At 34.9% G+C, this 243,804-nt stretch overlaps 14 protein-coding genes and 1 long non-coding RNA gene across 27 annotated transcripts in view; 7 read left to right on the top strand and 8 right to left on the bottom strand.

Annotated features, from left to right (window-relative positions):
- The first annotated feature begins 2,276 nt into the window (after nucleotides 1-2,276).
- On the top strand, nucleotides 2,277-11,063 carry LOC105206561. 3 transcript variants are annotated; one of them, XM_039452379.1, is made up of 4 exons: nucleotides 2,277-2,506; nucleotides 4,983-5,072; nucleotides 7,603-8,470; nucleotides 8,945-11,063. In XM_039452379.1, the coding sequence occupies exons 2-4, from the start codon at nucleotides 5,034-5,036 to the stop codon at nucleotides 10,156-10,158; spliced, it is 2,121 nt and encodes a 706-aa protein (XP_039308313.1). In that variant the 5' UTR covers nucleotides 2,277-2,506; nucleotides 4,983-5,033; the 3' UTR covers nucleotides 10,159-11,063. The 3 variants fall into 3 exon arrangements, with proteins under 3 accessions (XP_039308313.1, XP_039308315.1, XP_039308314.1); XM_039452381.1 differs by having other exon boundaries at nucleotides 2,505-2,641; XM_039452380.1 differs by lacking the exon at nucleotides 2,277-2,506 and adding an exon at nucleotides 4,862-4,917.
- On the bottom strand, nucleotides 8,361-9,021 carry LOC120358356. Its single transcript, XR_005575309.1, has 3 exons — nucleotides 8,885-9,021; nucleotides 8,586-8,618; nucleotides 8,361-8,499 (listed from the first exon to the last, which is right to left on the bottom strand). It is a non-coding gene; the product is annotated as an uncharacterized LOC120358356 (long non-coding RNA).
- Nucleotides 11,064-11,822: 759 nt separating the features above from the next.
- Nucleotides 11,823-18,978, top strand: LOC105198575. Of its 3 annotated transcripts, none has more exons than XM_026135956.2 (4): nucleotides 11,823-12,054; nucleotides 13,870-13,958; nucleotides 15,521-16,394; nucleotides 16,849-18,978. In XM_026135956.2, exons 2-4 carry the CDS (start codon nucleotides 13,920-13,922, stop codon nucleotides 18,057-18,059), a joined length of 2,124 nt encoding a protein of 707 aa, XP_025991741.2. In that variant the 5' UTR covers nucleotides 11,823-12,054; nucleotides 13,870-13,919; the 3' UTR covers nucleotides 18,060-18,978. The 3 variants fall into 3 exon arrangements, with proteins under 3 accessions (XP_025991741.2, XP_025991740.2, XP_039308312.1); XM_026135955.2 differs by having other exon boundaries at nucleotides 11,823-12,190; XM_039452378.1 differs by having other exon boundaries at nucleotides 11,823-13,958.
- Nucleotides 18,979-23,078: 4,100 nt separating this feature from the next.
- On the top strand, nucleotides 23,079-30,226 carry LOC105198578 (V-type proton ATPase catalytic subunit A). Of its 2 annotated transcripts, none has more exons than XM_026135979.2 (12): nucleotides 23,079-23,232; nucleotides 25,363-25,462; nucleotides 25,533-25,645; nucleotides 26,411-26,776; nucleotides 26,858-26,914; nucleotides 27,223-27,317; nucleotides 27,390-27,661; nucleotides 27,890-28,073; nucleotides 28,287-28,404; nucleotides 28,487-28,767; nucleotides 28,866-29,055; nucleotides 29,148-30,226. In XM_026135979.2, exons 2-12 carry the CDS (start codon nucleotides 25,381-25,383, stop codon nucleotides 29,238-29,240), a joined length of 1,851 nt encoding a protein of 616 aa, XP_025991764.1. In that variant the 5' UTR covers nucleotides 23,079-23,232; nucleotides 25,363-25,380; the 3' UTR covers nucleotides 29,241-30,226. The 2 variants fall into 2 exon arrangements, with proteins under 2 accessions (XP_025991764.1, XP_025991763.1); XM_026135978.2 differs by lacking the exon at nucleotides 23,079-23,232 and adding an exon at nucleotides 23,332-23,468 and having other exon boundaries at nucleotides 29,148-29,552.
- Nucleotides 30,227-30,276: 50 nt separating this feature from the next.
- On the bottom strand, nucleotides 30,277-33,222 carry LOC105198577 (upstream stimulatory factor 2). Of its 2 annotated transcripts, none has more exons than XM_011165329.3 (5): nucleotides 33,067-33,222; nucleotides 32,783-32,853; nucleotides 32,340-32,629; nucleotides 31,939-32,112; nucleotides 30,277-31,865 (listed from the first exon to the last, which is right to left on the bottom strand). In XM_011165329.3, exons 1-5 carry the CDS (start codon nucleotides 33,105-33,107, stop codon nucleotides 31,641-31,643), a joined length of 801 nt encoding a protein of 266 aa, XP_011163631.1. In that variant the 5' UTR covers nucleotides 33,108-33,222; the 3' UTR covers nucleotides 30,277-31,640. The 2 variants fall into 2 exon arrangements, with proteins under 2 accessions (XP_011163631.1, XP_025991765.1); XM_026135980.2 differs by having other exon boundaries at nucleotides 32,929-33,070.
- A 38-nt stretch (nucleotides 33,223-33,260) lies between these two features.
- LOC105198579 (probable N-acetyltransferase san) lies at nucleotides 33,261-35,998 on the top strand. The gene is made up of 4 exons (XM_026135981.2): nucleotides 33,261-33,681; nucleotides 33,857-34,013; nucleotides 35,484-35,650; nucleotides 35,735-35,998. The coding sequence occupies exons 1-4, from the start codon at nucleotides 33,674-33,676 to the stop codon at nucleotides 35,904-35,906; spliced, it is 504 nt and encodes a 167-aa protein (XP_025991766.1). The 5' UTR covers nucleotides 33,261-33,673; the 3' UTR covers nucleotides 35,907-35,998.
- Nucleotides 35,999-36,644: 646 nt separating this feature from the next.
- Nucleotides 36,645-45,291, bottom strand: LOC105198580 (hormone-sensitive lipase). 2 transcript variants are annotated; one of them, XM_011165334.3, is made up of 11 exons: nucleotides 45,006-45,291; nucleotides 41,209-41,657; nucleotides 40,928-41,132; nucleotides 40,641-40,854; nucleotides 39,772-39,953; nucleotides 39,297-39,579; nucleotides 38,990-39,212; nucleotides 38,491-38,669; nucleotides 38,054-38,397; nucleotides 37,822-37,947; nucleotides 37,649-37,723 (listed from the first exon to the last, which is right to left on the bottom strand). In XM_011165334.3, the coding sequence occupies exons 2-11, from the start codon at nucleotides 41,568-41,570 to the stop codon at nucleotides 37,655-37,657; spliced, it is 2,187 nt and encodes a 728-aa protein (XP_011163636.1). In that variant the 5' UTR covers nucleotides 41,571-41,657; nucleotides 45,006-45,291; the 3' UTR covers nucleotides 37,649-37,654. The 2 variants fall into 2 exon arrangements, with proteins under 2 accessions (XP_011163637.1, XP_011163636.1); XM_011165335.3 differs by lacking the exon at nucleotides 45,006-45,291 and having other exon boundaries at nucleotides 36,645-37,723; nucleotides 41,209-41,570.
- Nucleotides 45,292-48,759: 3,468 nt separating this feature from the next.
- LOC105198585 (amyloid-beta-like protein) lies at nucleotides 48,760-111,489 on the bottom strand. 3 transcript variants are annotated; one of them, XM_026135984.2, is made up of 15 exons: nucleotides 111,100-111,489; nucleotides 71,170-71,223; nucleotides 70,464-70,595; nucleotides 67,752-67,878; nucleotides 63,519-63,609; nucleotides 62,444-62,574; nucleotides 56,575-56,815; nucleotides 56,131-56,341; nucleotides 55,704-55,886; nucleotides 55,199-55,270; nucleotides 54,921-55,111; nucleotides 54,628-54,728; nucleotides 54,329-54,555; nucleotides 53,998-54,144; nucleotides 48,760-53,761 (listed from the first exon to the last, which is right to left on the bottom strand). In XM_026135984.2, the coding sequence occupies exons 1-15, from the start codon at nucleotides 111,157-111,159 to the stop codon at nucleotides 53,651-53,653; spliced, it is 2,079 nt and encodes a 692-aa protein (XP_025991769.2). In that variant the 5' UTR covers nucleotides 111,160-111,489; the 3' UTR covers nucleotides 48,760-53,650. The 3 variants fall into 3 exon arrangements, with proteins under 3 accessions (XP_025991769.2, XP_025991768.2, XP_025991767.2); XM_026135983.2 differs by having other exon boundaries at nucleotides 54,628-54,788; nucleotides 55,704-55,877; nucleotides 111,100-111,488; XM_026135982.2 differs by having other exon boundaries at nucleotides 54,628-54,788; nucleotides 111,100-111,487.
- An 8,295-nt stretch (nucleotides 111,490-119,784) lies between these two features.
- Nucleotides 119,785-144,748, bottom strand: LOC105198582 (persulfide dioxygenase ETHE1, mitochondrial). Its single transcript, XM_011165336.3, has 6 exons — nucleotides 144,136-144,748; nucleotides 137,904-138,048; nucleotides 132,470-132,655; nucleotides 127,479-127,567; nucleotides 123,793-124,003; nucleotides 119,785-120,586 (listed from the first exon to the last, which is right to left on the bottom strand). Exons 1-6 carry the CDS (start codon nucleotides 144,262-144,264, stop codon nucleotides 120,522-120,524), a joined length of 825 nt encoding a protein of 274 aa, XP_011163638.1. The 5' UTR covers nucleotides 144,265-144,748; the 3' UTR covers nucleotides 119,785-120,521.
- A 1,775-nt stretch (nucleotides 144,749-146,523) lies between these two features.
- LOC105198583 (40S ribosomal protein S19a) lies at nucleotides 146,524-147,584 on the top strand. The gene is made up of 3 exons (XM_011165337.3): nucleotides 146,524-146,614; nucleotides 146,843-146,913; nucleotides 147,155-147,584. Exons 2-3 carry the CDS (start codon nucleotides 146,843-146,845, stop codon nucleotides 147,543-147,545), a joined length of 462 nt encoding a protein of 153 aa, XP_011163639.1. The 5' UTR covers nucleotides 146,524-146,614; the 3' UTR covers nucleotides 147,546-147,584.
- A 2,301-nt stretch (nucleotides 147,585-149,885) lies between these two features.
- On the top strand, nucleotides 149,886-215,716 carry LOC105195505 (arfGAP with SH3 domain, ANK repeat and PH domain-containing protein). 4 transcript variants are annotated; one of them, XM_039452372.1, is made up of 17 exons: nucleotides 149,886-150,039; nucleotides 180,724-180,796; nucleotides 191,939-192,084; nucleotides 199,564-199,818; nucleotides 200,663-200,748; nucleotides 200,965-201,121; nucleotides 202,422-202,686; nucleotides 202,792-203,019; nucleotides 203,777-203,999; nucleotides 204,114-204,294; nucleotides 204,411-204,686; nucleotides 204,899-205,018; nucleotides 205,624-205,834; nucleotides 206,307-206,549; nucleotides 206,637-206,800; nucleotides 208,107-208,175; nucleotides 209,518-215,716. In XM_039452372.1, the coding sequence occupies exons 1-17, from the start codon at nucleotides 149,914-149,916 to the stop codon at nucleotides 209,731-209,733; spliced, it is 3,039 nt and encodes a 1,012-aa protein (XP_039308306.1). In that variant the 5' UTR covers nucleotides 149,886-149,913; the 3' UTR covers nucleotides 209,734-215,716. The 4 variants fall into 4 exon arrangements, with proteins under 4 accessions (XP_039308306.1, XP_025991771.1, XP_025991774.1 ...); XM_026135986.2 differs by having other exon boundaries at nucleotides 206,277-206,549; XM_026135989.2 differs by lacking the exon at nucleotides 206,307-206,549.
- A 906-nt stretch (nucleotides 215,717-216,622) lies between these two features.
- Nucleotides 216,623-225,727, bottom strand: LOC105195504 (protein Smaug homolog 1). Its single transcript, XM_011160933.3, has 9 exons — nucleotides 225,517-225,727; nucleotides 223,392-223,712; nucleotides 222,967-223,285; nucleotides 222,257-222,501; nucleotides 222,071-222,181; nucleotides 221,472-221,843; nucleotides 221,229-221,388; nucleotides 220,842-221,106; nucleotides 216,623-220,765 (listed from the first exon to the last, which is right to left on the bottom strand). Exons 2-9 carry the CDS (start codon nucleotides 223,603-223,605, stop codon nucleotides 220,598-220,600), a joined length of 1,854 nt encoding a protein of 617 aa, XP_011159235.1. The 5' UTR covers nucleotides 223,606-223,712; nucleotides 225,517-225,727; the 3' UTR covers nucleotides 216,623-220,597.
- Nucleotides 225,728-226,524: 797 nt separating this feature from the next.
- LOC105198851 (protein yippee-like 5) lies at nucleotides 226,525-228,995 on the bottom strand. Its single transcript, XM_011165699.3, has 2 exons — nucleotides 228,588-228,995; nucleotides 226,525-228,098 (listed from the first exon to the last, which is right to left on the bottom strand). The coding sequence occupies exons 1-2, from the start codon at nucleotides 228,746-228,748 to the stop codon at nucleotides 227,900-227,902; spliced, it is 360 nt and encodes a 119-aa protein (XP_011164001.1). The 5' UTR covers nucleotides 228,749-228,995; the 3' UTR covers nucleotides 226,525-227,899.
- A 2,609-nt stretch (nucleotides 228,996-231,604) lies between these two features.
- Nucleotides 231,605-237,721, bottom strand: LOC105195502 (HMG box transcription factor BBX). The gene is given in 9 exon segments (XM_011160930.3): nucleotides 231,605-232,155; nucleotides 232,451-232,782; nucleotides 232,893-233,000; nucleotides 233,086-233,208; nucleotides 233,795-233,976; nucleotides 234,086-234,328; nucleotides 234,330-234,542; nucleotides 234,684-234,884; nucleotides 237,350-237,721. Coding segments are annotated over 9 exon segments (1,518 nt in total). The 5' UTR covers nucleotides 237,377-237,721; the 3' UTR covers nucleotides 231,605-232,066.
- Nucleotides 237,722-242,572: 4,851 nt separating this feature from the next.
- LOC105195503 (saccharopine dehydrogenase-like oxidoreductase) overlaps nucleotides 242,573-243,804 on the top strand; it is a 9,327-nt gene continuing 8,095 nt past the window's right edge. Inside the window, exon 1 of the mRNA XM_026135958.2 lies at nucleotides 242,573-242,767. The gene's annotated coding sequence lies outside the window, so the exon portion shown is untranslated. The remainder of the gene's footprint in view (nucleotides 242,768-243,804) is intronic.

Below are 243,804 nucleotides of genomic sequence, written 5' to 3'. Positions count from 1 at the left end.
TATCGTGTTCTTTTTACAGCCGTCCGAGTGGACCCGAGTTTACTTCAGAGTTGTTCAGAGCAATATCAGTAGTCCACTTCCTGTTCTACGATCTATTTCCGGAATTCCTCTATCTTAACCCAAACATACCCAGGTCTATTCAGATCTGCTCAGAACTAGACCCAGGACATACAAAACGAACAATACTAAAGATAGCCAAAAATAACAATTGGAAATAGGATCGGGGTATAAAAAAACAGTTGATGCAAAAAAACGTTGCAAAAAGTAAGTTTATTTTTTGCATAAAATATGAATGATGTTATAAAACTGGCCAATCACAATCATTCTATTCCTCAGAGGAATACTAAACGATACTACACAACGTTATAATACTAGCCAATCTTATGATTGGTTAGTTTTGTAACATCGATGTTATAACATAAATGCTATGTAAACTGTAAACATAGTCGAGTAGCGATATCCAATGAAAGTTCTGCTTTCTCCACATTACGATGTAATATCCGAAAATAAGAGTTCTCATTGGACATCGCTCATCATTCGTCGCAGTCGTCACGCATTAGGTTCCGTGCGTATGCGCCAGAATCATATCTCATCTTCACTCACATGAGAAATCTGACCGCACCCAGTGTTGTTAGACGGGCCCGGTTTTTCGCGCATGCGCGTCAAATGAGGTTTCAGTAAAGTATATCTTAGTGACAGAAAGGAGATCTTTGGTAGCTCATACAAAATTTGGAATTCTCCAAACTAACGTTTTTTGATTGCTTCTTTTGTCTCTGAATTTTATAAATTTGTATTAAAATAAATAGGCTTGTTTGCATTGCTTGAAATTTTTAAAAATTCTTGTACTTAAAATGAATATATATTTAAGCAAATAAGAGAGATATATAGGAGAGGGAGACAATAAAGATATTGAGTGCAAAAGAAAAAGATATTGAGTGCAAGCAACGTGAACAAATCGATGTATATTTACCCAGCAAACGAGAAATGATTGGATTGGATAAATCCATATGAATCATGTTTCTGAATCTGCAAAAAAGTATTGAATTTTATAGAAACTGAACACATTGAATCCGTTTCCTATATCCCTAATTAAATATAATTCATTGCATTTTTTTTTACGTAAATCATTCAAATGGAATCTACGTGAGCAAAACAACATTTTTGTAATAGTTTCAAAAACAATTTTTGAAAAAAGAAAATCAATTTCTTAAGAATTTTTTCCGGAAATTTTCAAGCGGTCACACATCCAAGTTGCGATGAACGTTGCTTGACCTCCGTGATCGCTGCGAATTTTAATCTTTCATGATGACCTGTGAATACTTTATACTGATATGTGTATATAATTGTTAGATTAGGTCAATATACGTTATTGAAAAAATAAAATATGTATAATTAAAGCATATTATTTATATAAACAAATATAAAATTATAGTTTTTTTACTAATTTCGCAAATGTAAAATATCTGGAATAATTTTTCTGTTATTTGTTTAAATAAGAATGCAATTAAAAAATATATATCAATATAATACAATAATTAAATTAAATATGAAAAAATTTTTATTAAAAAACCAATTAAAAAATATTGTTTGCTCATTGGGATGTAGATCAAGGTTTCTTCATATATGGACCTATTTTGTCTATTGATATGAATATTTATGTTTCTCAACAATACATGATGCATACAGGACTACAGGACCGCATGCCTTTTTTTAAACGTCGTAAAGTCAATATTTGAAGGATGTCTGCAAACGTTTATGCAAAGTCGACTTGCAGTCAACTCCGAAAGCCTGACTTAGAAAAGTCAATTTACAGTTGACATATAGATGATTGTGCTGTTAGGGTAGTTAAATATAATTCATTGCATTGTACATTGAATATGATACCAAAAACAAATGGCTACTCCACAATTACAGATACAAACGAATAGACTCACGTTCATTGCATTGAATATTGAATATGATATCAAAAACAAATAACCAATCCACAATTACGGATTTAAATGAATAGGTCACACGTTTTACTTTTATGTATATTGAATCCGTAATTATTGATTCAAATGAATTACGGATAGAAAACGGATTCAAAAAATCCAAAAACTGGATTTAATTTCGTTCCATTTAATAATCCTAAATATTTTTCAATTATTTCTCGTTTACTGGGTACCTTAACCTATCCTAATCATATGACGAGCCCGCCACGCGCCCATTTCTCGATACAGCGGTTACAGCGCTGAATGTAGCCATGCATGCAGTGTTGTTAAACGGGCCCGGTTTTTTGCGCATGCGTGCAGTGTTGTTAGACGGGCCCGGTTTTTCGCGACCGCACCCATGGACAGGAAGAGATCCGTGGATCACCGTGGATCACTCACCTACCGGGATTACCACCTCAGAACGGGGGAAGAACTTTTTGAAACTTAAGAGTTCGGGTATTTCCCGTAATGTGCCATATCGGTCCTTAAAACCCAGAACGAGAACGGGAATTGCACAGATCAAACTAAGCTGAACTGTAAGTAACGTATTATTTAATGTGTTTGGTGCAGCTAGTATCAAAGCTATACATGTGCCAGATTATAATAATTATCAAATACAACTATACTTATTGACATCAACGAAAGAGTTGTATTTAAACTACTATTATTTCGTAAGTATTATTTAGTAAATAATTTCACTGAACTAAAAATTTAAAAAAAGATGCTATATGTTTTATAATTTAATAAGCCTTCCAATTTTAATTGTTTGTCAATCGTTTCATTACTTAAATTGATTTTTGCCCTTAGTGAATTAATATACAGAGGGCCGCGTTAACTCCGCATTACAATAAAATATCTCATTTTAGATTTATACGTTAAGAAGAAGTCAGATTAAAAACAATTATAATTTATCATGTCATATTAAAAGTTAACTCCGAAAAATTCCAATGTTTAAAATAATGCTACGTGATTCGATCAATTATTTACTGTTCACGATATTTTTTATGATTTTATCATTAGTACAAGTAAAATCCTGAAATCCGGATATGTAATATTCGAATCGTTCTAGATGACGAGCATACGAAATTGTGACGTTTAAAGCAGTAAACTAATTTATTATATATATTGGAAACATTGGAGCATATAATAGTTTCAATATAATTCTATTTAAATATTTCACATAAAAAATATTATAGAACATATAGCAGAACTCGCAACGATCTGCACATTTCAGACCGATTCCTGAAGCGATGGCGTCGCTTTCCTCCCGCTGCCGCACACCGCTCGAAGGTCGAGCTCGCAAACACGCGAGCGGCGCTCTGCCTCAGGAGCGTCCCTAAGTTAAAAATACGCTAGTAGCGTACCTTTCGAGGAAAAAATTTTTTTTAACTTAATTTTTATAATAACAATGATGTACGGTAATTAGAATTTAGACAATAGCTTTCCACATCATCCATGAGGTACTATTATTAATGCGTTTTTTTTTTTTATGTGGTTTTCCCAGTAGGCCTAGTCCACTAAAAAATCAGAGAAAATAAAATATATGGCTCAGAATTAAAATATTTTATACTGTAAATTTTACTGGGGAAACCACATAAAAAAAACGCATCAATAATAGTACCTCATGGGTGATGTGGAAAGCTATGTACGGTAATTAGAATTTAGACAATAGGTTTCCACATTACCCTTGAGGTACTTTAGTAGAAGGGCATATATTTAACATACTTCTGAGATGGGGACGCCCCTGAGGCTACAGCGCTCGGCCGGAGTTGCCGCTGATACGCCGATTTGCAGCACACCGCTCTTGGCGCGCAATCGGCAACTCGGTCGACGACCCTCGAGCGGTAGTGGGGGGGGCAGTGGACGTCGCAACAAGAATCGGCCCGAAATGTGCAGATCGTTGCGAGCTCTGATCTATCTTATCATGTCTATTTCTTTCAATTAGATAAAACGTGTACTATGCGATATACTAAATATCACAATACCTAGATAGCAATGCATTCAGGACACATAAAGAGAAATATTTACTACTACAAATTTTCATTTGGTTGCAATCACGTTGCTATAATGAAGATGTGAATCCCTTCGTATAGGGCAACCTAAAGGCAACAGGAAGGAAACTGTTCCCCAAGCAACTGAAGAGCAATAGCATACAGAACTTATTAATATAACATTTTCAAAGTAGAGAGATATTTAACTGTTAATGAAACAACACAACTTGAAAGCCTTCTACGGTCGCAGCTAGATCTTCGTGCTTGTTTTTATTTGTGTGATTTTATAACCTTCCTCGAATTCAATGAACTGCGCGCCAAATTGTTTTTTCAGTCATAACCATGACAGCTCTACATTGAACAAGATTAGATAATATTACGTATTATTAAATTTGAAATTAATATTAACCCTTTCTCCCCTGGAAAAACTGTAAAGAATTTGTTACGAAAAAGTGGTCGAGTTGGCTAAGACATCCGGAGATTCGGGAGGTCTCAGGTTTGCACTTTGGTTGAGGTGATATTTTTCGCAATAAATTCTTCACAGTTTTTTCAGGGAAGAAAAGGTTAATACTAATTTCAAGTTTAATAATATTATCTAATCTTGTTCAATGTAGAGCTGTGTTATGAGTGTTATCACTGAAAAAACAATTCGGCGTGCAGTTCATTGAATTCGAGGAAGATATATAAAATCACATAAATAACAACAAACATAAAATTTTCAGTAACTTGTTATAAAGTCGCATACACGGCATGCGTTTCTGGTAATATCTTAAGCAGAATCGGAAGCCGCTTTCCTCAAAAGAGATGACAATTTAGCAATGCATTTTTATGAAATTAATACCAACATGCGGGAAACTTGCTATCTAGGTAGCAACAGATATGATAAAAAATTTTATCAGCAACTGTGGAATATTTGATCATTAAATGATTTTACAATCTAATTCTATACTGCTCAAGTAAATAAATATTACTTTGAAGAGTAGAAATATATATCATTAATATAAATGTTCTTTATTTACAGAAAAAAAGAAGTCCAATTCTTTAATAAATTCTAAAAAATTTTGTAGACGTAATGGCTACAGCGGAAGAAGAAGTTACAGATTTACTTTGGGTAAATTTTCTTTTAATACTGAAATATCGATAAATACTTGTGTTGTAGTACTGATTTTCTAAACATTAATTGATATATGTATAGCTTATTGTTTGTCTATTATTCCAGAGATACAATCTAACTATCCTCTCTAGACAATCTCGGTTTTTTTTGGCAATTTCAATTTTAATTCACTTTCAAATGCATTTACAAATTTCATTTTTTCAAATTTTTCAATTTCTATTAAATAAAGGTTTTAACATTTGAGTTAAACAACTATTTGTTAATGTAACAGAGATGTTAAAAACATTTTTATGTTTCTGTTAAATAAAATTAAGACTAGATATTTTGCCACCCAAGAGAAAATAAAAACATGTGATTTTTAATCAAATAAATATTTCTTTTGCTGCATATAAAACGTTATAAAAGATATAATATATCAATTAGTGGTATTTAATTAATATTAAGTAGAAACACAACTTTAAACTTTTCTAGATTTTTTGAATGCTTTTATAGTACAGTAAAAAAACTTTGAGTATATAAAAAGAGACATAGATTTCCTACAAATTAGCAAAATATAATTGCTAATAGAGAATTAAATAATGGAAGAATTAACTTTTTGACATTTTTTTCCTTAAATAATGTTAACAGTAGAACTGAAACTAAGATATAATATAAATGAGACACTTGCCTCATGTAAAAAACTTTGAAGTGACAATATGAATTGAAAGTGATCTAAGCTGTAAATAATCTAACAAGAAAAATCATGAATGTGTCCACCATTTAAACGAGCTTTAATATGTTGTAGTACAGATAAGGGACACATATTTTTTTATACGTGCCCAATCTCAATTTTAAAGGGTGAAACACCCTTTGAAGAAAATCGGTAATTTTTTTCGAAGCGTATATCGTTGAAACTATAAGAGACAGAGAAAAATGTTCTAAATGAAAGTTGCATGCTCGAAGAGTACTTTATAACAGCGAAAAAAAAAAATTTTTTTTTAAATTTTTTTTACACTTTGAGATTGGGCACGTATAAAAAAATACGTGTCCTTTATTTTTATCTGTACTGCAACATATTAAAAGTTCGTTTAAATCTAAGGCGGACACTTCTATAACTTTCCTTGTAAGTGCAATATAAATTTCTTCTAAAATTTTGAATTTTATATGCAATACTAGTACTTTCTAACAAATTAGATTCCATCTTATAAATTCTAAAAGTAATTCTCATAATATCTTTTTAATCAAACTTAGAGCATCAAAACTATTAGCATCAAAAATATTTGTAACTTCCATTAAGTTTTATATCAAAGAAGTTTTAAACTGAAGTTAATACAAAGTTATTTAAGTTTACTATTAAGTTGAAAAAAATTATAAATTTGGCAATTTTTGGCAGTTCTAATCGCTCACTCCGGTTTGAATTTGTAGATGCTTCTCAGATCTCAAATCTGTCTTTATCTCTTATATTACGTTACCATACGCAAGACAAAGACAGATTTGAGATCTGAGATATGAGAAATTCGTTTATGAATTCGGATCTATATGCATCCAGAGATGGTAGTTCGCATTATCAAAATTTTTCTGCGTTCCAAGAAAAAGAAAATGCAACAACCTGTTACAACCTTTTATTGACCGACTGTCCACACATGATTATGTATTACTATTAAATTGATATATTAAATATCACTAATTAATATTATAATTCTTATTTCATTTTACATGCAATAAAAGTAATTTCTAGTTACTAACGAGCGTACATTTATTTTAATATTATAAAAAACCATTTCTTAACATTAAATAAAATAAAAAATGTTTTTAATGTAAAAAAATTGAGAATTTTTCTCAAGAATTTTTTTTGGAAATTTTTAAGCGGTCATCCATTCAAGTCGTAATCATAAAAAAATATAATGTTATATATGTTCATATAAATAACATATATGTTTTAATTATGTTTCATCTTTTCAATCACATATATTGACTCGATATACACGTGTTAATACGAAGTGTTCACAGATCATCACTAGGCATCAGTTCAAAGCAGTTTTACAGGTCAAGCAACGTTGTGACTTGGATGGGTGGCCGCTTGAAAATTTCAAAAAAAAAAAAGAAAAAAATTCTTGAGAAAGATTCTCGATTTCTTTACTTTAAATAACATATTTATTTTATTTAACATTAAAAAAACCGTTTTTGACAATTAGAAATTCTAAAAGATTTTTAGAATTTCTTATTAATTAGAAATTCTAAAGAAATTTTTAAATTTCTCTATCTGTAAAAAAAACGTTTCTATAATGGTTTCTTAAACGTTTATCGGAAAAGAAACGTTTCAGTTAACGTTTAACTGAATGGATATTTTAACGCATGAGAAACGTTTCTAAAAATCGGTAATAAAACGTTTCGGAAAAAAACGTTTATAAAACGTTTTTAAAACGTATATGTGCTACTTGGGCGTATTTTGTCTTTTGCCTCGGGAGCCAAAATATCTAATTTTGGTTTTGTTTAATGGAAAATGTTTGAGATTGTTGTTATTAATAATGGTACATTTATTTTTTAGGAAGAAATGAAGATTTTTGCCACCGAACAACAACAATACTTGTACGAAATTCTATCCGATTATACGATATATGAAAGTAATGAACATAAATATCTAAAACAGAATATTGGATATGCAATTTATGGGCCACCGAAGACCAAAGATACTAGTGCAGAAAAGAATGATTGTTGTAGCAAAGAGACAGAAAATCTAAATGATTCAACTGATATAGCGGATTATGATAACAAAGAGAAAGAAATTATAGATAAGATTTATGATCAGATATGCAAATCTACTATAGAAACAAATGATTCTCAATCAATTTACTTTGGTACAATTTATAATATGATAATCCGTCCTAAAACAGATATGAAGCTTAAGCAAGAAGAAGTGGAAAAGGAAGAAAAGGAAAAATCTAAAGCAGAGATAAAAGAAGAAGCAAAGAATGGTGAAAAACAACAGTTTATCGTAACGCCTATTCCCATTTTTAAAATTGGAAAAAGTGTTCAAAAAAAGAACGTCAAAACTACAAACAGCGCTAAACAAGAGAATGCACTAACTGCTGTGGAAATACTGTGCGAAACATTGAAATACATTGATCTCAGTGGCAGAGCATACAAAACTTGGGCAGACTATAAAGAAAATAATAACTTACCGCAATGTACTATGGTTCTTCCAAAAGATGGTTTTTATCAACCAGATCCAAGTTATCCAATTACAGAGGATTATTCGACAGTTTGGCTGGAGATTATGGATTCCCCTGCATGTACGTGGACAGCAAAGCTTTATAATGGAATGGATATCACTTCTAGTGTCGTCGGAATTTGCTCACTTGGTTTGAGTGTCGCATCAATGTTCACACCTCTTGCGCCAGTTGTTATTGCATCAGGTAAATTACCTCTTGATATCGTTCATTTGCTACAATAATAATAAAACTCAAATTTATATGTAATTTTTGAATTGTTTGTAAAAAAAAAGAATTATAATGATCATTGAATACATACACTGAATGATGAACTAGTGACACTTTCTCTCCTCTGCAATCAGTATATCAAATTATTTTAATAATATCACATTTATATTACACATTTAAATAAATCAAAACGTTTAAATAGAAAAAAAATTTTTTTTTTTTAGTTATGTTATAACAAATGAGCGATATAATTGATATAAAATTAACTTATTATGTTAATTTACTATTTTATGACACACGGACATTCGCATATACGCACATATATATATATATATATATATATATGCATTTATATATATATATATATATATATATATAATGTATACACACTCTTGACATAAAACCATGACACTGTTTCATGTTACACTTTATATTATCATTGCATATTAGCTGTTGCTGGTGCTGGTGTAAGTGGTGCTTGGACAATTGGCCGAAGTTCTCAACAATTAATAGACCGCAGTAATCACGAAGAATCTATTTATCTTTTTGACAATGAAGCATTTCCACATTATCTTGGCATAGCCGGCACCACATTTGGTTTAGGAGCAGTTGGAGGAACAGCGATTATTTCTAAAGCTGCTGCACGCGGTATGACAGTAAATACCTTTGCAAGGGGTGTATTCAATACTATACAAGGTGGCAACCTGTTCTTGAACGGCGTTGGTGTGGCATATCAGGGTTATAATATGATAAACAAATATATAACGGAGGAAACAATTAGTGTCGTAGATGCATTAAATTTAGCAACGCATCTCATGTTTTTCTGTAGCTCTGTAGTAAAGATTGAATTCGCCAACGATATTATTAAAAATACTCAAGGTAGAGTTATCAATGATTACAGGGAAAGTTTGAGCTCTAAACGTCTGCGCAAAAAGTTCAATCGCGTTAGAAGTAAAGCTGCCGTAAATAATACAAGTAAAATATTCGAGAATGCGGAGGTGATTCGCTACATAAAACATCGTCAAGAGTTATTGCCTAATCAGCCTGTAATTAACAGTGGTAACCAGGTATTAGACAATACTTCACGTAATATCGCATGGTCGTTTGAAGGTGGCACACTAATGGTCAATGATATCAAATTATTAGATCCTATCGAGTATGTTACTAGCCTTATAAGTCTGGGTATATTTATCGACGATCAAAACAATTCCACTGAAAGTCCTCAAAACGGTGCTAATGACGATAACGCTGAAAAGTTATTAAAAGTATTATGTGATTTATTATCGAAGTTCTATACAAGCGATGATTGTCCTAAAAGCAGGAAACTACCGATAGTGCCAGATTTCGAACGGCTAATAAGGGAAATGAGTTCCATGCGTATTGATGAAGATTGTTTAAAGATGCTGTTTAAAATCACTGAAAAATTAATGAAACATTCTAAAAATATGGAGGACTTTTTAATTCAAACATTTACTTTTGTTTGGCAATATTGTAAAGCGAACTTGAAGCAGTGGGGCATGAGCTTATCCTATTGCACACAAAGCGTTTCTGGTAGTAACATTTTGCAAAAGATTATCAGGGCAGTTTTTGAAGCAATTGATATGATACTTAATAATTTGTTCCATGCGTTTGTGATGTACATGGATTCCAATATGGACAGATAAATCGAGAATATAAATTCTAATATTAAAAACAAATTAAAAAAATATTGCGCACATTAGCTTTTATAGCAGTATGTCATAATAATAATTTTGATAGAAATATATTATTGGTAGAAAACGAATAAAATTTAAGCTTTAGAGTAGAATAATAAAATCTTGAGCACACAGCTCTGTACGACTGATTACGAGATATATCATTATCATATAATGAAAATCAAACACATAGAAAATAAATGTAATATAAATTATATTGGTTGAAATCAAATTTCTGTTGAGAAATTTACATGGGTGTTGGCACGTAAATTATATAATTTAAATTATTATTTGTTTATAGAAAATGTCTTGAATTTGATAGACATCAATTTTAAATTATATAATGTATAGTCAAATGTAAAGGTATCAATACTTTTTAAGACAAATATTTATAATTTCTAAACAAAAAGTATAAATGTAAAAGTAAGGCATAAATATTTATTAATTTTTCTAATTTGCTAAACATATAGCTATGTCTCATCAAAGAATGAGTCTACTAACATTATTTTTTGTGAAGAATTTGATATTCTCTTTTATCTTGAACACATTAAAATATTTCTATTTTCGATGCATTTAAAATCTTGCATTAATTGGATCTAACAATCTTGAAAAGTATTATGTATATATAATATATTTTTTTGAAACATCTTTTAGAGTAATATTTTAAATAAATGAATAATATATATTTTTGAAATATATATGAATTATGGAGAAGAGCAACTTTTACAATTTGAAATAATATCAAATCATTAAAAATATACTGCATATGAATGTGTGCCTTATATTTTAATATTTTAATACATTTATATATATGTTTTCAGATTATATGATTATTATCAAACATTGTTAAACAATAAATGTTCTCTATTTCCTTATTTGTGTTTTTCATTAAGAATTATCCTGCTGAAGAATGAAGAGCTGAATATCTAAAAAATATATTTAGTATAATGAATAAAAAAAATTTAATTCATTAATGCTCATGGCCAGACCAGCAAAAATAGCAAAAAATTAACAGTTGAAAGTAGGATTAAAGCATGAAAAAAGCATTAAAAAGCACGTTACAAAATGAAGGTTGTATCTAATTGTTATAACTAAAAATTGACTGCAGAGGAAAATCGATTATGCCAATCTACGGGAAAAATGACTAAAGAACTATATATAATTCTTAAATCATCTTATGTAAAAAAATAATAAATAATTAAAATCTATATTTTTGACCATAGCCAGACTAACAAAGATAGTCAAAATTGACAATTGGAAATAGGATCGTGGCATGACAAAACATTTGATGCAAAAAAACGTTACAAAAAGCAAGTTTATTTTTTGCATAAAATATGAATGATGTTATAAAACTGGCTAATCACAATCATTCTATTCCTCAGAGGCATACTAAACAATTCTACATAACGTTATAATGCTAGCCAATATGATTGGTTACTTTTGTAACATCGATGTTATAACATAAATGCCATGTAAACTGTAAACGTAGTCGAGGAGCGATATCCAATGAGAGTTCTGCTTTCTCCAACATAGCGATGTAATGTCCGAAAATAAGAGTTCTCATTGGACATCGCTCATCATTCATCGCAGTCGTCACGCATCGCGTTCCGTGTGTATGCGCCAGAATCATATCCCATCTTCACTCACATGAGAAATCTGACCGCACCACCACCACGGAGTACGGACAGGAATTTCCAGGAATAGATCAGAGGATCACTCACCAAGATGATCACCGGGATTACCACCTCAGAACGGGGGAAGAACTTTTTGAAACTTAAGAGTTTGGGTATTTCCCGTAATGTATCATATCGGTCCTTAAAACCGAGAACGAGAACGAGAACTAGACAGATCAAACTAAGTTGAACTGTAAGTAACGTATTATTTAATGTGTTTGGTGCAGCTAGTATCAAAGCTATACACGTGCCAGATTATAATAATTATCAAGTACAACTATACTTATTGACATCAACGAAAGAGTTGTATTTAAGACTACTATTATTTCGTAAGTATTATTTAGTAAGTAATTTCACTGAACTATAAATATAAAAAAAGGTGCTATGTTTTATAATTTAATAAGCCTTCCAATTTTAATTGTTTGTCAATCGTTTCACTACTTAAATTGATTTTTGCCCTTAATGAATTAATATACAGAGGGCCGCGTTAACTCCGCATTACAATTAAATATCTCATTTTAGATTTATACGTTAAGAAGAGTTCAGATTATAAACAATTATAATTTGTCATGGCATATTAAAAGTTAACTCCGAAAAATTTCAATGTTTAAAATAATGCTACGTGATTCGATTAATTATTTACTGTTCATGATATTTTTTATGATTTTATCACTAGTACAGGTAAAATCCTGAAATCTGGATATGTAATGTTCGAATCGTTCTAGATGACGAGCATACGAAATTGTGACGTTTAAAGCAGTAAACTATTTATATATATTGGAAACATTGGAGCATATAATAGTTTCAATATAATTCTATTTAAATATTCCACATAAAAAAATATTATAGAACATATAGTATTGGAATTTGGACTTCATACATCTATCTTATCATGTCTATAGATTTTTCTGTCTATGTCATATATTTTACCATGCCTATTTCTTTTAATTAAATAAAACGCGTACTATGTGATATACTAAATATTACAATACCTAGATAGCAATTCAGGACAAGAGAAATATTTACTACTACAAATTTTCGTTTGGTTGCAATCACGTTGCTATAATGAAGATGCAAATCCATTCATATAGGGCAACCTAAAAGTAACAGGAAGAAAACTGTTTCCCAAGCAACTGAAGAGCAATAGCGTACAGAACTTATTAATATAAAATTTTCAAAGTAGAGAGATATTTGACTGTTAATGAAACAACACAACTTGAAAGCCTTCTACTGTCGCAGCTAGATCTTTGTGCTTGTTTTTATTTGTGTGATTTTATAACCTTTCTCGAATTCAATGAACTGCTCGCCGAATTATTTTTTCAATCATAACACAGCTCTACATTGAACAAGATTAGGTAATATCACATATTATTAAAATTGAAATTAATATTAACCCTTTCCCCCCTGAAAAAATTGTAAAGAATTTATTGCGGAAAAGTGGTCGAGTTGGCTAAGACATCCGTACTGGAGATTCGGGAGATCTCAGGTTCACACTCTGGCTGAGATGATATTTTTCGCAATAAATTCTTTACAGTTTTTTTCAGGGGAGAAAGGGTTAATATTAATTTTAAATTTAATAATACGTGATATTACCTAATCTTGTTCAATGTAGAGCTGTGTTATGACTGAAAAAACAATTTGGTGCACAGTTCATTGAATTCGAAGAAGATATATAAAATCACACAAATAAAAACAAGCATATAATTTTCAGTAAGTTGTTATAAAATCGCATACACGACATGCGTTTCTGACAATATCTTAAACAGAATCGAAAGCCACTTTCCTCAAAAAAGATGACAACTTAGCAATGCATTTTTATCAAATTGATAGCAACATGCGAGAAACTTGCTATCTGGGTTATAGCTTTTTAACAGATATAATAAAAAATTTTATTAGCAACTGTGAAATATTTGATCGATAAATGATTTTACAAGTTTAATTCTATTGCTCAAGTAAATAAATATTTTGAAGAGTAAATATCATTAATATAAATTTTCTTTATTTACAGAAAAAAGAAGCCCAATTCTTTAATAAATTCTAAAAGATTTTGTAGACGTAATGGCTACAGCGGAAGAAGAAGTTACAGATTTACTTTGGGTAAATTTTTTTTTAATACTGAAATATTGACAAATACTTGTGTTGTACTGATTTTCTAAACATTAACTGATAAATACATAGCTTGTTTGTCTAGTATTCCAGAAATACAATCTAAAACCATCCTTTTTAGACAATTTGGGTTTTTTTGGCAACTTCAATCTTAATTCACTTTCAAATGTATTTTCAAATTTCATTTTTCAAAATTTTTCAATTTTTATTAAATAAACATTTTAATATTTTAGTTTGAACAACAATTTGATAATGTAATAGAGATATTAAAAACATTTTCGTCTCTGTTAAATAGAGCTAAGACTGGATATTTTAGTATCTGGTGCAAAAGAAAAAATATACTCTTAAGTAATAAATAAATATTTCATTTACTGCATGTAAAATGTAATAAAAAATATTAATTAATGGTATTTAATATTAAATTGTGTTTCTATCGAATTAATATTTATATATATTAATATTAATTCCATAGAAACACAATTTTGAACTTTTTTAGATTTTTTTAAAACCGCGAGCAGCAAAAAGACTTAGGCCAGACAAAAAATACTTAGATTTCCTACAAATAAAACATAAATTGAGAATTAAATTTAAATATGTAAAATGTATACTATGATTTTAGTAACTATGTTTAGTTTGCAATGTATGTACATGTGCATGTAATCAGTATGTTTATTATATATATGTTACTGTAAAAGCCCGAACTACGGTAAATCCTAAGATTTTCCAGTAAAACCTAAGATTTACCAACTCTTAATGGTAAAAGTCCGAACGGTTCTATGATCATCGTTGATTTCGAACTTTTACCACCATTCTTAGGATTTACCTCAAAGGCATGGTAAATGTTGAAAAAGACATGTCATAACGTGTTCAGCGCATAGTCTCGTACTCGTGGGCAGTCTGCAAGCGTTATGTTTGTAAGAAGATAATTTTATTTGTGTTATTTTTTACTATTCTAGAAGTATTTTAAAGATGTTTTAAAATGACTAGTTACTAAAAATTAATAAATAAAAATACCAAATAAAGATAATTTAAAATAGTTAAGGATTTGACTGATTAGTAATATAAATGATTAATAATTACTCTCATTTGATACATAAAAATATGCAAGGTTTTGACTGATAGTTAATTGAAATAAATGATTAAGAAGTACTCATTGTTTTATTCCCAAAACCAACATTTACCAGCCATCACTGGTAAAACCTAGCATGTACTAAATTCTAATAATAAAACTCGAAAAAATCGTCTCTTTTTTATAAATCCTTACATTTACCAACTCATGTCGGTAAATCCGAAGATTTACCAAGTGAATGGTGGTAAAAGTTTGAAATGAACGATGATCACAGAACTGTTCGGACTTTTACCATTAAGAGTGGTAAATCTTAGGATTTACCGTAGTTTGGGCTTTTACAGTAACATATATATATATATATATATATATATATATATATATACATATATATGCTTCGAGCGTCAAAATATCTAATTTTGATTCTGTTTAACAAAGACATAAAAAAGTTTGAGTTAGTTGTTAAAATAGTATATTTATATTTCAGGAAGAAATGAAGATTTTTGCCATAGATCAGCAACAATGCTTGTACGAACTTCTTCCCGATTATACAATATTTAAAAGTGATGAACGTAAATATCTAAAACAAAATGTTGGATATGCGATTTATGGGTCACCGACAAAGACTAAAGGCAATAGTACAAAAATAGAGAACAATTGTTATTTCATAACAGAAAATCCAAACGATGCAAATGATGCAACTGATATAGTGAAGTATAATGAAGAAGCTAAAAAAATAATAGATAAAATGTATGATCGGATATGCGAATTTACTATAGAAACAGATGATTTTCAATCAATTTACTTTGGAACAATTTATATTATGATATTCCGTCCTAAAAGAAATGTGAAACCTAAGAAAAAAGAAGAAAAAAAGGAAGTAAAGAAAGATACAAAAGCAGTAATAAAAAAAGAACCAAAAAAAGATGAAAATGAACTGTTTGACATAACGTTTATACCCATTTTTAAATTCAAAAAAAGTGTTCAAAAAAAGTGCAAAGCTACAAAGACATCCAAACAAGAAAATACACCAACTGCTGTTGAAATACTGTACGAAACATGGTACATTGATCTCAGTGGCAGAATATACAAAACTTGGGAAGATTATAAAACAAATAATAACTTACCACAGTGCACTATGGTTCTTCCGAAAGATGGTTTTTATCAACCAGATCCAAATTATCCATTTACAAAGGATTATTCGAAAGTTTGGGTGGAGATTATGGATTCCCCTGCATGTAGGTGGACATCAAAACTTTGTAATGGAATAGATATAGCTTCTAGTGTCGTCGGAATTGGCACAGTTGGTTTGAGTTTCGCTTCACTGTTCACACCTCTTGCGCCAATTGTTATTGTGTCAGGTAAATTACTTCTCAAACACACACACACATCACTCATTTACTACAATAATAACAGAACTCAAAAATTGTAATTAGTTATTTGCTACAATAATATCAGAACTAAAAAAATTAGAATTTTTTTAATTGTAAAGAAAAGAGAATTCTGATGATCATTGAATACACACACTGAATGGTGAACTAATAACACTTTTTTTTATTCCTCTGCAATCAATCAATCGAATTATTACACCAATATCACATTTATATTACAAAATGTTAACAATTTAAAACATTCAAAAAATTTTATTTATTAAATGATGTAATAAATAAATGATATATTTGATATAAAATTAATTTATTATTTTAAATATTGATTGTACAAGATATAATTTTCTATTTTACGACACATACACACACACACACACACGATTTAAAATCACGACATTATTTCATATTACACTTTATTTTATATTAGGTGTTGCTGCTGCTGGTGTAAGTGGTGCTTGGTCACTTGGCCGAAATTCTAAACAATTAGCAGATCGCAGTAGTCATGAAGAATCTATTCATCTTTTGAACAAAGAAGCATTCCCACATTATCTTGGCATAGCCGCCACCGCATTTAGTTTAGGAGCAGTTGGAGGAACAGCGATTATTTCTAAAGCTGCTGCACGCGGTATGACAGTAAATACCTTTGCAAGGGGTGTATTCAATACTATACAAGGTGGCAACCTGTTCTTGAACGGCGTTGGTGTGGCATATCAGGGTTATAATATGATAAACAAATATAGAACGGAGGAGACAATTAGTGTCGTAGATGCATTAAATTTAGCAACGCATCTCATGTTTTTCTGTAGCTCTGTAGTAAAGATTGAATTTGCCAGCGATATTATTGAAAGTACTCAAGGTAGAGTTATCAATGATTACAGGGAAAATTTAGGCTCCAAACGTCTGCGCAAAAAGTTCAATCGCGTTAAAAATAAAGCTGCCGAAAATAATGTATGTAAAATATCCGAAAATGCGGAGGTGATACGCTATATAAAAAATCGTCAAGAGCTATTGTCTAATCAGTCTGTAATTAACAGTGGTAACCGGATATTAGACAATACTTCACGTAATATCGCATGGTCGTGTGAGGGTGGCAGAATAATGGTCAATGGTATCTTATTATTAGATCCTATCGAGTATGTTAATCGTCTTATAAGACTGGGCATATTTATCGACGACCAAAACAATTCCACTGGAAGTCCGCGAAACGATGCTAATGACGATAACGCTGATCAGTTATTGAAAGTATTATGTGATTTATTATCAAAGTTCTTTGCAAGCGATGATTGTCCAAAAAGCACGAAACTACCGGTAGTATCAGATTTCGAATCGCTAATAAGGGAAATGAGTTCCATGCATATTAATAAAAATTACTTAAAGATGCTGTTTAAAATCACTGAAAAATTAATGAAACGTTCTAAAAATATGGACGACTTTTTATTTCAAGCATTTATTTTTGTTTGGCAATATTGTAAAGCAAACTTGGAGCAGTGGGGAATGAGCTATTGCACACAAAGCATTTCTGGTAGTAACATTTTGCAAAAGGTTATAATCAGGGTAATTTATGAAGCAATTGATATAATACTTAATAATTTGTTCCATGCCTTTGCGATGTACATAGATTCCAAAATGAACAGATAAATCGAGAATATAAATTCCAATATTAAAGCAAATTAGAAAAATATTGTGCACATTAGCTTATAGCAGTATGTCATAATTTTGATAAAAATATATACTATAATTATTGGTAGAAAACGAATAAAGTTTAAGCTTTAGAGTAGAATAATAAAATCTGGAGCACACAGCTTTGTACGACTGATTGTGAGATATATCGTTATCAAATAATGAAAATTAAACACATATGAAAATGAAAATAAACACAATGAAAATAAATATAGTATAAATTATATTAATTTAAATGAAATTTCTATCGAGAAGTTTACATGGGTGCTGGCACGTATATTATATAATTTTAATTATTATTTGTTTATAGAAAATATCTCAAATTTGATAGACATCAATTTCGAATTATATAATGTATAATCAAATATAAAAGTATTAATACTTTTTGAGACAAATATTTATAATTTCTAAATAAAAAATATTAATAATGTATAAATATTTATTAATTTTTCTAATTTGCTAAACATTAGCTATGTCTTATCAAATGATGAGTCTACTAACATTGTTTTTTGTAAAGAATTCGATATTGTCTTTTATTTCAAACTCACTAACATCCATATGTATTTCATTTTCGATAAATTTCAAATCTTGCATTAATTGAATCTAACAATCTTGAAAAGTATTATGTGTATATATATTTGTTTAAAACGTCTTTTAGAGTAATATTTTAAATAAATGAATAATGTATATTTTCAAAATATTGTAATATATCTGAATTATGAAGAAGAGCAACTTTTACAATTTGAAATAATATCAAATCATTAAAAATGTACTGCATATGAATGTGTGCCTTATATTTTAATCTTTATATATATTTGTTTGCATTATATGATTATTATTATAAATTGTTATACAATAAATATTCTCTACTTTCTTATTTGAATTTTTATTAATATTTTCCTGCTAAAGAATGAAGATGCAAATCTAAAAAATATAAGTATTTATAAATACTTATCGTTATAACAAACCAAAAAAATTAATGAAAAATGATTTGTTTTAATTTCAAATAGGTAAATAATAAATATCATGTAAGAATATAGCTATATCTTTGAATTTTTCTAAACTATTAATTTAAACTATTCCATTAAAAAAATTAAAATGAAAAAAGAAATAAGTACAACAATCCTAAAGTTGTTTACTAAAAAAGAATGTATACAGTTGTACATTTACACCTGTGCTGGCAAATAAATTATATTTTACCTCATATTCTATCTTCTATAAATTATTAATTTATAAAAAATTGTTTGAACTTGAGGTACTAGTATTCATAGTCAATTTTTGTATTTAAGATCATCCAAGTCGGTGTGGCCAGCTGGAATTCATAATCGATTCTTATATTTAATACCATTTTAAAATGACTTCAACCAATCAGACATAAAGGCGCCTTTACATGGGAGCGTCGAGCATCGAGCGTCAAGGACAATTTCATTGAGGCAATTTTCCGATATTTATTGCTAATACTGAAAATTTATAGTTAATGTTGCATATATAGAATATTGAAATATATATTGGTAATACTGAAGGAGACGGTCTTCCTCACCGATTTTGATGAAATTAGGCTCATTCGATGCGTTTTCACATGAAACTAACAAATCTGGCAGAAAAAAGTGTCGCTCGGCCACACGAACCGAGATATCAATCGTCAAAGTTAGCGATTGTACAGATTAGAATATCAGTCATCTCGGCGTAATGTCTGGGCTGGTAGATTTTACGAGAAAATCGAACAAAAAATTAAAAGTTTATTTTTAGCTTAGATCTGTTAACCAAGATTAATTTTTATTGTCATTTACTAACGTTTTGCAGCTCGTATGTATGAAATGAGACCAACCCGGACTTTAGAAAACTCTAACAAACAACACTGACTGTGTGTCATTCCAGTCAAAAACCTAACAAAAAAATTTAATAGGTAAACAGCTGTACATACATGTACAAATTTCGCTTAGCGTAAACAGTGATAAGCAGGGGGTCAATCATGTAATTTCACGTGGAACTTTTCACGTTTCACTTTTCACTTTTCACGTTTCACTTTTCACTTTTCATTTTTCATTTTTCATTTTTCACTCATAGAGAGTTCACGTGAATCTTTTCACGCACAGCGATTATCCGTTTGTTTTCTGTTCCTGAACTCTCTAAATAAGTGAACACTTAAAATGAAATAGATAGATGTTTCAAAGTTAGCGAAAACAAGAAGGAACGTTCCAGTGCAGTCTAGTGCAGAAACAAAAAACAAGCCTTATGTATGAATAATGCGCGGAAATTTAGTTTGCGTTCCGAAATTCACCATTAGAGGCTCGGTCATTGCAACTATCAAGCAATCGTGAAAAAGGTTTCTATCTGCTTTTACAGTATAACATTTACTGTAAAAATTTTGTTATATAAAAAAAAATTGTAAAAAAAATATTCATAAATAAATAGCAATATTTCTTATATTGCATAAACTTAATTTACAAATATAATATATATTACATTTATTTTTAATGATCCGTATATTGTAACAACTATTTTATTATGTAGTAATCTAATACTCAAAATTACATTGTAATTTAATTCAAACATTGTTTTTCAAAATTAATTTTAATTAGTTTTTTATGTGTGCAAATTTTAAAGTAAATTAATTTCATTAGTCATTAAATTTAACTTTGTTTAATTAAAAAATATTGAATAATTTAGAATATGGATCAAAACTGAATTCTCCGCTCACACATGTATTTTCCAAATTTATAAGTTATAAACACTTACATGATTGATTAATATTCTATTTCACAAGACGCACCTTTCTTATATCATTGAATATCAAAACGCGTTTAAAGTATATATTTTTATCTAAATTTGCATTTGATGAAACCTCATTCTATATAATTATCAAAATATCAATTTGTCAAATATAAATATCAAACCTAATTACATCACAAAAGCATTATTTTTATTTATGTATGTATTACTTTATCCTATCAACGCAATGCAATACCAAAAAGGTTAACCTCTTCAATAATATCTCTTCAAACTGTTACCACACTGTTACCACACTTTCATTCTTATTTCAAAATACATACAATTTATTAATTCCCTAAATTTTCACCTTTTCGCCATCACGGGTGATGGCGAAAAAGTTCACGTGAAAAAGTTCATATTTCCGCTCATGAGTGAGTTACATGATTCCGTGGAATCGTACATGATCGTGCAGTTCACGTGAAACTTTTCACTTTTCACGTTTCCGCCCTAGGGAAAATGTTACATGATAGACCCCCAGAGCAGTGATTGTAATTGATTAGTCTTTTCGCAGATGGCGAAATAATCGAAAAACAAAGACAGATCTATGCGTTGGACAAAGAGCGATAGCCTGGGGGTCTATTACGGTTTTTAAAACAAGGTGAAAATTACCAAAGTGAGCAAATTTACTAAAATATTTATAACTTCATTGGTCAACAACTAGTGAATTTGCTCACTTTTATAATCTTCATCTCGTTTCAGGAACCGTAATAGCCCCCCTTTTCTCCCTCGAAAAATAATCTGCAGTGCCGACGCCGACGTCGAGGAAGTTTTTCAGTTACTATAGCATCCTTTTAAGATTGTCTTGAAAAATAAGATTCGACTATATTATAGCTGTGTTTCAAAATTCATTACCAGTGCTAAAAATCTATAATTTACGTTACATGCACTATAGATTTTCAGTATTGACAGTACCAGAGAGGAACCTGAGAGCGGCCACGCCGGCCTTTTTCTTAGGTTTGTTCGAGTTGCTTGAAATCCCCAAAAATTTTTGCACTCGAGATGAGATAAATATATATTTGATTGTAAGAAAGAGAGAGACGACAAAAAAATTAATTCAAAAAGGGCAGCAACACGAACAGGCCTCTTATAACGCTAAAATTCCCGGCGCACTAACGACGCACATCCATTCTGGTCAGAATAAGAACTAAAATTACATCCATTTTGCGACTCTGTCGATAAATGGTTCATGTCTGTGCTAAAATCATGTAGTGGGGGTACCTCCACCATATGATTTTAGCACAGACTTGAACCATTTTTATCGACAGAGTCGCAAAATGGATGTAATTTTAGTTCATATTCCGATCAGAATGGATGTGCGTCGTTAGTGCGCCGGGAATTTTAGCGTTATAAGAAAAAGGCCGGCGCAAGGTCCGTGGATTGGCGTTGGAGGGGAAGGAAGGTCGTTGCATAGCCGCCATTTTCGAGACAGCGAGTCAGTGTTAGTGTATGTACGTAGATAGTAAGGTACTACAGCTATTAGTTGTGTGAGTGAGCGAGTGTGCAGTAAAAGTATGGCCGCCGCCATTTTCGTTCCACATCGTTGAAGTGGATGCAACGACCTTCCTTCCCCTCCAACGCCAATCCACGGACCTTGGGCCGGCGTGGCCGCTCTCAGGTTCCTCTCTGACAGTACTAACAGTATTGGGGGTCTATTCTCGAAAAATATCCGAAAATACTATAGTATACGTTACAAATATTAGAGAGTTCCTTAAGCCCGTATCAGACTACGCATTGAAGATTGAGATTGAAGATTAAAGATTGAAATTTGACCAATCAAAACAAAGAAATTTTAACTCCTTTTATTTTGATTGGCCAAAGCTCTATCTTTAATCTTCAATCTTCAATTTTCAATGCGTAGTCTGATACGGGCTTTAGTATTTACGTATGCGATATTTTTTGAGAATAGGCCCCCTGACAGTGCTAACTAGAGTCCTATATAAAGAGAGAAGCGACATTAATGTCTAAAGCTCTGATTGGTAATCTGATTGATACTTGATTGGCTAAGCGAGCAGCCATATTGTGACCACAGCTGTTTGCAAAATGATACGAATGGTGTTTGGAGCGGTCCCAAATTGGCGGTGGAGGACCAATTGGATACTGAAGGTTGTGGTGGAAGTTCGATGTCGCTTCTCTCTTTATATAGGACTCTAGTGCTGACAGTGAATTTTGGAACGCAGCCTATATGTGACTTTCATGCGAATACCGTCTTAAAAGCGCGCGTGCGCAGTCGGTAATTGAAGATTGGCACGCGACTCAGTCAGCTGACCTGTCTTGTGATAGCTGTTAGGCTGCACTCGTGAGACGGACACGGCTTTCGTCACTCGCTGCACGCACGCTGGAAAACGTTGCATCTTTCTCCGTGAGTATTTACAATTGTGATCAACTGACGCGACTGTCAACGTCCTCTCGTTCACACGGGCGGCATCCGAGTCATCGTTTCACCGTTAAAGAGCCATGCGCGAGCGAGGCGAGCGAACGTGCTGTAGTATATCGATCCGGTGGTACTTTGCGTGCGCCATCGTCTTCGTCGGGCGCGAATCCACGAAACTCCCAGCCGATTTCTGGCCGAGAAGGACGCGGCCCGCCGATCACGAGGTAGCCGTCGACGATGATATTTCGTGCGATCGATCGCAGTTGACCGCGACGAGAAAACAACCTCGCCTCTACCTAGCAGACGGCCCGCGGTCTTCGTGGGGGCTACGCCTATTTTTTTGAATAGCCTGCTCACGTGAATCGGCGCAGGCAGCGCGCGACAGCGTGCGCTTTCTTGCGCCTCCTTGACAATTTGTCTCTATAATTGCATGTAACGATTGACTGATTTACTCCGTTTCACCCTTTACATTTTCTCACGTCTCATTTACTTTAACTGCAGCGAACGATATATTTATCAGGTTCTCTAGTTCTTGTGAGGTGTGGGTGGGGGTAAGAAAAATTGCAGGAAGACGTAGGAAGCGCGATAAAGAAGCGAACTTATTATACTCGATACATTTGTATTACATTTATGTTTTTTATCGCCACGTTCTCTTATACTCGATACGTTTAAATTAATACAAATTTAAAATGGAGAAAAGTAAATGCAGTTGAAGAATTACTGACTGGCGCACATTCATGACTGAGCTATGGTAATTAAGATAGAGAAATATATGTCAGTTTACATGATAACAATACATTTTTTTGCATTTTGTAATATTTTATTCATAACCGGCGGGTTAGATAGTTAGATAGTTTGAAAAATTACTGAGTAAAAATTGTTCTTATGCCAGTTATAAAATATATTTTTTAAATATCTGTCTCTGTCTCTCTCTCTCTCTCTCTCTCTGAAATATTCTTGATAAAATAAAAACGTTTTTATGAAAAATTGATTGTATTATATACTACTTACAGATGGGATTTCTTAGAACAAAAATATGTTTAATATTTGAAATGTAATTTGATGACTTTCCACTTTCTACAGTAGACAGTATTGCAGATAGATTATGTACTCGATTATGTATTTTTTTCTTTACATATAGATAATTTTAAGATAATATCTCTGTTAAGCAAAACAATTTAGGGTATATGAACAATATTCATATTCATATTTTATTTATAACTTTTTATTTCTTAAAAACAAAGATTCTTCAAATAATTTAATCTGATAAAAAATGTGCTTTTTTGATTTGGATCAATATGCAAATAAAAATTAAAATTGAAAAATATAAAAAGTATATATAACTCACACATTATAACAGCTGATAGAGTTCTTTATAATAGCTTTCAAACCACTAATAGTTTTGGGGCAATTTTTACATTGCTACTATTTTTTAATTTGTGCACAATCTGTTATCGTTTCAAAAAATTCTCCTGTTAAGATAAATGATAACTTAGAGTTAAAGAACAATATTTTCATATTTGTTGTTCACATTAGTTTAGATAATTTAAAAAAGATAACTTCCTTTTATTTAAGATAGAGATAATACACATTAAAATCACAATAAAGATAAAATAAAGCCATTTATTCACCTAGATAATTATCTAGATACTTTTATATAAATAACAATGCTGACAGTAAAACTTTATTCAAAATTTTTGGAATACAAGAGAGTTCAGATAATTGAAGTTCGGATAACAGACTCATTAGCTCTCTCTTCTGCTAGTACTTATTAGTACTTATTAGATAATAGAAGGTAATGTTCAGAAAACTAACGTCGAGTTCTTATTATTTGAGCTATTTGGATAGTTTGGATAATAAAAGCTCAACTATGAGTTTGTACATTTGAAACTAAGCGTGAGCTTGTTTTTATAAATTTAGATAAATGGAGTTGTACTGTGTTGTTTAATTTGTGCTTTTTTTACAATTTCTCTTTAAGGTTTATGCTTTAAGATGTAAGAATGCGATAAAAAACATTTATAATCTCAATTCAACAATTTTCTAACTCTGTCTTCTGCGAAATGAAATGTTATTAAACACATAAAGTATTAGTTATTAAAATTTCTTTTTTTTTTTAAGGTAAATTAACTATTCAAGATGACGAACCACAGTTTGGCGAAGATTGCGCATGAAGAGCGGGAAGGCAAGTTCGGATACGTTTATGCAGTATCCGGACCTGGTTAGTTCTTTTCACGTGAATTTTATTCTGTTCTCTTATGTACTTTATACATAACATTCTCTCGTTATAGTTGTTACTGCTGAAAAAATGTCTGGATCTGCTATGTACGAATTGGTACGAGTCGGTTATTACGAGCTAGTAGGAGAAATTATCAGATTAGAAGGTGACATGGCTACAATACAGGTGAGAAGTCAACCATATGTTTACAGGTTTATTCTTTTCAGCTGAACTTCTTATACTTTCATCTTTTCACTTTTTCTCTTTTGGAAAAAAAAGAAAGGTGAATAGTTAAAGCGTTTACTATGAGAAAAAATAAAAAAAATCTGAACATTTTATAGAAATTTTTTTTTTATTCTTAAAAATCTTGAATCTTCATGGAATTTTATTGATACTTATGTATCTTGCGAAACTACTGAATTGTTTCATTTTTTTCTTAATAATATCATAAAATGTCGATAATCAATTAACAACAAATACAACATATATCCGTATATATATTTTCGCGACTTACAAGTTTTTATAAAAAAAAAATCAGTGATGATAGAATATATCGTTGCAAAACGTGTATGTTTAATCACATTTTGGACTCCATATTTTTAATGATCCGTTTATTGCAAACAATTTATTAAAATACCATTTATTAGTTTATATTATTTATTTTTAATTTTTTCTTAAATTTAATATTTAAAACTTGAATGATTTTTCTTTGTGATTGCATAATTAAAGAACATAAAAAAATAAAATAAAAAATTTCAAGGTTAAATTAAAAAATTTTCTGAAACTTTGAATAAAATTTTTAGAAAATCCAAAAATTTTAGGAAATTTTAAAGAAATTTTTTTACAAAATTTTGAATAACCATTGACGATGCAAGAAGTTCAGCTGAAAAAAACAGACTATACGTTTAACTTAGAATGTTAGAACAGTGACTAATCTTGTAATGTGTTTAGGTATATGAAGAGACGAGCGGTGTGACAGTTGGCGATCCCGTGCTTCGCACCGGAAAACCGCTATCCGTCGAATTGGGTCCTGGCATCCTCGGCAGTATCTTCGACGGTATTCAACGGCCGTTAAAAGACATCAACGAACTCACAAGTTCGATCTATATACCGAAAGGTATCAACGTGCCGGCGCTTTCGCGTACCGCTTCTTGGGAATTCAATCCGCATAACGTGAAAAACGGCAGCCATATTACGGGCGGTGACTTGTATGGTGTCGTACACGAGAACACCTTGGTAAAACATTGGATGATTCTGCCACCCAAGTGCAAAGGCACGGTCACGTACATCGCGCCCATTGGCAACTACACCGTCGATGTAAAATTTCTATTATTATGTAATTCTATTATTATGTAAATTTGTTCTGTATATAAATTTACATATGTAATATTCTTGTAGGATGTTGTATTAGAGACCGAATTCGATGGCGAGAGGCAGAAGTATACTATGCTTCAGGTACGAAATATATCTCTGTGACAAATGTATGGCTTAATTTATACCGGTTATTTGATACGCGTACCAAATACAATATTCGTAATAAATTAACTTAGATAAACGATGACGTATTTATTTTATACGATACATGTAAAATCGATACAGACGTATTGAATTAAAATAGCATCTTCAGCATACATGTAACGTTATAAACATTTGCTTAATGCGCGTATCAAAGTGTTCAGTGTAAACTAGGTTTATGAAATTTCGAACGTATTGAATTAACCTATTATGAATTATCATTTGCATTTATATCATTGCACATGCAGGTGTGGCCAGTCCGTCAACCTCGTCCGGTCACTGAAAAATTGCCAGCTAATCATCCTCTACTCACTGGTCAACGAGTCTTGGACTCTCTCTTCCCGTAAGAACATCTTTGAATAAGCATGTAATGTATCCAGAAATATGTAAAACATGTGTGCAATATATGTTACAGGTGTGTTCAGGGTGGAACCACGGCTATTCCCGGTGCTTTTGGTTGCGGCAAGACTGTCATCTCGCAGGCCTTGTCCAAATATTCCAACTCTGATGTAATCATTTATGTAGGTTGTGGAGAACGTGGTAACGAAATGTCTGAGGTATTGCGCGATTTTCCTGAATTGACCGTGGAAATTGAGGGTGTCACAGAATCCATCATGAAACGTACCGCTCTGGTCGCCAATACATCCAACATGCCGGTAGCCGCGCGTGAAGCGTCTATTTATACTGGTATGTACGATGTAAAGAAAAATTGTTTCACTAATGTACAATTAAAAAAATTTTCCAGCTTAAAAAATGTGGAGAAAAGTCGCGTGATTTTTCATTCATATATATCATAAACTTAAAATTTGATTGTTTTTATATTATGTGAGAAAAGGCTAGAAAACCTCTTTAATATAAATAAAACTTTATTCAAATTGTTACACTTTAATAAGTAATCTGTCATTCATAACACAGGTATTACGCTATCCGAATATTTCCGTGATATGGGATACAACGTATCAATGATGGCAGACTCGACGTCTCGTTGGGCCGAGGCTCTCCGAGAAATTTCGGGTCGTTTAGCTGAAATGCCTGCTGATTCTGGTTATCCTGCTTATCTTGGTGCTCGTTTAGCCAGCTTTTATGAACGCGCCGGAAGGTATGATCGTGTAACATCGTGTGTGTTCTCGTATTGTAAAGTAGTCAAATGGTTAATAATGTAATCAAGTATCTCTCTCAAAATTATATCATAGTGAACGTAAAATCATATTAATTATATGTACGATCTTGAAAGAAATATAAGTGTCTAGACAAATTGGTAATATCTAATATCTAATCATGTGATTAATATTGCATTTTAATTTTTATGCAGAGTAAAGTGTTTGGGAAATCCAGACCGTGAAGGATCTGTTAGTATTGTCGGTGCTGTATCACCACCAGGTGGTGACTTTTCAGATCCTGTGACTAGCGCGACACTCGGTATTGTGCAGGTATGCAAATAACATCTGCATATAAAGAAATAAAAACATTACAATAAATTGATTTTTTGTTAACAAATTATTTCATTCATAGGTATTCTGGGGTTTGGATAAGAAACTTGCACAACGTAAACATTTCCCGTCCATCAATTGGCTCATATCATACAGCAAGTATTTGCGAGCACTGGATGATTTCTATGACAAGAATTTCCCAGAGTTTGTTCCATTGAGAACGAAAGTAAAGGAGATCTTGCAAGAGGAGGAAGATCTTTCAGAAATCGTGCAGCTAGTAGGCAAGGCTTCGCTCGCAGAAACAGATAAAATAACACTTGAAGTAGCGAAATTATTGAAAGACGATTTCCTGCAACAAAACAGGTACGATATCACGAACATCACGATTTTATGAATGTTACTGTATGTTCCAACAATTAAATATTAATTTAAAAAATGTTTTAATTTGAATCTTTTTCTAGCTATTCGCCATACGATCGATTCTGTCCATTTTACAAGACCGTAGGAATGTTGCGAAATATGATCGCATTCTACGATATGGCAAGACACGCGGTGGAATCGACAGCTCAGTCAGATAACAAAATCACATGGAATGTCATTAGGGACAGTATGGGCAATATCCTCTATCAATTGAGCTCTATGAAGTTCAAGGTGGGTAACTTTAAGTAAAAGTTTGACCTTTTTGTAATTTTAATTTTAATGTATTTCTTTCTTTTTATTAAAAATTTGTCTAAAATTTTTAGGACCCTGTTAAGGATGGTGAGGCGAAAATCAGGGCAGACTTCGATCAATTGCACGAAGATATTCAACAGGCGTTTAGGAATTTAGAGGACTAAATTCCTACCCTGTCACTTGTTAAAAGCAATTTTAAGATATTGATCGTTCTTATGTAACTTGGCTCTAATATTTAAGGATGTCCCGGTCCAACTAGGGAATTGCAGAGTGACCTGCTAAAAATACGACCACAAGCACTATCGATTATGTCATATATTATTTGCGGAAGATACATCATCCTTGAAAACATTTGAGTGAATTGTAAATAGAGAAGCTACGTTTTGAAACCTATTACTGTGCAGCGAAATATTCGAAAGAATGTCATGTCATGTACGTGACGATTGTGACAATAAAGCGGGACATTCTTAAATGAGTTCGAAGCATACGTTTAAAAATATGCTCCGCTTCCTCGAGAGTTAACCCGCTTGACTCGAGAGCAGAGCTACTTGTAATTAATCAGATATTATCAAAGAAAGTAATTTTACTTTTACCTTCGCGCAGAAACATACCTTTGTTTTCTTTTCGCTTTGTTAAAGGTGCAAATAATCGGGAAATTACTATTCCTATATGTTTTCCGTATATGTGTAATATAAACGAAAGTATAAAACGGGCTCTCCGCCGTTTCATCGTGACGCGCGCAGATTAAGATTGTGGTATGAGAAGATACTCTTAATTACCAGTTATATGGCACGTGAATAACACGGCAGTTATCTTATGGCAAAGAGATTGTGAATCATGGAGTATTAAATATTGTAACATAATGTACTATTTAAGCGCGATAATCGCAACTGTTATGCATAATTAAACATAATATACTTTAACGTTACAAACATGATTTAAAAGTTTAGAAAAAGGACATATACATACACGCAATACGTTAGACAAACGATCTAGGTGTAGGGTCTTCAATATTATGAAGATAAAATACGAAAGGAAAAGGAACGTGTGTGTGTGTGTGTGTACACACGATGACTAGTGTTCCATTGACTTCGATATCATTTCCATTGTATGATATGTAAAAAAAAATACAATAAAATTATGCACAAGATGGACTTGCAGGATGTGGATATGACGCTGTCAAATAAGCTCTCATAGATGATTTTTAATAGATTTTGTTTTAATTATAATTATCATTTATGTAACAATAACCTCGCGGTATATACATTAACGGTATATTACATTCCGATATCTAACATTTGGTGGATTTAAAATTTTTGACGTTTTTTTTTTCCATAAAATGTCTTGTATCGACAAAAATGTTATTGTCACATGTATGCTGCTCTATATTTCATGTACACTATGTACACATACATGTGCAAATACATATATGTCCATATGTATATAGTCGATCACAATTTACAGTTTAAATCCTAATTTCACCCTATCAAGTACTTTATTCTATTAATTATGAAAACAGTATTAAAAATAAAAAATATTCAACGAACTTTGCACAGTTCTATATGCTTCCGTTTGTCATTTGTAGACTCTTCATGTGAATCAACAAAAATTTTTTTATCAGCATAAATTTTGGTTGCATTGCCGTTTAAATTAAAAAAAAATTGGGTCTGTATTCAGAACGCGCTTATAAAGATATTAGCGCGATTATTATCATTCTATCTATATCATCCTATTTTTATCGGTATACGTAAAATAGGGATAGAATAATGAAACAGCGCGGTAATATCAATAAAAGTATGTTCTAAATGTGGGCTTTAATGTTTGATACTCACAGCCACGATGTTTCAACATATACCAGGTTATTGACATTTACATATATGCCATACATAGGTCTTCTAACAGTCATAACTACACAACTACATTATTTTCTATTTCGTCTAATTTATTATTAAACAGTAAAAATATATTTTCAAAAATTGAAAAGAACTTTCAGTATATGTAGAATAATTACATATATGCATGTAATGCTACATAAAATTATTTTTGTGATTGATATGAATAGTTAATTCTTTGATAAGATTTTTTTTATAAGTTTATAACTTTTTACGTAACTTTCTTCTTGTTGCATTTTGTATTTTACTATCACAAAACAATTACATAATAAACTAAAATTATTCTAGATTTCCTTACAGAGTTTTCGATTGTATCATGAGAATTGAAATATGTAAATAAAAAATTGTCATCTATTTTTTTTATTATCAAAAAATAATTTCTCTGACGAAATTTTTGCATGTAAAATAAAATTATTTACTCGCTAAATAAAAATTAATATTTGAAATTAATAACTTTAGCCATGTGAATACAGAATATTAATATGATGATAATTTATGAATGTGTGCAGTTATGACTATATCATTAGAAGTACCTAAAATTTAATTTTTTAATTGGTAAGACCGATTATAATCGCCAAAGAACAGAATATTAGTATTTCCTTATATGATAAAGATAACTCATAGATTCTAATATTTACAAAAAGAGCCACTGACTCACAAAATAAAGGAAGCTTAAGGACTCAAGTGTACAACGTCGGTACTGCCGGCCGTTGACGTAGACGAAGTTTGCGATCTAAGTTGAAGATTCTCGCGTTTCAATTGGTTAACTAATTGTTTCAATGCCGTGATCTCTTGCCGTAGCTTCTCGTTATCTCGCAGGCATTGACCCAAGCTTTGATTAGCCGCGCGCAATTCTCCTATATATTCGCAGGCCCTCGCTAAGATACCTCCTTTACTCTGTTATAGAAAAACAACACTTAATCTAATATCATTTAAATCATCATATGATAAGAGTTTCATTCAATTATACCTGAGTTTCATAGTTTGTTTTTCCTTCTCCACTTCCGCTACCGCTGCTGACAGTGGTATTAGTTCCAGTATTGCAATCAGGAATTATCTTGCCCAACTTTGTAATCCAATTGTTTATTTTATCTCTACGCCGGCGCTCGACTTCGTTGTGTGTTGCTCTCCGCCTGTCATCTCTCTAAAAAAATTAAAAAAAGGAATAAATCTTCTTTCATTAAAACACAAATAAAGTAATAATATATTAATTACATACTGCAAGGAAGATGGCACAAATTAAAAAAAGACTTAAGTTTTGGCAAGTTGACACTATGTTCCATTTATATATTTATAGCAAAAGAAACAATAGAAAAATTATCACAAAATATCTTTTATAATACCAGTATTATTCTCAAAATTTTAACAAACCTTTTTCAAGCCAGTGGTACAATTTCTCGGGGTTTCTATCTGCAATGTAGCTGCTCTCGGCACCAAAGATCTCGACGCCTGAGCTGTAGTAAAGACATCATTGGCATTCCCAATAACGTAGAACTGGCCGTTCAGAGGTGAAGTTAGAACCTGTACAGTATTATTCCCCTGTTGCGATACAGGAAGCTCTATCTCATTGGCTGACTGTATAGCCGCCGTGCCATTTACTTGGACAACTCTATATGCTAAGGTTTCTGGATAACGCATCTCATCCTCTCCGACAGGTTCCCCTAAAAGGTACAGAACACACAAATATAAAAATTGATCTGCGATAACATAACACTCATCGTCACGTTAAATCTGAACATTGATGCTGATAGAGTTTGCAAACAGAAAGAACACATTGCTTTCAAAGATCTCATAAAAATATGGCTTACTCTCACCTTCGCAATCCACAATCTCCGCCTCCTCTATAACGATCCCTGTCGTGTCACCGCCATCGTCCTTCACGACGCTGCAAAATCAAAACAAGATACTATGAAGCACGATATCGTCTTATCTTAACTTGGTTGCATGCTATGCGTATTACTTCGGCGACAGTTGATCCTACGGCGTAAGTAAGTGCGCACTGTGCACTAAGTGATGATGACCTTGAGGAGACCTCGGACGAGACGGAAAGGATAGGTGTTTCGTATATCAGGCAATCGATATTTAATGTAAACGCTACCTGACATCCTGTTGTTCAAGCTGCTGCTCCAAAATGTCCATTCCTTGGCGCCGAAAAAAAAAACGTTTGAATTTGTCGAAATTCACGTGAGCTGGTCACGGGACACGGCAACGAGGTCATGTGGTGCGTAAGATGGCGTTGCGCATCATGCGCGCCATCCAACGGGGCGCCAACAAAATGACAAACGTCTCGACTGTCAATTGACACCATTGGTAACAACAGAGAGGAACCAGAGAGCGGCCACGGCGGCCTTTTTCCTATAACGCTTCGAAATTCCCGTACACTAGTGACGCACATCTATTCTGGTCAGAATGGGAACTACGTGTCACATCCATTTTGCAACCCGCCGTTAAAAACAGTGTGGATGCACCGACGAGAGAAATAGTCTCTCGTCGGTGCTCACTATCATTACCGACTTCTCTTTCGCGACTTCATCCGTGCGCGCGTCTCGTTATGTTTTCGGCCGTCGAAATTTCGCGCGGAAATATTGGTCGTGAGTAACCGACAACGTTATTTTGCTCACCGGTGCGTCCAGGATCGTCGCGAAGAAGCACTCTATTCCCGCCGAAATCGCAAGGATTGTGAGACTTCCTCGGCGCCCGTCAAAATGACCAGGTGAGCGGCGCGATCTTTTGGAGGTTAGGTCTGTTCGCGCGGTATAGTTTCGAGTGAATTCTCTACTGGGTCGACTTTTCCTGGACGGAGAACATGCGACGGAATTATCATAGGCCTCGCCTTCGGAATTCGTTAGAGCTGCACGATCGTCACTAATGCTGTATTCAATTTTCAGGTCGAAAATAGAACTCGGTGATGTGACACCGCACAACATAAAGCAGCTGAAATTGCTCAATCAAGTCGTGTTCCCGGTCTCGTACAACGAAAAGTTTTACAAGGATGTACTGGAAGCCGGTGAACTTGCCAAGCTAGCGTATTACAATGATATAGTGGTGGGTAGATTTCAAATGGTTTTTATTTAGCACCGCGATTCTCAGATTTTACTTTAGCCCTGATTTACAATGAGTGTAGCTATCAGCCTGTTGCTCTAATCTCTGAATTCTATGATGTAGATTTTTTGCTCTAAACTCGAACAATTGAGATATGTCTAGCTCACTTAAAACTTGATCTTTGAATACTAACTCTATTTTGAATGATGTACAATATTGAAATTAATATATAAATTTTGTGTTCAAGGTAATGGATTACGTAACAAAATTTTCATACATTTTATATTTTACAAAATGTATATACTTAAGATTATGGTTTCCCAAACTTGTATAAATTGCATCCCATTTTATAAATATCCATGACTCATTTAGTTATAGAGTGTATTTCACTTAATGCTCATAATATTCTTTTATCCTTGTTTATCAAACATTGAACAAGGATAAATGACGCTTACAATTGTTAAATAGAATATGCTCTAATAGATATGAAAAAGCATGGGAAAGAATGATAAATTAGTTGTTTAAAGTAACAATATTCCAGTATACACATATGCCATGCATGTTAAAAACTTTATTTGTCAAGCATTATTACTATATTTAAGATGTATTAATGAAAACTTTTTACTGTTTACTATTCTAAAAGAAATTTAAAAAACGAAATATTTATTTTCTTATTTCTTTGAAAAAAAAAAGAAATTCTTGCATGTTTGCTATATATTAAAATGTAGGATATATAGCTATTCATGAGTGAAATAAATTGAATTTGATAAAGAATAACTTTGATCTATAAACATAACGAATGAAAAGTTACATTACTTTTAACATGGAGTTGGATCCTCTGCTAATCAATGGTATAGCTGGGCATAGTTTAGCGTTCAAGACACTAGAATGAATAGATGTAATAGAATATGTGGAGCATGAATGTAAAATTGAATGTAAAATTGAATGTAAAATTTGGGTATATTATGACACATTCTAGAAGCTTGTATCAGACTATACCTTGAAGATTGAGGATTGCGTAATTGTAGATTAGAATACAATAATCAGAATGAAACTGGTTCAAATTAATTTTATCTGATAAGTTTTTTAATCTTAAATTTTAATCTTAAACTCCCAATTCTCTCAATCTTTAATGCGTAATCTGATATAGGTTGCACGATTACAGCTGAAGGCATCACTGAAAATTTTTTTGTCAGAAAAAAAACATCAGAGAACTTAAAGCATATATTTAAAGGTTTGTTACACCTATTGTAGATCTGATTTTATGAATACTATGATACGAGGAACATGACACTATCTGCATACTTCTGTAAAAGCTTATTCAGATAAAGATTAATTAAGAGAAAATTTATATTATTGAAGATATTATTTGAAGTACTTTTTGCAAATTATAAAAGTCTGAGAATCATTGATATAGTACCAAATTTTAATTTGAACAAAATTATAAGTTTTGATTTGTGTCACGATTCTCAGGTTGGAGCAGTTTGCTGCCGTGTAGATACTTCGGAAAATTCTAGGCGTTTATATATAATGACATTGGGTTGTCTCTATCCTTATAGAAGATTAGGAATTGGCACTGTTATGGTTCAGCACGTTTTAAATTATGTTAATAAAGATGGCAATTTTGATTCTATCTTCCTGTAAGTATGGCACTTGTTTTATTGCGACATGCTATCTCGAAAGAATACAGTTTTTAAATTAATATAATTATTTAACATTCGCAGACACGTTCAAATAAGTAACGAGGGTGCGATTGACTTTTATAAGAAATTCGGATTTGAGATTGTCGAAACTAAAGAACATTACTATAAGAGAATAGAACCAGCGGATGCGCATGTGCTGCAGAAAACACTGCGTCCACGAACGAATCAAACGAATCATCAAACGGTCAACTAACAAGTAGCATTGTTCATATTAATTTATGTTTTTCATAATTTAAAATCTACATCCGTTTCCATGTTCTGTCAATAAAGTCATTTTATATTATATATGATGTGAGTCAAATTTAATTATTCTTTTTATGCGATTATATATATATATATAAGAAAACTGGATTAAAAAGATTTTTTTCAGTCTTTCTACATAATATAAGAACTTGATCGAATTTTAAGAATAAATTTATAATTAATATGTAGATATTCCTGATAGTTTTTTTCATATAATTTTCTAAACTAACATTAATTCATGGGAAGAATAATTTTAAGTAATTTAATTGTGCAAACAAAATACAAGAATTTTGAAAAATTGTATTTATATGAAGAAAAAGAGTTTAAAGAACATTTGAAATTAAAAAAATTAAGTTTTCAATTTTCGTGTATCATTTAAGTGTAAAAATATAATTATATAAAAGTATAAAATGCTCATGAATTATATAATTCTCTTTATTATACAACATCATACTAATGAAAACGTGGCAATATTGTTTGTTAATAAAAGCACGTGCAATTCAAATTGTTTATTATTTAAAAAATGGCAACAGTCAAAAGCTATATTGAAAAATATTAAAAAATCACAAATCTTCCCCCTTTTTTTAAAATTAGAGATTAAAAATAAAATATGAAATTATAATGAAGAATTAAAAGAGACAAAAATAGTATACGAAAAAGGTTTTTCTTTGAAAGTAAGAAGCATGACTGCGATTTCTATATATCGTTTTTATTGTCCCCATCTCTACTCAGATGCATTAAAAATTTGTACATAATATTTAAACCATTTTCTTTTAGAAAATTGTGGCATTAATACGATTACATGCACATATTGAAAAATATATATTTGTAAAAAACAAGTATATTGCACATTGGTTATTTCACATATAAAAAATTGTCATGTAAGATGAATATCACAAATAATAAGTGTAAATTTTAATTTGCTATCTAACATAATATAGTTATATAACAAGAAAATAGAATAATTTAATATTTCTGTATAGGACGTTTTTTACTAATATGTGATCGGATATCAGATTTGAAACATCCTAATTCTAATCATTTTAGATAATGCCATTTGGCAATACATGACATCAATGTGACAACAGTAATATAACTTATGCAACTAATGCAGTAGAAAATCACTAATGTAAAGCTTTGTCTATCATATGCCTAATTTCTGAAATATTACAAAATATAGTTAAGCTGCAGAAAAAAATGACATGTATTTATGTCGTATTCAGACATAATTATATTCATATAAATATGTGTTGCTCAAATAGACTGAAGTACATCTCCTCGTTCTAGCTCGATATATACAGGGTGTTTCAAAATTCGCGAATTAAGATCTCATAACAAGAAAAGTCTCAAAAAATTAAATAAAATAATTATTTATAAATTTTTATTTCAAATTGTAATTTTTAAGGTATAAGGATTTAAAGCTGGCCAATCATAAATTACTTTTAGACAGTCGCATCTATGAGTTGTGTGAGCAGTATTAGTAACCGCATAATAAGCAATCGTCTGAATGTAATCTCTGTTTGACCAGCTTTAAGTCTTTAAATCTCAAAAACTGTTTGAAATAAAAATCTATAAATAACTATTTTATTTAATTTTTCAAGAACTTTCCTGCTTCAGTTTTTGTATTTGCAAATTTCTGGACATTTTATGTGTATATATATATAAACAATTATAATAGTTTTTTTAAATATTGGACAGTTATAGTTCCAGTAATTCTTTTATCCTCCTGGCACAAACCTCTGAACCTTCCATTGCTTCTTTCGAAGTCTACAAACAACAAAATAATAAAATAAAACATTGCAAGAGTATAATTGATTTATATACAATAAAAAAGTTTTTTTATTTATATACAATAAAAGTTTTACCTGTAAAAAATTGAGAAACCCGTGTGGCAAACCCTGCAAAATATCCAACGTGACTTTATTGCCAAGCGAGCGAAGCTTCCTCGCAAACATGACGCAATCATCGAGACAAGGGTCAAGGTGTAACGTCTAGAAGTAAATTATCGTGTATAAGAATATCTTAAAATTCTCTCTTAGCAGTCAAAGCATACTACGTTTTACATTATTAGATTGTAACAAAAAACCAAACAAGTACCAGTATAGTTATGGGCGGTATATTAGCTAGCATATTATCTGGTGCTAGATAAGGACTCAAGAAGGGATCCCTTGGTATTGTAAAAGCGAATTCTTCGGAAGAAATTGTATTCTCCATATTAAGTTCTCTGCTATCCTTACTACTTCTTCTACCGAAGGACCACCCGAACAAAGATTTCTTCAACCACGATTTGTTACTTTGTCCTGAACTGTTACCATTTATACTGACACTACCGTTCCTTGGAACAGACGACGATGTTGAAGCAAGGCCGGATTTTCTGTACATGTCCAAAAATTTACTGATATATTCTCGAGATTTCGCTGGTGTTTTCGGACACTCAATACCTGTTACATGAAAAAATTTTCAAATGTATTTGAGAGGCAGATATAATATTAACGATAATGACTGTGGATATACACTGATTGATTTATATTTACCATCGACTTCTGTCAAGCTGACAGAATTTAACGTCGAATCGGATGGAAGGGATACTAATTTCTGATCATCGTTCGCGCCGTCTCCGTTCGGACTCAGGGCTAATGCTATAAGGTCACTTTCGCTCACTTCTGCAAAAGACTCTGTATCTGACTTGAGGTCTTCTTCATTCTCATGTTCTCTATTGTGCATAAATTAATTATAAGCAATATATAATTTTTATTATATTAACTTGAATAATATTGAAATATATACACAAATATGAGAGTATTCAGACAACTGACTTTTGCTATACGTTTCTAAAGCTTGGTGTCCACGATGCCAGAAATCGATCCAACATTTTATAGAGAGAGAGAGAGAGAGAAAGAGAATTGATCAATCGCATTTGTACAATTCAGGTAATTGATTAATTTAGTTTATTCTCTATCAATTAGATCAATTTCTAATATCGTAGATACAAAATCATTTAAAAATAAGGTGTAATTTTCATTAAGATCTTACTTTGTGGGTTTCTTTGTATCAGATACTGCATAAGCCTTCAAGCAGCGTAACATAAATCCGAATGGTAGCAATGGATCCGTGAGACACAGCATACGAGAAGGCGACGGTACGAATTCGACACGTAGTGGTGTGTATGCCATAAAAATACCATCTGGTATTCTTATATTTAATTGCATACATTTTAAAGTAATTCCTAAATTCAAGTTTCCTCCTGCAGAATCGCCTGTCGAAACATTTAATCATAAAACTTTCGAGTTTACTCAATCAATAAAAAACACGTAAATAGATGGATTTATTTTTGTTTTACCAGCAAGTATCACTTTCTTTGCTGTACTTCCAAGTAAAGTATTAGCATGCTTTAATGCCCAAGCATAAGCATACAACACCTCTTCAAGCGCACGAGGATAAGGCGCCTCTGGGGCTAAACTGTAATCTATGCTCAAGATTGGCACACCAAGCGTCACAGTCCAATTTCGTAGATACATTTCGTGCGATCGCGAGGTCTGCGACACGAATCCGCCTCCGTGGGTATGAATAATCAGTTCGTCGCTCAAACCGCATAATTCTCCTCCTATACCTCCAGATCCAACCTTGATATAGTATGGTTAGTGAAAAATATTATTCACTAATGTATCAGCTAAATTTTCTATATTTATTCTCTATTTATTTCTAAATTTATTCTGTTCTATACCTTAGATATTGTAGGATATAGTTAATGGAAAAAAAAAAAAACGAATGATTGTACTTTGGATATTCTATAAGCATATTAATATTTTATGTACCATTCCTAGACGCCGTTTGGAGCTTAGCAGTCTAACATGGATCGGTTTCTTTCCAATGTGACTATTTGGTATTGGAATGGAAACAGTTCCACCATCCACAGTAGGTAGAACTAATTCCTCGGGCGGAATAGATATTACTTGATTGATTGGTAAAGTCGAGACGTTTAATATGTTCATTATTGCTGAAATACAGATTAAAACACTTTGATTACTTTCAAGTAAGATAATTTAAATATCTTTATTAATGCCTATAATATTTGCATATGGAATATTTTCATTTAAGAAGATTCTCTAATCTAAAAAAATGTATAAAGAGGAATTACATGAATTTTATTCACTATATATCTTTCAACACAAAGCTTTTGACATTGTTTTATTTAAAATAATAAATAAAACAAAATTCAAGCATAAAAATGATTTGTTATTGAAAAATGTTTTTTATAATATTGTGATAAATATTGTGAAAAAAATTGAAAAAATTAGTTATAAAAATAGTTATAATAATTTAAAGCAATGTTGGCACACATTTTCACTAGTATGAAGTCATATTTTTTAAAGAAAATTTAAATTCTTATACAAAAATAATACCATAAAATTTCATTTTTTAAAATAAAATATTTTTTAAACATTATTTTTACAAATATAACTGTTAAAATATCTTACATTTTGTTGGAAATTAAATTATTTAAAACTTTTCTTCCTGTAAGACTCAAATTTTAAAAAGTTATTTAAAGAAAATATAATAAAAAAATTTAGAAATGCTTATATATTAATCAAACTTATTCTTAAAATTTGATTAAGTTCTTATATTGTGTGAAAAGGCTGGAGGACTTCCTTAATATTTTTAGTTGCAATTCCTTATTTCTTACCAGATTCGCTGAGAAACCAAAACGCCTGACAAAAAGAAATGTCAGCATGCTGAGCTATATTAACAATACGACGAGCTCTTGCTTCGGGATCCAATAAATACTTGACGGAATTGGTGCATCGCCCTAGTAGCGTACCGTTGCTATAGTACATTTCACTGAAGGACGCCATAAAGAACGATAACGATTTTAAAACATGTCTCAAAGTATCGCAAAACTGAAAAAGAAACATTTTAGAGATAGATAGGAAACCACCTTGGAATTTGAATTTAGCTCGGGCGTAAGTGTACCTGAAATCCTAAGCACCTGCCATAAAAACAGTACTGATTGATATCTTCCGCGTTATTGAGAAGTTCCTGAATACTGTATTGCTCCAGTGGGAACAGCGACAGCTTCCCATCGCTCATTACTTCCGTGCTCCACGAATACATCGTTTTTAAGTGCTGCAAACATGTGTAAAGCGACGCCAACAGCTGGGAACAAGCTTCTATTTCCCTGAAAACCCAGATCAAACGTACAGTCCATCGTTACATATGGAGGCAAACGCGGAATCTCTACGATGTACAATTACTTCATGTAGTAGCTCCTCCGGAAGAATACAGAGTCCTTCTGATGGTACATCTGCCGACAGAGCAGACCGGAGTGCATGATGCACCTGTCAACCATGAAGAGGAAACTTCGGTATCCGTTCCCCGGCGTGTCCTCGTCGAAGTCGAAGTACGGCGCGAATCTGGCGATCTCCCTGTACAACGGCTGCATCTCGACCAGGTAATCCAGAATCGCCATGAGGGCGGCCCTGATCCGGACGCTGTTCTTGTCCTGGTGGTCGGTGAAGTACTCCACGTTGGCCTGACACATCTCGCGCAATGCGCCCCACTGCAGAGGTTCAAAATCCTCGAACGGTCTCTCAAAGTCATCGTTGAACGTCGACATTTGGAACGATTCTCCGCACGACGAGTGAAGCGATTTCTCTCTCTCTCTCTCTCTCTCTCTCTCTCTCTCTTTACTCTCGTCGATCAACTGTCAAAGCGTCAACGATCTGAAGGTTAGACGGTTAGAAGGAACCTTGACCTTGCCGCATCTTAGGCGACTACCGATCGCCTGACTACGCGAACCTCCGGCTGTGTCATCACGAGCCTACGATCCACGACCAACGAAGCGGTCGCGGCTATGCCGATAGAAGGACGCCCGACGTGTACATCTCACGTGAACGACGCGGCTCCACGGCGAGGTTAATCCGACCGCTCACGGCGCTCACGAGAGTCTCGCGACGCCGTTGCTCCGTGCTCCGTCTTCGTCCGCCCCAGTGCGCGATCGAACTCGCGAGGGTCGGCGATGATCGCGATTCACGTTGCGCTGCGGCGACACTACGATCGATCCTGTCCGCAGCGCGAGGAATCGAGCCGCTTGACAGCGTCACTCGAGACACTCGGCGGGAACGGGACTGCGCTCCAATTTCTCCCACCGGAGGAGCACAGAGCATCCCGCGACCCGCGATTACGTCATGTGTATATACGTGATGCCAGACAGTCCGGATGAAAGCGGGATGAGCAGTGTAAAGTTCTCTGACGTTAGATAACGCTGCGTGACTCGCGCGTACACGATTTCTTTGTTTGCGCGTTTGAAAAGCGTTGGAAGTGAGTTGAGGATTATATAACGCTTCTTTGAAATCCGCCTATTTTTCCGTATACTTCCACGTGTGAGATACACGCCCGCTTTTAATTGAATGATAACTCAAGAACGCATACGTAAATAATAAATGCATAACAAGCGGGATGTGTAATAATCATTGCAACGAACCGAGCACATGTATTGATACAATTATGTTATTATAATATTACATATATAAGTAAACGGTATAATAATCCTGAACGAACTGCGCCGCTTTTCTATAATTAAGTTAAAACTATTTTTATGCGTCAGAATTCAGAATTCTATATTGACAATTGTACGTAGCAATGTAATACAAGCAATTTCTAAGCACTCAAAATTAATAAAATAAAAAATATCTAAAAAATGTATTTTCTAAAATTTAGAGGAAAGTCGCCAATACTGCTATTCTATTTTGTTTTTGGATAATGTATATTTAAGCTAAATACAAACTGAAAAGTGTCTTCTATCAAATGGTACAGCAGTTTTTATAATACTATTTTGTATTTTGTAATAATTAATTTTTTTACAACATGGTCCAAAAAGAGCATCTGAGAAATTGGGTCCTAAAACTGGAACCATTAATAGCAATAAAATATTCACATGCGATTTGGTCGGGAAAGAGTTAACTATAAAATAAATTAAATTAAATAATAAAATATGTTTTTATGTATTACACAATAAAGTTTTTAAAATTAAAATGCTAGAATTGAGGTCTCCCATTTTATACGTTTTTTTTTTGCACTTTATTAGTAAACCTGTCACGTTTGACTCTATTTTTCCAACCTGAAGGTATTTAAAAAAATATAAAAAAATTTATAAAACATCTGTTAACATTGTAATTAAAGAATTTATAGTTATTGTCCGTTCTTAAGAGATATGATCCGCTTTACACTTCACAGCGATTTTACGTTTTAATTCGCAATATGAGAAAAATAAAGAGGCAAATAAAACAGTTAGGAAGCTACGAACATGTAAAATGATATTATTGTTTTTGTTCACTATTGTTTCAATTATGCAATTTGCAAAAAAAAATCATGCAAATTTTATTTTTAAGAATTCATTTTTAGCAGATTTTATACAGAAAAAAAACCATTATGTATGAACTATGGGTTTTTATTTCTTTAATTGTTTAAGCATATTATGTTTTCATCAGTATATCATTACGTTTTTATAAAAATTGAATTTTAGTATTACAGGTAGCAGCAATATTTACAAGTGTATACCCTCTACATAATTTTAAAAAGTTAATTGTTAAAATTTAGTCTAGCTAGCAAGGTTTTAAATGTGGGTTTTAAATAATATAATTTAATATACCGTAATGTGTATATGAATTCAGCATATAAAGTTATATCATTTAGTGAGAGAAATCGTGAGATGATCGTGAGCCATCGGATGGCCATTACGAGCGCTTTTGCGACTTTACAACTTTAAAGTGGACGTTGCATAACACTAATGCCAAAGAAATTATTAAAAAAAAATTTTTTTTAGGCCAAAGAAATGATTTAAAAATTCTTTTTTTCAAATAAAATATATTTTGTAAAATGTTTATAAAACTTTGTTCCGTGGCAGTTATTAATGTAGAAGATTTACGAAGGATATCATTAATTTGTAATTTTTATAATTTGTATAATTAAAAGTACTTTTTATAACATTACCCAATGAGCAGACAAATATTTTTAAAATGGTTTTTTAATAAAATTTTATTTAAACAGCATAAAAAAAATATTGTTTCCTCATTGGGTAGTTATTAGCGCTCCACTACTATCTCACATTCTTTTGTTATCTTATATCCGGTTTTCTGTCTTCATTAAATACGTAAATTACGTTCGTTTTATATGCCCTTTACCTGTATAGTGACTAATAAAATTCTGTGGCTAACAAACTGGTTATGAGAAGAGTTGTGTTGCGTTAATATTTATAGAGTTATTTTGAAAAAGCTAAATAATATTCCATCACTCCTTTCTTGTATTATATATTTTATTTTACATATTATAATATTTTAATATAATATCTAAAAAAATTACTGTTTAAATAAAAATTTACAGATTACTGTTTTATATTTAATTTTTTAAAAACTTTCTTACAATAGTTTGGATTTGCAAATTTTGGAGCACTCTGTAAAAATTCTATATTAGTAAATATTAATTATATTCAATACATATAATAAGTATAATAAAATATATAAAATGTGTATCCAAATACAAGATATATAAAATTATAAACGGAGCTTTATCTTGAAATTTGAAAATAAATATAAAAGAAAATAAATATAAAAGATCATCTCACACAGTTTTCGATTTAAAGTCTTCCAAAAATAATTTTTACGATCGAAATACACATTAGTTGTGGGAACTCAATTAGTTTAATAATAATATAAAATTCATTATTTAATATTTTAGCATTAAATTTTTTATCGATCTAATTAACATGAAATGGATTATTCATAAGTGCATTTTTAACGTTAAACAATCTTGAGAAATATGATTAAACAAAAATTCGCTTTGATCAATCAATATGAGCAATAGATTGGCTGAACAAACAACGGCGATGACACATCGATTTAATATGAAAGACTCCTTTAATAAAATATAGATAAGAGAATCTCGGAGACACGCGCAACGACTGTCTGGATTAAAAAGATTCAGTTCAGCAACAGCTGCTTCTTTTCCATTATAACCGAAATTTCGATATCATTACGTTATCTTTATCTCTCACCTGTGTGTCAAAAGGACTTTGCACGACTATGGGGCAGTTACACGTTAGATAGATTAAAATTGATTCCGGACGTTTGTTGACACTGCTGATGCCATCGACCTTAGGAGATTCACGTTATCGCCGATCGTCAACCAAGATTATCGCGTCGAGAGATTAAGAAGAAATATGACACGGAGGCATGTAGGAGTGACAATGCGCTCATACAGTGCTTACCCTGCTCGATCGCGGAACGCGAGATCACGCGATGCGTGCGATCGTAGTTTTGACACGAGACTGCTGACTCCGTGTTAGCAACGTACGATCGCGCTAAACGCGTCATCGTTTCTCGTTAACGTATACATATATCGCTTATTCGCTTCGTTATCGCGTTATAAAAAAATCTCCTTAAAATTTCATCAATCAGTCGCGGAAGTGTAGATAATAGACATGAGCGAACAAAGACTCAAGAAAATAAGTTACTTATAATGAACATGATGAATGTTGCGTTTCGAAATAAGGGAGGGGAAACAAAATGAGGTGAGTTTTCAAATCCATCGATTAATCAATCGATTGATTTAAAAAAATTCGTCTGAGTAGCGAAGTGATATCATCGCATTATCGCACACCTGTGGTTTTATCTGATTATCATTCATCTGCATCTTATTATTGTTTAAGCGCGTGATAAAACGCGACAAATAACTTCCGTGTCTTCGTAAAAAAAATACTAAAATAGTTGCGTAAATGAGAAAACATTTGTTAGAATAAATAATGTGCAATCTCAATAAATGTCTTTGTTGTCAGAGATATTGAATTCGAATATATGTTTTCCAATGACGCATTTCCAATCGTTTTTTTGCGCTTGCAATAGTATTATTCCATAAAAACTACTTTGCAATGACGTAAATGCAAATTGTAAGTGGTTGTAAATTTTGTAAGGCGCAATTGTACGTCCATTTTTATCAATGTAAATTAACTTTAATTTCGCTTTTCCTAGTTCTGATAAGGAGAGAATTTCTTGTTATATTTCTTTAAAAAAAAAACTCATTAAATGTTTTAATAAATTGATTATGTATTACCTGTATAAATAACTGATAATTACTATTCATTCAGTTAATTGATAAAATATCATCAATTACCGATATAGTAATCAATTTATTGAAATATTTATCAGTTCTTTTTTTGAAAGGTTTTATCACAAAATTCTTTACAAATTTTTCCACGTATGATAAATAGGACAACTTGGCAACTCATCAAATACCAAAGGCATTTTATAAACTGCTTAATAAAAATTAATACGCAGCATTGTAAAATGTCTTAAGATAAAATTTTTATAAATCAAGACATAATTTTCTTATATAATAATGTATAATCAAAATTTATCTTTATATGACAATATATTTAACTTCATTGTGGTTTGGTATTACAATATTTACGGAGATTATATAGTGAAAAGAAAATAGGAAATTACTTAGTTAATTATCAATATCGCGTAAATTTCATACATACGACTGAAATTCATATGCGTCCACAAATGTCAATCGTTACCAATTTGTGTTATTAATTTCAAAATACAATTACAAACTTTTTCTATTCATTATACATCATTTTTGCTTAAAACAAATGAGATAAATTTATGCTATATTCTTTCCTACAAATGAAAGGTTACAGAATAATTCCAATTGAGCTTAAAATTGATCTTTACAGCCAACACTTTTTACGGTAATAGTTAATACAATATAACATCACTGAGTATTGCAAAAAGTTTTCAGAAAGAATGGAGTCCATTTCGAATTTTGCAGCACAAGAAACAATCATGATTCTGTAATATCTTAAATTTATTAGAATATAATAAACAGTTTTGAAGAATAATTATATTTGCTTTGCGTTATTCTGCAATGTCATTACATTATAATATGAATTAAATATCTACTTTTTTATAAGGATATAATTTACGTTACTTGTTTCATTGAATATAGTCATTAATTATATTATCTTATATAAATAACGTTTCAATTTTTTTACATTGATTTAGTCATTCTTTTATATATCTTATGCAACATTTACATCACAGTTACAAATATTTAAAAGTTAAAACTGTTGAATTATATGTACCATAGATAAGATTTTTTACGTTGAATCGAATCGAATCAAATTTTATTTTTTTGTTCGTATCCGGATTGAACTAAATTTCGACAAAATTTCACGAATCAAATCCTTGGAATACACCTATGAATTAACAAAATAATTTTAGTTAAAAATCAATTAATTATATTTGATTTTAAAATAAAATTTTCTTAAATTTGTGTAGGATTTTTTGATTTTTTTCCGTTAGAGTTTATACACACACACATATAAACACGCGCGCGCGTGCGCGTACGCACACACGCACACAGAATCAAATGACTTGAGTAATCAGCCAAATTTATTGAGAAATTTAAGTTTTCCAAAACAAATGTTATTTTAATCAGCAAAATGAAGAAATATGGCAGATTGACTGTAGAAAGAAAAAAATCTGCTATTTATAACTATTTAAATATGATAAATATCTTTGTTTAAAGGATTATGAAATAACAGAATATGCTTGTGTTTTTAGTCATATCGGTAAGTTCTGCCTGCATGACACGAATTTAATCTAATAAATGAGAAAGAAAATGAGTTTATTAATTCATCAATTAATTAATCGATTGCTTTGTACGCAAATGTTATTATAAAAGCAAAGTGCGATTAATCAATTGATAAATAAACAATTGTCTATTTCTTACTTACATTTATTGGACAGATACACTATATCCAGAAAACATTGAGGTCTTGTAAACATTCAAAAGATATCTTCACAGATATCGGAAATGATATCTCAAAGTGTTACATAAGATATCTTTTTAGATCGCTAAAAGCTGTCTTTTCGCAACTTTGCCAAAAATGTAGGACATCTCAAGACATGACGAGATATCTTTTAGAAATCTAAAAGATATCTTTTTAATTATTTATAGGTACATACATGTGTAACTGCGATTGATAAATAATAGAGATAACAAAATTATATTATATACAGGGTGTCTATAAAAGTTTGTTCCTACCCCTTATGTTTCGGAAACAGTTCAAAATGATGAAAAACTGCGAAAATACGTGTTCGATTATTTCGAGGGGCTACTATACCTCACCAACCTCTTTAAAAGAGTTATAACCTTTTGAAATAATTGAACACGTATTTCGCAGATTTTTAAACCGTTCCCAAAATATAAGTGAAGATAGTCTTTGTAAACACCTCGTGTACAAATATCTTGATATATTCTTAAATATACACAGAAAAAATTTAATATTAAATCAACAATCTTTGTTTCATATATAAGCAAAAATATAAAATTTTTTTGGAAGAATTTATAATCTTAAACAGACATAATTAAGAAAATTTTTCTCTTCATCTAAGCAAATCGTGTCTGTTTAAGAGTTTAAATTTTTTCAAAGAAGATTGATATTCTTGCTTATATATGAAACAATAATTTCATATTAACTTTATTTCTGTACTCTGCCTTATATGCAATATATTCTATCAAACTTTTTGATAGAAACATACCTTCTTTTTTTTTAATTAAAATTGCAGAATAATGATTTAATAATCTATGAGAAAGATAGACTGGATAATATATTTAATAGATATACCAGAGTTATATAAACACTCATAAAAGAAGCTTGTCTTAATCAAGTCCGAGTTACGATTGTTCCAATGTGTCTTCATCGCGGGACCACGACGAAGCTGCAATGAAACACACGGGGATTCTTTATAATTTATTTATTGATAAGTAAAATTACATATATCCACAAACACAATACGTTCTTTTCACGGGGTGTAATAATGCGTTAAAATTTGTGAGCGGCGAGGAGAAATACCTGCGAAGGAGAAAGAGGGACGAGGAGAGTTTGCTTTTTTTTTTCCTTTGAGTCTTTCGACACTGCCCCCCCTTGTGTCTCTCGTGAACAACAGCAAACCACGGCACTTGCTCTCGAGCGCAATTGTCAATAATAAAAAAGGGAGAATCCCAAAAGATTCGCGATGCAGGAACGAATTAAGTTCAAAACTTGCAAGACACGCTTTGACTAGGTCTGAAACCGCGTCTAAAAAAAAAGATAAATAAATAAAATTAATTAATCTCATTCCTGAGCCCTTCGACTCCCGAAAGTCCTTTCAGAAATCGAAAGATTTGCTCGCTCGCTTACGTACTCTGCAATCAGTCTGCACATTATACGTGTACAAAATACATGATGTACATATCTGAAAACAAATAATTCTTACATACATATACGTATTAATTATTCCATGCATTTAAAAGAAATACAAAATTCGTTTTTTGTGCAAGATAATTTCTCGGCATGATAATGCGCGGCATGATAATTGAAATCCAACAACACGCTACAGATACTCTCACAGAACGATCGTTTGTAGCTGCTGTAGTTTTTGACTAGCATGATTTAGTCTCATCACATGTGATCAAACGTTTTCGTTACGGATTGCCATTGTTCACAGAAAGATAAAGCGAAATCTTTCGCGCGCAGTGATACATTCGTCAGAGTTTGGAATTTTCGATATGCTATGCGATAAAAACATAACGGGGGCAATTAAGCTGCCCTTGCGCTACGCACTATCTTAATCTGTGTCATGCTACCATTTGACGATACTATAACGAACGTAACTCACAAGTTTCGTTCCGCGGTTAATTTATCTTTCGATAACGAAGGCTATATCCGGATTCCCGATTCGTAATGAGCCCGAATTTTAATCGGACCGCTATCGCGTCGCGCAAAGGTCAACGAACATGATGCTTTTTTTTTTAGAATCGAGGAATTAATAGTGGACACGTAATCGTGCTGCTCGATAAACCGTCCGAAGACAAGAGGATGACGCGAGGAGACACCGAAAAAACTGTAAAAATAAAGTCCAGTTTTAGTCTCATTATTATATACTCTTTCTCCGTTCTCTGGACTCGCTAATCTCTGGACTGCGACTTGAAGGACGTATATTTCTTTTTTTTCTTCTCCTTCACGTCTCACATGGCTTTTAAGCTAAGTTTCAATTATCTCGATATAATATATATATATACTTATTACCTCTTTACAAAAATCAATTCTTAAACTTATACGTACGGAGGTGGCCCGATGCAAATTCACAGTATCTTGAAGCGCACACATCGACCTTCTTCTTTTCTCCCCCTCTCTCTTCTCTCTCTCCTTCTATCTTTTCCCGCTACAATCGAATCACCGAAACATGATATGCTCCGACTATTGGCTAATACTGATACCTCCTCGATGCCTTCTAGAAAAGTCACCGGGAGAGAATTGGACCGTTGTTGCTTGCGTTATTGGCGCAATCGCGCGTTTTCACTCCGAGTAAAAATCGGCTATTCGACTTGCATGCTTGTACACGCGAAATACAGTATTCCAAACCGCTGCTTGCTTTGCACTTAATTGCGAGATTAAATTTAACGAATGATATATATATGTATATATATATATACGCACGCCGATCACAAATCATCCTCAATACAGGCCAATCGTAATGATCGCAAACTATCTTTCTGCGAGAGCAGCTCTAGCTTTGTGTGAGCCTTAGAAAAATAATAAGTTCCTTTACAATCGCTCAAGATCTTCAGTATCTGTGAATCCGTATCAAGGTCAGATTTTTCTTTTATATGCGATGTTGTCTCCATGTTTGTTTAACGACTATATACGCTATAGGTACATAATGTTTAATTTAATATGTATACATGTATATGCATGTGTATATCTATATATATATATGTATATATATATATTTGTATATATATATCTCTATATATTATCCCCGTACATTGTACACACACACACACACGCACACACATATACACATATAATAGACATTTTATATCATTATTGTTAACGCATTGATGCTATCTGCTGTTATTCATATAATCATAGTACATTTACTGGTATAATTGCTATCGTCTTACAATATATCTAAAATAATATTTTTAACATTTAGCGATGTATTGTTTAATGTGTGTGTCTGTGTCTTGCATCCTGTTTTTTGTTGCTTGTCGCCGGTTGACACACTCTTTTTCCACCGGAGTTGCGTGAAGACAAAACGATCGATGTGTGTGGGAGAGAGAGATTTGCGCTAGATAGATAGGAAAGGCAGCTGCTTCACGTGCGCTTAGGAATACAATATCTAAAAGAAGGATCTTCTCTTTCTTTTCTTTTAATCGCTCTAATTCGCCGGCGATTATCGCTGTCGATGCAATCTTAGCAAAGTGAGCGCAATCCGAAGGGGACCACCTTAGCACGTAATTGGGAATGTAATGTACTCATGCATGGACCGTGTGAAGCGTTATTTCACACAAGAGACAGAACAGCGACTCTTTAGCGTTAAACTGTAATCTATAATAATAGTAACCATCGCGCACTGCCGAGAGCGAAAATTCCGTCTCTTTCAAACATATATTACCGGCTGTATTGATACGCCGGGCTGATCGACCGACCCGAGCGTGTCAAGGTGCATTAACGGTGCACTAACGATAGCGATGATTGTGCTCTTATCGCGCCGCTGCCATAGATAGATGTCGTAAAGACGACTTAAAAAAAAAAATGTTCCAATCTCTTAGACACCTAAAAAACGTTTTTCCTGACAAAGACGCCACAGAGATATGCTAATCTTTCAGGCATCGTAAAGACGTCACGCGATCTTTAGCGTCTTTTTTTTATGGGGTGAGGTGTCTTTAAAGTTTTTGTGGTGGTTGAAAACGTTACCACTGACCACCGATGGCCGTAGGACGGTAAATGATTCTATGAACCGCGGCAGCATATTCACAGACGGCGACATGCGCCACGTTGCATCGCATCGTATCGCAAGTGCCACCGAAACCTCTTTATATAAAGTTTGACGAAAGCGCAGAAAACGTGTATTCCAAGATAAGTAAGAAAAAAACTGTGCTTCCCCACGCGACCCTGGCGCTAAAGTGCTGGCTACTATCCTTTTTTTTTTAATCGTTTGACCATATACAAATATATAAGCATTAAACGTGTAATATATTATATCATCATCGTCGTCGTCGTATATAATTAGTAATATCCTAAGATAGTTATTGTATGAACGATCCTTTTTTTTCCTTTTTTTCCCCCGAGAACGCAAAACGCGGAAAAGAAAAAGAAACGCTTATCTTAACAGCCGCTGCTTCTTTCTTTTTCTTTTTTTTTTCGTTCTTTCTCGACACAGTCGGAGGTACTAATGCCACTCAAAAATGATCTCCGGTTAAACTGTTCCTCTTGTTCGACAGCGTCGACGTGACCTGTTCGATACGTCGCGGACGTCCTCGGTGAGTTCGAACGAAGCTACCGAACATTTTCCATGCTAGCGTTCTCAGCACCTCGACAAAATGGACTTTCGCGTGGAATGATAGAGACATCTTACTTCCTTGTCATCGTTATTAACTCCGAAATACGTCAATGATTCTTAATTTTCTTACGTTTTAAGGTTCTTTATCATCTAAGAATAGACGTTAAGTACTGAAAAAGATCACCGAGAGAAACCAGGCAGTGGGAATCGAACGGAGACGGAGGGAATAAAACAGCTGCATCACAAAGATAGAGGAAGTGAAAACATGCAACGATGAGATGGCGCGTGTATGCACGTGTGTATGTTCTGATATTTTAAGAGTGCCGCGTAGCTCGCTCGCGCGCTCGGTTACTTTAGCATAACGTTAACGATTACGCCATTAATCGTAGTATTTTATTTCTATATTATGCGGCCCCCAGTGACAAGCTACTACGATCGCTATCGCATTTTTTTTTTCTTCGAGTTTAGTACTTAAGCTGCATTATGTCTTATTGCCATTGATTATCTCCGAAAATATCAGAACCTAAAAATACAGCAAAGAGCGCAACGACAACGCATTCACTGGACGCTTACATCATCCGTGTAAACGCGTTCTAGCATCGTTCGAACGTTCGTCCCCGTGGAGTGAGAGCGACCAGCCACCGAACGCCGCACCGGTCGTCAATCGATCCGCGGCGCTTCCGGTTCGAGTGCATAACGTGTAGAGGCGGAGGAACATCAAGGTACGTCTAAAAACGGCGTTTTCTACTTTTACAACACGAGCGCTCCTTCCTGCGTTTTTATATCAACATGTATGAAAACGTAATAAAAACGATGTGTATATGAGATACTTCCGAAGATAGCGTGTAACACTCGTGTTCGTATGGCACATAGGTATACATATGCTGAATTCTACGTCATTTTATCTCCCGTAGAATCCGTTTCGTTTCCCATCCAGCGTGTCCCTGCTACAAACTGTATTTTACATATATATTGTCAATTCTTCGCGCGAAATCGGTTTACACCGCAATTACACGTGACCGTGGTGTCTACAAGCGGACGCTATGTGTACGGCGGTGGTCTCATCGCAAGTGCGATCTTGCCGATAGGAAACGCGTTTTCTGAATTTGCGCATTTCCGGGATGTACGTGGTCCGGATCTTCGGAAGAATCTCGGGGGTTAGAGATATACATACTATTTATATATATCTTACTCTAACAAAATACTATGAGATTCTTGAAGAAAATACGCGAGAACGAATACGCGGTTGCGACCAGCTTCAAAAATCAAAATATCTGTGATAACTCTCGAGGCGGCGGCCGAATTATTCCTTCACCTCAAAGTATTTGTATGTAGGATTCTCGTAACCGTTGATCTGCATATTCGCGACGTGTCGTTCCTCAGGCGTGGCCGCTTGATCGACCTCGATGAAGCCCTGCGAGAGTAAACGGGAAATGCCAGTTATCACATTACATTGTCAATTAACGTGTCAATCAATACATAATTATAACGTATTACTTTTCATCAATTATATGTATTTCCGTTTCAATCACGCATTAAAGTATCACACAAAATATCAATCACTGCACAATAACTACCGATTAATAATAATGCAAATACTGCAGATATTGCTGCAATGACACTGACGTGTCTTTCAACACAATAGCATACCTGGCTGTGAGGGCTTCTCGCACTGCGCCTCTTGAATACCGCAACACCAACAACTACAGCCGCCATGAGTGCTATGCCAGCAAACGCAAGTGTAAAGTAAACGGATCGACTTTCTCTGTGATACACTTCTCGTCTTACGGAATAACCCTGCAAAATTAATGGGATTTGTGAGTTTCAGTAAGGAAAAACTTATAAAAATATTCTTCTTGTTCTCATGTCGTAAGAAGCTATGATGCCAAAATAACAATTTATTTAATAAGTAATAAAAAAACAGCCAAATTTTATACACAATGACATAAATAGGCTTTACAGTTAGGGTAAATTTTCTTACTGGCTCGGAGTGAGAGACGTCGTGATTCATGCTGTGGGCTGCTCTAACCACCCCCTCATTATGCATGGCAGCAACCGCGGCGGGTTGCTCTGATTGCTGAGGAATATCCTTAGTATCGATTGCCGAGTCGCTTTCCTCGTGTTGTTCTTGCTCTGTGCGTAGCTCTCCGCGTTCTGCCTTACGTTGTTCCTTGCGCGCTCGCTCGAGCTGCTTCTGATGTTCCTTTTCTGTAAATTTTATTTTTGTAAGTAAGATATGCTCAATCGTACAAATTTTTTTGACGGATTTGCCATAAATACCTTGCTGTTTGCTAGCGACATCGGCCTGATATTTGTCTAGAATAGCTGCCTCCGCCTCACGCGTCATCGCCAACAGCAATCCCGGAGTTTCATCTTTACTCCTGAGGGCCAAAACGTAATCGTCCATAAGACGGCCGATCTTCGCGCTTAGGTCTGGATATCTGAACATAAGAAAAGAAAAAATGAGTCCCTAACGTTTTTGCGGTTTTACTTTGCATGCAACGTATCGCGTGGCCCGTTTTCGCGTGTTTGAAATATTTAAAGTAAAAATGTACGAATAAAATATACGTTACCGTTCTAACATCAAGAGGCTCTGATTGGTAATCCTATCAATTTCCGCCAGATGCTCCAGAGTGGCTGGCTTCTCCCGCTGAGCCTGTTCCAAGCTGCTGTCAAGGAGGTGCTTGTAATGGGCTATTGTATGGTGCCTGTCTTTGTGAAGGGCTCTGAGCAGTTTTTGCAGGCATTTTTGAATACGGTGCATCTAGAGAACATAAAAGAGATCGATCGTCAGGCAAAAAAATATATAAAAAAATGTTCTTTGTGCAAAAATATATTACACAAAACTAACATTTGGCGGCGCCTCGTTAAGGGCCGCAGTGTAGCACGACATAGCTTCCTCGTTCCTCTGTTTGACCGCTTCCTGCAACGGAAAAATTATTATTAGATAATTTATTCAAATACAAGAGATTATTATTTGTCGCTCCTGGATAAAAAAAAAATTATTAATAAAAAATATGAATAGATTTTTGTTTTTAAAATGCTCGTACAATAACTCATTTATCCTTTTATAAAGAAAAAAAAATATATCAAATCGTTACGTTTTTATTGGTAAAAGACAAATAATAATTATAGACAATAATATCGATTATTGTCATAAACAAGATTTATCCTTATCAAACATCGTTTTAAACGTTCGCGTAAATCACTTGTTTGGAAAATAAAATAAAACTCCAACTTAGAAAATCTTATTAAAATCGATTCACGTTCGTTTTTTTATTGAGATTTATAAGTTTCAAAGCTGAGCGACTTTCTCAAAAAAGACGATTCGTATCCTATCACACGTTTCCACGTACCTGCACTCTCTGCTGGTGCATTGCGCTTAACTGATGCTTCTCCGCCGCGCCACTCTCTTCGAGCGCTGCAACCGTCTCCTGGAATCGCGCTGTCATCCAGCGTTTGAAAGCATCTGCGGCAACGGGATCGTGAGCCCTGATGTCCTGATATCTCTCCTCGAGATCACTCCAATCCTTCATCACCTGAAAGCGTTGTAGCACAAAGATTTCGACACCAGTGTCCCGCGCCATAATACTTGTCTTCCAAAAGTCCCTTATCTTTCGTACCTTTTCTTCTCAAATACAAATTTCATGGCTCGACATAAAAGAATCATACCTTTGCTTTCTCGTAAATAGGCAAAGATATGCGGTACGCTAAATAGGTGAAGATATACGGTACGATACATACGCTAATGTTACTTTTTCCACTGCGATTAATCGAACTTACTTTCGTAACTTTCTCCTTGTGCACCTCCTCAAGTCGCATCTGAGCCTGCTTGTAACTCTGATGCTCGGACCGTGGATCGAAGTGCGTCAGATAAGGATCGGGAGTGCCCTGCGGTTGGGAAGGCTGCTGTGTGCTCGTGCTAATCGGCAGCGGCATCGCCGTTGCATCTTGCTTGCTTTTCTCCGTCGTCGAAACGGTCGTCGATGGTCGACTGTTAACAAGTTTATAATAAATATTTAACTTTTGTGTCTATATTACGTGAACCCTACTTTACCCTACTTTTATTAATTATTTAATTTTGCAACTATTTTAGATTTAATTAATTTTCAATAATTTTTAATTCAATAAAAGAAAATTAAGCGTAAATAATATTTACTTAAGATCATATGCAATCGTATGATCACAGATTTTGTAGGCAAAGATGGATATGCTATTTATAACTACCTGGTAGTTGTGTCATAATCATCAAGATCGTCATACTCCTCCTCGCTTTCGTCTTCATCCGGTTGATTGCTCAGCACATCTTCGAGATCACCGTCAGAGTTGTCTTCGTCCTCAGCGTCTTCGTCCTCAGCGTCGCCGTCCAGGTCATCCTCGTCATCGATATCGTCCTCGTCCTCATCGAGATCGTCGTCCACGCTCTTCGGTATCGGCAGATCGATCGGCTTCTTCACCTTCACATTCTCTGCAAAGTGTTACGCGCGTTATTTTTCGCTACACCTGCAGTATGATCGGTATGATTTATCGTTACATAAGTGTATAAAACGTGCAATGATGACAATTGGTTCTAAAAATAAGCTCTCCAGCGCCGCTTTTATCCAACGCGCAGAAACCTGCATAAAGAAAAGGAAAACAAAAGTCGTTTAATTAATACTGCTGCGTATACCGCACTCATCCTTGATTATGCGAAAGTGCCCTCTTTTTCTTTTGCGTCGTTTTAACGATAACGATTCGCCGTACATACACACACACACACGTCGCGTACGTACGTACGTGTACGTACGTGACGCGGTAGGTGCAATTATTGGAATTCCTGTCTGCGCGCACATTCCAGTATATCGACTGCCATTGTTTGAATAGTAAATGGACGGGATTGGGCTGGCCACAGATAGCTTCGCGGAATTCTGGTCCATAATCTAAATCAATGCGCGCCAGTGATACACTGCCAGTGTCACCAATCACTTGATTATTCATCAATACACTTGGAAAAGGCCGGCGATGCGTCAGCATAATACAGTTTGACAATTTTATAGATATAATTCACGACGGCAAAGACATGGCCTCGACTTCTCCTCCTCCGACGTAAAGATACATCGAGCTAAACAACGAAACGGTGTCTACGAACGGACATTTAGCCTGTAAAAGATAATTAGGAAGAATTAAGAAGATGGGAATTTATTTAGCAAAAGACATAGATTACAACATTTTAAAATGAGATCAGCGTGCAAATGATCAGGAGAGAGGATTGCCACTCACGAAATTCGCATCTGTTTTAACTACGTAAAATGTATTTCGCTCTTCTCCCGGTGTGTTCCGCATCTTTCCAGCATAGAAATTCTAATTTGGCCGAGTTACTTCGTAGAAAGCAGGGGAGGGGATCTTGCATCTTGGCTAACTACGTTCTCGAGAGATGTGTCTCATTCGCTGAGAATAGGTGCTCTGATGAGACAACTTCTCGACTTCTGCAAAAGCAGACAAAAGCCCCACCTGACCATATCCACTTCTTTTGTCGTCCTTTTATCTGGGTCACACGGCAGATACGCGATAACTGCACGCATTGGCAGTTTCCGCGGGGATGCCTTATGTCACAGTTGTTCGTCATAGAGAGTTATGGATTCCTCGCGAGGACGCGGTTTATCCGGGATCGATCAGGGGAAGTGTCGAGTGGAAAGGGATGTAAGATGAATGCACGGAAACTCAATGTTATCAATGTCAATAACGAAAGTTATGAGAGATCAGCATATTCTATAAACTTAAAGAACATTTCTGAAATATTCGCACCCGAGGCTCTTTCGAAGATGCAAATATTTATTTGTCAAGATCCACCCATTTTAATGAATAAGTTTGACATCTCATTTTGGCAAATTAAACATTGATTGTAAGTCGCGCTTTTACAAAACGCTTAACCGTGAGTTATCATTTAAAATGCAGAAAACGATATCTTTTCAAAAGCACAGATGATATTTGAGCAAACAAAAAGAGTTTTTAAATTACATCGTAAAAGAGAATTTAGGTACAATGTATGTTAGCAATATGTTAGTAGCGGTTGTTTATAAAAAGAAGAAAAATTAAATATTTTATGTACATAAAATGATCTGACATTTTCCATTTAGATAAAAATATAGTTCTCTAATTATAATCACTCGTTGTACACTCCTATATGTATGAAAAGAAAGGTGTCAAGAACTGTCATGAATCGCTGAAATAAAAGCTAATTTTAATACTAAAAAGATATTAAAGTCTGAAAATGAATGATCGTGAAATTCTTCGAAGTTCTTTGGCCTAAATATAATAATTTATGTTTATTTTAATTTATTATTGGTGGAGCGATTGTCCACCTTCCAAAAATAAGTAATGTTACACACGTAATTATAATATAAATAACTATAATATAAATAATAAAATTATATATAATTGTTTGCATATTTTTGAATACAAGAAATTATTTATGTCCGACTCCATCTAAGGTACAATGACGGAAATTCAATGTTGTCAGGGTTAATAACAAAAGTTACGAAATAAGTACATTATATGAACTTAAGACGTGTTTCTAAAATATTCGTACCTAAGGCTCTTTTAAAGATGTAAACATTTATATGTTAAAATTCTTTCACTTTAACAGACAAGCTCGTTGATATTTAATTTCGTAGAATGAAAATTCTACATTCTGTTTAAGTACATCAATGTTTTATATTCTTGTTTAAGCTACTTTTTTATGGCTGTATAAAGAAGGGTGTTACGAAAAATCTGTTTTTCATGTAATAAAAAAAATTAAATAAATATAATTTCTTATAATTTTTAAGGGAAGAAATCTGATGATGCTAGTTAAAATTACGTCACATGACGAAAACTCATAAAAATTCCATTTAAATCGGGAAAACGTGTGGCAGTTATTCGGCGAAACGGATCGATATGCTATATGTGTCTACAGTGCAGTGTGATGCATTACGTTTTGATATTAAAAATATACATCTTATAAAAATGCTATATTTATTAAAAATGTCGGACGCAATGGTCCGTATGCTTACACAAATGTGTTCGAGATGGTTCTTCCCCCACCGTCGCGATGTACGTTGCGCATGAAATTTTTCCTTTACGCTTGATATTTTTATTATTAAATTTAAGATTTTTACAAAATATTTTGTATTTTTAATGTCAAAACATGATGTATCACACTATGTACTATCGATATATGTAGCACAGCATTCAATCTCACGGATGACTGCGACGATACGCGTTTGACCGATTTAAATACAATTTGCTATGTGTTCCTGTCATGGGATGTAATTTAAACTAGCATCAGATTCCTCGCCTCTATATATGATTTTATTTTTCCCGAACACTGCAAAAATCGGCCTTTTTGCAACATTCTTTTTTGCTTGTATTAGTATTTCCTAGATGAGAGTCGATTTTCTTGGATTCACTGTTTTGAAAATGTAAGCCTAAATATCGGTTTCAAACCAATCAGTTGAATATATGTATACCGTCTGTTGTGAAATCTAAATATCGTTTCAAGTAGAATAATATTGAAACATGCTGGTATGTATATTAATATAAAAAATACAACTATCACAGTTCCTACCTATAAAGCAATTTTACATGAATCAAATTTTTCAAAATATTTTACACGTACATGAAAAATATTTTTTGTATATATTATATAAAAAAATATAATACTAATTAAATAAAAATATAATTTTCCAACTGTAATTACTCGTAGTTTACTCGTATGCGCGTTTGCGAGAAAAGGTATCAAAAAGTACCACGAATTGCTAAAACGGGAATTAATCTCAATACTAAAAAAATCGACTAAGATTTCTGAGAATGAGTGATTATGCTTCTTCAAAGTTCTTTTTGATAATAATTTATGTTGTGTTGCAATTTTATTATTGGTGGAGCGATTGCCCCACCTTCCAAAAATACATAATATATTACGATCAAAGATACATAATATATTACGACGCAGACATAATATATTACGATCAAATACACATCAACACATATCAATAATATTATAAATAATAAAATTATATACAGTTATATATATATATATATATATATATATATATATATATATATATATGATTAGTTATGACTAGACTAGATAATTTTCTATGTTACACATATTTATATAATTGTTTGCGTATTTTTGAATACGAGAAATTATTTATCCGACTCCATCTAGAGTACGATGACGGAAATTCAATGTTGTCAGTGTCAATAACGAATGTTATAAGATTAGCACATTCTATGAACTTAAAGCATGTTTCTAAAATATTCGCACTCAAGGCTCTTTCAAAGATTTAAAACATTTATTTGTCAAGACTCATCCACTTCAATGAATAAGCTTGTTGAAATATTTAATTTCGTAGAATGGAAATTCTACGTTCTATTCAAGTATATCAATTACCGAACTGGTCCGCGTGACTAGTGGTCATACCCCAAACGTGTATCCCGGTTTTATATTGGCTTAGGTCGCGCTGCCCATTTTTCATTCCCTGGACGACACGTCATCTCCGAAAGTTATATTATACCTATGCTGAAAAGAATGGAATATAGGATTCAAGCGGACGGTACACAGCGGGCAAAACGGACAATCCCTTGTGTGCTAATCGAGCCCATTATATACATGGTTTATAGGAAAGAAAAGTTGCGCAGCGACGCCGAAAGCTACGGCGTGTTACGTTGCGCAGTCGTCGGGAACGTCGGCGGCGAACATTATTGATTGCACGAGGGAGAGAGAAGACAAGAGAGAGCTTGCGATGAGAGGAAGAGAAAGAGAGATATATATATACACGTATATATAGAGAGAGAGAGAGAGAAAGAGAAAGAGGGAGAGCTTGTGAAGGGTGGCACGAGCCAGCCGGGGTGCTGGAAGGAAACGAGGAAGGAGTGAAGGAGACGAGGCGAAGTAGGTGGCACCCCTCGTTTAATACACCCTCTTTGCGCCTTCCTATAGCCGTTCTTTCTCTTTCTATTTCTCTCTCTCTTTCTTTCTCTTTGTTCTTTGCGACAGTCGATTGGAAACGAACAGCGTAAATGCCGCGTATTTCCACCGTGCAATAAATACGCCGCGAATTCGTCGTAAATATTCATGCCTCGCCGTCTTCTCTCTTCCGATATGTTTTTTGATAGACATGTGTTCCATTAATCGTACCGCCCTGCAAAATGAAAAATAGCAGAAAGGCAAAGAAATAATATAGTGCGACGTATAGTAGTATCGAAACGAAAATCGGATAATGTAGGGCGCTGAAAAGCTGAAAGCTAAAAACGGGAGGGGTAAAACGTTCGATAGGTATCATCAAACGAAATGACAAAAGCAGTGCGAAAAACCAAATGGATCGTACAGATCGATGAACATTTGGCATTCAATAAAATTATTTTAAATTTTCATCATCCATTTGCACACACACACACACACACACACACACACACACACACACACACACACACACACACACACAATAAATTCTAATTAGTAATTAGAGGTAGCAATATGACGATTTTATTTCAAATCATAAACGCCATTCTTGAATTTTTCTCTTCGAGAGTTTTTGAGCAAAACTTCATTTAAAAGATCCAATCCCCCAAAATCCGTGAAAGCGTTTGCTCACGGGCATTTTACGTAGCAAACTATCGGTCGAAGTGCAATTTAATTTTCTAACATCGAAAGCTCAAGGTATCCGATAGAGACAGGCGGGGATTCGCGCGTTAAATCTCGAAATAAGATCGTCACAAGTATTTCCACTTTACGGTAAAATGACCTCGCGCCAAGAAGACACCCGAGCTCGCGAGCTCGCGTCTGGAAAGGATGTCACGGTATGGAGATGCGGACGCAGCGAAACGTTCGCACCGATAGAATATGCATGAAGATGAACGTGAGTGCCGGTGCGGTACTCGCGAAATACGAAAATACGCGATGCGATGGCTCGCTCGCGCGTTTCGCTCTTCGTCAGTCGTCTCCGCCCTTCGTCCCTTCTCTCTCCGTCCGCGAGATCCGCGTGACTCGCCGCATCTTCGGCGCGCGCGCGCGCGCGTGAAATGAAAACACGAATGAATGGTGATAAGGCATGAGCGTACGTACGTTACGTACCTTTCAGGTGTTTCGGGCAGCATACAAACTCGACGCCGGAGAACAGAGATATGCCGCACGGCAGCAACATCGCGAAGCTACGCAGATTCATGTTTCGCTCCCGGCAAGTCTCCGCTGCCGTGGCATTCCATCTGGAAACGTGAATCCCCTTGATGCAGTCACGTGTATAGTCGGAGAAGCAGGAACGCTCGCGCGCTCCTGATCTACCGCGACGCGATAAACGGGCCTTGATCCGCGATCTCCGCCGACGTAAAATACGGAGTTGGTGTAAAATAAACGCGCCGGCAGCTAGGCTGTCACTCATTAGCGAAGTAATTTAATGTAGCCCCTAGTTATACGCGATGATGTGACAGAATAATGAGATGGAATGAGCAAATATGATAAAATTAATTTAGGGTAATATGTACGCGTTGCGTAAAAAACAAAGGCGAGGGAAAACCTATTTTTTAAAAATAAATCGTTAATGTAAGTAAGTAAACAAATAGTATAACACACTGTTAAATTCACTGTCAAATTCTACCCAACTTGAGTTTTTTTTTTTTATTATAGCTCGCCATTTGTAGGTCTCCTACTTAATATGTCGTCAATTTGAATTAAAACAATAAAGTTAACCAAGTTAACTTTAAGAATGTTAAATTTGACTCGAATTAAATTTATCTACTAGGTGCACACGTTAATGAGGTACTTACTTTGAAACTAAGCAATTTAACCACAGAAATGGGTTAATCAGATGAGGTTGTTCATTCAACTATACATTTTGGGTTAAAACAATAAATTTCAACGCGTATAGAAGTTAAAAATAAGAAAATGTTATTCAGTTCAAGAAATTAATTTAAATTTGATTCTTTAATATTTAACAGTGTAATAATACATAGAAATAATAAATTTGGCAGAGCGCGTTGGAATAATTGGATCAAACATTGAGAGTGTCTCTTCGCGGAGAGACGGAATGACCGTGTTTAAGCTATTCTTTCGAATCTCTCGATCACTTTGACGCGACGTTGTGAATCTAAACTCGCTCGAGAATTAATTCCGTTTGGCCCAGGTGATATTCGCGCACAAATACACTCGTTACCTGTGAGACTCCCAGCATTTTGTTTGATTATGAAGATGATCAAAGAGACAGCCCTCCGGCACGAGAAGTGCGTCGCTCTGGAAGGGTCCCTCTGAAAGTAGAAAACGGTACATATTGCAGTGGCTCGAATTTGAGGAAAGGCTCGATTAAACTGGTAAAGGTCGTGCATCACCGGTATTTATTCTTATTCGCTATTTCCGACCGACGCTGACGATGAATCTCTCTCTTTCTCTCCCTCTCTTTCTCTTTGCGAAAAGAGGATTCTACGAATTATATTGCGACGAATTACATTGGCAGTCGAAGCACGAATCTGTCGATGACTATTTATACACCCGTGCGCATATATCGAGATATATGAAACGCCTGAAATCAATAGCGAACCCACGTATAAGGGATTTCCTCCAACCGTGGTACTTTATGCATGCTCATCTAAAATAAATCTTATACATTCGGTACTTAAATTTTACATCACTGCATTTTTAAACTCTTCGTACATTAAGGATGTGTGCGTCACATCTCCAATCTGCTTCATCAAAAACATGAAAATTTCATAGATTGTACTATTATTATCTTTAAGTGGCTGTGTAAAATTTGAGCACCTAGTCCATCGTATTCGTTTAAAGTTAGTTAATTTTTTGTTCACTCCTGATTCTTTTAAAATATCGCTTTTTCACAGTACTTACTTGACGTGAAAGCAGGATTACGAATGAAATCAAATTTTTTACATATATTACTAAAACATTAAAAACATCCCTTAAATTCTTTCTGTTCTTTTTCATAACTTTTAGCTGCAATTTTAACGACAGACCCAGTCTTTGACCCAGTCCAGAAGAGATTTATCCCAAACTAAAATGTTAAGTAGCCTTCAAATAATAAACAATTTAGGATGAAAAATTTTTTCTCGAATTATACTCTAAAGTAGAGAAGCAAATAACGAGACTTTATTGTTCATTTAAATTCAAGAGTACTTTCCCAGAATTTTAATTCCGGGTTTAATTATCAAGTCGTTTAATGTTGAATATTAAAAAGTTTCAGCATAGTAATGGCCTCTCGGAAAAGTTTTCCTAAAGATTTATCGGAGAATCCGCTGGTAAAATATTTATGTTCGGGACACTCCTCATACACTCGCATATACAAATGATTATGTAAAAATATACACGCGATATCTGCATTTGCGGGTATCTCGTGTACAATGTAGAGAAGCACGGAATACAAACAGCAAGAGTAACAATTTTTCAGTACTACATTTATCTAAGCGTCTGTTACATTCGTGATAGAACGTGACGGAAGAGCGCGCGGCAAGAGAGAAAGACGAGACGGCGGAATGAACACGCGTCTAGCGCGGATGACGCATCGGTACGTTCACCAGCGCTGATCAATAGAACTAGTCACGCAGACTCCTCGAGGGTATTAACCACTCGCTTTATTTGTCCGTGTATGTACGTTCGCGTATCATCCTCCTGCGAAAGATTGCGGCGGAAGTTACGTAAGGAAAAGCAAACAATTGCAAGTGGTATATTTTCGCAAGAAGCGTTTCAAGTACCATCAAAACGAGATAATTATATAAAAATACAGTTAAAAAACCCGACGCTCTACGGTTCGTTTTTCCCTTTTTTTTTCTTTTTTATATATGTGTGTGTGAATCGCTCGACAAGGAAGTGGTTAATGGACCTTTGTAGGACGTGAGACACGCATCAGCTGAAGACGTTAAGAGAACGGCCGTGACCATCTACACGTGACCAGCGTGTTGGAATAATGGCGTTTATCTAACGCGATTAGAAAATGAGACATGGATCTCTATAACGCTCTAACGGCGCGTTCAAAACAGATAATACGGAATAGGGATTCGGAGTTCTCGTCCTGTTAACTGCTGAACGTGCACGAATAAATTTCTGCCGCCTCGTCTACTTACAGGATCTCACTCAAGGGAATATATCACCGACGACAGACAGTGTTTTGTGTCATTACTCCATTCACGTTTTGGTTCAATTATTCATTTTAACGGTACTGAAAAGAGGTACTAGATAAAGAGGTACTTCAAGTGGAAAAGAAGTGGACGTTGAAACATATTGTTCGCAAAGTGAATTATATGTATCGAATCGAGATCCAACGGCGACTCGCGAGATAAATTTGGGATGGGATTTTTTTCAAAAGAAATCTTAGAGAGAGAGAGAGAGAGAGAGAGAGAGAATTATCATCGTTACTTCTGCAGCACCTCGATCTAATTAAATATACCGCTCTAATTAAAATTATTTTAAAGCCCGTTTAAAATAAAACGAAGTATTACATTCTGTAATAGCGAGATGCTCCCTGCATAAATACATTCTTCCACCGTCTTAATGAATGTCTCATGTTTCTCCTACCGTTTCCTTCAAACTTCTCGCGTTATTCGATTTAGAATATTCCGCAATTAAGTATTCCTCGCGAACTGAAGAGCTCCACGCTAGAACGAGGTAAGTTTATAATTTATAAGGCCCACTTTAATTAACGTCGTATATAAAATAGACTTAATATAAATTACGAGTCTATTTCTTATCCCCCCCCATCCTTCCTTCCTCCCCCCCGCCTTCACCCCCAGGTCGCGCTGAATCGTTCAATCGCATGGAGGAGAGCTCGCGAGTCGCAATAAAGATACAGTTGCTACGAGAAGACTTGGCTTGTCAAGTCGAGTGCTCATACACACGCGAAGGGTGGAATAAAAGGACAAGTAAGTGCGATCCTGAATCCCGCTGCTGCGCGACGTCACGTTCGCGATAGTTCTTTCGTTCCTCAAGCGCGATAAAAAGGCTGATCAGGAAGGCAGCAGCAAGGGCAGACAATCCGACAGCAGATATCGCGTTGTCCGGTGCGCAGCATATTGACTCTACAAATTGAATTCTTCCGTCCGGAGCAGATCGAGCGGACCTGCTAAATTTATAACTAAATCCCCGCTGACGGAGATCGATCTCTCCTCCGTTTCTCACGGCCGCGCCGCCGCTGCCGCATTATCGATCGATCGGCCCACCCGGCTCTCTCTCTCTCTTTCTCTCTCTTGCGTGCGCGCGCGCGTAATGGTCCTCTCCTCGTAATTTTCAAGCAAGCCAAGAAACGAACCACGAGTCTCGCGAGAACCTTTACTGTCAAACAGACATTACACGCATGGTATTCAGCCATCAGCTCCGGCGAATTGGGATTGAGATCCGTGCTATACTGTCGTAAACAGAGATCCACGCTGCTGATGGTATTGGCACATATGCTGACAGTTACATTATTATATTGATTGTGATATCCCGTTTAGACGGCTCGCGGTTTTACATATCTCGCGGGCTATCCATGACAGATTAGCGGTTCATTCCGGAAGCCCGAAAAGAGATTGATCGCGATACAGATACGCGAAAATTGGCGTGACCTTCTTTCTCGCCTACACGAGGCGTAAATATAATTTAACTTACTGAAGTTATAGAGATTCAATCTTTAACTTCGCGAAAAGGACCATTTTCGCCACTGACCACGGAGACTCACGAAAGATCGTGGCACGCAATGCCACAGGTTTTCGATACCTGCGACAGATTACCGGTACACAGTGGAAAACATTTTGTACTTATGTTAAAAAGCGGTCCCTGTTAAAATTTTTGTGTTAAAATTTTAATATATCCAAGAGTTAATTTAACATAATGCGATTATGTTATTCGAACATTTTGTGTTACGTCGATATTTAAGATTTTTTTAACGTTAAAATAACACAATTTATGAGAGAATGAACAAGTAACATAAAAGTAATGTAGTTTTAAAACATAAATGAATAAAATGTACGGAACAACAAATTACAAATGTTAATTTTACTGTAGAGGTATGTTCCATATTTTGTTTTTTAACACAATATTCATATTACTTTTATTCATCTTGTGTTAAATTAACGAAAAAATTTGAATGGACCGTTTGGGACACGCGATATATTAAATTTAACATGAATTTTCCACTGTGTACACAGAAAAAAAATTAATATCAAATCAAGAATCTTTTATATATAAGCAAGAATATAAAATCTTCTTGGAAGAATTTATAATCTTAAACAGACATAATGTGCTTACACGAAGAAAATTTTTCTCTTTATGCAAGCAAATTAGTCTATCTGTTTAAGGCTATAAATTCTTCCAAGAAGTTTTTATATTCTTGCTTATATATAAAACGAAGATTGTTGATTTGATACTACCTTTTTTTCTATGTAGAAATATCAGGAAAATTATTACTCACCCAAACATCTGTAGGGCTTGACCCATCGGGAGAGCTTGCACTTGGTTCTTCCGGGCTTGCACCAGCCGCTCACTCGAACGTAGTGCGACGACTCGACGATGTTGGTGATGTCTCTCTTGGGGTAAGCCTAAAGGAAAAAGAAAAAAAATCAGACAGGCGCGGATTAAGGGAACCCGCTGTAACTGCTGTAAGTACCACATTAGCAGGTGGTTCGACCAGCCTGCAATCGCGCGTCCAGAGGTAATTATCGAGCACACACGCACCCTCGACGAACCTATTATTATCGCGAACGAGCGACTGCTTAATCTCCGTTTAAGAGGCCGCAAAAAACCACGTCCTTCCCTTGCGAGCTGTTTCGCGGCGTGGTGTTCGCGTAATGTGCAAATTAAATCTAATAAGACTGCGCGACGTTGGTATCAACAGTGAATCGATAATGTAATTCAGCCACGTAAAAATATATTTTCCATAATCTCGATCTTGAAATAAAAATCAACGTTAAGAATATTACTAAATTTACTTACATCCAGTGAAAGGTTTATGTTTAAATTGATGAAATCGTTTCTTTAACTTGATTTTTTTAAGCTCAAACAAAAATATCTTTCAGGCAAATAAAAATTTATTTGATTTTAAGAAATAACGCTGTTAACCTTTTTTTAAAGTAAATAAATTACTTGTTTAATAATTTGAACAAATAATTATTTAATTCAAAGGAAGAAATGCATGAAATTATTTAGTTGTTTTAATTTTAAAAATATATTTCTTTCCTTTAATAAAAAACATTTCAATTATCAAATTGACAAACCAACTATTTTATTAATCCTAATAAAAGGAGTAACCAAAACATTTCTTCAAAGAAACTTTTTTTTATCTGTGTACCAATACACAAATTTTTTTGATCTAAACAAATATTTTTTACTCGATGAAATTTTTCTCTGAGTGTACTGAATCTTTTTTTAGAATTTATAGGAATATGAAGAAAATAAAAGTAAAGCGAGTCGCGTTGCTCACAATTTTGCTAAACTCGATTTAAATTTGTGAGAGTTTCTGCATTGACTAATTTTGTATAGCGATCAATTTAAATGAGGATTGAAATAACTGGATCTTCGAAGATTCCTCTCTTTTAATCTCTCTACGAAGGATTAAATAACGGCCGCGAGCACCCGACGAGGAAAGATTGGGCGGCACGCGAGTATACCGTACTTAGCGAACTTCCACACGTATTAAGCGCGAAGAAATTTAAGCAAAGCACGACATAATTCGCGATGCGACGATTGTGGACCGGGGCAATCTCGCGCAATAAAGTCTTCGGCGAAGATTAACGTTATTTTCACGGTGGAACGGCGGGAAGGGTAACGAACCGCGTAATTCTGTGTTTTGTCGCGACTGAAGCGCGTCAACGAAGGGATGAAAATTCGATTTACGCGGCTCCGGAAGATTATAAACGACTTAATCCTGCCTGCAGGGCAGCGGCAGCACCGCCGGGCGCGATGTTAAATAACACGCCCAGCCTTAATTAATAATTCGTTCGCGGGTGGCCCGATTTTCTCTCTAAATAGCCTCGCCTAGTCGTGAGAACGGAGATAGGGGGAGTTTGATCGCGATCCCCCGTGACTTCGTTTAATAATTCAAATACCAAGTCGAATAATTTGCATTTCAACGTTTTCCCAAAACGAGAGCGAGACAGCGATTTTTATCGATCGGCATTCGCGACTTGCGCGACGCGCGCAAGGCGAAAACAGCTCGTCTCTTCGTGCTCGTGCATGAGCAAGCGCGAGCACGTACGCATATGCAAACTGCACACTCGTCTCTGTCTTACGTGCACTGCAGTGGATTGCGTGAACGTGCCGCGTAAGACGGAGAACGTTATTATCCAGTAATCCATAAGCCAGTCTCGCACCTTTCACCGTGCTCTACTTGTGTGAAAGATTCCAAATGTAAATGGCGTGCGATCTCGTTATTATACCCGTCATTAATCCTTCCGTACTGTCAATCCTTTTCAATAAGCTACAAACAAGCTACTCTCGCTCGACGCTTCGAGGAAAACGTGACGAGACGTGCGCTGTTTCTCACGCGCGTACGGAAGGATCGATTCTGCTGAAATGCAATTGTGAAAATTATCACGTTGGACAAGCAAAATATTTATAAGCTGGTTGCTAAAATGTCAAAATATTTTGCAGTAGTGTTATCGCGCTTTTGGATGGTCCAACGTAAAATTATTATTCGATCTACATCCAGCTGAATTTGGAGAATTTACTGCAGCGAAATTGCTCCTTTCGTGCGCAAGATGAACGATAACGTTCGAAAATAAGAGCTCAACAGTTTCAGAAGTCGTAAGAATTTTTGCGAGAGAAACCGCAATTAAACTGTATTTCAACCGGCACAATTTTCTAAGCCGGCAGGTGGCTTTGATTTTTAGCTTATGTAACCGAGAGCGGCGCGGGCGCAGCGCAGCGCCGGATCGTTAAATGTTTCTTTTAACAACTCCGGATGATCGTCTAGCAAAATATTTACGCGCGTTTCTCTCGTAGGATGGAGAAACGATGCGAGGCGGAGAGCTAGAAAGTTTGATGATAATAGAAAAATGTCAGAGATCTATTTTTAATGTCTATATATAACTCTTAATCGACTATATACAAGTCTAACGCCGATCTCCGGCGTTATACGTGTGAAAGAATTTAATGGTCGCGTGATCTTATAGACTTTTTTTCCTACCTTCTTACAATACTCCAGGATCTCCAGCTTGTCCGTCATGCAGCTCTTCTTGTCGGTCGAGGAGACCCATCGACCCTGCTCTCCCATGTGCTGCGCAAGGTATACCTCGCCAGGTTCGCACAAGGTAGCGACCTTCGTTGAGGAAAGATACGGTCATTAAAGGCACGCGTTAGCTTCCGAGCGGAAAACACATTTGGCACAGTCAACAGCTTCATCAAAGTGTGTTTCGCCTTTCGGGAAGCCGGCGGATCTTAATTAACGACGGGTCAGTCTTTGTTTTTTCGACAAACGGTGGCCAATAAACTTTTTCATTGCTCTATCTCTTTTTTTATCTTTATGACTATCAAGAGTTGTCCGTCAACGCTGACGACACGCACGCGTGTGTTTACTTCGAAATGTATACTTTTCTTTTTTTATATTTTTGCAATAAAAGAAAATTTATAACGTTATCCACAGAGATTTATTTTTTCATATTAACAAACGCGTTACGCGCACCGCGTCAGGTTATATTTAAATCTTTAATAAACAACTATATAATAGACATTGCTAATGCAATCTATATTTAATGATTTAATTAAATGGATAAGAAGCTGTGTTTCGTTCAAGCGAAGAGTAACGAGGATGAATTTTCATGAAAGTGTATAATTTTGCGGTGTTTCCGACGAAACGGGAATAAGGTTAGACCAAAGTCTCTCACGGTACTCACCTGAGGCTCTGATCTTCCGCCAGCTGGTGCCAATTCGAGCCTCTCCGACACCGCCTGCAACACAAAGTGAGAGAGAATATTTGAAAGCGGCTGCATGTAGACGGGAGGAGCGGAAACGGGGTGGTTAAAACGTTTTCCGCTTGGATAAACGTGTACCTACTCGCGTGAATTTAAATCTTTGACGGGCAGAATGCGCCAAGTAGTTTATTCACTTTACGGAGCTGCCTGATTTAAAAGAATAAAAAAAAAGAGAGAGAGAAAAAAATGCTTGGCTCGTTTACGAAAAGGAAATGTATTTAACGAATAAAAAAAAAGAAAGGAGACGCGACGAGACGATCGAGTGCATTATTCCGACGTGACTGGAGTGCACACAAAGTATGTATTTTTCTTTGATATAGTAAGCGTATATTTTCCCTTCCTATTAAACGTAAACTTTCTTGCCAGGTAATATAGCGAACTTATCGACCAATATACAGTAAATATTTATTTCAAGATAGGTCATGCACTTATAAGACGTGCTCCGTAAAATCTTGCATTATATTTCTCGAAAAAGAAGACGGGAGAACAGAAATTCATCCGAAATCGGATGAATAACAGGTCACGCAAGAATATTCTTCAGTCAACTGCGACGCGCTCTATCGTTTACAGAGATTCGCTTTACTTTTCATATTACTGTACTTTTATCTCGCATTTATCTAACGTGAATTAAACTACTTCGAATTTCGCGACTATTTCCGCAGGACTAATTCAACTTTGCAGACAAATCTATTATTTTAAAGAGAAAAACCTAACGAAAACGAATGCTGACTCGGTTGAAATATGTTAAAGATGATGACATAAACCCATCCGTTTCATCCGATCGATAGTAACCTGTAATCTCGTCCAATCGTTTAAACGTCAACGTTTTCGCAGCGAAATCCTCGTAATGGGGACGTTTCATTTCGCCCTGCCAAGCAAGCAAAAAGTATTTTTAATACAGAGCTCCCTCTATATAAAAATACGACACATCTCATCTACGTCTCCAAATCCCAACGTTAATTTTCAAGACATTTTAATAATCGGTTTTTTATTAGAGAGTCTTCCCATTTTCAATCCCATTTCTAGTTGAAATAAAACGTTATTTTTACGCAAAAACATTTTATATTATTATAAAAAGTAGATTTCACACATCGATAAAGAAATCGATTACTAAACTCGAAATAAACAAAGGCAAACAAGTCTAGGCTTCCCTGTACTGTGTACACATGTCACTTAATAAAAAGAAACATCGGCAATTGAAAGATTGCGGGGTTCGCGTTTACTCGTTTCAGCGGCGAAACGAGGCGCGTTAACGCCAGTTACGGCAACTACTTTGCGTATAAACAGGAAGTCGTCGGAGAAGTAGCAACATAATTACGTCGTTCCATAATACTCGAGTGACTAATTATATTGCTCGATAATGTCCGATAATTATGGACGATCCTCGATTAATACATTAGCGCATCAAGGAGGCATGGTACTTGCGGACAGTTAGCCGCTCGTTCACCGCCGCGGAGAGCATATTAATTTCGTTATACCGGGTGTCGCCGGATATATGGTTCGCAACAGGGAGTCTAGTCGCCCGAGCGGAGCGATTATTGTAAGATTGCGCGTAAAATTGTGCATCGGAAGGAGCCGCGGACTCGACTCCCTCCGAGCGGCGCATAAAAATTGCAGGGCTCGTTCAAGGCTCCGCGCGGCCGTACAACAGCGAATTGCTTCGTTGCAGTGCAGCAATATTTACTAGAGATAGACCCTATTTCGCTTTAGCGGCAAATTAAATTTGCTTTAGCAGCGGATTCTGCGAACGAATATATACCCGGCAAGATTTTTCAATATAAACCGCGTTTCGCTGTAATATCAAATAATTTGCTATGGTAGCGAAGTTCGATTACTTTCACATCGGATATGCAACAGCAGCCGCGGTAATAAAGTTCTCATTTTTCGTGGAAGTAATTTCTTCGCGATACTTCCTGACCGTTTTCAATTTCCCCGACTTTCCCCATCAGAGAGTCTCTTCTCCCGGGAGTCCCTTCCGGAGTCTCGCGGCTGAGCGACGCGACGACGAGACGTTTCGACCGCATATGATCATTCCGCCTAAAGTCACCTACGTGCCCGGCATCGCCGGTCTATATTCCGTCGAGAAAGGTCGCGTCTGTAGAAGTCGTATCGAGTATCTTCCGATGGATATCGAATTTCGCGAGGAAACGCGAGGGAATACGTCGTCGCGGCCGCCATCGACGTACCTTTACTTGTTTTGATCACGCGACGAGACGGCTCCTCGCATGCAGCTGCAGATGTGCACCTGGTAAATATCGGGCATGCACCGTGCGCGCTGCAACCATAAGCGCGAGGTCACGCTTCGAGGTACGTTGTACGCTTCTCCTCGGGATTCGAGATTGGCGTGTCGCCGTGGAAAATATCGGCTCAGCCCGAATAAAAATCGCGCGTTCGCTTCGCGTGCCGAACGGATTTACGACGGCGCGAGGAAGCGATAGCTGGCAACGTCAAATCCAAAGGTGACAAATCGCAAGGATTTAAGTATCAATTTTCCGAAAGTAGAGTACATGATGGATGCGGAATATGTATGTGAGTTATTATTCAGATACTCGGACGACAGCGACAAAGCGACAAAGAAATTAATTATATAATGTGTGTGTGTGTGTGTGTGTGTGTTGCGTATTAAGAGCAATTATAAAGATAATTAAATAAATAATTGAAACAACAAAATTAATAAATTAGAGGCTCTATATACAAAATTGAAATATCTAACAAAGAAGGTATTTCGATCAATAGGAGCCAGCACAGGATATTTGTGTGCGCTCGATAGCTTTTTATTGATCGTAAAGGACGTTTTTTAAACGCTGATAACGGAAATTACATAATGTCGCAAACGTTTCGACTCGCAATACGAGTCCTCTTCAGTACATAAACTGGTTGTACTAAATGCCGATAATTAGTGATTCCATCTATTAAAACTGTACAAGTACATAACAGCGAGTGAGATTATAGTGGACAACTTCCTTTGTCTGTTAGTTACCTGTAACAGCAAATTTAACAATCATGTCAAGCGAATCGGACGTATTGAGCTTAATTACAGAGTTTTTAGTAAATTATAAGTCAATGAAATAACATAATACAGAGTTTATTAAGAAAAAAACTAACATTTAAAATTGTAAAAAAATTAAATATAATAAATAGAATAAATAATTAATGCTAATTGTTACAAATAAATAAATAATGTTGTATCAAGATAAATAAAAAAATTGTTTTAATACATTAGAATTGTATTTCTATAGAGTATAGAATGGCAAATTGTAAGAGATTAATAAAAATAAATTTTATTAGAACATGTATATAAAATATTATATTTAAAGATATTAAAGTAATATTTTTCAACATTTCTATTTAACTTTCTCTTATTCCGGTTGACTGATTGCATTTACTTCCGAAGGCGTCTTATATCAATTTTTAGCATAGCAAATAAAAGAAGAAGGTTATCACACATATTTTCCCTTTATCTTGTCGTACCAATTCCAGTGACGTCCCGAGAGACTGCTCGGCCAGTTTGTACTTTAATTCCCCTATTCCCGAACCTGTTTTGCGATTTAAACGTATCCAAAGTATTACATAGCACTCTTACACGATCTTTCACTTCCTGTCTACACAATTTGCTCCAGTTGCATGAGTCACCTCCGTGATTTTGTGTGAGTGTGTATTCGAGAGCTCTTGGGAATGCTATGAGAAGAAATCAGCACGAAGACGTATATTTTCATACTTCGTATTTGGTGAAGATTAGTTCGTTTTATGTCACGTTTGATGTTAAATATAGCCGTCCGACTCTGTAAGTTCTATTTTTAACTCGTCAAAATCACGCGTTCAATGTCGAGTAAGACTGATTGCTAGGCAATCGTGTTAATGATGTATCGGACATAAATAAGGTCCCTATAAAATAATAAAAATTTAGAAATGTGTTAATATTAACACTTCAAATAAAATACATACATATAAGAGTTGTGTAAATAAGACTACATATTTATTTAACAACATACTTTTCTAATTTATTTTCTGTGTTTGTTATTAAAAATTAAATTATTTTTTAGAATATTGGAAAAAAATTTCATTTTTTTAATGTAAGTACTTTAACTATTTAAAATAATTTGTAAAAAATTTTATTGTAATATTTTAGTTATTTTGAAAATAAATAAATAAATTTGATTTACCAAACTAATCTCTGCATCGCAATAAAAACTTTACGTAAATCATCTTGAATATTTAAAGTGCTTAAATAAAAACATTCAGATTTTTTTTACTATATCATTATTAATTATATTTTTACTAGAGCACATGTTTACTTTTTATTGAACTAACTTTTTATCCAGACGTAAAATCGCCGCTAAATTTTTTCTATTTTCAAATGCAATATAAAATAATAATTTTTTCATGATTTCCTCAGTGTTCTGAAAAATGTCTCATACATCCTTAAGCGCTAAATATGAAGCAACGTTATATATTTTTAACATAGCTTCGAAAACACGTAGATGACTGCACGCTCAACAACTGTCGCGACACCAGACGTCGCATTATTGACTGTGGCATTAGATATGCGAGAGCGACGTACAGACTGTTACTATCATCACGATCATTATAATGGAGCGATACATTTCGAAAATTCACGCTAACGCAATTACTGGTCCGCGAACGGTGGCGGTAAAGGGCAGAAGGGTGGCGGCGCTCGTCGTTCGACCGATAATTTCGTTTACGTTCGCAAATTGCGAATCGCGACGCCGGCCGGCAGGCTGGCCATTCGCGATGGAGACCGGGGCGTCGCGACGCCGTCGGCGCTTTGCATTTCATCGATCCGCGTCGCTGTGTCAGGGACAGATCCACGACATGGCGTGCCATTATGTGCGGAAGCGATTCGGGTACCCTCGGCACAGGTTTCAACTCCGGCGTAGGTTTGCCCCGCGGCAGAGACGCGAATAGAAAATTTTCCGGGATTGAAGCTGACGACCGAGGAACAGAATTTCAAATCACGCTCAAAACCGAATAAATAAAGTATTTTATTTCATTTTTGTTCACTTCACTATATTACTGGAGCACATATAAAGATCACTAAAAACTGCTCTGTATTTTCTTATGTATCTTTTTATATCCTCTTTTTTATATAAAGAACCGACAATTTTCTATATAAATTTGCTTATATTGGTATCTGCTAGAAAAGCGATGATATTTTGAAGTAACTATTTGCGAAATTAAAAAAATATAATCCCAAATACCGATTTTATATAACCAGTTAAATATATATTACCTATGAAATACAAATATCGTTCTCAAGTAAAATAACATTCAAATGTTATGAAATATAACTGATACGTGTATTAATATAAAAAATACAACTATTAATTTCGATCTATAAAGCATTAATGTATTAATCAAATTTTTTAAAAATATTTCAAAGATATATAAAAAATATTTTATGTATATATTGTGTAAAAAGAAGTAACATTTTCCAATTAAATAAAAATACAATTCTTTAATCTAATTTTATAATCATTCGTTGTTTGCTCGTATACAAGTTTGGAAAAAAGACGCCAAGAACTATCATGAATCGCTAAAACGAGAGTTAAGCTTGATACTAAAGAGACAAGCTCTGAGAATAAATGCTCGTGCAATTTTTCAAAGTTCTTAGACCTGAATATAACAATTTATGTTTGTTTCAATTTATTGGTGGAGCAATTGTCCACCTTCCAAAAATTAAATTAATAACCAGTTAGAATAGTAGAAAACAAATTATATATTACTAACTTATATACACTTACATTATTATAAAAGTATTTATAGTCAGTAGACTAGATATGACTATTGTCATATTTAGAGACGTCCATTTTATATTCCATGTTATACATACATACTTATATATAATTGTTTGCGTATTTTTGAATACGAGAAATTATTTATGTTCAATTCCATCTAGGGTACGATGACGGAAATTCAATATTGTCAGTGTCAATAACGATAGTTATGAGATTAGCACATTCTATGACCTTAAAGCAGTTTTTAAAATATTTACACTTAAGGCACTTTCGAAAGTGTAAACATTTATTTGTCAAGATTCTCCCACTTTAATGAATAAGCTCGTTGATATTTAATTTTTTTAGAATGAAAATTCTGAACGTTCTGTTCAAGTACATCAATTTTTTAATATCCTTATTTTATACTTTTTTTTATTTTTTTATTTATAAATTTGCTTGTATTGGTATTTCCTAGATGAGCGTCAAATCTCTTGGATTGATTATTTTGGAAATGTTAGCTTGTATATTGATTTTATATAATCAGTTGAATGTACACTATCTATGATAATTTTCAAGTAAAATAACATTCAAATGTTATATAATATATGTTATTTGTATTAATACGAAAAACTCTCTCTCTTTCTCCATGCTCTCCAAAACATTTTTTTATTATTTTTATTAATCACATGTAAAATGTTTCATGTATAAATAATGTAAAAAATGTAACATTTTCCAATTAGATAAAGAATATAATTCTACAATTAACTGTTATTACTTATAATTTACTCATTGTATATGTTTGCAAAAAAATGTCAAGAAGGATCTTGATCAATATCAATCACTAAAATGAGAACTAATCTTGATACTAAAAGGACAAGTTAAAGTCTCCGGGAACGAGTGATCGTGCGTTTCTTCGATATTCTTTCGTCTGATAATAATTTATGTTTGTTCAATTTATTGATGGAGCAATTGTCCCAAACCTTCTAAAGAATTGTTTGTTTTTATATATTCAGACACAAGAGAGTTCCGTCTATTTCTTATACATAATATAATAATACAATTAAAATTATATACAATATAATTATTATATAATTTTGTATATTATTTTATGTATATATTGTATGCATGATGTGAATTAAAAAAATATAATTTTATAATAAGACATTTATATATTATTTTGCATACATGATGTGAATTAAAATATTATAATAAGACATTAATTTTATGTTATGTAACTATATATATGATTATTTCCATATTTTTGAATACAAGAAATATTTTATTTCCATGCACCGTGTAAAAGTTGACGTAATAGTATACATTTATATATAGTATTTAACACACACATACACTGACAATCAGTATAAATAAGTATTGTATACGTAGATATGTACTTTTATGTCAATTTTCACATTCAGATGAAAGTGGGTATAAATAATTTTTCGTATTTAAAAATATATCGACAATTACTCTTATAGTTGACAAAAACATAAACTGTTGGTAAATTCTTCGAATTTTTGAAATTTGCGGCCTACATGAGCATGTGATTCAATAATAAATTTAAACCAACATAAATTATTATCAGACAAAAGTGACTAAATCAATAAACTTTAGTTTTCTACTTTTCGAACTTCCTTTCTTGTAACTTTATGATAACTGTGCATGGACACTTTTCCGGTTGACTGCATTTATGCGCTTACAGTTTTATCACACGTTCAACCGTTGAATTACAGTATTTTTTTTACAATAGTATCTCGCGAGTTTGAATGCGCGATTCTAATCGTGAGCTATTAGCGGCGGCTTTGTGTTTCTCCGGTAAATCGACACGCTGCAATAGCACTTTCGGAGTTCGGCATGATCACCCCACAGATTGCGGTGGTCGGCTTATCGACTAGCTGAACGTGGTGTGTGTCCAGTGTACTCCGGACTTGTTGTCGGTGATACGCGCAACCTGCGGTTTACATTCGCTTTTACACGATAGGAGGTGGTCCAAAAAGCTCGTAACCTTGAACACCTGCGGCATAGCCTGTTCGATAAAGTGACCTTCATTATTTTACGTATAAAGTTGCCCTATCGTTTGGCGATATTAGTACCGTTATTCTAATCTAATAACTCCTCTCAGTACACTCATACAAAGACACATATACACAAAATTATTTTTAAATTACTCTGTAAACGAATTTTTTTTTCAAAATTTTCGAAAAAAATTAATTCTATTTCTGTATTCTAAATTTGCAGTAAAAACATTGATACTTTTCAGAAAAGTGTCTATTTATAGGTCTCGTATAACCGCATGATTAAAAATAATAGTTCAAAAAAAAAAAATAAATAAATAAATAAAAATCAATCCTAAATACAATTTTTGTTCATCTTTGCTTCGTTTTTGTCAATTACAAATATTAAAGTCTGCATTACAATTTTGTTTCAGTTTATTTACTGTCAGCATTTCAAAACTTTATTATCTGAAAATTAATGCAAAAATGAAATAATGTGTTTATATTTCTCTGCTTTCATCAATTTATATTTTTAAATATAATAAATCAAATCTAATGAAAATATAAAAATGAACACAGTTAAAAAGGAACGCTATTGAATATGAATGTGACAAAAAACTGTAAGCGCATAAATGAAGTCAAACGGAAAAATATTCATGTATTACTATTGTAAGCTGCAGAAAAAAATGTTGAAAAATAAAAAAGTCGAGTTCATTAATTCAGTCACTTTCGTATAATAACAATTTATGTTTGTTTAAATTTAGTAGCACAGAGTGACTCACACTCGTGTAAGTTCCACCTTTCAAAAATTGAAGTGGATGCAATATGCTTTTGTTCTCGTTAACTATATGCACTTATACTTGTTTTTATATTTTGAAATACGAAAAATTATTTATGTCACTTCATCTAAAATAAAAGTTGACACATAACAGTATATACCTATATATTCTCTAAACCTCGTAGAATGAAGAATCACTCGAAAATTGCACGAACTCAATTTTCACTCGAGAGAAGTGAATTTTCATTCTGCAGGAGGAAATTTCATATTAAAGTGACAAATTACTCGTAAGATTGCACAAGTTTTTCAATTTTTATTACAGTGCTTAATCCAGCCAAGTCTTTACATAAAGTCTACACTTATAAATATTTAGATATTTTTTTTTTAATCTCGATGTAATCGATAGTATTCTGGCGCGCTTCTAAGAAGTTTTAAAATTTCTTTTTTGGATTGATGCACTTCACTGTACGAAATTTAAAGAGTATAATACTTACTTTGTGTGTGTTTTAACAATCAACTCAATTAGTAATATGCTTGTATTTCTGTTATTTATTAGTTAATTTTTGGAAGATGCAACTTTGCTATTCTACCAATAAATTGAAACAAATATAAATTGTTATAAGGCGAAAAAACTTTGAAGAAATTCATTCCATTTCCTTTTAACTTTGATTTATTTTAGCACCCTTCCTTCGAAGTTCTTTCGCCGGATAACAATTATATAAATATAAATGTATGTGTATAGTGTTTCTTTATATTTATTTTTTTTTCCTTTTTGATAATATTTTCTTTTAACAATATTTAAAAAATAATTAAGTACCAGAGATAAATCGAAGCAAAAGTTTTTAAGAATAAGTGAGAGTATGTTTTTTGGAATATAAAGAACACATATAAGTATGACATAAAATGCTTCTTCTTAAATCAATTTAAGATTTTTTAAAATAACGTTAATAATATATTTGCACTGGGTGAAATCAAGATAGTATTTTCCAAGTAAATTTCTCGAAGATTTAATGGTCGTTTAACTTTTGTCTTAGCTGTTATTGCTACGTTTAATCCAGCTAAGTCTACAATATCCCCGTATAAATCTACACGATATTTTGGAATCTCTCTCGATGTAACTGATAGTATTCTGGTTCGCTCCTAAAAATTTCTGCTATTTCTCTTGTTACGTTTTTTTAAAGAAAGAGAGTTCTGATTTATTTTCTCTCAAATAACAAATAATAAAGACGCTATATTATTTTTATTTGACTGAGACAATAGTTTCTAAAATGCCTGTATCTTCCTTAAGAGTTACCGTACACTTTAAGGGATTTAAGCCGGCGGAACGTGCCTCTTTAGTGGAAATCACGGTTGTAAAAAGTAAAGTACATCGCTGTACTCATTACGTTTCTGTCTACAGCATGTGACATGGAAGATTCAATTAAAATAACATCTCGCTACTTAGCTATGTCAATATTCGTGCTCTCCTTTTCCTCTCCTCCCCCACCCCTCTCTCGAATACGCGACTTTCCGTTCGGAATGGTTTCCTCGTTAGCGGAAATTACTTGGAGATATCAGCGACGGAATCTCCTGGGACGTGTGCGGTCGGCATCGTGGCTTGCTCAACACCACCTCAGAGCTGCACATTTAGGGGGTTGGCGACGTTGCACATTGCACTGTAATACGGCTAACTATTCCCACGAGGAAGTACGCATTAAGTCGCATGTACACCCGGCGTATATGTCGAAGCAATAATAAAAAAAAATACGAAAAAGAAGAGGAGCAAAATGTACGCGACATTCGATGATTATACATAATACTTTGCGCAAAGCGGTGTTTGATCGAAGATTGAAATTAATTTTCTTTGAAATAAATATTTGATCTTCGTAATACGAATAATAATAAAAAAAAAAGATTTGGCAAATTAAAGGCTACTCCAATTATTCTACAACTTGTTCTGGTATAATAACAATTTTATACGCTTGTTATTTTTAAACAATAGAACGGTATAGAAAGATAGATCAGAGCAATTAAAAAGACATGTAACAAACATATTGTAATTTCATACAATAGTATTGAAATATAATAAAAAGAACCTTTCGACTTTACTTATTGTAAGTCATCTTCAGGCAAATAACAATAATTTGCATAATATAAACTTGAACGTAATAAATGTAAAAATACTGGACATCAATGTTATTGGACACATGTCAGTGTTCTTATATTCATAAAATCGCAATATTAGTGAAATGTTTTCGTTAGTGATGTTATCTCATATCGTGATCCATATATTAAGTTCAAAATGAAAAATGACAAGATTTGATTAGAAGAAACATTTTACTATTATATGAGAACACTGACATGCATCCAACGACCTCAATATTTTCCGTATTTTCACACATCTATATTACGTTCAAATTTATATTATGTGAATTATTGTTATTAAGCTGAAAATGACTAAATCGAAACGTTCCTTTTATTACAGTTCAATACTATGTTATGAAATTATAATATGTTTGTTACATGTCCTTTTAATTGCGTGTTTACTAATTTATCCTTCTATACTATTCTACTATTTTAGAACCTTCAATTCTGATGCACTTTAATAAGAAAATTTTAGAAATATAATTAATAATAAAACAGCATAGAGAGAGAAAGAGAGAGAGAGAAAGAGAGTTCTTTAGATATATCTCTTCTAGTACGAATCAGTATGAATTAAAAATGGATGACAAAAGATACGAGACGTATCTAAAGAGGAGTATTTTGAAGGACGTACGCTTTTAAATGCACGCGTTTACATATTTTAAAGGATCGGGGAAACAGGATATGATCGCGTACATATAAATTCTCCAGAAGAAGAAGGTGACACCGAACCCGTAACTCTTCGCGAGCGGTTCAGAAGAAAGGCACGGTACATAAACAACGGCGTTTGATTTCATCGCGCGTTGCTGACATGCAGCTCGCAGAAGCGTGCATGCACCGACGTTACGGAGATTCTGCTGAATAAACAGAATCTCCTTGTTATCTCCCGGTTATTAGCGAGACGGTGGCGGCAAGTCGTTCTACAAAGCGCCTTCCAATCTCCGGTATCGAATTTTTCCTCGGTGCAAAAAGTCGGAAAGCCACTTTTCAACGAGGAGGATGAGGGAGGAACGCGCGCGCCAAAGGAACGGAGAAAATATCGCACGCGTATACGATGTGCGTCGAGTCGTGCAATTACCAACATAAGAGGCACAAGATGAGTACGTGGTTTTCTCGTCTTTCTTTACGTACGGGATTATTTTGGAGTAGATCTTTATAATACTCTTTATAAAGCTTTCCGACTAATGAAAAGTATAGCATAAAATATTAATAATGTTCTCCTAAAATATTTCAGAAAATATACAACAAAAATTATTTCTTAATATTAAAAAAAAATAATAATAAAGCTCTATACAGCCTGTCATTTATAATAAAATTAGATACTTCATTTGTAATGAAATTAGAGGTACTATTTGTGATGTTAAGTAACCACGTAATTTTCAAAGCGAGGCTCTTATTGACTGTTATTGAATTATTTCGTAATATCGACGACCAATAAACGGTTTGTTCCGCGAATATTTATGTTCGCAAAAAGATTCTGCTATCGCAGAGCCACGATATCTCCGCCGCGCGCTATATTTGTTTTCCCCTTATGCATGTAAACGGGCGCTAAAAGGCCAATAAACGCCCGGTCGGCGCGACTCTAAATTTCCGGGCACGCGCGAAGCATTTGACATTCAACTTTCACGCCGCATGAACACCTAATTAGCTGCTGCACTATTCAGCGGCTTATTATTTCATTAAGCGCCGCCCGCGCTCGAGCGCATCAATTAGCCGCGAGTGCACGCGCTCTTGATCGTTTTACTTCTCGCGCGATCTACTTTATCAATGTATCCGATCGCGCAATTCGTTGCTACCGCTGGTTTGCGCTCTCATTATTGCTTCGCACAAATGATTATTTACTCCGGGTATGTGTGTCAAATAAATATTATGTATAAGTATAGGTACTGCGATGTCGACTTTCCTATTTTAAAATTATAACAAATAACAACGACAGGGTGTCCACTCAAAATTTGTCCAATTGATTTCCTAAAAATTCAAGGATTTTCCAGGAATTTTTATCAAAATTCAGAATAAGATTAAAACAATAATAATATATTCACAATGTACCTCAACATAATGTAAGAATACGATTTAAAGTGCAATTTTTTGGAAGGTGGAGCGGGAGTGATTTGCCCTCATAAACTGAAGCAAACATAAAGAGTTGACAGAAAAGCATGAAAACACTTCAAAGAAATGCATGATCACTCGCTCTTGGAGACCGTGCAACCTGTGCAATTTTCACGTAAACGAGAATACACAGCGATTTTACAGCTTTGATACTCAATAATTTTCTGAGTCAAAAGCTTAATTCTTATTGGTTCTACGTGAATAACAACTTTGATCTCGAAGAAAGCAAGATTTTTCTTGAGAAAGAAGCGCAGCTATAAACGTCGACATTACGTATTCGCCTCGAGGGCCTGCTAAAACAGAGTTCACCTTTCGTTTTTTTTTAATTGTAATTAAATTGTGTTCATAAAAGTTCCGTTCTTTCTCATAATGTTGTAATATTCCTTCTAAGTAATACTTACCAACTACTATTCTATCCGAGATTATTCAGCGCTGCGAATCGTTTATTTAAGGCGCGTTTTTCTTAAAAAAATAGAAAAATATTTTAAAAACGTCTCACACTTTGCTTTATTTTTCTTTTAAAGTCTATGCATTTAAAAATCTTCTTTTTAGATTATTCTATATAAGAGATCTCGCAAACGCGCACGAATTGATTTAAAACTGTATATAAATAACGTTCGCGAGCATACGTTCGCAATTCAGCGATATGAGAAATGATTGTTTTATAGCAATTCACGTATTTCGATAATCTCGTATTTTCAGAGTACGCTGTAACATCCAGGCGAATGAAAATTAGACGTCACTATGTTAACGAGGAGATGTAATTCCACAGCACAGCGGAAAATAAATACGATTCGTGGAAAGCAAACAGAATAGGATTTATCGATTTGGTCGATTTTACTGCGCGTGAATTTGGCATTGGGTTAAACAAACATGAGAAACAATGGCGCTTGATTGAACCGTGTGCAATTTCAAAATTAATCGTAGCTACATTGAACTGAGCACATTTTAATCAAGGCCATTATTCTACGGCCATTTTATACGTAAATTATTTTTTGACATTTCGGCGTTTACGGGATTGCGCGATTTAAGAGCAGTACCTGTTCGGATTCAAAGATCCGAAGGCATGAAAACCACGGGGTTCGAAAGTTTTACGGATTGTTCGCTTTCGTAGATTCGAAAAACTGAAAGTTGAGAAATTTAAGTTCGAAAAAGCTTAAGAAAACTCGAGATCGAAAAATTCCAAGATCTGAAACTTCAAGCATGCTGCCAGCAAGATATCTTGAAATCCCCTTTGACTCGTGAGTCTCGGTATTCCGAGTAATCTGATTGATCGCGCAGTTCCGGATCAACGTAATCCGAAATACGGTTAAATTTGCCCATTTAATTCGCGCAACCGATTTCTCATATACGATCAAATATTTTCCACTTGCACAATTTTTATAATTACACCAAACGGCCTGTGTAAATTATATTACGTTTTCCTCGTATAATTACACATGATCGTTTAAACAAAATTCCCGAATTTTCCTGCGGATTTCATTCAACGTGCCGTTAAAATTTAATGAGACTGTCGATAAATGTTTACGTAGAGAATTTTTTCGCTTTCTGCACAGTTCAAAAATATCTCGATTTAAATAACCCCGGTGTGTGACAGCGAGCGCATAACATCTCGAGGAGCAACGTAGTCAGAATAGCCTAACGATTAATTCAATTCTCGCCGTGAGAGCCGGCTGAAATTAATTTTCTAAAATTAAAATCCATCTCGCGCGCGCGCGCGAATGCTTAACGAGCTAGTGGCGATTTCCTACGGTGCACGCAGGTTTAATATTCACTTTCTCACTGTCCGTGACACGACAGACAAGAGGGCAGAGCCCCGGACACCAAGTGTGGGCGTGCGTTCACGATCGTTGAACGCTTCATGATCATTCATGATCGTCATCCCGGAGAGGTTCCCAAACCCTGCGACACACTTCGAGATTATTAATCGCCATAGAATAAAAGTTCGATTCGCAATAAAACGAAAGACGTGAAAATTTTCCCAAGATCCATCTAAATAAATAAATCCTATTTTAGCAGGCCCTCGGGGCAAAATCATGACGACGTTTATAGCTTCGTTCGCCAGAAAAATCTCGCCTTCTTTGAGATTTTTCTCCTAACAGCCAAAGTTCTTATCTACGTACAAAACAATAAGGTTTAAGCTTTTGACTCGGAAAATTATTGAGTTTTAAAACTATATAGTCGCTATACATTCCCGTTTACGCGAAAATAACAAAGACCACACGATCTCCAAGTGTGTGTAATCGTACATTTCTTCGGAATTTTTCCGATTGATAATAATTTATGGCTGCTTTAATTTATTGGTGAAGCAGGTAACTCCTGCCCCATTTTCTAAAAAACCGCGTTTACATTTATGCACATCATATTTCTAAAAATATGTTGAGTAATATTAGTACATATTTAGTACATATTTATTTGTCAGTATGAGTAATTTTGAATACTGGAAATTATTTATGTCCGACTCCATCTAGAGTATGATAATGGAAATTCAATGTTATTAGTGTCAATAAAAAGTTATGAGATTAGCATATTCTGTGAACTTAAAATGTGTTCCTAAAATACTCACACCCGAAACCATTTCGAAGATCTGAACATTGATTGGTCAAGATTTATTCACTTTAAAGAACAAGTTCATTGATATTTAATGTAGAATGGAATTTTTGTATTCTATTCATGTACATCGACTTTTATATTGTTTTTTTTCATATTGTTTTTTTATGGTTATATAAATTTGATTGTATTGCTATCTACTAGATGAGCGTCGATTCTCTTGGATTCACAATTTTGGAAATGTAAACTTAAATAACAATTTTATACAAGCACAGTTGAATATACACTGTCTATAACAAAATATAAACATCATCTCAAATAAAATAACATTTAAATATTATGAAATATATCGTTATGTATACTAACATAAAAAGTACAACTGTCAATTCTTATTTTTATAGAATTTTTATGCAAATCAAATTTTTAAAAATATGCTACACGTATTTATATAAAAAAATATTTTTATGTATGCATGGTGTAAAAAAATGTAACGTTTCCAATAAAATAAAAATATAAATCTCTAATTGTAATCATTTATTGTTTATTCATACACGTATGAGGAAAAAGAAGAACTGTGAATCGCTGAAACAAGAATTAATTTGAATAAAAAAAAAAAAACAGATTAAAGTCTCTGAGAATGAATGATCGATAAATTCCTCGAAGTTCTTTTGCCCGATAATAATTTATGTTTGTTTTAATTTATTAATGAAACGATTGCCCACCTCTCAAACATTAAACCGTATCAATTTATACCCGATTTCATCTAGAATAAGAGTTTGCACAAAAGTATAAACCTATATATACATAATACTTATTTAACATGTTAAAAAAAATACATCATTTTTGCAAAAATCGATGGATTATAATATCAAAAATCTGTACGATAATTTTATTTTAGCACTATTTATACTAGGAATAGTCTGAACATTCTTTTCGATTGTAACAGAGCTTGCCGATTTATACGATTCGTAATCTGCTTTTAGCTGCTTTTTATTAACAACGATTCAATGCTTCAAGAAACCCAGTGCTTTCGGTGTTCAGGAATCTCGAAATAAATCGTTAGTCCTAATCCCCTTATAACAATTTCCACAACAATGTTCTAAAATAAAGGATCTCTTTAGAATTGTTACGGCGATGTTCGAAACGGTTTGGGAACCGCTGGTCCGCATGAATGTATTCACAACTGTGCGCACGATATGCACGAGGCACACCCTCGCACACACTTCCGCTGAAAAACAGAGAGGCCTAGCACGTGGCACAGCCACGATGGTAGTGGTTATCGGCACTCGCTGGACGGAGCGGAGCAGCGCTTCGCTCGAGCGGCGGGCCGCGTTATTAAATCAGCCGACCCTCTCGTCGCACAACCCCCGCCGGCGAGGCGCGGCGCGGCGCGGCGCGGCGCGGCGCGGCGCAATCCTGCGAGCGCGCATCACCCACTCGGGCCTCGACGGACGGAACCTTTGCCTCGGCGCGCGCGGTACAACGCCCTATTTTTTTAATACCTCAATAATCGTCGACAAACCATGGCAACCTTGATCCCGCCGGCAATATCCGCGATACGTCGTTACCGGAGAAAATAAATGGAATCGCGTCGAGCGAGTCGTGCAAGATGTGATCGATTCGCTTCATTTTTTATTCATTACCACGAAACACGAAACATTCAAGCGGAATATTACGTTCCGCTCATTGTAATACCGAGTGCCGCAGAATTGGCGGAAAACACACCGCGTTCGTTCGCATGTGAAATCTGCGGACGATACTTGTGCTGGGCTGAAATGTCGGGGCCACTCCAATAATTTTCGAATTATATGCCACTGTGAATGAAGAGCTATTCGCGAATTCATAAGCTTCAGAGGGAAAAAATTAATAATGGAACGATTATTTGTTATTCTATTTGCAGGAAACTTCATGGAATTTTAAATTAAAACTTATTTATTAAAAAAAGCATGTTAAAAAGCTATCGATTGTTGAAAAACGTCAATTCTCGCAATACGCTCGCCAGCGAAAGAATAAAAAAAAAAAAAACGTATTTTCATTCGAAAGAGAAATAAATAGAAACGTTTCTTTATTATAGCCGGCCTCTGAAAATAAAAAAGAAATGAGAATCCGAGAGAGCCCACTTGAATTATTCATCATAAATTTATATGTACTTGTAAAAATTCATTTTTAATTCTCTTTTTTCTTCTCCTTTCCCGTCTCTCTCGCTCTCTCTTTCTCTCTAACCACAAGAGCATTGGTATTCATTGGGCAATCAATTGCGACAACTTTTATTCTACGCTTTCGAAAGAATTAATTATCTAATTCGCGGGTATTTCTAATTCACGGTAATTTGGTTAAGGTAAAACAAATATTTTTACGGAAAACTCCGAATGAGAGACGGAACGGAGAGTAGAAAAAGGAAAAAAAAATGTTTAGAAAATTGTAGGACAGAGGTGGAAGTTGTAATGGCTGCAGCTTGGAAGTGTCGAATCACGGTGAAAAGTTTCAAGCTGCTTTAATTCAATACCATCTAACCACCTACGTGGGACACGCTCGTGAATTAGCCGGCACTCCGTGCTGTACACGATTCTGCAGCAACTACGAGACAGACGATCAAGCGAACGAACGCAGCCAACGTTCTGCGATATTCCAGCGGGAGAGGTCTCCCCGTCGCGTCTCCCCGTTGCAAGTGCCGCAATGTGTAACCGCTTCATCGACTCGCTCGTAGCGCAGGATCGCGGTGTCGATCGATAACGTCTTATTTTTAGTCGCGGCGCGTCACGGCAAAATCGTCTCGTGCTTCCTTCGCGGTGACGCTCCTTCCGCCGATCCCGCTTTCACGAGGACGACGCGACGCGGGCGGCGGGAGAACAGGGCAGGGACGGGTCGCGGGCCGCCCTCGTTGCGCCTGGGGTTATTAAAAAACGTGTGCGGAATGCGACGGAAGCGACGACGGCGACGACGACGACGACGACGACGACGACGACGGCGAGAGATTCCGGCGCGTCCGCTGAATTGATATAACACGAATTTTCTTATCCCCCGTGCCGACCGAAGCCACGACCATTGTGACTCTGGTCACCGCCCGTCCGTAAAATCGATAATCCTCCTCCCCCGGAAAAGTACCGGGGGGGGGGAGAGGGAGTTCAATAAATCGAGTCGCAGAATGAGAACAGAGCTGTTGACTCGTCTCGGCTTCGTCTAAAAAAATATCTCGTCGATATTTCGAATCACTTATTCATACATACGTTCTCTCGTCGCGTCGTCGACGAAAAAAAAAAAAAAAAAAAAAAGAGGAGGGGGGAATATAATCGTTCGCGTAGAAATTACATTGCGAAATTATCCTGCGCGATGCTAATGTAATTTCGAAAATAATAAAGGTTCCGTGTATTTTAATCCACGGAATAAATACGTTCGTTATATTCATGTTCGCTCTTTCAAATCAGTGGCATCACACGCTGCTTGTATACTCTCTAAATCACGTAGAGTGAAAAATCACTCGGAAATTGCACAAGCTCAATTGTCACTCTTTCAAAGTGACGTCTCACTCTCTACGAGATTTAGAGAGTATCAGTTTATCGCGGATAAATCGCGACTTATCACAATTACATGCTCCGGTTAGTCGACATTGGTACACGGAAAGAACAATTTTACCCTGTATTTAAAAATTTAAATACAAATTAAAAAATAATTTCGTATAGATTACGGCGAACCCTGCGAATAATCAACGGAGAAAGCATCGTTGTCTGAGTCACGTTCGTGTTTCTTGCCCCTTCCAAATTCAACGGGAACGTTTAGACGTGTCGCCTCTATAACGGGCCGCGTTGTGTCCCGGGAAAAGAGTCGGATTACAGATTCTAGTTCACTTTGAAGTCGAGACGTGAATGCATTTTTCAGGAGGCCACTGATACGGTTACCGGTGAGAACCGAGAATTTGCGCGGGTCTCCGCGTAAATAATAACACACGGAGCGGCAGTAATCTAATAGCGATATACCCGTCACAAGACAGGACCGAATTCTCGTCTCTCTTCAGACGGGGGAGGGGGCACAAGCTGACGTCAAGGGGCGACCGTCTATTTTTTAATCGTTAGAGAAACCTCTCCGGCGGCAATCTCTTCCGTCGATTTCCGCGGCTCTTTGTTCCTCTCGCAGCGTTTTCCTTCACCGTTGTTTTTCCTCCGCGGTCCGCGACGACGGGGGTTTCCCATCTCGAATATATCTTCGATTTTTCCGCGGTGACCGGAAAAAATAAGGAAAAATAAGAAGGAAGAAGGAGGAAACGCCGTCGACCCACTTCGCCGAAGAGTACGCCGCGGCGAGGTGTTTGACCTCGCCGTGGCTGCACCGCGTGCACCTCGCGATTTCCGCGACCGGTATAATCGCCGCGGTTATTAACCCTGCGGTAATCTCACCGAATGGCTGCCCTTTTCTCAAACGGGAAACAGACTTCAAATACGGGGAGGAAAGAAAAAAAATTCCTCCTTGTTTTCCCTCCTCCTTCGTTGTTCATGAGATACAGATTTATGTGAAAAAAACATGGTGCAAGAAAGAAAGTTGGTAATACCGGTACTTATGTCAGTGCAAATCACGCTACTGCTAGAGGATTAAAAAGTTTACTCTACTGAGTTAACAAAGTGTTCCGTTCATGAAGAAAGACAACGATAATAAAGTATATTTCTCGGAAAATACGTCGGGATCGAATATTGTTCAATTACTCACAGCGCGATCAGCGCTATCATTTATCCCGCGTCTTAATGAAGAAAGAGAAGTAAAGATGGAATAGAATTGCACATATCTCAAATTTTATTTATAGGATCTCTTAACAATTAATTAATCTCTTTTCCTATGAGAAGAATTCTGAGAAAATTGTGTGATTTAAAAAAATTTAAATATAAATCGAAATGTATATTAATGGTATATAAAATATGCTCAAACGAGTAGAGTATAGCTTGCGAATTACGTATGTCGTCGAATCATCCTCCAATATAAACAAACATGAGTATAAACAATTATTAGTATAAAAAATTAATTATACCTGTCCTATATAAATAATTATTATTACTTAAACGATTATTCTTTACGCCTTATTTAATTTTCCTTTATCTGTTCTTTAGCATTTTTTATTTTTATTTTGTAGATTTTATTGTTTACTTAATTGGATTTCATGATATCGCATATTGTCTTCAAAAGTGACATTCAAAATATTAATTTTTAATTCGACTGAAAATTATTGATTAATTAAATAACATCAACAAACAAAATATTATTATTTTTAGCGATATTATTTGATTAGTCAATAATCTATTGTCAAGTTGCAAAATAGTTTTTTTCTTTTCTAAAAAAAATATTTTAAGTTGTGTCACTTTTGAAGGCAACATGCGATATTATAAAAGCCTAATAAAATGTCATAAAATCTAGAAAATATCAACAGAAATGTTTAAAAAAAAGGTAAAAGAAAATTAAATTGAGCATGTAATAGGATTAACGCTATTAAATCAAGAATTAATAGTTCCATTTAAAAATAGTTGAGAAAAAGATATGAGCATTTCTGTATTCTCTATTATAAGAGCAAATCCTGAAAAATCCAATTCCTCAGAGTACTTTGAGGTGTACTGCATTATCTAATGCAATCCATGCATCTCCAGGGAGATCAATGATACTATTATTACGCCGTACTACATGGCGCTGCTGACGAAGTTAAAGATGTAGGTGTGCCGATCATCGGTGACCCTCATGACGTGTTAACAGGCGTTGCCGCGTGCGCGTTTTCCTCATGACGTAATGGACAGTATAGATTGTATAGAAGTTGGCACTGACGATCCTACTCTACCTCGAAGAACCATACAACGACCATTGTTAGGAGAAGGAGATGCGAGTTAGACAAAGATCGTGACACAGATCTGACGATGTGTGTTACAATTGAGAGCAACCTACGCCTCCGGTGCACTTCTGCGCCAATACTTTTACGTTTCGCGAACAAATCATATTTTACTTCCTATGATTTGGAATCTTTTTATTCCAGTGTATTAACACTCGTCTACGTCGCTAATATAGTTGATATACAAAAGAAAGAACGAGAAACACACGATCAAAAGAGTATACTGAGAAAAACGTGTTTACGATTACAGTTACATGATAAAATAATTATGGCTAGGAGTTCTATTTTTATAGTTATACTATAATGTTAGTAATACTAATATTATGTGCAGTTCTATCAAATAAACAAAAAAATTTTATATAAATCATAATAATTGCAAGAATTAATAGAACAAAATATGGAGATGTATGAAAGATAAACATGAATGAAATATTTTTGTGTAGTAAATGCAATCGCAATTATATAAAAAATAATTGTTTTTTAACATTTGTTTATTATTTCTATAGTAATAATAATTTATAGTTATAATTTGCACGCGCGCGCGGTTGTTAAAATAACTATAAATATTTAGCTGGCATCAAAAATAATTATAAATTGTAATTAAAGTTGAATTAATTTAATGGCGCATTTATTGATTTATATAATAATAGCTTTCCTTTATTTTTTCACTCGGTATAAGTTTGATGCATATGAAATTTCTTATGGTTACTTCGAAACATATGTAATGTAAAGATTGCGCATATACATGCTGCTTACATTAACGAACTATGGAAATATAGTCGATTGTAATCTCTCTGTCGTGGCGTGCTCTGTTTTGCTCTAGTTATTCATCGATCATAGCAAATATAGTATGCACGTTTCGTGCGTTGAGAGGAACTACAACTGTTGGCTGCAGCACTGACTGCAAATAATTGAAAAATAGAACTGGACATTTATACTGGAAAAAGGTTACTATCGCGAGTCGATTCGCTCTGCGCTCAGAAATTACAAATTATTCAAACTCGTACATTTTTTATAACAGGATGCGCAATTTTTTTAAAACTGAGGACCATTTTCAAAAGTAGGCAAAGCCTTGCGGGTCGCATAAACACATACATATACTCGTACAGGCACGTATAGATGTATGTATGTGCTATTAAAAACATATATGTGTATATAAAAAATTTATCTTAATACTAACAAGGAAATATAATTAAATTATAATTAATGATAATAGTGCAATTACTCTAATGCAATTAGAAAATGCAATTAAAAATCTTGTAATTATATCAATTCACATTCAACCTGAATACTTTTTATTTATTAGTAATGCAATTAAGTAATGCAATAAGAAGGTTGAATGTAAATTTAGGTTGAACGTAAATTGATATAATTATAGGGGTAGCAAGAGTAAAATTATCTGGGTCTTTAAATATGTATTGAAAAATAATATAAATAAAAATATAAAAATGTAATAGATCCAAAAAAAATCTTCAAACGTGAAAAAGTGTCAAGATTTTAATTTTCAAAAATATTTACATTGTAAAAATATTTAATTTATAAAAAAGAAAAATCTAGTTTATTTAATAAATAAATAATATATTTATAAAATATTTTATTTATAAAAATTACATATTTTAAATGCGATTTATTTATCAAATAAACAATAAACTACATTTTCTTAATAAAATCTTTAAAAAATCATTAAAAATGCAAAATAAAACTATGAAACTGTGAACATTTATTTATCACATATTAATAAGAACAAAATTGTATGAATTATTTTCAAAATCATCAAAACTTTAACAAATCCCACTATATTACTTTATTTTTACAATTTGCATAAAATAGAAAATGTGATTTTATATTTTATCGACTATGAGTCGGAGGGTCGTAAAAAATTCATAAGCGTGGAAGGGAGGGGGAGATGCTGGTTGCACATCACTGTTTTATGACTATATACTTGAAAATATAATAGTATTACAATTGAAATATTCGACACTAATATTCGATGTATCGATGGAACTCTGGAACGTAAATGCTTCAAATCGCATCTATCTAATTGTAACAGCAAGACGTATTCGTCAATCTAAATATCCGATAATATGTTCCTCTCGAAGAGACACAATTTACCATGTCGGTAATGTGTCTCACAATAAATCACAATAGCGTGATATGTGATAATTATAGCGACATTGTCTTCGTGGCGTAATAACGCGACGCGAAAAAGGAAGGCAATCGCGTGTCACTCTGTCAGTTCCGCTCTTCTTTCGCGACTTTGAACCTGCGGCACGCCGACTGCATGCCGGAAGGAAGCTCGCAATTTTCTTTCTCCTTCGACGGTTTAAAGGGAAAGGCGAAAAGAGAAGAACGCCGACGAAATCCTGAGAAACGCTTCCAACTTACAAGTGTACGCGCGCGCAAAGGAAAAAGTTACACGAAACATCGTGCTGTGTAAGCCGCGGGTAATCTCCGGCGAATCCCATATAATCGGTTATTTAAAACCAAAGCTTTGTTGCTCGCGACGCAAACAATGGATATTTTTTACGACGTTAATAGCGGCGGGGATTAACGCGCGCGATTTACGTTCGGTGAATGGCTCTCATTAAAGTGTTCCTTCGACGAACAATGGTCACGACATCGTGAACAGCTGCTTATGCGTTTTATGTAAGGTACTGTGTTTAAGAGGATTTGTTTAATGCATTTACGGCGACTCTGACCGCAGAGGAGGACTTAAGGAGCTTCTGATGCACGCAACGTTACATGCGACAGACTTTCGGAGCAAGTTATACCGAAAAAGTAGAAAGGTGCTGAATGAAAAAGAAGCAAGAATGTACAAGGCGGAAGCCATAAAAGCGTTTCCTTACGAAAAGAAAGAAAAAAGAAACAGTAAATAGGGAGGTGGTGGTAACAAAGGAGGAAAAGAGATACAGTGCAGCGAAGAGAGATAGTGCAGGAACGGTAATGCCGAAGGTAGAAGGTATAGGCGTATATATAAAGAAGTTAGGACGAGAAGTGCAGAATGCATGGAGCAGAAAAAGGAGGTGAAAGTAATTACAACAGCGTGGTCTTTTAGTTTCATGAATAAATTACGTATTCTTCGTGCAGTTTAACGAAATTAGCATACAACACAGCGCTTTTCATTTTCGAGTAAAATCAGATTGAAAGAATAATGACGTGATAAGGTAAATTATTCAAATAGAATTATAACTGTAATTAAAGTCAAAGTACAATTGGACATTGAGAATCGAATATTCGTCAAAGTATATAAATGTCGCATACACGTTCTTTTTTTTTAAATATAAATTATTGCAATACCTTACAACAAATATAAAATCATGACCAGTTTACGTCCGTCGAGTTCGATTGAAGACGAATTCGTACGTCTGATCTGATTTGAATTGAAGTGGAAGAGAAAACATTGAAAAATTGCTCAAACACATTGTTAGTTTTTAAAAACGCGCCAGAAGATCAAATCTTGATCAAATCGGATGGAGTATAATTGGGTCAATCTGACACAATCGACAAGTTGAAGTCGATAGCTCTCAATGCGAGAGAAATTCACATTCTCAATTTATTGACTTTCTCAACACGGTCGAATAAGACATAAGCTAACATGGCTAAATTAATCCTTAAACACAGTATCCCTGGATATCCGACAGACTTGCAACTTCGAGAAGCCGTAACTTTAGTTCCAATCGATATGTTTTTCAATAAATTTTTTTTTTTTAATAAAAGTTCAGAGTCTCAGAAATGTAACTGAATAAACGGCATTGCCGAAAAATGATCTGTTGTGAAGTTATAAAAAAAAATCATTAAGCAAAATTAAAGATTTGTAACAAATTTTTTTAAATTAAATCACATCTTTGCAACAAAAATCTTTTAAAATCTTTATAATACGGTGTTTTAATGTCAAAGAGTGAGACTTTGGAGAAGAAATAATGCCATTGCACTTCCTTAAAAATTATATAATTATGTAACAAAAAAAAAAAAAATAACAAAAAATTTTTCTTCGACGCTGTTTGAATTCTAGTTGAGTTCCGAAGCTAATCAACGTTGCGATCAATATGATGGAGACTTGAAACTTTTTTCTCCTTCTAACCCGAACTTTCTATCTCATTTTCTCTTCATACAGCAAGCGATCAAAATTTCATACGGGGTCTCCCAGACTCCATGCTGCATTTATGAGTTAAGTTAAGAAATACTTGCCTAAAAAAGATGGAGTAAAATGAAATAAAAATATATAAAAAGAAGTTAACATAAAAATATATAAACGGAAATAGAGAAAGAATGATGTATCTCAAATTTATCTCGCCCGCCGAGCTTTTCTGAAAACCGTCGAGGCTCCGCGACAAATGAAAAGACCAAATTGGCTCTCACGTCTCAGGATTTGATCAATCCGTGTTCGCCTCTCGGGGTGAGAGAGTATCGATTCTGGCTTTTTTGAATAAATGATACGCCGTCGTTTCTACTTACAGAATTGGCTCACCGACCGGCGCGGCGGCCGTTTCTGCGATTTATTAGCGCAGCTTCGTTAATGGCCTTAAAGAATTAGCCGGCGACAGCTAACCGGACTGCGCAACGAGTCGCAACCTGTTCGCTGCGCGAATGGTACTTTAAGCCGACAGGAGAACGGTCTCTCTCTGGATGAGAGACGTTAAGGGGATTAAGCAAACTTCGTCGAGCAGATAACATTGCACGCCCGTCGACGCATTACGCGGCGCGCGTAGATGAACCTTGAAATCTACTTAAATGTACGCACGCCGGGATCGGGCGCAAGTATCTTCGTCCTTTTACAGATTTCGACGAAGTTGCGCGACGGATATCGCGGATCAGCCGCGATCAAATCGTGTTTATCATCGCCGAATAAAGTTACGACTCTGTACATCATCCTTTCACTATGCCCGGATGCATCACCTTTGCATCTCCTCCGCGATTTGCGAATCGCATCTTCCGCAAACTTCGAAAAAAACGCGATCCTCTTGCGCTCTCGGAAATCTCCCTTTCGATATCGTAACGATTCCTCACGATGCAATTTTATTTCTGTTCTTTTTTCCCATCGTACGTCAACTATTTTAACTCTGTTTATCTTCGAGATCATTCTGAGATTCAGTTTAATTTTAGTTATGGAATTTTTTGAAGAAAAATGTAACGTATCTATTAACGTTCAACAATGCGCTTGTCGAAGAATCCGTTGTGAAAATATTTTCCGACGATGCAGTGAGATTCGCATATCTTCCAATTTCTCGGCAAAGTATGACGTATAAAGAATGCACGTAAAATTTTCCATGTGCATACACGCGGAAACTTACCGCAATTTATTTCTTGTTAACGTACATCCTCCCGCGTAAACATCTGTAGAGATCTGTTTGACTGATCGCTATGAAGAAATGTCGGAATTGGCCAAGGAAAAAGCCTTCTCGTAAATATCCGTCAATTTCGCGTTTTCGGGCAAACGCTTTCGCGGCTCTTACTATAAAGCGATTCGGAGTTACGAAAGCGAGATCTTTCGTTTAATCACGCGTCGCTCGTCGCGTAAATCCCATAAATAATTCTTTTCGACCGCAAGACGTGTTTTTTTTCCCTCCCCCGTAATCTGGCCCAATTAATCACGGTTGCACGCGCAGGAGTGTCGGTCAAAGAAAACGTATTAAAAGCTATTTCAGCTGATTTCAAGAATTCGTTGCGGCATGCTTAACGCGGATTTACCGTCTCCCTTTGGTGATCTCCCTTTGGCCGTATAACGCCCAGAAATTACATCGCTATACACCTATATAGTTGTGCGAGGGCCCGTAAACGTTTGCGTCGCGGATTACGTCCGCGATTGCGAGCACTTCTGCGGGCTTTCTCGCGCTCCGGCTCGAATAATGTGGGGCAGTACGGACGAAGCTTTGAAATTTAAATCGTCGATGGCAGATGGTGGAACCGTATATCCCGCCCCGTAGCGCATAGACCGCAGGAACAGTCGCAATAAAAAGATCGGGCGCGCGACAAGCACATATTTATTAATCGAATGCTGATGCACGCCGGCGCGCCGAGCAATGCTCATACATTTTAACGAAACATTGTTTTTTGTAATATCTCCGTGAAGCTGTTGCAATATCTTATAATATTTCTGAAAGTTCCTTCTTAAAACTTAAGCTCGCGATCTTAAAGTTCTAACTCGGTAAATTGTGCATTAATTGAAAGAACGATTTTGCTAAAGTATCTAAAAATGTAGCTAAATACAGATCTGAAAATAACTTTGCTGGACCATCAGATTAATAATGAAGGACGCTTAAGCATCACGAGCAACGCTGTAAAAAGTTTTGACATTCCAACAACTAGCGCTTGAACGTTCAACATAATTATTTTAATGATTCAAGAGAAATTGTTTTCAGATCTGCATTCAGCTAAATTTCTAGCCAATTTTTCCACGTCTTTAATAAGTTAGAATATACATTCATGTTATCGATTAAATACTTTAAAGAAATTTTAATGACAGTACATGCAATTCCATTTCAATTCTTATTAATATTTTAAAGTTCTGCTTTGATAAATTGTAGAATCCTATCATGATACATTTAATTATAGTTCATTAGCTCGATACAAATTTAAAGAAATTTTAATAATAGTATAATTCAATATTGATTTTTGTCTTTGTTATCGAAATTTAATTATCTTTCAATTATCTTTCTACCTACACAATTTCCAGCTCGATTCATCACAGATTATTAAAAGAGAAAAAATATATACATATATTTATTCGTTGCTGTGTATTTTGTCCTATTCTTCCAAAATTACGTCCAAATTAGGCAGCGTTTACTTAATCACGCGTTCTAAATATTTTATGGCTGTACTTTGATCTTTTCTTCAATAAAATTACGCTTGAATTACACAACGTTCACCTAACCTTTATTTTGCTGAAGTGATCCGAGTGCCCATTTCATTTGTGAAACAATTTTTTTTTTATGTTCTAGTAGGCTTACCGCCCCGAAATTTCACAAGTGAACTACATTTTTTATCTGTTGTGGTTTCATTTTACGCCAAAACACTTTTTTGGTATGATTGTGGCTCAAGTAATCAGGTTTTATTTTTTTATATGCCTATTTCTACCGAAGTAGTACGCGGGTACACGGAAAGAATAACTTTTGCTAAAATAAAGATCTGAAAATAATTATGTTAAACCATTAAAAAAGTTATACTGGACGTTCAAGTTGGTTACACTATAATGTCAAAAATTTTGACATTATAAATGTCAAAATTTTTTGCAGCGGTATTATCGTACTTGACCTTACATAATTATTTTAATAGTCCAACATGAAATTGTTTGCTGATCTGTATCTAGCTAAATTTTTAGATACTACAATAAAATTGTCCTTTCCGTGTACCTATATGTATTTCGTATGGAAATTCAATGAAAAAAGTCAAAATTTACATTTTTTTTGCATTTTTATGTAAATGTTTTATTCATTTGCTTTTTCATCCATAGTGTTTTAATTATACAAAATATTATAAAAAATAATATAAAAAATATATATATTATTTATATAAAATAAAAATGCTTTTCGGCAGAAAATTAAACTAGATAAAAAAATGTAGTTTATTTGTATTCGTAATTTTGGAGCGTTAGAACCATTAGAACAAAAAAAAATTGCGTTCTTGATTAATTTATAACAATAATTTTTACTGTAAATTACGCACGAACAGCGGTGGCTTAAAAAGCTTAAACAATTGTTCTGAGATTGATTAATTCATAGAGCCGCGTGTACATTTTTATTCATAAAAAAAGAATCGTTTCACAAATAAAATGGGTACCTGGGAACCTCTTCGGTAAAGTAAGGGTTAATCATGCGTTTCAGATTTTTCTACTTTCAATCTCCAGATATCATGACAATGATTTAGGCTACGGATATTGGATCTCGAAATAGATTGCTGGGAACTAAGCAATTATGGTTTCCACTCTGCTTTCACTGGCCGACTGACCGCGCGGTTAGATCCTATTTTTCGCCCGGCTTTCGTCGTCGCATCGATTTGAGGTAGTTGCCACTAGATTCTCGCCGAATTAACGAGAGAATGTGCAACAGTACAAATCACGTAATGCGGTAGCGCGCGTGACGCATAGCAAATAATTAATAAATCGCAGGAGCAATCACTGCGCCGATGAATAAATTACGGTGCAATCAGCGCCGATTCCCGTTGTTCCGTGAGCATCAGTTCTTCATTACTTTCACGACCGCGGGGAGTCGTCGATTTTTCGCGTTGGACGTTCCGCGAGTTCGGCAATGAACAAACGTCTCCCCGGAATTAAAGCTTTCGCTCGCCGAAGGTAATTTCCAGGATTCGGGATGAAATTGTACGTTGGAATAAATTATGCGCCGCGCAGAAAGCACCGAGTCGAAATAAATTATACGTGTGTAGAATGAATCACGCGAGTGCGGCGCGAGTAGTATCTCATTCCTCCAGCTGAGAGTAGAAAAATTACATGGGAACAAGTTAAGCGGCTTGATGAAGTTTGACTCCTTAACCCCGGATTTCCATTATATATATAATATTTTACGTAGGAAGTACCTCGGAATCTTCTTATCTATACTGAATAATTTTCTTTAATGTTTCGTAACTTCGCTCCCTCTCCCATAGCATTAATTAAAAAATACATTTTTGAAAGAGAATATCGCGTTATACGTAAGTCTTCAAGGAACAGAAATGTATTCAAATCTCTGCATGCGAGCGAAAATCACGCGAAAATTACCCGTACCATAATTTCTCTTATAGAAAAGATTCGCTTTTTGCAGTACAAAAATATTGACCTTTTATGTTACGTTCGCGATGGAAATTAGAAATGAAAATGTACCAGACAGTTCCCTCCTGAAACTCGGAAATAACTCGAAGCGAGAAGACCCGACCTATATATAGTTATATATGATCGACGCCACGAGTGCTACATGCGTACGTACTTTATCTATCACGCGACGTAGCATTGTAGACGGATTAAACGCATATTTTTCGTGTATACAATATTCATCATCCCTACGTTTACATCTCACATCTCGTTTCCGCCTGTCGATAGAGAGCACGCGTTTAGTCATATTTGCGATTTACGTGAATTTTTTTTTCCCGCCGTTCGGTCCGCGCATTGTTTTTCGTTTTTTTTTTCCTATCTTCCGTACAGCGTGCAAGCGAAAAGCTGTCAAAAGCGGTTGCGAGGTCGCTTTGAAAAGCACATGCTTGCGAATATTTTCGGCGATTTCTATCCTCGCTGCGAGTTTTCCCTTAATTCCGCGCGCTAGTAATCATTTATATGTTAATTCCACTTGAAAGAAAAAAAAGACAGTGGTTGACATATTTGCTGGAATAATTTTTTCCTTGAAAAAGCTCTGTACACACGTGAAACTCGCGGCACTAAAAATCTAACGTTTGTGAGAACGTTTATGCGGTGTAAAATGAAATGCAAATGACCTTCTTGTCACTTACCGAGTTGATAAAATATAATTTATATATAAGAAAATCAGCTTCTCTATCTCTTTCTCTCGAAACTTGCCGTTTCTGGCATTTAGCAGTGGTCAAAGATTTTTTGACATCGCGTGTTCCAACAAGAGTCCAATCTATTTTTAATTTTTTAATCTTTTAAAAATATCAACAGTAATATTTTATTGCAGCTCGCGTGGTCCCCAGGCGACAGCACGACAACCTCAATCTCTCTCAAAATCGCTCGCTTCAAAATTAATCACGGCGAACGACGCGTGACGATCATTACTAGCGAGTCTTGCAGGAAACCGTAATGTCCATACATGCGTAATTTTATATAATGCAGCAGTATAACTACAAACGCGGATTCGCGTTTAATTACCCTCCTGGGTGAGATCGCTTTGTTGACTTGACTTTAATAAAAGCGGACGACTTTGCTTTCGTTTACTCACGCTGTAAAGTGTGGAGAAGCTGAAATACAAACTGCTGCACCCTATTATCCGGCTGTTTTCCTTTTCGAGAGACTGATTTTTCCGTGGAACGAACTGTTCGTACCTCAAATACGCGTGCCGTGAATCGAGAGGCAATTTTGTGATAAATTACTTACTTTAATTGCCCAGTGCATTAGATATACAACTGATGTTAAATTAATATCGACCAGCAATTTCCGATTGGTATTTGGAGCATAACTGACAAAAATCATTCTTCAAATAATCAAATAAAAAGAACGCGTCTCATAAGGTTGCCTGTCTCGTCGCAAAATAGCTCGGATGATAAGAATTTAAATATTCTACTCGCATACTTATATCGGCTACATATTTTTAAAATCTCTTATATTTTATACACTGAGTCAAGATTTTAATGGAATACCGCATTTTATATTGTAGCTCGTTGTGCTTTTTTCGAAATTATTTTGTATTGTTTGCTCAATGTATATATTTTTTTTTCAGTATTCCCTTTGCCATTTTTACATTTCACGTTCAAAGAATAGCTCTGTGTGGTATTTCGCACTCGTTCTCATGCAAATAATCACCCTGAGAGTAATCTGAGGTTTTACCGTCTCTCTAATTCAAGTCAAAGAGACGACGCTTCTGACGTTTCTCTTTTGGCACACAGCGCTGCTTTGTAGGGTAGAGTTACACATGTAATTAGACGCTAAACGTTGAGAGAATATATTTAGAATGAATGAATCCAAGTGCAATATTAAATTGAATCCCGGCATGGAATTATATAAATTAAACGCTGCGTCGCTTTTGGACGCCCTGTTGTGCTACGTCATTAATACCGAGCACAAATTGGACATCGCGTTAATTTGTGAGCGTAGAAAAAACGGAGGAACTCGATTTAGTTGGAAAAAAGGTAAATTATATCGCGTAAAACAAACTATAAACGTAACAAGAGTAAATTACACATTAACGATATAAACCAATCAAAAGAAAAAAAAAATTACGTGATGTAATAACGATAAAAACGATGTATCATAAGTTAATAATTCGCAAATCTCCGTCTCACACAATAATAAAAATTTTATAATCGGAAAAACATTTAATGTTATTCCAGATTGTAAATTCCAGCTCACCAGTTACGTGGCGCATTATACCACACGCGCTATCAATGGCGAATGAAAATACGTCACTTTCAGCAATTTTTTTCAGCAATAATTGGTGCTTGAATAATCAGTTAATAATAACAGATCGCGTGACGCATGGAATAAGAAAAATGAACATTAACCTTTGTAATCTCCATTCTTATGAAGCCGCCTTCGTGATATAAAATTAAACTCTTACTTTTTTTTCGTACGGTTACTCCGAAGTTACTGGAAGATGATGCTAAAATGCTAATAACGCGCGACACACGGTTCATCCGCTGTTATGCACTTCCTTGAAAAACCTCCTCCTCCATGATGTGACATAAGTCATTCGACACACATACACATGCATACTAGAACGAGCCGCGCCATAATTCCCGCCCGTGATCCACGCTAATAACTTGACGTTATACACAGAATTTCTCATCGCGCCGCGCGTATCAAGAGTAATATTTGTTCTCTTTCAAAAAAGCACGCTTATATATACACGAAAAATTTTAAAACTTCCCAAAAAAAGATTTATTCAAGAAAAAATATACTATAAAAAATTACGTTGCTCGTTCCGCTTTGCGGAAGTAATAAAGTTAATAACATAAGTCATTATATTTAACAGTCGTCAGTACCGCACGAATAATAAGCTTCGGCAATGACAGAACAAATGTACTCGATAAACCGCGCGGATGTTATAACCGAATAAGAGAGCTTAGACAATTGCTTGACTGTATTCATCATAACGTCAACGTTTTACATCTTGACCATGGAATTAACTCACAGGATTTTTGTATGCGCATACATTAAGAAAGAGAAGTTGTTAAATTGATAAAATTTTTCAACTTGATTAAATTTCTTTAGTTCAAGTATTTATACATTTAACTTAAGTACATGAATATTTAAACTGAAGAAATTTAATCAAGTGAACAACTTGATTAAACTGTTTTTTGTTGGTGTAAATATCATTGAAAAATACGCTTTTCCCTTATAGAGATGTAATACTAACAGTATTAAATTAACCAATAATTATTGGATCCCTCGTACAATAGAAGAATATTAGAAATTAGAAATAGGAATTAAAATTTTAGAATCAGTTTTTTCAACGAGCATTATAAATAAATAATAAGTTACGTTGTATCTTGTACGGCACATTTATGTTTCATATTTTATTCATATCCATTGTGCGTTACGTTTAATATTCATTGAAAAAACTGAGTCTGAAATTTTAATTCCTATGATTAATATCTAATATTCCTCTATTATGCGCAGGACTTTACTTATTTTGAGTATTAAAACTGTTGGTTAGTACTTAAGTAATAATTAATGACCAATTTAATACTGCCAGTAATTACATTTCTGTAAGACTTTAACAATCAGAAATTCTAAAGACGGAAAAGTTTGCAATTAGTAAGGCAAGAAATTTGACGTAATTTCTTATTTGCTCTCTTTCTAATACATAAATTATTGTATAATTTCATGTATGTTACGAAATTCGCATCCATAAATTGCAGAATGCCTCAACTAAATAATTTTTTCTTTCTAATTATATTTATCGATCGTTTCTTTACATGTTGAACTATTTTTATTATCATGTCTGCTGTAAAACGTTCTAATAATGTAAATTGTTTGTTTCTAAACACTAAAAAGAGTTCGGCTAAGTACAGAACCGAAACATGTTTGTTCAATTTAAATAAAAGCAAAATATTTTATATAAATAAATTATCTTCTTTTGCTCGCCATTTGCTTATTCACTTTTCTGTTGCTTTTCTATATAACGAACTTGTCTTGTATTTGCATTGAATGTTGATAATTTAATACAAGAAAGCTCTACGCGCGACGATTTCCCATAATTTTTAAAAGATAATCTGTGAAGATCTGCGCAACGAGGTGCGGAAATGAAGAGTATCAAAGAGCGGATGTTCCCAAAAGCGATTCGAAGCCACCGCATCGCTATCGAATGCTTTTAAATGCGTTCCTTTTTTTCCCAACAAAGGCCTGTTTACGACGATAGAGCATATGCATCAATATGTGTATAACAAGTTGCATGCACGCATGGCCGCGCGCATGAAACGGGCGTGACACCCCCCAGGCATAAACGAGATATTAATGCGATGACGATCACTTTTGCCTCGTGACGGATTTAAATGACGCTTTTAAATGGCCGGAGCAGATTTAAATGGCGACGCGTAGCGCTGGAATATCGGAAAAATTAACGATCACGCACAGCTGGAGCGTTGAAACCGAGAGAATGGATTTTATTCGTGATTAAATAAAGGAAGTCGATAGTATCGACTGCGTGTACGCGAGCGGATTATTTATCGCGTGCGAAAGATACGTCTCGAATGACAAAACCGCGATCCTAAATTTTCGTGAGTTAATATCGCTAATGTCGTCATCGGAACGCCCACGCGCGAGTTATATACATGGCAGGACCAAACCCCAAATTTCCGTGAGCGCGAATTAATTTCCAGTTTTCGAGCGCCTCCGTTAATTTACGGTGCAACGCCGTGCCTAAATTTTCACGGGCCTTAGTATTATTTGTATGCCGCTATCGGAAATCTCGCATTGAATTAAATTGGAACGGCAGCGGCCCGTCAATGCGCAGTTAAAAATTCACGCGCGCGCCAATATATAGCGCTATATTATTAATTTAATAACTATTATTATATTATCACCGTTATTGAAACGCCCACTATTGAATTCTGCATCGCGTGACAAACCCCGGACTTCCATGGGAGTGTGATAAAGTACCATCTCCCCGAAACGCCCCCGTTAATTTGTGGTGGCAACGAACCATTTGGGCGAATTCGAAAATGTCATTGCAGCGCGACTTTCGCAAAGCACAAAATTACACACGGCAAATTCGAGATTTTTCTGACAAGTTCAATTAAGTTAAAATCCAAAATACATTACTCAAAAAAGTCCCGAAACTTTTGTCCAAAATAATTTGAATATTAATACGTATGCCTCTAAAATATGAGCTTGAATTATCGTCCCGTTTCTGATATATGTAAACCGTTCAAATATTGCAGATTTTTCCGTATTTATTTTTTTTTTTTTACCGTTTAATGCGACACGAATTTTCATACAGCATCGAAACCACATATAAAAAGTTAATAAAAAATGAGTATCAAATAGTTGAATTCGTGTGGAATATGTAACAAGACCGCAAATATTTAAAATTTAAATGAATAAAATTCTTGATTTTATAAATTTTCTCGAAAATTGAGAAAATCTAGTAAGTATGGCAATGTCGCACTTTCAAGGAGTTATCTTTCGTTACGTAATACGTAAGTTTCCTTTTTTAAATTTAAATTAATTTATTTCATTGTGTTTGAGTTAATATCGTAAGTGTACAAAATGCTTGGCTTTTTTTATTTTTAGATTTTACAGCGATAAATATTTCGTTTAAATGTCGAGATATGTTTGAGTCTGTCGTTGACTCGCACAATTGAGGAGACCTGTAGCAGAAGACCTTGTATAATGAATGATAGACACGAGACTCTTACATATGAACAGTAGAATCACGAACATCGCGGTAGACCAGCAATAGAGTACAGATTATTTATGGACGATGGCATGAAAAATGTTCGCGTCACGTTTTCGGAAGTAATAAAGAGTCCTTAAAAAGGTTTACGTCTCTTCAACGAACTACATGTTCTTTACTACAATTTTTATCAGAAGTGCTCGCGTCTATCATTCATTCTACGTTTTACGTTTGTACTACAGGCCGCAAAACACATAGATTCAAAAATGTCTCGAAGCCTTCGTATCAAGTAATTTAGACGTTAATATATATGCATGGAAAATGCGAGCTCGAATTACCGTCCCGTTCCTGACACATAATCGTTCAAACATTTCGCAGATTTTTTCGTATTTACCATTGTAGTGTAACCATTTCCGTCGTGATGCGAATTTTTATACAACATCGAAACCACTTTCGAGAAGTTAGTGAAAAACGAGTCTCAAGTATTTGAATTCGTGAGAAAGTATGTGTAACAAGACCGTAAATATCGTATGATATTAAAGTTTGAGCGAATAAAAGTCTTGATTTTATAAATTTTCTCGAGTATCGAGGAAGTCTAGTAGGTGTGGCAGCGTTGCACTTTCAAGGAGCGGCAAGATTATCTTTCATTACGTGGTACGTAGATTTCCATTTTTCGTCTTGAATTAATTTATTTCATTATCCCTGGTAGAAATTGAATCTCATGTTTGTCTAGTCATGAAATGGAAAAATTGTTTCCTACATGGCTACTATCTATCTCCATAGTAATGTAACGCTCACTTCTAAGTAGCTATCTAATCTGAACTATTTATAATTCATAACTTAATATACTTTTATTGTATCCTGTTATTTATTCAGTATTTACAGTTTTTCAATCACTAAACAGATTTTTTTCTAAACGAGATAAACTCAATTTGATGCTTCCAGAAAAGATCGAGGTTTTGTGGACATTTAGTGTCTAAACGGTAGTCAGCTTATATATTTTTGAAAACACAGAGCCATTCCTACTATCATTTTCATGAACAGTGACCAGACAGCACAAAAACTGAAATAGTAACCAGCGACGAGTTAAAAGATCTAATCTAGATATAGCTAGCAACTAAATTCTGAATCAGATCAACAAGAATCGATACGAGGACGATTTAATATTGTAAGTGCGCAAAATGCTCTTTTTTTTTACGTAACGATTTCGTTTAAGTTTAGAAATATGTTTGAGTCTGTCGTTGACTCGGATAATTGAGGTTTAACTACCTTAATCACACGAGACGGTCACACAGACGATACCGGCATTAGACGTGCCACGACAAATGTTGCGCGTGCAGTTAAAAACGCTTCTCCCGCATTTAGAATCGCGGTTTCATTACGCTGGGCGCGCAATTAACGCCTCTCCTCGCGCGCGCGCGCGCGCGTGCCAGCCGCCAACATAATGGTCGACGACCGCTACGACCGTGGATGCAGATCATTTTCGAATTATAAGGGGATCGATTGGCGGGACAGCGATACAGTCGCGATACGCAAATTGTTTGTAATATTGCCAATTTATAGGATGTTTTATCGCGCGTTACACAGAAGTGGCCGCTTTCAAAACTGCATTAATGTTACATGAAGCACTGTTAATTATTACCGGGGGTAATGGGCGTTATTAATAGAGATGCGTTGTTACGGCCGCAACAGGGGGTGTCGCGGACCGAAAAGAAACGGAATAAATCTCGCAGCGATGTGCGACGCGGCGCGGCGGTGCAGCTTTATCGAGTCTCTCTCTCTCTCTCTCTCTCTCTCTCTCTCTCTCTCTCTCTCGATTTCGGGATGGAAAAAGGAAAATATCCTTGACATCGCAGCCGCCACCGGGAAAAAAATATCGAGGCTAATTCAGATTACGAATATCCTCTTTTCGCAGCTTTTAACTGCATTTACAAAAAGAAGTGCCAATTAACTCTCTACTGCCAGTTGCTTTTATGTAACGAGTCAGGTATACAACAGAGAGAAAACAATCCGCGCTTTTTTAATGATATTTACAGCATCTCTCTCTCTCTCTCTCTCGCACGCGATTTTCGCATAGCGCAGTGCTCTGCTACGAAAAACGTATAATTGAAACTTTTTATATACGCGATAAAAGCCCGTCCTCCAACCTCGAATAGGTCGTTCTGAAATAATGATAAAAAAGATACGTGCAACACGGAGAGAGAGTCAAATCGATCAGTATCGAGGACTACGAGTCTTCTTTACACAGCCTACGTCTCTCGCCACCCACGCTGGATGCTCGTACACATACGCACACACACACATACACACATATACACACACTCCTCGCGGGCGTGTTAAAATTTCCATGGACGATGAACGTCGCGAGCGTCGCGTTTCAAGAACCTATGGGACTTGTGATGCTGAACGATGGACACGCGGAAAATAAGCGGCTCGTACAAAATGCGAACGCATTTTGTCTTCTATTTTACATCGCGCTTTCTCCTGAGCTCGCTACACTGGGGGAAAAGTGTTTCATATTTACGATTGTAACTGCATGGTAAAATGACTATAGCTAGAAGCTCCATTTTTAGTTATTTCTGCAATAATGTTAAGTAATAATAAACCGAAAAAAATTCGCTGAAAAACTTATAAAATATTCACTCGAAAAAAATGTTTTGCTGATGTAGGTAGATTCCTAGGTGTCGCAATAAAAATTTATCGCTGCTAAAATACTGTTTGTCACATATAGAATTTATAGCAGCAACATTTTAGCAATACCATTTACAAAATTTAGATCTCATTACCAATTAAATCAAATTTTATAACAGGTATGATTGACTTTAACACGAACAGGTACCACAGAAAAATAGTCTTTCAAAATTTCACAAACGGTTCAGATATAAATTCTGTTTCTATTATTTAGATTGATTGAGTATCAAATATGTGCAGTATCACAATATTTGCTAATCACTTATCTATTCAAATTAAGTTTCTGCAGCCAAAAAATTGTGGCTGTATTTGCAAGATCAATTTTTTGAGCGTTTAGCCTGATGCGATCAATTAATAAACATTGGGTTCATTCAACAATTGTTTAGGTAGGTATAATTCATTCATGTCAACCATTCAAATTTTTTAATCGAGAATTAATTGGACCGATTCAATTTTTAATTGAACGTATCGGACTAAATATTTTAATCTTTCGATAAATTTTTTTTCTGCGTGTGATCACAGTTCTATCAATTATGAAAAAATGTTTTATAGTTAGTCAAAAATGAATAAAAATTATTGTTAAATTATGATAACCGCAACTATTTTTCAAGAATTGAACCAATTCAAATTTTAATTGAACGGATCAGACTAAATATTTTAGTTTTTCAGCAATTTTTTTCTCGATGTAATCGAATTTATAATCCTATCGACTATGAAAAAATTTATATAGTCAATAAAAAATGAGTAAGAATTATAATTAAATTAATTGCGGCCATTTTTTTCTTTCAGTATACAAATAATGATTTGATGATAAAATGCGTCCCGGCGATCACGTTGCCTAGCCCTTTTTTCTCGTGACTTAATATTACAGTCATGCTCTCTCGTTGAGAAACATTCGATTATTTCTGAAGTCATTAAACGTAGCGAGATTTTTTTAATTCTAGCACTCTTAAAAAAAAGACGGAGTCTTTTACGATACTGCTTCGCATAATAGAAAATAAAAAAAAAATATATATATATATCAAGCCAATTAACAATATGCCAAATACTTAAATAAGTACTGTGAATAATTTTCCTATGTCAAGCCCTGTCCTGCGGTGCATTTAGAAGATCGCGGAGTGAGAGGAGAGTTTAGGCCGGCCTGTTACGCAGTTTCGCGAAAAGGGGGCCCGGGATTAAAAAGCGGTCATTGATCGCGCCGTTTGACAGCCGCCATGGCAGCGGGCCGGAGTATCGCGGCGGAGTACATCGTCACGTTGATTTCGGAGCGAAGGAAAAAGCCGGAGTTCGCGGCACACTACATCGATCCGCGGTCAGAGGCGCCTTGCTGCGCCTGACATTTCCCTGGCTCAAGGGTGAAAGCGTCGCGTGAGCGAGCGAGCAAGCGAGCTCCCCTCGCTCGTTGTCACCGAATATACGTCGTTCGCACCTTACTCACCGCTCGCGCGCCGGTGGAAAAAAGAGCCACGAGAACAAGAAAGAGAATGTATGAGAGTGAGAGAGAGAGACGGTGCGGAGTTCTTACCTGCACCCGGCAGACCGACAGGACGCCGAGCAGTGCGGCCAGCGCCAGCATCCCCTTCATCCTCTTCTTCCTCTTCCCACCTACGATCCCACGATTCACGTCGAGAGAGTAAAGCCCGCTCCGAGGATACCTCACGAATCCTCCGCGGCCAGGATCCCTGCTCTCGCCGTCCCTTCCGTCTCTCGCTTCCCGCGGACGCGGTGAGCGCGACGTGCGTCGTAACTCGTGTGCCCGTGCGCGAAAACGGGACGGCCGACTCGTCGTCGTATAACTTGCGTATATGCGATTACTTCGATATGTACGGCGCGCGCGATAACACCCGTCGTGATACCACCGAGAGCGCAGCGTACTACTGCCGCCGCTGCCGCTGGGTGGGTCGCTCGCTCGCTGCTCTCCCTCTCGCCTCGCCGTGAGAGCAAGATGGCGGCGCGCGTCGGCGGCCGGTGCGCCGCGCCGCGCCGTCCGCCGAGGTCCGCGCAGCCAATCGCCGCGCGGCCGCCCGTTCGTCGGCGCGCGCGCATGCGCGCCAGCGTCAGTCGATAATGTGGCGGGAACGCCGCCGGTTCAAACGCGGCGCTGGCCGGCGTGCCGCGCCGCGCCGCGCCGATGAGCGACTTTCGCGATTCGATTAGACAATTAACGCGCGGACCGCCGCGAGGATTTCAATTAACTCGGTCGGTGCCTAACCGGGGACACGGCATGCCCGGCGTTGCGGCTGAATAAACGCGCTTCGTAACAAATACACTACCCAATTTCGATTCCCCTCTTTTCTTCTTTGGCGGATATGGCGAATCGATAGCTCGTTCGATTCGCGCGAGTCTAGGCGAGAAAATACGTCTCTTCGTATTCCGAGATGAGACTGCAATTTGTTTTTTTTTTATTTTTTTTTGTTATTTTTTTAATATAGATTATGACAAAAGGACCGCAAATGCATGGTAGATGCTATTTTAATTATTTCAAATCCTCTTGCGTGATAAAGATATTGGTAATATAATATAATGTAATTTTGTATATTTTGATCAATCGGACGATGCTTAATTGCATTAGTTTGCTTTCGTTGTTATCGTTTTTCAATAAAACTAATAAACGTCGGCGTCCTTAATTGAAGGATTCGATTCCGCGCGAGAATATATACGAGAGATAGGAAATTTTATATAAGTATTAATTATACAATTTTATTCTCAATCTCACATCTTTTTCCTTTATTCCAATAGAATTATTTTTCCAGATTATACTTTTATATATATGGTTTCGTATTTTTTTACTGTAATATTGTGAAAACATTGAAAATTGATATTGGAAATTGGCATTGAGTCCATTCGTGCGAGATTAAACGTAAATTTTAATATACAACTCCCCAGTTTATGCGTCAATATCTTTGATTTATTTGAATCCTGGCACACATTACCGTTGTCCCGTTTGCATTATTCGATGTTTAAGTAGCGCACTGTACATGTGTGTTTAACGAGTTTGCTTGTGGTCCTAAATTACAGAGGCGTAAAGAGACCGTAAACGCTATTGTCAGAATTACGGAAATCTCTGAATTTTCGTAGGTCTGGCGAAATATTTCCGAATAGAATTATTACCAACTTTGTTTTCTGCGTAATTGAAGCGGTTCCCGGAATAACGTTGTTGCCTGCGTCACGCCACTTTCCAAACTTTACAGGGATTAATAAAAGCATTTGTTTGACAGAATATCCAACGAAGTTGCTATTGCACCTCGTAACATTTTAATAACGCGGTATTCATATGCATCTCGGTATAAACAAATTGCACGCGCTATTTAATTTGCTTCTGAATTTTAACCCTTCGTGGTCACACGTGGTTTATTTGATCCCAAAAATATTTCAGGCTCTATATCTTTAAGGTCAATTTTTTTATCAAAAAAAAAAAAGATTAAAAACTAAAAGAATCATGATTTTTTTTAGTAAAACTCATTTTTTTTTAATGTTTACCTTTGCAATTTTTTTTAATATGCTACACTTAAAATTTTTATAAAATTGTAATTCTATTTTCTACGATGTTTGAAATATGTTTAGTAATTTTTTTTACTTCAAAAGACAAAAATTATGAATAGGCCAGTGGTCGGTTAAATGCACTAAAAGTGTTTCGATTCCGAACCATTAAAAGAAGACAGGATGGCGAGGTAAAACGAGGTATCCATTGCATAACACGATTCAAATGCAGGAGAATCACAATGAAACATACGCGTTAGATGTGACCTCTCGGTCGTTGAAAGTTTCTAGAAAAGTAGTTAACTGCATTATTGAGTTAGACCATAATTTATACTTTTTTTGCAATTTTTTCTGATTTTATTTCATTTATTCACTTGTGACTATAATATTAAATTATAGTATACTTTTAAAGTGCATCTTGTCTACAGGGATATCCCGTCTTATCTCACCCGTGGGGCAAGATGGGAAGAAACGACTTTTATATAAAATAAAATAATTCTTTGAAGATTTTATTTAATGGCAATTATATTGAAGAATTGATATCGACAGAATGTTTAAGAAGCAAAGATGATTCGTTGATTATAAAAACCTATATAGCTTTTATTCATCATCAAACCTTATCTACCTCGTTTTGCTTTACTTTCCGCTACGAAACTTTCAAGAGATGTGATCACGAGAGTTAATAAACGAAAAGACTCCTTCCCTAATCGCGGGGCTTTATTACAAGAAATGTATAATACTAATTGTCTCACGAAAAAATAACCGTAACTTTGTCTACCTTGATTAATGCTACGCAATTTATTTGCACCCCGACGAAGAGAACAAAACTCTCGCGATTTCTGTGTAATTCGAGAAACGAGTGAGCGTTGAGACGACCTATCCTGGTCGTAAAAATGCGAGATGCGACTTCTTTTGCCAATTAAAAGGACTCTCTCTCTCTCTCTCTCTTACGCCGAAAGATGCCAAAAAAGAGAAAGAGAGAGAAAACCGACGAGCATGGCCAATGGCAGTCGATGAAGAAGTGAGAGTCCGCTGCAGTAAATTGATCTTCCGTTTCGTACCTATGTAAGGAAATCGAGGCGATTCGGCAATGGAGACGATAACTCTGAGTGGGAGAAGAAGGAGGAAGAGAATGGACGAGGACGAAGGGGAGACCGGGAGCTTGTGAATGGGAAACAGGGTGGTTTCAGCGGAGCAAAAGTTGAAATGTCTGCATCCATGGCAAAATCAACAACCTGTAGATACGAACTCCCGGTTGCCGCTATGGCAATAAGGTAACAAAGAAATCATGTTACCGCTCTATGGAGCACCACTCGAGGGGAGTAAGAGCGACGAGGCACCCGTGCAAATATTCCTCCGCCGAGAGATCTCGGGATCACATGTGCGCGACTGCGAACATTCGTCGGATACGGCCTTTAGAAGAGGAAAATGTTTTGTTCGACTCGACGGAGTCCTCGTTTCTCCTCGATGCCAGTGGAAAGTCCTTGATTCCCGTCACATCTCCTTAAATTCACGGTTTTTTGTACATCGCTCTCGAGTCTGCTATCAAGTAGCTACCTCGACGAAACTTTTTCTCCACCCCGTACACGGGGCCGTGAGAGTACGAGATTTCTCTTCGTAAAAATGCTGCACGTTAACGGTTGAAACGAGTTGAAGCGATTACAGAAGCTTGAGCGAATTAAAGCTGCGGGAGGTCAGAATTGATTAAAATATTTGGCTATTCCTCGGGCTATTCTATGTTCGTGAAATACTACTTTGTAACTTAGTTGCCGAAATGTTTAATTCCGGGGGTGGGAAGATAGCAAAGAGAGCGGTGGTCGGATTACAAATTCTGACGGGAATTTTGAACTCATCCCGGTTATTAAATCCATCTATTATAGAGGAGCCTACGTATAGCGAATAATTCAGAAACAGCGACAACGTATCGTCAATTTGAATTTTATCCAGGATCCTCTCCGCTGCGATAAAATACAAATCGCGGAGCGGTGTGCTCTCGGAAATGGCAAATTACAATGGCGGCGCTCTCTATTTCCGCTAATTTATATTAAAATATAATTTAACATTTTGGCCACGCCGCGCCCCGGCCGGCTTTGAGCGTTAACCAAAAGTGCATTCCGTCAAAGGATAATTTTTTAAATGTAAGCCCGGGTTTTTTTCTCACAACTTGCTTTTTATAAGCTAAAAATGAGCCCGTACTGAAGTACACGTCCGCGACATAAAAACTATGAATGATAATCCAGAACTTGGATTTTAAGTTTAAATTTTTAATACAATTTTATGGCTTTTTTCCATATCCCCCTTTGTATTATGCATTTATATGGTTTTTTATATTCCCCGCGATTACGCGAACGGCCATTAATTAAATGACCGCATTTGTTTGCCAGAAGCGGCTAACAATTACTCAACCACGACCTATCTCCTAAATTTTTTGCAAAACGCGGTTAAATAAACATAACGTTGTTTACAGCGGTCGTAACCGAAAAAAAACGATGTTTGTAGTCGATTCCCCCGTGCGTAACTACATGCAATCGTTACAACACATCGTTGGTTACGGTAATTGGCTCCGCGCGTCGAAATAGTAATTTTACCATTCGATGTATCGCATTCGCGGAGTTGCGTCGCGATACGCGCCGCTGAAATAATACGCTAACGCGGGCGCGGGGAATCCCGTGAGTTTCAAAATCAATTACGAGCTCGCGAATTGTGGCACGCTTTTATTTTCCATTTTTTTTCCTCCCTGCCTACCTCTCTCTCTTCCCATATGTTATCTTTCGCTAATGGAAAGTATGATGGAAAGAAAAAGAAAAAGAGAGAACGCGCTCCAATATCGCTCCCTCGACGATAATTATCCAGTCGTGAAGACAGCCGTGAGTCTTGAAAAGCCGCGGTGTTTCGAAATTGCGGTTTCTGGAAGGCGCCGAACTTCGTGATGAAAGCGGGAAAGGTAGCGAAATGAGAGCAGAAAGGGTGCCACCGCCGCCGCCACCGCTCTGCCGCAGCCGCAGCGTAAAGTAACGCATTAAGTTCCAAACCGGGTGGTCCGTTCGCAGCAGCGCGGCCATTTTTCAGTGATAACACCGTGAGGGCCGTCCTTGCGATAAAATGCGGCGGACAATCCGCGGTATCTTCCAACGCGAACAAATGGGACAGATGCCGTCCGGATCCGCCCCAGATAACGGGGGCCCCCCCATCACGAAACGACGTAAAAAAAACATTGTTGCTTGTTTCTTTGATTGCTCACTATCTTGTTTATTCTAACTAATTAAAATCCTTATGTAACTAGATTAACCAGATATCATCAACCGGATTGAAGATAAAGAGAAAAGGTGTAAAACAAGTCAACAAGTGATGAAGAAGAAATATAGATAAGCTATACGAAAAGTGCAACTTTACTGAAGTAAAAATTTAGTTAGAAATTTGAAAAGAATTTTTGTTGGACCATCAAAATAATTGTGTAGAATGCTGCACAAAGTTTTAAAATTCTAACCATTATCTTGAACGTCTTACAATAATTATTTATTATTTTGACGTTTGAAAATTATTCTCATGCACAGGGTATCCTAAAATTATAAAAGATTTTTTTAGAAACGATTTCTACAGAATATTTCAAGTATAAATAATTCCTAATACAAAAATATCAAGGCTACAATACTTCTCAAATTATAAATTATTAAAGTTATCCAATTGTAGCGTCTAGAATTCGCGCGTTCAGGAATGGCACTTAGCACCGTAGTAAATATCAAATGAAGGATATCAACGTACTTCATTTGATAGTTTTGACAGTTCGATTTATGTATGGCATTTTGTAACATTTAGGTTGACATTAATCTTATGAATAATTTAAATTAAATAATTACTAATAAAGAAGACAATATTCAAAAGTGACTCATTATCATTATATGAAAAATTCAAGTTTATATGTAGAAAGTCAGCCAATGTACAAAGGCATCCTCACTACTCTGCTACGTGCTATGCTTGAGGGTGCGAATTCTAGGCACTATTTGGATAATTTTGAATAATTTATGGCGCAATTGAATAATTTTAATAATTTACAATTTAAAAAGCATTATAGCTCAACATTTTCGTATTTTCGACTTAAGATGTACCGAAGAATTTGCTCATAAAAAAACCTCTGCTAATTCTGAGACACCCTGTATAAGTTTATCTAGCTAAATTTCAAGATACTTCAGCAAATTCTTTCCTAAACGGAACTGGTCATAATCAACATCAAAATAACATTAAAATGAATTACGATTAATCGAAAAGTGTTTTTAATCAATTGCAACTATTTTGACAAATCATTATGATGATATGATGACCTTTTTTCTCTGCTGTATTATATATATCGTTTAATTTAGAATAAAATCTCCTTTAATCTTTTACGAGATGAGCTTTTGCGGCTGTATGTTCTTTTGTTTCTTCATCTCGTGCAAACTACTCAAAAGTAACATAATGAGTAACGTAATGGGTAAATTAATATCTTCTAGATACTACGTAACTTGATATTAATTAAGACACGGACCGTATATTTTAACCGTGAGCAGAAAATTACGAATGCAAGCAGGAACAAAATATATATTATAAGAAAGAACAAAAACAAAATTAGACATGAATGTCAGGTAAAGGTGAATTCAAATACTTCAAACACACACGAATATAGTTTCTCGCTTTTAACCCTGGCAATGAAAACGTGACAGATCTCTATGATATTTTTTTCACCCCTACATAATCAAAAAATAAATCGGAACACCCAAGTTATAGGGATTCCAATATTTGGCTCAAAAAATCGTGAAACGAGTTCAGTGATTCCAAACGAAAAAAGAAAAAAAAACCATCTAGCCAAAAAGAAAACAAATTTAGTTTGGTCTCACTTCATAATCATCGTCAGTAGTCTGTAATCCTGCAATGTGAAAAAAAAAGAGGATAAGACAAGTCAGTGAAGGAAAAAAAAACGTGATTATAATTTATAATATTGCAAATTAAATTAGCGTAGATGAATATATATCCAATTATATTTTTTATGGAAAGTTCAAGTGAGCAAGAAGAGCGTGCTTCTGGAAAATTGAATTCTTTTGAAATTTTCGCTAGGATCAGAGGATTCTACGTCACTCGATCGCGCAACTCGCCCCGCTCGCTCGCGCGAGCGGACCGACATCAAGCGAGCCAACAACGCTCTTGTCTTTGGTCTTTTTCGGCGGGCACATGAAAATGCATGAGTAGGTAGCCTTGGCCCGTGTGCCTTCGCCCGTGTGTCGGGCACCGTAGCCGTACTGGTTACCCTGGAAACGGTATCGATTTCAACCCTCAGCTATGCAGTAGGAAACCAGCACCAGCACCATGGGGGTCTCTTCACCCTGAGTTTCGACGAGGCGCACGGAGCCCGTTTCGACAACCCGATTACAAGGGCCCTTTCTCTCTCTCTCTTCTCCCCCGCTCGCAATGCCACCTCTTTCTCTCTTGTCCTGGTCTTTCGACGGTTTGTCCTAGGACAAACCTAGCAATGAACGCTTTTCTCCCTCCTCATCTCTCTCTCTCTCTCTCTCTCTTTCACACGCACACACTTCCTATCGTTAATCGCGATCGTCTTTGTTTCGCTAACAAAGTCGTATGCACCTCTCGGCCCGAAAGTTATTATTAGCGCACCGCAAACTGCGAATAGCCCCTCGATCCTCGTAGTAGATGATGGATTTGCGGATCTTCCTAATTACACGTGGATTGCATTATCGCGAGAGTGTCGGCTCTCTGCGAGTATAATTGGAATATTCAGTCGAGATTATCGATGGGTCTGCCGCGATTGTATGCGATAATAGGGTGCAGGGTGGCAATGATGATCATTCCAAGATTCAAAGTAAACACCGTTAAATGACACAAGTAAATGACACCAGTTAATGGCCTCTATATGTGATTTTGAAAAACTTTGACAGTTTGACAGATTGAATGGGAAATCTGGCAATTCGTTTCAGTTTCCATTTGATCTACTGGTCTAGAAGTTCTCAACGATAGATCTATCAATATATAAAAAGCTTCTAGTGTAAAAAAAATTCGTCAAACGACAATTATGTTGGAAAAGCGCATCGTGGCGCGATACACGCGTCAAGTGAGTACAAAGTAAGTGATAACTCAAAACGGATGTAATTCGGGAAATTGAGGTGTTACCGCGGGGAGAGGACGACTTGGTGGAGTTCAAAAGAGAAAGAGATCCCGAGCAAGCGCCGCGACGTCGCCACGCGGTTGAAGGAACGACAATCCTAAATGCATAGAATATTTTAACGCGGGATGTTCCGAGCTTTAGCGAAAAATATTTCGGTCGATTGTTTAACTCCGAAGAAGACCGCCGTTTACGTTTTCCGACGTTTTCGTCTCTCGCGGCGGGCAGACCCGGAAGAAAGTTGGTTTTTCGTTAAAACCAACGCTCACACCCGAAAATCGTACCACGAAGTTTCGTTATTCACTTAAGTCCCTGAAATTAAATTCGCGAAATATCCCGGTAATTAAGCCTAGTGGAAAAATTTTCCATTAAGGAAAAATCTACTCGGAGAGCCCTCGGAGACACTGTCCGTAAAATATTACGTCGTAAACTCCACGACACCATATATACTGCGGAGAGGAAGAAGGTATCCACGTGTAAATTTCTCGATAAATTCGAAGCGGGAAATTCGATGCGAGCATTTGTCCAAAAAATTCTCAACGACCGCGTCACACGTAGTACACAACATCGGACACGATAGGCTGACGATAATATAATTTTATTTCTATCGTAAACCAAATTACGTTCATTAAAAACGTATCGTACAACGTATCGTTATTTGGTGTCCGTACATTTTCCACATGTCGTATCCCTCAAAGAACATGAAATAAACGCATAAAACGCGCATTTTAACCCATTAAAGCGCGGGCATGAAATAAAGCGCTCATTTGATACGCGTTATCGGCTACATTACCGTTACGATAAATAAAACGCCAGTCCGAGAAAGCACGCAAACAAAGTGTCGCAATTAAATAACATTTTTAGCGGTGTAAAAAGAGACGGCGCACATGTATCCCGTTTAACATGTAAATTTTTTAGGTAGGTTCTAATGCGTTAAAATCGCGCGAGTATAAATATATAAATAAATAACGCGCGCTCAAGCTCGTACATGCAAAACGGAGTGGTGGAGAATAATTCAACAACAATATTAATGCCGTGTACGTAAACTATATATTAAATTACTGTACGCCGTAATATCACGTGTCTTACATCGCTCCCCCCTGAGTACATTCTGCTTCCTTGTGCTGTTAAAACTACCAAACTATGCGATCGTCCCTCATTTAATATTAATAATATCGATAATAAAGTTAAAATCGGAGAATAATCGTGCTACTCGTGACGTATGAACGTTAACTGTCGGGACCATGCATTATTAATAGAGCGTGCGGAATTGCAATACTAGCGTGCTAGTGCATCGGCTGCAACGCTGTCAATAATTTTCATTGTCCCTTTTCTTCTTCCACCTCGTATAGACCGCAAACTCTGTTGGCCGGTACAGCTTTATCTGAAACAACGTCGTACTACGTTCGAGCTCTTTGTTGCAAAAATGTGGCACATGTCAAATGCGAGCAATAATCTAATATTTCTCTATCGATTCTATTTCCAGGCCGACTAACGAGTTTACATTTATGTATACATGTATACGCACCCTCGTTCCTCTCGCACGTACGGCAATTGTTTTTCATTACGTAAAGTAATTAACTTTCATAATTCATTCTGTTATTTTAAAGCAATTTTCAAAATTCGACTCAAGCCATCCGCGAGATAAAGGGCTCATTTATTCAACACGCGACGGTATGCAAACCGGCAATTTTATCGATTTCCTTTCGCTCCTCCACCGGCAGGATGTAACGGCGTCTCTGCTCACATTTAATATTTAGACGCGCCGCGAGGAAGAATTACGCGAAGGCAACACAGTAGCTGCAAATATTTTTGCCCATAAAATCATATCAGTCAAGTTTCCCTTAATTTAGGATCGCGTCACGTGAGAGATGAAAATAAAAGAAAAGAGATGTTCGAGAATAAGAGAAATTCAATATCTTGAAACCGATTCCAGATATCGAGCATCGGGAATTCGAAAGCCCTCGCAAAATGGATTCGTGCGAAATCCCATTTTAATTCGCTCATTCTCCATAAGAGACTCTTTTTATCATTTCCTTCTCTACGTCAATCACATAACTGTCAGTGGAAGTTTTTCGCTTAACTTGCGCTCTGCGTCGCTCCACGTCCCGTTCGATCGATTCGCCGAAAAAAGTTGCGCGTCCCGCTACTTCCGCAAATTTCCGCGAAATTCGAGAGTTTTCACTTTTTACACGTAAGAAGAAATTACGTGATCAGACGCGTCGTTCGATCGACGTGATCTTTTCGCGGATTCAGCACTCGCTTCCCAGACTGTACCGATAGGTAAGACGACCGCGCCGTTACGCCCCAAAGACGGCTATTAGCTTATCAGCGGATCGAACTGATAGCGGCGGAGCGCGCGCAACCCCAAAAATAGAATGCGAATCCCGATGGGACCCGTCTGCAACCGTCTGGCTTCTTCGAAGGAGAACCATTTCGATAACGTCTCGTAGATAACATAACAGCACCGATCCATCAATACATTAATTATTTCTGATCCCTATCTAGGGCAAATTGTACCGCCTGAGTCTACAATATAATACCCAAGATCTAAAATTTATTATAAACAAATTGCGAAAAAAAATTAACGACCGCGGTTGCTCGACGATGACGGGACGCTTAACTTAACAAGCTGGTTTTGGTGTTAATACTTATTACTATGTGTTAAACACTATTTATTAAATTATATTAAAATTGATAATATATTAAAATTATATTAAACACAATTTTATGTTAATATTTTAATACTTTTAAATGGCCAAATTACTAACAGTCTCAAATGTTAAAAATCCGATCTTAAATGCTTTTCTTGAAAGATTAAAGTTTTATTTTTAATAAAATGTGGTACGAATAAGTAGACTCCTTAAAAATTCAAATAAAATTATTTGTTGTAGATATAACAGTATTTATGTCTAAATAAAATTTAGATGGAAGAAAAGGTTTTATCTTATCTTTATCTAGATTATTAGACTGTATATCATTTCCATCGTTATTATAAATTAAAAAAAATTACTTTTTTCAAACCTAACAAGAGAAGATTAGAAGTGGAAACGCCCTTTTAAAATGCAGTGTATTGCAAAAGATATTTAGCTTCAGACAGCCCTCATTAAAAAACAACAATAAATATAAAAATAAAAATTGTTAAGTTATTGAAATAAATTACTTGGTAAGATGATAGATTTTAGGAAATAAAGGAAAAAAGTGTTTTTCAAGATTTTAGGACCAATTGACTTTTTGTTGCACATAAATACAATTTGAATTAATGCGAATCCAGACCTCCCAAATACTAGTTTATGTTGTTCATTGTACTGTTAAGATGGTCACAAAAATGCATTAATTCGTATTGTATTTATATTCCTATGCATCGGAAAAAAGTTGATTGGATTTGATTAATAATGTAAAATTAAATTCTTCAATTTTCTAAAATCTACCAAGTGGCTTATAGCGGATCAAAATTTTAATATTTATGCTGTTTCTTAAAAAAAATTAGTATCTGAAGCTAGAGTTTAAGATCCTTAATATAATCATAAAAGATATTTGATTATATTTATACGAACAAATAATCACTAGTGATATACGAGTATTATGTAGAAACACTTAAACATTTAAATTTGTAATTATAGACTGATGAAAATCAAGTGAGGTCGAAACGCTTCGACAACAGTACGTTATCAATAGTAATAAAAAATAACCTACTTAGCTTGCTTTGCTTTTTATTATTTAATGTTATGAATCTTTTGCAGCAATTTAAAAATGCGCACTTTAAAAAGGCGTTTCTAATTCTGGCCCTCGCTTTGTAAATTAATATAAATAATAATAAATATTGTATGAAGTATTGTCTTCAGCTTCAACCACCAAATTACCATTTATTCTAATAAGAGAATTTTTCAAAGTGATAACAGATTGCACAAATCATAAAATAGAAGCGCAATATAAAAATTGCCTCAAAATTAGAAGTGTATATTTAAAATCTTATACATAGAATGTTGTCAATCATTATAATGCAAATTATATTATATATACTCTCTGTATTTTTCAATTTTAATCTTTATTTGTATATTGATCCAAATCAAAAAAGGAACATTTATTGATAGAAGATTTATTAAATTGAATTATTTGAAAAACTATTATTTTTAAGAAATAACAATTTATAAATAAAAATATTATTCTTCTCTCCTAAATTATTTTGCTGAATGGTGATATTATTTTAAAATTATGTAGGTAAAACTGATATATAATTTTAATTTTAATTTAAATAAATTTAAAATTTAATTATCTTTATCTTATCTAAGATAGTTTACATTTAATTCTTTTTATGTACATAATCTTTAGTTATTTAAACGCAACATTAAAAATTAACAATAACAATTATTTAATAATTTATACTTCCAAAAAGCATTTAAAATCAAATTTCCAATATTTGCGACAATGTTAGTAATTTAATTACTAACATTTGTTATTGTTATAAAAATACATCAAATCTTTCAACATAAATTTTCCATGAATAATTATGTGAACAGAATGCAAAGACGGTAATAGAAAAAAATGTGGGCGTGTATAAAGTAAATTAAGTGTCTCTACTAAACTTACCGATCATCTTGGGATAAGCCAGGTTGAGGTTGTTCATAATTTTGACAAACTCCTCCAGCGACTTGGACAGTCTGGGATTAAGAGCTTTCTCCTCGGCCACGGTGGTGACGGTCCTGCCGTTGTAATCGTGTGCGGGGTACAGCCGGTAATTTTGCGGCAGGCTGAAGATCTTCTCGTGAACGGATTTGTATAAGATCGCGGCGGATCCGCCCTACACACAGGTGGCACGGTAATTCGAGCGGACGGCAATTATGTCATAAAGCTACGAGAGGACTTGTAATACATGATAATTAAGAGTTAAAAGTGCGAGGATAATTAACAAAATATAAACAATAATAAAAAATAAAGAATAATTAACGAGTAAAAATAAAATAAAAATAAATTTAAAAATTTAGTTTTATATTAATTTTTTCATCAATAAGTTGTGCAGTTTTGTTTAAAAAAAAATGTATAAAATAAAATTTCTTACACGCGCAGAGATCATTCTCGAACCCATTGATATTGATACTCATCGGAATTAAATCAATGTCGGTCCTGTTAGTCACTGTCCGGCAATAAAGCGAAATTTGAAGCAACGTTTAAAGCACGCCACGGCCGAAAATAATAATTCCGTTCGTTCTCGTGTGTTAAAACGTCGTTTAAATCGAGCTTTCGAGGGAAGAAAAGGTCGCGGCACGTTTATAAAATGCACCGACGCGCGGTCGAGCACGATGACGGACGGCTATTCATCACGCGAGAGTTGCGGAGAAGAAGTCTTTTATATTCCCGATGATATATCGACGTTTACTTGCACCACGTGCGACACGTAGGGAAAATGTTATTGCGCGCGTCCGTCGAACATTTCGACGAGAATTCAGGATGCTGCCGCTTCATCGTGTCTGTTCCAGATCGGCATCGATCGTCGATTAGTTATGACATTCCAAATAAACCATTTATCGACATCCGACAATTATATCGGCGACAAGTTGCGAACGGCATTTCCGGTCCGGAAAGAGCCGCTTGATGTTTTTTTGTTTTTTTTATTAAACGATAGAGAGAGAGAGAGAGACGCACCGAAAGCGACGCAATGGTAACTTGCTGGTTGAAATTAATACTTCGGTCAATGAACTTGGGAGTGCGGATCGATCAATCTGGAAAGATTTTCATGAGTCACTGTGCAATCTGTCTACTAAGGTGTGCCCAGAATTATCGCACTTTTTCACGTTTCAATATTTCTTTCTTTTTTTTTGACAAATTTTGAGGACAATCTTGATTACGCAACTTCCGTCCAATTTTATTGTAATTCTATAATTGAAATTTAAGTAGCAAGAGAATACCAATTAAGTTTATCTAAAATAAATATGTATCTATATACAAACTGTACAATTAGTGATATTGAATTATATTCAATTTAAGTCATTTTTTGTAATCATATTCTTTCGTCGTCACTGGTTCTACTTATTTTAACTCTTTCTCTAGTATCTTGGATATTTCGTGTCTGATCGATTCTTGCTTGTACAAGTTGCTCGCAAGTTTAGTGGATTATTAAATTATATAGAGTTGCCGATATCGCACCGGCTCCTAAATCATACTATCTCATATAAATTCAATATAGTTACTTGTACACTCTTTATGGGATTATTTGAGAAGTACATAGCATTATCATTATACTTTATTGCACTTAACATGTTAAGAACAATAGAAATTTTGTTATTAATATTTATAAGAAAATCGTAACTTTACTGTTGTTTTTCAACAAATTTCATATCTTGATTGGAAAAAAAGGTAGAATCAATAATTTAGATAATTTGTAATGATCACAATATTATTACAATTAGATTAACAAAATTCAAATATTTTTGTGTCCTTATTTGTAAATTCAATAAATAATGTTTTACAAAATGCTTTAGTCTCTTAAATTGCGTCATTGTTTTCTCAGTTTTATATATATATATATATATATATATATATAAAAAACCAAATAAATAATAATTATATAAAGCATCTATTGTAACAATATTGCAGTAATGTTATTGCAATTTTATTGAAAAGTTATCAAAATAATATTATTGATGGAAATTATATCTGGTTTACGATACTCATCTCCAGTATTAATAAAATTATGTTTATCTAACATGTTTTCGTTTGAGAAGAAAGAATCTAACAAAAAAAGTGCCCCAAAAAGTGAAATAAACCTGTAGTGATTTAGGAAACCGGTTGCTTAATTCGCACCATTTAAAGGCTTATTAAAATCGTCATTAAAAAAATTATAACAATACATAAAATTCAGATAAAAAAAAATATAAAAGGAGAAATGTTGTGCTTTATTATGACGTAAGAAAATTAAAAATATTCCTCATAATTTGTTGGTTATAAAGCATCTATATCAAAAGTGGTGCAATTTCGGCAACCTTACCCTACATTTTATTATTTTCTAAAGCAAAGTTTCAACATTTATTCTAGAAAGGTAAAAATATGTTCATGAATTTTTAGAAATTTTTTGAATCATTTTAACCAAAAAAAATCAATAAATTTGAGATATTCAGGATGGTAGAAATGAAGCATCGTTTTAAGTATGGTATCGTAAGGGTTAATTTAACTGAAGCACAAAATTAAACAATTCAAGAATTGCTAAAAAAAATTATTAAATTTTATTTAAATTTAAGGCCAGCGTATAAATCAACAAAGTATTGTGAATAGCTCATATGAATTTCAAAAAGTAACATTTGTATAAAGGCCAAATAAGCGAGCAATCAATTTTATACAAATTGTTATTTATTTTTTTATTATTTACTAGGCACATATATTAATATGTACACTATTATTTATTTTGAAGCTAAGCAATTCAACCGTAAAAATAAATTGATTAAATACAATTGTTTTACAGTTGTTTCATATTTTGCATTAAAAAAATAAATTTCGACAAATTTGATTCTTTAATATTTAACAGTATATTTATATTATATATATATGTGCATACTATTTATTCATATTTACTAAGAGAAGAATATTTTTTAAATAAAAAAAAATCTGCAGTTTAATTGCTTATAATTTTAATTCTGTAATATTTAGAAAATGTAATATCACATTATAGGAAAATAAAAATTTGTATATTTAGCACGTATTCAAACGTCATCGGTTAAAAATTGCAAGCAAAACAAGAGCGCAGCGGCGCGATATTAACCACGTGCAGGAGAGAGAGAGGTCGTGTACTCTCCGTAGAAAACCATGAGCGCGGTTTCCAACTTTACGAGGAAACTTCGCGGGAACGTTCTCGCCGCACATTTAACGCTGAACACGGTCGTCTAATTGCAAGTTTCGTTTGCTGACCAGCTTTTATTTGCGGCTAGATTTCGAGTTAAATCAGCCGTCGAACGGAACGAACAGCTATTTAATAATGTTAAAGTCGAGAAGCACGTGGTGCACAGTTATTTTTCTACAAGACGTAAAAGTTCAGATTTTTCCCCTCCCTTTGCAATTCTTCCCTTTATGATCATCGGGAGATACCGGAACAAGGTAAACGGAGTTTACGTTAAATGTTATCGCAGACGTTTCCCGCTCCTCGCAACGAGGAGGTACGACAACGTTGCTCCATTTCAGCGCATACACACGTGCGCTGGATCGAGGACGCGAATCGCGCGCGTTAGCCAGGCGTACTCGCAAAGATACACGACTTTTCCGGCGAAGTCTCTTCCAACGGAGCTTACCTGAAAATCAGTTCTGCCACATCCCCGTATCAAGAGTACATCACCCGTGAACGCGATTGCCTGCTCATCGCACACGTACGTGACGCAACCTGCACAAATATCAGATGGAATATTTACGATATCGTGCTTCACTTCACTCGGCCGCCATCCGGCAAGCATCGCGCCGTTTTTCAAGCCAAATATATATTTATCCCTTCGCGGCGGCGATTCGCTTCGTAATCGGCCGGCACGATAAACTGAGCTCTCGCTCGTCGACTTGTTCATTCCATTTGCGATATCGCGTTCGGGGGAAAAAAGTAAAAAACGAAGGAACGGTAAAAAAGAAAGATATTGCAAACAGATATATTACGCTCGCTTGAAAAATATTGGTGCATGCGGCAAATAGCTGTATCCCAACGTGAAGATTCCTTTTCCCCGAGATACAAAAAATGGGTTTGGAATCAAGTGAGGTGATTGGAATCCGATATAACTGAATTACGATCGCTATTTTCTTAACGACTTTGTAAAGAGCAGTAATTTCATTTATCGATAAAGATGAATTGAAGATACGGGACTGGACTGTATCTTTTTATAAACCAAGTTCGTAAAGAGTTTAATTCAATATTAATACTAGGTTCTAGAATTGGAGAGGCCGACGCCGGAATTATTTATACGATCTCCACACGTATGTGATGTATGCTTTACAAAATATTTACCGGTTTCCCTTTCTCGCGAAAATATATGCTGCGCATTTGCCACGAAAGAGCTGAAATATCTAGGAATTTAATCAGCATCGTTGGAGTTTTACGGCATATAGGAATGAAGCTGATATCGAATATCTAACCCACAGGTATTTAATGCACGCTATACGCGTATTCGGCACGAAAAATCGAGCCTATCGAACGAGCCCGATATTGAGATAGCTCGGTAGACGCTTTTAGGATTTTCCCCGGACAAACGATTGAGTTGCGACTAGTAACGAATTCGGCACGATCGATAAGAATGGCGGTATCTCTTTTTTTTTCATCCTGTTTCACCGTATAAAGTCGAGTAACGCACAAATTATACATGTGTACATGCTCCAGAGTTACTGAATACCACAAACATCCGAGACCAAACTAAAAGGATAACTATCGAAACCGCAAAAAGAATTGTTCCGAATTAATTTAAATTACAAATTACAATGTCTGCAAAATTTAAATCTTTTTTTTTAGACCAAAAATCAGACAAGAATTACATTGTTGTAGATCTTTTATCGCTGAAAGCAAATCGGTTAATAAAATTGTTCTGCTACATCATATTTTCGAGAAAATTGATTTAAAAGTGTTGAAAGTGGCATTTTGAGGTATTTTTTTTTTTACCTAAAATAGTTAAAAATGTGATCTAACAAAGCAATTCTGCAAACGGATTTATTTTTAAAGCTCTGCAAACGTTACCTGTCAACTGTTTTGTGTAAACAGATAAATTTAAAAACAGAAGCTCTAATCGCTAAATAATTTTAGAAAATTTAAATTAATGTAACGATCAGTTACAAAATTTAATACGAATAAATAAGTAGACAAAATAACTACCAAGTCCATCGTGTTTCAGTAAAAAATTTAAACAATAAGTAAAATTTCGATCAATGAAAATATAGGTATCAAACATAAAGATGAGAAGATCTATGTTAATCGCAACTGATCCTAATGCTAAATAATAATTTTTACAACTTCCAACTTACGCCAGCTACGCGTCGCATATTCGCCAACTGAAACAATCATTGCGTGAAGCCGGAATATGTAATATCACAAATTGAATCGAACAATCTAATAATATTAATGTAAAGAAGCATTTAGAAGATCTCTCTTTCCCGGGAAAAATTGTAAAGGATTTATTGCGAATAAATATCTCAGGCAGTATTCGAACTCAGATCTCCCTACATTCCTTGCGGGCATCCTATCAATTCAACTACCACGACATGTGGTGATATCCCTCACAATAACCAATATGGTAGACAAACATTTTTTTTCAGACAACAGATGTATAAACAAAAATAAGTAAAATTCCGACAAAAAAGTTAAACGTAAAAAAATTCTAGTTGTTTACGATTTTCAGTAGTGACGGTCAATTTTGAGACACTCTGTATAAGAGAACTTTGACCCGAGTAAGTACTTTCTCAAGGATAGAAAAGGATATTAATATAAAAATATGTACGTTGAAAAACTACAGAAAATTGCGGTTGTGATATATCCTGGATAGAGAACAGCCCGAGTTAATCACTCCAGGGACTGCATTTCATACGCAACACGCGTGTAAAATTCAAAACACGATGTAGCACATGCTCTTCTTCTTCTAAAGATGATGAAAAAGAAGAGAGAAGAATATGAAGATAGACAAAGCCAAAACACCGAGATAAAATTTTAATCCTTTTTAGAAAAAACATTTGAAATGCATAAAAATAAAAAGAAAAATCTTATATAATAACATTAAATTACGGTACAATAATATGATATGTGATATTCAGTAAAAATAAAATAAAATAAAATAAAAAATTTTCTATCATTTAATATTATACGTAATACCTTACAAGCATAAAAATTAAAATGTAATGAATTTCTTATATTGCTATTTCCTCTCTTCTTTGCATCTTCAATGAATAATCTGCATGTCAGAAATTATTGAGTCTATATGGTCGTACCTAGGACAAGAGAGAGTTTTGGGAGATTAAGCCCTCCTAAAATTTTAAAAATTATTTACGCAACATAATAGCAAATCATTTGAATGGTATAGCTCTTATGTCGATGCAAAGAGACATTACTGAATCCTGAATATATGTTTAAATTAAAAAAAAATGTTTACACAATTTTTTGTCAATTTTATTGAATAATTTTCTTTGCCTTATATTCCTCCTTTTCTTTTTATTTAATTTTAATTTAATAACATATTTTCAATAATATATAACAATGTTTAGCAATGTTTTTTATACAGAAAGTCTTATGTTTTTTTCTAAATTTTTTTTAATTTCTTTTTGTAAGAAAATGATTATGAATATTTCATGTGTAATAATAATAATAACAATAGCAATATTTAAAAAACAATACATTTCGTTTTTCATAATTGTATTTTGCCTATTCCTTTAAAAAAAAAATAAAAGTTATGTGTGATTTTTTTTACAAAACCTATTTTTTTCCTACTAAAAATCAAGAATAAGAAGACATTTCTAAGACCTAAAATATTCAAAAAAAAGCAATTTATTAATGCAAAAAATTATTGTATATGATAATAGAATTGATAAAAACCTGCCCTCGTCCCGAAAAAAGTCCTACGTACGCCTATGAAATCTACGATGTATTTTCCACTATTATACTTAATAATTCTTGTACTCGTACGTCTAACAGACTCTGAAATTGAATCCACGTTCTAGAAATAGACGCGTTATATTTTTAATCTTTTCAATCTACGTGCAAAATAGCGCCGTCTCTCATCGCTTTCGCAAGAAAGTATTTCGCCACTTTTTCTCGGCGCTTAAATTAATAAAATAATAGACCGGGCAAACGCACGCCAATCGTTTGCGCAGAAATGCGTCCCGATATCCCATGCAGAGGCGCGTGCAGAACGTGTTCCGCAACTTTTCCGCAACGTTATTAGCCCCGAAACTTTCGTTACGCTATTCGAAAATCGTGTTTCGTATTCATCGTGCGAGCGCATTAAAAATCGCGTTAAACCGGATTACCGAATGCGTCACGAAGATTTATGGAATACGGCGTTGCACGTCGGCATTCATGTCGAAGAGAAAAGCTTGAAAAAAGGAATGTACGGTTTTAACGGAATTCGGAGTAACTTCTTTCAAGTAAACCGAGACTTAAAACGTTCACATTGAAAATAAACGCTAAAAAAACCAAAATAATTCTCGAAAACGATAGAGGTAAAAACCGGGAAAAATACAAAGACTCATTTTTCACTCGTAGACTCAACAAGACAATATATCATATACGTACATTGTAACGCGAAATAGCTCACAGAACATGTCGAGAAAACGCTGAAATCCACGTATGTATCAAATATGATACACTATGCACTTAGCCCCTTATAGGGCGGCGTTGTGCTCTATTTTACCACTCCATGTAGCTGACACATAGGCGATGTGGTAGGATGCTAGCTAAATGGACAATGGTATAATATTTTACCGTAGGGAAAAAAATAGGCAAAGGCAAAAGCTACGCTTTCGAAAAAAACGACAAAAAATCGTTTTATATACTTCACCAATAATATGTATAACTTTAATTATGTCGATTAAGCGCGTATCGATTTTTCCAAAGTTATTCTCGATTTCCCATCTTAAAGATTGATAGTTAAAAAGTAGAACAGTGTCCAAGCATGCCGCAAAAATATTTAAAGCCCTTAAAACTTAAATAAGGACGTTAAACGATAACTTTTGAGTAATTAAGAAAAAAACAGACTAACAAATACAACTAATAAAGAAAGATGTTAATTGAAAGATGTTTTTAGAAACTTTTAAATGTTATGTAAATTTATAAATAATAAAAATCGTGATCATACAATTTCCATACACTGAGAGAAAAAATTGTAGTGGTGGCAACTGTATTTCAATTAAAATCTTTCTTTATTAGTTGTATCTTTTTAATCTGTTTTTTTTCTTAATTAATACTATATAATATTGATTTTTTAATACCATATAATATTTACTATATTATATAATATATTACAATTATTTTTTACTAGCTCTCTTAATCATTAACTTACTTGCAATAACTATAATATAGTTCACTTAACATTCACCTAACATGTTCTGTGAGCTATATATTATAATTCTATTAATAAAATTTGTATGGTTGTTCTCTTATAATTACCACCACCACAATTTTTTTTCAGTATACGATTAAACGTATCGATATAATTTATCTTAAATATCGATTTATCCCAAAATTCGAAGTATTATTTTGCCAGACACCCTGATAGCTCTCCAGAGTAGTATATTTGCTAATTTTACAGTTGAACCTACGGAGACTAACCTTCGGTGTGACCTGGTGTAGGCAGCACTTTCAGTTGATGCCTGCCGAATTGGACTTGATCGTACGGTTCCAGGAGTACGTCTGCTTTAGCACCGCTGCTGCGCGATATCATGGACTTGCAGCCGGGCAACAGGCTCTTCAGTCGTCCCGTCCCGGTAATGTGGTCCGCGTGCATGTGCGTGTTCACTGCAACAGGAAGATTGCCGTGGAGCAAAGACGCCAGTCATTGTTACTAGCAAATGCATAATCGATAAGCGCAACTGAGTCCCGCGCGAGATCCCGTCGCAGCATCATGTTTCCATAATGCGTTACAAGGCGTTGCAAAACCGAGAAAAATACTGACGTACGAAATAATAACACAAGATTGTCCCAATGCAGAGACGCTAGTTAATTATTTAAGGATGTATGTGTCATATTTCAAAACATTACCAAATATATAAAAATTTCATAAAATGTTCTAGTATTACGTTTGAGTATCTGTGTAAATCTGAGAACAATTCACTTATTAGTTTAAAAATGATTTAATTTTTCGTTTATTCTTAATTCATATGTACAATTACGTTTTGCAAATTTAATGGAAAAGTACCATTAGTAATTAAATCAAAAATGTTACATATACTAATAAAACTGTAATAAATATTTGTGCAAAAATTCATTTAGATCCACTTACCCGTTTAAAAGTTATTTATTTAAAACTGCAGAAAAATATAGTAATTTTCGCTGCAAAAACCATTATAAATCAAATTTTTTATTGCTTCCTTTTTTACAGCAAGTTTCAAAATCAAAATTCACTCATTTGCGATCAAAATTTTTCATTTTTGATTAAAAAAATTAATAAACCTAGAGAAAGCTTTAACTTTTACATTTTGATAACTTTAGGCTCATATTGTATAGCAAAAACATTCTTAATGCCGATGAAGATTTTATGAAAAATCACGATATTGATGTAAAAAAAAAAAACAATGTAATAATAAATTCTTTTATAAAAAATAACAAGATTAAAAAAAATTTTTTCTAAAGGCATTTAATGCTGACATTTGAAAAGTTGCGGCGAGCAGTTGGTGCTTCGACATTGATTAAAAAGTCTGAAATTAATGTTGAAAGTTCCGGTGTAGCTTGTACATCGTTTTTTAAAATATCTTACGCGTACAAATGCACGCAAATATAATTTAGCTTCAATAGATAATTAAATTATATTAAATCTATTAATATAATTAGCGGCCTTGCTCTCTTTGTATGACTGAGTTACGAATAATGCGCATAGTTTTACGGGAGTGGGGTAGCATTAATAGCGTTTGCATTATCGGAAAATGAAGAGAAGTGTATTATGGAAACGTCCGTTTGTTCGGGACAGAATTGGCACACGCAGAGTTCCGCATAAACAAGTGTATACGTTCCACTCAGCCAAAGCGATCTCTCGCAAAAACCACTTCGTGGTCTGATAACGCAATAAGTAATAAGGTAATCCTATCAGCCCTTTTTCACCATGATATATGACGTAGTAAACTTTGTCACTTCTTGTCAAATCGAAAATCCCTTCACCATTAAGGGAGGAAATTTCGAAAGGGCTAATACTGCCTGCGTGAGTAGGGACAGATGTTAATATGTTTGAACTCTGAAATTAATAATAATTAGAAATCGAGAGGTCTTTAGAAAAGAAAAGTTTTTTTGTTATAATTTTATTTTTGTTATAATCTATTATTTATTATATTTCTGAATATTTCCCAGAAATCTTTTAAATTTACATTTAAAGATTTTTTAATGTTGTTTAATTTAGAAAAATTGCAAAAATTTGGGAATTTTATTTATGCAAATTGATATTTAATAAAAATTTTTTGTTACATTGCTCTGAGCTCGTTTTTTCATAATTTATGATGACAATATTTTTTATGATAATACTATTATACATTTTTAATTATTCTACGAAGATTATTTTAATTATTCTATGAAAATTATTCATATTTTTATTATTTTATTATAACTTCTTTTAAATTTTAATCAATAGTTTTTTAATCAATAATTCAGCGGTTATAAATAAATTTTTATGTAAAAGTATTATAAACAAGGTTTTACAATAATTATATCTTTAATCTTTATTCTTCTGAAAGGACATCGTGATATCCATTTGATTTGTAAAACAATTTTTTTTGTTTTAGTGGCCTTAGCGTCTTGAAAAAAAATTGTTGCGCAAGTGAATTACATTTTTCATCTAGTTTAATTTTTTATCAATAACATTTTCGGGATGACTGTGGCTTGAGCAATCAGGCTTTATTTTTATATATCTATTTTTACCAAAGGGATATCCGACTACCTATATGTATTTTGTACAGAAATTCAATGAAAAAGTTATATTTAAAAAAAAATGTTTTTTTATTTCTAATTGCTTTATTTATTTTTTCATCCATAATATTTTAAACATATAATAAAAAATAACATAAAAAAATTATTATATGTATAATTTATATAAATTAAAAAAGTATTTCTGACAAAAAATTTAAATAAATAAAAAATGTAGTTTAGTTGTAAAATTTTAGCACGCTAGACACATAACCAGATACATAAAAAAAACTAGAAACTAGAAATATAAAACTAAAAACATAAAAAAATTTATTGTACAAAAAAATCGTTTTACAACTGAAATGGATATCTCTTTGATAGAATAAGAATTAAAATATCATCAATTTTTATTTTAAACACGAATAAGAATATTGACCAAAAATATGTTAGCTAGATAGCAGTCAGAAAATAATTTTATGTTTGACTATTAAAATAGTTATGTAAGACGTTCAAGCATGACACTGCTTTAAAACGTTTTAACATTCTAACAATCAATTTAAACGTCCAATACAAAATTTTAAGGGTTTATTATAAATGATTTTTTGTATTTCAGCAAAATTATTTTTTCCATATACAATAATAAATTGGATATAGATGATATATGAATAACACAAGAAATAAGAAATGCTATTTTTTTTGGTTGAAGCGGATCTTGCTATTTAATAGTATTTTCATTTTAATTATTAAATATATGTATATATATCTCATGTCTATAAATTTATTATGTAATATGTACACAGAAAAAACGAGTTTGTTGAAGTAACTAAAAATTTAGTTAAATACAGAAAGTAATTTTGGCTGTCAAAATTATTATGTAGAACGCTCAAGCATGATGAATAACGTTGCAAAAAAATTTGACATTCTAGCAAGTAGTTTCAGTTATCGTATAATTAATTTAATAGTAAATATAACAAAATTATTTTCAGATCTGCATCTAGCTAACTTTTAGTTGTTTTAGTAAAAGCGTTCGTTCCGCATATAACAAATTTATGTATTTATGTATTTAATAGCGTATTTAATAGCGGATATATCAAATTTTGTCTATTTCCTATTTACAAAGATTAATTTATTTCTCAGAATCCTGTATCTAATAATTCGAAATTACTTTTCTACTTCTTTTCTTAGTATTAGTTCGAATAACCGACGTTTCCGTGACATGACTTGAACGATATCGTATCGCTGGTTAGTCAAACTTTCAATCAAGGGTTAAACTTAATTAATTTCCATGCAGATCCATCTTCGGGCGCGATAAGCACGATTTGTCGAAATAACGCTCTCATCGTCGCGATACACTCGGGTATTATACGGCAGCCGCGAAATCGTATCGGCTCGTGCCCGAAGTCAAAGTTCTTTATCGAAATTGGCGAAGTTCGACAATATGCCCGGGCGCACTCTCACCGGGTTTATGGTCCACGGGCGTGTTAACCCCCGGGACAATAGCGAAACTATGCGGGGTCCACGGCCGTCCTTAGCGGCGGCGGGATTGCATGCTAATTCATTACGAAGTTCGGCAAATATTGGGTCGGTTAGTAGGATAGTTCGCGATATAACTCTGCGCCCTCGGCTCGTAAATCACGGCGCGGGGCATCGCGTAATTGCCGACAAGTACATTTCCGACGATATCGAGTAACGACGCCGGTAAGATAATACGTTTTGTTGTTAATTACAGTATGTAATTAATTAGTTATCGATTCGACTGTTTTACGAGCGGAGTACGTCAATAAATGTTAGGTTTTCGCAGCCACGGAATGAGTAATTTTATTCAACGTTAATGTTCAAATGCTAAATTCCTGTTTAATAATCGCACATCGTATTGAGACTCTCAAAATAACTTTCATCAACCGTCCGTCAATCCTTAAGGTAATACTGGAGTTGTCAATTTTACCGATAAACTCGACTTACGAAACATCAACAGACCTCTATATGCATCGAGATCTCACGTACACGTGTACACAATTTGCCAAACATTCTATTCTCTTAGGTTTGCTGATTTAATTCTAATGATTCAACATTATTCATTCATTTATTCAACATCTGGCTCTGTCTTTATTTCGCACGAATAACCTGCATAACGTTTCCACGAAGTAAATGTGTCTGTGAATTGATGGTTTTCGTCGCAATATTAAAGTAAAAGTCGATAAGAAAATCTGTAATTTTAAAATGTTTTCAGGTTTTTGGCAAAAAATAAACCGACTCTTTAAAACCAATACAAAGTGTGAATTGTTTAACAAAATGGTATTTTTGCCGTTAATACAGACGATTGCCAACATCGCCTTAAGATCGGTTGAAAAATATTTCTGAACGTTCGAGTGACGTCAAATCTTGCGAAATAAAAAAGGACAGGAAATTGGAAAAATCCTATTGCACATGACGTCGCGGAAGTGGTTATCGATATCGATTTGCTGCACTTTACGAGTTGTAAAAAGCTAAAAGAGCAATAAACGTCGATATGTAAAGTGTAACATCCGGTAAACATTTCCGGTAAAGTTACACCAAAATTTTATACGCGCAGTTGCGGCAAAGTTTTCGAGTTTGCATCGATATTTCTTGCACTAGTCTAATAATAGCTCTTCAGTAAAACTTTGCCAAAAAGACCCGTGTGTATTATCTCATAAAAGTGGCACAAATGGAGCCCCGAGGGGAAAACGAGGATAATTACCGCGATATTTTGTAACAAAATTATAATTAAAATTATGTGTCGGGATGATCGACGTAAATATGACAGTTTCTTCTCTAAAACTAATTCAACAACGGTCGAATTCTGTATCTGATGTACGTTGAATTTCAAAGTTTTTGACCAAGCAACGATTATAAATGTTGACATAATACTGTTTTAACGCGTTACTACTTTGCAAAAATTCGAATTTGCTTTTAAAATATACCCAGGTAAACTCCATCCGCGATCTAGCTGGTGTAACACACAGAGTATACAATCCCGACTAAATAATATCGAATGATACGAAAAACTGAACTGCATACACATATGTACGTAGACAGGCGCGCGCGTTTTCCCCTCGTCGATTTTCCAGTATTTTATTTCCCAAACCGCGATATTTACGAGTGAGATAATGATCTACGCTCGCAGTTGGCAACTCACAGGCGTATTTCAGCGTTAATCCCAGTTCCTCGACGATTGTTTTGTCACGATCGGCCCATTCGATGACCGGATCGATCAGAATCGCTTCCTTATCGTTGATATCGGCCAGCAGATACGTGTACGTACTGGATACTGGATCGAAGAGCTAGAGAAAGAGATTTAAACAATTATTTTTTACTCTCTGGCAATCATGATATAAAATATTACATTATTCATATTATATTATACGTAAATACATTATTCTTATTTTAACAATATTATTCTCGTGATTGTGTCTTTGTAACCATGTTGTTACAAATAAGGCCGGCTAAATTACATGCGCGTGGATTAAAAAGTTGAAAACAAACAAACGTAACGAGACATGGTGATGATATAAATGTATTCATATGGCGCATTACATGCGATAATAAACAGAGGAGATTCTGAAACGCTACACATTTAAATAATATTTTTACTATACATGCATTTACGTTTCAGTACGAATCAAATGAAAATACGATAGATAAGATAATCAATTGCAGACAAACAAGCGCATTGACATTTCGCAACGTTTAACAACGATTTGTACATTTTGAATCCTGTCGCATGTTTAATTGCACCCACACTCTGATTCGCATGTGCGCGTGCAGGGGGCAAGGGGACGGTAGAAAATATAATTCTTTGAAAATACACCGAAGCTGCGCGAAACTATTTTCACGAAGCGCAAACAAAAAATAGAACGTTTTTTTGCACTTTTCCTCTATGTTAACGCGCAATGTTCGGTAATCCTGTCAGTGCTGACTCGTTTTTAGAGATAATTCAGATGTGTAATAATTTTTGTTTTTAGTCAGATTTCATCTGCGCTCTCATCTGAATTCTAACTTGAAACCTATCGAAAAATGAAACAGGCTTTACTTTGAGCAAATCGAAATATAAACGAAAATATAACGGCGCAATATTTTTTTTCATCATATAGTTTCTTTGTTACATCAATCCAATCCATTAATATTCGTTGTGGAAACAGGAAACAAATTTGAATTAAATTCATTCGCTCGGCAACTTTGAAGTGGCCCTCGCATTTAATGCAACTTATCACTTTGGTATTACGTTTTGCTATTAACGAGATAAAAGAGTGACAGAAACAGAAATTAGAAGATTTTTAAGCAAAGAAAAAAGTAAAAAGGTTAGAATAAAAGATAAAAGCTGTAGTAACTTTAAATAATAATAAAAGTAACAAAAATTAAAGGTTGGATGTAGAATAAGAAAGAAAAGTAAAGTACAAATGGTCCAATCAGCAGACAATGTTTTTTAAATGTTTTTAAAACATTTATTCTTCATTATAGCGTTTTGTAAATATTTAAAAACGTTTAAAAAACATTATCTGCTGATTGAGTATCCAGCAAACACAAAATTACAGTTATGTAAATGTTGGTTATAATTTCCCACCCAACTGTTATATAAGACATCAAGCGATTCGTTATATCAGGAATAGAACTCACATTATGACTGATAAAGTTCCTTATAAATTTTCGAATCACCTATAATTTTAAAGCAATTTTTACATTGCGCTTTTTTCTCTAATTTGCATAATTTGTTATGTTGATTAAAAAAAATTCTTCTGTTAAAAGAATAAATGGTAATTTGAAAGACAATATTTCGTACTCGTTACTGTTTACATTAAATATGATAAAGATAACATTTCTTTTATCAAAAATAAAGATGTAAGTAATATTACATTACAATAATTGATAAAGATAAGATAAAGCAATTTCTTCATTTAACTAATTATCTAGATAATTTTATAGATATTGGCAAACATTGTTACGTAATAAAATAAACGAAGTCCCTCTCTCGGCAGAAAGCCGAAGGAAATAAATTATATTTCATACAATCTGTATTATTTTATTACCTTTTTTCTTTGATATAATTGTTGTTCTACGTAGAAGCTAACAGACGTAAAAGCCGTAAAAACAGTGGCGAATATTTGGCATTCCATACGTCAAGGTAAACTCAAAACCGATTACTTTCCGACTGGTAAATCAAATTTCCGTCGAAACCATTTCAAAGGTCTGTTGAAATTGTAAACGAAAAAAGTTCTTTGAAAAAAAAACATGCATTCAGTTACGGTTGACTAGAGTATTACAGAAACGATGCGGATTAAAGAACATCGAAAGCTCTAACTTTCTACAATAATAATTTAAAAAGAAGTGTAATTTGCTTAAAACAAATTCATTGATATTGTAAGCCGTGTAACAAAATTGAAAAATTACAAATTCCTTAATATTTTGATTAAAAAAAGAAATTGTTTTATATTTGTGATAAAAATCTTCTCTTGAGATATTTCAGTCAACCGGAGATACTTGCACTTTCTGCATCAAGATTTTTACAACCCGGGTAAACTCTCGAATGTAAAGTTCGGCATTTTCAAGGTTACTCCAAACATCCCCTCAAATGCGAATGCGAATGCGAATGCCAATGTTCTCCCTGACCGCGCTTTTCTACATTTTTCTGCAATCCTTTCTCTTATCCCTCGAAATCCAGGATACGCAAAGTCGCTTTGTTTTATATGCAGCAAACACAGAAGAAGAGAAACGGAATTTACTTTTTTTAGTAGCTTTTCTATACCCTCTTACAATGTTTTCTTTTGTTTTTTTTTGTTCTTTCAAAATATTGAATATGTATTTATTTGATTTAAAATGCCACCGAAAACGGATCTTATTAGATTTACCCTTTCAATATGCATTTTTTAATATTTTCCAATAGTGTTTCTCGCGCTCTTCTATTTCTTCTTTCTTTCTTCAAAGTATTAAATGAATATAAATATATAAATTTAAAATAAATAAAGATGCAACAATTATTAAACGAGCTATTTGGCAATTTAATGTCCCTTAAGATTGCTCTTTCCAAAACGATATTCCAAGATTAAAATTAAAAAAATTGTTTAATCCTTTTGTAGCGTTACCGTCATCAAATGGATACGACGCAATTATACTCCTTGTAATTAAAAAAACTGCACAAAATAGAATAAAAGACGCAGTGTTATGAGATTTTTCTTTACATTTTAATAAAATGATTCCTTGAAAGAGCGGAGTCTCCAAAATTAAGTTTGAAGACAAAAGTAAATGAGATACATTTTTGAGAAAAACTTTTTTAAAAAATTCTTTCGTGTAAAAATCAATTCAAGGCATTCATATGATATTCCTGGCAATAATGGTGTCCGGTATTTATGCTGCAGAAGTTAAACAAATAAAAGGAATCAAGATAATTTGCTCACTGTTACATACCATCACGTTATATCAATACTGTGTTGTGATGTGCTTTTCATTGTTAATATTAACAAACTATCGTAAATTGGATCAATTTATGAATGATGTAAATACCTACATTGTAGTGATATACCTATGTCCTATATAAAATGATTGCTTTCTTCAGACAAAGTGTAAAAAGCTTAGTGGTCGTTTCATGATACATAAGTATCAAGGGCTACTAAAGGATAGAGTATACTAAAATAAAAGTGTAGTTCTTATATTCTTTGTTCAACTTCGTCCTATCCATAAGTGGCCATATATTCCATCGCTTTTAATATACGACAAAAAGTCAAGAGTTTCTAAACGTTTTCTTTTTTTCAACTATAAGAAAACTATTTCGTTTTTAAATATAACAAAAATATATCATTAAAAAATTTTTTTATTGTAGTAGACAGTATAAAACAGAGCTGTGCTGTAAATTTCAAGATTATATCTGCACGAATTATTTACATATTGTTTTATATGATATGTTTAATCAAATTTTTTTTATGTATACAATACAAGCAATGTAAATTATTTTAAATTTAAATGAAAAACTCATATAAAAAAAGCAATTAAAAAAGCAATTATAAAATTGTTAATATATCTAATTTCAGTATTGATGAAGTAAAAATAAATAATATTAAAAATAAAAGAATGGAGTATACAGCCTTTGCCAAAATTATTAGTACTTATATTTTTTTTATTTATCTGTAATTTTTTTATCTGTATTACTTCATATATTAATTACTAGCATTGTATAAAAGTATAAAGAATTTTCGAAAAAAAAGATATTGACATTTTAATTTTTATTTAAATCTTTCTAGTTAAAAATGTTAAAAAATGTATAAAGTACACAATGCTTAATGTTTTTGGCTAATATTTTTGTTATTTTCACAATTTCTCATAAAACCTGAATTTTCTACAATTGATCACTTATTATTTACAGAATAACATGTAAAATGTATATTCACATAGTATTCACAATAATTTAGATTACTTTTATTTTATACCTAAATACTTTAATATAGAATTTATAAATATAGTTAATGTTAAACATAGTAAATAAATAATGCTTGATAAATTAAGATAAGTTAAGATAAATTTTCGATAAGTGCGATATACATCCGAGTTATCCTATATGCCAAAATGTATTAACCTTGTAACCGTGTTTGGGTTTTCTTCAACCTGAAAATTTGGGAGAAATTCTCACGGGGTATTAGAATATCATTACATTCTTTGTATATTACTCTATTCACTAAAATGTGTTTATTTACTACCCAGTCGGCACACAGATTCAAAAAGAATTAAAAAAGAATTCAGACTTATGTCATCAATTTAGTGTTCATTTTGAAATGCAGAAAGAATTCTTTTTTTGAAAAGAGTTCTTTTTGCATTTGAAAATAAATTTTGAATGATGACATAAGTCTGAATTCTTTTTGAATTCTCTGCGCCGACTGGGTAAAATATTGTAATATTCAGAAAAATCGCAAAGCTTGAACCTTTTGTTAATAATACTCTTATATCACAAAAATTTTAATATTTAAAAAATGTTTGAGTCGAAAAAGACTCAAATACAGTTAGAAGGTTAATATGTATAATGGCAAAAAAATTGTATTATCAGAAACATTAAAACATTTTATTATAAAATTACTGCAATATTGCATTGCAATTTTTCTAAAGACGGACGTTTTACTAATTGCTGCAATATTGTAGCAACATATATTTTGCGACGTTTTTGCAATGTTGCAATCTTGCGATGAAATAATTCTGCAATGTTGCTACAATCTTTCTGTGGTGTATACATACACAATGTAGCTTATTTATATTTTATGTATAAATCCTAATAATAACACAGCCACACAAAAAAAGTATCATGTCCGAAAGACTAGACTTATTTTGAGGCTCTGAAACCGAATATAACCTCAGAATTGCGTCATCAGATCAGGATTTCTTTTTACCTTCAAAAAATTGCAAAACAATCCTTAAAATTACACTATTCAGCTTGGTAAAAAAAATCCTGATCTAATGGCGCATTCTGAGGTCATATTCGGTTTCAGACCCTCAAAATACATAGAAATATATAGATTTAATCTCTCGAACGTGACACTTTTTTTGTGTGGCTGTGTAATTTTTATTAGTTCTGATGCAATATCTAAATCTTCTAGGATCCATTAATTTAATTGTTCGCATAGATTACACATGAAACATAAATTGACATAATTTACACTGTATGCACGTAATATAAATTACCTATATTTTACGCATAAACGCAAAGTTCTGTTTAAAATCGCTTGTGACAAAATTTAACTTCAATTACATTCAAATAATACGATCGAATTATGATAAGGTACGTGTATATATCGTCACTAACGACCGTCAGATGACGTTGGCGGCCGAGTCCCCGAGCACCGACGAGAGACTATTAAAGATCGTCAACCCAACCCTGGGTAAATTTTCAGGGCCGTCACTGGGGCCCCAGGGGCCCGACGGTAATTGAAGAGCGATGACGTTATCGACTATATGATTGTTAATACAAATATTTGAGTAATACATTATTAAAATCTTGATTTTTTTAATTATATTTTTTATTATATTTTATTATATTTTTATTATACAAATACTTTATAAGCAAGTATGCATACTTATATTTAATAACATCATTGTATATTGCTTCAAAATTCTAATTCTTTTTGATCAGTTATTATCTCTGTCGATAATCAAACTTGGATGTTAACATCAAAACTGCAATTTTTAATAAAAATCGAGAATTTTCGGGTTATAAATACATAAGCATATCTATAAAACTTCAGGATAACAATAAATTATAAAATTAGTACTCTATTGTCAGTTTATCATTAAAAATTTAACAGTCACACAAACTCCTGTAAGGTTAGCGATCTTTAATAGTTTCTCGTCGGTGCCCCGAGTGAATATGTGTCGGTTACCCTTCGCGCGAATGTTACCTGGCGAAACAAGAAATCCCTTGAGAAGGGCACGCGTTCCGTCAAAACGTCGATCATGGTGTACTTCGCGCGCGTTACATTTGCCCGTAGAACTAGCGATGACGCTACTCGATAGAAATTGTGGATCATAATTCATTTATATCCATTTATATACAGCATCACATACGTCCCGTCACGTAGCACCGCGCATGACTATCGACGAATGACAGCACGCAACTGGTTCTCTTTAATTTGTATCCCCTCACCGCGTATTCCGCAACATTGCGCAACTGTTATCTTTTGCCATTTTTTTAATCGTATTGGCTTGCTACGTCACAATGTGTCAATTGCTGAATCATGAGGTTCGTTTTTGTTAATAATCCCTGTGAATTACGTATTATCGAGTGATATGCGGGCGTATCACGTAGGCACGGTTTTGTTGAGATAAAGTTGCTCATCTTGGAGCATGACATGATTCTGGTCGGTCGGTCCCCTACTACCTAGTATCTAGACTGATGTTTAGCACTTGTTTGCACTTAAGCACTTTATGTAAACAAAAAGGAAGAAGCACTTAAGTTGACTGTAATGGATTGATCATGTCCTATTAAGGAAGAAAGAAAAATCACTTTTCGAAGGTACATGGTTATGACAAATTTCTAATAAATTTATTTAATTTTAGAAAATCAATTATAAGGACTAATGTAATTATGTAATTGATTTATTTGATTTCTTATTTATTTGATTTCTGATTGATATAATATTGTTTTAGGCTGAGAGCATTCAAAGCTTTACATTAATTTGTGTTTCGACCATGTGTGCATTGGAGGAATTGCTCAGTGCTGATAAAAAATTTTTGAAAGTTTCTGACAATTGATTTTCACATTATACATATCCAACATTAGCTCATAAATACAATAAAATACAATTTTTCTCTTAATCAATCGATTATTGATTCTAGGTAAGAAAATAAGTACCATATTTTATGTAGAACATGTACATATTATTTTGTATTTAACTGCTTTGTTAAATTATAACATTTTCTTTCAGATGTCATCCGCAACATTAATTAATATGATCAATAAGAATTTGTGAAGGCCATCCTTAAAATGTGAGTCAAAATGCAATAGTTTTAATCTAAGTTATCTCGCATGTCTGATAAATGCAATGTTTAAATGTTACTTTACTGTAATTTTATGTTTACATGCTATATAAAATTTTAAGACCGGGGAGATGCACGTTCTAAAGTGGATGAAACTCGTGAAAATAATGAAGTTCAAAGAACTGGCTCCTTATGAGCCAGGTTGATTACGTCAGGTGCGCAACTTTGATGTTATCATCTATATTCATATCCTGATCAGGATCAGTACTGTTATTAAGATTCTTGGTAACAGATGCAATGGCACCCATCTCTGTCCCTTCTGCAAATGACAATTGGTGTTGCATACAAGATGCTTCAAAGTTTGGTCGAAAAGATACCTCCTGATGGATGCAAACTGAATAGTCCGGAGTGTAAAGACTTTGAATAGCTATCGACTTGTTCTTTTTCTACACTCCAGGATTGAATGGAATTCTTGCACAGTTCATCTTTTTTTTTCTTTTTATATCGAAAAAGAAAAGATAAAGAAGTTCAATTTCTTAGAGAGAAAGAGTAAACCTACATAATACATAAATTAAATTAAAAAATAAAAAACAGCGTAGATTTCAAGAAACGATCTCAATTTAATGTCTTATATATTTCTATAATAAAGTTAAATACACAATCTCTAAACCTTTGTTTTTTAATTGTACTTCAATGTACTTACAACATGCTTCTAATTTACTGATTATCGCTATCTCGATAGAAGTTTTTGATGTAAATGAACATTTAATTGAACTGAAACGATGATTTTGAGATTTTAGTGAACTCATATTTTTAAATAATCAAATGATTTTTTCTGTTGATAGTTAAAATACATTTATATATATTTTATCAATAAAAGAATATAAAACAAAAAATATTTGTCTAGTTTAGATATTGACATCTTTATATACAAATTACATTTTATTAAATTTCTTGCACTTGTTATAATGTTAAGTATATGGTAAAACTTTGTGAATTTTAATAATTGTTGAAGTTCAAGTATCCTTATTAAATATCTAACTAACTTATGATTCAACTTTTTCTGCAATTTGTTATTTTAATGAAATCCAACAAGAAAAGTACATATTCCTTGTAAAATATTGATTTTCCCTAAGAATAACCTAATAGTGTAAAATAATTATAATATTTAGTAATGTCTAAAAGATTTAACTATTGGTTATTTATATTGCCTTTATCTTCACTACACTCGCGTAAACATTAATTTTTATAAATATTACGATACAATGCCATCTCAAGGCATCCGTTTGACTTCTTGAATTTCCCGCCTAGTTGTGCAGTGCCAAGTGCCATGGCTACCATTTTATAACCTAGCCGTTTTCCTGACACCGAGGTCTCTTTCCGGTTTGCATTCTCGCAAAGGTGCATAGTATTGACAATTCTTTGAAGATTTATTCTACTTTTCTTAGTAAACAATGTATAAAAATTCATAATGAGAGAAACGTAGCAATTTAGTGGCTCTTACGATTTTTACCGATTGTCGAAATCGGGAATTCAGAGCATTAATTTGTATTTAACACGTGTTAGGAGTGTACGAGCATACTGTTTCACTGTATTAATTGTTTTATCGAGTTATAACTTTCTTTCCAGATGCCGTCTGTAACGCTAAAAGACGTCGATCAGCAAAAATTTGTGAAGGCTTTCGCAGCCTTTCTTAAAAAGTAAGTAAGAAATGTAACATTTGAGTCAACCCTAACCTATAATTACTCGCGTACATGTGTAATGTGCGGAATTTGTATTGAATTGTTCTTATTTATCTTTGTCATTTAATAATATTTTTCATTATTTTTTAATTTATTTTTATAACAGTTTTTATTTTACACTGCACTATAAGAATAAGAACTCTATGTATTGTAATATATGTATTTGTAGTAATTTGACTTGTACTTGATAAAATTTTAGAACTGGTAAGATGCGTGTGCCAGAATGGGTGGATATCGTGAAGACGGCGAAGTTCAAGGAACTGGCTCCGTACGATCCTGACTGGTATTATATCAGATGTGCTGCTTTGGTACGTCATATCTACATTCGCAGTCCGATCGGAGTTGGCGCCGTTACTAAGATCTTTGGTGGACGTAAACGCAATGGCACCCATCCTAGCCATTTCTGCCGATCGGCGAGCGGTGTCGCGCGCAAGGCGCTCCAAAGCTTGGAACAGCTGAAACTGATCGAAAAAGCACCTCTTGGGGGACGCAAATTAACCAGCCAAGGACGCAGGGACTTGGATCGAATCGCCGCGCAAGTTAAAGCTAAGAGCAAAAAACAGCTTAAGCTTCAGGAAGTTGTAATGTAATATTCTTTTATGTTTCTGTAATAAAAACACATTAAAGGACTTGAATGTTGTTTTTTGGATTATATCCAATTGTATCATACATAATTTTGTCAATATGATTAAACTTGCTCTTAAGCGTATCTACGAATTAAATTTATTTGAAGATAAGTTTCTGTTATATTCATACTTCAATCAGATTCGTAACAATATTAATTTTTCGTATAAATAAAAATACCAGAGTTAGCAGTTTACATGTAAAATATAAATAATATTATGTGTACACAATGTAAACTATTTACTATGTGTTACTATGTAAACTATATATCATCGAAGATTCAGGTTGTATCTGAAATAGTGGAAATTATCATTAATTTTTAATATTATATATTTTCATTTTATCAATACTAAAGTTTATTAGATACATAGCAATCTTAAAATTGAATTACTTTTTTCTGTTATGTAATTTATAATCATTTTACTTATACTATAAATAACAAAATAGTTATAAAATAAATTTAATATTTTGTAAAGTAAATTTATATGAAATAACTGAAAATTATTTTTAATACGGGATTATCTTTTATATAATTTTTTTTCTTTTACATAGGTGAGTTTTTTGTTTATCAAAAGTTAAATAAAGTTAACAAGTTAAAGATAGACCCATTTGAAATTAACAGTTATTAAATTTGTAACTTTGTTTAGTCTACTTACCATTAAAATAAAATCCTGCATACATCTCAGGATTATAAAACTAAAATTATTTTAAATACATAAAATGCATAAAACGCGTAAAATGTAAATAATCTACATACGGATACAATATGAACTAACTACTACGTTTTATTATCTGTGTAAACAATAATCAGTGAATCAGAAGATTCCAATTTTTCCAGAAATAGTAAAAATTATATTTGGTTTTTTATTTTTAATGTTACATATTTTTCTTTTATTAATACTAAAATTAGATATATTAACAATTTTGTATTTTAATATTTCTATATTGTTTTATTCAATTTATAATTATATTTCTGGAATTGTTAACACGAAAAAAACGTATGCAAACATAACGTAAATAATACTTAAATAATCTATGTAGATGTAAAGGCTGCGTTTCGATATATGCCAGTCCTAAAAATTTATAATATACGCAACACAAATATACATAAATTTTCGGCAGTGTATTTCGGAACGCAGCCAAAAATGATAGCGCGCTTTTTTGTTATCTTATTCTTGTTTTACGTTTAATGGATAATAAAATAAAAAAAAAGAATAATAAAAACACGTTTTGAACAGGCTGTAATCTTGAAATTGTTGCACAATCTTGCGTAAAACGTCCGTTTCAATTTCTCACCTTTTCTCACGTTCCGCCGTTCGACGCGAGGCGTCGTCGTCGTCGTCGTCGCCATCCGCCGTGATGAGTTACCTGAGTGTCTTCTCTATATATGTATGCTTCGCTTCGTGGCGAACGTGTGGTGGTCGCGCGCGCGTCGACAGCGCCGCCTGCCTCAGTAGAACTTCGGCCGCAGTCGCGAGTGTTTCGGCGGTACTCGGGCACCGACCGAGGTGGTTAGGGTGCGAGATTCGAGTGCGAAGGAACATCCCCGCGGACGTAGCTGCGTACGCGCGCGCACCCGCCCGCTCGGTGTTGTTTTTATGTGTTCGTGCGCGTCGGTCTATCCGTTTGCCGCGGCGGTGTGCATGCGCGCATGCACGTATGCGTGGTGACCCGCGCTCCTCGCTGACGAGAAGAGCGAGCTGCTGTTGTTGTTTCTGCTGCTGCTGCTGCTGCTATGCATCCTCGCGATCGCTGGTGGCTCGCCGCGACTGCGTCGCGAAAATAATCGCGCCGCCGGTCTCGCGAGTGTTCCTCTCCGAAAGGTGGTGATCGTTGGACACGCTGCTCGAACCTGCCACAGCTCTGTCACTCCGTCTCGCTCCTTCGTTTCCTCGTCATTCATTCCTCTCTGTCTTTTTCTCTTTCTCGCGCCCTCTTTCCTCCACGCGTACGCGTACGCGATCTCGCCGTCTCTCTCGCTCCCTGTCACTCTTCGCACCGGGGCGAGCAACGTTCCTATCGTGCAACACGGAAAAGCGGCGTACGAGGCAAGGAGAGGCGAAAGAAGAAAAACGCGATCGGGGGTGTCGATGGTGAGCGAGAGACAAGTGAAGTGAACGGTGTCCGCGGAGTGTAAAAGTGCCGCGCGGTTGCCGGCGACGACTACGACGACGGCGACGACGAGCGAGGGAGAGTGTTCGCGGTGGCGAGAAGCGATCCGCCGAGGGGACGACAGCCTCGCCTGCAGCTGGGCGCTGGGTAGGAGGTTGGGGTGGCGGACGGCGGGCGGGAGAGAGACGGAACAACTGACGGAAAACGAGAACGGGCGGAAAGATGCCGGGCCTGATCGCTGTAAGCGAATTCGTCGAGGAGACGAGGGAGGACTACAACTCGCCCACCACGTCCACCTTCGTCTCGCGAATGCCACAGTGCAGGCAGACCATCACGTCCCTCGAAGAGGTGAGTGTAACAACAACAACAATCGTTATGACACACGGCCGCCGTTCCCGGTAAACATTGATTGAAGTTGACCGAAGCTGCGACCGGTCCCTCCCGCTCTCGCCCCCTTTCTCGCTCCCGCCCCCTTTCTCGCTCCCGCTTTCGGCAAGTGGGACGGGGGAGAGTCGAGTAAACTACGGTCGGCGCCAATTGATAGACGGGAACCGCCGCATGCGACCCCGGATGATTTATCTCGACATTTTCGTCCATCTTTTCGCTCCAATCGTGCACTCTACTTTGTCGCGCATCTTTATTCTAATTTTTCGTAATATGTATCATTGCTCTAATGCTTTTGTGCATCACTGTCTCTATTTTTCATTCTCGCTCTGATTTTTTTTTTTTTTTTTCGCCATTGTTGCTCCACTTCGTGCATCTTTGTTTTCATTTTTCGCGTATCTTCGCTCCAATTTTTTTGTGTATCCGCTCTAATTTTTTTTCTGCACATTATTGTTTCAATTTTTTGTTATCTGTTCTCGCTGTGATTTTTTCGTGCATTTTCACTGCGATTGTTCGTGTTTTTTCGCCGCTGCAATTCACATCTGCGTTTCATTTCTAACCGCGTGATTCTCCATTCGCGATCCGCTCTCGAAATTTCCTCGGCTCTTTTTACCCCCCTTCGCCGTCGCATCGTACTATCCTTATCGCTCTGTTTCTCCGTGTCAGCGTTAACCATACGATCGGTGGTTACGCGCGTGTACCTCGTACGTGGGCGTGTATATCGCGTATTGGTTGCGCGATCCTGCGGGACGTCGATGACACGTACTAGTAGACGATCAGAACGATCATGATATTTTCCGCTTCTATGGTGGCTTCTAAAATCTCTGCGCGAACCGAAGATAACAATTTGTTCATTCGCACTGAGAAGGAAGCGTAATAATAGCTATTAAATGTATATTTTATTGAGCACATTAATACAATGTTTAGCAAATATTATCGAACGTGATATTAATAATCAACCGTTTGGTAGTAAATATTTATAAAAGCAAAGTTACAATAACTAAATGAATTGGTATTTGTAACGAAATTATTTTATAGTATTAATCAAATAATGTTGCTAATTATTGTCACATTTATAAAGAAGCTTTATCGACTCTGATTTGATACCAGATTATTTAGTCACTACTACTAAATAATTTTATAATTCAAACAGTTTGATAATATTTATTAAATCAAGTAATTGCAGAATCAAATTATTTAATATCTATGATCTATGACAAATTTGATTTACCATATATCATTCGGTATTTATTACTGAACAATTAAGTAATATTTGCAAATTCGTTAGCTTATGATATGATGAATTTCATATGATTTATATTTATTATATGATCATAACCATCATACTTCATTACCCATTTCCAAATCTTGGATGAACTAAATCAAATTTTTGGTAATAGCCATTTAATATGGTAATTTATCATATTTTTTGATTAAATTCCCTGAACTTCTAATTGGAACTATTTCACGCGGTTGAAAAATTTGTGTTAAATTAAACATATATCGCATGTCTCAAACGGACCATTCAAATATTTACGTTAATCTAACGCAAGATAAATAAGTTAGAAAGTAACATAAATGTTACGTAAAAAATTAATACAAAAATAGTGACACTTCGACACAATTTGGAAATGGAATGTGGAAACATATTTCTCCAATAAAATTAATAACATTTATAATATGTTGTTGACACTTACACTTTATTCATTTATCTTGAACTTTATGATTTAAAACAATTTTTTTATATTATTTGTTTATTCGCTCATAAATTGTGTCGTTTTAACATTAAGAAATGTAAAAAATCATTTTAACACAAAATTGTTCAAATAACATAATCACGTTGTATTAAATTAACACTTGAACATGTTAAAAATTTAACGCAAACATTTTAACTAACAAAGACCGGTTTTAACATAAATACAAAATGTTTTCTATTCTTCACCAAAGCATTTTCGCTATCATATGCTAAATTATTATTACTAGACTTTTTTTCAGTGTAAGGCTTTGACTCTCGGATGATTAACACAATTATGTCTCGCGAATTTTTGTTGTCGCTTCAAAGGCATTCCGTTTGTCGCGCCGTAATGTAAGAATTGTCGCGTTCCTCGGTTTTCGCTTGCGTTTAATTAAATCTCAATTTCGAAGCGCGTTAAACGAATGCGAGAGTTTTAATCCTCCCGATGCGGCAGAGGAGGAGGAAGAGGAGATGTGGGGGACTTATCGTCGCCGATTGATCGTTAACACTTCAAATGCGGAGATGATGCTAATGCCGAGGCATTTAAAGCCGCGGCGGCGTAGCCGACGATGACGCTATTATTATCGTCGCACGTGCTTTGAAATCCGATTTCCTCGCCAGGAAACTGGCCGCATTATCGGTTTATATTCCTCGCCGTTCAACGGCTCGTTTCTCGCGGTATCGGTGGCGCGAAGAAGCGTAAAGCGTTCTCCGCGCGCTCAGACGCAGCTTCGTTCGGAGATATTACGGGAGATAAAGAAGCGTGACGGCTTGAATGAGCGCTAACAGGACAGCTCAGACGTCAGATATGTAACTAGCGATATTCCCGAATACCGGATGTATACCGCATTTTTCTGTAGAAACATCACAGACGGTTCTATGACCGCCGTCGCCGTCGTCGTCGTCGTCGTCGTCGTCGTCGTCGTTCGTTGCGATCATCGCTTCGCGCCGGCAACGTTCCTAATTTGCGGGCGCGTGAATGAATATGATACGTATCCTCTGTTAAGTGGAATCCGAGCAACAGTGGTCCGCGCGTGTGACATGTGTATATCTCCGTGCTAGCGTGTAACAAGAATAATGCCGGGCGGGCAAATGCGAGAATGTACCGACAAAGCCTCTCGCGTCTCGCTTTTCCCCGCGGAGCGGAACAATGAGACCACCCCTAATTGGATTTTTAATCAAATTCTTTAAAATGTAGAATGCATTTTCGGGACAAGAGGCGTGAGATGGGGGATGAATTTCGTTAAGGACTTTATTTAAATATTAATTGCCGTTATTCAAATATTCCCGTTGTGTTAATTGTTGAAGTAAGTTGGTAAATTAGTCTCATTTGAACATTTGGATACTCTTATTTTTAGCTGTATGATATTGCGTATTGTTCGACATTACGTAACACGAGAGCGTAACGATGTTAACACATTTGGCACTAAGCAAAGATACTTGGTGGATTTATCGATAGAGGAGAGAAGGGCGTGGTGCGGCGCGGCGGTACCATTGTTTTCTTAAAATAGCTCGGTAGATATTAACGTGACATAATTCTTATAGACGCAAGCTTGGTAAATTAGAAATACATTGTACAACAAAATAATGCTTGGATGCTCGCGTGCATATAATAATTTTATTATTACAATTTTACAATCACCAATTCGTGCGAACTGCGCCTCGCATGTAAAAGAAAAAATTGTAGAGAATTTATTGTGAGAAATAACATCTTGGCCAGGATTTGAATCTGAAACCTGAATCTCCTTTACATTCCGCGTGGGCGGTCTACTAATTCGACTACTATCGAGGCATGTGATGATATTCTTTGCAAGTTTGTTAGCCATAGAATTCTGCCAATCATTCTCTAGACAGAAGTTCATCGAGTATGTAGAACGAACGCAATTTACAATTTGCTGAAGAGGAAAAGAGATGCGTTTATGAGAGGAGGAGAGTCGTGGCGTATTACCAACTGATATCGTAAAAGGCACTTTTATTATTTAAAAAAAAAAATGATTCTTTGTAGATTTTACACACTAATAAATATGTAAACGCGGAACAAATGGGTTTTATAATATTTTATAAAGCACATTTTTACTTGGAAAAAAATTTATTTTTTTTAGTTATTTTTTTGACTTGGAAAATAATTAAAAAAAATTTTTTTGCTGCACTAGTAAGTATCATGTCTATGACGCGGTCGTAAAGTCGCAAGAGTGGTCATAATGTAAATGGACCATGAACCTCTCCCATACATAATATAGTATAACGTCGTACGTCAGATTCATACATACATTATATCACTTTATATTCAATTACATTATTTGAAAGCCACGTTCTAGGCCTTTAAGCTAGACTAGTAAAGTTAAAAAATTAATACTTAACGTACTTCTCAAAATTACGTAAAAAGTATACGTTTGCAAAAATCTCTGCTACTTACAAAACTGAAATTTGCAGCTTTTATAAAAACACAGTGAGCACTAATGAATAACCATCCTATGATATTTAAATGGATTTTAATGAAACTATTTTAATGGTTGTTCCTAAAATTTAACGCGAACAATACAAGATATTGTGATATTTCACCATCCCACATTATTTTATGACCGCTTTTCCTCTTCTAAAGCAGTAGGATCCAGGGAGACTGAGTATATCGTTATTCGAGTTATGAGTACTTTAACCCTTTCATTCATGGAACACTAATATCATTTTTGCCTGTGTATATTTTAAAATGCGTTGAAGATTGGAACTAATACAATTCTTCATGAGAAATATCTTAAGAAAGACACACGAAAGTAATAGGAATTTTTCGGAATTTTCATTCAATTTTTCCCGTAATTGCCACAAAAAAAAGCGTTCGCAAGCTTTGTACATGGCTCGTGCAAAAATGAAAAATTGTTTTCTATTGCGCGTCCACTGTCACGTGCCAGAATTACCCATCATTCCAAAAATTCCTCATTGTTTCAAGATATACCTTCAAGATCGTAAATTTCTGTCATAAATTCGGCGAATGTAATTCTCCCCGTCAGTTACCAAATGCGATGAATAAGCGTGCGCTAACCAATTCCTGAAATATTGATCGAATCGATAGAATCAAGGACGATTTGCGCAGCTCTCGCAAGGTCGTAGGTAATAATACATATAACGAAGGTTAATTTTCGATAATAATCTCATGGTCGTTCTTACGTGATTAGGCAAAAATTAGAATTGATATTATGTATACATTCTACCAACTTCGATATTACTTCGAAAATTACGAGGACCAGTTCACGTATTGCCTGGAAACCATCCATTTACTTGATATAAATGTTTTTGCGCAACCATGCAGAAGCGTGCTCGTAGAGCATAAAATCCGAACTGTGGTTTTTGAGGGAAAAAAGATAGTGGAGAAAGAGAGAGAAAGAGAAATAAAAAAAAAAATGGAAAAAACAAATTCCCGATGTACACGAATAAGAAATAATGAATGTTTGGAGAGAAAACGAATTTTAAAAGTTGAGTGTGTCCAGAACTGTAAAGTAATCTATTCCGACGTAATGCGACTCCTCAATTATTTTCTCATTTTCGCCATTTTTCAATAGTATTTGTTCTCTTTTGACGTATCCTTATTTCAAATTTAAATTTACTGTTATTTAAGGAAAAGAAAGAAACGCAATGTTCTTGTGAATCGTATAATACAAAATCGTTATATCGAACATTTGCTAGAACAATAATATAACTTAAAAAAATTCGTATTTTTGAGTAGTTTTCAAGAAAAGAACGGATCTTTACAATTCTTATTACTGATAGAATTATGTAATTAACTTTTTAAATTGAAGAGAAAAATGAGAAAAAATATTTTACGTCAAGGGTATCATAAATGAAAAAGATTATTTTTAAGAGTTTTATCTTATCATAGATAAAAATGCAATACACTGAATGAAGAGAGCTAACAATCCTTTTATTCCACCACAATCAAATATTAGGCCAAAATCATCGCATTTAAAAATAATATTTTCGTTATTTTAATGCTTTATATCCATTTCCATCAATTAAGATTAATTTTGATCTTGGTTCAACTAACTTTTTATCTTTTTTCTAGTTCTAAGAATTAGAAAAAGATAAAGAGAGTAAGTTAAACGGAGATCAAAGTTAACCTACATTTGTGGAAATGGATATTAATGATCCGAACTATTCAGACTCATTTTTTTAAAAATAGCCTTATTTTTTTGAGTAATGTTCTATCAAATGAACGATATGATGCCGATATAAAAAAATTTGTCTCAAATCGAGAGCCGTCTCTATTCGCCTTGAAGAAATATGCCCAATATCCACATTGGCGTGTCGGAATTTCCGGGTCACTCGTTCTCGCCTTTCTAAGGAGGAGGCAAGCGGGAGGAGAAGATTCCCGTCTCCTTTAACGATCCGGAGAATTTTCGCGGAGAAGAAAATTCTGCCAGGAGCATGCTCGTAGAGGGCCGGCGTTCTCCGTCTTCCTCCCATTTCTCTTCCACTCGCCGAGAATTCCTTCTTCATCGCGGTGACGATTATAACGCGGTAGGAAACATTTCGCGTCGTTACGGACGTGCTGACAGACGGTGACGAGTATAATCGTCGTGGAGAGGTTTATTTTACGACGCACAGCGACGACATCTGTACGCTTTTAATATGTGCCGCCAATTCGTATGCCGGATCTACTCTCGCTGTGCCTTACACTCACGTAAACTTTCATTTGACGCGTAATTATTGACGTCGGTGTTTTTGACTTTTTGACAACTTTCAAGCTTCAACGATCTCAACACGCAATATTTACTCCCAATTCCTTGAACTTTTTTGCTCCAAATACTGCGTTAGACATACGATTAATACATTGAGAGAAAAGTATTTGTGACTATAATTGCATGGTAAAATAATTATGGTTAGGAGCTCTATTTTTGTGATTATTACTGATATCATGTTAATAATAGTAACCTTACGTTTATAGTACTATCAACTGCGAAAGAATTTTACTATAATAAATTATGATAATTTCAAATGTTAATGTAATGAAAAATCAAGATGCTAAAAGTAAAATAAACATTTTTATATAATAAATGCTAAGGCAATTATAATAAATATAACTATCTTTAAATATTTATTTACTATTTACGTAATAATAACTAATATAAACTAACTATAATTTGGCGTTAAAACATCTATAAATATATAATTGGTATCTAAAATGATTGAGTTTTAATTAAATTATGGTTATTGTGCAATCATTTTTTTCTTAATGTACAATTAACAATAACAGATGTAAAGAATACATGATTTATACTATTTATAGTTTCAAATTGATTTAGCAGAAAAATCATCTAATTTTTCTATTATTCAAACACTTAGAGAAAAAAAATAGTGATGGCAACTACAAAAGACAATTAAGTACAAGTTTTGATATGTCCACTGAGAAAGATATTTAAAAAAATTCATTTGTAGGTTATAAATTTATTTCACTGAAAAATAAATTTTTATTTAATTTACTGAATAATATTTAATTTAATGAATAAATGAATATTTAGGTAAAATTTTATTCCTAGTAAATAAATCAGTTAAAAAATCAGTTAAAAGAATGAGATATATTTCACAGCAGAAATATATATTTCGTTATCGCAGTGAATTTTTTTACAACCAATAAATGTCGAAAAAATGTTACAAATAACATTTGCTTATTAATATTTCGACTTTTTTTCAATATAAAATTAATGTACATAGTGGAATAAAATAATATTTTTTGTTATTGCAAAAAGGATTAAAAAAATTGCAATATTTATAAAATAATTTATTCAACTACGTATATTAATTTTATAAATAAAATGTGCATACATGTTACCATACTGTATATTTTTTCTCTGAAGAAAATCTCGTTAAGATAATCCGTGTATTTTATTTCAGTTCTCTTTTGCTTTCTTTCATTCTCTTTTCCTTTCTTTCTTTCTCTGTCTTTTACCAATGACAAAAATAGATTGCGATGGGTTCCAAAAATAGGAACGTATCGACGCTTGAATTTCGTGTAGACTGGCGTCGTAAGTCCTAAGTTTTAAAGTGGGAAAGTGGGTGACTCGAAGGCAGCCAGGGTCAAGAGTACGTTGGGAGTGATGTTGTTCGTGGCTTGCTTTCTGAATTACGTTATAATTTATGAAAGTAAAAGCCCGATATAGACAGAGAACTTTTCATTGCTTTCACTCGCTGAGCACGAAAAAAATGCGCGGCTATTTATTATCTCGTTAGCAGTATTATCATGTAAATCACGTTTCTGTTCTCTTATAACACGTTTGCGAACAATAATTTTTCACGCAAGGAAAATTGGTAAGTGGTATTATACCTATACAAAAAAGCTTCGTTATAATTTATTACAGTTTAAAAATCTCTGTTTAATTTAATAATGTCTTCTAACACATCTCGATGCAGAATTTTTTTTTATCGAAAAGAAATATTTATAATTTAAAGCGTACTGGAATATTTTGTCAACTTCGCTTCACGAGGAGTCAGAAATGTATCGTGAATCCCGAGTATGTAAAGCATTTATAATATCGGTCGTACACGTAAAATTAGCATTTTCTCGAAGCGAACATTGCCAGCAGGGCTTAGTTGTCGCAGTTTCGCAATTTTTTCCGAATGATTGACGAAAGCAACAAAGCTGCCTGCATCGCAAATGAGCGCGTTCTATTAACGCGGCATGATGTAAGAGGCATCCGGGCGCTCGGAGGCGTCGAGGAGCAGCTCGACAGGATCTACTATCTACTACCTCGCATGCATTTGATTATCAGGAGAACGTTAACCGCCCGTGAGGACGACATTTTACGTTCGTAAGAGCCACCGGGCCCCTCGGGATCGTACTTCGGTGAACGATTTAGCCCGCTGACGATATAATCAATTTCGGTCAAGCGTGAGTGCGCGCGGGTTAAGCAGTGGAACAGAATTGAGTTTTGAACTGTGGCTAAAAGCGAATCTATTATTATTCGAACTGTATTAAACCTGTAATCGAGAATGCAGTGGTAATAATAATGAAGATATTAATTATTAATTGCTATTATAATTGATTAATTAATAACTGAAGAACTTTCTCAAAGAATTACCGCGCATTATTACTACAATAATAATAATAATAATAATATGGGCTTATTAATGATAATTATTATTATTCAATTACAATAAGACACCAAAGTGTAGTACTCTCAAAATTGTCAAATAATTATTTATTAATGAGCTAATAAGAGTAACCGCGGTTGTTGGTGCGTAGAAAATAATTTTCTACGCACCAACAACCGCGCTTACTTTTATTAGCCTATTAATAGTTAATTACTTGTTAATTATTATTTATTTTGCGTAGACGTGTAAATGTTAGATTTGTTTACTAATGCGATCTTTTTTATGAGTTCTTTTTTATTAAGGAGCGGAAAGACACGTTCAATAAAGTCGAACGGCCAGAGCCGTGACCTTCATCAGGAATATGAAAGCATAACTAAATAAGCGAATTACATAAAATCAATTGCATTGAATTCGGCGAATTAAAATGAATCGGGTTTTATTGGGTAGTGTAGATAGAGGCACACTGAGTTAACGAAGAAATTACGATGACTATTATTGTGCTTAAGTGGGATCATTGAGATTTGACAGCTGAATAGTGTCAAATATTTTTTGTCAGGGTGATCAAGGTGCAGCAGGGTGTGTACTACCAGGAAAAACCGGAAAAATTTGAAATTTTCATAGGATTTAGTTTTTACCCTTAAAAATCATGGATATTTATGGGATTTTATTGTATTCAAGAAAATATTATTTTTAAATTTAAATTGATCCTTTTTTGACAAAATTATTTCTCATCTTTTCTGTCCATATTTCTATCCAGTGTAACTAAATCTATGTATGATAGACAGATCTTTGTACAGCATTTAATTTCATAATATTTCTTTTCAGTTTAATCTACAATTTAATATTCAAATCTTAAATGACTTTTCTTGGTGATTTCACGATTAAAGAATATTAAAATGTATAACGTGTAATAAAATAAATTTATTTTAAAGCTGTATTAAAAACTTTTCCAATCTTATCTGGAATTTTGATTAAAATTCTTGGAAGAATCCGGGAATTGTTAAGGAATTCATTCACAAAATTTAAGTGTAATACAAATATATACCTTGATGATTATTGAATGAAAATATAAACCTCAAACATAAATATACAGTTTGAATAAAGAAATTGGAATTCAACATTAAGGCGATGAACTTGGGAGAATGTGGAGTGTAGACTTAATTAAAATATTTGTTAAACGGAGCAGGATGTATGCTCATTTTATTTTAAATGGCGTGAAATTTGGCATTTTAGCAATTCGGCGATGCCGTGCGAGATTAGTTGTACGAATTCCTTAAAAAGTAATAGCGTGGAGAATGGAATGGTTTTCGATGGTTTCCAGACACGACGATATTAATTCGGGTCGACCTGGGTCGACCGTCATTGGCGCGATTGCGTAGCTTGTTTCCTGCCAAAGATCTCCGGGCGACCCAGTTCGTTGTCTGACTTCCGAGCGAGGAATTTTAAGGGCCACGTAATTATATGGTGCCCGTGAGATCTCGGTGCGTTTACCCAGCCGTTGTGGGTCGGAGAGCAGGGTCGGATTTACGATTTGGAGCCGCAGAGTGGATCTATTATAGAGGAAGCTCAGTATGAATTAAACATAGATTTAATAATTATTAAATTTATGTTTAATTTATGTATAATATCTTTTGGTATGGAATGCTAATTGAATTTTAAATTAAATTTTATGCGCTAAGGAAAGAAACGTTTCCTGAAAAGTTATCTGGCATCTTCAAGAAGGATGTTTGGGCCGCGGCCGTTACTTCTCCGTCTTACGACACGAACCGTGGTCAGAAATTAATCGCGTGCCGCATTATGATGCTGGCGATGAAAAATCTTCCTTTCTCTCCGCGACTTTCACCCGGACCGTTGCATCTCGTTGTAACGCCGAGCGTTTCCTGTGCGCGAATTCCGGGGCAAGATGCGTGCGTTTAGAAATTGCATTCGAGCATCACGATATTATCTGATAGTATTTAATTAAAAAATTAAATTTATATTGTGCGGGACGTTCACTCGAAAGAACGATCGCGATGTGAGTGATAAATAAAACAACACGAAACGCATTGTCAATTAATGAAAACGGGATTGTTTAACTTTCTCCTAGAAATGCGAAAAGAGAGTGTATTGTGAAAGAAAATATTACTTACTAAAATAAATAAGCGCGAGTTAACGAGCAAGCGAGTTTAAAAAAAATACATATTTTTAATATTTGAAGTCTTTAAAATACATTGTCCAAGCGTTTTGTCAATATTTGACGAAGTTATGAATTGCATGCTATATATAAAAAAAGTATATTTGAAAATATAAAATTGTTTTTTTTTAAACAATGTTTTTTGATCTGGTAGGATGAATTCCTCGAAAATTGTTAGAAATAGTGACACGAATTTTTTTTACAAGTACATCATGTGTTTCTCTTTGACTGAAACTAGACTCATTATTATGTAATTATTTCTGTTTATAAAAAAAAACAAGGATCAAAATTTGCGGGAAAAATATAAAAAAGTACCGAGGCTACCATTCTGTTAAATTGGAATATTTTTATTTAGTTCCAGTTCATAGCTACGTTTTTCTTGAATAAAAAAAGTCTTGGTTGTTTGTTTTAAATGTCATGAACTATTGTTTATCTTATTGTTCTTTTTGCAAGTTATTAATGTATAATGTAACACACGAGAAAGTAGCATTTTTTAAATTAAAAAATATTAAAATAATGTTAAACTAGTACTAATAAAAGAACACGCAAAGGGTGACATTAATTGAGTTTTAGATTTTCCTGAAAAGAAATTTCTGAAAAACACCTTTTTTCAACTTTTCGAACGGGAATATTCTCTTAATGTAAATTTCTTGTTCAACTTAAAATTAAAAATAGATCTTTATTTTTTAAAATTTACGTCAATTTCCAATTAATATTTGATATTAATTCAAAGAATTATATGTTTGCGCATACAAAATTTATATAAAAAAAAAGGATTGATAAAAAACAATTAAAAACATACGGCTGTTTATTGAAATAACGAAAACTTGAAATTCATCAAAAGACCCATGTTCAAAATGTTTTTCAGATTTACTTTGGCCGGTATTTTGCCAACAGTAGTGAAGAAAATTACGAAAAAATGAGTTCGTAATATTTGATGTCTCGGGTTAGTAGAAATATATCGCGACGACAAAAAGACTATCGAGATCAAATTCAATAGTTGCGTCCACGTTCGCACAATATCGCCGGAGTAACCCAATAAGCACGAACGCTATATAGGTTGTTCTCCAAGTCATTGGCGGTAAAGCGTTCTTAGCAATCGAAACGAGTACCTCGATAATGGTCAGCGACAGACTGCTTTCTTCTCAATCGAGGATACCAGTTAAAGTGGGAACGTCTCTCGTGCTGAAAATAATCGAATGCACTTTAGAACCGTAGTAAGAGTTGGATCGTGGCTAACCGTGCAAATTTAATTATTGCGATAAAGCTGAACATGTTCACAAAATTTAGTTATATTTCCGTTATATTTGTTTGCACGCTGTTCTTGCATACGCATATGTACATGCATACTGAGAAAAAAATCGTTATATTAAATTTTAATAAGTATTTATTTGAGTAGTACTAATGAAATATTTACTAAATGTAAATATATATTTGTTTAATGCAACAACCGCTAATTTAATTTAAGTATAATTTTTCCTCATAGAGGAAATATTTATGCATCGTATGTAAATGTTGCATTAGTACTATTCGAATAAATATTCATTAAAATTTAGGAACGTTTTCTCTCAGTAGTGTAGCTGTTCTAGAGTCGGAGACATTTGAGATTTGTCTCATTTTCCGTGTATACATTTCAATGATGAAAAATTCAGCTTGTGGATGCAGAATGTGCATTCCCGTGCTGCTGCCTCCGGCAGTAAGTGCATTATTATTTCCTTGAACGCGACGAGACGCGCTCGCGCGACCTTCCTCTCGTGATAACGGGAGATACGCAGAGTGCATCCCGTCAAGACGCAACAATGCAATTTCATGCAAATCATACTGCGCCTGCGGCGAAAGCGACCGACTTCTTAATTATCGCTGTCTGCTCGTTGTCTTATAATCGCTCTTACGCCATCGCGTAATACCGGCCGCGGCGTTATTCTTGTTTTTTTTTTCTTTTACGAGCATTTGCGAAACACACCTGGGCGTTGTTGCGGCAAGATTGCGACGCGCAGCGTCGTTTAGAGAGCGATTTCGTGATTTCGCGCGGCACATAAACGCTTGCAAATCGCGGCGCGTAAATGTCGACGATACGAATGAACGGCCTGTCAAGGTCGGCTTGGCCGGGAATTCCTTTCATTCTCTTCGCGAGAGCTCTCGCCAGCGCACCTGCGTCTATTGCCGCGGAAATGTATCGGGATGTTCGGTACGATTCACAAATCGGTATTTTAATACGATCATTAATGCGATGGGAATACACACAATAATCACTAAACGTAATCGATCGATTAGTTGATCAATTTAAAGTCGATCTTTTTGTAAGATTATTGAGGAAATCATCTAATTTCTAATTTTGTTTTTATTTTTAACTTTTTTCAAGTTTTGTTCAGAATTTATTTTTAATTATTTCAATTTTTATTAGTTTTGTATATACAATCAGTATTTAATATCAATACCTTTGGTTGCAGTAAAATTTTTTTAAAGTAAATAAATTTTTTTACAGATTTTTTATTAAATTTTAATTTATTTTTTAATTTTGTTTTTGGATCTTATTTTTAATTTTTAATATATTTTTTAGTTCTATTTTTTGTACAGATGTTTTACAAGTATCCATCTTCTTCTTTTTATTACGCTGCCAAATTTCTATCAGACTCTACTGGTACAAATTTGTATTAGATATTATACTTTTTGAATTAAGAATTTAATATTTGGTGTACCCGACAGAGCAAATTATGATTTTTTTTTTAATTCAATTCCGCTTTACTCGAGAAAATAATCAAATATTTTATTTTATTGTCTGTATTTTCTTTCTTAAAATCTTTAATTTATTAAAGTCTTCAATGCATTTACTAATTACTTTCGAGTGTTAATTGTGATTGATGAAAGTAGTGTAAACAAACAGCAATGATATAGACGTCTTATGTAATGTTAAGTAAAAATCAATTCGCAAATTGAGAAGTCTGTGAAATAGTAATATGATATAAATGGGAAACCGTATAAATTGGTGATTCACCAGGATGTATCGGATAATTTCACGCTATAAGTATTCAATTATTTCGATGCCTATTGATGGAGATGTCTGTAGCATCTATTCATATACGGCAATCTATGAAGGTGATTGAACTTGTCTCGCGTCGATTTCTGGAATGATAATTCAATCCGCTACGCTTTCTTGAGGTTGTGTTTAGCCATTTACGTTGGAATGCAATGAGCACTCTCGCTCGCTTAACTTCCAGCTTGCAACTTGCAATTCAACACAATGTTGCAGCGAACGGACTGCGGTTCTAAGGTCGACATAGAAAAAGATTTACGATACGATACGCTGAACTCTGTCGAGTTGTTAGGCGTAATCTAGTCACATTAATTCTAGTCACATTAAAAGTGCAGGAAATAATTAGGAAAAACATAATACGGATTCGTTAAACGAAGTACATTTGTGCTTTTACGTTAATTGAAGCAAGATTTTGAGTGAATTTTGTTATAAAATTGAATTCTGTTGCGAAAATTATTAAAACAGTTTGAGTTAATAACTAGAACACAATACTACACTGAGAGTAAAAATATTTTAAAACAAAAACATTTTACTTAAGAAAAAATATTTACTTGATGGACCCTATCAAACTATTTTTGTATTCAAGATAATCAGATTTTTTAAATCTAAGAAAGTAATTTAATTAAGTTTAATAATATTGTAAGTTTATTTATAAAATCTCAATTTAAAGTAAATATTGTAAAAATACAAAATACTTAAAGCATATAATATGCCAATTTATTTAAAATAAATATTTTTACTTAAACGAAACAAATGTTTTTAGATTCAAGAAAATGTATTTTTTTTTCTCTCAGTGTAATATAACTTATAATAATTTTTATTAATAATTAAAATATAAGGAGAGAAGATATTTAATAGTAAATAAAACAAGGTCAAAATATGTACGAATTGTAAGATTAAACGCTTTACAATTTATACAATTTACAATATATTATTCATACTTTTTTAGAAGAGTAAATAATGAAATGACGTATTTTTGCTGTATTTTCGAAAAATATTTTTCAGGGCATATCCTTTCATAATAATCGTTTCGAAAGATCGTTTCAAATGTAATAAATTCCGAGGGAGATAGCTATCCTGTGTCAACGAATATAGTTACGGGATGGGCTAACCGGCTCGCGGTTATCGGAACGGAAGGCGATACACATATGGCCCTGCATTCAAAACAGTTCGTCAGCTGTAAACGCCCCCTTACTCCTTATATGGTTTACGTGCGCAACGAGTCGGGAATATCGAAAGCCAAGGACGAAACCCGAAATCGACAAGCGTTAGATAGTATGCGCTCGACAATTTTGGAAGACGCTTTTAGACACCCACAGAAAAATTATGTTTAAATTGATGAAATCGCGCGTTTCTTTAAATAAGTTTTTTTTTTTTTTTTTTTTAAGTTTAAGTGAAAATATCTTTGAGGAAAATAAAAAATTTTTAAGTATATATTTTTTATTTAAAAAAGGTTTGCGTTGTTATCCAAATTATTTCTTTAATTCTAATAAAAGGAACAAACAAAAATTTTCTTCAAATCAAAGAAACTTTTCTTTAATCACAGCAATGCATAAATTTCTTTGATTTAAACAAATTTTTTTTTTTTATTCGAAGAAACTATTCTCTGGGCGTGCGCGCAGCTTGTTTCGTCATTCAAACACGCTCGAGGAAATACGTTAAAATAGAAAACGAATATGGTATTGAGATAATGAAATCTCATCGTAAAATGAAATTCTTGATTCTTGATTGAAATTTATTATGCAATTCCAATTCAATACTTTGTATAAGATTTTGATATCCGGTGTAATGAAATTTTTTTTTTTAAAACGTGTTCGGAAATTATGACGGCACGTTGCAGAGAGATTTTACTGTCCTCCGTGTTAAACGCCCTATCATTTAGATACGTCCAATCTATTCCAGATTCCAGGCGACCTACTTTTACACTTTATTTTTAGCTGCAAGCTATTATGCCATCGCATTATGCTTTGCGGATATTTTCTTTCATCCGTGTAGTGGATATTGCGCAATATCCGCCACATTAATTATAAACATTAAGTTTCAAACTCATAAATGTTTTTCTTGCAAGCGGGAAAATGATACTATGAATTAGAATTTCGAAAGTCGCACGTGAAATTTCTCTCTTTGCCGTACGTGAAAACTACACATGGCGGAGGCATCCGTGCGGAAACACGAAAGATATCGTTCGACAGCGTGAAAACGAAAAGAAACTTACATGGAACATGGACCGTGGCGAAGAAGAATGAGCGCAGTGCATCTTCTTCGTGCAGCTGCAATCTAATTCTGGCTTCATTGTGTGCGCCGTTTCCTGACAATAGAACACCAAGTATACTCGTAGAACGATGAAATCTAATCTCCAAGGAGCAGGAGAGGAAAGACTAAATTCGTCTGGCGTTTTCCTGCCGTAGTTCTTCTTCCGGGCTCGTGGCGCCGTATTAATCTTCCCACTCATTTCCTTTTCAACGTCGAAGAGAGACCGATTGATAAATTGAACGAAGTCAATGGATAAATAATTAAAGCCATCGACGTTATCTAAAGATTTAATAATATTTACGCGAGGAGACTTTATTATCTCTAGTTGGTTAATTTTTCGCCGTTTTGCATCTATGACTTCGACCGGGATTAGCTGGTGCAGTTTCGCGACGCTGAACGTGGGTAATCGCGCGAACGCGAGAGAACCTGGGGATAACGCCCTGGGCGCCGTGAATGCGTTATTATATAGATTTATAGGAAATCGATGTCAACTCGCGTCCATATCGCACCGTCGCCGGAACAGCGGGTGTTCCGGATAGACTCAGACAGCAGCAGCAGCAGCAGCAGCAGCCTGCCAGAACAGGCAGTTTGCTAGTCCCAAACACGTCGTTTCTCTTCGACGCGTTCTCGGAAGACATATGCGATCTTTGCGCCGTCTCCACATCTGTCGCTTTACGAAAGGAATTTTAGTCAACTCGCCAATTGGGTTGCAGTTAAAGTATTGTGCTTCGTGAAAGAAAATTAAGCCGCCTGCTGACAAAGATGTACGATGAGTCTTGAAATACTGAGCTCTGCGTATAAAAAAAAATTTGATTATTTTTAGTAGAAATATATTACCGACCTATGTGAAATATTTTTCGTTTGACAATAATATTATATAAAGAGACTTCGATTACCAGAAAGTACATATTTTACCGAAGAGATATGTTTCTGTTTCCAAGTTTTATATTTTTTTTTTGTGTCAATTTTTTACGTAACATTTATGTTATTTTCTAATATATTCATCTCCTGTTAAGTTAACATAAAAAATTGGAATGGATCGTTTGGAACGTGCGATATGTGTGTGTGTGTTGAATTTAATACAAATTTTCAAATTATGCAGGGACACACAATTCCGTATAGTGTCAATCAATACCTATCGCTTCGGCTACGAAAATGACTGAGTGTTATTATCCGGATCTCCGAGGAACTAACACGCGTAATTCGGCGTAATTCAATATCTGGTTTGATCGTCCGTCCGTTATCACACAAAGCTCACGCATATTCAACCGCACAAAGAGCGGGTTATTTAACTGAGCGATTCAACCGTTAACCGAGCGACCATTTTTCCGTGAAATGCTAAAAGAAAGAGAAGAAGGAGAAAGGGAAAAAAATCCGATTGTTATATCGTGGTGTAGTATCTTGTGGTTTATTATTAGTGCAATCGCCTCCCGTCGAAGACGGCCGATAACAGTCGCGAAGAATCGTTCGAACCAACTGTTGCAAACTTTAAAGTTGCGAAACGTTAAAGAAGCAGACTTTTTGATCGAGGAAAAAATTTCAAGCTTATCGAAAATGTTTTAAAATACAGAATTTTTCTAATAATCCTCAACTTATACTGCTGTACATAAACACAATGGTCTGTAACGTGCTTTTAAATGGTACTCTTTTTTTCCATGCTATATTTATTGTACGTTAAATATAAAAGAAGATTAACATGACAAAAAAATGTTGACATGCGTCAACATTTTTATAAGCGCCTTTTGAATATGGTGAACCTGTATATAAATACACAGATTACATGACATGATAAAATGTGCTATGTAACACATGATACCTCATAGCACATAGGAAGAATGATTTTGCTGAAGTATCTAAAAATTTAACTGGATACATGTATGAAAATAATTTTGTTAGATCATCACATAATTACATTGGACATTCAAACTGTTTGCTAGACTGCCAAAACTTTTTTGCACCGTTGCTAATTATGCTTGAAAATCCGTCATAATTAATTTGATGATATAATAAAATTATTGTTATTATTAGATCTGTACCCAATTAAAGTTTTAGCGAGGGGGAATTCACAACCCAAAATTTTGTACACCAATGCCGATTTTTGGCATTGCTGTAAAACACTGCCGACATTTTTGTACACTGCCGACAATGCTTATTGTTAGTCAATGCCTACAATGCCGTCAATCCTATATTAAAATTAAGGCAATGCCATGCAATTATGAACACTACCGCGTGCCCATTATCATACGCCAATGCCTGCACAAGAATTCTAAAGCTTTCCCGAAGTATTCAAAAATTTTTGTGCTCAACTCCATGATCGAAAAACCGACTCTGAAGTGAGCTCACCACTCCCCAACCACTGACGACAATGCCGTCAATATTATAAGTCACTGCTTACTTTTTTCGGCAGTCCACTGCCGAAATTTTGTACACCAATGCCGGCTGTGAATTTCCCCTCGAGTTTTAGATATTTTAGCAAAATTGTTTTTTTTTTTGTGTGTATACATTGGTAATGAAGGGTTAAAAACATAATGTACTCCTTGAAATATGAAACATCCAATTTTATCGGAGTATTTGTGATGTGCGCTTTGTCTCGTTTACACCAGTGATGTGACAAACATGTAGCTAATCGATAAGTGGCGAATGTACTCGGCAATAAAAGAGGCGTAATTCTCGCGCGCAGCGTCCTCGAAATTGACTCGGATATATCGCGTAATTGAATGTTAATTTAGACGCTAACTGGATGATCCAATCCGATGTACATATATGGAAGCGGGAGTGAATAGAGCCGGCTGTGCCAACACGAAATCGATTTAATTTGCATAGATCTGCAATAAAGTACTTCTGCATTTTGGCTATGAAATCGAATGAATTATTCGTAATAATATCTGTAACGCGTTGCATTTTGTATGTACCGACGAAAACACATATTATTATGGCGTTATCGAGGCGTGATTTCTAAGTTATAAATTAAAAGCGTTGATCGCATTCAACGCCTTTGCTCGAACGTGCGAAGGTAAATATTAAAATAACGAAGGTAAATAAGTAACTTTAATTATCTGCGGAATTTTTTTTCCTGCGATTCACGATTCGAAGTGGCCTATAAATACTGGACTAGTTGACTTAACTTCGGGATGTGTTAGCGAGTTTTATCTCAAAGATTGCGGTAAATATATATTTGCGCAGAGCATATGCGAAATGCTTATCATACAGTGTATCAGTATTGCGGTTGATTTTATTCTCGTTTTTCTTTCGCCGTTATTTTAAGCGTAACGCCGAATGGAATTGCACGCAATTATTGCAGTACATTTTTCGAAATTTTACAATTAGTAAAATCGAAAACATATTTGTACAGAATGAATTACTGATACCTGAATTCTTCGATATTTTTGGAATCAATTTTTTTTACACAATTTTTTTTATAATATATACTCGAAACAATTTTTTGTTATTAGTAAATGTATTTATTTTAGTATCATTTGCGTGATTTAAAGAAATATTTCATAAGTTTATGAAGACATTTTTTTTTCTAACATGTATATATGAAAATATTAACTGACATAAAATATTAACTATATTTACTTAATTAAACAATTTTTTAATATGTACATTAGTTTAAACATTTTCTTAAATTTTATAATGTGTGTTATTTATATTTGCACGTCTTGAATTCTATTGTCATTATTATTTACTTTATCACAACAAAATTGTGTTAAAGTATACAAAAGTTCTATTATTTATCATATTTCTCGTTTGTAATTTACGTCTTTTGTTCCCTTTGTTATGATACCACGTGCTATTTTAAGCGTGTCTCTTCGATTTTACTAATGGAAAGTTTAGAGTTGAACGCTGCGGTTAACATTTGCAGTGCTAAATAATATTTGATGATATCATGTTAATTAGCTCTTGAAATTACCATGATAATGCAAATATTCTGAATTGTTTGAAATGTCGCCATTTCAAGTTATTATATGTTGTTACCGCGTTCTCTGAAATGTAATTTACTTGCAAACTTCTACCATTCTCCGACATTTTCAACGTTCGTCAAGGAGCACGAATATCAAACAAACTTATTAACGTAAATAGGAACTCGGACACGTGTCCATGTAGGTGTCTAACATTTTGTCAAAAGTTTTACAACCTGCGTGGTATTTATTTGTATGATAGAAAGCAAAGAAACTTTTTCATATAATCATAACAATTTAAAAGAAATTATTTGTAGTCGAAATCTATTTGAAAATAATTTCCCAAAAATTTATATAAAGTAAATCTTCACAAAGTTATAAAATTACAATTTTTCATTTTTATAAATGTTTTTATAAATTAAAATTTCTACGTTAAATTTTTTTATAAATTTGAGGTCGAATTGATCTAAAGCGCGTTTGTGACATCCTATGCAATTTGTTTATTGTTTATGTTGAATGATATTTTTATTTTTACTCTCTTTCATATATATCTAAAAAAAAATTGTTTTTTTTTTTAACACGGTTATATATCCGATTTTTAACGCATTTAAGTTGCAATTTTTTGTTTCTGGCTTTACGCGTTGAGTTTTGGTTCCGATACAATGGCCTCTCACAGCTAAATCCCTGCATTTTTTCCCCCCAAGACCGCACGCTTTCCCGACAGATTAACCCTTCAACGGAGTGGAAACGTGAACGCGCGCTTTGACATCGGCGATTTTTTTCGCGCAAAACAGCGCAAGCGAATTCTTTGAGCGTATGACTGGAAAATCCGACGTACACCTACGTCTAATAAGCTGTGAAAATTCAAAACGTGTCTAAGATGACTTCAGGAATAAACTATTGCATATCTGCGCGACGTACTCGTATTTATTTACAGTTATGTACATGTACGAGAAGAGACGTAAGGAGATTGTTTCAAGGATTTCTTATGTAATGCAAAACGTTTGTTTACTATTAAAGCTTAAATTCTTTTTCCGTTACTATTATAAAGGTATATGATGCAATAAATAAAAATTTTAATTATCTTATATCAACGCGTACACTGAAAAAAAGTTTTTTATATTTGAATCATTTCCTCGATTTAAATAAATATTAGTTAGTATCAAATAATTTATTTTTAAACTTGGAAAATATTTTTTTTATTAAGGAAATGATGTCAAAATAAAATATATTTACTTGAACGTAAATTTTTTTTTAATGTAGATTTTGCATTTTTCTGTTTAAATCTCTCTTTTTTTTTTTAAGAGTCAATATCACAAACTATTAAATCTCAGTGAAAGGAATCTCAGTGAAAGGATAGTAATTTCGACGTATCTTGGATTTTGTCACAAGCATAGAGGCTGTGAAAAAGACGTCTCGAAGAAGGAACAAATCACACATAACAGGGCTGGCTATTTAACATTAGCGAAACGCGACGCGGAACGCTAGCCGCGCAATTCGATCCGGTACTTTTTGCTTTCCGCTGACGCGAAACGCCAGTTTCGCGTTGCACCGTGCGCGCGCCGTGCCGTTGCATTGTCGAAAGACGGTGTCGACGCAGCATGCACGATACGGTAAACGCGTGTGCGTACATACACGCTTCCCTGCTTCGCCTCCGTTCGTTCGAGCCTCTGGAATTCGCGGACGCGACGTTCTCGCGCGAGCGAGCTATCGCCAGGCAGGCCGCATTCCGGCGGCGATCGGCGAGCACGTTCGCAGGCGAGAAAACCGCCGCGGGAATCGTTTTCAGGTCGTACCGCAGGTTTATTTACCCGGCGGCGACTCGCAGAACACGCGGGTCTCGTCACCGCGTCTGACGTCCGCGTCATTTCTGCGACGCGCCAGATACACGCGACTCCGCCGTAGGCGGCGTCGTTAACGATTTTTAACGCTCGTGTAATCCCGCGGCCGATGATAATGATGATGGTGGTGGTGATGATGATGATCATCATCATCATCTTGCTGTTTCTCTCCGCGTCGTCGCGAGACGCGCGTTTCGATCATACTTCCGCTTGGGCGATCGCAATGTCACTTCAGGGTTCAGTCACCACGGGTTTTTTTTTTTTTTTTTCGTTATAAGATATCACGTTGTTTTTTCGTTTCAACATTGATATCGTGTTACGTGATGCTAACTTCGCACTCTGGCCGATAAATCAAATAAAATATGTAACTGTAGCTAGTGCGCACCTTCGAAACGTGTTCTCCTTCGATAAATTCCTTCCAGTCTCGGATAGGAAGTAAAACGCGAGTTTCATTATACGCATGATGTTTCCGCATTGCGTCTGCATCGGCGAAGAAACTTTTCTCGTGAAGCAGCGGGAAAACCGTTTAGCACCTACTAACAGGAACACGTTGCACGTATACGTTCGTACGTAGAACGCGGGGCACGCGACACGATGGGAACGAGAGCCTGGATCATTAATTGCGCTTTGTAAGGCCGCGCACAAAGCGGGATCGCGCGCAATTTATCGCTTAATGTACGATATAAGCCGGCTGGTATAACCGGCACCAGGGTGTTCTCAAGTGATCCGCAAGAAAAAACGCTTTTCACGACGCGATGTGCGGCACGCGCTGCTGGCACACATATCCGCGACGAGCAGATATAATGGAAGCACACGCGAGAATTATGGATGCAACCCGAGGGAAAGTTTCTCCGGTCGGAACTCCGCGAAACTTGCAATATCGCCCTCGACTGCACAATATGTTTTATATTGTGTTGCAACGGAAGGATAGTTTCGAAGTTGCTCTTTAATCTCTCTGATGGTTACACACACATGCACACACACATACACGTACGATGAGTGTTGTCAGTCGATTTTACTCATAGATGCTAACTTAACTTTATGACACAAATTGACAACTTGATGCACAGTGCGGAATCCAATACTTTCCATAGAATACACGGATCTCGATTGTGGCCAAAGAATTTTTCTTACTCGCGTTTTGATTAGATATTTTAATATCCTGAGAGAGAAAAATATCTTGAAATAAAAAAACTACTTGCAAAAAGTTTATTTATTTGGTGGATCGTTAGCTTATTTATTTGTAGTCATGTTAAATATTTGTTGAGTGACGTATTTGTGTAAATAAATGATAGTAGATGAGGAATAATATTTAATCAGTATTTTTTTCTTTCAGTTCTAGAAAATATTTACTGTTGGATTATTTTTCTATTCAAGATAATCAAATTTTTTAATCTAGAAAACAATTCAATTAAGTTTAATAATATTATTAGCTTATTTGTAAATTTATTATTTAAGTGTATAAAAATGTAATAATACAAAATTTATATACTTAAGGTAATATATTTGTTTACTTAAAAGTAAATATTTTTACTTAAACAAAACAAATAAGTGCTCGTATTAAAATATATTGTTTTAAGAAAATGTATTTTTTTCATTAAACAAATTTTTCTTATACTTTTTTACACTTCATTATTCTGTGCTTAAAATGTTACTAAAATTCTTTTATATTAAACAATATTAACTAAGTTTTGTTATAATATATTGAAATAATTCTTTAAGAGATCTTAAAACAATTTAAGAATTAATAAAAATTAATTGTAGATCTCAGAAAACGAAAAGTGCATTCTAACATAGGAATGGAGAAATTCTACACAAGGCGAGCGTCTATATAATTTTAGATATAATTAAGAGATATATTTATATAATACTTATAATAAATTATGATAGAGTTTTATGTGCTTGCAACGAAAATGTAGTTCCACGTCTTTAAAATTCTTCGTACCTGTCTTTGATTCGCATGAGAAGATACTCGACATGCCGAACCCAAGGCCGAATCGATTTCGACAAAATTGATGAAATTACAGAAAAAAAATTTTAATGAAAGAGACACAACAACGTTGTCATATTGAGCCACTTCCGGAATATTTTCTTGTCATAACTGCGTAACACTGCCACGCAGACGATCGATTCCCGAGACATCCAATGTGCCGACCATATGTGCTGCCTGCCGGCTTCTCTTCCAGCGGCGTAACCTTTGCGCGTACGTCCGTGCTCATAGTGCGGATTAATTAGTGAGAGAGGCAATTACAGCCCGACGCGAGGTTACGCAGGCACGCGGGTGCCATCGTGGCTAATTACTGGCCGGCGAGACACGTGCCTGTCTTTGATTCGCATGAGAAGGTACTCGATGTGCTGAACACAAGGCCGAATCGATTTCGACAATATATATTGGCTTGTGTCATACGTAAATTTCCGTTTCATTTAACAAAATTGAATTTTTATTTTTAAAAAACGTTATAATAACTTTCAATGTTATATATCCTCCATTATTATTTCTTTACATAAAATAAATAAGATAATATACTTTACAAGCTTTTGTGCAAGAATGTAATTGTATCTAAGAGCTTAATTATATTTACGAAGTTCCTTGTGCAGAATTCCTTCTTTTTCTATATTAGAATTCACTTAAATCGCACATAGAGATCGTTTCTTTAGTAATTGTTAACACCGAATCCAAATAAATATTATGAAATATTTCTATCAACTCTGATTTTTTAGATATAAGAACAAACATTTTTTTACAAGTGAAATTCTATTAAAATTACAAAATAAATCAGAAGTGTTGAGTATTTAATTTGATTTTTTTAATATGAAAAAGTAATGTAAACAGGTAAATTTCATCTGTGATTACAGAATCCTTTTTTCTAATAATGTACTTTGTACTATAAACATCCTTAAATAACTGTAAAGAACTCATTCCAAAATATCACTTCCGATGAAATTTTTTGGCAACAGATTTGAATTCGGCGCCCTAAAATACGTTAAAAAAAATGTTCTTTTTTCTTGCACTAAAATTTGCAAACTAAATATCGTTATATAAATAAACGTAATATTGATTTCGTAGAAAAAGCGTTTTACTAATTAGTAATCTATAGCGGAACTTATTTATGACTCAATTCAATAATTTTAAAAATAAAAATTTTGCGGTTTATATGTACAATTCGACCGTTGGTAAAATGGCATGTTAATTATTGCCATACGACAGTACCTCTATTAACATTTTTTATGAGACGTATTATTTAATTGTTATGATTATAATATTACGATGCTATTCTTTCGATTATTCAAAATTTTACTATCGGTCTCGCGCAATGTTCCCAAAGATGATTAAGCAAGAAATTCTGATCAAAAGTTCGATCGTCTCTGAATCATTCGTTACACTCATGAAATACTATTCAAACGACTAATGGAAAAAGATGTCAAGTCATACATCTACCTCTCGTACTCTCGAACTTCTATTAGATGAGTCACATTCTGAAATGTCTTGGATTAATCAAATTTCTCGTTGTGCATACCTTTACAATAACTTGTAACTAATAATGAATTTTTATTTACTACTTTTATTGTACGTCTCATCATATTATTACTACAAACAATTTTTCTTTTATTTTCAGTAAACGCTTTCCTGTTTCATAAACCTATAATTGTCTGTTCTGTAGCCGGTATTCATATTCCGTTCTTATTTCGAAACCGTAAGTTGAGTAATGTCTCAAGATTCCGATTGTCATTGATTTACAACTTAAAATTATACTTAAGGCGGTCTCAAATATAAGAGTGGACTATGAATATAATCTTATAAGAATTTTTGGGGGACATACGTCTCGGTGGGAACTTCTCTTGTTAAATTCACAGGTATTCTTCGACAATATACTTGCGTGCGAGCGCGTGCACAGCACGATGTGTAAGGCCCATATCCCAGGGGCACGTACACAGACAATTATCTTCCCGGTTCTCTCGTCCGGTTCCGGGGGCAGGAAGGGACGAGGGGGCAGAGGAGGGTGAAAGAAGAGAGGTCGCGGGCGTGGTGGAGGCGAGAATCCCGATCTCGGCGAAGCCGAGAGTCGTTTTGCTCTGCGGACTCGTGCGCGGCCTTCTCTGAGAGCCTCAAGGACGGCGAAACGCATCGCCGGCTGCCCCCAGCCCGAATGCCGTCGAGGGGGAGAATCCGGCAAGGCCGACCGGCAACTTATTCTATTTCTTCTTTGCTCGGATTTTTTTCGATCGCGCCTGTGCGGACGAAAATAATTGTGTTGGACGCGGCGGCGGCGGTGCGCGTCACGCGCGCGTCATATTCTCCGAATGCAGGTTTAATCAAATATGGGAAATTATTAATTGAAAGGGGCGAGTATTAATAAAGCTGTTAAAATATTGCGTGATACGAAAAGATCCGACATTTCTCAAACAATTTTAGTCACATAAGCTTATACCTCGCACGTCTTCTTGCGAGTCTTACAGTTATAGTTCAGAAATTCGCGTCTCAATTTAATAACCACGCACGTCGTAATATCATCTAATTTTTGTCATAATATTTTTTTTATAAAAGAGAGAGGTGATTTGGCATGTGAAAATTATTTACTTTTTATTACTTTTTTCTTTGTTTTACTTAATTAAAAAAATTATAATTAAAATAATTTTAATAATAAAACAATTGTTGATTATATTATTTTATAGAGTAGTCAGAATTTTTCTCAATTTATTTTTATCAAAATTGTGGTTTGTGTACTTGGACTAAAAAATAAGATTTTGTAGTGAAGATTATTATAGAGTATAACGGAATATTATATATCGAAGTAGGATTTAACGATGAAGTTTCTTATGTTTTTCTAACTAACGGAATACTTTTCTAATTAACGGATCCGACTTTGAAATCATTGTAGCAAATTACGTACTTTTCCATGTTTTTCTGTATGTTTTGACTTTATCTAAAATCTTCATCCTTTCTCTCGGGAGGGCTTGAGAGCTGCAATGGCGAAGTTACTAGGCTATGTACATATTTACATATTTGCAATTATAATATTATTTGTACTGTTATTTACTTATTTGCGTATTTACTTATTTACATTATACACATTTGCATTATATACATTTTGTGTTGTCGCTTACTCATTTAATTTTTATGAGCCTTGTTTTTACTGTCTCTAACAAATATATTTGATGGAAAATAATGATAAAAAATATGCAATTTTTATATATTTGTAAATGTAACTAACAAAGCATATAATTAGTCATGATTATATGATTTCAAAGTCAGATACGTATAAAGAAAGAATAGTTTTGCTAAAATGATTTTTGAAAAATTTACTAGATACAGATATGAAAATAATTTTGTTGAACTTACGAATAATTATGTAGGACGCTCAAATTTTAATTATATATAGAGAAAAAGAGTTGTTTACTTGACTAAACTTTTTATTTTGATTGAATTTCTTCGGTTTAAGTATTTAAATTAAATATACATGCAGAGTTAAGTTAAATATATAAACGCTCAAACTGAAGTTCAAGTATTTTATATATTTTAGTAAAATGTATAAATAGTTGAACTGAAAAGATTTAATCGTGTTGAAAAATTTAGTCAAGTCAATAACTTTTTTTTCAGTGTATATATTTTAGCATCTTTTTCACTAAATTTAATGCCAATAATGCCATTTTTCTAACATTTTTCTCTCACAAGACTTCAAACTGGCAGCTAGAATTTCAACATTTTTTGCAGCATTTATCATCGTACAATTATTTTGATGATCCAACGTAATCATTTTCAGATTTGCATCTAGCTAAATTTTTAGGACACTTCAACCACACAAAAAAAAACCATTCTGTCCGTGTGATATTATTTTAATAACTCCAGATTCTAGGTGCGATTAAAAATGGAGGAGCGTAGGTATATCACGGCCGCGTATTTCGGAGGAATTTGCGTGAGAGATAGAGTCGTCCGCTGTAATGGACATTCGGGCATAATTGCGCCGGCAAATGAATGCGTCAATAATTTCGTGCGTTTCGCGAACCGGCGCGCTCTGTTCATTATACCGCTGCGGCGCATTAAATTTGTTTGCTGCATCGCGACCCGCGCGCCGTATCGTGCGTTAATCACGCGCGCGTTCCTTACGCTCGCCCGCTTATTAAACTCTTATCGGCATTTGTCGTCGTCGCGGTCGGCGCTATTTCAGTACAGCATCCCCGTCGTTTTTATTGCTTGCACTCCGCGCGAATTCCCGGCGCGTCCAGACGCCCTCGATCATCGCGCGACGCGATCCTTTTCCCCCCGTTTGCTTCTTTTCCTCACCTCCTTCTCCGTACCGTTCTTCTCTTCTTCATTCTTTTGTTTTTCGTCCGCGCGCGATTTATATCACGCACTAGAGAGAGGATCGAAGTATGGTTAATAAATAAATTTGTTCGATGCTTTCTTTCTTTTTAAATTGCATTGTGCTTCTTCTTTAGTGTTGTATTCAAGAGTTAATCGACGCGTCAATAGTGTTTCCGATGAATATATAAAATTGGATATTGTATTGGAAAATTGTAATTGGACAATAAATTTTACTCATTTACAATTTTTGCATTAAAAAATGCATTAAAAAAATATTCATTTGTATATTTATTCAAAATTTTAGATTTTTAAAAATACTTATCTACGATTATTAATTTTTTTTTATTATGTATCGTATTTTTCATTTTATGATTATTTTATGAATATGAAATTTATGAAAATTATTTCACAAATTTCATATTAATTCATATAAAATATTAACTAGAAAAGATTTAATGAGCAGCTATATTATTTAATATATATTATTCAATGTTATGTTACAACAATATTTTAATCATAACGCAGCCAACGTGCCAAGAAATAATATTATTTAATATATTATTTAATTAATTATCCGGTAAAAGCATGGGTAATAGCACTTATTTTCTCCTTAGTATAATCATTTTTCACAAATTTCAGCCAAGCTCGAAAGCAAAATATTTTACGTATTGTACAATATTAGCAGTTAAGTGATTACACTTGTTTAGTAAGTAAGTCATGACCATAAAAAAATACACGTTCTATGACACGCGATCGAAAAATGTTAGAAAAATGGCATTACTGACATAATTGAATTTATTGAAAAAAATTAAGATATAACATACACTGAGAAAGAAATTATTAAGTTGACTAAATTTTTCAACTTGCTTAAATTTTTTCAGTTGAATCATTTATGTATTAATATATAAAATACTCGAACTTCAGTTTAAACATTTATATATTTAACTCAACTGCATGTACATTATAAACAAATTTTTAAATACAAAAAATTTGTATTCATGCTCGATTGTTTATTTATTTAAATATTTGGAACATTCATCGAACACACTAGGCATCAGTATTTTTCATTTTATAATTTGATTTTTATTAAATAATTCTGCGTGATTCACTTTGTATCTTACAAGGAATGCCGTGCTCATCTGCCAACTTATGCTATAAGAAAAAAAAAATAGATTGTGTGCATGTATGCGTGTGTGAAAGGATTATATTTGATTGCTGTGTCAAGTCTGTTATTTTTAACATCTCTGGTTTGCGTGCCTCACCTTGCTTCTATTTTTTTTCCATCCGCAATTGAAATAAAGTGCGACACGACCGTGAGCGTGCCGATTTGGCTCACAGAGATGCAACACGACGAGTGATGCATCACACGTGAATGCGAGGCAGGTGTGATTCTCAAACATCGCAGTCGAGACAAAAGACTAAATACATATATCGTCAGCACATCTCGCTGTCACGTGAAGTAAATAAATGAATGGTGGCAAACATATTTATGTTGCTTTACGATCACATTATAACGCTGAACGTGCGATAAAATGATGTCTGCTAACCTTTTAGTTGTTAGTTCTTCCTTTATTAGTAAAATGGATAGAGCTGAAAGCACTTAGGGGGATGGGGGGGCTTATAGCTAACCGGATGTCCGGATCCACGAATCCGTGACGGATTTGGGTGAAAGACACATCCGGATTTATGATTCGCGCAGAGCGTATGTCGCGTGAAATTCAAATGTCTAAATGTAATATCTGTCCAGAGTTATTTTCTCTGAAATTTTGCGAATCCTACACGCTTTCCTTTGATAGATGTTTGAAAAATGGCAGCACTGACGTAATTGAAGTTTCACGATAAAGAGATTGTTATATATTTAATTAAAGTGTAAATTTGCTTTATAATTTAAGTACGTGAAGTTTCCATGATTAAAATTTAATTTTGACTACAATATTTTTACTGAAAATATTTTGAACATTTTTTTGTTACATTTTTCTTCAAAGCGCATTAATAAAAATATAGTTTTTGTGTATCAAACAAATGAAAACAATTAAAAATGTCTTTTACGATTCTATAATATTCTTATAGAATATTAACACAAATTAAAATAACAAAATCTCAGTTTCAAAGTGTATTCTTTGTTATCGGGAGAGAAATCGTCAAATTTATATCGCTCGTATAATATTATTCATCACACAAACGCTTATTAAAATGCAAGATCGAGCGCATTGATATACGATCTGACTCACAAAATTTCACAGATGGTTTATATAGTTTAAGAAATTATCACATTTTACTAGCTTGCGTATTTCATTGTATTATTATTTTTATTTTCCTCTTTCAGACCTTGGACTTCGATAGGGATGGTCTCACAAAGCTGAAGAAGGCTATCAAGGCTATCCACAACTCCGGAAACGGTGAGTCAAGGAGTATTGTATAAATTTTCGTTATACCGACTGAGACTTGATTTTACGATTGCGCGAATAACAATCAGTTAGCTCTTAGAAGATCAAATTGATTTGCATCACAGAACGTAAAGCAAACTGTCGTTGGTAACAAATAAAAATAAAATAAGTAAAGTTATATCTCGTGTGCGACATATGTATACAACGTTCGAGTTAAATTTTAAGGACAATTTCTTGGACCAAATTTGATATTTTCTCAATTTAATAAAGATTCTGTCAATCTCTCTTCACTCTGTTTGTTTTATGGAAATTTTATGGAAATTATTACTCCATTTAAATGCCGTAGAAAAGTCTTTGAGTACTTATGCATTGTTAATTTTGATTGCTCTGGTGACATGGCCTCACTGAGGGCAAAATCCTACCGTATAGATAATGGTCATTTAAATTATCGTCCTGGAACGTTAGACTCATGCCTATTGAACGGCGTTGTTATTTTTTACTGATAATAGCAGCTGAATGTTATATTGCACATATCAGCACCGGCTATTCGAGACTGTGATAGTTGATATGCACTATTTTTTATCTTTATTACTCTTTATTTTCTTTTTCATCTTACTTTCGCTTTATCTTTTGTATATATAATATACTAAGACTATTTAATATCTCATATAATTTCGGCATAAAATCAAAACTTGAGCAAAAGAATCTTTATTATAAAAATATTCTAACAAATTAGTACCCTATTGTTCAAAATATTTGTCCACTTTGAGTTTTATACACGGGCAGAACAATTCTACTGTAGTATCTAAAAATTTAGCTAGATCAGAAAGTAATTTTATGTCGAACTATTAAAATTATTATGTGAGACATTCAAGCATGATGATACTGCTGTGAAAAGTTTTGACATTCTAGTAACCAGCTTAAACGTCTTATATAAATTTTTCAATGGTTCAACATAATTATCTTCAGATCTTCAGTATTCCAGCAAAATTATTCTTTCCGCGTATGTATCTTTTTTTGTCTTATTCCGTTCTACTATATTCTCTTTACATATGTACTCGTAGAAAGTAATATTTTAAGATTATTATAATATTGAATCCAATAATTCTCTAGAAGATGATGAAGAAAGATTGAAATTTACTTTTCTTCAGAATTTCCATTATTTAATTAAGAAAGACAAAGCTGGCGAATACTTCTGAGCGGCAGTACACGTGTATCAAACTTTTTTTTATTTAAACACATGATTATTTAATAATAATCTGAACATTTAATTCAGCCAGACCTACATTCTGATTTACGAAAGATAAACAACGAATCAGTAGCAAGAAAGAAAGAGAGACGGAGAGGTTTGTGAAATACAGGAGTACGTACATACACGCGGCGTCTCTCAAGACAAATGCGAAATTTACTCGCCGGGGGTACGTTTTCCGGGTCGTGCTGCAGCGAACGTAATAGCACGTGCTCTAATCTTACGGGCGTCGGTCCGGATTTTTATCGCACTCGAATGGGCAAGACGCGTCGGGTTCAACATCCTAAAGGTCTATAGTCTCGGACCGAGACACCCCGCGAGAGCTGTGCATCGCCGACTTTTACGGGTCGGGCTGGCCGCCGCGCTGGCTTTCCGCCGCTTCACCATCGGACAGACAGATCGATTTCTGCGGCGCCCCCTTTGTTTCCTCGAGCAGAGGCCATCCTCCTGCGAGAGAGCCTGCCGGCGCGGCGCGGCGCAGCGCGACCGAATGTCTCGCGTTCTGGAGTCTGCGATCGGCATCTTTACGACCGCTGTTATATATTGCTCGCGCGGCCGCGAAGTCTATGAACGAGCGCGACGGCCGATCGATAACGCGCGCCGTTGTCAGCGCCGATACATCGCGCCGTAACGCTCGCGAGGAAATACGTAAGAAACGTTGTTATTAGGCCTGCATCGTTATTCATATGCCGGACGTGTAAAATATCGTCACAGTTGCCTCGGAATATTCATATTTCCTGATAAAACTTGTAAACAAGTTCCCGAGCATATCGGCGCTTTCGCGTTGAAGAGAACTTCTTCGCGTTAAAAATCGCGCTGCTTCCTTCGCGTTAAACTTTTGAACATATTTCTGCTCGTCGGAGCAAATAAATGCGCGTCGAGCCATTTTATATGAACTCGCGTGCGCGAAGTTACGTGACTTTATCGCCGAACTCGATATGTTATTATCATTAATCATGCACGCGTTAGTTCCCACCCTTACAGCGTGTTCGATACGCGCGTATACTTATTTATAAATTTTGTAGTTACGAAAGGGTTACCCGTAGGTTGTGTAATCTCGCGTCACATCCCCAGCAGCCTCCCTACGAGAATACGGCAATAAGCAGCACGTCGCACACGCGTCCCAAGTAACGTTTTATCGTAACCGACGTAACGTTATGTCGCACGAGTGATTATGAATTAAAGATCGCAAATACATTACATTTATATGTCAACACGAGGGGAAATTCACAGCCGGCATTGGTGTACAAAATTTCGGCAGTGAACTGCCGAAAAAAGTAAGCAGTGACCTATAATATTGACGGCATTGTCGTCAGTGGTTGGGGAGTGGTGAGCTCACTTCAGAGTCGATCATGGGGTTGAGCACAAAAATTTTTGAATACTTCGGGAAAGCTTTAGAATTCTTGTGCAGGCATTGGCGTATGATAATGGGCACGCGGTAGTGTTCATAATTGCATGGCATTGCCTTAATTTTAATATAGGATTGACGGCATTGTAGGCATTGACTAACAATAAGCATTGTCGGTAGTGTACAAAAATGTCGGCAGTGTTTTACAGCAATGCCAAAAATCGGCATTGGTGTACAAAATTTTGGGTTGTGAATTCCCCCTCGTGTCAACATTTACGAGCAACGGCCGCGGTACTTAATCTCTCGCGTATCTCGAGAATTAGTCCTTAATTAAGTCGCGATGAAAATGTGACTCCCATTGACAGAAAATGGCGGCGAGATATTGCCGGCCCGGGTGCCCCTCCAGCATGAATAAAACGACAGCGCGTGCCGGGGGCCGCGTTCTCGCGTTAGCCGCGAGACTAATGAGAGATTAAAGCGGCGTTTCCTTTCCACGTCCGTCGGGTCGATAACGCTCGCATTATTCCGCGAAAGTTGCGTGTTCAGGCCGCTCCTTCGCTTTCCACGGCGAAGCGTCTTCCGTTATATCTGGTTTCTGTTTCTCGAGCGAATCCTCTCGCGTGAATTTTCTCCGCCTCAAAATCGCTTTAAGGGGAATTAGATCGCTGTAATTCTGGTCTAGAACACTGAGAAAAAAAACACATTCTTCTAAATTTTTTTTTTTTTACGGAGAGTATACACCAGAGAGTCTCTAAATCGGAATCAATGTGTTATTCACTGAATGACAGTGAATAGTCTAATTTCAGTGCTATACTTGTAACTACATCAATCAGCGATGCATGTACTAGTTTCCAGTGTTATTACACTGAGAATACCCCTCTCTTAATCGGAATCACTGAATAATCATTGATGTTCACAGTTATATAACTGCAAATCGCTAAGATTGCATTAATTCAGATTTAGAAAATAAACTTTTGGAATTATGTGCTTGTAGAGAAGAGTCGCTTCCTCATTTCGTTTTTGGATAATATTTCTTAAACAAAAGGTAAAAATAAAACTTAAAAAAACATAAACTAGAAGATATCTTTTATTTGGAACAGTTTTAAGCAGCTGCAAACATATAATGATCTAATATTATTAATGATATATTGTACTATTGTTTCAACTATGCAATTTGCAAGAGAAAATCGTGCGAGTTTTATTTTCATTTTTTCAAGAATTCGTTTTTAACAAATTTTGTAGAAACAAGCCGTGAATATATGAATTTCTATTTCTTCATTATCTGAGCAGATAATCATCATGTTTTTATCAGTATTAATACAGTGCAATATTTAATTTCCGAGAAATATGGGAGTGCCACTTTAGGAGAGGTAAGCTAATATTGGCGATTTTCCTCTGTGCACAAGTCTGATGAACGTATATCCTTCTTATGACAAAATTCATGTATATTTCTTAAAACAAATACGTATACTTGCAAAAATAATACGTGTTGCTAATGTATCTCATTTTACACTTACTAAACGGAAACAAATTATGAAAGATTCATGTTTAATATGAATGTGGTTACAACACGAATTACAGAGAAGAAAAAGTGAAACAAAACTTTTCAAAATAGCAGTGTTCTCGTGTCAAAGAAAAAAGTCGAAATTTCAACAGTCGAAAACATGACGTTTTTTATTAATAAGAAAAAAAAGTTTCATACACATCACATTAAGTATAGTTCATACGATGAAGAGACATTTATCTTATATGTGCATTAAATTTGATAGATAAAGATTGCTTATTAGTAACGAAAATTGTGGAATATTAGTTAGAAAAAATAATTTCGAGAAAAAGCAAAACTTTACTTTTTATTTTCATTTATATTCTTAAGAAAACTCTAAACTTAAAAAAAATACAAAAGAGAAATCAAAAATTTCAAAACTGTAAATAGAATACTACTTCGAAAAGTCCTTCTACGAATTGTACATGTACTTCCGTGGGGAACCATCTCGACTAGCGAGTGTCCATGATTGCGGCGAGGTGCTCGTTCGGGACCGCCCGTTCGCAAATATTATTCCATCGTGAGGCAACCCTGAGCAAACATGCCGGAGATGTTGTTCCTTCTGAATTGGACTTTGAGTTACGGATCTGTCGTGACGCAACGAGCAGGTAGCCGCGCGAAATTGCTTCCTCATGTCGCGAAACGCCGCTGAAGACCTTACAACCACGTGGTAGTATACTGCTGTAATTGCCGGGAGCCGCGAACAGACTGCAATTATATCGCGTAATGGGAAGACGCCTCGTGGGAGCCTAGCATTATAAAACTGTCTTTTGATGAGGGAGCTTTTATTTCTGTCATACACTCTAAATGAGCCGCGGCGACACATGCGTGTAATATTTTATCCAAATATTTTAGATAATAAACATTAATCACTACGTTCGTTTATTTAATATAATTGATTGGTTTTCAAGAGGATCTTATTTGCCAGTAATCTAAGATTAGCATTTATAGGTTTCATATAATGCAATGCTGTTACGGCCTCATATCATGTTACTAATTAAGAACAGTGATACGTACACAAATAATTTTTAATTAAAAATTTAATCCCTACATTTCTTACAGTTTGCTATTATTTCTGTGAAATCTCTCATAACAAAGTAATAATTTTCCAGGAAAGATAAAAAGTGAAGTTTATTTATCAGGACGTATCATAAATATTCCTGAATATCTCCATCGGCAAAGATGACCGTAAATGCATAACTTGTTTTCCATTCAATTGAGTTCGGAAAGTAACAACACAATGATATCAAATTTTTATGTATAATTGATTTCGTAAAATCTAACTGCTGATTTGATTTTAAATTAATAAATTCATTTGGAATACTCTCTATTACCTCTTCAGGCTCATAGTCTGCTTGTCACTCACCTTACTGACTATGCTCGTTTATCTTTGTGCTCGGTGTAACCTTTTCCTTACCGCAACAACTTCTTCATCATTCATGTTCTCGTCTTCACCGTTATGCTTCATTAACTCGTAATCGCGGGAAATCTGCTCTACGCTAATTGTCACCTTATCTACTTCATATCATGTTGCTTATCTTTATTAAGACTGTTAATATGGTCCTCTAAAAATAACCTTCACCAAATATTGCATAACAATACTTGCAATAAACGTGAGAGGAACTGAATCGAATGCAGCAAAGAATAATTGATGAATCCATGCTTATTCTATTGTGATGTATAAGATAGTCCAAAATTCATGAATCGAAATACTGTAGCATGAAGATTCTCGAAAAGTTAAGTATATAAAGTAGTATAGTTATTTGTAAAATTTTTATCTTAAAAACTTATGAAATATAAAAATTTACAAATAACTGTTTTACTTATTTTTTTCAGAGCTTTTTTGTCGTAGTATTTTGATTCGTGAATTTCACCTTGCGTAATGTAACATGTAATTATACATATTTTTTGAAAAAAATGTGTACGATTATTATTTGGCTTTATTACCATTATAGTGTGTCTCTGTGAAGTTAGCACCTCATTTTTTTTTATAAGTTTTTATGCAAGTTTTATTTGCACCCACAATAGTTCTACTACAAACTGTCAGGAACTCTAGAACTATTGTGGGTGCAAATAGAAGCTGCATAAAATCTTGCGATGCAAAAAAAATGACGTGCTAACTTCACAAACACTTATAGTGTAGTATAATCTTTTTTAAGCTGTAAATGTTTAACACGATTATCTCGTTATTTTAATTTTTTTTATTGCGACAAATATTAGACTTTAGATGTTATCTTATTTACACAAACTTCAGTAACGTTGAAATTGACAAAAAAAAATTGACTAATTTGATATCTAGAAATTAAATAATAATGTTCGAGCAAAAAAAAATAAAAGGTTCCGTTCAGCAGAGAAAATAAATTGCTTAGTGGTATTTGCACGGGATTAACGAAACGTCGAAAATGTCAATCGCATCACTTTCCAGGAATAATAATCGCTGCGGGAACAACGAATCTCTCTCTCTCGCTGTCACGCGCGATTCGTTGTTCCTGCAACGATTGAAATGCAATGTATTAAACACTCGCGTTTGTTCACACGTGGTGCGCTGTGTTTTTTTTTTTTTTTTTTGTTTTTTACGAGCCCGGGTGATCTCTCGGGCCATTTTTCACCCGTCAACCGACCCCTGGAAATCGCGACTCCATCCGTATCGGAGCGGTCAGCATTATTTCCGCATCGGGTCACAATGGAGCACTTTTCTCCCGATATCGTTCCGGCGTGTCCGATTTCGCTTCAGGCCCGCGATTCTTTCCCTACATGCTATATCCATCCTTTCTTTCTCCTGTCTTCGGCCGCTACCTGACGATAGACAGGATGTATCGCTCCGAGTACCCCGGGTGCGCGAATCGCATGCCGTGACGCGTGTGTTGTCCCTTGGAGACAATGGGCCCGCGGGAGCACTCGTGCGCCCCGATATTCTCGGAACTTTTCAGCGGAAGTGTCTCGCCGACGCAACAGACAGCGGGAACGTTGGTATTCAATCGTTCTGCAGGAACGAGCATGAACAAATTTGGCAATAAAAGATGTATCTTTTAAATAATTTAATTATTCATTTTTTTAAATGTGTGCATGTAAAGATCGATTTTACTAAAGTATCTAAAAATTTTTTGCTAGATACAAAGATTAAAATAACTTTGTTGAATCATCAAAATAATTATGTAGGGTTCAAGCTGTACTGGAAAAAATGTTTTGTTGTAATAACAAATAATTTGGTTATAAACAAATACTTAGTATAAAAAACACTTGTTTATTTACGCGTATTTTGACTTAGAAGCGATCAAATTTTGTGTTTTAACAAAAGCTTCAAAAAAAGACAATTGTACTGAAGTATCAATCTGAAAATAATTATGTTAAACCATTTAAAAAATTGTATCAACTCAGTTGCTAGAATGTTAAAACTATTTGGAGGAACATTATAATATTTGAGCGTCCTAACGTAATTATTTTGATGATCCGACATAAAATTATTTTCTGTTCTGTATCTAGCTAAATTTTTAAATGCTGCAGTAAAATTGTTCTTCCCATATTTATTTGATATTTTTTAACCGCATTAAGATATTTTGTTTTACACATATAACAAAAAATTTTATAAAAATTAAATATGTATATTCTTTCTCTCATTGTACAACTCATCTCATTGAACTATATTATTTATAAAAAAATTAGTTGCTTCTGTGAAATACATGTTAATAAAAAAATATTTATCACAAAACATTTTTTCCACTCTCTAAATCTGAATCAGTCAAAACTTACTGATTTGCGATGCTATTGTATCCGTGATCATCAGCAATTATACAGAAATGGAAAGAACGCTTTTGTTGAAAGTGTACAAATATGAAAATAATTAAGTTGCATCATTAAAATAATTACATTGCCCTGAAAAAAGGATTTGGTATAGTTACCAAATATTTTTTTTAATGCAATGTAATTATTGTAATGATCCAACATAATTATTTCTATATCTGTATTTTCAATAAAATTGTTCTTTCAGTGTATTATCACTGAAGGACGACGGTGCATTTATCGCTGATTAATACAGTTATAAGTGTAGCATTGAAGAAATCAGGATGTTCACCATCTTTCAGATCATAATACATTGATTTCAATTTAGAGAATAGTGTTATTTCTAGAATGTAAAATCTTTTTTTGAGCGCTCATGCTTGAGCGTCATATATATTTTGATGGTCCGATAAAATGATTATCAGATCTGTATCTAATTAAATTTGTAGAGATGCTTCAGCAAAACCGTTGCTATGATATATAAACTTAAATAAAAACGATTGGATCAAACAGAGTATGATTAGATATGCTCTGTTCATAAATATTTCTCTCGATGAAACATTATTCTTGGCGAATGTATGTAGAACTTGTCGCGCACGATTTTATCTCTCTCTTGCTCTTTCTCTGTCTCTCTACCAGAGCTGATGCGCGCTCGTGAAAGATGCAATTCCAGATATATCCGTGGTAATACCGCGTTCACGCGACGTCGCGCGATTGAAATATTCAAGAGCAATGCATTAGCGTTTCCGGAGTCGTGGAAAGCTGGCGACGCCCGCCGCCCCAGGCCAGCTGGATCCCGCGTGGTTTCCGAGGACTTCCACGTAATTTCCCGGCGACGTGGAAACGATGACGATGCGGCGAGCAAGCAATGGACCGGCGCGGGGGCCGATAAATTTCGCGCAGAGAATAAAGGAAGGAAACGCGGGCAGCGCAGATGTCGCCAAAGGTCCGCGCGGTGCTATCCTCCTTTCGATAAATACATGTAGGACACCGCTCTCACGTGCGCTCTGAAAAGAAGAAACGTACGGAGGGCAAACGGACTCGATTCGACGGAAGTCTCGTTTAGAGGAAGAAACGCGCAATCGGAAGTTTAATTTTATAAATTTGCAATGACACGGTAGAGAACGCGAAGACTCTCTACCGCGTTTGGCTCGAACGGGAGCTTTTTTTTAGTTTCCCTCCGTATTACTCATCAGTTTGACCGACCCGTGTGTATCGGTGCCGCTCGCCGTAACAGCGTTTCACGCGGGATTTTAAAACACGCGCGATATAACGCTTCCGAGGTGTTTTCGATGAAAGGGACCCCTTTTTACCATGTAATGCAATTGAAAGTTTCATCAACTAGAGGCGAGCGAGCGAGTTCATCTACTCCGCTGGATGGACCACGATTATACTCGTCGCATCGTACAGCCGCGGCTGAATTGAACACCACTTCGCGACACACAGGGACAATACCTTTTATTCTCTCCCGCCCTCTCCCCGTCTCCGTCCTTTGGCGCATCCTGTTGAGAAGTTTCTCCCAACTAATGAAATTTCTCCCGGGAGGAAGGACGCGTCCCCTTCGGCCGAGCGATAAACGCCTTTCGACGTTGCTCAGAGTCAATCAGATTGCTGTCTCCTCCAATGGGGAGAGAGCGCGGTCGGATATTGAATGGAGGAAAGTTTTGGAACACAAGTTGGAGGGGAAATTGAAGCATCGTCGACACGAGACAAACAAAGGATTTGACGACTTTGAAAACGGGTTCTTATTGCAGATAACAGAAGATAGCATCGAAATTGATGGAGTACAATCAGAGAACTGTACAATTCTTTGAGAAAAAAAGATTACGCGTTCTGCCTTTTGCTAAAAGATGGAAAAACTATTACGTGAGTTTAACTTGAAAGAATAAAAGTGAGAAGTGATTTTACTGCAAACCTGTAGAGTGTTAAAACTCGTAAATGCGCAAACCTCCGATAAAAGTAAACGACATCCTTATTGGAAGGTAAAAGAAAAAAGCGGAAGCCATTCTCTTTCGAACCGGACGCGAAACGTTTTTTTCTTTTTTTTTTATTTTTATTTTCACTTGGTCTCGCGGTCGAGTGAGATTCCACGTTCTCGGTCGTGTACTTACACGCGATATCGGTCGAGAAACTTTGCAGGAAGAGGAAAGGCAAGAAGAGTGGGCAACCGGACGACCAAAAGAAACGGAGAGATAGAGAAGGATTATTGGAATATATATTGGAAAGTGGTTTTCTCTCCCTGCGTCCCGAGATTGCGGCCGGGAGAATCGGGAAGCGGAAGAGAGGAGGAGATGGCGAGGAAGGAGGGGAGCCGCTCCGGCGTCTCGCGGAGCGTAAAACGAGAGATCGCGGCGTTTATCGTAAGAGGATGCATTCCACGTTAGCCTGGCGCAGCCTTGCCAAGGCTGCGCTTCGTAATTCAAGGCGTACAAGCGGGGAATGCGAGAATCCGCGCGCGGTATGTAATGTCTTACGGTAGGAGAGGGTTAAATTACTCGTCTCCCTTTCTTCCTCTCTTTCTCTCTCTCTCTCGCAGCCTGCGGCGACGCTCGCTGTTGCCGGGAAAAAGTGCGGACCATGGCCAAGGAATTAATTGCGATTGCGGGCGTTTAATAGTCCAACAGCGCGGCCGCTTTAATGGTAACCGCTCGTACGAGTGTTCGCCGCTGAATTAATATTCGCGTGATGCCCGCGCGGGAAATTTACGAGCCGCGCGATTACGAGTGGAGAATAGCGTCGCGCGCGCTTCAATAAATAATGTGACATAGTTACGCGCGAAATCGCGTCGTAAAGACATTTGTCCGGCTCGCAGGAATGCGGTGGGGAAACGATTACGATCTTTGAAATTTGCGGGATTTTCGGGTTCGCGTATCTGTGCTATGAGACGAACGCTGAAACATGAATCTTTAGGAATGCAAATAAAAGCGATTATAAAATCCGTTCGCGCACACGGAAGGAAAATATTTTCACAATTTTATTACGCCATCTAAAAAAATTAGCTACATTTAATATAAATGAGAAAATAACTTTGTTAGGCCATCGAAATATTACAATAATATAAGACGCCCAAGCGTGATAATGTTGCTGCAAACGGCTTTGACATTTTACCAAGTTAAATATCCTATACAATTTTTTAAATGGTTCGACGTAATTTATTTCATATCTGTATTTGTTCTCTTCGTGCAATACTCGAACGCTATTTTAAATTAACGGGATTATGTGTCTCTCTTTTCGCAGCTCACGTGGACAACGAGGTGTACTTAGGAAGAGCGTTAGAGCGACTGGGCGACGCCGCTCTGAAGGAACAGGAACCAGACATAGGCGCGGCGTTTCTCAAATTCGCGGTGGTCACGAAGGAACTGAGTGCACTCATGAAGACCCTGGTACGTGCACAACCCTACAAGCAGAATTTGTGTCAACATATGCGGATCACGAAATATTCCGTGCTTTCATTCCTGACGGTTCCATGCACGGAATATTTCACCTCTTGTCGCTTTTAACCACGTTTCTTACGTGACAGTGAATAAATTCTGTGGACGTGATTAATTAAAGTAAATAAGAAAAAACCGCTTTGCTAAGAGATGGGCGTTGAAAGCATAACACGGTTAAATATACGGTTAAATGATCATATTGTTGACGCAATAAAATATACAGTAGACACTTAGCTTTCAAGTTTGGAAACACTTGCGATTTTCTCGCATCTCAAAAAGTTGAATATCTTGGTGAAAAAAAAAAATCAATGAGAAGTTTTCCAACTGCGTATTTTGAAGAGTAAAGATAGGACTTTTTTAGATTTGTGTTTGAATTTTGTTTCTATATTTTGTTTTTATATTAAAATTGAAAATTGATATTTTTCACAGTATTTTTATTTGATGAAATATTATCGGATAAAAGTATTTTAAAGGTTTTGCGAGCTTTAAAATGCTTTTTTATTATAAAAATTGATACGATTTTAGCATGATATCGAATTTTTTTGCGTAAAAACTCGTTTTTTTTTTAGTAAAATGTTTTGCAACTTGAAAACTAAAGTGAATAAAGAGAAAAAGAAAAATAAAAATGTTTGTTATAAAGTTCCGAATTCGCACAAATCTCATCAAAATTTTTAAAACGTACACCGATCGCTGTCGCGCGATTGTTTGTTTATTAAAATGTTTTCGAACTTATGGAGAGTACTGCGTGAAAAATTGCCAAGTGGCACGTTAGAAAGCGCAGTGTCCGAGGATAAATTCTTCAAAATCGCGAGCGCGCGTTGTTGGTACCTACAGCCGAACTCCTCGTTCTCAACTCTTACAATTCACGATTGTACGACGTGAACGTATTAAAACGGGCGACCGTATAAACGCGTCCTCGATGCGCCGTGCACGCGTTATTGGAAAAATCTCTTCACGGTCCATCGTCACCGGTGGCAACGACCGGCTGCGTAGCCTGGCGTAGTACGCTCTTTCCCGCGCGTATACATTAGCGTACGCGCAAGAATAGAATTTCTAAACCGATCAATATGAAATCGCGTGCCGGGGTGCGCGACGAAATAAAATTTCGCGCCCGCGGGCTAACGGTGACTGTCGATCGCGCGAGACTTTCGCGACTAGTTGCCGATCAGCACGGTCGAGGAAGAATGACTGCGGAGCCGAGGACATATGGCACGATCGCAGCACGCGTCCCGTCGAAGAAGCGAATTGATCCGCTGGAACAATTTTTCGTCCTCGTCGTCGTCGTCGTCGTCGTCGTCGTCGTCGTCGTCGTCGTCATCGTCGGGATGACACCGTTGCACCGCGATTGAATAGCATAACGCGTATCGGGTATCTGGGTCACGATGAATGATGAATATAAGATGAATGTAAATTCATGGGGAGATAGATTCTCGACTCTCTAACGCTTAATCTTCGTTCAATGCTTCGAGTAACTTTCAGCGCTGTCGAACGTTCGAATCTTTATCTCGCGACTCTGAAACTGTCTGTTATCTTGTTGCAACGTACGTGGAAAGAGCAATTTTGTCGAAATACGGATTTGAAAATAATTATGTAAAACCATTAAAAAATTTATATTGGACGTTTAGCTGGTTGCTAAAATATCAAAACTTTTTGCAGTAATATCATCAACTCTGAATGTTTTACATAATTATTTTGATAGTTCAATACTAAACTATTTTCTAATCTGTATCTAGCTAAATTTTTAGCTACTACGTGTATTATAATAAACGATTAATTGCAAAATTGGCTGGAAAAAATAAGTGACTTAAATTTCGATTTTTCTTATCCAATGAAATCAATTGACAAGAACTCTAAAAATAATTTTAGTATTTAACATTAAAATATGTTCATATAACTTAACGCAACAAGTTATTTTTGTTTTAGCTACTATATCATATTAATTACTATAGTTTAGTAATATTGTAATAAAGAAAAATGAAACCAACCAATAATGATGAATTAATAATAATTGAACCTTATAAAGTCGTTTTAATTCTAATTAATTTAAAATACTTTTTTTTAACAAAAACTTTGGAAATAATTGTTACTAACTTTTATATGAACTTTTAGTTTAATGGGGTAAACGTAATAGTAACAGAATGAGAAAATTTTTATCTGTATGGATCTGTTTTGCATTTAACGATTTATTCAACGTCTTATAACAGAAAACTAATTTATTTACTACGTCGTTTTCTAATCCATTATGGATGTAATTTTGGATAAAGCTTAAATTGCAACAACTTTAATTGACAACACTCTCTCATTGTTTTCTATTTGCTTTATTCTTATTAATAATAAATTTAATTAATCATTAATTAAAAAAGATCAGTTTTTGCCTTTTTTCAGAAAATATCGATTTTAATCATCGGTATGCACTTCGACCAAAAATATGGAATTTTATCAATTCTAATTAAATGGCTTTGTTGAATTTACGTTGTATTTACGTTGAACATCTCATTTCAAATATTATTCGAGAATCTCCGGTTTCGAGCAATATTCGAAGCAATTCGTATCTTTATGCGAGCGAATTGTTTGAGAACTTTGAAAAGAACTTGAGCGCTTGCAATGTGCGATTTACATCCAGATTGCATAGCGAAGTACGCGCAAATACCACTACGAAACAAATCATGAAGAAACCATTTCGCACCCTGCAAGTTATCGCGATTACTATTATTACGTGCGTACATCACACACAGCACTATAAACACTCTCTCGCATCTCTTTTTTTTTTACTTTGCAGTAAACTCATTACGAATATCCTGACTCGGTCATTTGTAAAATAAAACTAAAACAATTATTATTATGTAATGAAACAGCGTAAAAAATATTTTATTACTTGTTTTTTTTTTGTTTTTTTTCCACTGTTCAATCCATTATGTCATTGTTTCGTAAAAAATACTGAAAGTCTACTCGCCACGTTCATATATTTTCACTTTTCTGACGTCCAACTGCACATACGTTACCATACGTTGATGATTGTGCTCTGCAAGGAAAACCTTCTGCGCTCACTCGTAATTTTTTGCCGCGGTGACTTCTCTCGTCTTCCTCTTCCTTAGTCTCTGCCTGAGATTGCTTGTCACTCCGTCGAATTAAGAAGCTTGATATATAGTGGATCCACGTTAACAAGACTTCGTGCCCAACAATGCGGAAGAAGTGATATTAGAAAAGACGAAGTTTTACGTAAAAAAATAATATTGTATCAAGTAGCATAATACATTTTTTTTAAATTATTTCTTCTCTTAAACCGGTTTAGTAGAAATTTTGCTGAAAATAGAACGGAGATTTCACCGAAGATGAATATTTTACTTATTTTCAATATGAAAACTCACAGTGTTCCTTCATCGTACGTCTTCACTGTGACCAGCAGAAATAAAATTTCGCTGTAAAGTCAGGGGTCATCGCATATATTTTCTCTATATTTTAGAAAACCTCACATTAACATCATGCATACTTTTTTTTCTTTTTCAAATATTTTTTTACTAGAGTAAGACTTCTTTCATACAAATTTATTTATTTTGGAAATCTATATGAATTTTTGAAAGTCTCTAAACTCAATATTCTTCAGGCTGTAAACTGCACATCTTGTTCAAATGCTTGTACATAAGTTTTATAAGCTAGCGGAGCAAAGTGAGCAGAACAAATTCTAAATAATATTTTAGCAATAAATGAGCAACAAATAAAAACATTCTTTAAAATTGGTTCTGCTCACTTTGTTCCGCTAACTTAGACGTTGCTAAAATGATGGTAGAAACGATTGGAGAATTTCTACTTACCTGAAACAAATGAACCAATAAACTTTTTTTAATTTTTATGAATATTGTCTGTGCTAAAATAAAGTTAAGATATAACAAAATAAATGGCACTGTAAACGTCAAAGTTTAATTTTTCCATAAGTCTTGTTTTTTTTTTATAAAGAAAAATATAAATTTTAAAAATATTGATTCTAGTACAGAGCATGTACGATAGCTCATTACAGATTCATTAATAGATTAAATATTTTATTAATTCGTTTCAAATGGATAGAAATTTTCCAATTAGGTCCATCATTATTTTACGAGAGCGTAACGGTTTATAACATGGAGAATATCGAGCTAAATTTTCAACCACTCATACATATAATTTAAAAATAAATAAATATGCATGAAAAGCCGTACATTAATCGAATGTATAATGTTATTTCTTTAAAAAACAAATCATGTAATTTAATTTTGAAAATCGCTTTTTAAAGCAGAATCCTCTTTTAGCTAATTTCTTTCAGTGAAATCTCACGGAACGCAGTGCTGTACATATTAATGTACGCCGTTATACTTTACCGCTTCTCGTAGTACACTGATTCCGTTTGAGAGAATACATTTGATACATGGAAAGAGCTCGAGACACAATAGACATCAGTTAGAATCGCATTCATGTCTCATTGAATTCTAAAGAATTGCTATCGAGAGGGAAGAAGCGCAAATGAACGTGAATGTCTCTGCAAAATGCTCTCCCAGTGCCAATAAATCGGCCAAAAGTACTAGAGGCGGGAGAGGATGTAATCGTCCGGGCGTGGATTTAGTGGCGGATTCAAACTGGTTCTGCCTGTGTTCAGACGCGCGGTTTCCTAAGCTCGCGCACTGTGCGATTAGCCTGCGCGGCACAAATCAGGACGTCTCACGGCGGCGGGATAATTACGTTTACTGAAGCGTGCACGGACGTTATAAGCGTCGGCCAGGAGGCTCTCCTAGATTCTATCACGCACGAACGACCGCGCAAATTTATATTTATCGAGGGCTTTTAAACGCGCCGCAGGTCGCGGATTTCAGCGCAGCTCCCGGTGCAACGGGCACGCTCGCGCGGTCGCGAATCGAATCCGAATTCCGGCCATTTTTGAGCACGACTTTGATTTTTTCGTTCGTTTTTCCTCGATTTGAGCCATTACGCACGATCGTTTACGATGACGTCACACGTGCAGTCGGTCAAAATGAATCTGCATTCGATATTGGCTCCGACTCAAATGGCGCGATGCATTCCAGCGAGAGCCGGAAGCAATATCCGACGCGTTCGAGCCCAAGAACCTATTCGATCGTATACTACTCGAATCGAACTCGGGATTAGCATATCCGATCAATTAACCGTAATTGGGATTGGCAATTATTTTTCCTTATCGCTCACGATTCGAGATAATTTCGGAGAACGTATAGAATTTATTTGAATGCTGAAAGCTTGACATTTATGAGGCGATAACCTGAGTCACCCGGAAATTTTCTAGCAAAAGCAGGATGGTATTTACGTACTTCAATTCTCTCTCTCTCTCTCTCTCTCTCTATTTACTGTGTCAAGTATTTACGAAGATCGTCTTATACTTTCCTCCCACGCGCACGTGCGCGCGCAGTGTAAATTAAATTCTCTAAAAACATTAACAAAAATTAATATTTTCTTATATTATTATAAATAGAGAACTTTGACCGATGTGTGAAGAAAACACAATATAAATGAAATGCCACGTGTTTATCGTTATCTTCACAAAATTGTCTGTAAAATTATCTAGCTGAAGAAATAGACTTATCTTATCTTCAACTAGATTATTATACCGTATATTATGTTCGTCTTTATCTTAAATAAAAGAAGTGTTATTTTTTCAAATTATTTAAGATAATGTGAAGAATTTCGAGAATAAAGCGTTGTCCTTATATATATAGCCTTAATTTTCATGTTATTATTTATTCTAACGAGAGAATTTTTCAAAGTAAATAATAGGATTGCGTTCCGAAATTTGCTACCAATACAGAAAATTTGTGTTGTACATAACATAAATTATAGATTTTTAGTACTGGCAGTGTACATGTGTATCGGAGTACAACCAAGATTGCACAGATCAGTAGTAGTGCAATATAAAAATTGCCTCGAAAACTATAAATTTGGAAACTTACAAGAAATTTGGCAGACATTATATAATGCGAGTCATGTATTCTATTTTTTGTCAGTTTAAATTATTACAAGAATTTTTGTTTAAAAAGATTTAGAGATAAAAATACGAACATATTATTTTCATATCCTAAATTGTTTTGCTCAATAGTGATATTGTTTAAAAATTTATCTAGAGAAAACCATATATAATTTTATCGTTTATGTATATAAATTAAAATTAAATTATTTTGATCATATCTAAGATACAATTATTAAGATGCAACTTATCTTATCTTTATCTGGATAATTTTAAGTTATCTAAACGCAACACTAGAAATGTCTCATCATCAGTTATGAGTCATAGCTAGATCTTAGCTGATGTTCGTGTGATATTATATACCCTTTCAAGTTCACGATATTTTTTTAATTACTCGATAACATCATTCAATTTACTAGCGAACATCATTAATTATACTTGCGTAATTAAACGGATCAAAATCGATCATTATTATTACTCGTGACCTGGTAGTATAAATCTCCGCTGAAGGAGATCAGATAATGATTCGATACTGAACGATTAGAGCCAATTATGTTTCCTTATTACATTCCGAACGACTTGGTTTAATAAATAAAGTGCAGTTTGGCATTTCTATTCGTGATTCTCGCCTCCCTCGCAAGGAAGAATGTGTCGCCTTTACGAGTCTGTTGCGTATTGTTCTCACGGGCCCGTTATGCGGCTTGATTGAGCACTTTTCAGCCGAGTTTCCACGAGTGCCGGGAATCGCGAAGCGACCGAGGGATCGCCCTCGAGAGAGCCGGGCTCCGGGAAAAAGCCGCGGTTCTATTCAGGGCGAGCGAGGCGACGCGGACGAGCTAAGCGAAGTGCTGACGCGAATCGACGGTGATTCACTATTTACCGGTCGGATAGAGCCAGGCGATGGTCGGATTCCCTGCTACGGAGTCCCGAAGGCTCGCATTTTTCATCGCCGTTTTCCATTCGTGTCCTGTCAGACCGGTTATTCCGATAAACAGATAAAACATTGCACTTCGGTCAATCTGAAATAAATAACCCGTGCTGTTCCGCGAAGATAAGGAAAGCTAATATGTTCACGTCTGTATCTAATAGATACCGGGAGCGCGTACGCCATCGGTATTTTTATCAGAATGTTGGCAGTTGTGTTGAGCACGGATGCTGCACAATGAAATTTGATTACGTTCTGATTTTATCATTGTAAAAACAATCATTCATGTCATACCTGAATACTTAAATATATAAGTTTTTTTATTTACATTTTTCTAACAATAAATAAATTTATTTAGGAAAATGTCTCTTTCTCCATTGTAATTTTCTGTTTTTTTTTTCTTTAATGTATTTTCCCAAATTTTTGTAATTTAGCAGAATCTAGTTAGTCTTAGCGTGTTAATTAATTTATAGTTTATTATAATTAATTTATAAATTATATATAAAAAAAAGAATATTTGTTAACTATTGTCTTATGATTCCAGATGCAAAACATCAACAACATCGTGATGTTTCCACTGGATTCGGTGCTAAAGGGTGATCTGAGGGGCGTAAAGGGGGACCTGAAGAGGCCCTTCGAGAAGGCCTGGAAGGATTACGAGGCTAAGTACGCGAAAATCGAAAAGGAGAAGAAGCAGCACGCGAAGGAGGCCGGTCTGATTCGTACGGAGGTCACGCCCGCCGAGATCGCAGACGAGATGGAGAAGGAGAGACGGTTGTTTCAGTTGCAAATGTGCGAGGTGAGCGATGTAGATCCGAACTATGAGGTATAAAACGGTGTAACATCACGTCAACGGGAGACGTATGGATGCTATCGGTGCATGTTATCGATGCGCGTCCACCCGATATCCGGTAGTTCAGATACTGTCGTGCGTCAGCTGAAAAATGGGGGTACACTTTCTAACTCGCGAACTTCATTTACATTTTACATTCCAGCCCACTCTTTCCGATTTTTCGCGGTACATTTACATTCGACAGTCGATACATGGTGCTCGAGAACTACATTCTAATCTTGAGAAGGCTTAAGATACTAAAGCAACCTTGATGTAAACAATATATAATGTGGAAAAATATAAAGTGAAATTTATTTAATAAATAAATTTGTTTATAATGAATTTATAAAGTTTATTTATAACCATGAGTATAACATAATTATAATACGTATATTATAACAATTGTATTCGATTAAATGTAAATAAATTTAATTCTATACTTTTTATTGTTTTCACAACCAAAAGGTTTGCCATTTATAGAGTCATTTCGAGTTACGCATAATTAAGAATAAAAAATCTTTTGGCGAATTAAACTATAAATATTTCAATAAAAAAAAAAAAACTGTTTGCTTGAAATGGATTGTAATTTGAGTCAGTTAGCAGAGTGTTCGATGCTAAAATTTGCCTTGCCCGCTAAAAATGGGTGGAGCTCACTCTAACTCTTTGGAAAGATCCATAGATTAAAGGAGTGGCGACAGTCCCCCGCACACTCTGTGTTTGCGGATTGCTTTTACGATACGCTCGATAAAAACATTTGAGCAAGCGAGGGTAGAAACGCAGAACTGCTGATCATTGCTGTGTTTGCTTACAGTATCTGATCAAAGTGAATGAGATCAAAACGAAAAAGGGTATCGAGCTGTTGCAGCATCTAGTCGAATATTATCACGCGCAAACAAAGTGAGTATACTTATGTAATGCAGTCAATCCTTCGATATTGTCATTCGAATCGCGAATCCATTACGATATCAAATTGATTTTAAGCTATCACAGTAAATGTACCTCTCAAAATATTTATCCGCCTGAAGCCTCAATCTATGTGAGGCTTAATGGAGATTGAAGAACGATCGAAGTGGCCAATTCGATTTTCTAACGTTCTTACGTTCGGGATTTTAGTTACTTTCAGGACGGCTTGAAGACTATTGAGCACTTCGGCTCGTACGTGGCCGACCTGAGCGTGAAGTTACAAAAAATCAGACAGACGCAGGATGAAGAACGGAGACGACTAACGGAGCTTAGAAGTCTTCTTAGAAGCTCCGGATGTGACAAAGAGGTACGCCTATCGACGAGAAGTTATTTTTTCAAAGTCAATTCGTCACGGAAAGCGCGATGAGTGTAGATTTAATAATACTTTTAATTGGTACCGTCGTTTCTTCATACTTTCGCTTGATACTGACGATAGTACAGCGTTTCTCTCTTTAAACTTCATTTTATTCGTATGAGCCTATTTAAAGGGAGTTAGTAATTAAAAGGCTAACAATAGCAGTTTTACTCGGGAATTTGTTAAGAAAAAAATGATTAATCACCGGAGGTTTTCTTAAATACATTTTTATCTATAAGTAAAAAAATTTACGTTAAAAATTTTATGTAAAAAAACTTTTATGTCTATTCATGAATAATGATTGTGGCAGCTATCGGTGCAGATCATTTATATTAATAAATGTTTTAATTTACGGGGATTAACATTTTGCAGAATGTTCTGAAAGCAAAATGCTTTGAGAATCTTCACGAGAAGACTTAAATGTTGTCCTCCACGTAGGGCTTCTTAAGCCTATTCATTTTTAACAAAATGACGTTATTTGAATCGAAAACATGAAATTTTGCCTACAATTTTTATTAATATTTTTATTAATAAACTATTTTTATTAATAAAAAACTATTTTTATTAATAAAAAAATTTGTTAATAAACATTTTTATTAAAAAATCTTATGTGGAAGACAAGATTAAAGCAATGAAGAAAATGCTGTAAAAATTTCAGCCAAATTGATCGAATAGTTTTTGAGATATTGTGATCACCCGGTTTGAAAACATTGTTTCAAGAAAAACGTTAAAGAACATTCGCAAAGAATAGCTTCTGGCGATTGAAACGAAACTTACTTCTGTCTTATCTAACGATTAACCGTTAGAAACGAACGATAAACAATTGTCGTCCTATTATGATAAGAGAAATAGGAAAAAAAAAACGCTTTTATTTTAAAACATTATCTAACGGCACAAGCCACGTATTAACATGCGGAACTTTTGCAACATTTAAAATTCTGCACATTAACTTCGTTAATTTTAATCAGATTTGAGTAAAATTTTACTTGCACGTTCCACACTTAATATTGTACTTTAAGAAAATGCAAAAAATAAAAATTTAATTCTTTTCAAAAAAACTTTCAACTTGCAGTTTTCTCTCCTGTTATAAAATTAAATACTCAAACTTTGTTAATATTTTTATCTTAGCTTTGCCGTCTTGTAGTTAAGAATTCCCTTGTCAATTTTCGGATTATCTCACTTAGTCATTCTACTTACAGCATCTTATATTACGCATAAATTTTGTAAGCTATAAATCTTACGCGGTTCGCAGCTGAACGCGAATGCGAACGCGGGTTACTCGCTGCACCAGCTGCAAGGCGACAAGCAGCACGGCGTCACGCGCTCCGGTCACCTGCTGAAGAAAAGTGAGGGCAAGATGAGGCGAGTCTGGCAGAAGAGGCGATGCGCCGTGCAGGCAGAGGGCTACCTCGATATCTGTCACGCGGACGAGAACAAGCCGCCCACCAGGGTGAACCTATTGACCTGCCAGATTAAGTTAGTGCCGGACGACAAGCGAGGCTTCGATCTCATAAGCTGTAAGTGTTGCGCTTGATATACGAGCGAGCTTCCAAGAGACGCCCGTCCATCGTTTCTTCACAATGAACGGCGGCCGCGTAATACCTTCATTGTTTCGATTCCAGACAATAGGACGTACCATTTCCAAGCGGAGGACGAGGCGGACCAGCGCGCGTGGATGTCGGTTCTCGTGAATTGTAAGGAACGCGCCCTGTTGCGGGCGTTTGACGCGAGCGGCAAGGCAGAGGCCGGTAGCGGCAATCCCAGCCTTGTAGAGCTGCAGCAGGCTGTTATACGATGCGTTATGCGATTACCCGGAAACGATCAGTGCTGTGATTGCTCCTCGCAGAACGGTAACATGAATATTGGATCGTTTAGCGGCTGGCCGACCGGCCGGTCTTTTTTCGACGCGTGCCAAGTCTGTCCGTTACATTTGACGCATGGCTGAAACGATTTCTCCGTCAATTTACCATATTAGAAGTAAAGAATTTACATAAAGAATTAGCATATTATTGAAATAAAGTATCGACCCATTTATAGATAATTTCAATCAAATTTTTTTCTCGGTGGAAATTATTCGTTATTAGAGTTATTACACAGAAAAAAATTAGTATCAAATCAACAATTTATTGTTTCATATATGAACAAGGATATAAAATCTTTTTGGAAAAATTTATAATCTTAAACAGACGTAATTTGCTTACATAAAGAGAAAAATTTTCTTAATTATGTCTTTAAGATTATAAATTCTTCAAAGAAGATTGTATATTCTTATATACGAAACAATGTATTGCTGATTTGATACTAATTCTTTTTCTGCGTAGACAGTCGTTATTTTCAGTAGCAACTTGCAATAATTTAAGTCTTAGTAAATTAATAAAGTTTCTATTGAACTAATATAAAAGTCTAAAGTTCTTCCGAAAGGCGTTTGTGCCGAAAGCACAATCATCAAGTGATATGAATGTCTGCCGGTTCGTTGGTCTTGTCGTATAGACGGGCATTGTGGTAAACGTTTCCGCGTAACAAAGCCAAACGAAATGGCAACTTCGCTCGCGCTCCAGTTCTCGCGGGGGCGTTTTGTTATCGAATGACAATTGTGTCTCCTTTCAGACGCCACGTGGCTGTCGACGAACTTCGGTATAATAGTGTGCATAGAGTGCAGTGGCATCCACCGGGACCTGGGCGTGCACATATCGCGGATACAATCTCTGACGTTGGATAACGTCGGCACCGCTCAGCTGCTGCTCGCGCGACACATGACGAATCAGGCTTTCAACGAGGTGATGGAGGCGACGTTGCGTCACAATCTCAAGCCGTCACCGACGTCGACGATGTGAGCGAACTTGTTTCCTATATAATTTATCCGCGCAGTTGGCATTTACAGAACACTCTCGTACTTTCACCTTGTGTGCGCTCGACATTTTCATACTTGTTTCTTGGTACTTAGGGAGGAGAGATACGAGTTCATACGCGCCAAGTACGTGGACAAGAGATACGTGATGAACACGTGCGCGGACGAGCGCGATCTACTTTCCGATTTAGAGCATGCCGTTAATAACCGCGACCTGCAGCAACTTCTGCAAGTTTACGCTGAGAACGTAGATCTGGCTGCGCCATTGCCGACATCGGTAGGACATTGTAGCGCTTTCTTTACAGAGCTAAATTCACAGGAGACAATTAAGAGAAATATTCTCTCACCATTATGTCAATAACACAGATGCCAAGAAACCAATGTCTATTTCAGGACCTAGGCGAAACCGCATTACACTTGGCCATTCTGCGCGAGATGGGTAGCAGTCTGCACATTGTGGATTTCCTAGTGCAAAATATGCCGAGTGGCGGTATTGATAGACCGACCATCGATGGTGAAACGGCGCTGCATCTTTCCGCGCGGCACGACAGGGCAGAAGCGATGAAGCTGCTTCTACGAGCTGGTGCGGATCCATCGCAGCGAAACAAGCAAGATAAGACACCGCTGGACATTGCTCAAGAAATGGGACATCACACATGCAAAGAACTGGTAATTCGACAAATTGTATTTCACATATTTTTTGTTATTTAGTATCTTTTCTTCGTGATTTTTCTAATAAACATACATTTTTCATTATTCATCTAGCATTAATTGTGATATAAGTTTTCTCCTTTTCTATAATCTTCGTTTAATCAAGACATGCTTAAAACACTTTCTTGTGCTTATAAGAGTTGTATAAAAAATTAACATATTACTTTCAGCTCAGTCACGCTCTCCAGAGACAGAAAACGTTGTTTGACAATGTCAATATTGACTGGAATCTTTCTCACGATGAGGGTTCCACGGACTTCTCTGATGACGAAACGATAATCGAAGATAGAGTGAGTATATTAATGTAACGCAATGATATTTCTTAGTGTTATCTTTCTGTAACCATCTGTAAGGTGTCGCATAATTTTTAATCAATATTTCGGAGACTGAAAAAAGATGGAATTTTGAATTAAAAGTTTCTTTCGCAATTCTGACTCAGACCATCATTTATCAAGTTATTAACAATTGGAAATTAAATAACTAAATTGAACAAATGGATTATATAATTGAATTAAATAAATAAACAAATAAATAAGAATGAAAAACAATCAGAAATTGGATAAATTTCGAACTGTAATTTATTCTTATTTATTTATTTATCTATCTATTTATTGTGTGATTTATTTATTTATTTATTTATTAATATTAAAAATTAGAATCTAATTTTAATTGAAAAAATGTAAACACAAGGAGCCTTATGGCATATCCATATTTCGGCTGAGTGCAATCTGATTAATCAATTTTAATCATTAACAATTTGGTAATTAATGGTTTGAGCCAAACTTGGAAACTTTTAATTCAAAATTCCATTCCTTCACTTTCCGAAATATTAATTAAAAATTATGGAATATTCTATACATGTATTTATATTAACAAATATACATTTCTCTTGCAGAATGGATGTTTGACGCCTGAAAAGAAGTCACGTAGTAGACCGCCATCGTATGCCGGAGGTGGCGGTACGGGTTCGGGTGACTCGCCGGTGACACTGCGTAGCCGGAGTAGCACTTGCGACAGTTTACAGAGCGGATCCTCTCCGAGCGCCTCAACAAACCGTCAGCAAATGCCTCCACCACCACCGCCACAGGCGAGGAAACCCGTAGCTGGTAAGCTGGACTTGCATTCTTCTACTTCTCTCTCATACTTCACGTTGCATAGGGGCGTGCTTAGCGAGCATGCATAGCACACAGGCGGCCAAAGCCAGAAGTCGCCGAAGCCGAGATTTATTTTACACTTAGACATACTTCAAATGCGATAAAATCGCAGTTTTCTGAATGTTGACGGCTTTATTAAAATTGTTCTCTATGTCTGTTAACACATCTACGATTTCTTTCTTATCTCCTTTTCTTTACTCGATCCCTAAATACAAAATAACTATGTATGCACACTTTTAGGACGATAACATCATTTTCGCACGCGGGCGGCCAACTCTTTTTTGCACGCCTCTGACGTTGCATGATACACCAAGTGTATTAATTCAAATAACTAATTTTTTGATAATTATTTCTTACTGCCGGTAATCTTGATTATGCGAATCCTTTCGCGCAGTGCCCACTCCCATGGTGCCGGACATTTCAGTGAACATGCACGGCTCGCTGAAGAAGCGGGTTGCACCACCGCCACCGCCCGCTGGAAACTCCATCGCGAGCGGTGTTCTGCCCTCGTCGCACTACGGTACGCTACCTACGTCGACGCACAGTCGTACGACCAGCGAGCCAATTTTAGCCGGCCACACTTTACACACTCTACCGCATACGTTGAATACATTAAATAGCCAACATCATAAGAGATCACCGAGCGGCGACTCGTCGACCGGACACGGTACATTCGATAAATAAATCTCACAGGAGAAGCTTCGACATTCTGATATTATCTTATTGATATTTATATCTCTCTTTCTGCATACAGGTATGGACAAGACGAACAGCTCGACGTTGCAGAGACCGCGGAATCCACCGCCTCCGGCTCCATCCAGCGTTACGACTAGGCTAAGCAACGGACGCAGCAGCGAGTCCCTGAGTTCTATGTGTTCGGATCATGGTCTCGGCAATCCTATTCCGCCACCACGAAAGGTAAGCCACATTGAAATTAATTGATCACCTCAATAGGAATTTTGAGATTTCGTAGGGGAAGATATTGTTTATGTCTCTTTAAGATACTTACTTTTGCTGAAAATATAGTTTTGTTCTCCTACACATGTAGTTCAAATGTTTTATCTTACTGGGGATTCTAAAACTAATAAAGCTTCAGATAGAAATCTCTTTATAGCTCTTCTAAGAACGAATTGCGTAATTTGAAAGGAGTTTCGAGTTAAGCGAGCGCTTTGCATATTGATCCTTGTTTATACAAAGTTATATTATGTACAAATTTCTAATAAATCATGATGAACTTCCGAAAATAAAAGTTGCTAGGAAATGTATTTTGAAAAATGAAACAAATACAAGATCTCAAGTATCTTGACAGAACTGAGATTCGATAAAAATATGAGTCTTTGAGGCTCATACAAGATGAAAATATCTCTTGCAAAGCCTTCGCTCATACAAAATCCTAAATCTTTCTTTAGTTTATCTTCGAACGGAGCCACTACCGGCATAATTATATAATAAAATCGATATTACATCATCTCTGTATTACCTAACGAGTGACGTCAACAATTATCCCATTGTTTCACATCTTACCTATTTGCACACATACATTCGATCGGATGCCGTTGTTATACTAACACAGTAGAGGAAAAGGTGTAATTAACCAGGTTGTGCCATTATGTTCTTCGTAGTATAGTTTTCATTCGATTTATTCGTGCGGGCTTGAGCATTTTGCATTATTATACTAACTATACGTCGCGCACATCAATATATTTTACTCCTTCACATTTCATTATACTATCATGTATATTTGAATATATTATTGTTGTACCTTTTATCCTTACCTATTAATTATCAATATAATACATTATCTTTCATTATCATTATATTATTTCATTCATTATCATTTCACAATAAAATAATTATTTTTAACAACTTTTACGAAAAGTAATGTCTTAAAGATAATGTCAAAAACGTTAATGTCTTTAATAATTTATCAATTTTTATTATATCTTAGAAGAGAAAATCATGCGAAAGTTTGTTTACCGAAATAAGATAAAATCACTCAATAAGATGGAATCTCACAATAAAGCAATAAATGAAGAAAAAATCTCAGGATATTTACAATTTATTGCGGATTAAATAGCAGCTAGTTTGCTATGATCCAGAATTAAATATATAATAAAAAGTAAATAATAATAACCGCGTATACCTACGGTGTGTGGATATGTAGAGAATGCATGAGTTTCAAGATCAGTGCTTTATGGTTTGTCATTAACCATTGTTGGTACAGCGAAGGGACCGGTCCAGGCTAGAGAGCTACGCCGAAGAGCCTTCATCTTTGCTCCCAAATCTGAATCTGGTAAACATCAGCCATCCCACATTACAGCATGTTACACTTGAAACCACTTGTAAACGTATATACGTTTCATGTCGTGCATATTGTCATACTTGTATCTACGTAAGGATATTTCCATGTGTTATTAATCGTAACACAAAGCATGATATCTGTATATGTATAACTATATGTCATTGATTAATTAACATTATACTCTATGTATAATAGAAAAATAGAATCTTTCGAAGAGAATGATTACAATCATGCCTTATTACGTCATGATTCATTCGTAACAAACTCGAATGATAAGAGCTCTATTCTTCTCTAATCTTTACTTGCCAACAATACTTTCAAGTGTAACAATGCTTTGCATGATCAGACGTGCTGTTCGTATCATCATTTATGCAGCTCACGTCGTGGCTTTAAGTATATTATTTCCACGTATGCCGAATAATCATTTTAGACTTCATTGTCATTTTAATCACTCTTTATCACTTGAAATCGATCGTAATAATTTAAACCTTTCGCAAGATATGTTACTCCATAATCGAGCCAACTCCTCACCATGAAACATCGTAATGCGAAACACGTTGAGATGTGTTTGAATTAAAATTGACATTCTTTAATTGAGTATTAATCTTTGGATTATTAATCTACAATATGTTTCTTAATGAAAAAAAATATGTTTTTTCAACAAATCACTTTCATAACTAATATTTTAGAAATTGTGATGTAAAATATATCTAATTGTAAATACTGATCCTTGCATGGATTTTGTAAATACTGATCCCCGAGTGGATTTATGTTTGGCAATACTTGATCGCATTGCATTATACTACTATCTTCAACACGTGAGAGATACTTCCTCTCTAATTCTAAGCTATCCGAATATTAAAAAGGCATATAACTAGCATGATATTAATGTTTTATATTGGAAATTCTAGTTTCAACATACTTTTCTAGAGAGATATTGAAATATACTCTTAACTATTCTTCATACTTGAATAAAATTTAATTTTCTTGGATATATTAATGCTTTATCGTAATCTTTTTTTTATAATAGTATCAGTTAATTTTTCTTCTTTCTTTCTTTGCACAATTTTATAAAGAAATAAATAAGTTAAATAAGGAATGAAATAAATTATTAACGAATTAATTAATCAATCAATATTTCATATCACTCGCAGAATTTATAATAATTTTTCTAGAATTTCCAATATTCTTCTAATTTCTGGAGACTAATCTTCAGCTTGTTGTCTCGTGACAAAGATACGAGCAATAAAAGTGCTTGCTTTTACCAGACAGTCGAAACATGCACGTTACAGCATTTGTCACGAATACCGATTTTTTTTTGTTCCATCTTCAGCCGACGTCGTCGACTTTGAGTGGCCTACGACGCTGCCGGGCTCTGTACGATTGCGAGGCCGACAACGAGGACGAGCTGTCGTTTCGCGAGGGTGAGGTCATCATCGTGACGAATGAGCAGACAGACGATGACAACTGGATGGAAGGCGCGTTAGAACGGGCGCCCGAACGGCGGGGCATGTTTCCGATTAGTTTCGTACACATGCTGCAGGATTAACATTCGGTAAGCCTGAACTCGTTGGCGAGCGTCACCAGCACTGCCAGTTCGATGAGCGTCGCCAGTCTCGGCCGTAGAAACTGGTTAAGGAAGCCGAAGGAGTGAAGCGTTCGAGCTATCTTTCCGTCGTCTCTTCAGAGTGGTCGCATCCAAAGGAAGAAACATTTGGACATTGACGAGCGTCGTTATTAAGTGAAGAATTTAATCCGCATCTTGATTCTCTCATTTTTCATGTTCCCCTAGGACAACTGACATTTGTAAGATGAAATGAAAAGTGCATCAACATGGGCAATTTTGCACCTAGAGTAAATGCTTTAGAAAATCGAGGAACGATGAAGATAAAACAATTTTTTTAACGGAGAAAAATGAATAATTTTTTTTTAAGCACGATACAAAATTGTATGTTTACTCTGAAATTAAATTTTCATTTTTTTATAAGGTGGAAAATTCATTTCGATTAAATTTCAATTTACTGTATAAAGTAATCAAATTGAGGGTGTGATCTATTTAATGTTGTAAATGCTTCGAGGCATTTGATTGATCAATCAGAACAAAAAATTTTACGATTTTACATCAGAGAATGCCTCGAAACTTTTACAGCTTTAAGTGGATCAATTATATTACTATTTCATTCAATGTAATTATGTGCAAGTTCAAGTTTTATTCTTCCGTAGCTTGCTAAACTGAAAGTTTAGCTACTAGATTAAAAAATTTTTCTCTTCTACGGTGCAAAATTATATCTGTTGATGCAATAGTATTCAATCTTATGGTACTTTACGAACGATTTTTTTAAATCCGCGAATGCCTTAATATAAAATTTTAATTCACTCTTTTGTCGCGTATAATGCAACATCAATGCGTACTACAATCCTTATGTTTCGAGGAGATTAAGAGAAAATAGATTTCAATTTGTTTTTCTGGTTCAAATATCAATCGATTTCGCACTGGACTATAATCAACGTACGCCATGGATCGTGTTAACGTGATTATTGAGAAATTACCGAGTATTTAGATGAGTATTAGTGTCTTACGCTAGACGACAATCACATCGAGACACTCGAAAGCGTGTGAATATTGCGATCGATGGATACTCGGAATTTCGTCTCGTCATTCAGACATGATTATGCAGTGAGATTAAGGCAATGGCAATTGCCACAGAGAGTATCTTGCCATGAAAACCCCTCTAAAATAATGTCATTCGGAACCGGCGTTTAAAGTAGATCTCATATACCCGTGTAAACTGTAAAAAGCGCACACCACAAAAATACGTTGAAGGGTTACCATGCTCTGACAAAAAGAAACTATAACAGAACAGTTAGAGTTCATTAAAGAACAGATTAAGCCTTAATCCTTAATCCAGTCGCCCGAAGTGGGATCTCTTGTTATGTGAGCGGAGTTTCTTTTTGTCAAAGCATGGTAACCCCTCAACGTATTTCTGTGATATGCGCTTTTTACAATTTCAGCAGATTTTAGTTTATGTATCAATAATAATATAAAAAAGTTCATCGAAAAGTTATACCAAGTATTAAAGAAAAAAAAAGGCTGAAAAGGAATAGAAAAATCAAATTTCGATCTTGGAGGCCCATATTCCAAGGGGAGCAAGTGAGATTATTGCAATGCAAGATTGTTGTTCTAAAAAAAAACACGGAAGCTCTGACAAGCTTGACAATATTGTAAATCCTAGATCTGTTCATCTAACTCCGAATGCAATATCAAAAACTAATATTGAAAAATATAATTGTAGATGCAAAGGAAATTGCTCTTCACGCATCTGTGAAGAAGAATTACAATTGAAATCCGCTGTAAATGTGACAGGAAACTGTGCCAAAACCAGGTAAGAAATGAAAGAGAGTCGATAGTATTCGTTTGCTATACGCCTGTAAGCGCGTAGGCGATCTCTTCCGCATCCGTAATATATACGATCTACAGTTGTAACGTCGGATCCGAACGGCTTATTAGTAGACATTTTCCTGGGCAGAGTTACTCTCGGTAGTTTGCCCTTGCCTTCCGAGAGATAGCGATCGATTAAAATTAAATGTTTTTGATCAGTGGGATTTGAACCTGAATCTTCGGCACAGAAAGAAGACGCATGACTCTCTGCGCCACAATCACTACAAAGTAGACATGATTACGCAGCGGGATTTATCTTTCCTCGAAGGTGACTTTTGTTTTTAATGTGAAAGAAGGGTAGAGAAAACTGATTGTACAAATGCCGCGATGTCAACATTCGTAGGTTTCGGTGTTTGTCGCGAAGAATGTTGTATCTGAAAAGTTTATACGTAGAGAGATCTATATGTATTCGTCTAACTCATATATTATACATATATGGCACGTAATTGTTCGCATATAATCTAGTTGAAAAATAAAAATCCGGTTAACAAAGTATAACAAAGTATATCGAGAATGACGTTAGCAAAAGAAAAAGAACATCGCGCAACGGCTGACGTTAAGATCGAAATTGGGGATTGAAATTAAAGAGTTTTGCGGAATCGCGACGCTAAAAAAATGTGATATATATATATATATATATATATAAATATATTTCAGAGTAAATTATTAGTATTCTATGAAGAAACGCATCTATGAACAAATTATGAAACGAACAACATTTTCCATACCAAATGATTAATGTAGAGATAGCGTAGATTTTATCCGATGCTTATGTGCAAAACGCGTTCCCGAAAAGGATTATAAAGCATCTATCAACAGAGAAAATCTAATAATAAATATTAACAATGTATGTAGTTTATAAGAAAGTATAAAGGAGACTCTTAAAATGCGGATTAGAGGAATATGAGCTTTCGGTGATTATACCATTGTCTTGAAGATCCTGTATAACGTACTCTGGCGATATTGCGTTGGAAAGAGAAAAAGACGTGCACGTGTTTTCGTGTCTTCATCGTTTGTACGTTTTATTGATCTGGCGCACACTTCTTTTTTCTGTACTGCCAATAACGGATCGATTTAACGTAGGGATAGACAAACTCGCGGTATATAGAGTCGTATTTGTATTCCGCATTTAACGCAAAATGTCGATTCTAAGTCTAGGATACTGTTAAAACGCGGATCTTTTCGCACAAGAGACAAATAAATCTCAGAATCAAACGACCACATTTGACGTTAAATGTGAGAATGTACGAATGCGAACCATAGTCTTTAGTGTGTCGCGGGGAGACGACTAAATTTAGCGTAAGGAGGAAAGAGCAAGAGACGAATTTTAGCGGTCGTCGAGTACACGAGATGTTACACACCGATATTGCATGACAAGTATTATTAGTTTACTCGATTTACAAACGTCGTTACGTACGACTGTGCGTATATATTTTTTTCTTTCCGTAATGCCATACTACATATTAGTCGATCCTCAAATAGAATACGGGCCTCGAAACCGGTTATTAGCCGCCAAGCGTGCTAGGAAACACGATGAAAACGCGTAATGTGACGCGACAGAATTCTTTTACGCTTTGCGTTATATTATTAATATTCTATTTGAAAGTACGAGACCAAAGAGGATTTTGCGAAAGGCGAGAAGAGAGCCGTGTCGAGAACGACATGCTTGCGGAGTCATTTTAGTCTAAACGGCGTTCACTGGTAAAATTATTTCCCGAACGGAACGGGGAAAGCTACGGCGAAAGCAAAATACTTATTACTAATAACATGACTGCATACCACTGTCGATCGGTAAAATGACTCCGCAAATCGCCACGATTCGATCAACGTGTGTTCGGCTCCGTAAATGTTATGCGGATCGTGTATCGATGCTCGGACAGCACGAGGTGATTACTAAAACTGTACTGTTTTCCTTACGATTATTATAAGGCTTTGTACATAGACGAAAACTAGAGTATACCACTGCAAGCTATTAGCTGTGACACTAAATCTCCTAAATGTAACTGTTTGATTTAAGAATGCAACGCTTAACACGCATACTTCATCCAAAAACGTTACTTTACTAGGAGTTTCGAATATTTTCCAATTTTTATTCGTAGAAATAAAAGTATATCCGAATCATTTATACACACACACACACACACACACACACACATATATACATATATATATATATATATATATATATATATATATATATGTATGTATGTACATGTATACATACGTTTCTTTCCGAAAAATTAACGGTTTTCTTTTTTACTGCATTTTATCATTCTCGTGTTAAAAGGAAATAGATTTTCTTATATTTTCTTCGATAATTAAAACAAAAATTAATCAACCCATATTTCGCTGTCTTTGTAGAATTCAAAAGAGAAAATGGAGAAGGCTAAAGGTGCCGTTACCGAAAGTAATTTTTCCATGAAGAAGACAGATTCACTTTTATGGAAAAATTGTTCCGCTTTAAAAAGAGAAGTATATTACCTGTTATTGCTTGAAGATAATATAAAATACGGTATAGACAGTATATTGCAGAATTTTTAATTCGAAAACTACTCGGAGAAACTATATTGAAAATTCTTCAGCGAGAGAGCACATTCTTAGCATTTTCTGTTCCCTCTTAATCATTCTCGAAAAGTCTTTTTTTCAATAATACGTAGGACAGAAGTAATATGAAACACCAATGCCCAGTTAAGTCGTTATCACGTTTAGGCAAGATAAGATTGTTGTACTGGAAATCCCGTTTGATATCTAGAAATTTCTATAGAATTGAATCTTGAATATACAACTGATTAGAAAAAATAGTTTTGGTTTGATACAATTGTTTTTAAGTCGAAGCGATAAAATAGAAGCTCGCCTAACGGACATAGTGCTGTATTGAAGTTCTGTATCTCATCTATAACTTCAATATACAATATGTCTAATAAAAGAAGATATGATTAGCTGAACTATTTAACGTTAGATTAAACGGTCTTTCATCTCGTTCAACGTTGTCTTGGAATTCATGAATTTCATCGCAGACGCATCAACAATGTCATGTTGATGTACGTTTATAAACGATAAAATTTGTCGTGCCGATGTGTGTAAATACGTGTATAGATAAAAGGTAGAATTTACGCGCTCGTGTTATGTGTATGCGTGAAATGAAGTGAGGAAGCGAAATAAATCGATGTTTATATTATACCGAACATATATATTAAATTACGATCTAACTTTAAGTATGTGGATATTGTCTATTTAACTGTACGATTTAAGCGACGATTGATCCTTTGCATTTCAAACTTAAGAGTAGTCGTTAGGTAGAATGTAAGTATTTATTATTATTTTGTAGCCACACTTCGTACTAAGCGGAACGCGTGAGTGTATAGAAACGAGAGGAGGTTCTTCAAATGTTTGATACGAACAACAAAATGCGCGAGTTAATGTTTGATGGTTTGATCACCATCACCGTGATTAATTAAATTCTCTTTTTCTTTAGGTGTATCTGTGTTACAATTACACGTATCGTCCGAATGAAAAAAATTTTAATCATATCAACATTTTCTTTAATTCTCAATTGACATAAAAGTTTAGACGTCTAAAATTTCGGGCAAATCTTCCTGGTCATTTCTCATTTGTACGAACGATTTAGAGCATAACGAGATTTTAATTCATCAAAGGTGTTGGTACAACTTGAAGGAAGGTGAACTTGTGAGTGTAATCTCTAACTGTTGTTCGGAGATTTGATGTGAATTTTGTACTCGTATTTGATATTTTAACAACCTTACATTGATTGTGAGAAAAGATACATTAATATATTGAATCCCTGCGTGTGTACGTAGCCATTCCGTTAGAGATGGTGAGTGGAAGAAATGAAGAGAAACGATGACGACGTAAGTCCGATCGAACAAAATCACATGATTCTAGATTCGGCGTACACAATTGTCGCCGGCACAGGTCTAAATATTTATATATTACACGGAACGATGACATATTGTATCGACGTTTAATATTATCTTTCACCGTTAAAACTGTGCACAACGTCACCGGACGGGACGCGACTTCAGAAATGTAACAGAGAGGAAAATAAATGCTGTTTAGAGAACTATAAAATTAATTTCATGTCTTTCATTTTTACATGCCGTCTTATCTGAAAATACCACAGTTCGAATATATACGAGATATTTTTAATTAGACGTAGCTACGCGAGAAACAATCGAATATCAATTTTTGTTAAATAAACATTACTATCTTAAGAAATGTCTACTAGTGATACCTTCTTAACCAGTAATGCTCTGGAATCGGAAAAGATTAATGTTATTTTCTTTCGTAAAATTGTTCTTACGTAGTATTAAGAAATTTTTTCAGGATGGGGAGAGGAAAAGAGGAATAGAGATACTTGTTGGCAAGTAATATTAAATAGATTTTCAAATTAAAAGTTATTGAAATTTAAACTGTAAACTTCTTTTTTCTAATCAACAACAAAAAATTTTGATCGTGAATATCTAAATTTTAATGCTAAAATTAGCTACAAAAAAAATGAAAAATTTAGTTTATAATGGCTTGTGCGACAAAAATGATTTTATTTCGTTGCAGTTTTAGGTGAATAATTTTCAAACGAATAAGTGGATCTAAATAAACTTTTACAATATTTATTAGTACATATTTAAAAAAACTGATTTAATTTATAATACTTAGCAAATTTGCATTCAAGTACTACAAAATGTTATTTTACAGAAGAATAGCAAATAAAAAATTCAATTTTAAAACCAATAAGAGAATTGTACTCAAATTTTACGTAAATATTCAAACGTAATAATAGAATATCTATGAAATTTTGAAGTTTTATGCTAATACTTTAAAGTGACATACATCCTTAAGTTCTTAAAATAGATTTCTTGTAATAAAAAAATGGAATGAGAGATAACGTTTTGGAACCGGTTTCTACTCACAAAGTAGAAGCTGATTTTCGTTGAATTTCTCTACGGAGGATTATTAAGAGTAACCGCACGCAATGCATGCGTATGAAAAATCTTTTATTGAAAAATGTTTTTTCACGCTACAACGTCAGTGTACCTCCGTCTATTTAACTTTTTATAACAGTACAAAAATTGCATTTTTTACAAGTTGCCCCAGCTTATGACTAAGGTATCCCGGTTAGCAATCTGACGAAGGGTCTTATTACGACTTATCTAATATTATCCGGAGAAGCTGCGGCAAAACGTGAACACTAGTACTCCAGCGGTGATGCGAAAGCATCCCGCGTACAAGAAAAAAAGCGTCTCGCGGCGTGCTTTCCGGTCGCGCGATGCGCTTTAAAATAAAATCAGTCGCTACGACGTATCGGTTCTATACTTATCCACATTGGATCTAATTACCATTTGCTATCCGGGTCTCCTCGTAAATATCTTCAGCCGGAAACTCGCACAATCTTGTCCTCGAAATCGCAATCAAGGAAAATCATTCCACCAATTTACTACTACTGTAATCCATCAGCAGCGCAATTCTTAAGCAGTCAATGGTTGCTGCAAGTGTCCGGCCAAAGTATAATCCGCGAAGTTTTCACCCAAGTACATATCTACTTTCGCGTCTATCCTGAACCGAGGTCAACGAGCGGATAACAGAACATGGCGAGCGTGGTACATTTTACCGCTATCCAAGTCAAAAGGATAGCTAGAGAACCCGATATGAATGTAACGAGTCAAGCAAATAAAATGTGCACACGCGTGTGTATGTGCAGATAACCAACTAATTGGAAAATCACAAGAAATCACAAACGTGAATCATTAATATTTACATACTAACAGAATTGATATCGTATCGAGACGAAGTATATCGTTCCATTAATATGCAAGTACAAACTTTAAAAAATGGAAAAATTTCGTGTTCATTTTTATGAACCTTCGCTACCATTTTATTCACTATTTCGGTAACTGTGTCAGACTTTTGCATCTTTTTTTTATAACTACAAAATGCAAAACGTGCATTTTTTACATTTATTATTAACATTTATCTTATATTGAAAGACAACGCTTCTTTCACGATTACTCGAAGTGTTTGTTTTTTATGTATAGAATATATATTAATCTCCTTGTGATTTTCCACTTTGCGATCAAACGTTTCAGTCAAACATTTTCTCGATTTGTTTATCCGTTCGTTTTCACTCGTTCGCACGCACAGTCAGCCTTCACGTTTTCATAGAATCACGTAACAAACCGCCGCCGACAGTTAATTTTGAGCAAGGCAAGCGTCCATCGATCCTGACAGAGATTGTGCAAAGTACTAAGTACATATGTTTATACTAGTCTGTAAAGCTTACCACAAACAACAATGACGTTAAATTAATGATCGATCGGCAGAAAATTAACATAGCGGCGGCTTCGATCCTCGGCAGGATTGATTGCAGCTTTTTTTTCCTTTTCTCTTTCTTTTTTTCTTTCCTTAGCTCAGATCGCTATATGTATATGCGGATAAAATCTCTTTGCATCCTTTAATACAATTCAGGTCCTGCCTTTGTCAGTTGGAGATTAGAAGATGCGCTTTTTTTCGATTAGATGAAATATATAAGTAGTAATTCTACGCTGAATGAAATTCCTGATGTCGCTTAGGAGCAGTCTTTGAGCTTTTTCACATGCGTTCTCGCTCGGATCGCTTTACTTATTGCGTATGTAACGTGGCGAATGTGAACGTAAGTATGTGTGAATGTGTGTGTGTATGTGTATCTGCGAGTGCGTACGTGTGTGTACATGTCTCTGTGTGAATTGCATGCGTCCTCTTTGTCGAATGTGTGTCGCCCTATGTAATTCTGGTAATATGTGTAGATTTAATGTACAATTAATTAACTATACTGGTAGAAATTAGAAACTTATCGTTTGACTAGCTTTTGATCGTTTCTCTTGGAATTCGTGGAGTGACATCCTTCGCAATAATATATGTATACAACCGATCGGATACAGTTTTGGTGATAATGTTGCTGCTATTGCCACTGATCGAATAAAAGATACCGCGTGTGTGAAACGAAATTATGATTAAGTATGATCATCCCTTCAGTGTGTTTACGGTTATCACTAAATATACAAGTTCTTAGTTTTACATAGCAGGATACTCCTGGATTCGAGAAATCACCGCGCGATCTTACACGTATTATCCTCTAGCAGAATATAATTGTTACAATAATCACTAATATAATGTATACTAATTAACTAACCTTATTCCATTTTCCATTTATTTTTTTTTAATCTCTCCTAGCTTTCTAGGTCTCGCGCGCTTGCTAATTCTTAATTATTTTGACAAGTTTTTCCTTTTCTTCGCAGTCTTCTCCAATTATTCTATTCACGCGCCCACGAGGTCCGTGCGAACGGAAGGGACAATGAAGCATCCAGGATATATCTAAATATATAATCTAAATATCCATAATCTAAATATCCATAATCTAATTATCGACGGATCGTGGCGCGTGAATTATTCAGTCTTTCGTTATATATATTTTTTTTTCCTTATTTCACGGTTAATCGGTTATTATTCGCTAGCGTTATGCGATTTAATAAATTTAATTTTCTGCTTGCACGAAAAAATATTATGCTACGTTACTCGCGACGCTACTTTTAACACATGCTAAATAGATTAGATACGGTGTATGCTTATAATTTAAAGCCACAGATTTCGATGTCGCGCCGTAACGTACAGCGCCAGTCTACCTCCCTCGAAATTTCGCTGCTACTTTATAATATCAAATTTCTACACCTCATACGTTTGCTCGTTCTCTCTTCACATAAGGCCCTTAATATTCATTATTGTATATTTACTTGCATTTAGTTTACCATCTTATAAAAACAAGAAAAAAAAGAAAAAAAAAGTGGGATGAAATCCGTCAAGCAAATTGAAAAATTCACGAGATCTGTGCGCCAACTACAAAGCATACATGCCGCTGTACGTTGACCGTACGTTCTCGGCACAGTTTGAGATTAAGTTTCAATGTATGCGCAGATTAACTTATGCGACAAAGCGGCAACCCTTTAAGTATGCTCATTCTCTAGACGGAGTATAGTAATAGTAAAGAGCAACCGTAACGGTAGTGAGTGTGATAGTAGCGATGATAGTAGTAATAGTGATAGAATAGTAATAATAGTAGTAGCGATAATAGTAGTAGGAGCAATAGTAGCGCTAGTAATAGTGATGTTGACAGTAATAATAATAAAAATATAGTAATAATAATATAGTAATAATAAAAAGAAGTAAAATCAGTCGAGTTATTAAAAAGGGAATTACAATTACGTTATTACAACGTCTCCGCGGCGCTTAAAATCAAATTCCATTTCATATAAAATGGATAACACAAAAAAAAATATTGCAGAACATCGCGTGGTGATGTAAATGTTATTCTTCCATCATTCTTCCCTCGTATTTTATATTGATTTAAAATTCCTTTCTCTCTTTTTTTTGACTCTAAAATTCTATTATACGCGCGCGTTTTATGTGTATATGTGTGTTTATATATACATATACTTCTTCTTATATATCTTTATATATACGGTTGCAGCAAACAATCGAGGAAAGAATCAATCTTTCTAATAGCATTTGGCTTGCCAAATTCTGTCAATTAAATAATACAATTGCATCTCTCGGACGTAATAAGAAATAATGTGTGTACATGTATGTAAATGTTTCATATTTCGATTTTCAAAGAAAAACTTATTTTTATCTTTCTCAGCAATGTCGCACGTTTCGGACATTTTTTTTCCATTTGGTCGGACATTAAAGCACAAAAGTGTGTGTACACGCGGGTATTTGCACACAAAAAAATGCGTCGTCTCCATTGCAGACTATCACTTTAAAATGATGACTCAAATACGCTGTTTGCCAAAACACGAGCGAGCGCGAGATAGAGATGACTCGCGCTTTGGCGAACAGAATTTCCCTCCTGATTTTCGGAGTCTAAAATCCAAAAAGGATTTGGAACGGGACTTACTTATAAATCCCGGAACGCAAATATGGAAGATTAGGCCTCGCCGAACCCACCGAGCGCCTGTTCAGTCATTCTCAAGCAGAGAGATTCCAGGCGAGAATCGATTTCCGGTTCCGTCGTCTCGTTTGCCCCATTGGCAGAGTGACCCACGAAATGATCACGTGGCGCGCTGTACGCGCGTTGTAATGTTTTCTGCAATTGCTGTAAAGGACAAAATCGAAGCCGTATTAATAAACGGAATGTATCGTCGGTCTTAATTTTTGTAAAGATTTTTTACCTCCATGCTAGTTTCCTGCAAACTCTGTCTCTTCTCGGTCGTATGTACCGCGCGCAAGTTACTCGTATTCATGTTATTCATATTCTGACTCTGATTCTGATTATTTTGCAAATACGGTGTGGATATACTGTTTCTGTGCGAAGCAATCATAAACTGATTGTGTGAATGGGTGTTGTGAATGTGGTTCATATTCAAACTCGGCTTCCTACTATGCTGCTGCGGATTCCCATATCTCCTGTTATTATATCCGTAGTTATGCTGCCACCTAAAATTTCGTACGTACGATAAATTATGTTAAAAGTTTCATGCATTTATACGGTACGCATTAATTTATTCGTATCTCTAAATAGGATATTTTTTATTGAGAGCATGTATGCCTCGACTTACTTCGGAGTTGGTCGCGGATTGCCAAGTCTGCTACGCCACTGTTGCACTTTCTCCTTTTGATTCGGAGTGAAACAATCGTGTTGTAACACCTTCTCCAAAATGTTGACGTAGGCGCACAAAATACCGTCCTCGACGCTTTCTAGAGCCAGTCTACTGCATACTAAAAGAAAAAATGGAATATAACATCTCTTTTAATTGCTCTAATTGAATTTTGATAATGAAATTAGAGAACTCTGTACATACATTTTCCAAGCACTTTCGTAAACTGCGCAGGAATATCTTGCGGATCGCTCTCTTGACTCGGCTTCATAGGCGTGGCCAGAATCGTTTTAAGTTCTTCCATCGTGTTAATGAGCAGCGATGGGCCCTGTGAGAATGTGTTTTGCATACCATCGCGAGCGCTAGGTTGCACCAGACCTTTTTCTAAATTTACAAGTGTGTTGTATCGCTGCTGCAGTTTAGCGATAGAAAGAGCCAGCTTGTGTCTAGCACCTTTCGTAACCCCTTGCTCCGCTAATTGATCTTCCGTTAACTGCAGCATATCCTCATAACTCATGGTAGCAAACAAATAACTGTATTTGTGAAGTCGTAATGTTTTAAGCCACAATTGTACATCTAAAAAAAATTTATAATTAAATCTCAATGCTCTTATCAGTGAAAGAAAAAGTAAAACTTTTTACAGATGACTCCAAAAAAAAAAAAAAAAATAATATATATATATATAATTACGACTATAAAGATATAGACTTGTACAAAAAGATTTAAAAATATTATAAAAAATGTAAATCTTTTTCTTATTGTACGCTATTGATTAATAACATTAAAATTACATTTGAACCTACCTCTCATGCCACTCGCGAGCGAACGATTCGAAGCGTCATCCAAACGACCCTCGCTACCGCTACTTGCACAGGAACTCTGCGGGCTTAGGGGACCCAAACCAATAATATTGCCTGTTTGTAAACACGAATTATTTAAAGTGAATACACAACGTAAATTCATTTAAATATGAAATAATTCGAAATTACTGGCATGATCTCCAGAGACACTAAAGCTGCGCGGCTTGTGCCTGGATGAAGTGTTTGTGTTATTGGTACGGTCAACAATTTCGAGGTGATGTGGCGGTACTACCGGTGGTGTCAAGCTATTCGAACGACGTTGACGGTTAATGGATCCAGCAAAATGTAGATTAAATGTAGCGCCTGGTTGTGTATTGAACAGATTTGACTGTTCATTATGCTGTTTGGAGTTCCTTTGCCATGGGCTGTCCCATCTTTATAATAGAAAAATCAAATATAGAATTTAGGAACATATTAGAGATAAAAGAATATTATCACAATTCATCATTAGAAATCTGTGAATCAAGATTTTTTTTTAATGTCGAATCGAATTCCATTTCCTTGTTCAAATCCGCATCTAACTGAAATCGACAATTTAAATCAAAATTAAATTAAATCGACAAAATACATGTAATTTTTAATTAACAATTATTAAGTAGAATTTTAATATAGATAATAAAAGATTTCTATGTAAGAAAAAAATATTAATTATAAAATATAAAATCATTTTAATGATTGTACAAAAAATAGTCATATTTGAGCTTCTTAATTAAAACATTTTCAATTAATTTGAATTCAAATCGTAGAGTTTCAAATCCCAATTGAATCTTACTTGATTTAATTTTTATTTGCACACCTCTATTGATATTACACATACATATTATGGCAGTTTCATTCACCTCATTGAAGTATTTGGATAATCTTCGAAACCAGTAATGGGTGGCGTACTGCTAATGCGATCTTCCAGGTCTCTAAGCCACTGAGTTAAAAGACGTCTGTCGTGACCATTTATGGCTGGGTGTATTAGAGTGTAGCTCAAAAGCTGCTGCGTTTGTTCTGTATATTGTCCCGTGCTCACACAATGACTCACTAGTTCGGGTATCGCTATCAGATAGCTCTTCTTGCACTCTACATTTCCAGGTTTTAGTAAGGGCAAATGCGTCAAAAGCTGATTGATCGCAATTTCGGTTGACTCTGACGACAACGAATTTATGTAATCTGCAATACAAAATGTCTCATTAACAAATCTACTATATAAATATGATATAATTGTGTATACACCTTGTTAAATCTTTAAACATGAGAGTGTAAACAATGTAATTACTTGGATTATTGGCATTTATCTCCTTGGTATCCAATTCCGCTACAGAGTGCAAAGAGTGTTCTATCGCCTGCGAGAGAAACCTCGCCTGTACCGCGGGTATAATACGCAGCAGCGCATAAAGAACGACGGTCTGTTCGCATTCGTTCCATTGGGAGAAAACACGAGTAAGCTCGCCTACTTGTTCATTAAAGGGAGTAGCAGATGTCCACTTCATTTTGGATCAGAAATTCTCTCTTTCAAAGCAGTGTCTCAATCACTGCTCAAACCAGACACACAGCAGTTGTGCTCACAGCCTTCAAGTAGCTGACAAATGCCAGTATTCTGTTGACAAAAATAAAAGAAATCAAAATCCCTCATTTCATTTAAATCGCTTACCTGTAAGCTATGTTGTTTTATAAGAAATATGAAAAAATTATATACAGCAAAAAATTATTCTAATATTACCAAGTGGGATTGAATGTGTTAAATGTTTCATAAACAGAATGTAAAATTAAGTTTTATACTATAAATTCTAATAGTGATCTTTCAATTCAGAAGTATATACATACATAAACATTAATTGGCTTTATACTTATCTAGTGATAGAGATAAATTTTTTTTTAAATATGGTGTTTCATAGAGAGAATGTAAAAGTAAATATTTTTAATACAATTTAAATTCTAATACACGCATGACCTTTGAATAATTTAAAGGCTAAAAAATGTATGAACATAATCATTAATTGGCATCAAAATTTTATCTAGTAAAATAAAGCTCAAACATATCTTACATAAATTAAAAAAAAATTTCGTTTCAAAAATCACAAGAGATTTTCTGCGTCGCAACTATACGTGTCTCACAAAAATTCGTGTTTTAAACGAAATGTATCCTGAATGTATTCTAGACAAAAGCTCGTTTTTTTTTCTCGCGAAAATTCGAGATTAGCATTGACGCGTCCGCCAACGCCGCGTCGTCCGGTTTGCATTCGAACGAGGCATCGGAGGCATGCACATTGCCACGCCGCTTCTCCCTCGTTCCGGAAATCCGTCGGATCCTCCGTCAAATGCACGCGCGCGCGCACGAGTGTATGCGAGGGAACGACGACAACGGCGAATGGTTCGTCGTCGCGACGCGTCTCCTTACCGTCACGGCTTTTCCGTGTCGCGTTGAGACACCGGCCGGGACTATTTCATCACCCATCAACGCGACACACCGAATTCAAGGGACATAGAATCACGACACATAACCTCAAAGCCGCTCCGCATACGTATGCCGATAAGAGAATTCCGCTGAGGTCAAGTTTGTTTACCCCGCGCGCGATGCGTGCGTGTATTTATAGCCTTTCTTGCTGCGATCCGTTCGGCGGTGCAATGGCATCGCGCGCGCGAGAGACGAGGCGACGTGGTGGGCGGTGGGGGAGGAGGGGAGGACGGACGGCGCCTCACGAGAGGGAAGCCGATAAGATGTCTTCTCTTCCTTTTTTCTCTTGCCACTGAAAAAGCGTCGGCGTCGCGTCACCGGAAATCCCTGCGATCCCGCTCGCGATCGGAAAATTCGCAATCCCGGCGTTAGATACTGTCGTCGGTTCGCCCTTGTCAACGTCATGCGCCGCGTGAGCGTGTGTGCGTACGTTATTCGAGCGTGCTTCTGCGTGCGTCGCGCGCGTTCGACGTCACGAGCGAAGAATCAACGAGAAAGAGAAAGATAGAAAAACAGCGCGATACCGATAGAGCGAGAGAGAGGGACAAGGATGCGAATGTACACACGTCGGAAGGGGAGGAGGGAGGGAGGGACGGAGAACGAAGGGACGAAAACATGGGAGGACGGAAGAGATCCCCCGCCGGGAAAGATCGAAGAAAGAGATCGATTGACGATATGGTGATAACGACGGCACCGATGACGACGCGGAGCAGGTAGGGACTGTCGTCGTCGTCGTCGTCGCCGCAGCAGAGTCGTTCCATCACGACGAGGAATGCAACGCAACGACGATGCATCTTCCTCGACTCGCGACGAAGCGGCTACGCGATACGCCGCTCACTTCGGTCGCTCGAGCAAACACGAGCCTCTCCTCTCCTCTCTTTCTCTTTTTACTCGTCTCTTCGTCGCGATCCTTTCCACGGGGGTCAAGTGCACAGTCGATAATTACCGTGCAAGTGGGTCCAACGAGGAACAAGTCTTCGTTGACACGCGCTCCTTCCTCTCCGGTGCGACGGCGACGACGCACACTTTACAGCATTTTACTCCGGCGTCCGAACGAGAGAAACGTCCATCCACCATGCGGCGCGATGGGACTACGTGACCACACTGTTCTGCCGCCGCGGTAATGCCAGGCCGAGAGGTATTCCGCCGACAGCTCCGCTCGTTCAGTGCGTTTCACGGATTGGTCGCGTCCGGTGCGTCACGGCACGCAGCCCGCTGGCGGCGCTGGCCAATAGCGGCGCGCCCGCGGGCGCGGTTCGTTTGTCGCGCGGGTGCGTCGACCGCGCGCAACTTCACTTCGAATGGCTCGGCTATTATCGCGAGTATTGGTTGGCATCGCGATAATCGAATCCTATTGAATTCGTCTTAAAATGTCGCACTGACGAGAGAAATTCAGAATTTCTCGCATTTGTGAATTGCGTTATAAAGACCATGCGACATAAAATTCATATAAAGAATTCATTTTTTTAAATATATTTTTGATTTGTATTTTTCACATATATAATTAAAAATAAATGTAATATTTTTCGAACACTCTTTTATAGTTATTTTATTCCTTTTTTTGATACTTCGAATTTCTTGTAAAAATTAGGCACCGCAACTAAATATAAAATAAGGACGAAATCCTTGTATCTTGATTATATGCCATAAAGTAACGATAAGTATAAATCAAAATATAAAAGTTAATAAGTAAATGTAGAAAATCGAATATATAAAAAATAGAACTTTCATATATATATATATATATGTATCATATATATATATATATATGTATGTATGTATGTATAAAGTACTAGAAATTAATTTCTTCAAAATGCATTTGAAAATTGTTCAAGCAAATTTTCGGATTCGATTCACATACATTTTAATTAATATTGATTTAATGGCGATAAATTGATACGGAAATACCGTTAGCCTCTTGACTGATTATCTGTTAATTGAAAAGACGAGTCAGCGCGGTCGCAAATAATTTATTATGAAAACAATTTCGTACATTATCACTTATCATAACTTTTTATCACATTTGACTTTAAAATCTGCCAAGACTAAAAGATGTTATTTTTTTATTTTTATTCTGTATAGGATAGTTACCTGCTTATCTAAAGTACAAAGTAAACGCTTCTATAATATTGAGTTTGTATTAGTATCTGACATATTGCCAAATTCAAACGACTCTCGCCTCCTTTTATGTTTACGTTTGAACGTGACTTTTATTTCCTTGGAATACATTCGAAATTCCCGAAAACGAAACTTTCACGAAATTTCGAAAGTCTTTATGTATCTTTTCAATTTGTCTCCGTATTATATGTACGTATGTATGCTTGAAAGACAATTTAATACTTGTTAATACTGCTGTTCTGTTTGGCTCTATTTGACTTGAAATGTATTTTACTTTCTTACTCATTTGAAAATTTTTTTATTGCATTTTGATGATTTTTGTCAATTTCTATCAATATGAATTAACTTGGGAGCGTACCATTTGATCACATTGTTATTCATCATAGCCATTCACAGCAGCCAATGCTTAGTTTTTTTCATTAACTTTAACTTATTTTTCTACAATTTGAAAAAAGATAGAGTAAATTAAATTTTAAAATACATCAGTAGAAGAGGACATTTGTCTGTCGATATAAGATTTCTTTTAAAAAAATTTATTTTATTTTAAACTTGTTTTATTACATTCATCCCCAAGCAATGATTGTACAGCAAATTTGAACAGAACAGTAGGATTAAAAGATCTACTTTCATCATAAAATAAATATTTTAAGTAGCTAGTATCAAGTGCACACAAGTCTGTATCACTGTTGTTTCTGCCAAATTTATTGAAAGGGTACAAATAAAGCTATGTGATTCACATGCTGTTCAGTTAATGTCTATATTGCACTCGTCGATACACGCTTGCTAGTGTACGTACTTACGTTTTCTTAATTTTCTTGACAAACATATTTGCCACTGAGGTCAATTTATTAACGTTCCATCTACAAGAAAAGACCAATGGTGTTTACACACTTATGTATATTCAACAATTGTCGTGAATAAGAGCTGATGCAAGATGTGAACTAATCAGAGAAGATGACATAAATAAGAAGGTAACAAATCTGAGATATTTTCTTTTACAAAATAGGAACCATATCGTATTCACGAAAATGTTGAAAATCGCTTATCACAATGAATCAGCGTCAACAGTGCTTGCTCATACGCAAACAAGTCAACACACTAATCAAAACTTTCTTGACAAGATTAAAAATTATAATAACTTATATGAAAGATCCTATATAATAGATTATTCCTTAATATATTTAACGCTACTTGGTATTAAATATTAAACATTATTGTTGAACATTATGCTCTGTCAATCCATCGCTCTCCGTGACAAGAGCTCGTTCCAGGATAACGCGACCCTCCTTGTATCGCTGTTGTTCGTCTGTCGCGAACTCGTATACCCATCCGAGTTTAGCATCACAATTTTTGCAGCTGACATCTCGGACCATGTGGCGACCCGTCAGCATCACTCGGTCTTGAACCTCGCTGTACATCAAAGAATAAATATAAACTTAATATTCACATGAATTTTATATTTTTAACCTTTATCCAATCTATCTATGATGCAAACAGCAAACAGATTCTACCAAAAAAGGTTGTTAAATATTCTAACTACTTTATGTGAATATAATATTTTAATTAATACATTAAATAAATTATTAATATTTAAATAAATAAATTAATACAATTAATGTATAATATATTTAATTTAAAAACACTCTTAAGTCTGACAGCTTCTACTTGCCTAGATAAGAGTTTAATAATGTTCGACTTAACTATGAAACAGAAAGACAATAAACTGTACAGAAAAAGAACAATCGAAAAGAATGCAATTTAATGTTTCGTAAATAGATAAGGTTACAAGGTCTAAAAGATGCAAATGCAACGTGCAAACCGTGAGGAGAAAGCTCTCCTATCGAAAACTTGTCTTACGCAAACGTCGTGTATAGTGAGCAAAAGGGATAAAAGACACACCTATAATTTAAGTTGACGACTTTGTTAAACAGGAAAGCACGTCCCGTGGCACCCGTAAAGCGTGTGCTGACGAGTTGTGACCTGTTGGTCAGATTGGTGTCACAAGAAGCGCAGGAGAACAGGCGACTGCCGCCGATGTGCTCGAGAAATATCACTCCCATGTCGAGAGACAGCTGATCGAGAATGCTGGTCTCAGGCCTGTCTGCGAACGATTCGCGATCGAACAGCGTTTATTTATCTCTGACGAATCGATATGTCACAGAAAACAAGAGTCACACAACGCTGTTAACGCTACCATACTGCTGTCTCAATGCTCTGTCGCCTGTCGCTGGTACGTATGTGTGCGTCGCGTGTGCGCCTGTGCGCCGCCAAGCCAAATGTATATCAACAGTCGAAACTAGTGTGAGAGAAGGGGAAGTGTTTTGATGGTACGCCGTGGATTGTCGGAACGTGATAGAGGTGAAACCACAGTAGTGAAACTTACAGCGCAAAATATGACAAGCAAGAAAAGATACGAGACACGATGTTGCGTGCAACAGAAAAAGCAACTTTGCAACAATTGTAAGATTCTTTAATATGATTGGTTTATTCTGATCCTGCAGAAACTAAGGGTAAGAACCAATCGTATTAAAGAATCTTACAACTGTTGCAAAATTACTTTTTCTGTTAAATTTTTCAAGAATCACGTACTGATTTAAAACATTTCATTATATGATTTATGTCATTAATTACTATATATATATGTATATATATATATGTGTGTGTGTGTGTGTGTGTGTGTGTGTGTGTGTGTGTGTGTATGTATGTATGTATGTATGTATTTATGTATAGTTATATATATATATATAGCTATTATAGATTTGACCAAAATTGACATCTAAATTTTTTTGTTTATTTGAAATTCTTTTACCTGTATGTTATTTCCTGTTAATTATTAGTATTAGTATACATGAGTTTAAAAGGTTTTGGAAACAAAGGATAATTCACATTTTAATTTTTGTTTGCCTTTCTAGTTAAAAATATTAAAAAAAGTAAAGTACCATAAAACAAATATATATACGTATATATATAGCATATAAATTTAATGTATTATTACTTAATTTATTAAATAAAAATTAATGCTTATAATAATTTATTGTTTTGTCTTATTAATAGAACTAAAAAAATGTGTGTGTATATATATATATATATATAAATTACATAAATTAAATATTTATAATGCATATTCAATAATTATTTTTTTTTTCATAAATATAAACTTTAGATTTATTTGTACTTTAAAATTTATTATTAAAAAGAAGTCCTCGTAGCAAATGATAAAATAATGCGCATTTTATAATTACATATTAAAATTTTGTAGAATCTGTATAATTATTAAAAAATTAATTATGCCATTTATATTACAAGCTTTGTAGCATTGAAATATTATATATACTGCAAAATACTGTAAAAATATTTAATACTTTTCTTTATAATTAATAAATAATTATAATATATATTAATAAGTTATAATAAAGAAATAATTGTTGAGTTCGAGACATTAAACGATTATAAGCAACAGAAGAATTACATCAAAATATTATGTCTTTATTATTCATATATAAATGTGGTATATAATATGTACACGTATATAGACTCATGTAAATTATACATTTTTTTTAAAGCTAGGTACATAGATGTTTTGTGCAGTAAAATTCGAAACATTCTCCCCTGATTTCGTTAAATGACCGATCTTTATACATTGGCAACTAAGCCCGATTGTAAAGTTCTGCAGTAGAACAGTGTTTCATACTGCAATAGGTACAAATGTAAAAGTCAAAATGCGGTCAGAAGAGCGAAACGAATCGAAAATATATAGTTGGTCGGTTATTTAATTACTATATTCATATCTCTTCAAGGCACATTTGAAATATAATCAGTACATTTTTTTGCAAACTACGGAGAAACCTATTAACGTTACATAACGTTATATTTTTCCTACCATTTTACAAAAAGCTCACAAAGTTAAATCGTTAATAAAATTACAGAGTTTTATATACACATGTATGAGAAAAATAGTTTTGTTACATGTTACAGAAAGAAAGAGAGAATACGAGAGAAAAGGAGAAAAGAAGAGAAAAAAATCATTAGAAAAATATAAAATATTAAAAACTCCTTTTTAGCCGAAATCACAGACAGGTCTCTTACTTTCTCAAACAGAGCACAAAGTCGCATCAAGTGGTCTTAACGCTAAATATACATATATATAAGATATATATATATATATACATCAAGTGGTCTTAACGCTAAATATACATATATATAAGATATATATATATATATAAATATTATAAATTTACATTCATATATGTAGGTAGTCTTATGACTCTATTACATGCATACACGAATACACGCGTCTTTCAATATATAGAAATAGTCATCTAACATGCACTCGTATGTATACCAGAAAATCTATAAACATTTAAACTTACATATGTAAGCACGCGTCTATTAGCGTGTATGCATGTATAACATATAAACAGTGGTCGCACATATATCCATATTTTGATTATACCCTTTTTGATGTTCAAGTCGCATAACGTAAAGGATATTCACATCTCGTATCTGTATATAATACTGCACCTATACCTATGTACATCAAATACAGATAGAATATAATAAAAAGTAAATTAAAAAATATTTTTGTTCCTATATATTATGGGAAATGATAAAGAGGATAAGTTCTTCTTAAGTGTTATATATTTCGCGCCTAATGGAATCACTCAATCATGCCAATTCGCGACTTTGTGTACAAAAAAGGCAACAGTTAAGAAAATAAGATGCATATAAATTTATAAAAAAATTGAATAATCCTTGCGTGTTTATATGCTGTTATATTCATTTAATTCAATTTATCTTTATATAGTCATAGACGTCACAGCTTCATGTTATCTAATCAGATTTATTGTTGGCATTATGATTCATAGAATTCCCATAAAAATTTTAACAAGGAATAGATAAAAGAAAAGCATGGAAAATTGAAGGTATTATCTTAATTATTGACTTAATAATAAATGATAAAATAATTACTATTTGCATTAAAATAATTGCTAGATAACTTAACTGTTTTATATACAACTAGAGAAAACATAAATAAAGTAATATAACTTCTCCAAACCGTAATTAGAAAATGACTTTTCACAAAATAAAGTGTAAAAAAAATATCCTTTACCTTCTTTTCAATAAAACTATTATTCCAAATAAAAAGAACACACACCCTCATGTACTGAATAATGGAATAATCTATAGTCAATAGCAGTCATAATATTAATATTTGTAATAGTAAAGATTAACAATAAAGATATTAACAATAATTATGTTATGACCGTAACAGTATCATTTATAACAGCACTTGAAAAAGTATGTTTTAATAGTCCCCGATGATAGGATTGCATGGAGAAAATTTAATGTTTTGGTTTTTATAGGGCGACCTTATACAATTAAGCGTTATTTTTGGTAAGTTTTGTTCTATTGGCGGCAACCGTTGCAAGACACGCTAGAGCTTCAAGATCTGGAGATGCGCACCAAGCTATCAATGTATACAATATTAATTAAAGCTTATTTTGTACATACAAATATTTAATAAGACTAACAAAGTTCTAATTATATAGAATTGTTAAACAAAAAATTACATAAATTATATAAATTATATCTAAAATTAAATTGCATTAAGTTTTCTTTATGGAATCTCGACAGTTATATAGAAAAAAATGTACATTTTTATATATTTGCTCCGACTGTAATGAAGTTGACATTTATATAAATAAAAATATATATTAATACGTGACATTCAATTAACTTATTAAGAAAAATTTATAACTTACATTTATTTTGTTCTTGATTCTCCGAGTGTTTGGTTGAATTTATTGCCGCAGCATTCCGCGTGATGCTTTGCTTTCGCGCTTTCCGTTTCTGACTTCCAACAAGATGAGCTTTCTCTGATTCTTCGCAACTCTCATTTATTGTATTAACTTTTTGAGTTTGACCATTTGTCTGACCAGCAGAAGACGAATTATTTTGATGTTTTTTGTTAGCTGAAGAATTGAACTTTTGCAAAATTTTCTTTTTTTTCGTACGTTGCTGTTTCTTTTTTTCTTGAAATTCCTCTAAACTCAGAGATGGCAATGCCTCAATCTTTTTTTCTAAATTAAAGTCTCTGTAAAAATGTTTATAAAATATTACTATTAGATTACATTAGATATATCTAATGTAAAGTATAAGATAAAGAATATATAGTTTATTTCTAAATAATATTAAAGAACATACTCAGCTCGAAATCTTTTATGTGCCGTCCAAGGTCCATAATCCACTTGATCTTCAGCTCCTTCAGTTTCTGTATCTTCAGGTTTGGAAGCTTCCATTTTTTCTTCAGCACTGAATATATTTTCAAATTATTTTCATGTGTAAAAGATAACCATATGCTTTAATTAAAAAATAGTAAAATATTAATAAATGTTACCTCTCTACAAGATGTTCTAAATCTCCACGAGAACTGTTTCCACCCTCACTGCTTAAGGAATCTGTTTTTTCACTAACATTCGAAGAAATAGAATTTCTTCTTTCATTTGGACGTTCATCATGTCTAAAACAATAAAGTATGTCTTTTTTAACATTATGGCAGGGTTAATATTTTTTAAATTAAATGACTTATAAAATTTAGTTACAAGAACAAAAAACTTAGTTAAAAGATGTATTAAGATTAAATTAATTAACAGTTAATTTTAAAAATTATTATTTATATTAAGATAAAAATTATAAGTGTAATTTTTAAAAATTAGATTTAAAAATTAGATTTTAAGTAACAAAACAATAAATAAATCATCAATTTAATATTTCATTTATAAATTAAGTTTATAAAAAAATAAAATAATGAAATATTATCTTTTATATAAAAATATATTTTTTTTCTTTTACGTAGGTATATTTTGAATTTAGGGAAAAAGTTAATAAGTTTATCTTAAAAATAAGATAACTGAAGTTGTTTGAATTAAAAAGTTAAAGTCATAAAAATTAATTCATTTAAAATTAACCACGTTAAACTTGAAATTATTAACTTTTAACTTTATTATTTAATTTTTTAACTTGTTATTACTCTGCATTACAGATAACAATACACATCAAAATTAAATATTTTATAAGATCTCAAAATAAAAGTTTTAATTAACTACCCATTGTTTCCAACTGTTCGTCTTCGTTTGCTTTGTTGGCCCGAGGGACCAATATTTTGCTCGGCAAGGAATTTCTGGTAACGTAAACCTTTACATGTTCTCTCGCTACGAAAATTATTTTCCTCCTGTTGTGTATGCATTGTCACGAAAGAATTTATTGTATGTTTTTCATCTTCTATGACCTAAAATAAATTTTTAAAAGATTGCTGTATACGCACTAACAAATAATATGACATTGCATTATGTCAGTATTTTAAAAATTTATATTTACATAAGCAAATTGATTCTTACCGTTTCGTGCTGTTCGTTGTTATTTGATTCAGCTCTTTTCCTTTTCTTCTCACCAAAGAGATCTGTCTTACAGTCTCTTTTCTGATCACCTTGGAAAGGCGATTCTGTATACCTTTTTTTGGGTGGTTTCGGTGGAACAGAATCACTTTCAATACCATTTACAGTCTCCTCAGACGTTTCTGACTTTTGAGGAGTAAAAAGAGAACTGAGCCCACCGATCTGCGACTCATCTGCTATCATCTGCTAATTTGCCTGGCTGAATTGATTGTCCGTCCCGTCTATCTGATTTTGTACATTCGGAAGACTCATATTCAGATTTGACACTATCTGTGGATTGTACACCACTACTTGACTCTTGTTTCTTGTTGGTAGGCCTAGTATTTAAAGTACGTAACGGAGGTGCTGGTAATTTGTACCACTTGAAATCAGGATTTGCATTTAAAAATGCATCTTTGTACTGAAAAAAGTTATTATGCTATGTCATGTCCATGTTCTTTCAAGGTTTAGTGATACTTAAAATAGTTTTCTATTTTTGAAACAGTATAACTTTATTCTGAAAAATAATTGGCTCATTATTTTTTCATACAATTATCCTTACTTCCTGTGCAAGATTTGTATAGGAACGCTTCTGATCAGGATGAAGAGTTGCCCACCATTCGCCCAAGACCCTGGTGACTGCCCTATTCTCCAAGTGCGGAAAACCAGATCGCACTGAACCACGATGTCTCTTACAAAAAATCAAAAATGCATTCATAGGACGTCTAGCATGATGGGCTGGTTCTCTGGTTTCACGGGATTCCTGTTTATTTACAAAATAACCAATGTTATTACGTAGAATAGATAAATACATACAACATAACATAACCAAATAATAAATTATAAAATAACAAAAAAAAAAAATAATATTTGTTATTTAGTTATATAAAATATGTGATAAAAAATACGTAATACAAATTGTGTCACTTTTTTATTTAAATGAAGTTAAATAAAAAAATAAATGATTTATAAACATATATCCAGTTTGTTTAAATAAATATTGTACGGTAAGAAAAATATCTAACATAATTAATTGTGTGTATTCTATAGAATGGCTTTTCATATTGAAAAATTATTCTTTTATATAACTTATTTTATTTAGATAAAAAGAGAATGAAAAAAAAAAGGAAAAAAGAGAGTAAAGGTCACTAAAAAACTTAATACGGCTTATCTTTAGTAATTATTCAAACAAAAGATTAGCCTTCACATAATCTCGCGATTTATCTTTATCTGTCTTAATTGCAATAAAATGTTTATGCCATAAATACGTATTCTGAATTTTTGTTGATCAATAACTTTCAATATTATTAATATATTTGCGTGATCAAACCAGGATATTTTACGTAATACATTTGAACTCGAACAAACTAGAAAAATGCGCCGTTCCCACTGCATTAGGAAATATCTATGATGTGTATCATCAAGTTTTGCATCACAGCCATAAGTAGCCATGTTGCTGTGTTAGTGAAGCCTTTAAAGTGACACAGCTTGTCAGTATCTCGTCGCTTGAACTCTTGCGCTCGACATTGATCCACATCCAGCCGATTCGGCCGATCGACTCGAGCGCAAGAGGGGAAAAAAAAAAGGGAAAACCAGATCCGATCTCGCGATCGACCAAAAATAAATGAGAAAGTTCTCCGCCGCGCGGAGCGCAGGAAAAGCTAATTCTGTGCATACAAAATGGATCGTGTGTGCACAATTGCAACATATGTCTCAACGATCGCGGGAGAGCGCGGTCGTGTGAATGGAAGCACGAAGAGCAGCGGCACGAGGTCGATCCTCGTCCGCGATCGCGAGCGCTCGTAAAATTCGCGTGCTTTCCTCGCTTCCTCGCTTCCTCGCCCGTTCGCTCGAGCGATCTTCTTCTCGCCTGATGCAAATCATGCCGTGCGCCGTCGCGCTTATCCGCGATGACACACGTTTTGTGACAGGCGGCACACGAAGCGTTTCGTACATACGCCAATGATGTAGCGTAACGGCAATTAACGCTCGGCTCGAAACGCGGCGGTCGTACGTGCGCGGCCCCGCAAAGCTGAGAGACGGCATTTTATCGACGGGCTGTAAACTCGTAAACGACGGGGCGAGAAAGTGAATCGCAGCCCTCGCTCGAGATTTCTCTCAACGCAGAAAATCCCCGTCTTTCTTCCTTCCTTTCTTTCTCGTCGTCTCGATATCGACGCCACGAATCGTCGATCTTACAACCGTTCTCGGCGGAACGGTCCCTCGTCAACGGCGGAGGGGACTGTCGCATATGTTATATTCGCATAAAACAAAGTCATGACGTGATCGCCCCGGAAAAATATTGTCTCTCTTTTTCTCTCTTGTGCCAGATTTCTCGCACGAGCGTTCACGAGGAATTCTCGCGAGGCGAAAAAGCGGAAAGAAAAGAAGGAAAGAGACGGACGGACGGACGGACGGACGGACGGATGGATGGATGGATGGATGGATGGATGAATGGATGGATGGACGGATGGATGGACGGAACGGAACCCGTTCGACGGGAAATCGAGCGGCGCCCGAGCTGTCACACGCCAAACGAGACGTTCGCTCATCGAAACGGCAGCTCCGTCGTGAACTGCGTTGCGCTGCGCTTCGATTGCACCGTCAGCAAAGATTTTCGCAGAGAGGTATTCCCCCCGTTCGGCGAGAGAGTCGCGCGCGGATAGGAAAAAATAAGAACGCAACTCGGGGGAGCGATTCTCGGCTTATCAGCAGGCGGACTTGGCGGACGCGAACACTCACGTCGCGCATCTTTGGACGCGGTCGCGACGTCGCGCCGTTCGTCACACACTGACAGCTGCTCGGCTGGCCGATGTAAATACGGCGGATCTCTGAATGAAGACGTGCGATTATCCGGGAATGCGGCGCGGCGAGGGGGGAGGACGTTATCCCGGGAATATCACACGTCGCCGTGCCTTTCCTCGTCGACATGACGGCGAATTGACACGGCCGACGTCGTTTCCGCTTTGTCTCCCTCGTTCGTCGCCGTCGACATCACGTTGATGCAACAACGACGACGGCGACGACGGCGACGACGGCGACGACGACAACGACGTCGTCGACGGTAAAAAGAAAGAGGCGGATCGTGACTCTTGACACAAAAGCGACGCGACGCGACGCACCGCGCACGTCCCGTCCCGCGGGATCGACGACACCCCGTCGTCGTCGTCGTCGTCGTCGATGTCGGTTCCGCCGGTAGCAAGAAATCCGCGCCCGTCGTTCGCTCACCTTACGCTGTTGCTCGTTGGCAGCCATTGCTGATTTCACTTGACAATTCGCTCAACGGCGCATGATACGGACACGACGGGGCACGGATAAAGGCCCGTTCTACACTGCAGTTCTGCTGAGCCGCTCTCGCCAGCTCGCTCGCACGCTCTTCTTTCTCTCTCTCACTCGTCCGCGGGCACTCGCTCTCCTCCGTCCTTCTTGCTCTCGCTCTCGTCCTGCACGAGCGCCGCCGCCGCTGCCGTCGCCGCGCCCCTCTACCCTCGTCGCGCTCACATCGACGCGTACGCTTGATACACGGGCCGCACTCGGCCCACGTGAGAGAAAATTCTCGTAGGATACATCGTGACGTCCATTCGCTCACTCTCCGTCTCTCTCTCTCTCTCTCTCTCTCTCGCTTTGCCGTGCGCTCGCGAATCGACGCTTGCGTTACCTCCGACGAGCTTCGTTTCCCGAGCAGCGTCCGGAAACGAAGCTCGGCGTAACGAAAACGTCACGCGCGTTCGTGATCCCCCCCGCGAGATCTTCGTTGACGGGCTCTTCAATGAAACGTCGCGTGAACGACGACATCACAGCCGCGTTTCGCCACGGCAGATTCGCACACCTTCGTTCTCGTCGCCGTTCGGAATCCGGGCACAAGCATTGTCCGTAATTTCGAGGATTCACGTCCATGCGTTTTGTCGACGTAAAGTTTTGCGCACAGCGAGAGGCTTTTCGAATAGTTGCTTTTCGAATAGTTCGAATTGTCGCGCGGCCGCGAAAGTCCCTAGATACAGCGCGTGCGCGCGCATCGTAACAGCTGATCGCCGTGCGCAGCGTCGACGGAACAGCTGTCGTACGGATGATTGTCAAATTTAGAGCCGCCGCCGCCGCCGCCGCCGCCGTTGCCATTGCCGCTCGGTAAATTTAGTCGACGGGGGAAGGGGAGAGAGAGGAAGGAGAGTGGAGTGAGCAGGGAGCAAGCGGATGAATCATTTTTTCGGATGCTCTCGAAGAAAAGTAGAATGACATAGGCATTATCTATTTCTTCGTCTCTCTCTCTCTCTCTCTCTCTCTCTATCTGCCGCTTTGTTTTCTTGATATTAAAATATCTGTTATCTCAATGGAAACACAGCTGGGAATAGATATATAACCAAGCATTTTGAGCCCGAAGTGACTTCGCAGATTATTTAGACTTTTAGACGCACGCTTAGTCGTGCTCCAATTGCGTTGACTCGGAGCATTAATGGTAGATCGATAATCTTGTATGACGAAGGAATTGTATATAATGTTTAATAAAATATACGTCACGCGTCACGCACGTATGTACTTCTATTGTCTCAGGATAAAGAGCAAGGTTCGAGATTAATGGTGGTCGGCCGGCGGTTTCACGGCGATGAGAAACCGCCGGCAATAGTGCACGCTGGGCGTAATATTTAAAAATAAAAGGTTAAAAATATATCGTTCACAAAAAAAAACACGATATTTTTATGCTTTTTAACATAGGTCAGTGATAATAATGACGATAGCGATGGGATAATTCTCCGTGCAACTTGTTTTTTCTTTAAGCTCTAAGTTGCATTTCCTTAAATTCTCGACAGGATGTACGATATTTCGTAGTCACCTCTGCACTTGCAGGTCCTCAACGTTTACTTTTAATACATTATAATTCTGGTAATCTCACGATAATGTACGTATTGAAATAAAAAAATCTCCAATAATCGCGCAAATGAAACTGCTTTTGTCCCGTGTTTTATTTCAACTATAAAATAAAAGAATATCAGTTTTTATTATATATTGTGCTTGTTCTCTATATGCACATCCGCAACGCGCGGCTATAAATATAAATAATATGGCACGCGTTTTCTTTTTCTTGGACATCTTCCTTTGAACGCGATATAATTCTCTCTATACGTATTTACATTCTGTTTGTCACATATGTGTAGATAGCGAGGCACGAACTATACGACAAACATTTAAGATTGTTTCTACTCGTGCGATACACTCGTCCGATTGTCATTCGCGATAATATATATGTATGTTTATGTCTAATATACAATGTGACTTCATTGTTGATAATATTCATTTTGTCATGATTTCAACAGCGTTTTAAGCAGACAATGAAACAATACGTATTCAAATGTGCATGCGTGCAAGCAAAAAAATATTTTTGTTTGATAGTGAAAAAAAATTTTTTAAATTGTAAATATTTAATATGTACAAGAAAATAAATTTTTATTTATTACTTTATTTCTTTGTTATAATTTATTTAACTTTGTTTATTTTTTGTTCATTTTATTTATCAAGTGTCGCTGAAACTTTTAGGCAAGCGACAATCGATAAGGTAGGAATTTTATGTTCATTTATTAAACGAGTAAATTTGAAATCCTAATATTAAACACAAAGTTCTATCTATAGTCGATAATGTCATCGTACTTCAATTACCTCCCGCCGGACCTACTTGGCAACTACGAAAATTTACCTGTAGCTCGCCGTCTTTAAAAATATCTCGTTGGTGATCCTGTATAATGATTATATAAAATTATATGTAAAATTGTTTAAAGGGTGTTTGATAAATACGTATATATTCATATATGTATAAACTTTAATTATTCCTCTTTCTGTAATTTTATTTCTGTAAAACTTTTAGTTTTGAAATATTATTAGATTTCTTTTTCCATGAGCCTCATTTACATGTTGGATTTCTGAGTAATTATATTTTACAATTGTTTATATATATATATATATTTATACATATATATTTCTTTAACTTATAGCTCACATGTAATATATTTAACTTTTTTAAACATTTAACGATGTTGAAATTTATGGTTGTGATTCTTTCCTATTTTACTTTAAAATTGGGAAGCTTGGTAATAAGTTTTTCTTTACCAATTTCTGTAAATATAAAAATAATAACAATTGTAAATTATTCTGTGCTTCTATTATATGATATATCAGTACAAAATGACATTTTCAAAATATGTAAAAAAAAAAACGGTAAGAATATGTACGTGTCCATCAAATCATTATTTTTTCTACAAAATCTAAGTACTATCTTTGTATTTACATTAAAAAATTTTCCTATTACAATCCAAGTAGTAGTAGCTTTAATTTTTCTATAAAACCCAACTTGTAGTACTTTTAATTTTTTCATAAAATTTAAGTGATTCTATCTTTATATTCGGGGGAGGGATAGTGGAGGAAAAAAAGGATTGGAGGTAAAAGAGTGTAGAAAACGAGGAGGTGACTGGAGAAAAAGAAAGAGGGAAAACGGATGGAAAAGATTCAAGAATAAGGAAAGGTGAAAAAGAGAGGGAGAGAACGAAAGGAAGTGAGATAGAATGAAAAGGTGGAATGAATAAGGGGAGAGAAAGGAAAAGAGTGAGAGTGCTGACTGAGGAGAGGGAATAAAGGAATGTTAATTATGTAAATTTAATTTGAACTTACGTTTTTTATAAGGATTTATGACGTAGAACATGTTACGTAGTCCACTCGTAGCGCGATCTAAACTTGTTAGCCTAAGCGGTGATGTATATATATATATATATATATATATAAAAGGGGTATATATATATATGTACCCCTTATATATATATATATATATATATATATATATAAAGGGTATATATATATATGTACCCCTTATATATATATATATATATATATATATATATATATATATATATATATATATATAATTATTCAGCATTGAAGCAAAAGAGGCCATTTTTGCTTCAGTGTTACTTAACTCAGTGAAAAAAAATCGTTCAAAGCTCAACAAAAACGCAACTTAAAGCTAAAGATCCATCCTTCCAAATGCTGTAAACCGCATTTGCATACAATTTTTATTTCGCGTTGTGGAGCTTTGCAAAGTTTGTAAAAAATTTTGAGATTTGACGCATTCCCATTTAAATCCGCGTAACTTCGTAAACTATCTGTAAATTGTTTAATGACTCATCAATCTCAAAATTAGATTTCAAGCTTTTTTTAAAATTTCTTTATAATTATTTTTGACAAAGTTACACTTTTTGGAATTACGCCTATTTTTCGGAGTCAGAATAGGTAATCTCTTAATTTTGCTGTTGAGTGTGTGTGTGTGTGTGTGTGTGTGTGTGTGTGTGTATATATATATATATTTATTTATATATTTATATATCTTTTAATACAGATGGCGTGAAAAAAGTTAAACAACTCTTCGAATTGTAGATGGTTTGACTTATTGAAATTTTGGAGTAAAAAAAAGCTTTGTTTGAGAGTTAATAGTAATTTTCCAATTATAATAATTTTTAAAGGAAAAAAAATTTAATTTTTGACTGTAAATTATTTATTACATTTATATAATATTCAATAATATAATTCAATAAAAGTAATTATAAAATAAATAAGGCTTCTTCAATCATGGTTATTAAAAAAAACTGTAATATTTTTCTGTGTTAATAAATTAATACATTGTTGATCAATAGTATTTTCAACGGTAATAAAAGTAGAGATTACGTTTGCCTCAATATGCTTAAATCGTAAATTCTATAAAATTTTGTAGAACGTTTGTTTATTTCACATAACGCAAGGATAATTAAACATGCAGAAATGGAAATTACGCTTTTGTTTAAGGATATACATATATGAGTGGTATCTTAAAAACCAAAAGTACCAAAAATATAAAAACTTCACCGATTGTTCTATTATTACGTTTATCCGTAAAAAATTTGAATACAGTTCTCTTATTATTTTAAAAGTTATTTAATTTTTTGTTCATTTTTAATCTGATTTATAAATAGCTTTTAAACAAGCAAGTAAATCTATATCAATTTTTGCACAAATATTTATTAAAATTTTATTGGTATACATAAAAATTTTGATCTAATTCGTAATGTTTTTTCTTCAACAAATTTGTAAAAATTGAATTTTTTTACAAATTTGATATGAGACATTACATTAAAAATTATGAGACACTACATTAAATCAAAATTTTTATATGTATTAACAACCCCACCCCTCCCCCATATTAGCTTTTTTGATTATGTTTGCTCTTTACGAGTACGCTATTCAGGATGACGACAAGGCGTACCAGCACACATTAGTAGTATTGAGCCATCCCTCTCCCCCTATGACGTTATGTTTGTTTTGACGCCTCACACTACTAACAATAAAATTTTTAGACGACAACGTAATCAAGGATCATTCACGCATGAGCAATACTCCGTTCTCTCCTCCGTTTCCCCCTCTATTTCGTTTCAAGCATACGCCTAAAGCAGAAATTGGTGGTTCCCGCTGTGCTCTGACTGTGCCTAGGAGTTTGTGTTCCGTTAGGCTTCGAACGAATAACACAGTAATTGCTCTATCTTAACTCGAGCTCTAGTGCACAGTCTATTCTGCAGGAATAGAAAACAAGCCTTATAAGTGTCTCGATCAAATTAAAATCATCTAATTTTCGTGGAGGTAAGAACTCGCTTATAATGGCTACGTTTCGTAATGCGCATAAGGTAAATGTCCCAAGTAATAACGTAGTAACCTCATTGTAATAATAAATTAATAAATTAATAATGTACATGTTAAAGAAAGAGTATACAAAATTGATTTTATTACAAAGCTTGAACATTTGGGATTCTAATTGTGTTGTCTTTTTTATTTATGGGCAGACTTTAATTTGTTTATAATATTTTTTGAAAAGTAGCTGAAGTACCATTTAGTTATACATGTCAGTTTGGTTCTGTCCCAATTTGTAACATATGCATGCTTCTATTATTATCTTTGTTTTAACATAAACAAATGTTTTTGCTACACATACAATTAATAATAATTCTAAATAAATATATATATATATATATATATGTACATTTTCATTTGGACTGTAAGAGATCCCTGCATTTGTCTGTTTTTTAATGATTTATTTTATTTTTTATTTTTTATCTTTTTGACATTGAAATGAAATGGAATGAAACGATATTGTACATTATTTTAAATTACATATATACGAGTATATATATATATATATTGTATATGTAATTATAATATTGTATATATAATCGTCTTCAATTGTTTATATATTACTTTTTTTACAGAGACATTATATTTACATACAATATAAACAAATACATGATATTTAACGTTTCTATATATATAATATTGATTTATATAGTGATTTCAGAGTATAGATCGCTTTAATTTCATCTGTACAGGCGGCGTCATTATATATAATGTGTCTTTCTATTTTATATAGTATACATTACGTTTATCATAACATATTACGGGTTACGTATAAACGTAACGTATACTGTATGAAATAGGAAGATACATTTTATAATGACGCCGTCCGTACATATCGCTTTCAACTTGCATGTGTATATGACTCTCAAATTGCGCAAACTTTGCAGCACCATATACAAGCAACAGACATACATATCGCTTATTGAGATCGCGCGCAAACTGTGCTAGCGTTTTGCGTGCATATCGCTTATTGAAATTGCGAACAAAGT

This window comes from Solenopsis invicta, chromosome 8, assembly GCF_016802725.1.
Source record: "Solenopsis invicta isolate M01_SB chromosome 8, UNIL_Sinv_3.0, whole genome shotgun sequence".
NCBI classification, from domain to species: Eukaryota; Metazoa; Arthropoda; class Insecta; order Hymenoptera; family Formicidae; genus Solenopsis; species Solenopsis invicta.
This window is presented reverse-complemented; position numbering and strand designations above follow the sequence as displayed.

Excerpts from the sequence above, each read along its gene's own strand:
- LOC105206561 (XM_039452379.1), top strand. The coding sequence starts at position 5,034 with ATGGCTACAGCGGAAGAAGAAGTTACAGATTTACTTTGG. Across the intron at positions 5,073-7,602 it reads AAGTTACAGATTTACTTTGG|GAAGAAATGAAGATTTTTGC; the intron begins GTAAATTTTCTT and ends TTTATTTTTTAG. Across the intron at positions 8,471-8,944 it reads GCCAGTTGTTATTGCATCAG|CTGTTGCTGGTGCTGGTGTA; the intron begins GTAAATTACCTC and ends ATTGCATATTAG.
- LOC105198575 (XM_026135956.2), top strand. The coding sequence starts at position 13,920 with ATGGCTACAGCGGAAGAAGAAGTTACAGATTTACTTTGG. Across the intron at positions 13,959-15,520 it reads AAGTTACAGATTTACTTTGG|GAAGAAATGAAGATTTTTGC; the intron begins GTAAATTTTTTT and ends TTTATATTTCAG. Across the intron at positions 16,395-16,848 it reads GCCAATTGTTATTGTGTCAG|GTGTTGCTGCTGCTGGTGTA; the intron begins GTAAATTACTTC and ends ATTTTATATTAG.
- LOC105198578 (XM_026135979.2), top strand. The coding sequence starts at position 25,381 with ATGACGAACCACAGTTTGGCGAAGATTGCGCATGAAGAGCGGGAAGGC. Across the intron at positions 25,646-26,410 it reads GTGACATGGCTACAATACAG|GTATATGAAGAGACGAGCGG; the intron begins GTGAGAAGTCAA and ends TAATGTGTTTAG. Across the intron at positions 28,768-28,865 it reads GATTTCCTGCAACAAAACAG|CTATTCGCCATACGATCGAT; the intron begins GTACGATATCAC and ends ATCTTTTTCTAG.
- LOC105198577 (XM_011165329.3), bottom strand. The coding sequence starts at position 33,107 with ATGGACATTTTGGAGCAGCAGCTTGAACAACAGGATGTCAG. Across the intron at positions 32,630-32,782 it reads GGAGATTGTGGATTGCGAAG|GGGAACCTGTCGGAGAGGAT; the intron begins GTGAGAGTAAGC and ends TGTACCTTTTAG. Across the intron at positions 31,866-31,938 it reads AAACAAACTATGAAACTCAG|AGTAAAGGAGGTATCTTAGC; the intron begins GTATAATTGAAT and ends TTTCTATAACAG.
- LOC105198579 (XM_026135981.2), top strand. Across the intron at positions 34,014-35,483 it reads CGTATTACAATGATATAGTG|GTTGGAGCAGTTTGCTGCCG; the intron begins GTGGGTAGATTT and ends CACGATTCTCAG. Across the intron at positions 35,651-35,734 it reads AATTTTGATTCTATCTTCCT|ACACGTTCAAATAAGTAACG; the intron begins GTAAGTATGGCA and ends TAACATTCGCAG.
- LOC105198580 (XM_011165334.3), bottom strand. The coding sequence starts at position 41,570 with ATGTCGACGTTCAACGATGACTTTGAGAGACCGTTCGAGGATTTTGAA. Across the intron at positions 39,213-39,296 it reads AAAGAAAGTGATACTTGCTG|GCGATTCTGCAGGAGGAAAC; the intron begins GTAAAACAAAAA and ends ATGTTTCGACAG. Across the intron at positions 37,724-37,821 it reads GGTTTCTCAATTTTTTACAG|ACTTCGAAAGAAGCAATGGA; the intron begins GTAAAACTTTTA and ends TGTTGTTTGTAG.
- LOC105198585 (XM_026135982.2), bottom strand. The coding sequence starts at position 111,159 with ATGAAGGGGATGCTGGCGCTGGCCGCACTGCTCGGCGTCCTGTCGGTC. Across the intron at positions 63,610-67,751 it reads CAAGCCCTACAGATGTTTGG|AGGGACCCTTCCAGAGCGAC; the intron begins GTGAGTAATAAT and ends TTCTACTTTCAG. Across the intron at positions 62,575-63,518 it reads AAATGCTGGGAGTCTCACAG|ATGGAATGCCACGGCAGCGG; the intron begins GTAACGAGTGTA and ends TCACGTTTCCAG.
- LOC105198582 (XM_011165336.3), bottom strand. The coding sequence starts at position 144,264 with ATGATCCACAATTTCTATCGAGTAGCGTCATCGCTAGTTCTACGGGCA. Across the intron at positions 124,004-127,478 it reads GTGGCAGAACTGATTTTCAG|GGCGGATCCGCCGCGATCTT; the intron begins GTAAGCTCCGTT and ends ACCTGTGTGTAG. Across the intron at positions 120,587-123,792 it reads GGCTTATCCCAAGATGATCG|ATAAAGCTGTACCGGCCAAC; the intron begins GTAAGTTTAGTA and ends ACGTTGTTTCAG.
- LOC105198583 (XM_011165337.3), top strand. The coding sequence starts at position 146,843 with ATGCCGTCTGTAACGCTAAAAGACGTCGATCAGCAAAAATTTGTGAAG. Across the intron at positions 146,914-147,154 it reads TTCGCAGCCTTTCTTAAAAA|AACTGGTAAGATGCGTGTGC; the intron begins GTAAGTAAGAAA and ends ATAAAATTTTAG.
- LOC105195505 (XM_026135986.2), top strand. The coding sequence starts at position 149,914 with ATGCCGGGCCTGATCGCTGTAAGCGAATTCGTCGAGGAGACGAGGGAG. Across the intron at positions 200,749-200,964 it reads TATTATCACGCGCAAACAAA|TTACTTTCAGGACGGCTTGA; the intron begins GTGAGTATACTT and ends TCGGGATTTTAG. Across the intron at positions 204,687-204,898 it reads ATCACACATGCAAAGAACTG|CTCAGTCACGCTCTCCAGAG; the intron begins GTAATTCGACAA and ends TATTACTTTCAG.
- LOC105195504 (XM_011160933.3), bottom strand. The coding sequence starts at position 223,605 with ATGAAGTGGACATCTGCTACTCCCTTTAATGAACAAGTAGGCGAGCTT. Across the intron at positions 221,844-222,070 it reads GCTCGCGAGTGGCATGAGAG|ATGTACAATTGTGGCTTAAA; the intron begins GTAGGTTCAAAT and ends AATTTTTTTTAG. Across the intron at positions 221,107-221,228 it reads AATCCGCGACCAACTCCGAA|GTGGCAGCATAACTACGGAT; the intron begins GTAAGTCGAGGC and ends ACGAAATTTTAG.
- LOC105198851 (XM_011165699.3), bottom strand. The coding sequence starts at position 228,748 with ATGGGAGTGATATTTCTCGAGCACATCGGCGGCAGTCGCCTGTTCTCC. Across the intron at positions 228,099-228,587 it reads GTCGTCAACTTAAATTATAG|CGAGGTTCAAGACCGAGTGA; the intron begins GTGTGTCTTTTA and ends TTTGATGTACAG.